This window comes from Hypanus sabinus, chromosome 20, assembly GCF_030144855.1.
Source record: "Hypanus sabinus isolate sHypSab1 chromosome 20, sHypSab1.hap1, whole genome shotgun sequence".
In the NCBI taxonomy this organism is placed as follows: domain Eukaryota; kingdom Metazoa; phylum Chordata; class Chondrichthyes; order Myliobatiformes; family Dasyatidae; genus Hypanus; species Hypanus sabinus.
The window spans coordinates 60,965,240-61,253,597 of record NC_082725.1 but is presented as its reverse complement, the minus strand read 5'-3'; the positions used below and the strand labels follow the sequence as shown (position 1 = coordinate 61,253,597).

The window sequence follows — 288,358 nt, the reverse complement described above, 5'->3', positions numbered from 1 at the left end:
GTGGTCAGTATGGACATGGTGTGTAGTTGGGTAGAGTGGTCAGTGTGGACATGATGTATAGTTAGGTACAGTGGTCAGTATGGACATGGTGTATAGTTGGGTAGAGTGGTCAGTGTGGACATGATGTATAGTTAGGTACAGTGGTCAGTATGGACATGGTGTATAGTTAGGTACAGTGGTCAGTATGGACATGGTGTATGATTTGGTACAGTCGTCAATATGGACATGGTGTATAGTTAGGTACAGTGGTCAGTATGGACATGGTGTATAGTTAGGTACAGTGGTCAGTATGGACATGGTGTATAGTTAGGTACAGTGGTCAGTGTGGACCTGGTGTATAGTTAGGTACAGTGGTCAGTATGGACATGGTGTATAGTTAGGTACAGTGGTCAGTGTGGACCTGGTGTATGATTAGGTACAGTCATCAGTATGGACCTGGTGTATAGTTAGGTACAGTGGTCAGTATGGACATGGTGTATAGTTAGGTACAGTGGTCAATATGGACATGGTGTATAGTTAGGTACAGTGGTCAGTATGGACATGGTGTATGATTAGGTACAGTCATCAGTATGGACCTGGTGTATAGTTAGGTACAGTGGTCAGTATGGACATGGTGTATGATTAGGTACAGTCATCAGTATGGACCTGGTGTATAGTTAGGTACAGTGGTCAGTATGGACATGGTGTATAGTTAGGTACAGTGGTCAGTGTGGACCTGGTGTATAGTTAGGTACAGTGGTCAGTGTGGACATGGTGTTTAGTTAGATACAGTGGTCAGTATGGACATGATGTATAGTTAGGTACAGTGGTCAGTGTGGACCTGGTGTATAGTTAGGTACAGTGGTCAGTATGGACATGGTGTATAGTTAGGTACAGTGGTCAGTGTGGACCTGGTGTATAGTTAGGTACAGTGGTCAGTATGGACATGGTGTATAGTTAGGTACAGTGGTCAGTGTGGACCTGGTGTATAGTTAGGTACAGTGGTCAGTATGGACATGGTGTATAGTTAGGTACAGTGGTCAGTGTGGACCTGGTGTATGATTAGGTACAGTCATCAGTATGGACCTGGTGTATAGTTAGGTACAGTCGTCAGTGTGGACATGGTGTTTAGTTAGGTACAGTGGTCAGTGTGGACATGATGTATAGTTAAGTAGAGTGGTCAGGATTGCATGTGATATATAGTTAAAGGTTTTAAAGGTTTCAAAGATACATTTAATGTCAGAGAAAAGTATACAATGTATATAATGTGCATCCTGAAATTCTTTTTCTTTGCAATCATCTACAAAAACAGAGTAGTGCCTGAAAGAATGAACAACAGTTAAATGTTAGAACCCCAAATTCCCCCTCACTCCCCTCCCTCATGCGCATAAACGACAACAGGTAACAATTCCCCTTTATCCCCATGGCAAAAAAAAGCATTGGCACCCACCACTGAGCACTCAAACACATGTAAAGCAACAGCAAAGACACAGACTTGCAGTTTCCCCAAAGACTCTGCAATCACCTGGTATTCAACATCCCACAGGCACTCTCTCTCCCTAATAAGGGAGAAAGAGGTGTCCTCATTTTCACAGTGAGCGGGGAGACATAACATATAACTTGATGGTCTACGATGTTAAAAGTCCATTACGTTGCTTTTTTCGAGCTCTGTGCCCAACTATCTGGGCACACAGCTGTAGACAATCCAACTCCCCTGATTGCACATGGATCTGTCTCCTCCTGTAACAACAACCTTCGAACCACCCATCTCCAGAGCCCTGAGACCTAAGCCAATTTCTGAGGCCGAGCCCTTGGCATGCCGAACAATGGCCAGTTATGAAACCCCGAGAGTGGGTCCCATTCTCACAAAGAACCGTGGTCAGCGTGTAACTCCAGGTCAGGGTCTTCAAAAGAACCCTGAAATGGTAAAATAAAGATAGTAGAGATAGAAATAGAGCTGTTTCTAAAGATGCAATGAAAGGAGAAGTTGTGTAGTGCCATCATCACTCCGCTCAACCTCCCTGTACACAGTTAGGTACAGTGGTCAATATGGATGTGGTGTATACAATGGCATGCAAAAGTTTGAGCACGCCTCGTCAAAAATTTCTGTTACTGTGAATAGCTAAGCGAGTAAAAGATGACCTGATTTCCAAAAGGCATGAAGTTAAAGATGACACAATTCTTTAATATTTTAAGCAAGATTATTTTTTATTTCCATCTTATATGGTGTCAAAATAACAAAAAAGGAAAAGGGCCCGAAGGAAACATTTGGGCACCCTGCATGGTCAGTACTTAGTCAACAGCCCCTTTAGCAAGTATCACAGCTTGTAAACACTTTTTGTAGCCAGCTAAGAGTCTTTCATTTCTTGTTTGAGGGATTTTTGCCCATTCTTCCTTGCAAAAGGCTTCTAGTTCTGTGAGATTCTTGGTCCGTCTTGCATGCACTGCTCTTTTGAGGTCTATCCACAGATTTTCGATGATGTTTAGGTCGGGGACTATGAAGACCATGTCAAAACATCCAGCTTGCGCCTCTTGAGGTAGTCCATTGTGGATTTTGAGATGTGTTTAGAATCATTATCCTGTTGTAGAAGTCATCCTCTTTTCATCTTCACTTTTTTTACAGATGGTGTGATGTTTGCTTCCAGAATTTTCTAGTAGTTAATTGAATTCATTTTTCCCTCTACCGGTGAAATGTCCCCCGTGCCACTGGCTGCAACACAAGCCTAAAGCATGATTGATCCGCCCCTGTGCTTAACAGTTGGAGAGGTGTTCTTTTCATGAAATTCTGCACCCTTTTCTCTCCAAACATACCTTTGCCCATTACAGCCAAAAAGTTCTATTTTAACCCCATCATCCACAGGACTTGTTTCCAAAATGCATCAGGCTTGTTTAGATGTTCCTTTGCAAACTTCTGACGCTGAATTTTGTGGTGAGGACGCAGGAAAGGTTTTCTTCTGATGACTCTTCCATGAAGGTCATATTTGTGCAGGAGTTGCTGCACAGTAAAACAGTGCACCACCACTCCAGAGTCTGCTAAATCTTCCTGAAGGTCTTTTGTAATCAAACAGAGGTTTTGATTTGCCTTTCTACCAATCCTACGAGCAGTTCTCTTGGAAAGTTTTCCTGGTCTTCCAGACCTCAACTTGACCTCCACCGTTCCTGTTAACTGCCATTTCTTAATTACATTATGATCTGAGGAAACAGCTACCTGAAAACTATCTTATTATAGCCTTCTTCTACTTTGTGGACATCATTTATGTTAATTTTCACAGTGCTAGGCAGCTGTTTAGAGGAGCCCATGGCTGCGGATTGTTGGGACAAGGTTTGAGGAGTCAGGGTATTTATAAAGCTTTGAAATATGCATCACGTGGCCTTTCCTAATGATGACTGTGAACAAGCCATAGCCTGAACAAGCTAATTAAGGTCTAAGACCTTGGTAAAAGTTATCTGAGAGCTCAAATCTCTTGGGGGGTGTCCAAATTTTTGCATGGTTCTTCTTTCCACTCTAAAATAGTACAAAAAAATTAATACATTATTCTTGCTTAAAATGTTGAAAAGAATGTTTCATCTTTAACTTTATGACTTTTGGAGATCAGTTCATCTGCTACTCACTTAACTATTCACAGCAACAGAAATTTTGACCAGGGTTTCAGCATAGCTTCAGCATAGCTATGGAAAGGGATAATATCAGATGAAATGGTAAAGTGCTTAACTGGGGAAGGGCAAACTTTGAAGGGATGAGGCAGGAACTAGTGAGAGAAAATTGGAAACAGATGTTCAAAGGGGAAAGCACAGAAGTAATGTGAGAGAAGTTTAGGGACCAATTGAGCTGGATTTGGGATAGGTTTGTCCCATTGAGGCAAGGAAAAAATGGTAGGAAAAGGGAACCATGGCTGACGAAACACGTGAGGCAACTCGTCAAAAGGAAAAAGGAAGCATATGTTAGATATAAGTAGGAGGAGGAGTTTATGAGAAATATAGGGTAGCCAGGAAGTAACTTGATGCACCATCAATAACTCTTGGAGACGTGAGGCGAGATAATAGACAACAGACAATAGGTGCAGAAGTAGACCATTCGGCCCTTCAAGCCTGCACTGCCATTCTGAGATCATGGCTGATCAATTCCTATCAGTACCCGGTTCCTGCCTTGTCCCCATATCCCTTGATTCCCCTATCCATAAGATACCTATCTAGCTCCTTCTTGAAAGCATCCAGAGAATTGGCCTCCACTACCTTCCGAGGCAGTGCATTCCAGACCCCCACAACTCTCTGGGAGAAGAAGTTTTTCCTTAACTCTGTCCTAAATGACCAACCCTTTATTCTCAAACCATGCCCTCTGGTACTGGATTCTCCCAGCATCTGGAACATATTTCCTGCCTCTATCTTGTCCAATCCCTTAATAATCTTATATGTTTCAATCAGATCCCTTCTCAATCTCCTTAATTCCAGCGTGTACGAGCCCAGTCTCTCTAACCTCTCTGCGTAAGACAGTCCAGACATCCCAGGAATTAACCTCGTGAATCTACGCTGCACTTCCTCTACAGCCAGGATGTCCTTCCTTAATTCTGGAGACCAAAACTGTATACAGTACTCCAGGTGTGGTCTCACCAGGGCTCTGTACAAATGCAAGAGGATTTCCTTGCTCTTGTACTTAATTCCCATTGTAATAAAGGCCAACATTCCATTAGCCTTCTTCACTGCCTGCTGCACTTGCTCATTCACCTTCAGTGACTGATGAACAAGGACTCCTAGATCTCTTTGTATTTCTCCCTTACTAAACTCTACACCGTTCAGATAATAATCTGCCTTCCTGTTCTTACTCCCAAAGTGGATAACCTCATACTTATTCACATTAAACGTCATCTGCCAAGTATCTGCCCACTCACCCAGCCTATCCAAGTCACCCTGAATTCTCCTAACATCCTCATCACATGTCACACTGCCACCCAGTTAGTATCATCAGCAAATTTGCTGATGTTATTTTCTATGCCTTCATCCAAATCGTTAACGTAAATGGTAAACAGCCTTCATCCAAATCGTTAACGTAAATGGTAAACATAGGCTTTTCTTTATATATAGGCTTTTATTGGCTGGAAGAAAGAACAAGCAGCAATTGACCACCAAACTACATCCTGGAGACTGAGGCCAGGGCTCAGGCTCCAATCACCTTTATACCGGGGTCAGTGGGAGGAGCCACAGGAGCACTGGGTGGGAGGGGGGGGGCGTGTCCAGATAGGTATATGTAGTTCACCACAGAGCTAAAGAAAGGACTTAGGAGAGCTCGAAGGGGGCATGACAAGGCCCTGGCCTGTAGATTAAGGAGAACCCCAAGGTGTTCTATGAGTATGTGTAGAACAGGAGGATGATGAGAACGAAGGTGGGACCACTAAAGGATAAAGAAGACAACATGTGCCCAGAGGCGGAGGAGGTTGAGGAGGTCCTACATGAATACTTTTCTTCAGTATTCACAAGTGAAAAGGATCTTGATCAGGATGAGGTCGAAGTAGAGTGGGCCTGTGTGCTGGACAATGTGGAGATTTGGGAAGAAGAAGTGCTGGATCTTCTAAAAAACATTAAGATTGATAAATCCCCAGGGCCGGATATGATACACCCTAGGTTGTTGTGGAAATTGAAAGAATAGATCCCTGGAGCATTAGCTATGATCTTTGAATCCTCTTTGGCTGCAGGGGGTGCCGGAGGACTGGAGAATGGCAAATGTAGTTCCCTTGTTTAAAAAAGGTAATAGGGAGAAACCCGGGAACTATAGACCATTGAGTCTTCCGTCAGTGGTATGCAAACTACTGGAAAGGATTCTTAAGGATATGATCTATGAGCATTTGGAGAAGTACCGTCTACTCATGGATCGTCAACATGGCTTTGTGAAGGGAAGATTGTGCCTCACGAGCCTGATTGAGTTTTTTGAAGAGGTAACAAAAGAAATTGATAAGGGTAGGCCAGTGGATGTAGTCTACATGGACTTTAGCAAAGCATTTGACAAGGTCCCTCATGAGAGACTCATCCGGAAAGTCATAAGTGGACCTTGGCTGTTTGGATAAAATATTGGCTTAAAGGAAGAAAGCAGAGGGTTGTTGTGAAAGGAAAGTATTCTGCCTGGAGGTCGGTGACTAGTGGAGTGCCTCAGGGATCTGTTCTGGGACCCCTGCTATTTGTGATTTTTATAAATGACCTGGATGTAGAGGCGGAAGGATGGGTGAGTAAGTTTTCAGATGACACAAAGATCGGAAAATGGAGCTATAGGTGGTCAAAGGTTACTAGAGAATATAGACAGGCTGCAGAGTTGGGCAGAAAAATGGCAGATGGAGTTCAATCTGGACAAGTGTGAGGTGATGCATTTTGGAAGGACAAACCAGAAGACTGAGTACAGGATTAATGGTCAGTTACTTAAGAGTGTGGATGAACAAAGGGACCTTGGGGTTCAACATAAACATAAACAATAAACTTAAACATAATATTTAAGTTTTCAAGAATAGTTGCTTCCCCTTAAACATCAGGCTCTTGAGCAAAGAGGATAACTACACTTACTTACCCATCCATTGAGATGTCCCCACATCCAATGGCCTCACTTTAAGTACCCTTTTCCTTGTAATCTCATGTTCTCATTATTTATTGTTATTTATTTATATTTGCATTTGGACAGTCTTCTGCACTCTGATTGATCTTTCATTGATCCTGTTATAGTTACTATTGTATAGATTCATTGAGTATGACCATAAGAAAATTAATCTCAGTGTTGTAGATGGTGACAGATCTGCACTTTGATAATAAATTTACTTTGAACCTTGAATTGCAGAGCAGTGTGAACACCAGCAAAAATCTATGGCTCCACTCAGTTTTGTTGTGGGCCAACCTCAGAATGTTTAGAAATGCCTCTTTTGATTAACTTTTTGATTGCAAAATACTACAAATAACATCAGAACATGTTGATGAAGGCAACAACTGTGGAGGATGAAATATCAACCTAAAGTATTAACCCTGCTTATTGTTTCACATTTGCATATGATCTGCTAAGTATGTAAAGGATTTTCTGTTTTTTGTTTGTATTTCCACTGCAGTTTTTTTTCCATTTTTAGAAGTAAAGATTGATGTAGGCATTAAAAAGATGTGTTAAATCTAGAGTTTATACGATTCTTGTTGAGACCCTTCATCAGAACTGTTCCAAATCCTTTCCCAGACCATTCATCAAGATTCAGCCCAAAACATTGATTGCTGCCTTGCCTGCTGAGTTCTTCTGGGGGGGGGGGGGGGAGGGGTGTGTGTGTGTGTTTGTGTGTGTGGCCTTGATTTCTAGCATTTGCAGATTTTCTCTTGCTTTTATGCTTCTGGCCACTTTCAGTGAGCTCTTCCCGATTCTGACCTGTTTGTTTTATCAGTTACTCACATTTCTTTGGAACATCTACCTTTTTCACATTGTCTTTCTTACCTTGTTGAAGATTTACTGTTGTATATATTTGTCTCCACTATCTTACTGCCCACTATTTCTTTTTAAAAAATGTCATTAAAAGGCTTGTAATATAATTCCAAAAATGTTTATGGCTCACTCCTTTGAAGTTGAAACTTTTCTTTTGATTTTGCATAAACATTGTTGACTTTACTCATGATGAACCCTCATGTGGTATAGCTTCAGTAATCCAAACTTCACATTCTGTTTTAATCTTATTTTGTTTGCTTAAAACTTATCTTGTCTCTATCAGTGTATTTATTGGTAATCAGAGAGAAGAAAGAAGGAATGAGGTATGAAACTTAATACCAACCTGTAGAGGTTCATTGGCAAGACCCGTTTTGATTTTTCCCTGCAGAGGTGGTACTTTTGTACCTTGTTGCACTGGGTGTCAGAAGGTAACATAGGGGTATTGTTCTTTCTTTCCCTCTTCTAACACCTGGATGACCCCAAAATGTAGAACAGAGGATGAACTTTGGTAATTTTTATTCCTTAATTGTGTATAAAGCTGCGTTACATTATACTTGGACTGTTGACACCAAGAATTATCCTTATCCTTAATGCTTATCTCAATACATCAGGAGTTTTAAATTAGATGAATTATTTGCCTTAAATGTAATTTTTAATGATTTATCTATGTTGAGATATGTTTGAAATCCAACAATAAATGACAGTTTTAATCATGTCTACTGTGGCAATAAACAGATTTATTTTAGTAGAAACAGTAGATACTTTAATTTTATTTTCCTTCAGTAAACATAAAATTAAATGTTAAATTGTCTTAAGTGGAGCATCATCATCTGCCACATGCTGTTATTTTGTTTCTGTTACCTCAGTGCCTCATTCCTGGATAAGAGCTGAAGACAATTCTCCAGTTTTTTTGCTCCAGTGTTTTTTTCCATAGTTTCATTACCCAACAATGTCATTGATGTGGTGTCATTTGGGAACTGGAATGTTCCCTTTATGTTTCTGCTAACATCTTAAGTAGGTGAAGCCATTTCAGAGGAGAGGCAAAAGTACTGATATTGATATCAGGACAGCAAAAAGCCCAGGAGTAGGTAATCTCCACTGGATATGGGGCACAAAAGCATTTAATATGTAACAACAGAAAAAAAACAACAACACGCACATGATCCTGGAGGAATTCCACAGTTCAAAAAGACCAGTTGAGACATCAGGTCCATACTAGCTCCTGGGATGGGTGGGGGGAAGTCCTGATTAATCCCATTCCCTAAAGATGATCTGTCTATCTGTTTCCCTTGGTGGGGCAATCTAAGACCAGAGGGCACAGCCTCAGATTAGAGGGGCAGCCGTTTAGAATGGAGATGAGGAGAAATTCTTTAGCCAGAGAATGGTGAATCTGTGGAGTTCTTTGTCACAGGTGGCTGTGGAGGCCAAGTCATTGGGAGTATATTTATGATGGGGGTTGATAGAGTCTTGATTTGCACAACATTGTGGGCTGAAGGGCCTGTAATGACTGTTGATTTCTATGTTCTCTGTTCTATTACTTTCAGGGAGGTATGGATTTTTTACCACTCTATCTACTTGCATTTGCACTAACACTTGACAACTGAGATCTATGTACTTGACCTCTTTCTATATTGCCAATCCATACCTCAGGAACCAGTCAGATGACAAACAAGAGAAGATCTGCAAATGCTGGAAATGCAAGCAATGCACACAAAATGCTGCAGGAACTCAGCAGGCCAGGCAGCATCTGTGGAAAAAAGTACAGTTGACGCTTTGGGCCGAAACCTTTCGGCAGGATCAGTCAGATGATATACTATTGCATTCTGTCTGTGAAGAGAAGCAAAGGTGTGGATTACATGAGAGAAGTGAAGACTTTGTCAAAGTTATTTACCTGCATTATTTTGCTCTCAAGGCTGTAACACCCAGCAGAAATGTTGCAAGTGATCTCCAGTTTCCAACCAAGCAGCTAACAGCCTGGGTAGAATAAAGCCAGCAAGATATTGACTGGTGGTGTCACCTTCAGTGCTGAACCTGCTTGCTGGGAGTATACAGGGTTGGCTCACTTACAGTATATTAGAATAAAGCACCACCGTAAACACCAGAACCCACTGTGTTCTCTGAAAGAAACACGTTTAAGGCTACCCATTATCATCATGTCTGATGTAACAAGTTCCTTGCCATAGATTCCTCTGTTCAATGGATATCATTGCAGAATCTGAGGAGACATATCCAGTCAGCCTGTGACTATCACTATCTAGACTTACTTCTGAGTATAAGTGTCAAAAGAGAGCAAAATGGGATATATCTTAATGACTGCTTTTTAAATAATTATTTATTGATTTAGGAAAACATTCATAAAGTGCAAAAAAACCCAAAAAATCCTTGAACTGAGCGTAGAATAAAAATGTTCAGTAAAAGGCCCCACTATTTCTATCTACTTTCTTAAACAGTGGGGTGACATTTGGGGTGACTTCCAGTCTGGAAGAACCATTTTAGAATCCATCTGATTTTGAAATTTAGTAACCCGAGATTCACCCAAAACTCTGAGATGTAAGTCTGGTCTTTGAAATTTATCTCCTTTCAATCCCAGCAATTCAATATTTTTGCTAATATTCATTTCCTTATTTCTTGTACTTTTGGGGGGATTTTTTTATGTCTGCAATGAAGCTTGACACAGAGTATTTGTTTAATTTCTCTGTCAATTCTCATTCCCCATTATAAATCCTCCCTCTTCCATCAGGTAGAAAGTACAAAACCTGAAAGCATGTACCACCAGCTTCTACCCTGTTGTTATAAGACTAGCAAATGGTTCCCTAATAACCATCTTGACCTCACAATTTACCTAGTTCTTCACAATCTATCTCATTATGATATCACACTATGTTATTTACCTGCACTGCGCTTGCTCCGTAGCTGTTACACTTCATTTACACTTGATTTACCTTAGAACACAGAACATAAAACAGAACAGTACAAAGCAGAAACAGGCCCTTTGGCCTATAATGTGTGCAGAACCAATTAAATTTTTATTCAAATTAATCTCATCAATGTCTATATACTTCCATTTTCCCCATATTCATATGCTTATCCAAACATCTCTTAAAAGTCCCTAACTTATTTGTCTCTACCACCAGGCAATGCATTCCAGGAACCCATCATTTTCTGTGTAAAAAATCTTGCCTCTCACATTTCTTTGAATTGCTCCCTCTCACCTTAAATGCATACCCTCTGGTGTTAGATATTTCAATGCTTGGAGAAAGATACTGTCTGTCTAGTCTATCTATACCTCTCAAAATCTTATCAGATCTCCCTTCAGCCTTGGTCTCTCCAGGGAAAACAACCCAAATTTGTCTAACTCCTTGTTTTAGCACATGCCCTCTGATCCAGGCAACATTCTGGTAAACCTCTTCTACACCCTTTCCAAAGCTTCCCTTAATGGGGTAACCAGAACTAGATGCAATATTCCAGAAGTGGCCTAGCTAGTTTTATAAAGCTGCAACAAACTTATTGACTTTTGAACTCAATGCCTCAACGAATAAAGGCAAGCCTGCTATATCTCTTCTTAACCATCTTATCAATTTGTGTAGCCACTTACAGGGAGCTATGAATTTGGACCCCAAGATCCCTCTACTTATTAACACTTTTAAAGGTCTACCCTTTATAAAGGGTCTCCTTACATTGATCTACCAAGGTGCTACATTTCACACTTGGCTGGGTTAAACTCCATCTACCATTTCTCTGCCCATATTTGCAATTGATCTATATCCTGCTGTATTCTTTGCCAGTCTTCTACACTATCCACAACACCACCAATCTTTGTATCATCTATAAACTTATAAATCCACCATCTACATTTTCATCCAGGTCACTTATATATATCACAAACTTTGTTCTACTTCCTTGCACTGTGCAATGCTTTCATCAGTGTGAACTGTATACAAGACTGACTTTTCATTGGATCTCAGTACATATAGCAATAATAAACCAATTCCAATTCCAATGACCTCTTTAGCCTCTTTCCTTTCTACATACAAATTGAAACTCGCAACTAGTGTTTATGTTTCACTTTAATTTACTTTCATTATATACCTTCTTTCTTTGGAGATCAAAATCGCAGTGATTCTCAATCCCCTCAGTCCAAATGTCTACAGCACACTTTGCCATTTCCCTCAATTACAGATGCTATTGCAGAGATCTGAGGTTAATTCTGGCGTCATAGAAACATAGAAAACCTACAGCACAATACAGGCCCTTCAGCCCACAAAGCTGTGCCGAACATGTCCTTACCTTAGAAATTACCTCGGGTTACCCATAGCCCTCTATTTTTATGAGCTCCATGTACCTGTCCAGGAGTCCCTTAAAAGACCCTGTTGTATCTGCCTCCATCACCATCGCCGGCAGCCTATTCCATGCACTCACCACTTTCTGTATAAAAAACTTATCCCTGACATCTCCTCTGTACCTACTTCCAAGCACCTTAAAACTGTGCCCTCTCAGGATAGTCATTTCAGCCCTGGGAAAAGGCCTCTGCCTATAACACAATCAAACCCTCTCATCATCTTATACACCTCTATCAGAGGTAATCTGTAAGGAGTTTCTGTACATCCTCCCCATAGAATGTGTGGGTTTTACCTGGGTACTCAGGTTTCCTCCCACAGTCCAAAGATGTACCAGGTAGGTTAAATGGTCATTTAAATTGTCTTGTGAGTAAGTTAGGGTTACATCGGAATTGTCAGAGGTATCTGATTCACAAAATAAATCAATCAATAAATAAAGAAATAAAATTTGCTCTCCAATATTGTGTCAACATTGAAGACGTAATCTTCACAGAGAAATTATTTCACACAATCTGTTTTCACCATGGAACCAATGGTTGCTTGGATAAGTATTCAGGAAGAAAAATCTTTGTTTTCCTGTTTAATGGAACAATTGATGTATCAGCAATAAAATTCCACTCTGCTGCAAACAATCAGGTCTGATCAGTATATAGCTTCATATTTTCCTCATCGTGCCATCATATTTCACCAATGCCCTCTTAATCCAGTTGCCTTTGACCACCTGCAGGTAGGGGGTCTCCCAGAGGAATGACACTGTATAATGTTTTATCTCACTATGTGACCTTCCTCATAATTCTCTGTCCCTGCAGCAGCTATTGAATTTAAGAGCTGGACAAGGAAGGGATAAAAATTGCAAGATGGTAATTAATCTTACATGGTGTTCATACACATTCTCATTGCCAGAATAACTCAACAGTAATGGCAGGAGTTGGAATATTTGATAACTGTTGTGAAATGTTCACACTCCTGTTGCAGTGAAGCTCTCATTTTTAAAGGTTGAAGAGATTGGCCTTATTTGTCACATGTATTTTGAAAAATTGAAAGATATGGTGAAATGCATTATTTGCCTTAAAAACTAAAACAACCTGAAGATGCTGAGAGCAAACCACAAGTGTTACCATGCTTCCAGTGCCAACATAACCTGTCCGTATCTCACTAACCCTAACCCTTGGAATGTGGGAGAAAACTGGAACACTTGGTGGAAACCAATGCAATCATGGGGAGAACATACAAACTCTTTACAGACAGGGATGGGAACTGAACACCAATTCATACTTCATCTAATGATGTTTACTAACATTATTCATACCATATGCTTGAAGTAAACCTTAACTGAAGCTTGGGAGTGAATAATGCTTTCTCCTTAAAAAAAGCATGGTAGCATAGCAGTTAGAACAGCATCTTACAGTGTCTACACTCAACAATTGAACATAGAATATAGAAAATTATAGCACAGGAACAGGCCATTCAGCCCACAATGTTGTGCCGAACTGGCTTTTTAGCTGATTTGGCACAACACTGTGGGCTGAATGGCCTGAACCTGTGCTGTACTCTCTATGTTCTATGTTCAATTGTTGAGTGTAGACACTGTAAGATGCTGTTCTAACCGCTATAAACCAATGCCAGCAGAAGCCACACCAGTGTGACTTACCTCTACAGAATTATTTGAGGCAGGTACTATAACATTTGAATTATGTTTGGACAGGTATGTGGATAGGAAAGATTTAGAGAAATAAGGGTCAAATGTGGGCAAATGCATAGATGAGCATCTTGGAAAGCATGGGGAATTTGGCTGAAGGTCCTTCTTCAATGCTATATTACTCCATGTTCTAATTATGCTACTTATCCTAAAGCAAAATGCATTTTAACTATACCAATATCTTGAGAATCACACATAACACAGCTACAACAAATCATACATTAATAGAAGACCATAACATTTGGTTATGCTGGCTGGTGGTAGATTGGCATCTGCACGGACAGGACTTTGAGGCAAGAGATCCTGGGTTCAAATTCAGCCGGCTCCTTGGATAATTTCCTTCTGTGCTAGGTTGAGCGTTGAGCTAGCAACTCAGCCTCATAAAACAGAAAAACGCTAAATAAATGGCAGGGTTGTCGCCCAATGTGCCATTGTGGCACCGGAGGATACTACAACATTCAGTTGTAAACTTACACACTTGATACTTTATGTATCTTATACGAGTGTTTTGGTGAACTAGAGCAATGTTGCAATGACTCTATGGCTGCAGATGGATCATCCACAGTCTACCTACTAATACCACTTGAAAGAGCAATTCTGGGGTGGCTGGCTGTGGGAACAGGTGGTTGTGCTTCTTGGGGAAATGTGCTGAGAAATAATGTGTGAGCTCAGGAGGGGTATCATCAAAATCCTGAACCTGCACATCAGGGTCTGGGCAAACTCTTTAGCAGTTGCTACCATTGATTCATCCTTCTGACTTGGAGCTGATGCTAGTCATGCTTGTCAGGGGCACCTGATACACAGGACCTACCTCCTGTCATATGCCTCATTAACTATGTCAGACTTCCCCCTGTACCTGACAGCCTCCCTCTCCTCTGCTGTGTGGCTGCTTGAAGAGTGTCTCTTAAGGCATGAAGTACTGTCTGTAGTTTTGTCCTGTCAGGAACGGTGCAGGACCCTTTTTACAATGTCTTTCTGGATATGAATCATCCTCATACAATTTCAAATGACATTTTGACTAACTTAGTTATTCTTGATGGCACAATCATATGACAGTTAATGTTCTGCACGATTCCAACAATCTGGGTTTAATTCTGACTGTGTATAGTTTCTATGTTCTCCCTGTGACTTGACTATTTCTTCCCACATCTCAAAGATGTACTGGTTGATAGATTGGTTGGTTAGTTGGCTGGTTTAAATTGCCTCTAATACAGGTGGGCAGTGGAAGATGTGGTGGGAGGGAGGGGGGAGGGTTGTGGAGTTGAGAGAGAAAAGGTTCCAAGGAATGGAACTGACCCAGTATAGATTTGATGGGCCAAAGGAACTACTTCTCTAACAAAAGAAAATATGGGAATATGATACCAGACCTAATGTTAATGCTAAATGTTTTGATGCATCAATAATCAGAGATCTATTTTCTACATGCTTTAATTGGTATGAAAGAACTTGGGGCATCCCAAAGACTTGAAAGATGTCAATTCTGTCCAAATTCTGACATACAGAATTGAGCGAAAGGTAAAAACTTATGTTTTTCCAATGCTTTACTATCTTAACCCAATTTGCTGTCTGAAGTTCAATATTCCAGTATGATCAGAAAATGAAAGACCTCTCCAACTGGGCTGCTGATACAAATACAGAGTACCATCACTCAGTTTTGGATTATGTTCATCTTTGGGGTGGTGACAGATGAAAAATTGCATTCCATTCCTTGTCACCCCAATGAGCAAAGGGGTCCAACTTTAAAGGCTGAGAACAAATTGGACTCTAGAACATTCCAGGATTCTTGGAAAACACAATGGACTCAGCTCTTTGGCTCCTAACATCCATGCTCTTTTGTGCTACGTCACATTAGAGTTGAAACTGCTGAGTACACTTGATTGGAACAGTTTCCAAAGGATGAGGCAATCAAGAGATATGAGGATATTGGAAGAAAATGGCCCAGAGGGAGATCACACACAATCTTGTAGAACGCCAGAACACACTCATGGAACCTGGTCAAGTTCCAAATTAGTATTTTCTTATTCCTCTGAGTTTCTAAACAAAAACACATGATGCTGTGGCACTTAATGTATCAATTCATACCCAGACCTTCTTGGATTGTACATATTTAACAAATATAATAAGATTATTTAACCATATTTTAGATCAAACATATAACTGTACTTTTAACAATAGTTTCCATAATGATAACAGTGTTGACTATGAAGGATATTGATATGGAAGAGATGAAATAATTATCATCTTTAGCTAGGTAAGCATCAATGGTTTGAATTGCAGTTTTATACTTGAAGTGTCTCTGGTTGGTCAAGAACTGAAGGAATCGTTTCAAGATTTCGGAATGGTTCAGTTCAATAAGTTCCATTCAAGTTTGGTCCTTGCTTTTCTAGGCTTTTCTGGGGTTTATTTTTAAAGGTTTCAGGTTAAATTGTAATTTAATTACAGATCAATTCATCAGGTTTTCATTGAAGCATTTCAAAGATAATGTATAGTACATTTTAGTTAACAACAGGGCTAAAATCGTAATTCTCAATACAAAAGGCTTAAAGGTCAAGTTTAATGTCAGAGAAATGCACACAATATACATCCTGAAATGTTTTTTCTTCGCAAAATAGCTTTCTATTTAGATCTCTTGCAATGGATTGAAATATTATTTTTTTATGTATCAATCCAAAGGGTAGTTTCTGTATAAATGATGAGGACCACAATCAGAGACCATAACAACAATTATATTCAACTCAATGCAAACATTTGATTATGTTTAGTATTCTCCAGTCTCATATCTGAAGGAATGAACTAATCGATCAGGGTAGGAATTTGTGGGACAACTTCCATATCTGTAGTTTTCCAGCCCTTCAGACCGGTCTGTTTTAGACGTTCCTTCCTGTTGATAGACTAGGGATGACTTGATCACACCATTGTCCTCTTGGAATTTTGTCTCAGGATATATGGAAGGAGGCATGATTTCTGCCAAATGGTTGCAGTTTGGAAGATTTTTAGCATCACAGATGTTATCACCAAACTTGCTCATAGGTTTGTAAGTTTGATAGGAGACCTTGGTAGTTGTGGTTATGATAGTTTGTAAAGCTGGAGGAGTAGATCCAGAACCAGCTAATCTGCAAGGGTATTCCCCATTGTAATAATGACTGGAATTGGGTGTGATGTGTCCACAGTCGTTCCCATATCCTTTCAATATTTGCTTCCATCCATGATGTTTATTTGGCACATCTAAGTTCCGATCATGAACATTCAAAGAGCCCTGCTGAGATCCATTAAGCTGCATGCACATCTTTCCTGAGTCAACCTCAGGCTGTATATTACCAGTATCTTTGTAAAGAGCTGGATAAGTGCTAGAACCCATGTAACCAGGCACAGCAAAATCATAGCCACATGAACCTCGAGGCATATAGATCCTTGGATTGCAGACCTTCTGAAGTGGTGAAGTCATCTCTCCCATGTTGTTGCTGGGATCATAACTCGACTTGTAAGGCTCTGTATTTTGAAAATGGGAGTAGTGGTGCGTTGGAATGGAAAAGTTTGGTTCTGCTATAATGCCATATCTATCTGGAGCTTCCATGCAAGGCAAGTGGTGGAGGCTGTTGAAGGGGCCACCCCCATCATGGTATCGACCCATCTGGAACAAACCATATACGTGACAAATTAATACTGGGGTAAACAGTACAAAAAATCCCAGCAGGATTGTACACATTTTGGATCTCTTTTGATGTTAAAAGATTAGTGGGAATGTCAACATTTATCAATAATAGTGGTTATCTTTATGCACAAAATGTTCTATAAATAGATCTAACTGTTATAATGTAGAGTGAGTTTTCTCATGTGAGAAGAAAGCTTTATCACTTCAGGTCTCCACATTCCACAGCCAGCCAGTGTTATAGGTATTAGGCAGGAAGAGCACATGAAATCACTCATTTGAATCAAGAAGTAGGATTAACTCTCAGTGAAAATCAAAACATTACACTTGCTGGAATTCTAAAATAAAAACAGAAAATGCTGCAAATCACAGAGCATCTCCTGAAAAGAAAGCTTTAACATTTCTGTTCAAAGTCACCACCTGACCTGCTGCGTGTTTCAATCTTTTCTGTTTTTAGTAATAAGATTAACCCTCTCCTGTTTGATGTACACCAGCTACTGATCTAACTTTGTACTGCTACTAATTATCATTGTTTGTAGCACAGAGACTAGTGTAATCTGCACTGAGGCCAATATGATGAACGTCTAGCACTAGCTAAAGGTAATCCAACCTGTATAAGAACAATATACATCTCTTTCGGTGCACATACGCTATAGCTGAGCAGGTGCAAGAAGGTGTAGCATACAAATTGCTGACCTTAGAAACATTGAAGGGTGGCATCATATGGAAGAGAATGGTCTCCAGAAGTTTTGGACAGAGTACTGGAGGCCTTAGTGTTGGAGGTAGGGAGGAAGAGAAATGTTCAAGGTGTGAAGAGACCTTCAAGATACATGTTCAAAAAGCACAGGGAGCAGATATCTTTGGAAATCAATATTAGCAGTATCCTCCAAGAGAACCACAATCTTGTCATGGTTTGGAGGCTTGCACACCTCAGTGACTTGAGTCAGGCATAATGCTTTGGCTCTTGGTAGGGTCACCCATGCCAAACAGGTCAAAGGTAGAAGCCAGTCTGAGAGTGGTCCACCAGTCCTCCAGGGTTCAGAGTTCAGGTTGGGGCTAACAACCCTCACTGGTAAAACAAAATTGTTACAGAAACAGCAATGAAGAATCTTCCTACATCTGAGCATGATGGTATTCCTAAGTCTTCACCTGGGACTTGCATGACTGACAGTAGTGAAAATTGAGTGAAAACTACTGACATGATGTAGGAAGCCCTGAACATCACCAGAGATGGGAGACCTTTATTGCTGCCCTAAACTCCAGTAGTGTAACTCCAGGTCGGTGTATACCTCGGAGGATTGATTAACATAACGCTGGAAGAAGTTGGAGTGGTCAGCACACAGATTTTTAAAGGCACATTCCAACCCTAATGGATGTGGTAGTGCTTGGCACCACTGGATTGATGACTGCTCAGGCCAATGTATTTAATCTTTGTGCTTGTTAAGTATCTCACCACAGTGGCATTGAATGTAACAGAACTGGCTGCAGGAGCTTTCATTACACTGTGGCAACCTGAAAGTTAGGTGAATATAGGGCCGGGATTCATAAAGAGTGGTGATGTGATGATTGGTTCTGGTTTTGGTGGTTTGAGCTGGTACTAATGTATTGGGCCACTTAATGCAGCATTCCATGTCAGTGGAATTAGTATAAAGGTAGAACGGTTAGAGGCTTGGGGGTAGTTCTTCAAAGACGTACTGACTGGCTGGTCATGAAAGCCACCCACGATCAGGCAGAGTGAGAAACTGAGAGGGGCCTGCACATTCCGAGATAAGTATTTTAATGCTTGCTATTCTGTCCTATTCCATAGGACATAGAAACTTACTGGAAGCTGTGTCCTTTTGCCTTCCCAAGGTGGGCCCAAGACCTTGTTGTAATGTAACATTTGATGTAGTCGACAAGATACAGTAAGATACCTGGGATGGGAATATTTGATTTGATCCTGAGGATTAGGAAAAGAGGGTGGAAAATCACCCTCATCTGTTTGTCCCCTCCCAGCCCTTGAAATCACTACAATCTCAGGTTAATATGTCCACAGAAATGTGGTTTGATCAATCTCACTCTCCAGGGGCCCCTCAGCCTCCAGGCCTCACAGCACTCCGGGACAAACCCACATCCTGGGACAATGTGCCATCCAGTCAGAGGCAGAGTGGTTGTAGAACCTGAAATGGTGGTCACCTTGGTGATGATAAAGGACTACTCCTCCAAGGAATTGGTGGAGCTGGGGGATTGCTACAGAAGTGAAACTGGGGGAATTATTAGTGGCATGGTTGTTAAGTATATAGAATGTAGGGGGAGGTGGAACCAAGGCTGCCCTTATCCCACTGGGAAATGGGTTGTCATCAAACCCTGGGGCAAACAATGCCTTACAAGGGACTGTTGGGGTGCAGAAGTCTTCATGGGAGAGAGTAACGGCCGTGGCAAAGGTTAAACATCCCTCCCTGTTAGACTGGGATTTTAAATCTCGAGAAGAGTGGAACATAGTGGAGGAGGGGACTAAGGCTCTCCATCAGTGGGTCCTGATCACTAGGATTTATGAGAGTGGGGATAAACTGCTGAGCTTCAAGACAGTGGAATAACCTGCCGATGGTCTATCAATCCTGACAGGATGCAAGGGCCTAGCCAGGATGTGTTGTTCTTGTGAATACAATGGCATTCTGGACAATAGGAAATACTGGAAAAGGCCAAAATTGGGAGCAAAGGTTTCCACCTTTAAAGAGGAGACCCAGTATTTTGTGGGGCTACTTGGGTATTGGTGACAACATATTCCCCACCTAACGATGATACTGAATCCAATATATCGGGTGTCTTGGAAAAGACTGCGTTCCAGTGGGTGTTCCCATCGGCAAGCTACCTTTGAGACTGCCTGAGGTTATTGAACAGGCCCTCTCCCTGGCCCTGAGACAACACAGTTTAAGATGGCATTGGTGATGACTTGCTGGCAGCAAACAAAACTACTGCAGATTACCCTATTAATCACTGCAATCAATAGCCTGTAACTTTCCTTTCAGAGTTGATCTTTTGGACAGTCAATGTGGCTTTGTGCAGGGCAAGTTATGTCTTACTAACTTGATTGAGTTTTTTGTGGAGGTGATTGATGAAGGTAGAGCTCTGGGTGTTGTCTACATGACTTTTAGTAAGAGGTTTGACAAGATCCCTCATAGGTGGCCTATCCAGAAGATTAAAATACCTGGAATGCATGATGAATTGACCATTTGAATTCATATAGTGCCTATAAAAAGTATTCATCCACCTTGGAAGTTTTCATGTTTTGTTGTTTTACAACATTGAATCACAGTGGGTTTAATTTGGCTTTTTTGACACTTATCAACTGAAAAAGACTCTTGTGCCAAAGTCAAAACAGATATCTACAACAAATTAATTAGAAATATAAAACACATATTAATGATTGCATAAGTATTCACCACCTTCATATCAGTATTTAGTAAATGCACCTTTGACAACAATCACAGCCTTTAGTCTGTAAGGATAGGTCTCTATCAGCTTTGCATATCTGGACACTGCAAGTTTTCCATATTCTGCTTTACAAAACTGCTCAAGCTCTGTCAGATTGCCCGGGGATCATGAGTGAACAGCCCTTTTCAAGTCCAGCCACAAATTCTCAATTGAACTGAGATCAGGACTCTGATTTGGCCACTCCAGGACATTAACTTTGTTGTTTTTAAGCCATTCCTGTGTAGTTTTGGCTTTATGCTTGTAATCATTGTCTTGATGAAAAACAAATCTTCTCCCAAGTTGCAGTTCTCTTGCAGACTGCATCAGGTTTTCCTCCAAGATTTCCCCATTTTTGCTGCATTCATTTCACAAGCCTTCTAGGGCCAGCTGCTGTGTAACATTCCCAGAGCACGATGCAGCCACCACCATGCTTCATTGTAGGGATAGTGTGTTTTTGATAATGTGTGCTGCTTACACCAAAGATCACATTTACTCTGATGACCAAAAAGCTCAATTTTGATTTCATCAGACTATAGGACCTTCTTTCAGCTGACTTCAGAGTCACCCACATGCCTTCTGGCAAACCCTAGCTGAAATGTCATGGGAGTTTTTTTTCAACAGTGGCTTTCTCTTTACCACGCTCCCATAAAGCTGCGACTGGTGAAGCACCTAGGCAACAGTTGTTGTATGCGCAGTCTCTTCCATCTCAGCTACTGAAGCTTGTAACTCCTCCAGAGTTGTCATAGGGTTTTGAGGATGGCCTGCTCTAGGCAAATTTACAGCTGTGCCATATTCTTTCCATTTCTTGATTATTGACTTCACTGTACTCCAAGGGATATTGAATGATTTGGATATTTTCTTGTATCTATCTCCTGACTTGTGCTTTTCAATAACCTTTTCACAAAGTTGCTTGGAGCATTCTTTTGTCTTCTTGGTGTAGTTTTTGCCAGGATACTGACTCTCCAGCAGTTGGACCTTCCAGATACAGGTGTATTTTCACTACAATCAATTGAAACACCTTGACTGCACACAGGTGATCACCATTTAACTAATTATGTGACTTCTGTACCAGTGATAATTTAGTGTGTCATATTAAAGGGGGTGAATACTTATGCAATCAATTATTTTGAGCTTTATATTTGTAATTAATTTAGATCACTTTACAGAAATCTGTTTTCACTTTGACACAAAGAGTCTTTTTCTGTTGATCACGGTCAAAAAAGCCAAATTAAATCCACCGTGATTCAATGTTGTAAAACAATAAAACATGAAAACTTCCAGGGGGGGGGGGTGAATACTTTTAATAGGCACTGTAATTGGCTTGTCCAAGATAGTGGTTGGTTGAACTTTCTCTGTTTGTGATATTTGTAAATGACCTGGATGAAAAATGTAGAAATGTGGGTCAGTAAGTTTGCAGATAATTCAAAGATTGGTGGCGTTGTGGATAGTGTAGAAATTGGCAAAGGATATAATGGAATATTGATCAGCTGCAGAGGAACCACATTGGAATTTAACTTTTGTCAAAATTACTCTTTGGGAGGTCAAGTGTAAAAAAACAGTACACTGTTAGTGGCAAGATCCTCATTACTGTCAATATGCAGAGGCATCTTTGGGTCCTGTTTCATAGCACCCTGAAAATGCCTACACAGGTTGATAGGATAGAATGAAGGCATATGGTATACTTGCTTTTATTGGTCGAATTCGAGAGTCAGGAAATTGCAGTTTTATAAAGCTCTAGTTAAGCCACACCTGGAGTATTGCATTCAGTTCTGGTTGCCCATTGTAGGAAAGATTTCAAGTCTTTGGAGAGGACACAGAAGTGGTTTACCAGGACACTGCCTGGATTAGAGGACATGTGCTATAACAAAAGGTTGGACAAACTTGGACTGTTTTCTCTAGAGTGGTGGAGACTGAGGGGGAAATGATAAACATTTATAAACTTGTGGGAGGCATAGATAAAGTTCATGGTCCCATTATTTATCTCATGTTGAAATGTCTGATACCAGAGGGCATACATTTAAGGTGAGAGAGTATAAGTTCAATGGAGATGTGGGGGCAAGGTCTTTCTTATACAGAGAGTGGTGTTTGCCCAGAATGCACTGCTAGATGTGAAAGTGGAGGCTGATATGATAGATACATTTAAGAGGTGTAAAAATAGGCACATAAATGTGCAGAAAATTGAAGGATATATATATATATAATGTAGGTGGAATGAATTAGCTTAGTTGTGCATTTGATTATTTAATTGAATTAGTTTAGCACAATATTGTGGGCCTAAGGGTTTGTTCCTGTTTATGTACTGTCCCTGTGCTCTGATAAAATTGCTGCATAGTGAGGTCTACCAGAACATAGAAACCATACAGCACAATACAGGCCCTTTGGCCCACAAAGCTGCACATGTCCTTACTACCTAGACTTACTCATAGCCCTCTATTTTTCTAAGCTCATGCACCTATGTACCAGAAAGATTGCTTTATCTTCTGTATATTTCTATGTTAATGTTGTTCACGGTCAACACTTGTTTTTGTGAAAACTGTTGATATGTACACATTGAATGTTTGATATAAAATAGGGTGAAATAAACCCTCTAGATTTATTAAATATATAGAGTTCAAGAGATAGTTTGGTTTCATTGCCTGAGGAAAAAGAACAACTCGACAGGAGCTTTTCTGCAGGGATTAAGGTCTCACTATTTCCAGTATGGAATTCATAGCTATTGCGATGTGAATCCAGAGTGAAGCCAGAGGGGGAAGATATGAACTCTGATTACTGATGCCCCCAATCTACTCCAGCACGGGTAATAATTAGCACCATTCAGGTCCTGCAGTATGTGCTCTGAAGGGTCATAATCCTACCATTGTGACAATTTTTACAAGGTTCAAAATATCCTGTAGGATCTTACAACTGGCCAGCTGAGCATTTATGACTGGGATTGTTGAGCTAAGAAAGACACACCATAGTCTCTTTCTCTAATGCACACACTAGTCACACTCCCCAGAACCCCACAATCACACTGTTGAAGAGCAATAGATAACTGACAGTGGCCAGAGCTACGACAGAGATGCATTTACTGATCACCTGCAAGTGTAAGGGGGTGGTCAGAGCATGACATTTTTCATACATATTTAAAGTAAATTTGCTGCTTCTTCACTAATTTAAGATTTTTTCAGTTATTATTTATTTACTGATACAAGATAAGGAGCTGTGCAATTGGTTCCTTTTGAAATCAGTTACCCTGCATGCTCATCTTGTGCCTAACAGACCCTTGTCTTTGGCCAGGGTCTGGCCAAAAGGGGTTTAAAGCGTCCCCTTGTTCTGCCAAGGCCCTGCTTCTCCTGGTGGTGGCATCAGGGGCAGTTCACTACCTTCATCTAGTTTGGGGCACAGTGTACAGACAGTGAAGCAGTTACTTTTCAGCTCCAGTGACCCAAGTTCCATACTGACCACTGGTGCTGTCTAAGTGGAGGTTGTGTGTTCTCCCTGTGACTGTGTAAGTTTCCTTCAGGCCCTCTGTTTTCCTCCCTCATCACAAAGATATGACTTGGCTTCTCTAAATAAGACCTAGCATATGTGAGTGGAGGAGGAGTTGATTAGAATATCAGGAGAATTGGTAACGGGAGAATCGGATTGCTCTATGAACTGGATTGGCTGAAATGGTCTCCTGCTATGTTGTAGAAATGAAAGTATGGGAGAATGTTATCTCTCTTTGTCTTGACATCTGTTTATTTACTATTGCAATCTCTGAAAATAACTTGAAACAACAGGTACGTATTATTACCTCTTGCAATTTTTGTATTACAGCTGTTTGGGCAACGGGAATTTTCCCTTACAGAATTCACAAAACATGACTCAAATATCTGAGAAATGGAATAAAAATTCACTCATGCTGAATTTATGCAAATAAAGGTAAACGTATACAGAACACTGAACTAGTTTACCAAAGTTGACAATTTCAGATTGACAGTTCACAGCAGAATCTTATGGGATCTGATTTGGAAACTGACAAAGCAATTTCTTCTATTGATGCGGTACAATGACACTTCATCAAACACAGTGACATCCATTTCTAGCTAATTAAAATACTAACCCCTTTACTTCTGTCTACAATACAGAGAGAATTCCCTTGCCCTTGGACCATACATCAACGGGGAAATTAATATTGAGAGAGAAACCCTGTTGGAATGTATCTCCACTTTTTAATACAGATTTTGCCAGGAGAAAGGGATTTGCTTTAGAGAAAATCATGACATAGATGGTTTTCTAGGAAAGTAATCTTTCTGTACTTTGGGGAAACACTGTGCTTGTGTTTGTGTACCTCATGTCAGATCCTTTTTCATTGGTTATTATGGAGACAGCAAGGAATTGAACCTGCTGCAATTTGCCTATCACCACAATAAATCTACAGTGGGTGCAATCTCACTGGCTTTCTACTCAGCTGCTCTTTATTGATTACAACTCAGTATTCAATACCCTCAGATCTAGACAACAAGCACCAAAACCTGGGCCTCTGTAACTGGCTTCTTGACCTCCTCACTGGGAAACCAGTCTGTCAGATTGGAAGTAACTCTTTAAGAAGGGAGGGAGGCAGAAAAAAGAATATCTTTCCACCCACTGAAGCTAGGCTAACTTCAGTGGTTGGGAAGATGTCAGAGTATATCAAGGATGAGATTTTGGTGTACTTGGAGGCATATGATAAAATAGGCCAAAGTTGGCAAGGTTTTCTAAACGGGAATTTCCCCTGACAAATCTGTCAGGGTATAGAGGTATAGACAAAGGAGAGTCAGTGGATGTTGTTCAATTGGATTTTCTGAAGGTACCAGCAAGGATAGAAGATGGGTTGACTAGCAGGAGGAGGAATAAAGAAGGACTATTCTGGTTTGCTGCCATGGCCCCAGTTGTGTTCCACTGGGGTTGGTGTTCGGACTGCTTCTTTTCACAATATATGTCAATGATTTGGATGAAGGAATTGATGACTTTGTGGCCAGGTTTGCAAACAGTACTAAGGTAGGTGGAGGGGAAAGTAGTGTTGAAGAAACAGGGTGCCTGTAGAAGGACTTCAATAAATTAGGAGAATGGGCTAAGAAGTGGCAATGGAATACAGTATCGGGAGTGTATAGTCATGCACTTTGGCAGAAGGAATAAAGACACGGACCATTTTCTAAATAAGGTGCAAAGGGACCTGTGAATCTTCATGTAAGATGGAATGGTGGAGAAGACTTGATGAGCCAAATGGCCTAATACTGCTCCTGTGTCTTATGCTTTAACATCTCTTCCTCGCTTACAATCACTGGTGCACCTCAAGGATACAAGTCTAGCTCACTGCTCTGCTCGGTACACCCATGTGTACCCATGCTTGTGTGGCTTGTATCTATAAATCTGCAAATGACACAACTACTGGCAGAATTTCAAATGGTGACAGGGAGGCATACAGGGGTGAATTAGATCAGCTTCTTGAGTGGTGTTGCAGTAAGACCAAGGAGATGGTTGTGAACTTCAGGAAGGAAGATGAGGGAACACACACCAGTCCTCATGGAGTGATCAGAAGTACAAAGGGTGAGCAATTTCAAGTTTCTGTGCATCAACATCTGACGATCTGTCCAGGACCCAATAGATCAATGCAGTTACAAAGAAGGCATGACAGCGGCTATATTTCATTAGGAGTTTGAGAAGAATTGGTATGTCACCAAAGACAGTCACAAATCTCTATAGATGGACCGTGAACATTCTAACGAGTCATATCACCATCTGGGAAGGATGAACCAGTGCACAGGATTGGAAAAAGCTACAGAAAGTTGTGAACTCTGCCAGCTCTATCTTGAGCAATGGCTTCCCCTGCATCGAGAACATCTTCAAGAAATGATGCCTCAAAAAGGTGACATTCATCATGAAGAGCTCCTATCATCCAGGACAAATCAGGGAGGAAATACAAGAAGCTGAAGACACACACTCAACATTTCAGGAACTGTTTCTTCCTCACTGCAATCAGATTTCTGAATGGACAATGATTCCATGAGTACTACCTCGGTATTTTTCTGTCTCATTTTGCACTATATATTTAATTTTTATGTATATTTTTAATGTTATTTACAGTTTTTATTAAGTATTCCAATATACAGCTGTCACAAAATAATAAATGTCAGGACATATGCCAGTGATATTAAACCTGATTCTGAAGTGATGAAATTATCCCTGCTGCCATAGGGAGCTGGGGTAACTTAATAACCATTGGCACCACAATTGCAGTTTGCTGTGATGATGGTCTTATCTCCAAAAGATCTCATATTGCTGTACCTGCAAGTTTAACCACAGAAACTACTTTTGTCTAATTTTTGGGCTAGAATTAAGTTTTTTGTTGTAAATGTTTTATAATGGTATTATGCAAGTTAAATTGTGTGCTGTTTTCCCATGTTTCAAAGATCCTTCCTTTTGGATCATTAACCTTCCCAGAGAGGTCGCTGTCAGATGTAAACTATCCTGAGGTTCTGGTCCAGTTCTGAGAGCCATTTGGTAGATTGGGAAGCTTCAGTGTCTGCATGGCACCACTGTCTGTTGCTCTGATGAACAATACTACTGCTACAAAACTTTGATTTCATTTCTTAATGACTTAAAAACTCACAGAAAATCTATTTGGAACAGAGCTTTTAAAACATAATTGAATATCTTTAATCAACCTTATTTATTATTCCCTATTATTTTTTGACAAAACTTGCATTTGAACACTGATTTCTTGAACTTGTGGTAATGCACCCCCAACCTTTACCATTCCCCACTCCCAATTCCTTCTCTTACCTAATCTCCTTACTTGCCTATCACCTCCCTCTGGTGCTCCTCCCCCTTTCATTTCTTCCATGGCTTTCTGTCCTCTCCTATCAGATTCCCCCTTCTCTAGCACTGTATGTCTTTCACCAATCAATATCACGGATCTTTTCTTCACCGCTCCCCACCTCCAAGTTTCTCCTATCATCTTGTGGTTCTTCTTCCCCTCCCCCCACTTCCTTACTCTGACTCATCATTTTTTCCAGTCCTGATGAAGGGTCTCGGCCCTAAATGTCAACTGCACTCTTTTTCATAGATGCTGCCTGGCTTGCTGAGTTCCTCCAGCATTTTGTGTGTGAAAACTTCCATTTGAGTGGGACTAATCCAAAATCTAGCACCCATACTTGCAGTAACTGGATAAAACAGTGCTTAATGTTTGTTTGAATTAAAACTAAAGTATTTATTTGAGTTTAAACTGGATGAAACAAAAGCAATTTCTCACCACAACTAAAATAAAAACCACTTGAAAACCTCTATTGACTGAGTGCCAGATATCACAACTGATTTCAATCTCAAGGCCACACAGAGGTCAAAACCATCAGTTAAAAGAAATCTGGCCAATGTCTACAATTAAAGCTTCAACCCTCATACTTTAGTTCAAATTTTCTTCCACAACCTTAAAGAAAGTCAATTCAGGAAAACTGAATGTCTTTATTCAATTCAAAAACATTGGGTGGTTTGAAATAGGTTTCAAATTGATCTGGCAAGTATTCAGATACACTTTAATATAAACTTGTGTTTAACCATCCTTGATCCTGTGAAACACTTAATGAGCAAAACTTACACATTCACCATCTCTCTCCCCTCTTTATCACCCCTTTACTCATTTTCACCCCATCTGTGCCCCCTCCCTCTCACCTCTCTTTATCTCTATCTCCCCTCTCTTTCTCTATCTCTCCCATCTCTCACCCCCTCTTTCTCTTTCCATCTCTCCATCTCTCTGCCTCTCTCCCCATCTCCCTCTGCTTTCTCCACATCCCTCCCTCCCTTCTTTCTCTCACTCATTTCCATTTCTTTCCCTCCCCATCTCTCTCTTGCCACATCTGTTTTTCCCTATCACTCTTTCTCTTACCTCATCTCTATCTACCCATCTTTCACTGTCCCTTTACCATCTTTCTTCCACCACCCCATTTCTCTGTCACCCCATCTCACTCTGTCACCCATTCTCTCTCTCCTCTTACCACATCTCTCCCCCCTCATCCCATCACTCCCCCCATCATCCCATCACTCCCCCCTCACTCCATCTCTCTCTCCTTCTCTCACCCCAACTCCCTCTCTCCCCCATCTCGTTCTCCTTCTCTCACCTCATTCTCCCTGATGGAATGTTTAAGGGTTTAAAAACCCCCAGGAGTAAATGAGGATATCAGAGAATGACAGAATATCATTTCAGAATGCACGTAGAAGTAGTACCAAATAATATTTGCATGTAATAGTTGATTGGAACTGAAAGGGAACAAGCCTACTGGGGTTGGTCTAAGAATCTCCTTGTAGATCTGTGTTTCCTGTGTGTTACTTTGCATATTCTGCAAGTACTGCATGCTGTAGACTAGGAAACTGCAAGTAAAAACTGAAAGGAAAAGAATTGAAACTGGCAGCTGTATATCTGTAGAATGTCACCAAACATTAAATTTCCCATGCATGGCCGAACACACTCCTTACAGAGGTAATCACTCTGTTTCATCACCTATTGAAAGAGGATGCACCATAGTGGAAAGGTCAAGTATAGGCAAGGGAAAGATGAAATTCTCACTAACCAGTCCTCTGGTGCCCTATGATGCCTCCTATTACAAGCCACCATAAGGAAAATTGCTAGAGAAAGCCTAAAGCTTTTGCATCACATACGGAAACAATGAGTAAGAGTAACTGGTCTCAGTCTGAGAAGGAAGCATTGGCAATCATATTTGAGAACACAAGATACCTCTCATTTCTATCAGACCGAACATTTACATGGGAGATACAAGAGACTACTGATACTGGAATATGGAGCAACACACAAGATACTGGAGTTACTCAGCAGGTCAGGCAGCATCTATGGAGGGAAATGGACAATCAATGTTTCAGGTCAAGACCCTTCATTTGGACTCAGTCTTAACGTTAAACATCAACAGAACATTTACATTGGTCACCAATGACAAGTGCTGTTGGCCACTTTTGCACCTAGGTCCACATTTTCCACAATGGAGGCCTCAAGAATACTGTATTGAATTGTAAATATATATATGATTAACATTCTGGAAATAAAGCATTCAGGTAGAGTGTATCAGTGGATAAATTATGAAGATTTCTTTATGAAGATGCTAATTAAAATAGCCAGCAATGTTGTTTTGTCACATAGATATTAATAATTTGGATGAAAATGCAGGAAGCATGATTAATAAGTTTGTGAATGACACCAAAATTGTGGAGAGTGAACAGTGAAGAAAATAACTAAATTTACAACATGATCTAGATCAAAGGGAAAGTAGGAAGAAAATTGGGTATATTTAAAGCAGAGGTTGACAGGCTCTTAATTAGTAAGGGAGAAGGCAGATGGATGGGGTTGAGAGGGTTAATATATCAGCCATGATGCAATGGCAGATCAAACTTGATGGGCCGAATGATCTGATTCTGCTGTTACACCTTATGGAATAGCAATTGGAATTTAATTCAGAAAATTGCAAAGTGATGCATTTTGGGAAAGTATATTAGGGTACACATAGTAAATAACAGGATCCTAGAGAACACTGTAGAACAGAGGGGCCAAGGACATAGATCTCTCAAAGTGAAGAACCAGTTAGATAGGGCGGTGAAGGAGACATTTATTCCCTTCATTGGGCAGGACATTGAGTATATGGGTTGGGATGTTATTTTACAAATTTATGGGATGTTGGTGAAACTGAACCTGGAATATTGTGTGGTGGTCTGGTACACACACTAATGGAAGGATGTGATTAAAGTACAGAGTGCCAAAAAGATTCACGAAGATGTTGCCAGGACTGCAGAGCTTTATTATAAATACAAACTGGATAGGCTGGGACAGTTTTCCCTGGAGTAACGAAGGCTGAGGGGTGACTTCATTGTCATTTCTAAAATTAAGTGGGGTATAAATAAATATCACAGTCTTTTTCTCAGACTAAGGGGAGCCCAAAATGTGAGGACATAGGTGTAAGGTGAGAAGGCAAAGACCTATAGTGGACCTGAGGGTTCTACAATGTTCTCTAGGATCTTGTTATTTTCCACACAGAGGATGGTGCATGTATGGAATGAGCTGCCAGAGGACGTGGTAGATGACATTTGCAAAGTAATGCAAATGTTGTACAACAACATTTAAACGAAAAACATTTGGAGGAGTGCATGGAAAGGGAGGATTTTGAGGAATATGGCAAATGGGACAAGCTCAGGCTGACACTTAGTTCAGCATGGATGAGTTTTCCAAAGGGCCCCGTTTGCTTGTTGTATAACTCTACAGCTCTAGATTTGGTCTAAGGCTGGGATTTCCAACCCATTTTATGCTTTGGATCCCTACCATTAACCTATTACCATGGACCCCAAATTGGGAACCATCAGTCTTAGGCAACAGAAGATTTTCCTGTGATAGTGAGATTGGATGATGTACTTAATTGATTATATTTTGAGTAGCTGAATTAATGAAGAGAGAAGGTTGGATGGGAGTACTGTCACAGGTGTTTATGAGTTGTCCACAGATCAATGACACATTAAATGGAGCCATAGAGCAATGAATTACAGAACAGAATGACTTCACAGGAGCATTGAATATTAGCATGAGAGCAGGAGGTATAATTTAATCTGTTGGTTCAACATGCAGATATGTTGAACGCAGAGTGATGGAAGATGATAGTAAATTCATCTTCCTGCAATTATTGGCAGGGCCTACAGACCCCTTGGTTAATGGCAGGGCTCCATGGCATAAAAAAAGATTGGGAACCCTTGGAAGAGAGACCTTTGTGGAGTGACCTTTGGACAGTGAAGAAAGTGTTGGCAGCATTACAGATAAACTCATAATCTGGGTGAATCTGGAGATCTATCTGAGAAAGGGAGTTAGGCTTTAGTTCTGTTGCACATCATTGCAATCCAATGGGTAATTAAAGGGATACATATGCTAATATAACTTGGATATCAAGTCTACTGTGGCGCATTTCCTACCTCTGATTCCATGTGCCTCTTCTTATGTGTGTAATGTGGAGAGGTAAGTCTTCTTTTAACAGCACTTCTCCTTGCTTCTGTTTCTGATTTACTCTCTGGTCTTGGATGGTCATGAACTCCTTTGGCCTGTGTATTTAATACATAATGTTTATAAAGTTTTATATTACTAAACTGCAGAATATCTAAGTAAAATCAACATGTTTAAAAAAAATCTGATCATTAGAGACACAAGAGACTGCAGAGACTTGTGGGCACGACTCAGCACATCATAGAAAGCTGCCTCCCCTCCATGGATTCTGTCTATGTTTCTCACTGCCTCTGTAAAGCAACAGCAAAATCAAAGATCCCAACCACCCCACCTCTTTTCTCTCCTGTCTCATCAATCAGAAGATACAAGGACCTGAAAGAACATGTCACCAGGCTCAAGGAAGACAGTTGAATACACTCTTGACCTCACAATCTACCTTGTTATATCCTAGCACCTTATAACTTATCTGGTTATCACCTTGTCTGCCGCACAGTACTTTCTCTGTGACTATGACGCTACATTCTGCACCTTTTATGGTTTTCCCTTTTACTGCTTCAATGCATGATGTGATGAATTCATTTGTATGAATAGCATGCAAAAGGACATTTTTAGACCATAAGACCATAAAAAGCAGAAATAGGCCATTTGGTCTATCGAATCTGCTCTGCCTTTTGATCATGGCTGATTTTTTTTCTCTCTCAAACCCAATCTCCTAACTTTTCCCCCGTATCCTTTGATGACCCTCCTATCAAGAACCTATTAACCTCCACTTTAAATATACCCAATGACTGGCCTCCATAGCTGTCTGTGGCAATGAATTACACAGATTCACTACCCTCTGGCTAAAGAACAACTCTATTCTAAAATGGACACCCTTCTATTCTGAGGTTGTGCTTGCTGGTCTTAAACTCTCCCACGAATGGAAACATCAACTCCATGACAACTCAATCTAGGCATGTCAATATATGGTAGGTTTCAATGGGATTCCCTCAAATTCTTCATTAAATGCTCCTCGTACAGCGCCGATAAAAAGTATTCCTCCCACTGACAGTTTTCTTATTTTATTGTTTTACAATATTGAATCACAGTGGATTAAATTTGATTTTTTGACACTGATCAACAGAAAAATACTCCTTTGTGTCAAAGTGAAAATAGATCTCTACAAAGTGAACTAAGTTAATTACAAATATAAAACAAAAGATAGTTGATTCCATAAGTATTCACCCCCTTTAATATGACACTCCAAACCGCCACTGGCGCAGCCAATTGGTTGGTTAAATGGAGATCACTGTGTGCAGTCACGGTGTTTCCATGGATTATAGTAAAAATACACCTGTATCTGGAAGTTTCAACAGCTGGTAAGTCAGTATTCTGACAAAGACTACAGCATGAAGACAAAAGAACACTCCAAGCAACTCTATGAAAAGGTTATTGAAAAGCACAAGTCAGGAGATGGATACAAGAAAATTTCCAAGTCACTGAATATCCCTGGGAGTACAGTTAAGTCAATCATCAAGAAATGGAAAGAATGTGGCACAGCTGTAAATCTGCCTAGAGCCAGCCTCAAAAACCGAGTGACCATGTACAAAGTGGAGGAGGCCTCCAAGAGACCCATGAATGCTCTGGAGGAGTTACAAGCTTCAGTGGCTGAGATGGGAGAGACTGTTGTCTGGGTTCTTCAGCAGTCACAACTTTATGGGAGAGTGGCAAAAAAAGCCACTGTTAAAAATATCTCACATGAAATCTCAGCTGGAGTTTTCCAGAAGGCAGTGGGAAGCTCTGAAGTCAGCAAGAAGAAGGTTCTATGGTCTGATGAAACCAACATTGAGCTTTTTGGCCATCACTCTAAAGACTATGTTTGGTATAAGCCAAACAAAGCATATAAAAACATACCATCCCTACCGTGAAGCATGGTCGTGGCTACATCATGCTGTGGGGATGCTTCACTGCAGCAGGTCCTGGAAGGCTTGTGAAGGTAGAGGGTAAAATGAATGCAGCAAAATACAGGCAAATCCTGATGCAGTCTGCAAGAGAACTGTGACTTGGGAGATTTGTTTTTCAGCAAGATAATGACTGCAAGTATAAAGCCCAAGCTACATAGGAATATCTTAAGAACAACAAAGTTAATGTCCTGGAGAGGTCAAAACAGAGTCCAGACCTCAATCCAATTGAGAATTTGTGGCTGCATTTGAAAAGGGCTGTTCACTCATGAACCCATGCAATCTGACAGAATTTGAACAGTTCTGTGAAAAGAATGGAGAAATCAGCCATTTCATACCTGGGCTCATTCTTGTAAACCTCCTCTGGAACCTCTCCAATGCCAACACATCTTAGACAAGGTGTCCAAAACTGTTCACTGTTAAAAAGCCTCAGCATTATATCATTGCTTTTATATTCTAGTCCTCTCAAAATGAATGCTTAATATTGCTTTTGACTTCCTTATTACCAACTCAACCTGCAAATTAACCTTGATGGAATCCTGCATGAAGACTCTAAAGTCACTTTGCACCTCCAATTTCTGAATTTGCTCCCCATTTAGAAAATAGTCCACACCTTTATTCCTTCTTCCAAAGTGCAAGACCATACACTTTAGTATGCTGTATTCCATCTGCCACTTACTTGTGCAATCTCCTAATCTGTCCAAGTCTTTCTTCAGATTCCCTGCTTCCTCAACCTATCTTTGAATTATCCACAATGTGGTCACAAAGCCATCACTTCTGTTATCGAACTGATGCTTGGTAAATATGACAATAATAAACCAATTTACCAATTTTTAATGGTGGAATCTGGAGCAAAAGAAAACACTGCTCAAGGAACTCAATGGGTTCAGGTAACATCTGCAGAGGAAAATGGACCATTAATGTCTTGAGCTGAAATGTCGGCTGTCTATTGCCCTCTCCAGTTCCTCCAGCAGGAATGGTCTTTATCATTTTTGATAGTTGAAAGTGATTCCTGTTGAAACTCAGCTGCTCTTGAATCATTTCAGGCTAAACTTCAAGAGGGTCAACTCTAAGGCTTAACAGTGCTGTTGGATGGCAGAATCTTGGGCTCCAAGTCCATAGTTCCCTGAAGGTAGCTGCACAAGTTAAGAGTGGTAATGTGCTTGCCTTTATAAGTTGAAGCTGTAAGTTCAAGACACACAAGCTGCAGCTTTAGAGGCCGCTTGTTAGACTGTATCTGGAATGTTGCATTCAGTTCTGGTTGAATCATTGTAGGAAGGATATAAAAGCTTTGGAGAGGATACAGAAAATATTTGCCAGGATGCTGCCTGTTTTAGAAGACATGCACTATAAGGAGAGGATGAACAAACTGGAGTCATTTTCTCTGGCAGCCGGTATTTTTTTCCCAGGGTTGAAATGTCTAATAGTAAAGGGCATGCACTTAAGGTGAGGGCAGAAAATTCAAAGGAGATGTGTAGGAAAGTTGTTTTTTTTTAAAACACACAGGGAGTAGTGAGCGTCTGGATTGTGCTGCCAGGATGGTGGTAGAGGGAAATATAATTCTGTGCTGTAGGACTCTAATATCCCAGCTTTTCCTTCAAGCATCTGCACATGTCTAAATATTTCTTTGCATTTTGTTTAATGTTTAAAAGACTAATTTGAAATTGCTTGAGTCATTCTCTCAAAGGTATGTTGACAGACCTCATGGTCCTTGATAAGTTTTGTAAGAAAACTGGTCTTAAGGTCAATTCCAATAAATTAGAAGGCAATTCACGTAACGATCCTCTCTCAGGAACATTCTTCTTCCATTCCACTAACTTTTTCAGTCTCACTTCCCCGCTCTATGCAATGTTCATTCTAGGTCTCCACTCAGCCTCACTGTCTCCTGACTCTGCTTCTCTCCTGCCTCAGCCATTGGTCTATCTCTCACTTTCTCAAAGCTCTGTACTCCTAATCTCCATCAGTCCACTCCTCACTCTGTTGTGACATTACTCTCTGATCTAGCCTCACTCCTAGTGGTCAGAATATCACACCCGATTCATTCTCAGTCCCTCTTCCCCAATGCTCTGAATTCTCCAGTCTTTCACTCTGCTCTCCCTCTTATCATTTCCAGGTGACTCCTGTCCTGTATCTTGATGGTCCTCCCAAGTCTTAGCTCCACTTCCTTAAATCTCACTCTGCTCCACTAGCTGTGCCCTCTTGCTTGTTGCTCCATTTCCTGACATGACTGTGATCTATTCTACAGTCTCACCACAGTTTTGATTCTCCCCTTGCACTCAGTTCCACTTTACAGCCAAAGTATTCCCAGTGCTCTGCTCCTTTCTGCTCAGGCTCATCCTTACTTTTTCAGTTCTGCCTGCCTCAGTCAAACTTGTCCTTTTCCACACTTCTGTTCAGACTCCACTGAAGCCTCTCTCAGCTTTCAGGCTGTAGTGTCATCAGTGTCAGACCAGCTCTTTCCGCATGTGCCATTTAGTGTCTCACTCAGCCCCCCAGACACACAGCTTTTGAAATAACCTCCCTTTTATGGTTCTCTTTTCCACTCTCAGCCTTGTTATGTACCCGACCTTGCCTCCACTCCCACTCGCGCTCTCAATCCAATGCTGCCCTCACTCCCACCATCGCTGCCTACTCAACACAGCTGCCAAACATCCACAGATGTTCTGTTGGAAGTATTCCGACTGATTTCCTCATGGCCTGGTACAGTAATGTGAATGTTCAAGAAAGTAAGAAGCTGCAGAGTAGTAGACTCAGTCCAGTACCTCCCTAACATTGGTATACCTGCATGAGGTGCTGCCTGAAGAAGGGAACATCTATCAAAGATCTCCACCATCCAGGCCTTGCCATCTTTTTGCAGCTATTATCGGGCAGGAGATGCAGAAGCCTGAATTCCCAAACCACAAAAGTTCAAGAACAATTTCTTCCCTTCAACTATTTGGTTCTTGAACCTGCACAAACTTTAGCACTACTTTATTGTAGGAGCCATGCATCTGTTCCCTATCTGGATTGTGTTCTGTGTTGCGTGCTTATTATGGCAACTAGTCATATGTGTAGTGGTGGGGGGGGGGGTGGTAAAAGTGAAGGGAATAAGTTACATCTTAATGCTTTGTTCATTGCAGTTTGTAGTAGCTGGTCACTGATCACTCAATAATGCTCAGTTACGCTTCAGTTACACTTGTATACAATCAAGTTTTCTAGCTTCAAGATGATATGTTTGCTAATTGCTAATAAAGGATCAAATGCATATCCTCGACCTTTGGAGCAATCATTACAGAAGTAAGGGTAGATCATGCAACGTATCTTTAGGGTAGCCAACAGCAGCAATTATTTTGGTTTGGTTTGGTTTGGCTGTTACACTCAGTATAGCAACACTCTGACCACTTTGATCACTTTGTTCTAATATCTACTTTGTTTTGTTTTATTCTAATTGTGTTCTTTCTCATAAAATTGTCCATCACATGTTTATTTTTGTTTTTCTTGTGAACGTTGTATATCTGATGCCCATGAGGCTGTCGCAAATAAGTTTTTCATTGCATCGGTGCATACATGTGCTTGTGCAAATGTAAAATAAACTCTTTGACTATGACTCTCTCCTTGACCAATATAATCTCTCTGACCCTCTCACTAGCTCCCTATAATGACTGCACTGTTGGGGGTTGTGGAAGGAAGATCTCTGCTGTATTCCCCACACATGGTAAAATGTTGGATCCCTTCAGCAGCGACAACCTAAAGGTTGTCAGATGTCCAAATCTGGTCAGATTTGGTGCGCTGGACTTCATTTTGGGTACCGATCATGCAGAAGACCAAACTGAGGTCTGATGAGGGATTAAAGAACATTTAATATTCTCTTTTGTCTCCTGAGAAGCCTTACCTGGAAAAATATGGCTTTGGCATCAAGTCTCCAAAAGTTAGTTACTGGATAGCCACTGTGACCTCGACATGGAACCAACTCCAATCCTGAGTTACAGTTCGGACACATTTTCTCTGGAAAGCAAAGCTACATATTAACTTTTGTTGTAACAGAGAAACAGGACACAAAATGTTACAACACCAATGGAATCTGGAAATTATATCTGAGAGATGATCCTTAAAGTTAGTCCTCCAATGGGAGTGTTGCCCATTGCCAGTGTTTAATGTAGGTTTAAACCCTGATAGAGGATCTTCAGCCTGGAACATTAACTTTCTCTTTCCACAGATGCTGCCTGACTTGCTGGGTGTTTCCAGCATCTGCAGTTTTTTTTAACATCTAGCTTCTGACCGAGGGTTTCCACTGAAAGTCAAATTTCCAAAGTGACACCTCCACGATGGGATCAGGAAAAACAAGAAAAACTAAGTGAGGCAACGTACAATCCGCTGGGTAAAGTCAAGCAGCAACTGTAGTGGAAAAGGAATTGTTGATGTTTTGAGTGAAAACCCTTTAAGACCACATTACTTTTGGAGACACAAGAGTTTGTCATCCGGAATGACAAACAGTCTGCTGCTGGTGGAACTCAACAGGTTGAGCTGGATTTGTGAGTGGATTTTGAATGAATGTATCTATCATTCCCTCCCCCTACAGATACTCACACCCCAAAGACATTCTGGTTTGTAGGTTAATTGGCTGCCATAAACTATCTTTAGTGTAGGAGAGCAGAGGTGATAGAGATGTGAGACAGAATAGTTTATACAGAGAAATGGGTGGGGGAATGATTTCCCTGAGAACTAACCTAGACTTGATGGGCTGAATGACATCTTTCTAAGTCTGAAGGAAATGTGAGGAAAGAAAATGAAAGTACTGGATACTGGATTCATTGAGGGGGAGATGAAAATATTTTTTTAAGGAAAGGACATCACGAAACCTGCGGCAATTGAGATGCTGATCGACAATAATTGAATTAAATAGTGGAAGGTTGTTACATTCAAAGAGTAATTTCAAAGTCTGCAAATGACATAACACTGCAATGTGTTTTATGTCAGCAAAACAAAAGCAGACTGCCTAGAGTCAGAGACTCAGACAGCATGGTAACCTTCTACCATCCTGATTAATATATCTCTACAAGCCTTTCCTGCATTAGGTCCATACCTCTCTACACATTTTTAATGCCTGTTTAAACATTGTAATTGCACCTGTCTCTACTACGTTCTCTGGTAGCTCATTCTACGTACCCACCGTTCTCTGGGTTAAAAGGTTTTCCCTCAAGTCCCTTTTAAATCTTTCCCCTCAGGCTTTAAACTTATGTCCTGGAGTTTTAGACTCCTCTACCCTGGGAAAATGATTGTGACCATCCTCCTCATCTTCATGTGGTGGTTCAGTCCGTGGTCCGGTCTGCGGACTCTGGGTTTTCTGGCAGTCCCTTGCTGCGGTTGGACTTAACTAGAAACACCTGAGGCTCATATTGGAACTGGGAATATAAGTGGCCCTGGTATTGAGTGTGGCTGGCTGGCTAACATACTCATAGTACAGGTAGCTGGTGGAAGGCTAGAATGAACTCTTGCCATCCTTGAGGCTGTGTTGGAGAACCATGGCTTCTGGGAGCCTTGCTGGTAGTAGTCAAAGTGGCCATTGTGGTATGGATTCAGCTGTTTCCTGGGCTAGCTGGGTGGCCATCAGCCACCCTGAGCCAGGTAGGGATCTGGTTGCTTCTGTAGCCAGCCAAGGCTGCTGGCTGTAACGGCTACTCGGAGCTACCCCGATGCAGAGGTGTCTGCTGATGGTCTGTTGTTCCTTTGTGTTTGTCTCTTTCTGTCCTTGCCCCTATGGGGTAAGTCTGGCTTTTCTGCTGTTGCCCTGTGCGGGGATCTGTCTTATCTTGTCCTTGCCTCTGTGGGGTAAGTAAGGCTGTTCTGCTGTTGCCCTGTGGGGGGAATTCGTCTTGTCTTGTCTTTGCCTCTGTTGGGTAGGTCAGGCTGTTCTGCTGTTACCTGATGGATGGTTATAGATGAGTCCTGGCTAGTTGGAGGATAAGTCCTGGCTCCATGTTGATGTACAGTTCCTAGTCTGCCCCCTAGCTCCAGCCTCTGAGTTTCCCAAGCTCCAAGCCTGCAGCCTCCGGCCTCGAGACCCCACGTCCCTAGCCAAGCCTCGTCACGTCCTTGCCTGGGTTTGGGGGTCCGAAACAAGACCCAGGTTCAGGGTCCTTGTCCAGTCTTAGGCTCTGAGTCCACCCCAGGCTCCTTGTTCCCAGTCTCTCATCCTGGTCCTGCTTAGACTGCATCCCGTCCTGTCCTTGGGTTCCGTATTGTCCTGTTTCTGGGACTCCAGTGTCTGTGTCCTGCAGTTGGGTCCTGATTCAACACCTGATTTATGACACTTCACCCTTAATGATGTTATACTATAAAATCAGCTTCAGACACTCTGGGGAATAAAATCCCAGCCTATTCAGTATCTCTTTATAAATCAAGTCCTCCAGTCTTGATAACAACATCGTGAATCTTTTCTGCACCTTCTCAACAAAGAAACCCCTTTCTTTGAAAAAAGGAATATAATCACCTGGCTGTACTCTCTCTCCCTGAGGCAGAGACAGAAGACGACAGCACCAGTACTGAGGGTCCAGAAGGTATGGACAAGAGAAGAACAGGAGCATTTACAGGACTGCTTTGAATTGGTGGTCTGGACCGTTTTCAAGGATTCATCTTTGAAACTGGATGAGAATGCTACAGTTATTGTTGACTTCATTAAAACCTGTGTGGATGAGTATGTGCCTACAAAGACTTAATTTATCTTATTTACCCCTGTTGCCACCTTTAGGGATACAGGGTCTTGTACATCAAGACCCCTGTTCTTCGTTACTTATTTGGGCCCTACCTGTGTAGACCTACTGTATCTAATTAGACCTCCCAAAGAGCCTTACTTCACACTTACTAGGATTAAATTCTGTCGGCCAGTACTCTACCCATTTTATCAATTGTGGCAGAGATTGATAGCTTCTTTATTGATACAGGATTAAGAGTTACAGAGAGAAGCCAGGTGAATGGGGTTGAAGGAAAAAACAGTCATGGCTTTATGGTGGAGCAGACTAGATAGGTCAAATAGCCTAATTCTGTTCTTATACCTAATGGTCTTTGTTGCTCTTTTGCATTGATGCAGGGTTACTTCTAGTATGGTTGAGAACAAAAATAGCCACAAAGCATTAAGTCCCTGGCATGTTCTAAGAAGTCAAAGAGCAGAAGATTCAAGATTCTTCCTGAACATGATTGAAAATTGAGTGTAATAAATTCCAATCGAGTGCAACACTGGCTAAAACAAAACAATCTGGTTGTCCATTGAGTATTGTCTAAACCTTTTTTTTTTAACATTTCTAATTGTAAGAATAACACCTGAATAACACCCTTTAAAAGGCAGCAGACCAGGGACTGAAGTCCTGAATTTGCAACCTTCATGCACATCTGTCAATTTCCTTTGTTCTTTATGGTCTATGGTTGACTGTGGAACATACACTACACTTCACAGTTACCAATAGCTGCTCTGGAATGAAAAATTGTTTTGGAAACATTGCCATAGTTTAACACAAAGAGTTTTCCTTAAAATATTCTGTTGATGCTTGTCTGCTAATTTGGGTCCCTGGTGTCCTTACCTATCTCAAGAGTTATGAATGAATTTTCAGTTAAGCCTCTGTCAATATTATGCTATCAACAATGAGGGTGAGAGCTACAAAAAGAGATTTGAAGAGTTGGAGGTATCATTCCATTTGAGTTTATATTTGACAGAGCTTATCAAAATTATAAAGACATAATAGAGGAAGGTGTAGTAGAGTGCAGCAAAATGTTAGCTAGAGAGCAGAACAAAACACATCTTTACCTGGAGGTGAAATAGAACACGGAAAATAGAGCAGACAGTGGCAGGTCTGGTAATTTGCTGACTCATGGGCTCCAATAACACACATTCAAATCTGAATACCTGTGGTGGTTGAATGGGGTTTGCATATTCTCTTGGTGACCACATGGGTTTCTTCCCCATACCAAAGACATGCAGATTGGTAGATTAATTGCCCCCTGTGCAAGCGGATAATTAGGAGGGAGTTAATGAGCACATGAAAGAAAGTAGCTTAAAAGAACTACATAGGGATGGGAGTTGATGAGCTTGTTCTGAGATAGGAAGAATGCTTCCAATGTGATAAAGAAATATGATTTCTTCAGCAGTTGTCAGGATGGAGCATATATATTTGTCTAAATGGGTATAATTACTTTATAAAGGAATAGAAGAGTGCATGGTTCATGTAAAATCCTATTTCTGCGGTACCTTTTTATGCTGCAATCTCATGTTGCTTTTTGATGAGAACTTTCACATAATCAAAATTAATTTGAAAATGGTGGTTTGTACAATAATTCCAATTACTCTTCCAGGAAAGGCAATCAATCTCTACATTTACCACAGGAAAGGATAACAAATCTGATAAAATACTTTTCTAGTAGAATGATGCTTTATCTTATTGTATTAATAACCTTACTTTAGCCTCAGTCAAAGAAGAAAAGGACCAACTCATGCTAGATTTACCTCATGCACAGTTCTTTGCAGCCCTGCTGAATTTCTGTGCCCCATATATCTAACCAAGTTCAAAGCCACATAGCCATGCCATCTTGGGAACCTGAGTGGGTCTTGTGTAGTAACTGGGCAACTGGGTCTCAGGTAAATAGGCCTTAGGTCTGGAGCCCTAGCTGGTTTGAGGCCTCTCTCTCAAATGACTAATGCCAAAAGAAATTACAACTATTTCCAAGTATTCCGGACAACTATCAGATAACAGTTGAAATAGAAATATAATTTAAAAATACATCTACTTAAAAATAATTATTTTGACAATACAACCTCAGCAACCCAGTTCAATCCTGTCATCTGTATTGAGTTTGCACATTCTTTCTGTGACCTTATGTGTTTCTCCAGATGCACTCCTTTACAAAGACATGAGAATTGGTAGGTTAATCAGTTACTATAAATTGTCTCCAGTATGTAGATGGTTTGAAATTCAAAGTTCAAAGTAAGTTTATACCCAAGTACATATATGTCATCATATACAATCCTGAGATTCATTTTCTAGCAGGCATACTCAGTAAATCCAGGAGTCAAACTGAATCAATGAAGTATACCACACCCAACAGGATGGACAAGCAACCAACGAGTGAAAGACATCAAATTGTGCAAAAACAAAAGAAAAAAAATAACAATAATAAATAAATTAGCAATAAATATCAAGAACATGAGATGAAGGGTCCTTGAAAGTGAGTCTATAATTAGTGGGAACAGTTCAGTGATGGGGCAAGTGAAGTTATCCTCTTTAGTTCAATAGCCTGGTGGTTGAAAGGTAATAACCGTTCTTGAACCTGGTAATGTGAGTCCTGAGGCTCCTAAACCTTCTTCCTGATGGCAACAGTAAGAAGACAGCATGACCTGTGTGGTGGGGGTCTCTGATGATGGATGCTGCTTTCCTACGACAGTGCTCCATGTAGTTGTGCTCAATGGTGGGAAGGGCTTTATTTATGATAGACTGGGCTGGATCCACTACTTTCTGTAGGATATTCCATACAAGGGCATTGGTGTCATAGCAGGCTGTGATATAACTAGTCAAGATACTCTCCACTACACATGTACAAGTTTGACAAAGTTTTTGATGATATGCTGAATCTTCACAAACTTTTAAGGAAGTAAAGCCACTGCCATGCTTTCTTCATAATTGCACTTATGTGCTGTGTCCGGGTCAGGTCTTCTGAAATGGTGTGTGATTGGTGGGAGAATTGGGGTTGTGGTAATAAACACTTCAGAAGGAATAGGTTGCAGGGAGGTAAGTGGGGCAATGAGATTGATGGGGTTGCTCGTAGAGCTGGCATGGACTTGATGGGCTGAATGGTCCCTTCTATGTTGTGTAAGAAATGTGGAAGTATAAATAAAGAAATGAAAAGCAGACCACAGTGCTGGCCTCAGCGGGTCAGCTGAATACCCAGTGGGGAACCCTTCACTGGTGGCTCTTTCCAGGGCCCTACCCTACAGTGGGTACGTATTGGCAAAATGCAATTTTAAGTGTTGTGGTGGCCAATAATCCTGTACCATTCTCCATTCTGCCTGCCCTGCTGAGTGTTGCCAGCAATCCCCCACAATGTGTTGTTTTTTTGGATAATTCCTGATAACAATTTATTTTTAACGTGAAGCCAAGGCACATTTGATTGCTATAGAGGCAGCAAATTCTGAAGTAGAAATGTGTCACAATCCCACTCTGACATGTTGGTCTGTGGCCTCAACATCTTTACACTGTGCCCAAAACACGATTAAGGGAGAACACCTACAGTCTGGGTACATTGGAGCTTTCTGAATTCATTACAGAACTCAGGTAACTAGATTACTGTCTGCACCAGTCATCCATCTGTGATACTGGCTCTGCTTGTCTATTTTTCCCTTTATTTTTCCTTTCTCTCTGGAAATAATGACATGCTCACCTTCACCTGCCAGGCATGACCTCCTTCTCTGCATTTCACAATTCCCACATCCTTTGTCCTGTTGAGGACAAAAGTTCCTCCAGTATTTTGTGTGTGTTCCTTTTTGTCTCTCTAACTGCTGGCACGCAGTCATCGACCAGATAACCTTTTTCATAACCTCTCACTGTCACCTTGGTTTTACCCTATCAAATATTTCTCCTCACCCACCCAGCTTCATTTCTCTCCTTCACATGAAGGATCTGTTTCTCTCTCCACAGATGCAGCCTTACTGCGTCAGTGTTTCCAGTATTCTCTCATTTTATATTAATTTCAGAAGTACCGATGTGGAGTGAAAAGAATGCATTTCAAGTTTCATTTTAAGTCCATGGACTTTATTTAAACACTTGCATTTGCAGAAAACGCCTTCATGTCTCCAGCACAAACAAGAAAAAATCTGCAGATGCTGGGAAATCCGAGAAACACACACAACATGCTAGAGGAACTCCCAGGCCGGGTAGGACCTGAAACATCGGCTGGACGTACTCTTTTCCTAGATGCTGCCTGGCCTGTAGAGTTTATCCAGCATTGTTGCTCATGACTCCAGCAACTTCGTTTCAACTGCCTTTTCAGATTTGCTTCCTGCTGTTTTGTTAACAAGTTTAGACCTGCATTAAATTTGAAGAAATGTCAGAATGATTCTGTGAGGAAATGATCCGGCACTAGGATACTTACTCTGCTGCTTCTGGCGAGCCTTGTCGCAAATCGCGGGCCTGAGTTGCAGTTTGCCCCCGCCGGGGAGTGTACAGTTACTGGAGCAAATCACCACTCCCAGGCAAGACTTCTTCAGGATCTGGCAGTTGTGGTTGTTGGTGTTTCTCATCGCCCAGCCACTCAGGTGCCTCTGCGCATTTTTATCGTCGGCCACATAAATATATCTCACGTAACCATCCGTCCATTCCTGAAACGTGTCAAATTGCTTCACATCCTGAAAATTGCACACAAAATCATTGATTCTTGTAAGAAGCAGAACAAACGTTTTTTTATAAACAAACATTTACTGGCGATCTCCAGGTCAAGAACGGATTCTGTTTATGTGGATGGCCATCAACTTTGGCCTTAAATTGGAAAAAATACAAAGATCACTCAACTGTACCTCCGCAATGTTATACTGTCAGAAAGTCATAGAAAAGTACAGCACAAATGGGCCCTTCGGCCATCTAGTCATGCGGCTGCTGCAACGAATAGTATCAAAAGCCTTAACAGGGCTGATAAGAAATAACAATCACTGGAAGTGAAGCCATTGTTAAGAAACGAATATATGTATGAAAATTAGACTTTTAATGCTGGACATTGTTTGTTTGTCACGACTACCCATAATCCTGATGTTACCAACCCGGCGACAGTTTGTAAATGGTCCGGTCTACTCTGATCTCACTAGCCAACAACTTACAAGTTTTGATTGCCAATTATTAATCCGGAGTGTGAATTCACAAATGGAACCGGTTATATAATAACTATGAAAAATAAATAAAGAATTTGGAGAAACAAACCCCTTACTTTTACAGAGTTATTGTCTTGTGTACATCAGTGTTTCCGGTCGAAGATGTCTCTTGTCCAGCATTTTAGTTTTTTTAAAATTTCAGATTACCACATTGCATTAACTTAAAATTTCTTCTGCGCTATTGCCTCATTTCAATGGATGTGCTTTAGGCAAAAACGTTCACAATTTTTTTGCAATTAATTTTAATTACAGAAATTAAGATAATCTGATCCCCATATTACAGCAAATGTTAAACATATGCGAATTTGTGATCACTTTTAGTTACATCATCCAATCTTTTCATAGGAACGAATTTGGCGGATCTGGAGGATACAGTAGGGTATTTTAAGAGACTCCTGGATAGGTGCATGGAGCTTAGAAAAATAGATGGCTATGAGTAACCCTAGGCAATTTCTAAAGTAAGTACATGTTCGGCACAGCGCTGTGGGCCAAAGAGCCTGTATCGTATTGTAGGTTTTCTATATTTCTATTTACGAAGCGTGAAAGCCGAGTATGGGACCTTATACTCCAGAACATGGGGTTAATCGTTCTAACGCCGTTCCTTCGGTCCCTTTGATACCTTACATAGTATATAGTACTTCTAACACAACCCCAGCAGATTTTCAAAAGAGCTCTATTTAAAATCCGACGAATTTGCCAACGGTAAAGGGAAACCTGTGTCATAGTTAAAAACATGGTTGCTCTATCAAGTTTGATATCCGGTGGGTCGGCTCATTATCCGCTTTGCCCCTAAATTTCTCTCATCTCTTAAATAATCAATATATCCCAAAGTTTGGCCTTAGACTTTTAAACTTTTAAAATAACGCGTTAGAATCCCCGCACCGTGCTTTGCCATAAGCAGTGAAGATTTAACGAATTTCAAAAGCCAATTTAGGATCAATTCTCAGTTACAAACTGCCCCAGACTGGGTGTTAATAATTAGCAGTCTGAATTCGTTCCATTTAAGGAAAGGACTTTGCCAGCAGCGATGAGAGTTACCTGAGGCAGTTTGGGATCGTTAATGTCCCAAGCGATTTTCATTCCATTGGAACACACGCAGTCAGCATCTTCGTATTGGTCTCCCGTGGACATAATTTTCTCTCGGCCGGGAGCTCAGCTCAGCTCAAAATCGTCGGTTGGCATCGACCTCATGAGGACTGTATAAAAGGGCGGAAAGACAGAAGGAAGCGAGACGGTTGGTGGTAGACAGCTGACACAATGAATTATAAAGGTAACATCCCAAAGCGCTCAGAAACGGCAAAGGTTTTTGTTGATAAACCTGCGGTGTTGGGATGCCATCGCATCTACTATGTTCTTCCAGCCCCCCCCCCCCCCGCCTTATTTTCTTAGCCACGTGGGTGCACCTTACATCGCCTCTTATCCTCACAGGATTCAGGACTCGTTCTTTCTTTGGCAGTGAGGTGAAAAGCGGAGAAGGGATACCTGCTGTTTATCTCAGCTGAATTGTGCTTGTGACCTGCGAAGGTAGACTGTTACAATCCAAAAGCAGACAAGCAGCTCGCCGAACAGAACCACCTGCCTGCCACTGTGGGAAATACAACCAAACAGCCTCCGAAGACAGGGAACTGTACCCCGCCACAAATTAAGGCTCGAAACCACATCAAAATGCAAGACCGAGTTGGCCCTGTGAACACGTTTGCGGATTTATGTTGTTAATAAGACACAATTACACATTCCTCAAAACCAAAACAAAATGGCAAAAGCAACTTCAAAGATAAATTAATAGGCTAAACTAGACGCGTAATTGGCACGTAATTGGATGGCGCGGGGAGAATTCCTGGCGAATTTTAACCACATGTCCAAGTACTGCGAAACTCTGCTAATGATTGTAAACCTGTTTGTAGTCTGAACTACAGATAAACACAAACAGGAAAGAGAGAGAATTGTTGGTTGTGTTGCAGGTTAACAAACTTTACATTGAGGTCGAAATCGCGCTGTCAATAAACGAAGTCATTTGGTGTTTTACAAACCGTTACCGACAGAATTGGTATTTTAAAATATATTCATTACACAAAAGAGCAACTTGACCGCTGGTCCAAGTGCGGATGGCATTCACCACGCACGTAGTGCTTTGTGAATATAAGGCGTGTTTTGTATTTTCTCATATTTATATAGAAACGTTGTGAAATGCAGCCTCGTTTTCTGTATAGCCCATAAACAGAGCAACAAACAAATCGGTTGTTTTATGTAAACAGTTTAGGAAGAAGTCAAATCTTTTCGTGGAACCTGTTCTGGCAAAGCAGTCTTTTTAGTTGAGTACTCAATTCACTGAAAGCTTTATTGCACGAACTAAACAACGAGATGATTCGAGATAAATAGCTACTGAACATATAGACATGACGGCTATAATTCAACCATAGAGGGAAATGGCGATGGGTAGAACTGGATCCAACCCGGATTGTTTAGGTGGGTGAAGGCTTTGCATGAAATAAATACAGGGAATCGATGGCACCTACACCACCTCACTATCATCCCAACCCACTGCGACCACTCTCCTCCCCAAAATCCTGCTCCTGTATCTACACACACTCTGCCTCACCGAGCAGACCAGGAAAAGACGGGCGTTGCTGTCTTCAGAAATTTTATTTCTTATCTGCCACCGACTTCACTCAGAAATCTGCTCGGCCCTGATGTGATAAACAAATATTCGTTCACGGAATATTTCCTGAGGACTACTCAACAAACACCAATTGCAGATGTTAACGTTCCAACTAAAATTGATACATCACTGATCCTAATGAGAAACCCGTTGTTGGCCTCGAAACCAGTACCAACTCCAGACATAAAGTAACTTTAAATCATTCCAAAAAGTAAACCAACTCCAACCCTAGCATCAAACCAATACCCCAAATTTTGCAAAATCAAAAGTTGCAGAACCATTCATTTGGCTACAGATCCTGCATAATACACAATGGAAGCGAATATTTTAAACCATCCATTTGTTTGCTGACAGTTCAAAAAAAGAAGAATCATCCGAACAACATCAAAGCTCTTAATAAATATTGCCTGCCTGAAATTGAGGAGAGCGCCGGGTTTGCAAAGAACCATGTAACCACATAACCATGTAACAATTACAGCAAGGAAACAGGCCTTCTCTGCCCTTCTAGTCCGTGCCGAACGCTTACTCTCACCTAGTCCCAACGACCTCACTCAGCCCATAACCCTCCATTCCTTTCCTGTCCGTATACCTATCCAATTTTTAAAAATGACAATATCGAACCTGCCTCTACCACTTCTACTGGAAGTTCGTTCCACACACCTACCACTCTGAGTAAAGAAGTTCCCCCTCGTGTTACCCCTAAACTTTTGCCCCCTTAACTCTCAACTCATGTCCTCTTGTTTGAATCTCCCCTACTCTAAATGGAAAAAGCCTATTCACATCAACTCTATCCATCCCCCTCATAATTTTAAATACTTCTATCAAGTCCCCCCTCAACCTTCTACGCTCCAAAGAATAAAGACCTGACTTGTTCAACCTTTCTCTGTAACTTAGGTGCTGAAACCCAGGTGCCATTCTAGTAAATCTCCTCTGTACTCTCTCTATTTTGTTGACATCTTTCCTATAATGTGGTGACCAGAACTGTACACAATACTCCAAATTTGGCCTCACCAATGCCTTGTACAATTTTCATACGTTTTTCACACGAACGTGTGATCTTTATTGATTATCTTCCACGTGACAGTTTGGTACATATTGGCAAAGCAATGGCAAAAAAGGAAGTTGTCTTGAGAGAAATGCTTTCAAGGAAAAGGTCAGTAACGGCCTTTAAGGTAAAATATATTCTCCTTACATCCATGTGGTCAACGAATACAAAAAACTCAAGTTGAGAAGGAATACTGTGATTGGCCCTCATTCCGCTTTGATGATTATTACCCTAAATATTTGATCCTTTATTTGTGTATCTTAATAAGGCTAGGATTTGGGAATTCCATGGCATTATGAAGACACTCAAGTGTCGACTTTAAGTGGGTTAAAGACATATGGGATGTTCAGATGCCGAAAATCTGAATTAAAAACTGAAAATGCTGGGACATTCCGCAGGTCAGACAGCGTCAGTGTGAAGAGACACAATTAATGTTTCAAGTCGAAACCTTCCTCAGCATAAAAGATGTATTTAAGCTTAAAAATTCAATATTAACATCGCACTTTTGTAGTAATATTGGATATATATATATATATACACACACTCACACAAGCACACGCATTAAAAAGGTCATGAAGTTATTAACAAGATTGCAGAAAAAATTGACTTGCTGTCTTTTTATCTTCCAGAAACTATGGCTGGGAAAATGCTCCGGACAAGCACTACAATGGTTAGAGAAAGTGAACGATAATGGTCTAAGTAGAACGAAGTAAAGTAAATTTGTATTTTATTACAATTGTTATATATTAAGAGAGACAATACGTATAATTATTGTGATGTTTCACGGTTTGCCACATTTCTGCCGCACTTTTCCCTGAGAACATCTGTTTCCAATTTAAGCTTCCAATTCCCTGCCTCATAATTCCCCTTATTCCAGTTAAATGCTTTTCTAACTTGACTGTTCCTATCTCTCTCCAATGCTATTGTAAAGGGGATAGAGTTAATGTTTTCAAATTCTTCTATCATCTTCATAGTTACCGAAGCCTCCAAAATTTTGCCATTGACATACCTGGACACTGTGAAGTGTTTGTCAAGTGTAAATGTGTTAACAATTAAAATAGCTTTGTGGCAGATGTAAATTAAGTCTGTGCGATGTAGTTGGAAGCTTATTCTGCTATTTCAAGTAGAACAAAGGCTAAAGTACAAATATTTATTTTTTACTTCTATATAAAATACATTTGGACAACACGATGTTAATTTTAATCTATAGCGCTGCATTTATTTTTTAAAATCATATTGCAAAATTTTTGAATATTTTTCCACTTTCACATAAAGAGAGAAAAAAAGAACAGCAGGTGTAAACCTCTACTTGACATCAATCAAATCTGAAATCTTTAGAATTTACTTCTACGTATTTTTTTTAGCACATGCAGAATCAAAATATCTATCCCAGGTAATTAACACGTTGTTTGTCGTTAAAACTTAACTGCAAGCACAAATGAAATCGAATGCATTTTACATCTTAACCAGTAGTCTGAAATTTAATGCAGGCACAGACTCCTGTTCACAACAAACAAAATGAAGACATGCTGACTTTAATCAACGTATATCATGTTGACTTTTTCCAGAGTCTCTCCATCTAAGATTCCCAAGAGGCAGGCAGTTATAAAGTATCAGACAAAACGAGTAATATTGGAATACTCAGCAGGTTATACTTTCTGTAGGTAGGTAGGCAGGATACTTATATTTAGACACCCAATAGAGACCTAGTCAGCCCTCAGCAGGTTCCCACTCTTTCCCCACATTGTTTTTATTCTACAGCAAACTAACAATTGCACTCTTTTTCTGCGTTACGTGTCTGGGAGACCACGTCTTCAATATCATTCCAAAGTTTCAAAGACCATTATCATCCATCTCTATCACAAGTCTTTTCATGCGCGGCTTAAAGCTAAGAAAACGCCAGCTTTGACGTTTACTTTTCGTAGTTCATGACTAACGTGAAATGTTTGGAGTTTTAAGTACAAATTAGTGGAATAAACGATCAAGACATGCGAGGTAATTAAAGCACAGACGGAATTATCCGATTCCGGAATTATGCCGATTGCACGAATGGAGAGTTTCTGCATGAAAATTATATTTATCTCAGAATATTGTCCAGAAATGAAGAATCTCATATTATAATTTTAAGATTTCCAGGTTAAAAATATATCTTTCCGAATCCTTGCACGGTAGGGAAAAGAGAGAGCTTAAATGTCTTCGAGAAAATTACCTGGGTCTCAGAGCAAGTTAATTTTTTATTGGGGATCTGTTACACTGTCATCTGGGGAAACACAGATAAAAAGTAATGAGACATTCCAGTGGATAGTTTAGTGGCATAAATTCGCTGGGGTATTTGGAGCGTTCTCCGGCTTTTGACTGATGTCATTGGCTCGCCTAAAAGGTGAAACAGAGGCTCAGTTTATAAAACCACCTGGAAAAGGACAGTGGAAGTGACTCAGATAAATTTGTAATGTTGCTGTCTAACCTGCTTAAAAAGTGCCAGACTCTGTGTACAAGACAACCAGAACTCCACGGGAAGAGTTTTAAAATGTTCTAACATTGGAATGGAGCAACAATTAATTAATTGGCAATATCAACTTTTAAGTACAGTATTTACAGATGAAAGGACTTCCTACCAATCCGTCCTGATCGGAAATTTCGCGGTGCGTTCCAACTACCCGGTCTCCGATGTTGCATCTGGTGAAAATGGATCAAACCAGCATTTCAGTGAACGCGCCCGCTCTCCTCACCTCACGCGAACAGCCCCCTAGAAAACAAAAGGGGAGGCGGGCGCGTTCCGGTCGGTCAAACAATTACTTCGTGAAAACCTTTCCATTTCTTACTTTTAACGAGTGACGTCTATCTTGAGAGATTGAGAATTGTTTTTTTTTAAAAAACGATTATACATTTGATAAGTGATTGCCAATTATCTTTCTATAAAGAGCTATTCGATACGCTATTGAAATTCGAACAAATAGGGGTTCATTTTGAATTTCAAATTGAATTTGAAATTTGTCTACTTGTACAACAAAATTACTGCAAACACCCAAATTAACACGCTTAATTACAATTATAGCAAAATTTTGCATCGTAAGCACATTTAATTGTCAACAAACACCTCACTGATTGTAGCAAGTAACTGACGATAATTATCAAGAAACAAAGCACATGCATTATCTTAACATCGTCTGCTCATTTTCAGCTCCCTGGGATTTTTAACTTTAATGAACTGTTCGATTTCATAATGGGTCCATCAAAATGTTCAAGCTCATGTTAGCTGGCAGGTACGGAATGAATCAGTATCATAATCAGAATCAGGTTTAACAACACCGGCGTATGTCGTTTACAAATTTCACCGTATTAATTCTGATTCTGATTCATTTTGACTCTGCCATGCTACCTTATATGAAAAGAAATAATCTTTTTTTTTACAGGCCCTTCGGCCCACAATGTTGTGCTGACCCTCAAACCCTGCCTCACATATAACCCCCCCACCTTAAATTCCTCCATATACTTGTCTAGTAGTCTCTTAAACTTCACTAGAGTATTTGCCTCCACCACAGACTCAGGCAGTGCATTCCACGTACCAGCCCCTCTCTGAGTGAAAAACCTTCCTCTAATATCCCCCTTGAACTTCCCTCCCCTTAACTTAAAGCCATGTCCTCTTGTACTGAGCAGTGGTGCCCTGGGGAAGAGGTGCTGGCTGTCCACTCTGTCTATTCCTCTTACTATCTTGTACACCTCAATCATGTCTCCTCTCATCCTCCTTCTCTCCAAAGAGGAAAGCCCTAGCTCCCTTAATCTCTGATCATAATCCATACTCTCTAAACCAGGCAGCATCCTGGTAAATCTCCTCTGTACCATTTCCAATGCTTCCACTTCCTTCCTATAGTGAGGCAACCAGAACTGGACACAATACTCCAAGTGTGGCCTAACTAGAGTTTTATAGAGCTGCATCATTACATTGCATTTCTTAAACTCTATCCCTTGACTTATGAAAGCTAACACCCCATAAGCTTTCTTAACTACCCTATCTACCTGTGAGGCAACTTTCAGGGATCAGTGGACATGTACCCCCAGATCCCTCTGCTCCTCCACACTACCAAGTATCCTGCCATTTACTTTGTACTCTGCCTTGGAGTTTGTCCTTCCAAAGTGTACCACCTCACACTTCTCTGGGTTGAACTCCATCTGCCACTGCTCAGCCCACTTCTGCATCCTATCAATGTCTCTCTGCAATCTTTGACAATACTCTACACTATCTACAACACCACCAATCTTTGTGTCATCTGCAAACTTGCCAACCCACCCTTCTACCCCCACATCCAGGTTGTTAATAAAAATCACGGAAAGTAGAGGTCCCAGAACAGATCCTTGTGGGACAACACTAGTCACAACCCTCCAATCTGAATGTACTCCCTCCACCACGACCCTCTGCCCTCTGCAGGCAATCCAATTCTGAATCCACCTGGCCAAACTTCCCTGGACCCCAAGCCTTCTGACTTTCTGAATAAGCCTACCATGTGGAACCTTGTCAAAAGCCTTACTAAAATCCATGTAGATCACATCCACTGCACTACCCTCATCTATATGCCTGGTCACCTCCTCAAAAACTCTATCAGGCTTGTTAGGCATGATCTGCCCTTCACAAAGCCATGCTGACTGTCCCTGATCAGACCATGATTCTCTAAATGCCCTTAGATCCTACCTCTAAGAATTTTTTCCAACAGCTTTCCCACCTCAGACATAAGGCTCACTGGTCTGTAATTACCTGGACTATCCCTACTAACTTTTTTGAACAAGGGGAAAACATTCACCTCCCTCCAATCCTCCGGTACCATTCCCGTGGACAATGAGGACATAAAGATCCTAGCCAGAGGCTCAGCAATCTCTTCTCTCGCCTCGTGGAGCAGCCTGGGGAATATTCCATCAGGCCCCGGGGACTTATCTGTCCTAATGTATTTTAACAACTCCAACACCTCCTCTCCCTTAATATCAACATGCTCCAGAACATCAACCTCACTTATATTGTCCTCACTGACATCAACTTCCCTCTCATTGGTGAATACTGAAGAGAAGTATTCATTGAGGACCTCGCTCACTTCCACAGCCTCCAGGCACATCTTCCCACTTTTATCTCTAATCGGTCCGACCTTCACTCCTGTCATCATTTTGTTCTTCACATAATTGAAGAAAGCCTTGGGGTTTTCCTTTACCCTACACGCCAAGGCCTTCTCATGACCCCTTCTTGATCTTCTCAGCCCCTTCTTAAGCTCCTTTCTTGCTACCCTATATTCCTCAATAGACCCATCTGGTCCTTGCTTCCTAAACCTCATGTATACTGCCTTCTTCCACTTGACTAGATTTCCCACTTCACTTGTCACCAATGGTTCCTTCACCCTACCACTCTTTATCCTCCTCACCAGGACAAATTTATCCCTAACATCCTGCAAGATATCCCTAAACATCAACCACATGTTCACAGTACATTTCCCTGCAAAAACATCATCCCAATTCACACCCGCAAGTTCTAGCCTTATAGCCTCATAATTTGCCCTTTCCCAATGAAAAATGTTCCTGTCCTCTCTGATTCTATACTTTTCCATGAAAATGCTAAAGATCAGAGAGCGGTGATCACTGTCCCCTAGATGCTCACCCACTGACAGATCTGTGACCTGACCCGGTTCGTTACCTAATACTAGATCTAGTATGGCATTGCCCCTAGTTGGCCTGTCAATATACTGTGACAGGAATCCATACTGGACACTTAACAAATTCTGCCCCATCTAAACCCTTGGAACTAATCAAATGCCAATCAATATTAGGGAAGTTAAAGTCACCCATGATAACAACCCTGCTATTTATGCACCTTTCCAAAATCTGCCTCCCAAACTGCTCCTCGATATCTCTGCTGCTACCAGGCGGCCTAAAGAATACCCCCAGTAGAGTAACTGCTCCCTTCCTGTTCCTGACTTCCACCCATACTGACTCAGAAGAGGATCCTGCTACATTATCCACCCTTTCTGTAGCTGTAATAGTATCTCTGACCAGTAATGCCACCCCTCCTCCCCTCCCCCCCCCCCCCCATCCCTTTTAAAGCCTGAAATCCAGGAATATTGAGAATCCATTCCTGCCCCGGTGCCAGCCAAGTCTCTGTAATGGCCACTACATCATAATTCCATGTATGTATCCAAGCTCTCAGTTCATCACCTTTGTTCCTGATGCTTCTTGCATTGAAGTACACACACTTTAGCCCTTCTACCTTACTACCTTTACACCCTTTATTCTGCTGCTCTTTCCTCAAAGCCTCTCTATATGTTAGATCTGGCTTTACTCCATGCACTTCTTTCACTGCTCTATCAAGGGGTCCCATCCCCCTTGCAAATTAGTTTAAACCCTCCTGCTAGCAAACCTACCAGCAAGGATATTGCTTCCCCTTGAGTTCGGGTGCAACCCATCTAATCAGTACAGGTCCCACCTTCCCCAGAAGAGGTCCCAATGATCCAAAAATCTAAAACCCTGCCCCCTGCACCAACTCCTCAGCTACACATTCAACTGCCATCTCCTCCAATTCTTACCATCACTATCATGTAGCACTGGCAGCAATCCTGAGAACGCCACCCTTGAGGTGCTGTTCTTCAGCCTCCTGCCTAGTTCCTGAAACTCACACTTCAGGACCTCATCCCCCTTCCTGCCTATGTTGTCGGTCCCAACATGTATCATGATTTCTGGTTGCTTTCCCTCTCGTACCAGGATGTCATGCACCCGGTCAGAGACATCTGGGACCCTGGCACCCGGGAGGCAACAAACCATGCGGGTTTCCTTCTCACGTCCACAAAATCTCCTGTCTGCTCCCCTACCTGAGGACGTGCATGTAAGGTGAAAATGGAAAAGCTAAAGGGAGACATGCAGTCCCAGTTGTTTTCACACTGAAGATAGTGGATACCTGGAGCTGGCTGTCAGGTTTGGTGTAGAAGCAAATACAATAGTGATGTTTAAGGGACTTCTAGATCGACAGATCAATATGCAAGTCATAGCAGGATATGAAACAGATGCCGCAGAATTGATTTACTTTAAAGTGGCAGCATCTTCGGCACGGATATAGTGGGCCAATTCGCCTCTTCCTCTGCCGTTTACTTCTATGTTCTATGCTTATTACAACCAATAAGCAGATGCTGAACTGAATGAAAAAATATATAAAATAAAACCAAAAAGAAGCAAACCATATATAATTTAGATAATTCTTCTTGCTGCACAAATGAATGCTAAATATTTCCTGCATATGAGACTGTTCAGCCCGTTGTAGTCATAGTTGCCAAAACCATCAATTCCTGTCAGTGTCACTCCATAGTCCCTCCTCCTGTTGCTTTGTGGTTTAAAGCTCTTCACAATTTCACTCAGATGCATTTTACAGGTGACAAATTCAGCTTGCTCCACCATTCAGGAAGTGAGCTCCACATCTCTCCCTGTAACACCCATCCAACGCCAATCATCACACACTTTCTCTGCATTAACTCCTCACCATTTAATGATTGTGTTACATTTCTACCCTTTAACCATTGAACACTATGTGGAAGGAAGGAAATCTTCCCTCTTCATCACCTTGATTTTCATAACTTTATCATAGATTAACTCTAACCCAACTCTAACTCTTACATTAGCCTGGACAATCTTTCTCCAGAACTGTCAATATTTTTGAAATTCTCCTCTGTGTCTTCTGCAACCACATACTTCCAGGTGATTAGAATTTAGTTCCACGTAGGTTATGTTATACAAATTAGGGACATGAATAAGCCACTTGACCCCAATGAGTCTGCTCTGCTACTCAATAAGGTCATTCATGATTTGATTGTCCTCTCAACTTTCTCCATTTATCTTATGGCAATCTTTCACTCTTATGTGGCTGCTCGAGTTCAATCGACGAATACCAACCATAGAAGCCTTACTTGCCATAAGTATGTGGCCTCCGTCGGATGTGGTTGACCATGGGTACTGTGCCTCTGGTAGTCACTGGTTGGTCGAGCAATGTCGACTGTGGCTATTGAGGCCAATCCTGGAATGGCAGGCTCTGCCACAGTAGCTGCATGTGAAAGGCATCATGGAATTGTGGTCTGCTGTGTTCTCGGTTTAGCTCTCCGCTCCTCAGACTGACTCAGGATCACTCTTTCGCCTTGCTCTAGGTGTTGCTGAAGAGTGTCTCGTCACTTGTTGCTGTCATCTGCTGCATCCTCCCAGCACTCTGTGTTGATTTTTAAGGCTTTCATTGTCGTGCTTTCTAAAGTCCTTGAAGCGAAGCTGGGGTCTACCAACGTTCCTCTTGCCTGTTGCTAGTTCTCCATAGAGGATGCCCTCTGGCAGTCTACCATCCTTCATACGACGGACGTGGCCCAACCAGCGCAATCTGCGTTGTCTTAAAAGCATGAACATTGTCGGAAGTCCAGCGTGGGAGAAGATCTCAGAGTTTGGGACTAATGCCAAGGATGCGGCGAAGGCTGCGCAGGTGAAAACTACTGTGTTTCCTCTCCTGCTTGGAGTAGATGGTCCATGTCTCGCTACCATACAGGAGGGTGCTGATAACACATGCATTTTACACAGCAGAGTTGGTCTTTGTAGCGAGTTTCGGATTCTCCCAGACCCGCGAGGAAAGTCGATGCTGCTTTGCCGATACACCATAATAATATGACCAATCACAACAAAACAAAACATGCAGCCATCAAAGACTCATACCCGTACTTTCTTTCCTGAGTTCCAATTGACTAGACCTGCCCTAATGTTCATATGCAGTTCTCATTCAATAACTGTAGGATGATGTAGGATAACTTCAAATAGTAGCAGAGAGCATGGCTTCAGTAACTCTGTTTGGCCTTGAGCAATAACAGCCTAGGCCAAATGATAGGTAATAGCAAGAAGATGACAAAGAGACTGCAGTAGGGGCATTAATCCTCTCAACCTGATGGAGCACAGAAGTTCTTGTTTCACTGAGCCACTAACTTGCCACAATCTCATATCCAATATGTCTACGGTCTATAATCAACTGTCCGTTTCCCTCCATAGATGCTGCCTGAACCACAGAGTTCCTTGTGTCTCCATTGAGTAGTAAATGATGGCTCTCCAATGGAAGATGGCACATGGACCTGCTAATGCTACTGCTAGTTTGTCAAGTGTTGAAGTGAAGCCTTGGAAATCTCTTTATCCAATATCACTTTTGTCATTCTTCCTTATTGACCAGAGACTTGGAAATGTGAAGCTGTATTTCTTGACAACCAGCACTTCAGCAGATTGATCAGTGAGATGTGCGAGTACATGATGGTCAGTTTAAAGTGAATAGGTGGAGTAAGCAAATGGACATTCTTTTGCTGAGCACTGAGATTTCCCTGCAAGATGCATGAGCATCTTTGGGATCCAATTAAAACTCATGGGTTGCCATACAAGGTAACTGCTCTTATATAATCAACTGACATATCAAACGTAAACACTCAAAACCAAGGTTTAGTGTGATTTAATCATTATTAGCTCCTGTTAGTTAAACATACTCACAAACCATTAACTTCTAGTAAGTTTACATTTGCTTTACTGCTCCAATTTATCACTTATAGACAATAGACAATAGGTGCAGAAGTAGACCATTTGGCCCTTCAAGCCTGCATGGCCATTCAGAGATCATGGCTGATCATCTACTATCAATACTCAGTTCCTGCCTTGTCCCCATATCCCTTGATTCCTCTATCCATAAGATACCTATCTAGCTCCTTCTTGAAAGCATCCAGAGAACTGACCTCCACTGCCTTCTGAGGCAGTGCATTCCACACCCCCACAACTCTCTGGGAGAAGAAGTTTTTCCTTAACTCTGTCCTAAATGACCTAACCCTTATTCTTAAACCATGCCCTCTGGTACTGGACTCTTCCAGCATCTGGAACATATTTCCTGCCTCTATCTTGTCCAATCCCTTAATAATCTTATATGTTGCAATCAGATCCCCTCTCAATCTCCTTAATTCCAGCGTGTACAAGTCCAGTCTCTCTAACCTCTCTGCGTAAGACAGTCCAGACATCCTAGGAATTAACCTCGTGAATCTACGCTGCACTTCCTCTACAGCCAGGATGTCCTTCCTTAACCCTGGAGACCAAAACTGTACACAATACTCCAGGGTCTCACCAGGGCCCTGTACAAATGCAAAAGGATTTCCTTGCTCTTGTACTCAATTCCCTTTGTAATAAAGGCCACCATTCCATTAGCCTTCTTCACTGCCTGTTGCACTTGCTCATTCACCTTCAGTGACTGATGAACAAGGACTCCTAGATCTCTTTGTATTTCTCCCTTACCTACACCGTTCAGATAATAATCTGCCTTCCTGTTCTTACTCCCAAACTGGATAACCTCACACTTATTCACATTAAACGTCATCTGCCAAGTATCTGCCCACTCACCCAGCCTATCCAAGTCACCCTGAATTCTCCTAACATCCTCATCACATGTCACACTGCCACCCAGCTTAGTATCATCAGCAAATTTGCTGATGTTATTTTCAATGCCTTCATCCAAATTGTTCACGTAAATTGTAAACAGCTGTGGTCCCAATACCGAGCCCTGTGGCACCCCACTAGTCACCACCTGCCATTCTGAGAAACAACCATTCACCGCTACCCTTTGCTTTCTATCTGCCAACCAGTTTTCTATCCATGTCAATATCTTCCCCCCAATGCCATGAGCTCTGATTTTACCCACCAATCTCCTATGTGGGACCTTATCAAATGCCTTCTGAAAATAGAGGTACACTACATCCATTGGATCTCCCTTGTGTAACTTCCTGGTTACATCCTTGAAAAAGTCCAATAGATTAGTCAAGCATGATTTGCCCTTGGTAAATCCATGCTGGCTCGGCCCAATCCTATCACTGCTATCTAGATATGCCACTATTTCATCTTTAATAATGGACTCTAGCATCTTCCCCACTACTGATGTTAGGCTGAGAGGATGATAGTTCTCTGTTTTCTCCCTCCCTCCTTTCTTAAAAAGTGGGATAACATTAGCCATTCTCCAATCCTCAGGAACTGATCCTGAATCTAAGGAACATTGGAAAATGATTACCAATGCATCTGCAATTTCCAGAGCCACCTCCTTTAGTACCCTAGGATGCAGACCATCTGGACCTGGGAATTCGTTAGCCTTCAGTCCCATCAGTCTACTCATCACCGTTTCCTTCCTAATGTCAATCTCTTTCATTTCCTCTGTTACCCTATGTCCTTGGTCCATCCATACATCTGGGAGATTGCTTGTGTCTTCCCTAGTGAAGATAGATCTAAAGTACTTATTAAATTCTTCTGCCATTTCTCTGTTTCCCATAACAATTTCACCCAATTCATTCTTCAAGGGCCCAACATTGTTCTTAACTATCTTCTTTCTCTCCACATACCTAAAAAAGCTTTTACTATCCTCCTTTATATTCCTGGCTAGCTTGCATTTGTACCTCATTTTCTTCTCCCCGTATTGCCTTTTTAGTTAAGTTCTGTTGTTCCTTAAAAATTTCCCAATCGTTTGTCTTCCCACTCACCTTAGCTCTGTCATACTTCTTTTTTTTTAAATGCTATGCAATCTCTGACTTCTTTTGTCAACCACTGTGGCCCCTTTCCCCCCTTTGAATCCTTCCTTCTCTGGGGGATGAATTAATTTTGCACCTTGTGCATTATTCCCAAGAATACCTGCCATTGCTGTTCCACTGTCTTTTCTGCTAGGATATCTGTCCATTTAACTTTGGCCAGCTCCTCCCTCATGGCACCATAGTCTCCTTTGTTCAACTGCAACACTGACACCTCCGATCTGCCCTTATCCTTCTCAAATTGCAGATAAAAACATCATATTATGGTCACTACCTCCTAATGGCTCCTTTACTTCAAGATCGCTTATCAAATCCTGTTCGTTACACAACACTAAATCCAGAATAGCCTTGCCCCTGGTCAGCTCTCGTACAAGCTTTTCCAGGAATGCATCCCGTAGGCACCCTACAAACTCCCTATCCTGAGGTCCAACACCAACCCGATTCTCCCAGTTCACCTGCATGTTGAAATCCCCCATAACTACTGTGACATTACCTTTGCCACATGCCAATGTTAACTCCCTATTCAACTTGCACCCAATATCCATGTTACTGTTTGGTGGCCTGTAGACAACACCCATTTGGGTCTTTTTGCCCTTACTGTTCCTCAGTTCTATCCACACTGACTCTACTTCTCCTGATCCTATGTCCCCCCTTGCAAAGGACTGAATCTCATTCTGCACCAACAGGGACACCCCACCCCCTCTGCCCACATTTCTGTCCCTATGATACTGAAGTATCGTACTAAAGTATACTAAAGTATACTTCTTATACTAAACCCTCTGCAGCTTTTTATTTTCAGCACCTCCATACTAGACGGCAATGCATGCAATTAGACTGCTCTCCACGGACATCTGTAGAAACTTGCTAAAGTCCTTGGTGACATACCAAATTTCCTCAAACTCTGAATGAAATATTGCTGCTGACATGCCTCCTTCATAATTGCATCAGCATGTTGGGATAGATAGATCTATCTAGATAGATCTTCAGAGATGTTGACACCCAGGAACTGAAAGCTGCTTGCCTTTTCCTCTGCTGAACCCTCATTGAGGACCGGTGTGCTTTCTCCCTTCCTGAAGACCACAATCAATTCCTTGGTCTTCTTGATGTTGGATAGCAAGGTTAATGTGACAGCACCACTCAACTAGCTGATCTGTCTCACTCTAGTACTCTTCCTCATCACCATCTGAGATTCTTCCAACAACAGTGCTGTCATTGGCAAAATGTATACATGAAATTTACATTGTGCCTCATCACATGGTCATAAGTGTACAACAGTAAGCTAAGCATGCATCATTGAGGTGTACCTATGCTGATTATTAGTGAGGAGGAGATATTATTTCTGATCCATACCAATTGTGCTCTCCCGAGGAGGAAGACAAGGATCCAGTTGCAAAAGGATATACAGAGGTGCATGTTTTGAAGTTTGTTCATTAATGCTGAGGGGATGATGGTGTTGAATGCCCAATGTAGGTATTGCTGTTGTTCACATGGTCCATGGCAAAGTGGAGAGCCAGTGAGTTTACATTCACTGTAAATGTCTTGTGGCAGTAAGTAAAATGCAGTGGTTCCAGTTCCTTGCTTAGACAGATTAATTATAGCCATGACCAACCTCTTAAAGCACTTTATTATGGTAAATGTGAGTACTACTAGGTGATAGTCATTGAGGCTCACCCTGCGCTTCTAGGGCAGGGGTGTGATTGATGCCCTTCTGATGCAGGTGGGAGCCTCTGACAGTAATAGTGAGAGACTGGAGATGTCCTTAAATACTTTCGCCGGTTGGTTGGTACAGATTTTCAGTGTCCAGCCACGACACTGCAATAGCTCACCCTCTTGAAAGACATTTTGATGTTGGCCTCTGAGACTGAAATCACAAGGTCGTCAGATTTGCACAGCTCTAGTTGTATTCTCTCTTTCAAGGCGTGTATAAAAGACATTCAGCTCATCCAGTAGTGAAACATTACTACCATCTATGGTTTTAGGTTTCCCCTTGTAGGAAGGAATGGCCTAAGAACTCTGCCATAGCTGACATACATCCAATTCTGTCTCTAACTTCATTTGGGATTGCTTTTTTTGCTTTCAAGCCAGCCTTTTGCAGGTAATATCTCGACATTTTGTAGAATTCTGGATCACTGGTCTTTAACACCATGACCCTCAGCTGATAGTGAGTCTCACGGCTCACCCATGGCTTCTGGTTAGGGTATATCAGGTATGTTCTCAAAGGCACACATTTATCCACACAGGTTTCATGAAGCTGTGACATAATCATTCAAATCCAAAAATGAATCCTGGATATGGTTCAGTCCACCAACCACTCCTCCACCTCCTTTGACCATACCTTTACAGTCCTCACCACCAGCACTCTGGTCATCAGTCTTAATACCACCTTCTCAAAACCAGTTAGGATCTACCCTACTTTAGAAACATAGAAACATAGAAAACTTACAGCACAATATAAGCCCTTCAGCCCACAAAGCTGTGCTGAACATGTCCTTACCTTAGAAATTACCTTGGGTTACTCATAGCACTCTGTTTTTCCAAGCTCCGTGTATCTATCCAGGGGTTTCTTAAAAGACCCTATCATTTCCGCCTCCACCACAGCTGCCGGCAGCCCATTCCATGCACTCACCACTCTCTGCGTAAAAAACTTACCCCTGACATCTCCTCTGTACCTACTTCCAAGCACCTTAAAACTATAAGCCTCTGACTATCTACATAATCAGTGCCTCTCATCATCTTGTACACCTCTATCAGGTCACCTCTCATCCTCCGTCACTCCAAGGAGAAAAGGCCGAGTTCACTCAACCTATTCTCATAAGGCATGCTCTGCAATCCAGGTAACTTCCTTGTAAATCTCCTCTGCACCCTTTCTTTGGTTTCCACATCCTTCCTGTAGTGAGGAGACCAGAACTGAGCACAGTACTCCAAGTGGGGGTCTAACCAGGGTCCTATATAGCTGCATCATTACCTCCCAGCTCTTAAACTCAATCCCACGATTGATGAAGTCCAATGCACCGTATGCCTTCTTAACCACAGAGTCAACCTGAGCAGCAGCTTTGGGTGTCCTATGGACTCGGACCCCAAGATCCCTCTGATCCTCCACACTGCCAAGAGTCTTACCATTAATACTATGTTCTGCCATCATATTTGACCTACCAAAATGAACCACCTCACACTTATCTGGGTTAAGCTCCATCTGCCACTTCTGTTTTGCATCCTATCAATGTCCCACTGTAACCTCTGACAGCTCTCCACACTATCCACAACACCCCCAACCTTAGTGTCACCAGCAAATTTACTAACCCATCTCTCCACTTCCTCATCCAGGTCATTTATAAAAATCATGAAGAGTAGCAGTCCCAGAACAGACCTTCATGCAGAATATGACCCGTCTATAACACTCTTTGCCTTCTGTGGGCAAGCCAGTTCAGGATCCACAAAGCAATTTCCCATTTGACCGCATTCCTTCTTACTTTCTCAATAAGCCTTGCATGGGGTACCTTATCAAATGCCTTACTGAAAACCATATACACTACACTTATGGCTCTACCTTCATTGATGTGTTCAGTCACATCCTCAAAAAATTCAATCAGGCTCGTAAGGCATGACCTGCCTTTGACAAAGCCATGCTGACTATTCCTAATCATATTATGCCTCTCCAAATGTTCATAAGTCCTGCCTCTCAGGATCTTCTCCATCAACTTACCAACTGAAGTAAGACTCACTGGTCTATAATTTCCTCGGCTATCTCTACTCCCTTTCTTGAATAATGGATCAACATCCACAACCGTCCAATCCTCTGGAACCTCTCCCGTCCTCAATGACGATGCAAAGATTATCGCCAGAGGCTCAGCAATCTCCTCCCTCACTTCCCACAGTAGCCTGGGGCACATTCTGTCTGGTCCCGGTGATTTACCCAACTTAATGCTTTCCAAAAGCTCCAGCACATCTTCTTCCTTAATATCTACATGCTCGAGGTTTTCAGTCTGCTGTAAGTCATCCTTGCAATCACCAAGATCCTTTTCTGTACTGAATATTGAAGCAAAGTACTCATTAAGTACCTCTGCTATCTCCTTCAGTTCCATATATACTTTTCCACTATCATACTTGATTGGTCCTATTCTAGAACCATAGGACTATAAAACACTACAGCACAGTACAGGACCTTCAGCCCTCTATGTTGTGCTGACCCATATAATCCTTAAAAAAGTACTAATCCCACACTACCCCATAACCCTTTATTTTTCTTTCATCTATGAGCCTGTCCAAGAGGCTCTTAAATACCCCTAATGTTTTAGCCTCCACCACCATCCCTGGCAAGTCATTCCAGACACTCACAACCCTCTGTGTAAAAAACTTAACCCTGATGTCTCCCCTAAACTTCCCTCCCTTAATTTTGTACATATGCCCTCTGGAGTTTGCTATTGGTGCCCTGGGAAACAGGTACTGACTATTCACCCTACCTATGCCTCTCATAATCTTGTATACCTCTATCAAGTCCCCTCTCATTCTTATCCACTCAAAAGAGAAAAGTCCCAGCTCTGCTAATCTTGCTACATATGACTTGTTCTCCAAACCAGGCAACATCCTGGTAAATCTCCTCTGCACCCTCTCCATAACTTCCACATCCTTCCTATAATGAGGTGACCAGAATTGATCACAATTGATCAGAATTGAACACAATAAGATGTAAGATTCCCTCACATCTTATTCTCTTGCTCTTCACATACTGGCCAAATGGCTTGGGGTTTTCCTTAATCCAGTCTGCCAAGGCCTTCTCATGACCCCTTCTGGCTCTCCTAATTTCATTCTTGAGCTCCTTCCTGCTAGCCTTATAATCTTCTAGTTAGTTTTTTGAACCTTCTGTAAGCTTTTCTTTTCTTCTTGACTAGATTTACCACAGCCTTTGTACACCACGGTTCCCGTACCCTACCATCCTTTCCTATCGCTTTGGAACGTACTTATGCAGAATTCCACGCAAATATCCCTTGAACATTTGTGACATTTCTTCTGAATGTTTCCCTGAGAACATGTTTTCAATTTATACAATAGTCATAGTGAATTACAACATTTATCCCTACCATATGCTTTTCTTTTCTTTTTCTTTTTTTTTGTTGCCTCCTTGTTATTTTTTCCCCCCTCATTCTAAATTTCACCTAACGATTGCATCTCATGGGACATTCTGTGAAAAAGGTGATGATGAAAATATTCTTAGAGATGGTATACAGTATATAATTATCTGGATAGACAGGGTCTGATTAGGAACAGTCAACATGGATTTGTGTGTGGAAGGTCACGTTTGACAAATCTTATTGAATTTTTGAAGAGGTTACGAGGAAAGTTGATGAGGGCAAAGCAGTGGATGTTGTCTATAAGGACTTCAGTAAGGCCTTTGACAAGGTTCCACATGGAAGGTTAGTTAGGAAGGTTCAATCATTAGGTATTAATATAGAAGTCGTAAAATGGATTCAACAGTGGCTGGATGGGAGATGCCAGAGAGTAGTGGTGGATAACTGTTTGTCAGGTTGGAGGCCGGTGACTAGTGATGTGCCTCAGGGATCTGTACTGGGTCTAATGTTGTTTGTCAAATACATTAATGATCTGGATGATGGGGTGGTAAATTGGATTAGTAAGTATGCAGATAATACTAAGATAGGTGGCATTGTAGATAATGAAGTAGGTTTTCAAAGCTTGCAGAGAGACTTAGGCCAGTTAGAAGAGTGGGCTGAATGATGGCAGATGGAGTTTAATGCTGATAAGTGTGAGGTGCTACATTTTAATAGGAATAATCCAAATAGGACATACATGGTAAATGGTAGGGCATTGAAGAATGCAGTAGAACAGAGTGATCTCGGAATAATGGTGCATAGTTCCCTGAAGGTGGAATCTCATGTGGATAGGGTGGTGAAGAAAGCTTTTGGTATACTGGCCTTTATAAATCAGAGCATTGTGTACAGGAGTTGGGATGTAAAGTTAAAATTGTACAAGGCATTGGTAAGGCCAAATTTGGAGTATTGTGTACAGTTCTGGTCACCAAATTATAGGAAAGATGTCAACAAAATAGAGAGAGTACAGAGGAGATTTACTAGAATGTTAGCTGGGTTTCAGCACCTAAGTTACAGAGAAATGTTGAACAAGTTAGGTCTTTATTCTTTGGAGAATGGAAGGTTGAGGGGTTGAGGGGAAGGTTGAAGATAGAGGTATTTAAAATTATAAGGGGGATAGATAGAGTTGACTTGATAGGCTTTTTCCATTGAGAGTAGGGAAGATTCAAACAAGAGGACATGAGTTGAGAGTTAGGGGGCAAAAGTTTAAGGGTAACACGAGGGGGAATTTCTTTACTCAGAGAGTGGTAGTTGTGTGGAACAAACTTCCAGCAGAAGTGGTAGAGGCAGGTTCGGTACTGTCATTTAAAGTAAACTTGGTTAGGTATATGGACAGGAAAGGAATGGAGGGTTATGGGCTGCATGCAGGTCGTTGTGACTAGGCGTTCGGCACGGACTAGAAGGGCCGAGATGGCCTGTTTCCATGCTGTAATTGTTGTATTACATTAATATATTATACATTAACGTGTTATACTACTGAATGCACTCAGACATATGAGCATATTTCCCGGCCATCTTCCAAACCAGAGTGTCACGCCGGTGTATATATACAGATGAAGTTTACGCTATGCTGGGCGTGAGGGCTTCTGCATGGTGGTTGACGCAGCTGATTCTTCTTTCTCCTAATCACTGTAATCACGGGCGTTTACATCTGGGGCGGTTTATAGAGTCTGCTTAGTCGGAACGATAGAGAGAGTTAAGTGTTTTGCGGTGAGAGGCTGGGTAAGCGTGGGCAAATATTTAATTTAATCTGCATATGTGTAGTGGTTTAAGCAACACACACAAAATACTGGTGGAACTAGAAGGCTAGGCAGCATCTACGAAAAGAGTACAGTCCTTTGGCAGGACTGGTGAAAACATCTGAGGAGTAGATTTAAAAGGCGGGGGGAATGGAGAATGTGATACTTAGATGTGGAAGGATGAAGAAAAGAGCTGGAAAGTTGACTGGTGAAGGAGACAAAGCAATGGAAGAAAGGAAAGGGTGGAGGAACACCAGAGGGAGGCGATGGGCGGATAAGGAGATGAGGTGAGAGAGAAAATGGGAAATGGTGGGGTGGGAGGCATTACTGGAAGTTTGAGAAATCGATGTTCATATTATCAGGTTGGAGACTACCTCAACGGATTATAAGGTGTTGTTCCTCCGACATAAGTGTGGTCTCATCATGGAGGAGGAGGCCATGGATGGACATATGGAACAGGAAGTGTAATTAAAATGGGTGGCCTCTAGGAGATTCCGCTTTTTTCAGGCGGACGGAGCGCAGGTGTTCGGCGAAGCGGTCTCCCAATCTCCGTTGGGGCTCACTGATATCACGAGGCCACACCAGGACCACCGAACACAGTACATGACAACAGGTGAAGCGTCACCTCATCTGGAAGGACTGTTTAGGACCCTGAATGGTAGGGAGGAGGCGTAAGGACAGGTGTAGCACTTGTTCCGCTTGCAAGGATAAGTGCCAGGAGAGAGATCAGTAGGGAGGGATGAATTGACAAGGGAGTCGCGTTGGGAGCGATTCCCGCTGCAAGCAGAAATTGGGGGCAGGGAGGAGAAAGATGTGCTTGGTGGTGGGATCCCGTTCGGCCCGTAACGTTCTCTGTACTCTTTTCCTAGATGCTGCCTGACCTGCTGAGATCCTCCAGCAATTTGTGTGTGTTGTTCGGATTTCCAGCATCTGTAGATTTTCTCTTGTATGTGTAGCGGTTTGATGATTGCAAGTTTGAGGTCACCAATGTTTGACAAGAGAGTGCTGGTTTTTTATATAATGAAAATGTAATACTCTCCAAGTATAGAGATTTCAGATACTGGAATCTGGAGCAACAGATCTTCTATTGGAAGAACTGGGTTCAGCAAAGGAGGAGGGGGTGTGCTTTGGTGGAGGAGAGAATTTATCGGCAATTTGGGTCGCTTCCTCATTCGCGGCACGACAGGTGGCTCTTCTGCTAGTTTCTTTAACTTTTCGAAAAACTAACATGCTTTAGTTGGAGGAATAAAACGACGCTTTGGTAAAAGTAATTTTGCACTGAAAGGTAATTTGCAAGTTGTTATGCCAAAATGCATTTCTTGTAACTTTTTAAGTGGATCTTACTTTGAATGGAGAGAGTTGGTTTTGTGGGATCCATTTCCCCCCAATAATGTTAATGAAGTTTAAATTCTGTAATGTTACTATTTTCAAAACGCTCGAAACCCCTGTAGCTTTGCATGAATGTTCATATCCCTAATTTAGTACTCCAGTAAAAAGGGTATTTGTAGGAATTGCCATTGGTTGTATCCTTCAAAACTGCAATTGCATTTTCCAGAAGACGCTCTTTTTGGGGTTATTATAAAGAACAAAGAAAAACTGTTTTGCCTGCCATCCGTACTGATAACTCAATCACATTAGTACATTATTTCTCCTTGTACTGCCGCAATACCAATGTGCAGAATAAAACGATACTGTTGCAGAAGCCGATAATACAATGTAAGCTATTATTATACAGATGATCAGAATCGGGTTTTATGTCACTAGCATATGTTGTGAAATTCGTAAAAGCGGCCGCAGTACAATGCAATACATTTCATTTTTCTAAATATAGAAAAAAGTAAAGTATATGTATATTAAATGTTAAATTAGTGCACAAACAGAAATAAAAAGTAGTGAGGTGGTGTTCATGGGTTCAATGTCCATTTAGGAATCTGATGGCAGAAGAGAAGAAGCTTTTGCTGAATCGCTGAGCTTGTGCCTTCGGGCTCCAGTATCTACTTCCTGGCGACAACAATGAGAAGAGGGTTTGTCCGAGGTGATGAGGGTCGTTGATATGGAGGACCTTTCTGAGGCACCGCTCCCTGAAGATGTCTTGGGTATTAGAGGCTAGTACCCATGATGGAGCTGGAGCTACTAATTTTACAACTTTCTGTAACCTCTTTCGTCTTGTACTGTAGCCACCCGCTCCCCCAATACCAGACGGTGATACAGCCTGTCAGAATGCTCTCCACGGTCCGTCTGTAGAAGTTTTCAAGTGTTTTAGCTGACAAACCAAATCTCCTCAAACTCCTAAAGAAATGTAGCCGCAGTGTTGTCTTTATAGCTTCATCAAATCGTTGGGACAAAGTTAGTTCTTCAGATTTTGACACCTATGAATTTGAAATTGCTCGCTCGCTCGCTATCCATCATTGATCCCTCTGAGGATCGGTTCGTATTCCGCCGTCTCACCCTTTCTGAAGTTCACAATCAACTCTTTGGTCTTATTGACTTTGAGTGCAAGGTTGTTGCTGCGACACCATTCAATTAGCTGGTATATCTCGTTCCTGTACTCAGTGTTCCCTCTAATTTGTACTAACTAGGGTGCGCAAAAATCCTGTGCTGTGCATTTTTGTTTGCCTAGTGATAACAGCACCTGCGCATCTTGAATATTGTATGAAAGTATTCATTTTTAACAGCTAGCAAAACGCTATCAATAAGAACGTTGATCTTCTCTGGGTTTGATCGTTTTCGATCTCTCAAAACATACATAGCAGGTCTGTACCAAGTAATGAAGGAATTTCTCACCGGAGCTTTTGCACACCGTCCATGTATGTTTTGCTTGCTAAATGACGATTTTAAAATGTCAAGTTTCCTGATATCTCTCCACTTAACCTCTTGCAATTTCTTCAGCAACTTTTGCGTCGCGACAATACACGCAGGAAACACCAGTTTTTGTATTGTACATATTTCCCGTAGTTGCACGTTCATGAGCTTTTGGTGCAGCACTTCTACTGTTTCATTAAGCCATTCTGCTTTAAACGAACTAGCAGTTCTTTTGCGCTCCATACCCTTTGCTGCTTTGGAATTCGACATAGTGAATCAATAATTTCTTTAATAAAAACAGTATAAATCAGCAAGTTTTTAAAATCTGCAGACAAATCATCGCGAGCTCCACGTTGTCTCCAACTTTCGCATCAGAAAGTAAAAAAATTGCGTATGATCGTGAAATATGCTAAACATGTCGGCGAGGTATAGGGTGACAACATTATATGCGTAGTTTAAATTCCCGTGACCTAGTAACAAAAGATGCGTCCGCGCGTACATCATAGATGGAACTCTGCCTCGTCTCCATCTGAGATTCTACCAACAATGGTTTTATCAGCAAATTTATAGATGACGTTTAAGTTATGCCAAGCCGCATAGTTGTGGGTCAAGAATCTATCTTGTTATACAAGGGATGGTTCAATGGTTTTATGTTAATAGTTGGGGTCTTTGATTATGCTGGCTATTTTAATGAAGCAGTGAGCAGTATAGACGGACTAAGGAGGGGTAGTTGAATTTTGGTGTGTGCTACCTGTTGCTGTACCAGGCCATGATGCATCTGGATGAATGTGTTTTATTTGTGTACTGTGTTGGTGAGCTTAATGGGGTTGTGTTGAATTTCTTGTTTCCTGAGGAAGCAGGGATAGAATGATACTGCTCAGGAACTGGCCCTTTGGCCCACAATGTTGTGCTGAACCAGCTTAAAAAGTAAATCAAACTCTCACAAAAAGTAAATCTTTCCTACTTACATGATGTAATATTACTCCATCATTCTCACACCTGTGCCTATCTAAGCATCTCTTAAAAGCCTCTGCCACCTACCACCATTTGCCCCTACCACCATACCAGGCAACACACTCCAGGTATCCACCATTCTTGGCGTTTTTAAAAAAAAAAAAAAAAAAAAAAAAAATTGTCCCTCACATCCCCTTCAAACCTATTCCATCTCGCCTTCATTGCATGCCCTCTGGTATTAGACATTTCTACCCTGAGAAAATTATATTCCTTGCTGCTTTTACCATGTCTTTCAATCTTAGAAACCTTCACTCAGCCTCTGCTGCTCCAGAGAAAACAACCCGTGTTCTCAGCCTCATTACATCACATGCCCTCTAAACCAGGATGCACCTCCGTAAACCTTTTCAACACCCCCTTCAATGCCTCATATCTTTCCTATAGTGGGCAGACCAGAAAATGTATGCAATACTCCAGATGTAGCCAACCAGAGTTATATAAAGTTGCAGCAAGTCACTTCATTTTTGAACTCAATGCCTCGGCTAATAAAAGCAAGCATTCTTAGCCACCTTATCGACCTGTGTAGCCACTTTTATAGAGCTATGAACATGGACCCCAAGATCCCGCTGCTCAGCAATGCTGTTAAGGACCTCGCCCTTGCATTTAACTACCAAGGTGCAACACCTCACATTTAACTGGGTTAAACTCTAACTACCATTTCTCTACCCATATCTGCAACTTGTCTATATTGTGCTGTATTCTTTGCCAGTCCCCTACACAATCCACAACCCCACCAATCTTGGTATTATCTGCAAACTTACTAACCCACCCATCTACATTTTCATCCATTTTCTTGGCCGTGATGGCTATGCAGTTGTACCAGGACTGGTATTAGTGATGTTCAATATTAGGAACTTGAAGTTCTCAATCCTCTTTACCTCAATTCCATTGAGGTAATTGGAATCCTTCTACCCACATCTCCATTTCTTGATATCAATAACCAACTCTGTGTTTTATTCAATACAAGAATGTTTAATTTTTTACACTTGGAGAAAAGTCGTTGTTATAAAAGCATGTCACTAGAGTCTTTATCTTGTTCCTGTAGTATCGTTCATTGTTATTGGTGATTCCAGTCTTACAGTGGTGTTATGTGTAAATGCATAAATGGTATTACAGTACAGTTGATTGTATAGGGAATACATTTTGCAGTTGGAAATGCAGCTCTTGTGCGACACTGGAGTTGTGGATAATTACAGTGGAGGCGCTGCTGCCTCTGAATATGTCAGCTTGTGTAGGACCATAGACCATTCAGCCTATTGCGTTTGGTCCGCCATTCCATTATGGGTGATTTATTATCTCTCTTGAACCTATTCTCTGACCTTCTCTCTGTAACCTTTGACATCCTTACTAATCAAGAACCTATCAACCTCTACTTTAAATATATCCAATGACTTGACCTCCATAGCTGTCTGAGGTAATGAACTCCACAGATTATCCACTCTGGCTAAAGAAATTCCTCCTCATCTGTGTTCTAAAGAGATATCCCTCTATTCTAAAGCTGTGCCTTCTGGCCTTGGATTAACCCACTACAGGAAATGTCCTCTTTACATCCACTTTAGCTCTGCCTTACAATATTCAATAGATTTCAATGAGATCCCCTCATTCGTCTAACTCTAAGTATAGGCACAGAGCCATCAAAAGATCCTCATTAACTATTTCATTTCTGGAATTATTCTCTTGAACCTCCCCTTGACCCTCTCCAAAGCCAGCACATGGAAAACTGTGTATGGAACTGGAGGAGACAGCAGAGGTACTTAATGAATACTTCGCTTCAGTATTCACTTGGCGATTGTAGGGATGACTTACAGCGGACTGAAAAGCCTGAGCGTGTAGATATTAAGAAAGAGGATGTGCTGGAGCTTTTAGAAAGCATCAAGTTAAATAAGTCACCAGGACTGGACAAGATGCCCCCCCAGGCTACTGTGAGAGGCGAGGGAGGAGATGGCTGAGCCTCTGGCGATGATCTTTGCATCATCAATGGGGACAGGAGAGGTTCCAGAGGATTGGAGGGTTGTGGATGTTCTTCCTTTATTCAAGAACGGGAGTAGAGATAGCCCAGGAAGTTATAGACCAGTAAGTATTACTTCAGTGGTTGGTAAGTTGATGGAGAAGATCCTGAGAGGCAGGATTTATGAACATTTGGATAGGCATTATATGAGTAGGAATAGTCAGCCTGGCTTTGTCAAAGGCAGATCATGCCTTATGATCCAAGGGGACATTGCTTTGTGGATCCAGAACTGGCTTGCCCACAGAAGGCAAAGAGCAGTTGTAGACAGGTCATATTCTGCATGGAGGTCGGTCACCAGTGGAGTGCCTCGGGGATCTGTTCTGGGACCCTTGCTCTTGGTGATTTTTATAAGTGACCTAGATGAAGTAATGGAGGGATGAGTTAGTAAATTTGCTGATGACACAAAGGTTGGCGGTGTGGGTAGTGTGGAGGGCTGTCAGCGGTTACAGCGTGACATTGATAGGATGGAAAACTGGGCTGAGAAGTGACAGATGGAGTTCAACCCAGATAAGTGTGAAGTGGTTCATTTTGGTAGGTCAAATATGATGACAGAATATAATAATATTAAGACTCTTGTCAGTGTGGAGCATCAGAGGGATCTTGGGGTCTGAGTCCATAAGCCACTCAAGGCTGCTGCGCAAGTTGACTCTGGTTAAGAAGGCATACAGTGTATTAGCCTTCATCAATCGTGGATTTGAGTTTAGGAGTCGACAGGTTGTGTTGCAGCTATATAGGACCCTGATCAGACGCCACTTGGAGTTCTGTGCTCAGCTCTGGTCGCCTCACTACAGGAAGGATGTGGAAACCATAGAAAGGGTGCAGAGGAGATTTACAAGGAAGTGGCCTTTATTGGGGAGCATGCCTTGTGAGAATAGGTTGAGTGAATTTGGCCTTTTCTCCTTGGAGTGATGGAAGATGAGAGGTGACCTGATAGAGGTGTATAAGATGATGAGAGGCATTGATCATGTGGAGAGGCTTCTTCCCAGGGCTGAAATGGCTAGCGTGAGAGTGCACAGTTTTGAGGTGCTTAGAAGTAGATACAGAGTAGATGTCAGGGGTAAATATTTTACTCAGAGTGGTGAGTGCATGGAATAGGCTGCTGGCGATGGAAATGGATATGACAGGGTCTTTTAAGAGACTCCTGGACAGGTACATGGAGCTCATAAAAATAGAGGGCTATGGGTAACCCTAGGTAATTTCTCAGGTAAGGACATGTTCAGCACAGCTTTGTGGGCAATAGGCCTGTATTGTGCTGTAGGTTTTCTTTGTTTCTATTTTTTTTAAGTGAAGGACCCAAACCAGCTCTCAATATTCTAAATCCAGCCTGACCAATGACATATAAAGCCTCAACATTACACTCTTGCTTTTATAATTAGTCCTCCTGAAAAGAGTTCTGACATTGCTTTTCACTTCATTACTACAAACTAAACATACAAGTTAATCTTTAGGGAATCATGCCTTTATTCCTATTCTTTGCCTCCTGACAGTCAGCCAATGCTAGTACCTGTCCTGTAATACCATGGGCTCTAATTTTATTTAGTGGACTCGTACAAAAAGGCTTTTTGAGGAGGTGGAGATGGTGCCAGGTAGTATGGAAATCCCCTTTGCATTCCCTGTAATAATCTTTGAAACAGTAATGGCTGTACTTCCAACTATTATAAGTGCCCTTCCAAGAGTTATTAAATTTCCTTCCCCGAGCATCTGCCGTTGTCAGTACTTCAAGTATTTATTTATTTATTTTGGAGGGTGGGGGTGGAAGTGTGTGCAAAAAGAAGAATGTGCGTGTGTAGAATTGGATATCTGGTTCATCTATCACTGATTTAATTGTTTTACTGTATAATGTGTGAATGTAAACTTTTTTTGAAGGAAGAAAAACCATCAAGCAAGTAAAGAAGAGAAATGAAGAAATGCCATTTAAAAAAGAACTTGTGGTATGCTTTCTTTCCACAAATGTTTCATTTTTGCCACCATTATAGACGTTGTACATGTCTAGTCACGTTTACTGTAGCAGGGAGCGTTCCACTTGTTCTAACCTACCACTGCATGAGCCTCCACATCCAACACACCATTCTCCACAACTTCTGCAATCTCCAAAGGGATCCTACCACCAAACACACCTTTACCTCCTCTGACCACCCCCCAGCCCTCCCCCCCCCCCCACAACTCTACAGCTTTTAGCAGGGATCATTCCATGATTCCCTTGCCCATTCACCCCTTGTCCACTAATCTCCTTCCTGGCACATCCCTGCAAGTGGCCAAAGTGCTAAACCTGCCCTCACCTCCATTCAGTGCCCCAAGCAGTCCTTCCAGGTGAGGCAACATTTCAGTTGTAAATCTGTTGGAGTAGTCTGTTGTATCCAGTACTCTTGCATTGGTGAGACTCATCTTAAAATGGGTGACCTCTTTGTCAAGCCCCTCTGCTCCATCTGCCAAAAGTGGAATTTCCTGGTGGCAAATCATTTTAATTCCTTTTCCCATTCCATTTCCCACATGTCAGTCTATGACTGTCTCTTGTATCACGATGTAGCCACTCTGAGTGGAGGAGCAACACTTCATATTCCTCCAACCTGATGGCAAGAACATTGATTTCATTAAAAAAAAAAATCCCTCACCCCTCCCTCTTCTAATTCCCCACTCTGGCCTCTTACTACTTCTCACTTTCCTGTCGCCTCTCACCTGTGCCCCTCCTTCCCTTTCTCCCATGGTCCACTCTCCTCGCCTCTCAGAATTCTTCCTCTCCAGACTTTTACCTTTCCCACTCAGCTTCACCTATCACCTTCTAGCTATCCTCCTTCCCCTCTCCCCAACTTTTTATTCTCACATTTTCCCTTTCCAGTCCTGAAGAAGGGTCTTTGTATTTTTTAATACAATTGAAAAATTTGGCCTTATTGACTGATTTTAATTTTGCAGCCATCCCATACTTGTCAATTAGTAACCTGCTGGTCCTGAAACACACAGTGGTAGGTTTTAATGTATCCATTTTGTAATACAATCTAATCATAACAATCTGTTCTGTCCATAAACCTTCTCCCTTTTGGCCTTTACTAATTAATGCCACAGTGTTTGGTTTCTGTTTCTTTTATTAAAAAAATAGAAGCAACTTTAAAGAAAAACTATCAAACCCATTTTACTCTGGTGTATTTATTTATGCATTGGTTCGCTCAACAGAGAGAACAGTCCCAAGTTCGTATTACTTCTGACATGCCATCCCTAGTCTCTTGTACCACGGCCCCTTCTCTCTTCTCACCTGCCTATCACCTTCCCCTGTCCCCTCCTTCCCTTCCCTTTCTCCTATGGTCCATTCACCTCTCCAATCAGGTTCCTTCCTCTCCAGCCCTTTTCCTTTCCTACACCTGAAGTCACCTATCACCTAGCTATCCTCTTCCCCTTCCCTACAACCCCACTTTTTATTCAGTCCTCTTCCCCCTTCCTTTCTCGTCCTGATGAAGGGTGTCAGCCCAAAATGTTGACTGTCTATTCATCTCCATAGGTGCTGCTGAGTTCCTCCAGCATGTTGTGTGTTGCTTTGGATTTCCAGCATCTGTGGAAGTTTTGATGTTTTACAGTGTCATCTCTTCAATAACTTTGGGGAAGATGATTTAGTAGAGGGTCATGCAGCATGGGGGTAGCTCTTAAACACAACTAATCTATGCTGGCTAAGATTCCCAGTTTAGTCAGGCAGACTTGCCGATGTTTGGCCCATCTTATCTTCCAAAGTGTGCTGGCCTGGATTGGAGCAATATAGTAGCTGAGATCCAACCAATAATTTATAAAACAGTTTAACTGAGAACACTGGTGCAGTGCTTTTGAAAATAGTCTTTCAGTCAAAACCATTCAGATCACCTGGAATTGCAGATTAGAGTAGTTTCAAATATTCATATTGAAAGACAAAGTTTTCTGAATTCCTGGCTACCTTTTTATTTCTTGGACACCATCAACAAGACAGGATTATTTCATTACTATTGATCGTGGCACCAAGCCATTCTTAAATTGTAGTGATTCCTTGTTGCATGATCATGGCTATTGATTTATTGATTAAAGTTAGAGGTCTACAGCAATGAAACAGGTCCTCTGGCTCAATGCTTCCAAGTTGCCTGCAGAGATCAAACCAAAACAGAGACCCTACAGATTTGTTATACTTGCATGATGCACTCTCACTCCTGTAATCATTGCTTCAAAAGTCAAATCCTTTATTTGATTCTTTATTAGTAATTGTACAACCTTGAGGCAATGAAATTTAAGTGTGCCCAAGCTAAGCATGATTGAGTAGTCAGCAAGAGTTACATCTGTCAGTCCCCAGCTACCACCAACAGCATCAATACATGACGTATTCAATTTACATTTACTTCTATTACATTCTCGACCCCCCCCCCCTCATGTGACTAGTTACCGTGATAAATGTGCAATTCAGAATACAATGCAGAACGAAAACAGATGCATGGTTCCTACATCTCCTACCTGAGTAAGTCCCGTTGGGTCTTATGGGTGTGTGGAAGTCAAACTTGTGTGTAGGGATTTGTGACTGTTGGGGCTGAGCTTTGCTAGTGGGGATTTATAGACTCAGAACACTAGCATTGTGATTTTTATATGGATTAAACAGCGTGCTTGACTATTGTTCTGGAATTGTATTGCTTTCTCTGCTGGTCGAATTAAAATCAGTAAGTTTACTGTATTGCAGTTGTGCTCTCTTATTGAGAGCGTCTTCAATAACAATGAATTTCAAGCTTTGCGGGAATTTCTATCAGACCAAAGTGAATATCCACCTCAGCAATGCAACAAGCTGTTCCTCAACAAGCTCAATCAGTTAGCTCACAAGGTATGGCACCTTTCCTGTACTCTTTACAGAAGCCTGTAACCTCATTCTAACGGCTCATTTTGGTCTTGGTGTGATGTTTGTTTTATAGGAAATGGACAAAAATCAGTTCTTGAATGTCTCTCTGCTACTAAAAGTGTTGCAGAAATTTTGCAAGGAGGACTGTGATGGTCTAAATGACTTAATTGAACATGGGCTTGTTAAGAAGATAAGTATACTTAACCAGCTTCCTTTTTAACTTGTCTGGAGTAGGTGGCTTATCTGTTGCTTGTATTTTGTGATGGGGTTAATTGAATGACTGTTGTAATTAATCATGCATACATCTGGAATTGAAAATAATGAGATTTTTTTTTTACTTTCATGGAATGTGAGCATTATTAAATTTGTATTTCATCTCCCCTTTTCCTTGTATTAAGGGAAAGTTCCTTTAGGGTGCATTTAAAGTTAAATCTGGGGTTTGGATCTGAGGACTCATTTTTGGTTTGGAATGCTGTTGTTCACTTCAATTGTTTGCATGATTTGTAATTTTTTTCTTTATCTTGTGCATCGAGTGTTGGTCTTTTTATTTTAATTCTTTTTTTTCTTTAATTGGATTCTTTTGGGTTTCTTACTTTTGTGGCTACCTCTGAGCAAGCAAATCTTAAGGGTGTATAATTTGGACATTCTTTGATAATAAATGAACTTTAATATTGCAATCCATGCTAAGGAGCCTATAAGACTAAACTGGATAAAAGTGTCTTGCAGGTTGTCATATTGAGTCAGCTAATTGGTAATTGATCTTGTCTCAACAGCAGAATGAAACTCTACCTAGAAATTAAATGTTGAATTCATAAAGTAATGTTCCTGCTCTGCTACTTTCACATTCAGGCTGAAATATCTAAGTCAGTAAAGATTGCATTGCTCTTGTCTCTATGTTGCAGAACTCTTTCAGTTCATCTTGAGGATGTGCTTCGCCAGGGTGCCAACTTGGCTGAGCTATTAGGCTGAGTCCCTCAAACTTGTGTGATTGGGTGGATGTTAAGAATCCCAATGCAACATACAGATTATGTGCAGTTGCTGGACAATTGGTCATCCCTTTGCACAAAGCTGGGGCTAGAAATGGCAAGGAATTGTGAGTGCAGGCTAGTCCATCACAAAAATCAGCCTCCTTCCATTGACTCTGTCTTCCTGGTGACTAGGGGAAAGCAGCCAGTGTAATCAAGGGGGGCCCCCTCGCCATGTCATTCTCTTAACATCTTATCAGGCAGAAGTTACAGAAGGTCTGCCGTGTGGGGAATCTCAGCAAGGCAGTTGGACTCAGTGGGCATATCTGTAGGATGAATCTGACAGCCCTACAGACGATTTATGTGTGTGCTTAACTTGAGCAGTTCTGTTTGGAACTGTCATCAATAGCCAGTGTTGCAAAGCGCTCAGGCTGAGATTCGACCTGTGAAATTGAAGACAGCAAATATCATTTAGTGTGTTTTGAACAGAAAAGTAAAACCAAAAGTTCAAAATACATTTATTATCAAAATAGCTTTGAGATTCGTCGACTGACTGGCAACCACAAAACAAAACTGATAGAACACAGTTTTGGGAAAAAAAAGACAATCATATACCCGGTGTGCTGAAAAAGACAAAACATGCAAACAATAAAAGTAAGTAAATAATATCTGAACTGAAATGCATGAAAGTGAGTCCACAGCTGTGAAGCCTATCCAGAAGCCCATTAGTTGCAGGCCACAGCCTTGTTTCAGCATGGATGAGTAAACTCCATGGAGCAATGATCTGAACACTGGCCTGCCCCTCTCCTTTTGTCCCTGACACTAGATTTTTTTCAACCTGGCCTGGCACTTAATTAGGCTAAACCTTCAGTTGCTCCTCGTTCTTGAACCCAAGCTTGCCAGCTCAGGCCTGGGTCCTGCTGCCAGAATTCAGGCCACAATTGACCTTTCCAATCTGGCCCAATGCTTAAATTGGTCAAAGTGTTTCATTCCTGACTCCCAGACCTGGCCCCTGTCACTTCAATATGCTCTTGGCCTGGGCCCTACTACCTTGATTCGGCCTGCACCTGACCTTTCTGATCTGGCCTGGCGCATGAATTGGCCAAACAGTGGGTCATTTTTTTCGGCTCGGGCCCTGTTGCCATGACACTGCCTTGCCTCGGTTCTGCTGTATTGAATCATCTCCAAGTCTGCTCCAACAATGGCTGAACATTGGCCTCATTCTCCACACAGGCCTTGGCCCCACTGCAAGTTACAACATCAGTTGTTATGGGAGTCATTGTGAATGTGCTAAAAATGCACTGGGTAGTTTCTATTGAAGGTTATTTCTAACAACTGCCCCAAATCATTTTTGTAGTAATTTAGGTGAGTAGAGTTATGATCATCTGTTCAAGCAAATGCCATGGAAGGTGGTAGTGAACATTTAAGAACTGTGTAGAGGTGGGTTATGTATGTGCACTAAATTACATTACCTAAACATGGTTCTATAACATCATGGGCAGCACAGACTTGTTGGGCTGGATCAGTGACCATGTGGTATCTTGAAATTTAAAAAAAATCTAATCTAATCCTAATTGATGTTTGGTTTGTCTAAAGGCTTTGGAAGGATGAGAAAGTTATCTTGCACAGAACTTTAAACAGACTTCATAATGTATTGTTTTGTGCATCCGCTCTGAAAAGGTATATCCTCACAGGCAAGGGGCTCAAGATTTGCTCATTAGATCTACAATATTTTAGCCCTTTGGATCATGCAGATTTGAGCTTGGGGAATGAGTCATCTTAAAGAATAAAGTATATGAAATAGTAAATAAGTAGAAACAATTTTCCCAGCAAAATTCAAAGCACGACTCCTTTTAAGCTTCAGTACAGTATTTATGATTAGTCTTTCATGGAAGTGAATTACTTTCTCTTCCCTCTCCCTGACTGCTATTAATTCTCAGAACCTTCATGTTTGTGGAAGCCTACATATATTTTAGATTATTTTTCTCCAGTAGCAGTCTATTCTCTTCAAATGTTTTTTTTTTTTGAATACCAGAAGGCCAGCTACTATTTTCCTCTGCAAATATATTTGACCTCTTCTGTTTCGTGGTAGAGGCAAGAGAACAAGGCATTGCATCCCTTGTCTTTTGAGACATTATTCACAGATACAATTACTAAAACTACTTGATCTCTCAAAATTATTCAACGTTGGATGAATAAATATCTGTGTCTAGTGGTAGTATCTTCAATGTATCTTAATGTAGTTCATAAATAATACCCATTGCCATTGGTTGTGACAGTTCTCCCCTTGTACCTCCTAGACAGATTCTGTATAGGAGAACTTCCCACCTAACAGTTGGATGGTCTTTAGACATTCTTGGGTGAATCATTGGCCCATTTCTTGAATACTGATTTGAGTACTTGCATTACAGTCTCAAATTTCAATGTTCCTGGATGACCAATCAAATTGCTATTTGTTGCAACTCTATTACTAGATCCAGTTGGTCCATAACACGGCAGTGATCTCTAACAGTATATTAAGATACTGTGCCTTGCTAACCAATTGTAGGAAATATAGCATTATTATATAATTGGAAATTACAAATTCTAGTTCCTGAAGTACTGAAGTCTCTTGTATTTTTCTACATGCTCCTATGGTTTGAACGTGCTATGGAGTTTTTGAAAATCACAGAATTGAAATCGAATGAGTCGCTTGTGATTTTGGTTGAAGATATTTTTGACACTATAATAGTAAGTACTTGCATATTACAGACAATTTATACTGTACCTGAAAACCCATACAATTATTTTATCTGTCTCTCTCTTCCCCTCCCCCCACAGGCAATTTGCAAATACAGCAATGAAGGTAGGGTTATTCCTCAGAATAGCGAACTCATTTGTGGATTTTCTTGGTTGTGGTTTGGCAACAGGTTTTTCATAAGCTTTCAAAAGTAGCCATATAGGCTGTTTATAGTGACAGCAGAATAATTTTGCATTTAAAATGGCATTGCTAGTATATACTGATTTATAATTTTGTATTATATCTGCTGAGTATGCCCAAACTGTTTAAAAAATCCTGATCTTGGTAATCTTATCTGAAGATGGCATGCAACCAAGGTACAGTGCAGTTGAAGGCTTGGCTGATGTTTTAGAATCCAACCTTAGGATCAACACCTTGTATTCTGCCTGGGTAGCCTCCAACCTGATGGCATGATCATTGATTTCTCTAATTTCCGTTAATACCTTTCCTCCCCTTCTTACCCCATCCCTTTATTTATTATTTTTTCTGTTTTTTCCCTTTTTTCTCTTTCTGTCCCCCTCACAATCACTCCTTGCCTGCTCTCCATCTTCCTCTGTTGCTACCCTCCCCCTTTCTTTCTCCTAGGCCTCCTGTCCCATGATCCTCCCTGCTTCTTCAGCTCTGTGTCCCTTTTGCCAATTAACTTCCCAGCTCTTAGCTTTATCTCCTCCCTCCCACCCCCACCCCCCGGTCTTCTCCTATCATTTTGGATCTCCCCCTCCCACTTTCAAATCTCTCACTATCTCTTCTTTCAGTTAGTCCTGATGAAGGGTCTCTGCCTGAAACGTTGACTGTACTTCTTCCTATAGATGATGCATGGCCTTCTGCGTTCCACCTGCATTTTGTGTGTTTGAATTTCCAGCATCTGCAGATTTTCTTGTGTTTGCTTTATTGATTGAAGTTGATTTTGGATCTCCTGAGATCTGCAATATGCTATGTAGATTGTATAAATTTATTGGATTGAAGTGAATATAATTTGCCGAGGAGAGTGAAGTTCATGTGTTGTTACTGTGATCTTGCTTCAATTTTTAAAAAAATCTCTAATCTTTGTCTGAGGTAAGCTGTAATATAATGGCTGCAATCTTGAAGAAAAGTTGCCTTTTTTAGGAATTAGGGGCTACTTGTACCCTAAATTTCTCAAGTCTTTCGGTTAAACTGTAAATATTGGTGAAGGTCCAAACTTGAAAAGATGACAAATTGAGACTAAAACCTTGTGGCTGAATCTCAGTTCATCCCTTGGTTTCTGCCAATAAGTTCAGGCTACCAAGTGGGGGTAAGTGCCCATTCCTTTGAGATACTGAAGATAATATGTTCCAGGTCTGCTTTGCTTAATGTTGAGCCTTTAACTTCTAGAAGCACCCTTGTAAGATTTGGGTTAAGAGCAACTTCTTTGTTGCATTTGTAAACAGTGCTGCAATCAAAATGTATTCAGATCTTCTCTGAGCCTCTGAGTGTTTTCTATCTGGAAACAAGAATTAACTTGTAAATCTTACTTGCTTTTGTTTTACTAGGTCGGATAGAACTTGTGGACAGTTTTCTTTTACAAATAGGCAATGGAGTGACTGATTTTCGTCTAAAAATCAGTATCCGTCTGGAGGTAAGAATACCACCTTCTACCAAAGTGTTTTCTATTTAAAAAGTAAAACTGACTATATTTTCTGCTTCTTGTAGGCTATAAGAACCTTCAATTCATTGCTTGATTTAATCTTCAAAAAGGGGAATATAAAATTTTACTCTTCTGAAGAAGTGCAAGATTTAATGTAAGTGTTTTAATAATTATGTACGTATATATCAGTCTGAATGTCAAGGAGTTGAGCTCCATTTTAAGATGGGAGTTTCATTCTGTGTGATGCTGTTGACAATGGCCTGTGTGGGGTTTTTGGTTTCCAGATGGTTGTGGAAAGATTTCAGGGGACTAAGTGAAGACTGGGGAAACTTCTTGGCCTATATTTCCCAAGCAAATGAATAAATAAACTTGTTCAAAGCAACATGCACAAAATGCTGGAGCAACTCAGCAGGCCAGGAAATGAGTCCTGATGAAGTGTCTCAGCATGAAATGTCGACTATTTACTCTTTTCCATAGATGCTGCCCAGCCTGCTGATTTCTTCCAGTATTTTCTATGCATTGCTTTGGATTTCCGGCATCTGCAGATTTTCTTGTATAAGTAATCTTGGTATTGATTTGTAAAGTGTACTGCTGTATTCCTGTTGACTGTGAGTGGCATTTTCCTGCACCTCAAGATAGAACACAGAACAGTACAGGCCTTTCGACCCAGTATGTTGTGCTGACCTAAATAAACTCACTCCATGATCAAACTAAAGCTTCCCTTGTGCCTGGCCCATAACAGTTTATTTTTCTGACATCCATATACCTATATAAGAGTATTTTAAATGTCCCTGTTGAATCAACCTCTACTAGCACCCCTGATAGTGCATTAGAGGCACCCATCACTGAGTATTAATTTTTTTAAAATAAGTACCTCATCTCCTCTAAAACTTACTCCACTCACATTAAATGGATTTCCTTTGTTATTGATCATTGCTGCCCAGGAGAAACAGTGGACAGGCAGCATCTATCTATGTCTTATAATCATACACTTCTTTCAAATAGTCTCTCATCCTCCATGGTTCTGAAGAGAAAAGCCCTAGCTTGCATAGCCTTTCCTTAAAAGGTGTCCTCTATTTCAAGCAGCACCTTAGTAAATTGCCTCTGAACTCCCTCTAAAGTTTTCTCATTCTTCCTGTAATGAGGTGACCAGAACTGAACACAATACTCTGCCTGATCTAACCGGAGTTTTATAGAACTGCAACGTAACTGCTCTTGAACTCAATCCACTGGCCAGCACACCAGTTGCCGCCTTAGCCACTCTGCTTGCACTGCAGCTTTGATCAATCTATGGACTTGGAAACCAAGATCCCTCTGTTCCTCCACAGTGCTAAGGATCTTGCATTGACCTTGTATTCCATCTTTAAATTTGATCTTCCAAGGTATATCACTTTATACGTTTCCAGATCAAACTCCATCTGTCACTACTTTGCCAAAATCTGCACCCTGTTGTAATCTATGATAACCATCTACACTACCCATGATACCTAACTTGTCATCTGGAAACCTATGAACCCACCCCTCCATTTCCTCATCCAAGTCATTTAGAAAAATGACAAGTAGCAAGGCCACCACTAGTCACTGACCTCCAGGCAGAATGTACTCCTTCTACTAAACCACCTCATTCTATGGGCTGGCCAGTTCTAAATCAATACAGCCTAATCAATGTGGATCCCATGCCTCCTAAATTTCTGGACAGGCCTTCCATGCAGGGCCTTGTTAAAAGCTCTACTGAAATCCATCTACACCACATACACCACTCTACCTTTGTCACTGTTTTATCACCACCTCAATTCTCATTTAGGCTCATGAGGCATCAACTGCCCCTCAAAGCCATGTTGACCATCCCTTTTATATAAAACTATGCCCTGCCAAATCCAGTCTCTAAGAATCATCTCCAGTAGATTGCCCACCACTGGCATAAGATACTGGTCTATAATTCTCAGGAATATTTTTATTACTTTAATAATTGAGCAACATTTGCCTTCCTCCAATCCAGTAGCTAGGGAGGGTAAAAGTGTTATTGCCAATGCAACAGCAATTTCTTCCCTTGCATCCCAGAGTAACCTGGAAAATATCTTGTCTGGTCCCAGGTACTTGTCTATCCTAATGCTTTTTCAGAAGCTCCAGCACTGCCTTTTTCTTAACCTCAACAGGGTCCAGTACATTAGCCTGTTCTATCTCGCATTCCTTAAGGTCCCTCTCTAAGATGAACACTGAGACAGTTATTCATTAAGAACCTCCCTTGCCTCCTCTGCCTCCAGGCACCTTGCCCCCACTTTATCCCAGAGGGTCTTGCCTTTTAACGTCCTCTTCCAGCTCTCTTAAGTCCCTCCTTAAGCTCCTTCCTGGCTGCCTTGTAATTCTCAAGAACTTTGCCTGATTTTTTTGCTTCCAAACCCTTAAGTAAGGGAATGAGATAGGTCAGGTGACAGGGATATGTGTTGGGGAGCACTTTGGGTCCAGTGGTCACAATGCCATCAGTTTCAATATAATTATGGAGAAGGATAGGATTGGACCCAAGGTTGAGATTTTTGATTGGAGAAAGGCTAACTTTGAGGAGATGCGAAAAGATTTAGAAGGAGTGGATTGGGACAATTTGTTTTATGGGAAGGATGTAATAGAGAAATGGAGGTCATTTAAAGGTGAAATTTTGAGGGTGCAGAATCTTTATGTTCCTGTTGGGTTGAAAGGAAAGGTTAAAAGTTTGAGAGAGATGGTTTTCAAGGGATATTGGAAACTTGGTTCGGAAAAAGAGAGAGATCTACAATAAATATAGGCAGCATGGAGTAGATGATGTGCTCGAGGAATATAAAGAATGTAAAAAATCTTAAAGAAATTAGAAAAGCTAAAAGAAGATATGAGGTTGCTTTGGCAAGTAAGGTGGAAATAAATCCAAAGGGTTTCTACAGTTATATTAATAGCAAAAGGATAGTGAGGGATAAAACTGGTCCCTTAGAGAATCAGAGTGGACAGCTATGTGTGGAGCCAAAAGAGATGGGGGAGATTTTGAACAATTTCTTTTCTTCGGTATTCACTAAGGAGAAGAATATTGAATTGTGTAAGATAAGGAAAACAAGTAGGAAAGTTATGGAAACTATGATGATTAAAGAAGAGGAAGTACAGGTGCTTTTAAAGAATATAAAAGTGGATGAGTCTCCGGGTCTTGACAGGATATTCCCTAGGACCTTGAGGGAAGTTAGTGTAGAAATAGCAGGGGCTCTGACAGAAATATTTCGGATGTCATTAGAAACGGGGATGGTGCTGGATGAATGGCGTATTGCTGATGTGGTTCCATTGTTTAAAAAGGGTTCTAAGAGTAAACCTAGCAATTATCAGCCTGTAAGCTTGATGTCAGTGTTGGATAAATTAATGGAAAATATTCTTAGATATGGTATATATAATTATCTGAATAGACCGGGCCTGATTAGGAATAGTCAACATGGATTTGTGCATGGAAGGTCATGTTTGACAAATCTTATTGAATTTTTTGAAGAGGTTACGAGGAAAGTTGACGAGGGTAAAGCAGTGAATGTTGTCGATATGGACTTCAGTAAGACTTTTGGCAGGGTTCCACACAGAAGGTTAGTTAGGAAGGTAATCATTAGGTATTAATGTTGAAGTAGTAAAATGGATTCAACAGTGGCTGGATGGGAGATGCCAGAGAGTAATGGTGGATAACTGTTTGTCAGGTTGGAGGCCAGTACCTAGTGGTATGCCTAAGGGATCTGTACTGGGTCCAATGTTGTCTGTCATATACATTAATGATATGTATGATGGGTTGGTAAATTGGATTAGTAAGTATGCAGATGATACTAAGATAGGTGGCGTTGTGGATAATGAAGTAGGTTTTCAAAGCTTGCAGAGAGATTTAGGCCAGTTAGAAGAGTGGGCTGAAAGATGGCAGATGGAATTTAATGCTGATAAGTATGAGGTGATACATTTTGGTAGGACTAATCAAAATAGGACATACATGGTACAATGGTAGGGCATTGAAGAATGCAGTAGAACAGAGTGATCTAGGAATAATAGTGCATAGTTCCCTGAAGATGGAATCTCATGTGGATAGGATGGTGAAGACAACTTTTGGTATGCTGGCCTTTATAAATCCGAGCATTGAGTATAGGAGTTGGGATGTAATGTTAAAATTGTACAAGGCATTGGTGAAGCCAAATTTGGAGTACTGTGTACAGTTCTGGTCACTGGATTATAGGAAAGATGTCAACAAAATAGAGAGTACAGAGGAGATTTACTAGAATGTTACCTGGGTTTCAGCACCTAAGTTACAGAGAAAGGTTGAACAAGTTAGGTCTTTATTCTTTGGAGCATAGAAGGTTGAGGGTGGACTTGATAGAGGTATTTAAAATTATGAGGGGGATAGTTAGAGTTGACGTGGATAGGCTTATTCCATTGAGAGGGGAGATTCAAACAAGAGGACATGAGTGACAGGGGGCAAAAGTTTAGGGTAACACGAGGGGGAAATTTCTTTACTCAGTGGTAGCTGTGTGGAACGCGCTTCCAGTAGAAGTGGTAGAGGCAGGTTTGACATTGTCATTTAAAGTAAATTTGGTTAGTTATATGGACAGGAAAGGAATGGAGGGTTATGGGCTGAGTGCAGGTTGGTGGGACTAGGTGAGAGTAAGCATTTGGCATGGACTAGAAGGGCCGAGATGGCCTGTTTCCGTGCTGTAATTGTTATATGGTTTCCTTCCACCCTTGACTAAAAGTTTCACCTCTTGTCAATTACGGCTCCCTTACCATACCATCCTTCCCCTGCCTCCATGGGACAAACCTGTCCAGAGCCCCATGCTAGTGCTCCCTAAACAATCTCCACATTTCTGCTGTGCATTTCCCTGAAGATGTGTTTCAAATTTATCCTCCCAAACTGTACCCATGATGTCTGCCCTTGTGTATGGTTATGCTAAAGGTAAGGCTGTTGTGTTCATCATATCAGAAATGGTTACCTGTCACCTGACCAGATTAATTACTTGGCATCAGACCTTGTATGGCTTTTCCTACATGTTGCTTTCGACATTGTGGGAGAGTGCAGAGCATGCCAGGAGGCCAGCATATAGTATATCGAACTGAACTTTACCGATAAAACTGCTTATACAGTATGTGGCCTCCTCCCATGTAGGTGTGGCTAACTGAGTGACATATGAATAACACTTAACTCCCACTGCACAGTCAGCCTGACCATGTTACTGTGTCAGGAATCCTTCCTGACACAGCTAACAAATGTTGCCCCCATCTTAACCTTTGCACCTTTTTTATACCATGCATCAATATTATTAAGCAAGGGGCACATGAACCCCTGACCTAGAGGGTATTAAGTTCGTATCATAGTTATGAGTCATCAAGTAGGAGCTTAATACTTGCTCTGAATATCAGAATGATTTGTGACTATTGCATTTGCAGGCTTGATCTGGCAAAAACAATTCTGGAAGTTGGAGGTAAGAACATCAATTTATTAATGCATTTGCTTAAATCTCTGTCTCTCTCTCTGTCTCTCTCTCTGTCTCTCTCTCTGTCTCTCTCTCTGTCTCTCTCTCTGTCTCTCTCTCTGTCTCTCTCTCTGTCTCTCTCTCTGTCTCTCTCTCTGTCTCTCTCTCTGTCTCTCTCTCTGTCTCTCTCTCTGTCTCTCTCTCTGTCTCTCTCTCTGTCTCTCTCTCTGTCTCTCTCTCTGTCTCTCTCTCTGTCTCTCTCTCTGTCTCTCTCTCTGTCTCTCTCTCTGTCTCTCTCTCTGTCTCTCTCTCTGTCTCTCTCTCTGTCTCTCTCTCTGTCTCTCTCTCTGTCTCTCTCTCTGTCTCTCTCTCTGTCTCTCTGTCTCTCTGTCTCTCTGTCTGTCTCTGTCTCTCTGTCTCTCTGTCTCTCTGTCTCTCTGTCTCTCTGTCTCTCTGTCTCTCTGTCTCTCTGTCTCTCTGTCTCTCTGTCTCTCTGTCTCTCTGTCTCTCTGTCTCTCTGTCTCTCTGTCTCTCTGTCTCTCTGTCTCTCTGTCTCTCTGTCTCTCTGTCTCTCTGTCTCTCTGTCTCTCTGTCTCTCTGTCTGTCTCTCTGATCCTTGAAGCATCATCAACTTTGTGCTGCTCTGAAGGTCCTTCTACATGTTCTTCAAATCCCTGGTTCCCCTCTTCAAGTATTTCCATGATGACCTCAGCTTCCTGGTTTTGATATCAAGGAACATCATTTGCATTAACAGCCAACACATCCAAGGATGTTCTAGGGGAATTTTGCAAGGGTTGCTGTACATTCCAATGACAATATTTGCATGTCTACTGTGCACAGCAGAATAACACAGAACATGACAAAATGGAACTCTTCTATCACTACCTATTGTAGACCATCTTCTATTGAACATATTATCCTGGCCTTTGTATTTCCTAATGCCTTCCATTAGAAATTCCAGCATCTTTGGATTCAAATCCCTGCACAAAACACCTCCACTCTATTTCATATGCATGAATAATCTTCCAAGTGCACTTGAGACCCTAATCCAAACCTGTTGACAACTGTAATATATTAGTTATTGATTTCTTGAACTTCTGTTAGTATGCATTCTGCATTCTTGTTTACCTCTCACCTCTTACCTGACCATCAACCCCTACTGACGCTTCTCCCCTTTCTTCTATGGTCTTCTGTCATCTATCAAATTTGCCCTTCTGCCCTTTACCTCTTTCACCAATCAACTTCCCAGCTCTCTACTTCACCTATCACCTGCCACATTGTACTACTTATCCCCACTCCCTCCACCTTATTCTGACTTCTTCCGCTTTCCGTTCCAGTCCTGATGAAGGCTTTCAGCCCTAATTGTTGACTGTATGTTCATTTCCATGGAAGCTGCCTGATCTGCTGAGCTCCTCCAGCAGACTGTGTTATTGTAGATTTCCAGCATTTGCACTACCTCTTGTGTCTTGTCACTGAGTCTGACAAATTTAGAAAGGTTTGTACTACTTGCATTGCTAAGGGTTAACAGTTCTGTCGGTGCACTTTTTTTTTGATGTAAGGTGATCACTGGTTCTATTTTATAAGGCCTTTCAGCTGTTTTGGCATGTTTTGATCAATGCAGCTGAGAGCAGTTTACTTCTAGCTCTTGCTGTTTAGTTCAGTTTACCTGTAATAAAAACAGCAGAATCATAATAATACACACAATGCTGGAGGAGCTCAGCAGGCCAGGCAGCACCTATGGAAAAGAGTGACCAGCTGATATTACAAGCAGAGACCCGTCATCAGAATTGGGGGTGAGAATAGAGATATCAGAGTAAGAGGGTGGGGGTAACAGAGGAAGATGTACAAGGTGGTAGGTGAAACCAGGAGAGGAGTGAAGTAAAGAGCTTGGAAGTTGGTGAAAGAGATAAAGGACTGGAGAAGGGGGAATTTGATCAGATTAAACATGTCTGACAAGTCAGTCCATGGCTGCCTCTACTACTACGTTAAGGCCATGCTCAGGTTGGAGTAGCAACAACATGTATTCCGTCTGGGTAGCCTTCAACCTGATGTCATGATCATTGATTTCTCAAACTTCTGGTAATGCCTCATCCCCCACTTCACCATTCCCCATTTCCATCTCCTCACCTGCCCATCAAATCCCTCTGGTGCTCCTCCGCCTTTTCTTTCTTCCATGCCCTTTCTGTCCTCTCCTATCAGCTGACCCCCTTCTCCAATCCTTTATTTCTTTCACCAATTGACTTCCCAGCTGTTTACTTGACCCCTCCACTCCCTCCCAGTTTCGCCTATCACCCACTACCTGGTACTTCTCTTCACTCTTCTCCTCTCCCCCCCACCCCCCCACTGACCTCATCTCTTTTCTTTCTCCAGTCCTGATGTAGGGTCTTGGCCTGAAACATTGACAGTTTACTCTTCTCCATACTCTTGGCAAATCCAGCCACGAACTGCCCCTCACACAGTGGGGTCTTCCTTTTATACCCTGTTTTTATATAAAAAAAAACTGTCACATGACCTCTACTGGCAGGAAAATGTCACTCCCCCATCACAAGACCATTACCTCAAGTCCAGTATAGCTTCAACCCCAGTCACGTGACAAGGGTATCACTGTCATGTGTCACGAGTACATAACAGTAGCTCTTCTCTTGCCAGTGGAATTATAACTTTTCTAACAGTAGAAGATGTGACCCTTTTCCCCATTAGAAATTTTGCATTAGTGCTGTCAATCTAATTTCCTGATACTTTCCCCCCAAAATATTGTGCCCTCGTTTACTTATTGAGTTACTATTATGGAGGCCACAATTGCGCATTCATCCAGAACTTTTAGGCAGTGCATCCAAATCCTACCTAGTTGTGTTGGGGGTGGGGTGCGCTGGTGGAGAGAGACTTGCTCTAAATCTGTGTTCCTTTGGCCTATTATAATGGAATAGTTTTTCTTCAACCACAACCAAATGGATCATAATTCTGCATGCTTTTATCATGTCTGTTTCAAGCAGAACACTCCTGGTCTGTCTACATGGCTAGAAATCGAGTTCCTTACAAATATTTTAAACCTTTTTTTGGTACTTTTAGGTTAAGGATTAGATGCAGTAGGCTTATCAGTATTTTGTAAAAAAATTTCCAAATCAGCACCTTGCAGTTGATGAAGTCCAGGATTCTAAATGATTCATGAAACACCTTGTCAACATTTTCCTTTTGCTTTACGACTCATGCCCGATAAGTTTGGGTGTCTATTCCCATTTGACCTTTGATCTTTTACTTCAGTATCACTTTGTACATAGAACATGATGCGTATGCTGAACCTGCCAAATTAAATGAAATCTATTCTGCCTGTAGATGACACATCCTTCTATTCCATTTGTCTAATAGCCTCTTAAGCACTACTGTCGTATCTTTGTTCACCTCTGCCTCATTCCAGGTAACTATATTAACTTGCTACACATCTCCTTTAATCTCTTGACCACCTCACCCTTTATGCCTTAAATGCATGGTGTTCCAATATTTGACACCACTACCTTTTTGCCTGGGGTGGAGGGAGGTACTGTCTGGTATTTTACACCTCTTATAATTTTATAAGCTATTGTGTCTGCCCTCAGCCTACACTCCAGAGAAAATGACCCAAGTTTGTCCAGCTTCTTCTTGGTGGCTCATGACCTCTGATCCAGGTGGCATCTGGATAAGCCTCTATTATTCCTATAATGGGACAACCAGAAATACACACAATACTTCAAATATCATTTAATTGAATTTTTTATGTACATAGCTACAACTTCTCTGATTAAACTTAATTTGCATTTTTCTGTCTTTCTCATGCTCTGATGTATTTAGTCTGTACTTGCCATTTTTCAAGTTTTAGTTAATCTAAGCTATGAATGGCCATCACTTTTCTTGGGATGTTCTATCTGTATCTCTGTGACTTGGGAGATAATCTATCGACTGTAGATAAACAAATTTCATTTTTTACTTTTAAAACTAGACTATGAAATTCAAGTAGCCATTTCAGAAGCCCTGTGCCGAATGTCTGATGGGAAGATGAGAGAGACATTTGTTCACAAATGGTTTAGTGAACCGATTGCCAATGCCTTCATGCAAATTAAAGATTTTGAATTTGAGACAGTAAGTGTACCAGCTTAAATGGTCTCGGTGACTAGATAAAAGGTATTGAGAAGTAAATGAAAAAGATATTTCAATGAGTTGATAAGTAAAAATACAATGATTTGAATGTGCTCTTCCTTTGCTGTAAAGTGCCCAAGTGTTAGTAGCCTTTGCGATAATGAAGTTAAATTCTACACATTTGTGCTGCTTGAATTGAGGGTGAATGGGCACAATTAAGGATTGGAAACATTTTGGTTATGAGCAGAAAGCAATGACACAACAGTAACATGGTGATTGTCACCTTGTGGTGGAGAAGCTTTGTCACCTTGTTGTGGTGGAGAAGCTTGTTAGAAATGGAAAGGAGAGAAAAGGAGCGCATTAAACTGTTGGGAGGATGATTGGGGGGGTGGTCTTGTGAAGAGAGAAAGACTTTGTTTGATAGGACAGAACCAGATTGACTTATGGGGACAAACTGTAAATGAGGTTATCTAGTAAAATGAATGGAAGCATTTAGGAAGTATCAACACTGACAAACAATCCCAAACACAAAAAATGTAGAATTTGTGAAATGCAGCTTTTGTGGGTGGAGAAATCCCCCACAATTGGCTTAAGTGTTATCTCGGTGCTGGAGGAAAACCATTGTTTTGCTTTACTGATTATTAGTTGTCCACACTTCTGTTGCTCTGAACTATTGCTAAACTTCTACCTTTGTTTTACTTTGAAGGACTGTAGAAAATTTCTCAATCAATTGAATGCTAGTCTCATTAATAAAACAAGGTAGGATTTTTTATTTTGCACAATTTATTTTATTAAAATCATCTTACCATTGTTAAGCTGAATATAAAATTTAGTTTTGTGGATAGCAGAATTAAACACATGGCTAGCATTGGTTCTGCCAATTGTTTAGGTCTAAAAATTTGTAGCTCATTTGTTGCATATTGAGTTTAGACAATTTTAATGTAAGCACTTGAGACTTTGATACCTGAACAGGTATAACTCAGTTAACTTTTTCACCAACATGTGCTGGCCTACTTCCCAAATTCTCTCCTACAGGATAAGCACCTCATACATGGAACTTGGCATGCTTCCTGCACACGTACACCACCTGCTCCATTTCAAGATGGTTTGTCATAGCCATGAAATTGTATAGCATGAAATGGACCATTTGACCCAACCTTTCCACATCAGCCAGTGGGAACTCTTCTGTATTAATATATCCAGCCTTGGTTTGTAGCCCTTCATAACCAAGTAATTCAAATGCTCATCTAGTCACTTAAAGTTGTCAGTGACTCAGATTTAACAACTGTCTCGGGCAGTGAATTCCAGGTACTTGGCACTCTGCATGAAGAAGGATCTCCCCTCCTATCTCTTTTCTTTCCTTGATTCAGTCCTCTAGTTTTATCCACCTCTGCTATGGGGTAATGTTTCCTCTGGTCAATACCCCTCATTTTGGATTTCCTTTCCCCCTCTTCAACCCTGTAGACTCCTGTGTTCTAGATAAAATGGATCTATTCTGTCTTCACAACTGAAATGCAACATCCTGATGCATTTCCTCTGCACACTTTCCGGTGGTCTCAAATTCTGCTCTCTGCCTACCCTGAGTTTAATTTATTTAGCTGTCTCACATGGATGCACAGTTGATTGTCAAACTTCAAGCTGTTGTTACTTTTCTCTCATTGTACAAATTCCCTTTTGTTTAAAGACCTTTTGGTTGAGCTGTTGTAGCATTGATATCTATGGTATACTTTTGTATTCAAAGACCCACCATTGTGTCCACTTCAGCAGTTCAGGGGAAAGGGCATTGACCTAAAATAACAAGTCTAGTTCTTTCTCTGCAATAGCCTATTGAGTGCTTGTTTTGAATCTGGAAGGTATAGTATGTGTGGTGTTTTCCTTTTTGATCTCTGCTATTTTAAGACTGTCCATGCAAGGTAGTTCCTGCAATTGGGAATGATGGTATGGAAATAGTTCTTCCTGCTCTTTATTGAATGGAAATACTGGGAATGAAACCATCACTGGGACTAATATCATGGGAGCGTTAGATCAAAGTGGTCACACACCAGCCAATAAACTTGATTGTTAATGCAATCATCTAACTAGTTTTTAGTGTTGTGTACTAATACTTCAAGGACCTGAAGTTGACTCTTATCAATGGTTTTGAATGGGCCCTAACTGCAAAAGTAATTCCTATCGACATCCGAAGATCTCTTTAGATGCCTCCTATGTAATTGGGTTCAACTTGAAAAGGAAGGTCTGTTGAGAGTTTTACTTTGTGCATCTTTAGTATTACTGTGGTGGGATGAGGACAAGATGTTTCTCATGCACATGCTTTGTGACTTCAATGTTATGTGCAATTTATAAACTTGTGATGTTTGAAGTGAGTGGCTTAGTTTGTTGAATTGAAATATACTCTATTTAAGGCACTAGTTAAGAATGAACTTGCAGGCTGAAGAAATGTCAACTAAACCAAACTCCATAGAAAACCATTGGCTGATGTGATGTTTGACAAAAGGTGTTACTGTTTTTTTTTCTTGGCAAATGAGTTCAATTAATTGGAGGCATATTTGCATATGATTCCTGAATGAAAAGGAATCCTGAAATCTCTCTGGGAAATTTGTCAGCATGATGTGGTGGAGGGAGTGGTGCTAGAGGAGTTAGGAGGCAAGGTGGATGGATTATATCTGTTTCCTTGAGTGTATTCTTCCTTTTCCTGCACTTTCTGTTTCTAACCCCCCTCTCCCTCCACCACCAACTTGCCCCAAAATATAAATAACATAAATGATGAGGCTGTGTCACTTTGAAGTAATGGATGTTGGTGGGTATTTGATGAGTAAATTGTTAAATCTGACGTGAGAAATGGCAAGATCAGGAAGGGTAATTTTTTAGGTTATGAGTTTACTCATTTTAATCTTGCATTTGGTTTTAGAGTCTACACCTATCCATGTAACTCTGCTTTCCTTGATCTGAATGAGGTAATAATGCTTTATCTTTAAATCTGCTGTAATTAGAATTGAAACCAGACCTAACTATTGGAAAAGCAATTGATGTTGTCTCCGGTATGTATCTATAACTAGTCTTTCAGACCTTGTGAAATTAACTGTTGTGAAATACATTTAGCATTTGGTTTCTGATCTCCTGTAAAACAATTCCATCTTTTTGGACATTCTGGAGGTCTGACCAGATATTCTGCAAAAGTGCAATTCTTGCAGCGTTCAGAGAAATTTGGTCCAGATTGTACTGAAGTTATTCATCCTTGTGAACCCCCTGGTGCAGCCATGTTCAAATGGTGCTACACCAGACCCAGGATCAATTATTTCTTTTTATACATATTCTTCTATCATCAGTGCCTTATTACTGAGCTTGGCCCTATGTTCGACTAAGTTCCAGTCCCCATTTCCACTAACAGTGCTGTAAAGGTCTGATCTCCACTTGAGGCTTGGCCATTGAGGCATCTTCCTTCGATGGTCCCAATGAGGTTTTGGACTGTTGGCCTTGAAGCAACACTATATTGTCTAAACCCAATACCATCCTGCAAATCATGTGAAGATGGTGGTCAGGAACAGTTTGCTAAACCTTTGTGGTGAAGTTTGGGAATGAAATTCTGGGGTTGGTGCAGTGTTGGTCAAAATATTCTGAAGCTGTTGGGAAGGTGGAAGTGCTGAATCTTCAAATGTAAAAATTAGTACTGGGTTAGGACTTCCTGTAAGCTGTGTTATTAAACATGGTATTTCTGGGAGTATGTGACAATGGTGGTTGCTGGGGCATGTTTGATAACTGTGCCTTGCTAGATTCTTATTGGAATGCGAAGGTGAATCACTCTAGGAATTTCCAGAGACAACATGAATCTGCAATCCAAATAGTCTGTTTTCACTTGTGTGATTCTCTAAGAATGGAGACGATCACTGTGATTTGATATACTGGGCTTCTATGATTTGGCTAACCAATTTTAGAATTCTAAATGGCTTTAGATATTTTGGCCCTTCCAGGCTGCTAATACTGAAGTAGATGTTTAATTCCTAGAAACCCTTGTGTTTTAGTCAATTACGTTTTCGTTGGGGGCTACTAAAGCTGCGATAAGTACTCTTGTGATCTGATCAGTGTATTACACAGTTGCAAAATAGAGATGTATCTGACAAGACCTAAGCAGAGTAGATGTGGAAATGAAATTTCCCATGGTGGACAAGTCTAAGACAAGAGGGCACAGCCCCAGGATGGGGGGTGTCCATTTAAAACAGATGCAGAGAAATTTATTTATCAAAAGTCTGGTGAACTTGTGGAATTTGTTACCAGAGGCAGCTGTGGAGGTAAGGTCATTGGGTGAACTAAGGCAGAGCTTGATTGGACATGGCATGAAAGGTTACAGGGCGAAGGCTGGGGAGTGGGGCTGAGGAGGCGGGAGAAAAGGATCAGCTATCATTGTATGGTGGAGCAAACTCTATGGGCCAAGTGGCCTAATTCTGTTCCTATGTTTTATGGTCTTATAGCTGGAATTGCAGTCTTTTAGGAACTCGTAGGGTATGTTTCAGATTATTTCAGTGTGGTGCTGTTGTACAATGGAATTAAATACTGGAAAAAAAATTAAACAAATGCTTTGGTTCTGTATGTGGAACAACTTCCCAGGAATGCTTGGGAGTCAAAACTGTAATGAAAAGGAGAAATTAAAGGAAATTAGTATGTTACAAAAATGTACTGCAGAGGTAAATGGGTCTGAAAGTCAATGAACTTGATGGCTGTACAATCTTCCAGAACTCTGTAGACGATGGAACAGTTCTTCAGTTTGTAAGATTACATTTGTAACCCTGCAGAGGGGTTTATTGCTATATGTAAGAGGGAAAGAGAGTGCTGGAGTCTATTATAGCGAATGTGGTGATGAGACACTTGAATATCTAAGAGATTAGACAGAATCAGCATGCATTTGAGGAAGGCAAATAGTGTTTCTCAAATCTGTTGGGATTCATTGCCATAACTGGAAGAGAACCAGTGGATGTGGTGCATTTTTCTGGAGGCATTTTAAAAAGTCTACAGAATTAAATTATGGTAATGTGTTGAATATTGAAGAGAGAATAGAGTGGGAATAAATGGGTATTTTACAGGGTGGTAGGTTGTGACTAATGGGGTCCAGGGATTCACATTGGGTTTGAACTGCTCCTGATTATATAGCAATGTTTTGGATGAGAGCAGAATGTAATATTTCTAAGTTTACATCCTCCTTACAATCCTATTTTTCTACTGTAACCACAGAAATCAAAATCATTTTGAGGCAAGATGAACGAGAGGAAAAATATATAGCAACTTGCAGAAACATGTATAAATGTAAAGTTCTCTACTTTAGAAAAACAAGACTATTATTTATTGATGATTGTGTTCTCATACATGGGGATTTGAAATATGCTGGTGTAGCAGGCAGTAAAGAAGGCAAATGGTCAGTAGATTTTTCTTGCATTACATACTTGGTATGGAAGCAAAGACATTTTACAATTCTACATTTCCTGGGTGAACTGCACCCAAGTACCGGAAGTCCTGGACGGACTGCACCCTAGTACTGAGTACTACAGCTAAAGAACCATTTTGGTCAGCTTACCTGGGGAAAGAATATTCTTGGAGGGTGTGCATCACCCTTCCAGATCTCCTGAAAAGTACAGAATGCAATTCTTACTAGTGTGGCAAAATGGTAATTTTGTTTTGTACAGGTACTTTGTGACAGTAAGTGCTTATAATTGTTGGGAGATGTGTTAACAAATTGTCAACAAGTGCACCACTTTGACTTTTGATCTTGCAGTTGAAGAAGCCAGCTGATGTTAAACTGCAGAACTTCTGGATTGATTTCAACCTGGGAAGTCGCAGCGTGACATTTTTTATTAAAGATGATGCTCAAAATAGTGAGGTATGAATGTAAACACCCCAATAAAAATATTTTAATGAAGTTTGGTGGGTTGAGGTTGTAACTGTTAGTGCTGCTGCCTACAGAAGCGATCATCTGAGCCAGTGTGGAATATACATGTCCTCTGTAACCTCTGGTTTCTTCCTAGTATCTGACATTCTAAGGCGTGTATAATTGACCACCATAAATTGTTGTTTAGTGTAGATGGGCAGCAAAAAAAGGTGACAATGTTGGGCATGTGTTAGTGTTGCAGGGTCAGGGTGAAGGGTGATGTAGGAGAATGGGATCAATGAGATTACTCTATAGGGAAATCAGCATGAATCCCTTCTGTGTAGGCATTCTATTACATGTGAAAATAGTGTCTTTTGACCAATCTGATTGCAAAATACTGAAATGTGCACATTACATCTGTGTAATAACTAAACTTTGCAATTGATGCCCCCTTTTCACCCAAACCCTCTAACATACTGCTCACAAGCTACTTTTCTCCCACTGATAAATGTTGGGCTGAACTTGAAGTTTGCTTTGACCCTTTTGTGAAAAAACAGCAAATGTACTGTTTACTGATCTGATCTCCTTTATGACATCTTCCCAGAACGCAGTGGACTGTGCCATCCTCACCCTAAGAGGCAGGGAAGTCTTGAAAGGGATAATCATGAAGTTTCATCCATAATTAACCAGATGTTGCTTTTGATATTTGACTTCTGAAGACTTTTGAACTATTTTCAAATGGCTGACAGTTATTCACAAACCTTTAGGTTAAATAATTTAAGGTATTAAAATATATGACTAAAATTTGCAGTGTTAAGATGAAATAATTGAAACTTTTTTATTTTCCACAGTGATCCCATTCAAATGGAACAGGCTGCTGTTGTAGATATGGCCAACACCCATGTACAAACACCATTCTTGACCCCAACTCCACCTTCTCTGCTCTACTTGGGTCATCCTTCACCTTTCCCCCCCCCCCCCCAACCAAAACATATTTCTGCTCCACTTGGGTCCTTCCTGCCCCTTCCCCCACCTTTTCTGTTCCTCTGGTCCCCAATGGTAACTCCAGTGGTGGAAGATTGGGTGCACCCGCCAACTGCAATCTGGTCATAATGTTGTTAGAGAAATTAGGATTTTGTTAATTAGTTCAAGAACAGAATGGATAAATCACATCAGACCATGAATTAATGTGCAATTCTGTGTAAAGCTGAATTAAAATTTTTTTTTCTAGACAGACCTCTGGGAGACAGTAAGCTTATCATATGAAGAAGTCAAAAGTTTTACTGTGGAAGGTAATACAATATTTTAAAGTTTAAAAATGCATGACATATTCTATTAATTGTCTCTATATGTGGGATGTTTTTGATCCACTAATTTGAGGCAAGGATCCAGTGGAATAGTGCGAATGTCTAAAACTTCGGAAGTTCCATGCAGGAAAGTTGTGGAGAAATTTGTGCATTCCAGAAAGGTGGAGGAATTCAGTGGGTTGAACAGCATGTGGGGTGGTGAAGAGGGAATTGTTGAAATTATGGGTTGTGACAGTGCATCAGGACTGGGTCAGGAGGGAAAATGACTAATAGGTGATCAGTGGGTCGATGACATATGACAGGCAGATGGGGCAAGGAATAGAGTTAGAAGGCAGGTGGGTGTTAAGTGGCAACAGATAAGGAAGGGTAAAAGGGGGGAGGGTGGAAGACATTGAAGGTGAAGACAGAAGCTGGATGGTGGAGAAACCTGGACTGTGTGAGTAACGAAGCACTCACACAAGACTGCCACAGAAGTGGAGATTTCAAGGGTGATGCAATTTGTGAGGTTGGTTGAGATTATAGGTGAAGAAAGATTTAAGATCACCCTTGTTAGGTTTAAAGGGCTGTGTCATGGATGCAGCATCAGAAGCCAACCTTGATTCCTAAATCAGGCTATTGTGAATATGTGAACATGACAGCCAGTGTGGACACAAGCTTGCATGGAGAGCAGTAGTGAGATAAATAAGATAACTTGTTTTTGGTTGTTTAGCAATGGTTTCCTCCTATGTGCCAAAGATTTGCTAATGGGGTAGTACTAAAATGCATTATTTTCAAATTTGCAGAAGTTAAGAGTGCTGCAATTCTTATTATAAACTTGAAAAAGACACTGTTGGTTAATAAAAAGGAAGGAAAGAAAGTGAAGATATATTTTGACTCTACATTTGATATCCTAAACACGGCTAAGCTGGTGTATGGCGAAGAAATGATGCTGGTAAGTCTTAAAGTATTTTGCATGTTCCTTGTTAAGCTATTGGTGTGGTGGTGGGAGATATCCGATGTTCACACAGTTGAAGGTCTCCTCCACTTCTGCAGGCACCTGAATTACAGCACTTGGCCTTGCCTTCTGAGGAACCTCAACTGGACACTGCTGCAAAAGAGGTATGGTCAATGTTATTTAAAAAAAAACCAAAATCAAAACCTCTGAGAAGGTGATCAACTGATTTAATGTTGTGATGGAGAGATGAGATTACAAGGGAGGTTTCAGAGGAACGGCAAGATACACAGACCTGTCAAATGTATGTGCCTTTTCAATATTTAGAGATACTGGTTTAAATATTTAGAAACATTTTCATTTTGGAATTGTATGGTACAGGAACAAATAATATAGATCTCCTAGTTTCCCTTTGAGGCATGAAGGGACTCCATATTTAATATTACCCTTGTGTTGATGCTATGTTTTTTTTAACTTTAAAGATGATGATTTCTTATTTGATTGCCAAAATTGTAATATGTTTACCACTTTAAAAAAATATGCTGAGGAGTAACAAGTTATCCTACTCTTATCATACCCTGCCTCTCCAAGTTTTCATTCAATATTTCAGTTCTTTCTCAGTTGTGGGTTTTATCTGATTATACTGACCTTGAACTTTGAACCCATGCCTTGTTCTTGTATTTAAATATGTTTTGTTCCAGGCTTCATCAGTTGACTTCAACTCATCTAAAAATCACCCCTTTCAGGGTTCAATTACCCAGTTGAAGTGTGGACAAATGGGCTTTTTAGCCTAGTGTGTGTATATTGACCATCAAGTAACAGTCTGACCCCCATGTAGTACTTGCTTTGTAGCCTCAATTTTGGTAATTCAGTGCTCATCCAAAAACTACCACGTTGTAAGTATATTCTGCCTGCACACACTTTTGCAATCACCCCCTAACTGATCTATTTATACCTACACTAAAGGGGTTGATATTTATGAAATACTTTTTGACTTTTTGAATTATTTTTCAACTCGTCAAAATAGCTGGGAAATCACAAGAAGCTAAAGAAGCGAAACTGACTAAAGAACCGCTAACTTTGGACGCAATCGGGAAACTTATGGATGAGACCTGAGAGACTGGAGAATAAACTTGCCCCAAAGTTTTCTTTGCTTGATGAAACTTAAAAGACGGTGGACGTAAGTCTTCAATCGCTTGCATCGAATATTCAACAATAAGCAAGAATTTCAGCTCTCGAAGATGCCGCTCGCCAGAGAGATCGTAAAATTGAAACTTTGGAACAAAAGCTGTCTTTGACTTTTCAACTGTTGGAATGTTATAAATTCAAAATCATTGATCTTGAAAATCGATCTCGAAGACAGAACCTGCGGATAATCGAGCTCTCGGAAAATGTTAAAAAGGGTGATCCGGTTGTATTTTTCTCTAAATTCTTAATGGATGTTTTCAGCTCAGATGTTCTGGATACCCCTCCAGTGATTGACTGCACACACAGCATTTCTTGCTTAAAACCAGCTCCAGGTGGAAAAACCATAGCCAGTCATTCTCCGGCTTCACTATGCTCATATTAAAGATCACCTGATTTGAGTTGTGCGACAGAAGGGTATGATCAACTTTCAAGATTTCAAGTTTCGTATTCTGGAAGATTATAGACCTAAAGTTCAGAGGGAAAGAATAGCTTTTAAACCGGTTATGTTGGAATTCTATCAGAAAGGCTACAAAACAAGTACTGTTATTTCCAGCGCAACTGAGAGTCGTTCTTCCCGATGATTCTCGTCGGCTGTTTAAATCTCCAGCTGATGCCCAAAGAGTACTCGAGGAACAGCACCATTCTACCATGAGCTGATTAATGTATTGTATTTTTATTATCCGTTTTTAATGGCTCTTTATTGTTTTGACTTTTTCCCTTTAAGCTAATAATTAGCTTACAGATTCGGACCTTTCATAATTTGAAGATCCTTATAACCATCTAAAATTACAGCATGGAAATAGGTCATCTCGGCCCTTCTAGTCTGTGCCGTCGCTTACTCTCACCTAGTCCCAGTGGCCTGCACTCAGCCCATAACCCTCCATTCCTTTTCTTCCATATACCTATCCAATTTTACTTTAAATGACAATACCGAACCTGCCTCTACCATTTCTACTGGAAGCTCATTCCACACAGCTACCACTCTCTGAGTAAAGAAATTCCTGCTCGTGCTAAACTTAAACTTTTGCCCCTTAACTCTCAAATCATGTCCTCTTGTTTGAATCTCCCCTATTCTCAATGGGAAAAAAACCTATCCGCGTCAACTCGATCTATCCCCCTCATCATTTTAAGTACTTCTATTAAGGCCCCCTCAACTTTCTACGCTCCAAAGAATAAAGACCTAACTTGTTCAGCCTTTCCCTGTAACGTAGGTGCCGAAACCCAGGTAACATTCTGGTAAATCTCCTCTGCTCTCTCTATTTTGTTGACTTCTTTCCTATAATCAGGTGACCAGATCTGTACACAATACTCCAAATTCGGCCTCACCAATGCCTTGTACAATTTTAACATTACATCCCAACTCCTATACTCAATGCTCTGATTTATAAAGGCCAACATACCAAAAGCTTTCCTCACCACCCTATCAACATGAGATTCCACCTTCAGGGAACTATGCACCACTATTCCTAGATCACTCTGTTCTACTGCATTCTTCAATGCCCTACCATTTACTATGCATGTCCTATTTTGATTATTCCTACCAAAATGTAGCACCTCATACTTATCAGCATTAAACTCTATCTGCCATCTTTCAGCCCACTCTTCTAACTGGCTTAAATCTCTCTGCAAGCTTTGAAAACCTACTTCATTATCCACAACACTACCTACTTTAGTATCATCTGCATACTTACTAATCCAATTTACCACCCCATCATCCAGATCATTAATGTATATAACAAACAACATTGGACCTAATACAGATCCCTGAGGCACACCACTAGTCACCGGCCTCCAACCTGACAAAGTTATCCATCACTACCCTCTGGCATCTCCCATCTAGCCACTGTTGAATCCATTTTACTGCTTCAATATTAATACCTAACAATTGAACCTTCCTAACAAACCTTCCATGCGGAACCTTGTCAAAGGCCTTACTGAAGTTCATATAGACAACATCCACTGCTTTGCCCTCATCAACTTTCCTCGTAACCTCTTCAAAAAATTTAATAAGATTTGTCAAATATGACCTTCCATGCCCAAATCCATGCTGAATATTCCTAATCAGACCCTGTCTATCCATATAATATATTCTAGATTTTGGCAGGAATAATCCAAATAGAACATACAGGGTAAATGGTAGGGCATTGAGGAATGCAGTGGAACAGAGAGATCTAGGAATAACAGTGCATAGTTCCCTGAAGGTGGAGTCTCATGTAGATAGGGTGGTGAAGAAGGCTTTTGGAATGCTGGCCTTTATAAATCAAAGCATTGAGTACAGAAGTTGGAATGTAATGTTAAAATTGTACAAGGCATTGATAAGGCCAAATTTAGAATATTGTGTGCAGTTCTGGTCACCAAATTAAAGGAAAGATATCAATAAATTAGAGAGAGTGCAGAGACGATTTACTAGGATGTTACCTGGGTTTCAGCACTTAAGTTACAGAGAAAGGTTGAACAAGTTAGGTCTCTATTCCTTGGAGCATAGAAGGTTGAGGGGGGATTTGATCGAGGTATTTAAAATTTTGAGAGGGATAGATAGAGTTGATGTGAATAGGCTGTTTCCATTGAGAGTAGGGGAGATTCAAACGAGAGGACATGATTTGAGAGTTAGGGGGCAGAAGTTTAAGGGAAACACGAGGGGGTATTTCTTTACTCAGAGTGATAGCTGTGTGGAATGAGCTTCCTGTAGAAGTAGTAGAGGCCAGTTCAGTTGTGTCACTTAAGGTAAAATTGGATAGGTATATGGACAGGAAAGGAGTGGAGGGTTATGGGCTGAGTGCAGGTAGGTGGGACTAGGTGAGATTAAGAGTTCAGCACGGACTAGGAGGGCCGAGATGGCCTGTTTCCGTGCTGTGATTGTTATATGGTTAATACTTTCCATTAATTTACCCACCACTGACATCAAACCGATAGGCCTATAATTGCTAGGTTTACTCTTAGAAACCTTTTTAAACAACGGAACCACATGAGCAATACACCAATCCTCTGGCACCATCCGCGTTTCTAATAACATTTGAAATATTTCTGTCAGAGCCCCTGCTATTTCTACACCAACTTCCCTCAAGGTCCTAGGGAATATCCTGTCAGGACCCAGAAATTTATCCACTTTTATATTCCTTAAAAGTGCCAGTACTTCCTCTTCTTAAATCATCATAGTTTCCATAACTTCCCTACTTGTTTTCCTTACCTTACACAATTCAATATCCTTCTCCTGAGTGAATACCAAAGAGAAGAAATTGTTCAAAATCTCCCCCATCTCTTTTGGCTCCACACATAGCTGTCCACTCTGATTCTCTAAAGGACCAATTTTATTCCTCACCATCCCTTTGCTATTAATATAACTGTAGAAACCCTTCGGATTTATTTTCACCTTACTTGCCAAAACAACCTCGTATCTTCTTTTAGCTTTTGTAATTTCTTTCTTAAGATTCTTTTTACATTCTTTATATTCCTCAAGCACCTCATTTACTCCATGCTGCCTATATTTATTATAGATCTCCCTCTTTTTTTGAACCAAGTTTCCAATATCCCTTGGAAACCATGGTTCTCAATTTTTAACTTTTCCTTTCAACCTAACAGGAACATAAATATTCTGTACCCTCAAAATTTCACCTTTAAATGACCTCTATTTCTCTATTACATCCTTCCCATTAAAAACAAATTGTCCCAATCCACTCCTAAGCCCTTTCGCATCTCCTCAAAGTTGGCCTCTCTCCAATCAAAAATCTCAACTATCCAGTCCTATCCTTCTCCATAATTATATTGAAACTAATGGTATTGTGATCACTGGACCTGAAGTGCTCCCCAACACATACGTCTGTCACCTGACCTATCTCATTCACTAACAGGGGATCCAACACTGCCCCTTCTCTAGTCGGTACCTCTATGTATTGCTGCAAAAAACTATCCTGCACACATTTTACTAACTCCAAACCATCCAGCCCTTTTACAGAATGGGCTTCCCAGTCTATGTGTAGAAAATAAAAATCTCCCTCAATCACAACCCTGTGCTTACTACAAATATCTGCTATCTCCTTACATATTTGCTCCTCCAATTCTTGCTTCTCCATTAGGTGGTCTATAAAACACCCCTGTAAGTGTTACTACACCTTTCCTATTCCTCAATTCCACCCAAATAGTCTCCCTAGATGAGCCCTCTAATCTATCCTGCCAAAGCACAGCTGTAATATTTTCTCAGACAAGCAATGCAACACCTCCTCCTCCTCCTCCTCCTCCTCCTCCTCTTGCCTCTCCGATTCTATCACACCTGAAGCACCGAAATCCACGAATATTTCATTGCCAATGACACCCCTCCTGCAACCATGTTTCACTAATAGCTACAACATCGTATTTCCAGATATCAATCCATGCTCTAAGCTCATCCACCTTTCTTACAATGCTCCTAGCATTAAAATAGATGCATTTAAGAAACTCTCCATCTCTTCCTCTCTGTTTATCTACATTTACAATGCAATCAACTTTGTTATTTTTTTTTTTCCTTCTCCCCTACATCTTTGGTCTGAGTGCTGCCCTTCTCTATCACCTGCCTTTCCTCCCTCACACACTGTCTACTAGCTTTCTCTATTTGTGAGCTAACCACCTCTCCCCTAGTCTCTTCAAATTGATTCCCATCCCCCACAACCATTCTAATTTAAAGTCTCCCCAGCAGCCTTAGCAAATCTCCCTGCCAGGATATTGGTCTCCCTAGGATTCAAATGTAACCCGTCCTTTTTGTACAGGTCACACCTGCCCCAAAAGAGGTCCCAATGATCCAGAAACTTGAATCCCTGACCCTGCTCCAATCCCTCAGCCACGCATTTATCCTCCACCTCTTCCTACTCTCACTGTCACGTAGCACAGGTGGTAATCCTGAGATTACTACCTTTGCGGTCCTCCTTCTCGACTGCCTTCCTAACTCCCTATATTCTCCTTTCAGGACCTCTTCCCTTTTCCTACTTGTGTCATTGGTACTTATATGTACCTCGACCTCTGGCTCATCACCGTCCCACTTCAGGATATCTTGGACGTGATCAGAAACATCCCAGACCCTGGCACCAAGGAGGCAAACTACCATCCGGGTTTCCTGACTGCGTCCACAGAATCACCTATCTGACCCCCTAACTATCGAGTCCCCTATTACTCCTGCCTTCCTCTTCCTTTCCCTACCCTTCTGAGCTACAGGGCTGGACTCTGTGCCAGAGGCACGGCCATTGTTGCCTTCCCCCATGTAGGCTGTCTATCCCCCCCCACCCCCCACCAACAGTACTCAAACAGGATTAAATATCGTCAAATGGTACAGCCACTGGGGTACTCTCTAGTACCTGACTCTTCCCCTTCCCCCTCCTAACCATGACCCACCTTCTGCCTCCCATGACCCCGGTGTGACCACCTGCCTGTAACCCCTCTCTATCAGCTCCTCGCTCTCCCAGACCAGAGGAAGGTCATTGAGCTGCAGCTCCAGTTCCCTAACACTATCACTCAGGAGCTGCTGCTCGGTGCACCTGGCACAGATGTGGGCATCCGGGAGGCTGAGTTTCCAGGACCTCCCACATCTGACACCGAGAACAACAAGTTGCCCTCACACTCATACTTCCCCTTTTCTCAAATAACAGGAACAATTGAAAGCTAAACCTACCTTGCTTCACCCGTTTCTGCCTAAGCCCGTTGAGCCAAAGCCCTTAAGCCCTCACTCTGCTCCTGGCTCACTCCACTGCCCACAAAACAACGCTGCCCACTGTATAAGGCTGTGTCCTTTTCAAATCTTCCCCGCTTCACTGCTGTCTTTTACCTACAGAGCAGTGGGAGAAAATTTTACAGTTAGTTAACTCCTATTTTTGTCAAATATTGCCTAATACAATTCAAGGTTGTACATAGGGCTCGTATGTCCAAGGACAAACTTGCTCGATTTTATTCCCATGTTAATCCAATCTGTGACAGATTTTACTCTGAAGTTGCCTCATTAACTCATATGTTTTGGTCTTGTCCTTGTTTGCAGAATTACTGGAAAGATTTTTTTTGGCATTATTTCAACAGTTTTGAATGTCAAATTGCAACCTCATCCTATCACTGCAATTTTCGGCCTGTTGGATAACAGTCATTTATACCCCTCAGCTTGGCGGTTGATTGCATTTGTGACATTAATGGCTAGAAGATCTATCCTATTGAACTGGAAATAAATTAATCCTCCAACTGCATTTCAGTGGTTTTCCCAAACAATTTCTTTGACTTTAGAAAAAATTAGAAGTGTCACTTTTGACCCCTTGATCAAATTTGAAGAAACCCGGAGACCATTTATCCAAGATTTTCATATGAGTTTAAACTGACCTTTCCCAAACCTTTTTCTCATCTTTAATTATTTGGATAGAGGTGCAGAGTTATTGACACTATTGTGTATATTTGATATGATGCAATAGCCCATGACAGTTAGGTTAGTTTTTTTGTTTTTTGTTTTTCCATTTTTTGCAACCTATTTTGAGTTTGGGAGACTATTAATATGCAAATTATTGTTTGTATTTTTATTCTAGCCTATTAATTATGTACTCAAGCTCTTTGAAATTGATGTCTTATATTTGTTTAAAAATTAATAAAAAGATTAAAGAGTTCATATCTGGAAAGTGCTACTGAAAGAGGGAGAGGAATTGGGTGCAATCACAGTTTAGGAGGCATTTAGACAAACATTGAATTAAGAAGGCATTGAAGGAAATAGCTCTGCATGCAGATAGGATTGGATAGATAGCATTGATGGGCAGAAGGGTCTGTCTGTTCTATACAACTGATTCTGATATCCATCCAGTTTACAGCACTGCATTCTCTCACAATTATGTTTGCTGGAGGCCAGTGGGCATCATTCTGCTCCAGGCAGAAGTTTGAGTTTGCTGGTTTTTGCAGGTCACATAAGATATTGTAGCAGAATTGGACCATTTGGCCCATTGAATCTGCTTCCCCAAACAATCATGGCTGATATTTTTCAGCACTATTCTCACACTTTCTCCCTATGATCCTTGAGGCTATATCAATCTCTGCCTTGAATACACAAAATGACTTTGCCTCCACAGCCCCCTGTAGCAATGAATACCCCAGATTCACCACCCTCTGAAGAAAATCATCCATCTCAGTTTTGAAGTGGTGTCTCTTTATTCTAAGGCCGTGGCTTTGGATTCTAGATTCTCCTGCTAGTAGAAGCATCCTCTCCACATCCACTCTATCCAGGTCTTTCAATATTCATTAGTTCTGCACTTCATTTAGTATAGATGCAGAACTCATGGTTAAGCCTTTTATTCCTGGAATCATTTTTGTAAGACTCTTCTGGATCCTCCTTCCTTGGATGTGGAGTCCAGAGTTGCTCACAATATACCAAATAAGCCAGCACTCTGCCAACTCTGTACTGTGGAATGAATGAATACGTAGCTATCCCGTCAAGAACAAAGGAGCCGTTGTCAGTCCCTCCACAACAATATTGTAGGCCCACCTACAATATGTAGTGTAGCAAATTACCAAGGTGCAGCTCCAAAAGCCCTGCTGAGGAAACTTTAGTCAATTGCAACAGAGCAGCCACTGTGCACTGGTGAGGAGGATTGAATGTTTATAATGGTGGAGGGGTGGTAGTCAAGCAAGCTGCTTTGTCATTGATCAAGAAGAGCTTCACAAGTGGTGAAGTTGTACAAGTATTCCATCTCATTCCTGTATAATTTGGAAAGCATTTGTCACAGCAGATCCAATTTTGTGTTCTTACAACTGTTTAGAGTGGAAAATTTTATAGTTAGGTTCAGCTTTGTGGATGTTGAGACTGGTATGTAAAGGCCATTCCTGACATCCACTGAATGTGAGGGTTATCAGTGATGAAATTAGCTTTGCTGTGTATGTGGTGAAGCTCTTCACCCTCTGTGGTATTTTAGATACCAATCTCCCTCAAGGAATGTGCCAATGAATGGGTTTCATACCATGGTACATTACAAATAATCTGTACCCACAGAAATTCCTGTCAATATTTAAAGGTACATTACTTAATACTACAAGATTTTTGATTTTCATTGTAGTAATTCTATAACATTTTGCTTTGATTTAAAATTGCTTTGTTTAAATAGATGAATCATGGTGAAAATTCAACTGCCAGTGAAGGAGAGCTTGACAGAAAGATTAGCCAGAAGCAACATGAAGAACAGGGATACCACAGTGATGCAGAGAGAGAGCACAAGTCATTAAAGGTGAGTTTTTGCTGAGTTTTGGGCAGTTTGTTTTCAGCCAGGCTTTTCTAAGTGTTCATGTTTCATTGGACATAGAATTAAATTGACCCTCACTGCATCTCATTCTCTTGTGGATAATATTTTGGGCATAATGAGTTGACCCCTGATTTATAAGGATATTGACAGGCCATGTGAATTGATGATAGAATATAATGTGTAGGGAAAATGAAGTCACCAACTCAATTATTTTTGTTTGAAATGGTCAGTGATTTGAAAACATTCAGGTGGACCTGGATATTGCTGAATAAGATCCATTAATGTAGGGCAGTGCACCTTTGTTACAAAGTCCATCTAGCACAAGACAGACCTAGAACAAGAGGTTGTAGAGCAGGGGTTCCCAATTTTTTTTATGCCATTGACCAATACAATTAAGCAAGGGGCCCTTGGACCCTAGGTTGTAACGCCTGTTGTAGTGGGTTGTTGACTCAACTGGTTCTATCACAGCACAACCCTTCCTGTTGTCAAGGTCATCTTCGAAAAGTGTGACTGAAGAAGGCAGCATCCATCATTAAGGACCTTCATCATTCAGACATGCCGTCTTCTCGTTGTGGAGGAGGTACAGGAGCTTGAAATCCCACACTCAACATTTTAGGAATACCCTTAATCATTGGGTTTCTGAATGACCCATTAACTCTAACATAGTAATTTTTGTCTTACACTGTACAGCTGATAGATGACAAATTTCATAATGTATCAGTGAATCTGAATTTAATTTTGCAGCACAGGAACAGGCCCTTTGTGTCAAATACGATGCCAAGTTAAACTAAATCTCTTCCGTCTGCACATGATCTATACCCTTCCATTCTCTGCCCATTTATGTGTCTATCTTAAACATCACTAGGCACATCTATCTCAAGCAGCCTGTTCTAGGCACCATTTTTTTAATAGTGCTTGCCCCAGACATCTCTTTGAAACTTCCCCCCCCCCCCTTACATTGAATATATTATTGGATCTGTTTAATTTCTGATCCTTGAGTCAGGAATGATGAGCAGTTTTAATTCTAATGAAGCAAACTAAACAAAGAGATGCAAAATGATGCTAAGAGGTAAATGAATGGCAAAGAATGCAAAGACAAAAAATAAAGATGGCGCCTCTGGAAAAATCCATCAAGGTTTATCATTGATAAGGAAAATTCCTTTGAAATAAACTACTTAATAGGCTACATAATTAAAATAATTGCATCATGTGGGTACTTAGCCAATGGAAAATGAGAAACATGATAAGCTGTTAATTTAACTGCCTGTAGATGGGGATGAACCACTGCACACTTTCCAACAGAATGTCCTCAAGCATTTCACATTGCTACCCTAAGCAACAAGACTGTCTACTCTATGCCGTCTGCTATTCCTCCACCCATATCTGTAACTGATGTATATTCTGCTATGTCCTTTCATGACAAGCTTCTGTTTCTACTGATTTTAGATATTAAGATATTTAGTTTTTTTTAGATATTAAATGAACCAGTGTATAGGGTTAGTGTAGGAGAGTAATTTGAGGTGAAAGATCAACTGTGACCTATGTGAATGATGTCAATGCTTTGACTGTTTTTTTTTTAAGTTCTTTAATAACGAACTATTCCTAGAAGTCCATTTTCACTTGGGAGACTTTACAGATTTTCCTTTAGTTGTGTGTTGTACATTACAAATCTACTTCTGATCTTCAGTGACAAGTATTCTAACAACTTATTTCTGCCAAATATTTTAATAGGCTATCACTCCCCTCATGGAAACAGAACCAGATTTGAAGCAAAATTCCATGGTGGAGGACACCGGTTAGTATTCTTCAGCTTGTATTTTGTACCCCTTTTGCAAAAGACTTTTTTTTTAAACATATGTTCCCCTTTATCAGTAGAGATGGAGACTTCAGATATACAACATAACTTGACTGCCCAACCTGAAAGAACAAAAAGTAACCTCCTGTAAGTATCTAACATCTGTGCTGTTGTTTTCTACAGGGCTGGGCATAGTACAGCAATCTAAGATCAGCCCTTGTTTGTCAGTGATCTCACGTCAGTCAGCTGAGAAACACGTGGTATCTAATGGTGAAGATAGCAGACCAGACTTTTTTTATATATAAAAGTGATGCCTAGGGAAATGTATACTCCCTGAGTTTTTTTTTCAGTTTCTTGTGCATAAACAAAATAAGCCTCTTTTTGCAGTTTTGATTCAAGTAGGTCATGCCCATTTCTGAGTTAGATTTCTACTTGTACGTTAGGTTTTGAAATGTGTGCATTGTAATTTGAGTTACAGCTTGCATGGTCTGCAACTTGCAAAGAGGAGCAGCACATGTCCAATAACATATCAAAAGGTGCCAACATCTGGGCGAGTAAGAAAGCTCTTGCACATTTTCTGTAATTAATTAGACTGAAGGATTGTGTTTAACTGTACAAAGATTGAAAAGGAAATGTGTTGGTGGTTCAATGCCAAAGTTGGATCATAAGGAAGAAGAGAATGGAACACAAAAGAGGAGTACAGAAATGTGAGTGGCTTTTGAAGTAGTCAACACTTGAATGGGAAAGTCTTGCTGTTTTTGTACTGGTTAGACAACTGGCCTTCATGTGTGGCTTAGCTACTAAGCCCAGCGGAACAGTTTCTACTGACCAGAGAAGGGGCAAAGGCAGGTTACTGGTGCCTTAAAGCCAGTTGCTTCAAGCAGATGGGACTCATCAGCCGAGGTTGGCAGCTCATCCAAGAGAAAGAACACTGCGATATCAAACCTCCGCTACCTGGTGGCTATGCCCTCTCATGGAGAAGGTTTTATGAGTAAATCCCGAGATATTCGGAGCTGGAGTCCCTAAGGTTTAATACTGACTGGCAACTGCTGCAACATTGCTGGTGCCAAACTGTATTGGTCTCTGCTGTTCCTTTAATTTCATCAGATGCATGGAGAGGGGGAGATTGTTACGTGGGCAAAAGCCTGCTCTCCATATTATACTGCCCCAGCTTGCATATCTAGACAGTTAGGATGCAATATCGATGGACAACTCTGACCAATGGAGGTTTCGGCAGCAGGACAACTGATCAGTGTGAATACTGAGTGGAGTAGTAAGAACACTACTACTACTGAATTCTACTAGTTCTTTGAGCTTTGCTATTCCAGGACTAGGGTTACGATGCCCTCCACTTGCAGAGAAGCGTGCTGTGGGTGGACATGAGGGAAATGATAGTTGGAAGGGTATGTTCCAGGGAGAACAGTCCATCTGTCTGCTGGGAAGGAAGAGCTAGATGTTTTTGGAAGCATGTTACATGCAGCTGACAGATTGAATAGGGGACTAAAATGGTTAGAAAGAAGGGAAAGCACTATTGCAATTCTGAGAGGTGCAAGAAATGGAACTGAGAGTTGGAGGTCCAGTCAGCTGTGATGGAGGAGAATCTCTGGGTGAGGGTAATGGAAGAACTTCAACAGTGCAAATACGGAAAGTGATTTTATTGGAATCTGGGAGAATGGAAAAGGGTCCATTCCAAAGCAGATTATGAGGTGCTGTGTGGATTGAAGTGGAGCATGGATTTGGGTATTCATCAACTTTAGTATATTCAATGAAATGCAGAAAAGCGTTGAGATGTGTGGAGGTGGAAAGATGAGGGAAGGGTGAGAATTAGAAGTGAAATTTAATATTTTACTGCCCTTGGGGCAAATAAGCCCTCCTATCTACACTGAATGGCTGACCACATTTTGATTCTGTGCATCCCCTCCCCCCCTCGCCTCCCAGTTCTTGACAGCACAGGGAGAAATATTGACTCTGCATCCACCCTGCTAAGACCCTAAAAAAGTTTTATCTTCCTTACCCCTAATTTTTCTAATGTAGTAAAAAAATCTTATTCTCCCTTCATATATCAATGCCACCATCCCAGCTATTGATCCAGTGAGGCTTTTGCTGCAGTTGAATCCCTTCATTGGGGAGAGAGGCCTGACCTGTACTCAACATCAACACTCACCCAGAAGCCTAGATAACTGTACAAAAATATCTCTTTGCATTACTCAATTCCTTTGCAATAAAAGCTAGTGCTCTTGCTTTCTGCCCTGTGTTGCATTTAGAGATTTTCATTTGGGAATAACCAGCTCTTTCTATACACCAGCAGATTTCAATCTGCCTTTCTAATTCTCAACGGTTTGCTGTTGTAGTCTGTCTATGAGGTCCTTGCCTGTTCGCTTAGCTGGTGCATCTTTCTTGCAGTCCATGCTGCCACCTGATTTTTCATCATCAGAAATTCTTCTCCGTCATGCTTTATAAATGCTTCATTAAAGTTCATCTTTCTTGACCTGATCTACTCTGTATAAATTGAGACCAATTTGGCCCAAGGTCCTCCTGTAAAGTCTTGAATCACTTCAGTACATTAAAGATGCAATAAATGAATGCAGTTTGTTTTTATAAGGGATAACGCCAATGCCCTTGAAGAGAATATGGCCCAGTCCATCGTGGGTAAGGCCCTTCCCACCATTGAGCATGGGTGCTGCTTTCCTGCAACAATCATCAAGGACCACCACCATCCAGCAGGCCATGCTCTTTTTTCACTGTTGCCATCAGGAAGAGGGTATAAGATTCTCAGGACCCACACCAACGGATTCAGGAACAATTGCCCTATTCTAATGCCCTCCCCTTGGACAACATTGGTGGCGTGGAGAGGGGAGACTGCAGCTTGGGCAACTGCCGGTCTTCCATTTATATATTTTTTAAAAAATCCTTGCCCAAGCTTGCGCCCTGGAAACTTTCCAAGGTGCAAATCCATGATCTATTGAGACTAACAGAGGCCTACATTACATACATTACCCTATAGTCATCAGGCCCTTGAACCAGAGGGGATAACTTCACTCACTCCATCGTTAAATTGTTCCCACAATCTTTAGACTCCCTTTCAAGGACTCATCTCATGTTCTCTATTTATTGTTCATTTATTATTCCTTTTTTTTCTATATTTGCAGTTTGTTGTCTTTCTATGTTTGCAGTTGGTTGATTTTTGTCTTGTCTGCAGACTTTCATTTATTCTATTGTTTCTTGTATTTACTATGAATGCCTGCAAGAAATGTATCTCCAGGTTGTATATGGTGACATGTATGTACTTTGATAGTAAATTTACTTTGAACAGTTGGGTGAAAATGCACTGAAATCAAATCATCATCTTTTTTGTTTCCTACAAGGGAAAGTGTATTTGCTTTTGAAACCTCTGATTCTGCAGAGAAATTACAGGTGAGCAAACAAATTGATGTGGTGGTTAGTTTATTTTGCCTTTGTGTCTCCTGGTTGCTTGATATTTTCATCTTGTATGATTGACAAATAAAAATAAAACATTGGAAACACTCAGCAGATCAGGCAGCATCTTTGGGGCAGAGAAATGGTTCATGTTTCAGGTCAAAGACTCTTTGTCGGAACTGAGAAAAGCCAATTCAGAATCAGGTTTAATATCACCGGCATATGTCTTGAAACCTGTTGCTTTGCAGCAGCAGTACAATGCATACATGATAACCTGAATTAAAGTAAGTATGGTCAATTTTAATTAAATATTTAAGTTAAATATGTAGTGCAAAAAGCTAGTGAGGTAGTGTTCATGGGTTCGTGTCCAGTCAGAAATTGGATGGAAGAGGGCAAGAGGCTGTTCTTGAATCATTGAGTGTGCACCTTCGGGCTCGTACCTCCTCCCTGGTGTTAGCAATGAGAAGAGGGCATGTCCTCAGTAATGGGGTCCTAAATGATGGAAACCACCTTTTTGAGTCATCACTCCTTGATGTTCTGGAATCTATGGAAACGAGTGCCCATGATAGAGCTGACTATATTTAAGGCTCTCTGCAACTTATTTTGATCCTATGCAATAGCCCCATTTCTCCACAACCCCCCCCCCCCAAATATCAGGCCAGTTGGAATGCTTCTGCAATACATCTGTAGAAATTTGCACTGTCTTTGGTGATTATAGCAAATCTCCTCAAACTCCTAATGAAATGTTGCTGCTGTTGTGCCATCGATATGTTGAGCTCAGGATAGATCCTCTGAGATGTTGATATCCAGGAACTTGAAATTGCTCTCTCTCTCCACCATTGATCCCTCCTGAGGACTGGTTTGTGTTCCCCTGTTCTACCCTTCCTGAAGTCCACAATCAGTTTTTTGTCTTACTGATGTTCAGTGCAAGATTGTTGCTGTGACACCACTCAACGAGCTGACATATCTCGCTCCTGTAGCCCTCTCATCTCCATCTGAAATTCTGCCAATAATAGTTGTGTCATCAGAAAATTTGCTGATGGCATTAGAACTGTGCCTAGCCACACATTCATGGATGTAGAGAGGAGAGTGTGGGCTAAGCACACATCCTCGGTGCACCAGAGAGGTAGAGATGTTATTTCTGATCTGCACAGATTGTGGTCTTCTGGCGAGAATGTCAAGATCCACTTGCAGAGAAAGGTACAGAAGAGGCCCAGGTTCTGCAGCTTTTAGATCAGAACTATAGGAATGATTGTGACACAATATTGGTCACAAACATTGTGACACAAATATTAGTATTGTTCAGATGATCCAAGGTAGTGTGAAGAGCCATCTGCTGTAGACTTGAGGTAGCGATAGGCAAATTGCAGTGGGTTCAGATTTTGGATGAGACAGGAGTTGATTCAACCAACCTCTCAAAGCACTTCATCTCTGTAGATGTGAGTGCTACTGGATGGTAGTCATTAAATCAGCTCTTGGGCACTGGTATGATTGTCGCCCTTTGAAGCAGGTGGAAAATTCTGACTGTAGCAATGAGAGATTGCAAATGTCTTTGAACACACCTGCCTGTTGTTGGAGCAGGTTTTTGGAGCCCTATCAGATACTCCATTAAGACCTGTTCCCTTGCAAGTGTTCACTCCCTTGAAAGTCCTTCTGACATTGGCCTCTGAGACAGGGATCACAGGGTTATCAGGTGCTGCAGGGATCCTCGTACTCTCCCTTACAAAGTGAGCACAAAAGGCAGTGAGTTCATCAAGGAGTGGAGCATCACTGCCATGCACGGTAAGTTTTGCTGTGTAAGGAGTAATTGCCTGCAGACCCTGTGAGAGCTAATGTATATCTGATTCCACCTCCAACCTCAACTGGAATTGTTCTTTTGCTATTGAGATAACCTTCCATCTGACGTACCCGTCATCTTGTATTATCCTGGGTGGCCAGACTTGAATGCCACAGATCTAGCCCTCGGCAAGCTATGAATCTCCTGGTTCATCCATGGCTTTTGATTCAGGTATGTACAGTATGTTCTTGTTGGTACACAATCATCAGGTTTTAATGAAGTTGGTGACAACTGTGGTGCACTCATTTGGACTCAAAAATGAATCCTTTAACACAGTCCAGTCCACTGACTCAAAGCAGTCTTGTAAGTGCTCCTGTGCCTCCTTGGCCATACTACTTTGGTCCTCACTACTAGTGCTGTGGTATTCAGTATTTCCAAATGCAGGAGTAGAAGCACAGCCCAATGATCAGACTTTCTGCAAAGGGGATTAGAGGGGACAGAAACACAGAAAACCTACAGCACAATACAGGCCCTTTGGCCCACAAAGTTCTGCTGAACATGTCCCATGAGGTGGCGCGGCATGGTAGCAGCGGCCTTTCAGACCTGGTGTTACTTTAATTTAATTTTCTAATTTAATTTTGAGACAATTTTTGATTAGGGCAATGGATAACAGAGTGACTACCATCGCCAGATACTGCTACAATTGAGATTGCCCATAAACAAACCTTCATGAATATCTGGTTAAATTACGTGACCTTGGCTTGCTTAGGGGATTGGGCCTACAGTTCCCAGAGTCACCTGATGCTGGTGGCCGGAGGTGGGGATGTCGTAAGTGATGTGTGAGGAAGCAGAAGTGAGGCAAGCGGGCAGGGGTCTGTGCCAGGCCAAAAGCAAAGCCTAGCCAGCTGGCTCTCCCGTCCATTCTGCTCTCCAATGTCTGCTCCCTGCACAATAAATTGGACTACATCCAACTCCAACAAAATACTGGGCGGGAGTACGGAGTCTGCTGTGTGTATGTTTTTACTGAGACGTGGCTCACTGATGGAATTTCGGACACCACCGTTCAGCTGGACGGGCTCACCTTGTTCCAAGCAGACGGGGATGCAGCTCTTTCTGGTAAGACCTGTGGTGGTGGTTTGTGTGTTTATATTGACACAGAATGGTGCAAGAACTCTGCTGCTTTCCAGATATTGCTCATCACTAGTGGTGTTTGTGACTGTTAGATGCAGATCATTTTATTTGCCATGGGAATTCACCACTGTCCTCCTAATCAGTGTCTACATTCCCCCCAGTGCTAATGCTAAGGAGGCACTCTGTGAAATTTTTCGGGGCTATTAGCAAACTGCAGAACGCACACACTGATGGGCGCTGGTGATTTTAACCACGCAAACCTTAAGTCAGTGCTCCCCAAATTCCATCAGTATGCAGACTTTGCAACGAGGGGGGAGAACGTGATGGACCCGGTTTACACAAACATCCCCGACGCGTACCCAGCAGAGCCTCACCCCCACCTCGGATACTCAGACCACATCTCTTTTCTTTCTTTTTCAATCTTTTTATTATTGTTATTAATATCAACAAAATACAATTGATACATAGATAATGGGATTACAAACATACACATTTCAACTGCACATGAAAGAATACATAAGCAATGATTACAGTATAAATGAGTATTCCCAAATCATGAACGATACAATATATAAATAAACAAGGCAAACCTAGGTATATCATAATAAGTAATAAAAAAAAACAGAAAAAAGAAGGAAAAAGAATGCAAAAAAACTAATCTAATAGCTATTAAGGAGGGAAAAAGGAAAAAAGAAAAACTGAAAAGAGGGAAAAAAAGGATGTTTATAATGTCTCACAAAAATACAGAATCATCAGTGTCGTCAACTCCGATCCTCTCAACATATATAAAATCAAAACTGGAAAATCAAATAGGCTTGGAACAGGGTCATATTACATCATATGGAGACCATTTATTCAATATTTTCATATCTTTTCAAATTTAATAGAAGTATCAAATACACCACTTCTAATTTTTTCTAAATTTAAACATAACATAGTTTGAGAAAACCAATGAAATGCAGTAGGAGGATTAATTTCCTTCCAGTTCAACAAAATAGATCTTCTAGCCATTAGTGTAAGAAACACAATCATTCGACAGGCGGAAGATGATAAATGAAGTGAGTCCAAAAATTGCGGTAATAGGATGGGGTTGTAAATCAATGTTCAATACCACAGAAATAATATCAAAAATATCTTTCCAATATTTTTTTAAAAGCAGACATGACCAAAACATATGCGTTAAAGATGCTATTTCAGATTGACATCTATCACAAATAGGATTTATATAGGAATAAAAATGAGCCAATTTACCCTTGAACATATGGGCCCTATGTATGACCTTAAACTGTATTAATGAATGTTTATAGATGATGTATTAACTAGCGGGTAATTGAAGAATTCTATCCCAATTCCCAATAGGAATAATAAGGTTAAGCTCTTTCCCAATCATTTTTTGCCTTATAAAGGGGCTCTGAATGTATCTTCATAATTATATTATAAAATTTTGATATAAGCCCTTTTTGAAAGGGGTTTAATTCAAACAAACTCTCCAAAATACCTGAAGACACAAAATTTGGAAAAGTAGGAAGTACAGTATTTAAAAAATTCCTAATCTGTAAGTATCTAAAAAAATGAAGTCTAGGCAAATTATATTTGTTAGATAATTGCTCAAAAGACATAAAACAATTATCCAAAAATAAATCAGAAAATCGTAGTAATCCCTTAGTCTTCCAAGTCGAATAAGCTTGGTCTATAATTGAAGGGTGGAAAAAACAATTGGATACAATAGGAATATTTAAAACAAACTGAGTCAACCCAAAAAATTTCCGAAATTGAAACCATATACGTAAAGTATGTTTAACTATCGGGTTGTCAATTCATTTTGGCAATTTAGAAAGAGCAAAAGGGAGAGAAATCCCCAAAATAGAACCGAGTGCAAAACCTGGTACTGATTTAATTTCCAGGCTCACCCAATGATCCATCCCAATCTTTCAACCAACGTATCAAATATCTAATATTAACTGCCCAATAGTAAAATCTAAAATTAGGCAATGCTAGTCCACCTTCCTTCCTTTGCCTTCTGTAAGTATATTTTACCTAACCTGGGATTTTTATTCTGCCATATGAGGAAATTTTTGAATCAACATTAGTTAAAAAAAAAAGATTTCAGAATAAAAATTGGTACCGCTTGAAAAATATATAAAAGCTTAGGTAGGATTAATGCTATCAAGATGGTTATTTTACCTATCAGAGATAAAGATAATGGTGACCACTTAGTAAACAAGCATTTAATCTGATCAATTAAGGGTACAAAATTAACCTTAAATAAGTCTTTATGGTTTTTTGTAATTTTAATCCCTAAGTAAATAAAAGTCATTAACTAATTTAAAAGGTAAGTTTCCATAGATTGGGACCTGTCTATTTAAAGGAAACAATTCACTCTTATTAAGATTTAATTTATACCCAGAAAAGTCACTAAATTGAGCCAACAATGATAAAACTACAGGAATAGATTTCTCAGGATTAGAAATAAATAATAATAAATTATCTGCATACAAAGATAACTTATGAATATCTGTTCCACGATTAATACCAAGAATATCCTGTGATTCTCTGATAGCAATTGCCAAGGGTTCTAAAGCAATATTAAATAATAGTGGGCTAAGAGGACAGCCATGTCTAGTGCTCCGAAATAAACGAAAAAAGGGAGATCTTTGATTATTAGTAAACACCGAGGCTACTGGAGTATGATAAATCAGTTTAATCCAGGAAATAAATGTCAGACTAAAATTAAACTTCTCCAACACATTAGATAAGTATGGCCATTCAACTCTGTCAAATGCTTTCTCTGCATCTAATGAAATAACACATTCTGAAATATTATGTGAAGGAGTATACACAATATTCAATAACCTAACATTAAAAAAGAATAACAATTTTTAATAAAACCGGTTTGATCTTCTGAAATAATTTGGGGTAATACCTTCTCCAATCTGGATGCAAGTAACTTGGAAAAAATCTTGGAATCTACATTCAATAAGGATATTGGTCTATAGGATGCACAATCAGTAGGGTCTTTATCTTTCTTCAATATTAAAGAAATGGAAGCTCTATAAAAATGTGGCATATTGCCCTATCTAACTGCTTCTTCAATAACCAAGGAGAGAGAGTAGCAGAAAAACATTTTTAAAAATTCTGCTATATACCCATCCAGACCAGGTGCTTTCCTTGAGTTCATGGAAGAAATAACTCCTTTGATTTCTACATCAGTTATAGGAGTTTCCAATAATGAAAGATCATCTGGTGATAATTTTGGGTAATTCAATTTCCCAAGAAAATCACACATGGTACCACAATCCTGAGGAAATTCAGAATGATACAGGGAAGTATAAAAATCTTGAAATGATTTATTTATCTCATGGTTAACTGTCAAATCCCCATTTTGCTGACGGATCTTAGTAATTTGACGTTTAACCAAAGCATTCTTCAATTGACTAGCTAGCAGTTTACCCGATTTATCACTATGTATATAAAAATCAGATCTGGACTTCATCAGTTGATTTTCAATCGAAGATGTAAGTAATAAACTATATTCTGTTTGAAGTTCAACCCTTTGCTTGTAAAGCTCCTTACTAGGAGTAACTAAATATTTCTTGTCAATCTCTTTGTTTTTATCAACCAATAAAAGAGCTTCCTCCTTTATGTGTTTTCTCAGACCAATAGAGTATGAGATAATCTGTCCACGTATATATGCTTTAAAAGTGTCCCAAAGTGTTCCGTAAGAAATATCTTCCGTGGAGTTGGTTGAAAAGAAGTCGTCGATCTGTTCATTCATAAATTTAATAAAGTCCGGATCTTGCAATAAGGTAGAGCCAAATCGCCATTGTCTAGCATTAGGAACTGTATCCATAAATTTAATAGAAAGTTTTAATGGAGCATGGTCAGAAATAGCTATACTATCATAATCACAACCATTTACCAAAGGAATCAAACAAGAGTCAATAAAAAAAATAATCAATTCTCGAATAAGAATGATAAACATGTGAGAAAAAAGAAAACTCCTTGTCCTTAGGATGCCGAAATCTCCAAATATCAAAAACTCCATTATCAGTCATGAAAGAGTTGATACAAGTGGCCGACTTATTGGGTAAAGTCTGAGTAGATCTAGATTTGTCCATCAAAGGATTTAAACAACAATTAAGATCACCACCCATTATCAACTTGTATTCATTTAGATTAGGTAAAGAAGTAAATAAGGACTTAAAAATCAGGACAATCCACATTTGGAGCATAAACATTAACCATAGCAACCTTTTTATTACAAAGTAAGCCCGTAATTAACAGAAATCTACCATTCGGATCCGAAAAGATATCATGTTGGACAAATGCAATAGAGGAGTCAATAAAAATTGAAACTCCCTTTACTTTGGCATTCGAATTCAAATGGTACTGTTGACCCTGCCAAAACCTAAAAAAGCGATAATTATCCTCCTTCCTCACATGATATGAGCATTAAGTCTTTGAAATACTTTGAAAATCTTCTTTCGTTTAATCGGATGGTTTAAACCATTAGTATTCCAAGACACAGAATTAATGGTCTGAGCCATATTTCTAAAATCAACCCTTTGGTATAAAAAGGGTTATAAACTCATGCACCTGGAAGAGGAACAAAAATAAAGAGTGGACCCTTAAGTGATGACATCATAGACATATTTGTAGTTCAAAAACAGCCCAAATGAAAAAACTAAAACCAACTGGAAAAGGAAATATAGAGTTAGAAAAAAGACCACCCCCCACCCCCTCAAGAGAGAGAAAAAAAACCAACAGCCAAAAACAGGCTGGGAAAAGGAAAACATGAAACTAATTCTACCCCCATATCAGCAGAAGACCACTCCGTATATAAAGGATATACAAAATAAAATCCACCCAAACTTTAAAAATTATGATCACTATACTGAAAAACAAACCTTAATATACTTGGTTGTAAAAAAAACCGAAAAGAATATAATCACTAAGAACTTATAAATCAGTTTATAACCCAAACAAACCAAAAAATATTTAGACTGTGATAAGCGATGCATTGTAGGAAGAAGATGAGAGAAAAAAAATAACGCCATCTTAAAAAAACAACCAAAAATATTTTTCCAAAAAACCACCATCTTAGTAAAAAAAAATTCACCTTCGAAGGGTTAAAAATACACCTTCGAAGGAACAAAAATAATAGTCATCAATATAGTATAATGGTTAAAGTGTGTAAAACAAACTGTTTAATATGACGAAAGAACACTTTAACTTGAATATAAAGTGTAGAGTAAACCTACACCAATAGCCAGAAACAAAATCTGGTTTGAGGAATCAAAAACCATCTTACACGATCAAAAACCCTCATTTGTTAGGAATGAGATTCCGTAACAGTAGGGAAGTTCTCATTTAGAAAACTTCTCGCTTCAGATGTAGAAAGGAAAACCCGCATGGAGCATATGGCGGCGAGATTCTGAGCTTCGCAGGGTATAAGAGCGCAGGTTTTAGATTTTTCTCATAACATTCGGACATCAGAGGTTTAAAAAGAAGCCTTGCCTTCATTACTTCTGGACTAAAATCTACTAAGCGGAAATTGTGATCCTGAAATCTACACAAACGCGCACTTTTACAGTGAAATTTGACACCAAACATGTCGCTTGTTTTCGGTAGATGTGTCCTGTGCATGCACAGGAGGAGGAGATTCGCCGAAATCTCCCATTCGTTGTGGATAGAAATTTTCAAAAACGCTTAGTGTGGATGCCTATCATTTTTACACAGAACTGGCGTTTTCAAAATTATCCAGTCTAGTGTGGATGTAGCCTGTCTATAATCTTCACTTTTAATCACTACTGCTATTTTGTGTTCCTTGCAAGCGTGTTAATTGTTTTCTTTTATAATTGATATGTGCTGCGAAAAGTAAGATGTAGCACTAAGCCCATAGAAACCCTTTGCAAACAGCCCTTTACAATTACTATAGTACTCCGACAATTACCCCCTTATACCAATTGTTTTTGATTAAACCTACCAATGAACCTCAGTGTGCAATGTGAGATCTTATCCAGGCTTATCTGTTGCAATGTAGGCCTCCTAGAGAAATTTTTAAAATTATGATGGACAGGGAGCCGGTGTAGTAAGCATGGGGCTGACGTATGAGTAGGGTGGTGCAAGGTGGGATGTGGGCAGCAAAGTTTTAGTGAAAGTTCGTGTGTAGAAAGTGGAATGCTGGCTGGAAAGGTATTAGAATTGGAGCAACAAAAATCCATATGCTATAAGACATTGAACTGTCTCACGCTGGAGATATGCAGAGTCCTGGTTATGACATTAGGTGGAATGTGACACCCTCCTTCCAGCTTCTGTTTCCAGGTTAGGGGTTGTAATTGTTGGAACATCTTCCTCAAGTTGTGAACATGTGACTTGTTCAGTTGGAGAGGCCTTGTACAAGTTTTTTTTTCTTTTTGGAAGACTAGCAGGGTGGATTTTTCAGCTGCTGCAGGCATGTCAGATTTTCAGTTTGCTGCTTACTGAAGGCCCATAGGGATGAAATCATTGCTGTAACCTGCGGGGATGGACCCAGATTGAAGTTTGTGTATTCATTTTTGCCTGTGCTGGCTTCTGACCTTTCAACCTTTAGGTGGCTAATGTTTCAACTTGTCTAGTACAGGAAGCTAACTGAGGAGATGACCAAGATGTTAGAAAAGGTGGTGGGGTGATACTGGCTGCAGTTAATGGCATAAATGGACTCTAGAACTGGGTTTTGCCATAGGCAGCCTCTGGGGTAGGAATCATCTAGATACCAAAGTGCATCAGGGATGAAGGAACCCGGCTGCCTTGGGCAATTGGATATTTGAAAATAGGAACCTGTGTCCAGTATTGTTAACTTATTGATGGGGAAACTTCTGTGAACGTAGAGTGTTTAAAGCTATGTGAGTTTGCATTTCATGTGGTAATAAGTTGTGCTAAATAGGGTCAATCTGTGAACTCAAAACTAGGTGTCAATGAATTTCTGTGGGCTATCAGCAGCAGCAGAAATGTATTAAGCTGCAATCGGTGATCATGGGCCCAGAATATCCCTTGCTTCACCATTGGTATTGACCTAGGGAACTGACCCTGACAGCATAAAACACTTTTAATGAAAGGTTAGGCCTTTAATGCAGCTGTGATTCTCTCTTCACAGATGCTTCCTGACAGCCTGAGTGTTTCCAGCAACTGTATTAACTTTGGGTAATCATTTTGATATTTTGGATGCAACATTCTGTGTTTTATCTGATGGAACTGTAGATCACTGAAAGAAAGAGGAAGATCCTATGGAAAAGAAACTCTCAAACTGGGGAAAAGAAAAATGTGTAAGTCATTTGGTGTTCCTTAGTGCTGTTTGAGAAGTTCTATTATGAGTGTAGAGGGAAAACAAAATAACTGGTAAAAATGTTTACTTAATTGAATGTGACAAAAGCAAAGGAGTATTTGTATATTATCTGCAACTCCAGATATTACAGTCGGCCCTCCTTATCCGCAGATTCTGTATGCGCGGATTCAACCAACTGCGAATCGGAAAAACCCAGAAGTTCTCTCTCTCCAGCACTTGTTGCTTGAGCATGTACAGACTATTTTTTTCTTGTCATTATTCCCTAAACAATACAACTATTTACATAGCATTTACATTGTATTAGGTATTATAAGTAATCTAGAAATGACTTAAAAGTACAGGCAGTCCCTGGGTTATGAATGAGTTCCACTCCTGAGTCCGTCTTTAAATCGGATTTGAAGTTGGAACAGGTACATCCAATATTATTTAGCATCAGTTAGTCAAATGTTTTTCTTAGTTATATAGTACATATTTTACATTTCTATGCATATAAAACACTTAAGAGATGTATTTCAATAATTTAACCACTGCGTTGCTTAGTAATAATTGTAGCTTTCATCGGGGCAGGGCCTTTCACATGCTCCATTAAAATTGTTCCGATCATTGACTGACTGTAGCCTAATACTTTTCCAATGACCGATGACATTTCACCTCTTTCCAATCGCTTTATTACTTCCACAATCGCGATCGTGATTATTTTTGTGAACAGAATCACAGTGGATTCAGAGCTGCACTGCCAGGTCCTAATGTCCACCGCAAAGAGCCATGTTAAGTAAAGTCCGGGGTCCCGCTGGGTCCTAAAGACCACCACACCGATGTATGTTAAATAAGGGACTTGAGCATCTGCGAATTTTAGTATCCGCGGGGGGGTCCTAGAACCAATCCCCCGCGAATAAGGAGTGCCGACTGTATTAGGTGTAAGGTATCTAGGTTTGAAAGGTGCTAAGTATATGCAAGTCTTTTACAGTCTAATGCAGGAAAATTAGCAGAAACTTTGATTTGCATGTGCCGTCAGTATAAACTACATAAAAGAAAATGGATTTGGATGAAATCTGTACTTAGACAAGAAGAAAAACTGGAGAATTTCCAATGTCTTCTGTTTACTTTTCATCTACTATTGACCATTTTGTCTTGAGCAATTACTGAATCCTTGACTACTAAATCTATTCTCTTCCCCGCAGTACTTAGAGACGGTTAATATTTCTGAATTGTATCAAAATATGATTTAAGTCCAATAAAAATAATGCTGGCAGAACTCACCAGGCCAGACAGCATCTATGGGAGGAGGTAGTGATAACGTTTTGGGCTGAAACCCTTCATCAGGATTTAAGTCCAGTTGTTTTCACAGCAAAGTGAGGCAGTTTATTGGTGTCTAGGTTGCTGTTGTCACTTCTCCTTTAAACCTGTGTTAGGACTTTGCTGATTAGACCATGTTTGGTTTCATTCATAGTTCCACTGCTGATAGAGTGACTGGATCATAATATCTAACTTCCCTTTCCTCCAGGTGATTAACCCATGTAGGGCAGCTTAGTGATGCAGCAGTTAGCTGTGTTTTCTCAGAGTTTTAGTGATCAGGTTTCCATTCTGACCTTCAATGTTGCCTTTGTAGAGTTTGAACATTCTCCAAATGCAAGGAACCAAGAAGTTGGCTCCGTAGAACCCCCACTGATAATGGCCTTCCAATAGCAAAGCCATAATCCCTTCATGTCACAAAGCCAATTATTGGATCCACATTCTCACTGTTTTCTAGGTATTCCAATTTCCTCTCATCATCCAAACTTCCAAAGCAAATGTCCCCAGCCTCAGCAACATCTAGCTTTCCATTCCATACAGTCAACTCTTGAATCTCATCTGCACCTTTGTTGTTGTCTGACATAGAGCTGTAGATTGTTCTCAAATGGTGATCTGTTGAGTTTTGTATGCAGTTCTAATATAATCTATCCCCCCAGCTCTTGTATTCTGTGCCCTGACAAAAGGAATGCTTTATATTTTATAACCACCTGAGCTGTTAATTTTCAAGGATCATTGGACATGCATTTGAAGGTCCCCTTTTCACTACAGCATTCAGTACCTTCCATTTATTGAATCTTCTCTGATTTGTTGTACCTTCAGGTACAATACATAACAAAAGGAGTTAAGTATAGGAGCAAAGAGGTCCTTCTGCAGTTGTACAGGGCCCTGGTGAGACCACACCTGGAGTACTGTGTTCAGTTTTGGTCTCCAAATTTGAGGAAGGACATTCTTACTGTTGAGGGAGTGCAGCGTAGGTTCACGAGGTTAATTCCTGGGATGGCGGGACTGTCATATCTTGAAAGATTGGAGCTACTGGGCTTGTATACACTGGAATTTAGAAGGATGAGAGGGGATCTGATTGAAACATATAAGATTATTAAGGGATAGACATGCTAGAGGCAGGAACCATTCTCCCAATGTTGGGGGAGTCCAGATCCAGAGGCCACAGTTTAAGAATAAGGGGTAGGCCATTTAGAATGGAGTTGAGGAAAAACTTTTTCACCCAGAGAGCTGTGGATCTGTGGAATGTTCTGTCTCAGAAGGCAGTGGAGGCCAATTCTCTGGATGCTTTCAAAAAAAAAGAGTTAGATAGAGCTCTTAAAGATAGTGGAGTCGAGGGATATGGAGAGAAGGCAGGAACAGGGTACTGATTGTGGATGATCAGCCATGATCACATTGAAGGGCAGTGCTGGCTCAAAGGGCCAAATGGCCTACTCCTGCATCTATTGTCTAATACTTCCCATTTTTCTGGATTAAATTCCATTTGCCATTGTTCAGATCATCAATATCCTGACAATTTAAAAACTTTTCTCCTGTCAACAATATGACCATTTTCCCTATATTATTTACCGGCCTCTTGATAATTATTCATTAAATTTACTCCCATTTGTCAATGTATCCCATAAAACACGCGTGGCCAAGTACTAAGCATGTGAAACCTCCCAGATAACAGTCTTCCATTGCAAAGGCTTTTCTTTTTCATGTCACTAAGGCAATTTTGGATTGACTTCAATATTAATCCTACTTTCATTTATTAGTTTCACTAGAATCTTTAAGGTAACATCAAAATTCAAATTCATTATTGGAGTACATATATGTCACCACATACAACCCTGAGATTCTATCTGTTTTCTGTGGGCACACTTAGCAAATCTATAGAATAATAACTGTAAACAGGATTAATGAACAACAAACTGTGCAAATGTAAATAAATAATGAGCATGAAATATCAAAATAAGAGTCCTTAAAGTGAGACCATTAGTGTGGGAACACTAGAAATAGAATCTGTATAGTTATCCCCTTTTGTTCAAGAGCCTGCTGGCTGAGGGGTAGTAACTGTTCATGAATCTGGTGGTGTGAGTCTTCATGTGCTTGTACCTTCTGCCTGATGGCAGTAGCAAGAAAAGAGCACGGCCTGGGTGGGGAAGATTGTCGATGGATGCTGACTTTATATGGAAACTTTTCATGTAGATGTGCTCAATGGTTGGGATGGTTTTACCTGTGATGTGGGCCGAATCCATTATCTTTTGTAGGATTTTTCGCTCAAAGGCATTGGTGTTCCCAAACCACATCAGGGTCTATGTTCACCTTTTCAAATTCTTCCAAGTGCACTAAGTTACATTTGAGAACTATTGGTTAATTGTCAAATGATATTTGTGTTATCCTGTCTTTCTGCATCCTGGAAATGAGGCCCACCTCTGAGGTCCCTAAGCAAAAGAGAATGATGGGGACTTCTAATCATTTTAAGTTTTGATATTTTGAAGAATCTCTGAAAAGACTTGAAAAAAATCCATCTACTGGTGTTTCCCTAAACTCTGTAATATTTTCATCTACTTTTCAGAAAAACTGCAGCAAGTAAGGGAAGGAGCAGAAGCAAGAAAGTAATGGTATGATGTAATTTGTACTGAGTTTGTGATGTTGAAATTATTGGTTTTTATTGTCAAATGTACCAATATAGAGTAAATTCTGTCCAGTAAATGTTGTCCAGTCAGTTTATACCATGCCTAAGTACGTTAGGTGTTTAATAAAGGCTTCTTAGCAAATGCTCTCCATTACAGGCCAATTGAATAGAGGAGCAGGGAGACCATATGAAGTATGAATCACTGATTAACATAGCTATCAAGCATATAACCAGATTACAGGGAGCATGTGATATCAAGGAAAATAGAATGCTGAAAATAGTGTAGCAGTAACAGATAAGTGCAGTTTGTTAACCTACTGTTGTAGACAACTGTGGCTTATTGTATCATGGTCTTCCCAAAAGTTGAAATCATCTTTCCTATGCAGTTTGCAGATGTGATGTATTGCATAGCTATTTCATGAATGCAGAGGCAGTAAATCTGTACATTTAATTTTTTTAGAAAATGACAAAGGGTTAAATGCTAACTGTTGAATCTTATTGAAAATTTTACGAAAAGTTTTGTAGAGTTCCACATTTGCTTATTGAAATTGTCTAATTTGATATTTTCTTCAACTGAAAGACATGCAGAGGCAGGAATGGAACATGGGAGAATTTTAGTCCATAAAATGATGGGAATAGAGGCATATTTGGATGAAGTTTGAGCTACTATTTACACTATTTTGTTAAACTAATGCATGTTTACCTCTGTGCTTTGGTCATCAGTTTGTAACAAGTTGGTGTTTGTAGTCAGATTCTGAGTTTAAGATTTGTCTATTGACTATGATAGTATGATGTTGTGGATATAATATGAAACCTTTTTTTTTTACTGGTTGTCTCTAGAGATGCAGCTCATTAGCCCCTCACTAACGGCCACCAGACTCCGCTGTGAGAAAACCACCATTCTCACCAAACCAATGAGGTTGGGATGTTTTGCCCATCCAAGCTCTGATTTGTGTGAATGCTGTGTAATTTCTTGCTCCCATGCAATTCCTCGTCGGCAAGAAATAACAGACTGTACACTGCATACAATTATTAAGGAAGTGTATTTAAGAATGTTAACGTAACCAAACAGTTCTTAAGGAAAAGGGGGGGAACAAAAGGACCCATCATAATTACAGTCAAATGTGCACATAAGTTGGAGCTCATCTTGAAGTTGTCTTTAACTCGCATGCTGGACTCTTGGTCTGCATGAAAGCACACCACCTTCTGAATGTTGCTCGAAATCTATCTCAAACAAATGGGCTTTCCCACGGAAGAATTGGTCCTTCCTCCCTAAAACCATTCATCTGAATAAATCTCCATGTGCATCAGGGACCACATCCTCAGCCATCTTTTCTCCTATTCTCTCTCAGCTCCCACCAAAAAGACCTCGACCCACTCAGGTAACGTCTGTTGCAAAAATCTCTTTGCCCAGAATTCTCTAGAACCTGCTCTAATTCCACCATATTGATTGGCTGGCACCACATTCCTAAGTTGAACAACAGAGCCCCTTATCTTAGCTCAAACTTAAACAGGCTGAAAACAGAACAGACTGCTCTTGTGGAACTGCTGAAATGAAATGCCTGCAGCGTAGCAGTGACAATCTTAACCAGGGTGTAGCAAGTGGATACAGCATACATCCCATTTTATTTGGGAACTCAAGGCCGCAGTGTGTAGGAAGTTTTGCCAGTTACTCGATAAGACCATATGTGTAGAATTCTGCCATTTGGCAAAATTTGCTCCATTGAGTCTGCTTGGCCATTCCATCATGACTGATTTGCTTTCCCTCCCAACCTCAGCCTTTCCCTGTTACCTTTGACACCCTTACTAATCAACCTCCATAGCTACCTGTGGTGATGAATTACACAGATTCATTACCCTCTGGCTAATGAAATTCCTGACTTGAGCTCTGGAGCTTAAGAAATAATTGATGTGACTTTTGGGAAAATGGAATGTTACCTTGAGTGTGTGTGGTCAGGAGCTTGGGGAATAACTGCCAGGGAAGGAAGATTCAGTTAATATGGGTATCTCCCAATCCAGTGGTACTTGATAATTGGTCCTAGTGTGAATGCCAGAGGTCTTGAGTAATGATCCAAAGACAAGTTCAAGTCCTGTTCATATTAATGAAAAATTTCAAAGTACATTTTCTTCTTACTGACAGCCACAAAACAAAGAAATCCAATAGAACTCATTAAAAAGACTGTCAAACACCCAATGTGCAGGGGAAAAAAGCCATACAAACAATAAAAGTAAGCAAATAACAAAGAACTGAAATTCATGAAAGTGAGTCCACAGCCATGAAGACAGTCACAGCTGATTGAGGAACCTGTTAACTGCAGGCCTCAGCCTCAGTTCAGTGCAGAGATGAGTAAACCTCGAGCATTGAACTGAACTGTCCCTCTCCTCTGGCACCAACACCAAAATTTTCAATCTGGACCAGTGTTTAAATAGGCCAAACAGCGGGTCATTCCTTAGTCTGGGACCCAGGCCCTACCACATCAATATGCCTTTAGGTCTGAGCCCCGCCGCCTCGATTTGGCCCATAACCAACCTTTTCAATCTGGCCTGACATGTAAATTGGTCAAATGTAGGCTTGTTCCTTGTTAGTGAGGCTGGGGCCCGCTGCCTTGGATATGTCTCACCTCAGATCTGCCATCTCCAATTGGCTCCAAGCACACTCCAGCAATAGCCAAACATTTACTTGTTCCCTGTTGTTAAGTCTGGGTTCTGCTGCTTTGATTCAACCAAAACGCACTATGCTGCAACCGTTCTATACCTTTGGGACTTCAGTTCACAATGCAAAAATGCTAGGTTGTATAAGCAGTTCAAAAGTTGAGCTCCGAAAGGGAAGTTACAGGCTACTGATTGCAGTGAACATTTCGTAGAACAAGTGTGATAAAGTAATCAGTAGTTTTGCTTGCTGTCAGTAAGTCATTACTGTGTTCTGTTGGTGCCATCTTAAACTGGAAGAACATTTAATTTAAATTGAATAAGTAAATAAAACCTAATGCCTTGTATCTTGCAAAACAAAATCAATAAATCAGTTTTTCTAATAGCCTAAAGAAATGAAAGTCTACCTCAGGCCCAAAGTAATGTGCTAACATACAACTGCACTCAACTAAACAAAAATTGATCTAGCAATGTGTTGTTCCACCAAACTGATAGTGCATGGCATGGTGAAAATGAAGCTAAAGGGACCATGACATTGAATTAATTCAGACCAAGCCACACCCAATTTCTCCTCTGATAAGAAACTACATCTGACCTGTGTGGCTGGTCCATCTGAGTTTGTCAATCATGACAGCCTGAAATTGAAGATGATTGCATTGGAGTTGGTAATATCTTTGAATGTCAAAGTTAGGTGATTAGACTATCATTGGAGATCCAATTTCTGGCATTGGAGTAGAATCTAAGAGTGAATTGCCACTTCCCACCCCAATCTTGCCTTGTCCTTGTTACATTCAGGTATGGACTGCTTCATCTTTTGAGGAGTTGAACATTATGCAAGCATCTGTTATGACCTACTGATGAAAAGAAGGTTGTAGCTGTAAGTGGTTATGGTCTTGAGGAACCCTTACAGTGCTTTACTGGGCCTGGAATGATAAACCTTCAACCTGCACAACAATTTTTTGTGCAAGGTATTATTCCACTAGAATGTTTATTTTCCCCTTGAAACCTATTGATTTTAGTTTACTAAAGTGCCTTGATAGAAAGGGAAGTCGCTGACTCTAGCATTCAACTCTTTTGATCAAGTTGGGACCAAGGCTGTGAATCTGGATCAGAGTGAAACCCAAAATGGATATCAGTGGGTGGGTTTATGGGTAAGTGTTGTATAAGGCCATTGTCAAGGACAGCTTCTATCATGTTGATGCTATTGTGCCATAATTTTGGACAGGATTTGTACTTTTCTGAATAGGATCAACCCAAGTAAACTCCCACATAGTCTGTTTGAATTGATGCATGTATTGGAACTATACTGCAATAACTCAGTTTATTCTGGAGTGCATGTTTTCAGTACAAGAACTTGGATGTTTCTTGATCCCATAACCTTTGCTTTATCAAGAGGTCTCAGTTTTTAATATCACAAGGGATGATTTGAATTGAATTTGTGATGGTGAGGATTTTGATGGTGGAAATGGGATGAAGGAGACAGTGGAGGGTATCTATTTGGCACTACTGACTATTTGTAAATACTTCACCCTCATATTACTATATGCTGTTCTTATCATCTTTGAGGGTATGGATATTCTTGGAGCTTCCTCCAATTATCTATTGAAGAATAGTTTCTATTTCTATCTATTCTTGATTTTAAATTCCTCCATTATATCTCCTTTCAACTTTCTGCATGCAAAAGGTTCTTCTTGAATAATCTGGTGAAACTGAAATCCCTGAACCCTATAATTACACCAATAACCACTTTTCAATATTTAGAAGCCCTGTACTTTCAGAAGTGTAGCAACTACATCACATGCTCCAGTTTTGCATTGATATACCAGAAGGGGTTTTGATCTAATACAGGGCTTCCCAACTTTATTTTTATCCCATAAAATCTTACCAGTAACCAAGGTGTCCATGAATCCCAGGCTGGGAACCCCTGATCTAATAGTTTGTACTTAGACTAGAAATATTCCAGGTTATTTAAATTTGTCATTTCTGCAGCAGGATATGAATTTGAGTTGTTTGTCCATGCCTCTTTCAAGAGTCCAATAATTTACCTACCATGTTAATAATCTGAGCAGCTCTTGGCCCTCTTTAATTATGTGCCATGGTGTTTTCTACAGATTGGATAAGATATCTGGTTACAGATAAATAATTATAACAATGTCCCATTGAGGGTCACTGAACTCATGCTGGAGCATTTTGAGGCGTATTCCTAATTAACTATCAGTCTTGTAACATTAGCTCAGAAAAAGTGATCAGAAGAAGATTTTCACGGAAGATTCGTGTAGTGAAGGCTCTGAGCACAGTTGGCTGTCAATGCCCCAAAAGAAAGATTTCCCTCGTATTGCAGACTACAGCAAACAGAAGAAAAGGAAGTCATCTGTCCTAAGAGGTTTGTCTGATTATTAGCTAACCTTTTGTGCACTTTGGTACATCCTTGTTTGCAAAGCTGATGCTTTGTTTTTCTTTCTGTCCACAAGTTTTACCACTGTTTCTTGAATCTAGTGAAGGCAAGGAGCAGAAAGAAAGAGAGGTATGGAAACAATTGCCTTATTTTTTAATTGGTACTTTTCCTGAAAGAAATTGAAGGGTTTCCTTACCCTGGTCCTCCAATTGCCATCAAAGTATTGATAGAGCAGTTGACTTATTATACAGAGATAACATCTGGAGGATGGCATTTGCTTTGATTCAATGTCACTGATTTCTTTCATGCGTGAGTACTCCTAGTTTGTTCAGGAGTTAGTAGTATTTACAGAAGTAGCATCATCTAGGATAGTGGTCACCAACCTTTTTAAGCCCAAGATCCCCTACCTCGGCCTTAGTGAAAGGCAAGATCGACCTACTAAAACGTTTAAAATAAAAACAGCTCAGATTGTACTTCCAACATCAGGCCCTTTATTTGGGCTAATTGTATTTTAATTACATAAAAAGCTTTTATCGAACTTTCAAATTAATCCAAACAAGAAAACACTAATTAGCATATCGAACAGTCCATAGTGGCATCAAGCTCATCCAATAACGCCTTGAATAAGCGGTGTTGAAGCGCTTTTGCTCAAATCAAATTTATCAGTTTGACCACCAGTTACATGAGAAAAGTCCACGACCTTCCCAGCCAAGGCCTCCTGATGAATCACACAGTGATAATCCAGGAAGTCGGGAAAATCAGGGTCATTACGGCACAGTGCTATAAAACCAATGCGCACACGTGCGTTGCTGGGGCCCCATCAGTAGTAATTGCCACCAGTTTCTGAATGGGGATGTCATTTTCACGGACTTTTTTTTAAACTTCATTGTAAATATCCTCTCCTCTTGTTCTCTCCTTTAAGTGCAAAAGAGTGAGGAAGTCCTCTTTTGTTGTAAAATCCTGGGAAGCCATTCTGACAAATACAACAAGCTGAGCTGTTTGCATTACATCCAGGGATTCATCAAACTGCCGTGAACAATATTCAGAGTGACAAGTCCTTTAACACTGTCGATCCACATCCTCTGAGCAGCATGTTTGCTTCAACCCCGATTTCAGCTCCTCAACTTTCCTGGTATTGGTAAACTTACTGAGACACTAGTATATGTTTCAGGGGTATGCAAGCTAATTACATGACTGTTTTTGTTTCCCATTTCTTGTACTTTTGGGGAATGTTGGAATTTAAAGGGGGAGAAGTGTTATAATGTGAGTATTATAAAGATAAGTTAATACCAATTAGGATCATGGTAATATAGCAATACTCCCGCTACAGAAAGCTGTTTGGAAAGAGAGATTGTTTCCAGGATTGCGGGGTTTTCCTTCCATCTTTTCTGTCCAGTGCACATCAGTGAAAACCTCTGTATGCGAATATCATTCTACCATACGAGATAAAGTTGTTCCTTTTGGGCATGAAGTTGTCGAGTGGTCCTTTTTCAAAGTAGAAGTTACTACATATTTGCATCAAAAGATTTATCAGGCATAATGTATTTGTGTATTTTTCATTTTTTTCTGGGATCTACTGGGAACGTCTCAAAGATCGACTGGTTGGTGACCACTAAGCTAGGATCATAGCATTGTGTAGGATTTGCTGTGTAAGTTGGTTAAACCAGTTCATTATAATCACATGTACTGAGGTAAAGTGAAAAATTATTTTACATGCCATCTGTACAGATTTAATCACATCTGTGCATTGAGGTAGCAATAACCTTAGATAAAGCAGAACAAGTGTTTAAAATGAATGAAGTTCCCATGTGAGATGAAGGTGGAACTAATTGGCTGAAGTTTTAAATGACTATTTTGTGTTGGGCTTCATGGTGGAGGGCATGTCTAACATGCTAAATGGGGAAGTTATACTGGACAACAAAGATTTTGCTTCCTGTATACTTTCAGGTATATCTTAATAATTTTGAGCTGCTGATCATGAAACTAACCATGAAATTTCCCTGACATACATTTTGTTTAATATCACCTATATTTGTTATTTTAATTCATAATTCAAGTCAGAATAACTGATGCTAAGATTCAGGAAGACATTGATTTATTGGTCCCCAAATCAAGCAGGTCATCAATGATGAGCAATTCAAATAAATTCTAGTGGGACTAGAGAAAATTGCATGGAAGGTATTCAGGGGTGTTGTTGAAAATGCTCTTGGCAACTTCACAGCACGAAACTACATGCAGTGTAGTGGTTGACAACATGGTCAAACATATAAAACCATGGAGTGCAACATGTCACTAAAGGTTCATCTTCTGCATTCTGCTTTAGCCTACTTCTATGCAAATCTGGCACTGTCAATGGCCAGCACAGTGAAAGGTTTCACCAGGACATTGCAATCATGGAGAAATGGTGTCAGGGCAACTGGAATCCATCAGTGCTGGCTGATTATTGTTGGAATGTGAAGCCTCAGACATTGACTACAAATGAAAATCATCAAAAAAAATGATCTTACTTGAACTATTGCAAAGCAGCAGCACAGTTATGGATTAAATTAAATGGATTAAATTTGATAAAAGTTCATTTTTTTGTTTCCCCAAATTCCTCATCATCAAAAAAAATGATCTTACTTGAACTATTGCAAAGCAGCAGCACAGTTATGGATTAAATTAAATGGATTAAATTTGATAAAAGTTCATTTTTTTGTTTCCCCAAATTCCTATCTGATACAGTAGGTTGAACTATAGAGGATGGGGAGAAGGTGGGACATACCCTGGTACTCATGGTCCAGATCCCCAGCTATGGGTAAATAGCCCCACTACCTTGTGGGCAGCCTCAGGAGAGACAAAGGCTATAGGAGTAAACCCGGGAAGCAAATCTGGAGTGGATCCCCTAAGGGGGCTGGACATCATTGAACATCTTTCCGGTAGCTCCTGCAGCCAAGCTATTTGCCTAACGTATTGCTTCATATGCTTTACTTTGGCTAAGAGAGGGATCTTGATCATCTCAGGATCTCCGTACTTTCTGCCCAGGCTTATGAAGATGATCAGCACCCATTGTCCTTCGAGACAGATGGATGACCACCACCACCACCACAAGTAGGCTGAAATTATATTTGTGTTCAGCTTCAAATGGTCTATCATAAACAAAAAAAATTGAGGAAGCAACACTTGAGGGGAAAAAAAACTTGTCTAGTTTTGTGCAATGGGAGTTGAGGAGTTTGATACTATCACTAAAGAGGTAGCTCTGAGCTAATTATTGGGCCTAAAGTTAGACAGGTCCCCTGGTCCTGATTAATGCATCCCAGGCTACTGAATAGAATGGCAGAAGTTAGAGAACCAATGTTTGTGATAACTCACCAAAATTCTTTGGATTTTGGGCAGGTCCTGGTGGATTGGAAGGCAGTGAATGTCATGCCATTGTATAAAAAAGGATTAAAGGCAGGTAACTAGTGGTCATCCATTTTAGTGGTTGTAGTCAGGAAAATGCTTGAAGATATCATTAAGAAGAAATGGCAAGATATCTGGATAGAAATGGTTTTATTAGACAAACACTGCATGGATTCAGGAAGGGCAGCACCTGTTTGATAAACTTATTGGAGTTATTTGAGAGGGGTGACCAGCACAGTGGATAGTGGGAAATGGGTAAATGTTGTATGCCTCGGTTTCTAGAAGGCATTGGATAAGATGTCAAACAAAAATCTCTCCATGAGATAACGGTGCATGGAATTGGGAGTAATCTATTGGCATGGATGGAGTATTGGTTAACCATTAAAAGGCGGAGAGTTGGAATAAATGGGTGTTCTGTGGTTGGCAGTCAGTGATGAGAAGAGTTTCACGGGGTCAGTGCTGACAAAGATGGCTTAAGTGAATAGGCAAGGATCTGGCAGATGGAGTAAATGTGAAGTCATCCTCTTAGGAAGGAAAAAAATAGATCTGCTTGTATCTTAATGGTGAAAAAATGTAGCATGCTGCTGTGCAGAGGGTCTTGGGAGTGCTTGTGCATGAATCACAAAAGGTTGATGTGCAGGTACAACAGGCCATCAAGAAGGCAAATGGAATGCTGGTCTTCATTGTTAGAGGGATAGAATTTGAAATGGGGAGGTTACAGGGTACATGACTGCACCTGAAATACTGTGTGCCGTTCAGTTCTCCATATTTGAGGAAATATCTACTGGCTTTGGAGGCAACATAGAGGAGGTTCATCAGATTGATCCTGCAGCTGAGGGGGTTAGCTTATGAGAATAGATTGAATCTTCTGGGATTATACTTGTTGAAATTCAGAATGAGAGGGGATCTTGTGGAAACAGATTTTTTCTTGTATGTCAGACAGACAGCTATTGGGGATGTAAATTTAGGACTGAAAAGATGAGGAAGTTGATAAAATGTACTCTGATAATTTACATTGAATTGCTTTTTCCAGAGTAGTCTGTCTGTGGAATCCCTCTGCCAGGGGTAGCTGTAGAAGCTACCCCATCAGATCTATTTAAGACAGATAGATTTTTGCATAGTAGGGGAATTGAGGATTAAGGGGGAAAAGGCAGGTGGGTAGACCTGAATCTAGGGTCAGATCAGTCGTGATCTTATTGGATGATGGAGCGGGCCAGATGGCCTACTACTGCCCCTATTTCTTGTTCTTATGAATGCAGAATAAAGTATTGAAGTTATGGAAAAAGCACAACGCAGGTAGACAATAAGGTCCAAGTCCAAGATAAGGTAGATTGGAGATCAAGAGAGCACCTTGTACCATGGAATAATTCAATAGTCACATGACAGCAGGATAGAGACTGTTTTGAGCCTGGTGATATGTGCTGATGGGCTTTTGTATCTTTGGCCTGATGGGACGGGGAAGAAGAGAGCGTATGTGGTGGGTTGGGTATGTCAGTCCCTCAGTAAAGCAGTGAACAAGTGTAGGAAGAGTCCATGGAGAGGAGGCTAATTTCTGTAATGTTTCTGCAGTTTCTTGTGGCCTTGGCAGAGAGCTGCCATCCTGATGGGATGCTCTCTATAGTGCATCTTACAAGAGCTGGTGAGTATTAAAGGGGACGTGCAAATTTCTTTCACTTCCTGAGCATATCGAGTGGCAAGGAGAGTACCATCTGCCTTGCATCCAGTTGCCACTACAAGGTTCCAAAATCAAGGCTGATCTCAGTGGCTTGGATTCAATACGTCTGTTTATAAACAGGAAAAAAAAAATTAAAAAAAAAAAATGAAATGCTGCTACATGTTTCTATCAAAACAAAGAGCAAGGAAATCACTCTGTTGTCAAGCCTTTGGTATCTTCCTTCATGCAATAAGGGACGTTAACACACAAATAACCTCATTTGTCTGAGTGAAAACTCTGTTGAAAAGAAGACAGAGCTAACAGTCCAACTCCTTGCTATCCACTCTAATTTTGATTTGGTGTTAGTGTTTTATTCCAGGCAGTAACCTCCTACAGATGAGTCTTGATATCTAGTGATGACAGATACGAGGCTTTTTATCCTGGCACATTTTCAAACACACTTCCTGAAGAAGGGTCTCTGCCTGAAACTTTGATTTACTATTTTCCATAGATGCTGCCTGGCCTGCTGAGTTCCTCTAGCATTTTGTATGTGTTGCTATGGATTTGCAGCATCTGCAGATTGTCTCATTTTTGTGGAGCCCTTCCAAATTACTGTCCATCTCATCCTGCACTGGAAATATTGCTGTTTCTTCATCTGTTGGAAAGATTGTTCTGGATCAACAATAGGATTCGATATTGCATCTTGGGTGTTAATAGGTGTGCAGTAAACACTGTTATATACATACACACATATACATACACTAGATTGAGTAATTTAATGATATATCTAATATGTACCTAATGTACATATTAGGTACATTGTTACTCAGTTTGGCTATTTGTAATAAAGAAATTTAAGTTGCTTAACTTTCTGTTTTTGGTTTGGCTAAAGGTAACTCTGAGTAAGGAGTTCCAAATACCTTCAGAAGAAGATAATATTCCTCTGAGTGAGCAAGCCACTTCAGAATTTACTGATTTTCAAGCATCAGATACTTCAAAAGTGAAGAAGATCAAAAGTAAGATCTTTCAGGGTTTGCATTTGTTCTTCTTTTGAAGGCCCAGCTCAATAACTCACTGTTAATGCAATAGAGGTAATATGTAAAGTTTGTATATATGGTTCTGCATTGAGAATAACTGTAATGGGTTATATTGTATCCTAAAGTACTTGGATAAATACTGCATAGTTGAGGATGGGAGACTTGTGGTACTGAGGTGAAGACAGACCTGTAATTCATGGATTTTTGTTTTTAAGTATAGAACTGAGGGTCCAATATTTGATGTTGAGGTACAGGGTTGGGGGGTGGGGGGAGGAAGTGATTGGCTGAAAAATAATGTTGCTGATGTTGAGTATTTATTTTCTTCAGCTCCTGAGTTCTCATCTGGGATAAGCCTGGACCTATTGACTCCACCTGTCTCTCACCAGGTAGGAATCTGTATTTGGCCATTCTCCAAACTTTGATTCACTTTATTGGATTCCTCAGGAATCTTGGTATTTTGTGTTGTTACTTAGTCTAGTCAATGCAACTAACTTGGTAGCGGCATGCTTGTCATGGAATTATCAACCGAGCATTTGCTGACTTTATTGATTGCAAGTACTTGCTTTAGGTCGCATCTGGCATTTCCAGTGGCAGATAATTTCCCTCCACACCGCTCTGACATGTTGGGAAATCATATACTCAGCAGGTTATAGCGGTGGTTTGTCTTTGCCTTCTGCCGGTTGAGTTTAAAGAGATCACCAGCTCTTGCAATGGATGACCAGGATGTTTAACTGCCTTGTCATGCTCTTAGTGCTCCACCAACGCTGCTGGCCTGCCTGCCTGTCTTGACTGTTGGACCATTAATCAGTGTCCTCCACTCCATCTGACAGGGCCAGACTTCACACACTGGGATAGGCAAATCCTTTACCTCACTGAGGGTCGAAGACCCGTCGGCTACCTTCACCTGGTTTGGCCCGTCTGCTGAGACGGTTTACCAGGGTGTGACCGCTGCGTGTGTTACAGCTACTTGGAGCCACAGGTGAGAGCTGAGCGCCAGGTGGGGACACCCTCCCTAGACAACCCATACACCCTGATTGCTAGGACAGCTTACTTTAATAACCTTGGCTTAAGAAAGAGGAAAAGAGGTAGACAGTGTTGGACGTGGAACACCTTTGATATTTCATGTCCAGTTCAAGGTGCTCCACTGGTATTTTGGCATTATAATAGAATGTTTTACATATGCCAAGCTGTCGCAAATAACCAGATGATTAGGAGTGGCTAATCTTTAAAGTTGAATGAGATTCTCTTGTTGATCAGCCTACAGAGCATCACTTGTAGTGATCCCAAAAGATCAGAGGAGCAGACATTATTTACCACTCACTTGTAGGATGGCATTTCCAGAGTGGTGCAGTCAGTGTCTCCTTGTGTACAATGGTTTGAGTATGCTGCTAAGAGAATCTTGCCTGATACTGCAATGTGTACAAACACTTTCCCTCATACTTGCTGAGAGTTTAATGTCAGGCTTTCATTAGTTCTCTGACTTCTTGATGGTGTACCCTGACAAGTGTTGTCTTCATACCAAGGACAGTGACTCTTCCAGCAGCACTTTCAGCCAAAGTCAGATTAACGCTCCCATTGAACCCAGGGCTGATGAGTCCTGGTGGGATCCAAGTTTGCTCAGTGAGTAATTGCTGGTAAATGTCACAAATAAGGCAAAGTCTGCAGATGCTGGCAACGCACACAAAATGCTGGAGAGGCTCAGCAGGACAGGCAGCATCTATGGAGAAGAGTACAGTTGAGGTCACCAGAAGACGCTCATGGAGTGAACACTGTTTTAGATTTGCTCCATAACCTTTACTTTTTTAACCCTTATTTAACTTATTTTTACCTACACCAGAAGATTCTTGCTACTTTTTTGGACTTTAAGAGTCTATTGTGAATTTTGAAGAAATGAATACTGAAATGGCTTTAAAATCTAAAGGGCGAGACCCTGGGAAAGATTCTAACGGCAATGGAGAGAAAAAAAGACCGATCCTAAGCGTACTGAATTGACTTGTGATACATTATTGGAGCTCTTGAGTGAAAAATTTGAAGAACAATGACAAACTTTCAAAGAAGATTTAAAGGCTTTCCATGATTCTCTGGATAAGATTGATCAAGAAGTTGAACAGCGTCAAACTCTAATCGCAACTCTGCAAGAGGATGCTTGGAAGTGAGACTTGAAAATCGAGAAACTGGAGCAGAAATTATCTTCGGCAATTAAACAGTTGAAAATACTTAAAGCCAAGAGTTTCGATTTTGAAAATCGGTCTAGAAGACAGAACTTGAGCATACTTGGTCTCCCGGAAGGTATCCAACAACCGGATCTCTTGAAGTATTTCACTCAACTTTTAAAGGATGCGTTCCCTTCCGTATTCCCAGAGTCCTCCATTACTTGATTGTACATACAGAATTCATACAGAATTATGCCCCGATCACCAAGTTCTTCATCTAAACCACCTGTTGTAATTGTTCGATTTAATTAGGTGCATGTTAAAGAGCACCTTATTCGGGCGTTTAGGGATGGTTAAATTGAGACAATTCCAATTTTGGCTTGTGGAGGATTTCAGCCCAGAAGTGACGAAGGTGCAGCTCGCTTTTAAACCTTTGATGTCTGAATGTTATGAGAAAAACCTAAAATCAGCGCTTTTATACCCTGCGAAACTTAGAATCTTGCCTTCGAATGCACCACGGCATGTTTTTCTCTCTATATCTGATGCTTGAAGCTTTCTGGATGAGAATTATCCTACTGCTTCGGATTCTTGTCTCTAATAAATGTATGGTTTTGATTGTTACAAGATAATTTTTGTTTTGTTTCTGGTTATTGGTGTAGGTTTATTTTACATTTAATATTCCAGTTAAAGTTTTTCTTTATCGACGTACTAATCTTTTTAATTTACTTTAACCATTGTAATTTATTTTTCATCATTATTATTAATCCTTGGAAGGTGAATTTTTTTTAACGTTTTAATATATATCTTTTTCATTTTTTGGGTAACTAAGATGGCGGTTTCTTTTCTAAAATATTTCTTGCTTTTTTAAAAAAAAATCCTCTTTTTTTGTCGTCTTCTTCCTAAAATGCCTTTCTTATCACATCTTAACTTTTATTTGTTCCGGTTTTAACCTGATTTATAAGTTACTAGTATTCATATTTTTTTTGTTTTTTTTTAACTTGCAATTATATTAAGAAGTCTGTTTTAGTATAGTGTTAACTACTTTTTAGGATTTTGGGTGGATTTTTTTTTCTCCTTTATATATCTGGAATCGCCTTCTGGAGACATGGGGGTAGATTTAGTCTCTTTTTTCCTGGCCTCCTTTAGGCTCAGGAGGGTCTCTTTTTCATGGGTGGTGGGTGGGAGGTTCCTTTCTAATTCCATTGCTCTTTTTATTTTTCTAGTTTTTTTCATTTGGGCTGATTTCAAACTACTAAAATGCCTGTCGTGTCGTCATTTCTGGGTCCTCCCCTTATTTTTGTTCCTCTTCCGGGTGCATGAGGTGAAATCTTTGGTTAACTTTGGTTAACTCTTTATATACCAAAAGGTTGATTTTAGAAATATGGCTCAGACCATTAAATTTGTCTCTTGGAATACTAATTGCTTAAACCATCCAATTAAACGGAAGAAGATTTTTAAAGTATTCCAAAGACGGAATGCTCATATTATTTTTCTACAAGAAACTCATGTGAGGAAAGAGGACAATCTACATTTTTTAAGGTTTTGGAGGGGTCAAATTCGAATGCCAAAGTAAAAGGAGTTTCAATTTTTATTGACTCCTCTATTACATTTGTTCAACACAATATTATTTCGAATCCGAGTGGTAGATTTTTGTTAATTACTGGGTTACTTTTTAATAAGAAGGTTGCTATGGTTAATGTTTATGCTCCAAATGTGGATTATCCTGATTTCTTTAAGTCTTTATTTACTTCTCTACCTAATCTAAATGAATATATGTTAATAATGGGTGGTGACTTCAACTGCTGTTTAAATCCTTTGCTGGATAGATCTATATCCATTCAGACTTTACCAAATAAGTTGGCCACTTACATCAATTCTTCTTTGAATGATAATGGAATTTTTGATATTTGGAGATTTCTGTATCCTAAGGACAAAGTTTTCATTTTTCTCACATTTATCATTCTTACTCGATAATTGACTATTTTTTCATTGACTCACGTTTTATTCCATCTGTAACTGGTTGTAATTATGACATTATAGCCATCTCTGATCATGCTCCAATGAACTTTCTATTAAATTAATGGACACAGCTTCTAGTACTAAGCAATGGCGATTTGATTCTACCTTACTGCAAGATCCGGATTTCATTAAACTTATGAAGGAACAGATTGATTTCTTTTCAACTAATTCCACAGATGAAATTTCCTGCGGAATACTTTGGGACACTTTTAAAGCATATATACGTGGACAGATTATCTCCTATTCTGTTGGTTTGAGAAAACGTATTAAGAAGGAAACTCTTTTATTGGTTGATAAGATTAAAGAAATTGACAAGAAATATTCAATTGCTCCTAGTAAGGAGCTTTACAAACAAAGGGTTGAGCTTCAAATGGAATACAGTTTATTACTTACATCTTCAATTGAAAATCAATTAATGAAAACCAGAACTGATTTTTACATACATAGTGATAAATTGGGTAAACTGTTAGCTAACCAATTGAAAAATGCTTCGGTTAAACGTAAAATTATTAAGATTCGTCAACAGAATGGTGAACTGACAGTTAACCATGATGAGATAAACAAATCTTTTCAAGATTTTTATACCTCCCTGTATCATTCTGAATTTCCTCATGATCATAATACCATGCATGATTTTCTTGGGAAATTGAATTTTCCAAAATTATCATCAGAAGAACTTTTAATATTAGAAACTCCTATTACAGATGCAGAAATTAAAGGTGTTGTTTCCTCTATGAATTCCGGGAAAGCACCAGGTCTAGATGGGTATACAGTGGGATTTTTAAAGTGTTTTTCCTCTACTCTTCCTCCTTGGTTATGCAAGATTTTTGAAGAAGCAGTTAGACTAGGTAAATTGCCACAATCTTTTTATAGAGCTTCCATTTCTTTAATTTTGAAAAAAGATAAAGACCCTACTGACTGTGCATCCTATAGACCAATATCCTAATCAAAGTAGATTCCAAGATCTTTTCCAAGTTATTGGCGACCGGGCTGGAGAAGGTATTAACTCAAATTATCTCGGAGGAACAAACTGGTTTTATTAAAAATCGCTTTTCTTTTTTCAATATTAGGAGATATTGAATATTGTTTATACTCCTTCACATAGCACCTCAGAATGTGTCATTTCATTAGATGCGGAGAAAGCATTTGATAGAGTTAAATGGCCATATTTATTTACTGTGCTTGAGAAGTTTAATTTTAGTCCGACATTTATATTCTGGATTAAATTGATATATCATACTCCAGTAGCCTCGGTTTTTACTACAATCAAAGATTTCCCTTTTTTTGTTTATTTCGGGGTACCAGGCAAGGCTGTCCTCTTAGTCCATTATTATTTGATATTGCTTTAGAACCTTTGGCAATTGCTATTAGCGAATCACCTAACATTTTTGGCATTACTCACGGGATGGATATACGTAAGTTATCATTATACGCAGATGACTTGTTATTATATATTTCTGATCCTGAGAAATCTATTCCTGCAGCTGTATCATTGTTGGCTCAGTTTAGTAATTTTTCTGGGTATAAATTGAATCTTAATAAGAGTGAATTGTTCCCCTTAAATAGACAGGTTCCAATTTATGGAAATTTACCTTTTAAATTAGTTAATGACTTTTTTATATACGGGGATTAAAATTACAAAAAATCATAAGGAGTTATTCAAGGTTAATTTTTTACCCTTAATTGATCAGATTAAATGTTTGTTTACTAAATGGTCACCATTGTCTTTATCTCTGATAGGTCAGATTAATGCTATTAAGATGATTATTTTACACAAGTTCTTGTATATATTTCAAGTGGTACCAATTTTTATTCTGAAATCCTTTTTTGACAAAGTTGATACAAAAATTTCCTCATATGGCAGAACATAAATCCTAGATTAGGTAAAAAATATTTAGAGAAGGCAAGGAAGGAAGGTGGATTGGCATTCCCTAATTTTAGATTTTATTATTGGGCAATTAATATTCGATATTTGAAATGTTGGTTAAAGGATTGGGATTTATCTCCTAGCCCTCATTGGGTAAATCTGGAAACTAAATCTGTACAAGGATTTTCATTGGGTTCTATTTTAGGGACTTCTCTTCCCTTTGCTCTTTCTAAATTGCATAAACGAATTGACAATCTGATAGTCAAACACACTTTACGTATATGGTTTCAATTTCGGAAATTTTTTGGGTTGTATCAATTTGTTTTAGCAATTCCTATTGAATCCAATTTCTTTTTTCATCCCTCTATTATGGACCAAGCTTATTCAGCTTGGAAGACTAAAGGAGTACTATGATTTTCTGATTTATTTTTGGATAATTGTTTTGTCTTTTGAACAATTATCTAATAAATATAATTTGCCCAGATCTTATTTTTTTAAGATATTTACAGGTTAGGAATTTCTTAAACACTGGACTTCCTACCTTTTCAAATCTTGATTCTTCGGGTAATTTGGAGAAATTGTTAGAACTAAATCCTTTTCAGAAAGGTGTAATATCAAATGTTTACAATATAATTATGAAAATATTTTCAGAGGCCTTTTATAAGATTAAAAATGATTGGGAAAGAGAACTTAACTTTACTATCCCTATTGAGAATTGGGATAAAATTCTTCAATTAGTTAATTTTCCTCTATATGTGCTAAACGTTCATTGATACAGTTTAAAGTTGTGCACAGGGCTCATATGTCCAAGGATAAATTGGCTTGTTTTTATTCCCATATAAATCCTATATGTGACAGATGTCATTCTGAGATAGCTTTAACTCGTATATTTTGGTCATGTACACTTTTGAAAAAATATTGGAAAGACATTTTTGATATTATTTCCACAGTATTGAACATTGATTTGCAACCTCATCCTATTATTGCAATCTTTGGTTTACCAATGATGGAGTCAATCCATTTATCATTTTCTGCTTGTCGGATGATTGCATTTCTTACATTAATGGCTAGAGGATCTATTCTTTTGAATTGGAAAGAAATTAATCCCCCTACCGTATTTCATTGGTTTTCTTTAACTATGTTATGTCTAAATTTGGAGAAAATTAGAAGTGTCATATATGACCCTTCTATTAAATTTGAAAAGATTTGGAGGCCATTTATTCAATATTTTCACATGATGTAATTTTTAAAAAAATATTTATTAAATTTTATAAATTACAAAGAATAAATGTAATAGTAAAATAGTAAGAAAGATAATATTAACCCTCCCCCCTTAACCCTTATCTAAAGAAAGAAGAGAAAGATTGCCTGGATATCGGAGGATCCCCACATGCTCCATGGAGTTCAAAATAATTTTGATATTTATTTTTTACTTTCCCCAATTACTATAATTTTATCTTCAAAGGACCTATGTATTTAATCCTATCTTTTGTAACCCAATCTCTCTTTAATTTCTTATGTTCTGTTTCTGTTAAATGTGTTTCTTGTTTAAAAAAAGAGCTATATCTCCTTTCATTTTCTTAATATATGTTAAAGCTCTTTTTCTTTTCACAGGTCCATTAATTCCATTAACATTAAAACTTAAAAAATTAAGTAAATTAATCATTCATAGTACCTTGGGAATTCTTTAAAATTCCCCATGTTACTATGAGTCTCTGTCCAATCATCCAGGCAAAAGAGAAGAAAAATAGAAAAAAGATAACTAATATATAAGAGAAAAAAAACAAAACACCCCCCTACTAATGCTGCAAATAAAAAGAACACAACATTACCCCCTCCCCCCCATTTTATGGGTCATGGCAATCACCATGATTGTACATGTGAAACTCGCAGCTATCGATCAGGAGCATCAGGAGCTCCCCCAGCTCCCCCGCAAAAAAAAAGAAAAATATATCAATAAAGAAAAGAAAAAAAAATTAATGTCTCTACTCTCAATTAATACTCCTTGACCGTTTTTTTTTCTTCTTATAAATGTCCATCAGGTCCAACCTTATTTCAGTCTTCATCATTAGTCCATTTCATTTCTATAATTCTTTAGTCCTCTTCATGGGCATCAGGTAATTCTTGTACAAATTCCTCCGCTTTCCGGTAGTCAACGAAGAATTTTCTTCCTCCATTATCCAGGAAAATTATCAATTTTGCTGGATAGCTCAATAAAAATTTATAGCCCTTTTCCCATAAAGATTTTTTCACTGGATTAAATTCCTTCCGCCTCTTCAACAGATCGTAGTTTGTCTGGATAAAAAAAAAACTCTTTTCCCTTCTACTATCAATGGCCCATTTCTCTTTTTAGCACCTTGAGTAGCTGCCTTCAAGATCATTTCTTTATCTTGATACCTTAAACATTTTATCAAAATTGATCTCGGATTTTGATCTTGTTGAGGTTGTGGTCTTAAAGCTCTGTGTGCTCTTTCAATTTCAATTACTTGACTTCCTTCTTTCATTTCCAAAATTTCCGGAATCCATTTTTGAAAGAATTTTTTTGGATTTTCTCCCTCTGTACCTTCCATAAGACCAACAATTTTAATATTATTTCGTCTTCTAGAGTTCTCAAGCGCATCCATTTTTTTCCATCATCTGTTTTCTTTCTGCTTTCCAGGCAAGCTTATCATATTCTATCTTTTCTATTCTTTCCGTGTTTTCTTCAATTTTTACTTCCATCTCTTTAACTTTATTATCCATCTTCTTTTGTTCTTCCACCACATTGTCAAGTGTATTCTGTATGCTGCTTATATCTGTTCTTATAGCTTTAAATTCATTCGCCATATCTGTTATTATAACTTTTAATTCCTTGATTTTATATATATCAGGATATCTTTTATGTCTCCTTTAATCTCTTCCTTTTCTTTTTCTTCTGGATTTCCCAAAGAGTCTGTTTCAACCTCCGACTCACTTTCAATTTCACTTCCAACCGTAGTTAAAGCTTGTATTTTTGTTAACACCTGTTCATGCATACTTTCGCGCATGCATTGTTCTTGCCGTTTCTTCTTAGAGACCGCCGACATTGCTGCAACTTCTTTTCCCGCAACATCAGAAGTGCCATGCACTTCGTCGGGAGAAGATCCAACTTGAGTCCAAGACTTCGCCAAGACGGTTACGCCTTTTTCCCCGCCGATTTGCGCAGTCTTCGAAGTAGTAGCTTTCTTCTGTTTCAGTTTAGGAGCCATATCAAAAGATAATCCTGAGTTGCTTATAAGTAGTTTCTAATAGATATTTGTTAACTCTTCTTTATTTAAACCTTATTTCATTACTTTTTGCGAGGGAGCTGGAATCCCAATGTCTCGACCCTACGTCATCACGTGACGTCCCCCACATGATGTAATTTGACCCTATTCCAATCCTATTTGTTTTTCCGGTTTTGATTTTTTATATATATTAGGATTGGAGTTGGGGACACTGATGATTTTGTAATTTTTTTATAGATACTATAAACAGCCCATTTTTTTCCTTTTCTTTCTTTAATAGTTGGTGGTTAGTTTAGTTTTTCTTAGGGTATTAATATTTTTTTTTCTTGTTCTCTTTTCTGTTTTTTTTTCCCCCAACATGATTCACCTAGTTTTTTTTTTGTTTCGTTTATGACATTTGTATCATTCATGATTTGGAAAGACTTAACTATATTGTACTTATTGCTTGTGTATCCTTTTATGTTCATTTTAATTTTGTAAGTTTGTAATCCCATTATCTATGTACTAATCTGATCATGGTGATATTAATAAAAAGATTGAAAAAGGGTACAGGCGACATTTTGGGCTGAGACCTTTCAGCAAGACTGAGTGAAATCAGCAAGCCAGTCCTGCTGAAGGGTCTCAGCCCAAAATGTCGACTGTACTCTTCTCCATAAATGCTGCCTGGCTTGTTGAGATCTTCCAGCATTTTTTGTGTGTTACTGGCTAATGTGTCACTTTGGTACAGTTGACAGCTGAAAATACAAGTTTGCAAAGGTCTGCTATTTTAATTAAGGTACTAAGTCTATGAAAATTAGAATATTTTTCATCAACATTTTATAAAGTGATTACTAAATGCTGGTTTTGTCCAGTTTTCTTTAAACTGAAAGATGAGAGACAGATTATCGTCAGGTCTCAGTTTACTTTGGGAGTTATCTTGGAACACTTGGAATATAAGCCATAGGCTAAATGGCCTCATTCTGCTACTATCGGGTCTGCTCTGTCATTTGGTACACAACCCTGAAGGGCACCTGTAGTGAGTGGCAGAGGTGAGGGAACCCACTCTTAGCACCTGCAGGTGATCTGACAGGAAGTCTAGGATCCAGTTACACAAGGTAGGGTAAAGGCCAAGGTCTCTGAGCTTTTTGTTGAGCCTGGAAGGAATTATGGTGTTGAAAGCTGAACTGTAGTCCAATCACAGCATTTCTCACATGACAGCATTTCCCAAAACTATTCCATCTGCCACATTTTTGCCCATTCTTTCAAGTTGTCAAAGTCCTGCTGCAATCGCATTACTTCCTTAGCACTACCTATCCCTCCACCTATCTTCGTATCATGTAACCATATGACAATTACAGCATGGAAACAGGCCATCTTGGCCCTTCTAGTCTGCCAAACGCTTACTCCCACCTAGTCCCGCTGACCTGAACTCAGTCCATAACCCTCCATTCCTTTCCTGTTCATATACCTATCCAATTTTAATTTAAATGACAATATAGAACCTGCCTCTACCACTTCTACAGGAAGCTCATTCCACACAGCTACCACTCTGAGTAAAGAAATTCCCCCTTGTGTTTCCCCTAAACTCTCAACTCGTGTCCTCTTGTTTGAATCTCCCCTACTCTCAATGGAAAAAAGCCTATCCATGTCAACTCTATCTATCCCCCTCATCATTTTAAATATCTCTATCAAGTTCCTCCTCAACCTTCTATGCTCCAAAGAATAAAGACTTGTTCAACCTTTCTCTGTAGCTTAGGTGCTGAAACCCAGGTTACATTCTAGTAAATCTCCTCTGTACTCTCTCTATTTTGTTGATATCCTTCCTATAATTCGGTGACCAGAACTGTACACAATACTCCAAATTTGGCCTTACCAATGCCTTGTACAATTTTAACATTACATCCCAACTCCTATACTCAATGCTCTGATTTATAAAGGCCAGCGTACCAAAAGCTTTCTTCACCACCCTATCCACATGAGATTCCACCTTCAGGGAACTATGCACCACTATTCCTAGATCACTCTGTTCTACTGCATTCTTCAATGCCCTACCATTTACCATGTATGTCCTATTTTGATTAGTCCTACCAAAATGTAGCACCTCACACTTATCAGCATTAAACTCCATCTGCCATCGTTCAGCCCACTCTTCTAACTGGCCTAAATCTCTCTGCAAACTTTGAAAACCTACTTCATTATCCACAACGCCACCTGTCTTAGTGTCATTTGCATACTTATCCAATTTACCACCCCACCATCCAGATTATTAATGTATATGACAAACAACATTGGACCCAATACGGATCCCTGAAGCACATCACTAGTCACCAGCCTCCAACCTGACAAAACAGTTATCCACCACTACTCTCTGGCATCTCCCATCTGCAAACTTGGCCACAAAGCCATCAATTGCATTATCTAAATCACTGACAAACAATGTGAAAAGCAGCGGTCCCAATACTGACCCTTGAGGAACACCACTAGACACTGGAACAGCCAACCGAAGAAAATGCCCCTTTTATTCCCTTTTGCTGCCTCCTGCCTATCAGCTCTATCCATGCAAGTATCTTTCCTGTAACACCATAGGATATGAAGCTAATAAATATTAATATATTAACTCTACAACTGAAGTAGACCACCACAATGTTTCATTTTGTATTGGTTCTTGAAGGACTTGTCTGATGAATTGGAAGCTGTCTTAAATTGAGGTTTTTAGTAATCCATATCTCAATTTTTACTATACCCCAATAAAAGCTCCATAAATCTGGTGATTCTAGTCTGAATAACCTAGTTTAGTTTATCTTTCTAATTTGAAGCTCAAAAATGTGTGCTATAGAAAAATAGACTGTAGTATGTGTATCTCCCTAACTGGTAATGTGACTGAGGTCACCCATGAAACATTATAATTCTTAGCAATTTGCATAAGATGTATCTAACCATTTGAATAGTAAGTTGGTTAAAGTATTATCAAGCTGTGTGTGCTCAGTGGTTGCATCTTACTGCCTTTTGCTATTTGTCATCAATTAGAAAATGATGTCACCCGTGATTAAGATCCCTCGTGGGACATCTGCAAAAGGACAGATTCCAGCAAATGAAGAAACAAAAGGTATTTGCTCCAAAGGTTAAGATTCAGAGGGGCTAAAATGATTAGCTTAATTTTTTTTCAATACAACTCCAGCAGTTAGTTGGAGGGTTATAAACAAATTTCTACCCAAGGTTTACATGCTGAGATTAAGGCTTCAAGTGTATATACTGGAGCTGCCTGTCTACACAGTGTGGGTGTGATGCACTCAAATGATACCACGTGTTCCTGGGAACATTGGATGAACTGCAGGAGCCTGAAGACCCAGACCTAATGATTCAGAAATGCTTCTTCCCTTCTTCCATCAGATTTCTGCAAGGTTCATAAACACTACCTCGTTATTCCTTTGTTGTACTTTATTTTCGTATCCAGAAAGTTAAACTTTCAGATACTTTTAAAGAAAAGTTTTCATGGTTACTTTCCACAAAGCCAATATCCCAGCAGACTATTTTCTGGATCACTGATGGGCAAATTCACAACAGAAGATCAGCATCTGTAAACACAAGAGATTCTGTAGATGCTGGAAATAAAGAGCAATGCCGTATGCTGGCGGAATACAGCTGGTCAGGCAGTACCTATGGAGGTAAGTAAACAGTTGGCATTTCAGGCTAAGACCTTTCAGGACTGGAAAGGAAGGGAGATGAAACAAAAATAAGATGGGGGAGGAGGACAAGATAGAAGACAGGTGAAGTTGGGAGATGATCAGTAGAAAGGCAAATAGCTGGAGAAGGAATCGGATAGAAGAAGAAAATGGATCATGGGAGAAGGAGAAGGAGAAGGTGATATGCAAGTGAGAAGTAGTAGTAAGAGGCCAGAGTTGAGAATGAAAAATTGGAAAGGGGGAGAAAATTTCCCAAAGTTGGAGAAACTCGTGTTCATGCCGTCAGGTTGGAGGCTACCTAGATGGAGTGAAGCTTAGGTTGGAGGAGCAAAGCGTGGTCTCATCATGGCAGAAGAGGAAGCCATGGACCAAAGCATCAAAATGGGAATTGGTATAGGATTTGAAATGCTTGGTCACTGGGTAATTTCACTTCTACTGGATGGAGGTACTTGAGAAAGTGGTTTCCCAATCTATGGCAGGTCTCTTCAATGTAGAAGAGACTGCATATGATGAGGACTATTAGGAGGACTATTTTGGGCCCTGAATGAACTAGAGGAGGTGAATGGGCTAGTGTTGTGTTTCTGCCACTATTAGAGTTGAGTGCCAGGATGGATGAATAGACAAGTAAATCACTGAGGGAGTAAATCCTGCAGAAGGTGGAGAGTGGGGGTTCAGGTTTTGCGGTAGGTTCCCATTGAAGTTGGTGAAAGTTGTAGAGAATGATGTATTGGACATCAAGGCTCATGGGGTGGTATATTAAAACAATGGAAACTCTATCTCTGTTAAGGCAATGGGAAGATGGGATAAGCACATTTAACTGGAATATAAAGGAGATGTAGGTGAGGGCAGCATCAATGGTGAAGGAAGGAAACCCTGTTCTTTTGAAATAGGAGGTGCAGAGTTCTTGTGAAGGTGTAGAAGCTCTGAACTAAACACAGAGTTAAACTGTAGTCAATGAAGGCAAGGATCGCAGTAAGATTAACCGTTTACTGTTCACTCTTCCACATTAACATATGGTGAAACCTGTTGATAAAACAATACAAAATATATACAGTATTTGTTTCCTTCTTGGCGTCACATTTACATCATAAATACTTGTAAAAGTAAAACTACAACAAACTATATTACATTAGTCTCATTAAAGTACAACATAGTCAGAACCTACCTATGCCATCAACAACTTTAAATACACTTCAACACAAACTATCCAGCAATGCTTTCAATAGCACAAGAAAATAAACTTTATCAACCATCATTACTTTTAACAGAATCAGTGTTAACATTTTTTACTTTAACATATCGATTGTCTTATGAACTTGCAGAGTTGCTTCTATGATGTTTCTTAGTGCATCGAATAAAACTTTTCTCGCGCTGATCCTGCACGCACAAGCCCCCGCCTTCCCATTTCTCCAAACCGGTATTTTCCCACAAGACGCGGAAAACTGGGTGTGATGTCATCGCATGCTGCGATACATTACAAACAATGAATTTACTTCCAACAACTGCAACGTAGCTATCAACCTTAACTTTAACTAGAAAATAATTACAAACAAATTACTAAAGCGAAAATGTAATAAAGCTAAATAAATGCCTTGAGGGCAACAGAGGGCATCTGTCCTAGAAAAGAAAGTCTCATCTTGGGAAAACAGAGATGAAGGAACTGAGAAAAGGGAATAGCACTTTTTTAATAGCATAGGTATAGGTAGGATAGCCATAGGAATTGGTAGGTTTATGAAAGATGTCGGTAGACAGATTGTCTCCAGTGATGGAGGTGGATCAAAAAAAGGAGAGAGGAGTCAGAAATAAACTAAGTGAATTCAAGGGCAGGGTGGAGGTTGGAGACAAATTTGATGAAATTGACAAATTCAGCATGGGTGCTGAGTTCCATCTCATGGAGGAGAGTGGTGGAGGAGAGAAACTAATTGGGAAGCAGAGATTTTAAGGCCTCCTTGTTGGGGGGATACAGTATATTGGATCTAGACATCCATAGTGAAAATTAGGTGATCATGGCCAGGGAACAAGAAGCTGAGGAAGTAGAGAACATGTGAAGCCTCACATGATGGTGGGAAGGGACAGAACCATCATTTATAATCTCATTTTATTATCATGTACATCATTCACTAGTATTCAGCTCCAGATTGCTGCCTCCTGATGTTGGACATGAATTGTATGTAAGCTTAAGCTCATGATGAGAACATTTGAAGTTCTGTGCTTATTCCATTTTGATTTTTACAGGTGATGTGGGGCAGCAGTCTGCAAATTCTCCCTTCACTGAGTACTACAATGATTCTATCAATATGGATGAAGGTAAACTCCATCTCCACATTATAAATGAGTCTGTTTACCTTAGTTGAGAAATGCCAAAAAAACTGTTTCATCTTAGCAATCTGGTTCTGTAAGAATGCCAAGATTCATGAGTCCTTTAACCTTGAGCAGAATAGAGTTCCTCAAAAAAAAAAGGAGCAAGTGATCTTTTGGAGCACATAAATGCAGCAATTTTATTGAATTAACCCATGTAAATGATTTTTAAATATCTATTGCAAAATGGATATTGAGTCATAATTTTGTTTTCAACTACTGAGCCCCTTTCTACTTGATTTGAGAAGAGCTGAATCTGAGAGTTGAACTCAAAGTGAGGGCCTTGAGCAGTTTTCTTTGTTGACTAGAGCTAGACGAAATGGAACAGAATGCTGAGAGATCTAAAGAGATGGAAGATGGAAGTCTGCATGATGGAAACCTCAGTGCTACACTACATGGATTCACTGAAAGAATGAAGCAGGAATTGACGGTAAAGTTGCTTAATTGACAAGGATATGAAAATTTTAAGGACCACATTTATTTATCACATTTAGTGACATTAATTTATTAGTGACCAAAACATGCAAGATCTGTGCAGTCAGATCTGAAGGTGGCTTGGTAAAACATGGAAACAGGTCAACAGCTCACTGATGTAAACCGTTCATTTACACCAATCCTACATTTGCTAGTTCTGTTTAATCAAACTTCACTGCGCTGTACCTGTCCTCTAGTTCTCTGCTTCAAAAGGATGCTACATGATTACATGCTAATTAAATCTAAAATTATCATTGTTTCTGTGAGACTTCCTGCTGCCTCACCCCTTTTCCAGAATTCCTTATGATGTGCAAATGTAGCAATTTGGTTATATCTCACTTGAAGGTGTGAGCTGAGCTACTGCCATATCTGGCAAACTGCAGATGGGTGCATGATGTTACTCTAGATGTGGATTAGTCCTGATTTGTGCATCACATTACCTCCAATTGTGTAGAGCCTTTAACACAGTAACATCTCCCCAGAAACTTCACAATAGTGATCTATCAAACATTATGTAAAACCAAGGTATAGACATTCCTTATGAATTCTTGCTGTAACACCAGACTCTATTTTCCTTTAATAAAACTGCACCAATCTCCAAAATAATAATTTAATCTGAAAAAGAATGCACCATACTGAAATGCCCATAATATTTACTACCCACCTTTTTCCATTTACAAAGAACTTCAGAATATTTTCCAGGGATATTTTCCTGTTCTTGCAAATCAAGGAATAATGAATGGTACACAATGAACTGTTAAGTAAAATGCCTAAAAGGAATAGGCTCCAGACATTGTCCAGACATTCAGAAATAGTGGAGCAATTAGGAAGTCACAGTGGTGAGGGGTAGGCTCATGCAATGGGAAAGACAGTGAAGGTAGGAGCACTGTAGTGGAGGGTTAGTGTGGGTAGCAATGGAGAAAAGTGGCAAGTTAATTTGGAGACCTTGGAATAGTAAAGCCCAAGTATATGGGTTTTGGCAGCTCCAGGTGTGAGATGAGCTGGAAGCAGGTGATAGTTAAGAGATGAAATGGATGGTCTTATTAATGCAGATGAAATGAGGTTGAAATAAAGGCTGCTTCAGACCGGCCAAATATAAGAATGTACTAAGTTTGTAGATGAAAGCCAAAGGTAATGCCCTTATGATTCTCAGTGTTTAGATGGGGAAATGTTTGCTCTTGTGGTCCTGGAGGTGGACTGGGTAACAAGTCAACGGTGGTGGTGTTGCTGTGATATCTGAGTAATGAACATGTGCAACTTGATATTGCAGAGGGATGGTGTGTAGCTGAGAAGATCATGGATAGAGTGATTCCAGCAAGGGTCACACTGATCTAACACGGCATGAGGATGAAAGGTTATATATGTCTCTCTGTACTGCTATTATTGCCAGTGTAGGAGCCAGCTAGGCACATAGAAGAACACAAAATAGGAGCAGGAAGAGTTTCTGCCATTCAATATGAGCGCGGCCGATCTAAGCTTTCTTCTACTCCTGGAATCCACAAGTCCTGAAGCATCCTTGGTGGTTCCAGAATCTGACAGACTGTGGCCTGTGATGTGATTTTAAAGAAGAACTGGAATTGATGTTTTGTGTACTCATTCTCTCTCACTGGTTGTGAAAGGCACTCTATAAATGTGTAACATTAAGGATTAGGCATGGCACTGATGGACCAAGAGGCCTCCCCTACTGTATTAGACTAAATAATTAGCTTGTAAGGGATTGGTGATAAATGTCAAGAATTTCTCCATTTTAGGTTTGGTGATGACCTTGTATCCTCTAAGTGATACTGTGATTTCATTAATGAAATGTTCTGATTAGTTTTGTTACAGGAACATGGAGCAATACACCAGGCAGTCCCGGCAATCTACTGAAAAGTTTGCTATGCTGATGAGACAAATACACACCTATAGGTCTGGACCGCTTTGTACAAGACTGTTAATGGTCATTTGTAGCACCTTTCTGTACATGAATTTTTCCAAAATTGTTATTGGATTGTTACTGTTTAATTTGGAATGTATTCTTGGTAATCTTTGTCAGTTTGCTGGAAACTTGTCCATTATTTTTGCCTTGTCAACTAATTTCATAATAGGGCATCTACTTTTGGCACAAGAGGCCCATTGTGTCTATACTTACAGAACCTCCTCCCACCTTCTCACTCTGGGACTGGAGTCTGCCTCCCAGTCTACTCATTCTCTTCCACCCTTGATGTTTCACTTTCATTAGAGGTAAATGCTACTTCTTTGCTTTGACAGCAATGGAAATGGAGACATTCAACAATTTGGGACCAAAGGCATGAGCAATCTTGAACTAATTGGATGTTGGAATCAAACCCCCACCATTGCTTGTGCTTCAGTGTTCTCTACACCAGTGTTGTGTGGTACCAATCAGATTATTTTGACTAGTGCAGCAAAAGTAGTAACATACAGTAGTTTTAGAACTTTAATTTTCAAGCAGGATAATTTTTCATGTGTATTTTGCTGTGTATAACATAACTTTTTTCCTGAAAGGTTACAGAAATTGAGCATGTATAAATCAATTATTGACAACGATCTGAAGGACCTTGAGGAAGATGTGCAAACTCTGAAAAACTTGGAAGAAAATTTTGTATGTGAGCATTTTGTTTTTAATGACCCATTTGCAATTTCTCTCCTTCTATCATTTAAATGTCCTTTTTCTCCCCCTGTCCAAAACTAGAACCATTGGAAGCAGCAGTCTATGATGTTATCACAGTTTTATGAGAAGTGGCAGCAAAGGTAAAGTTAAGAGTGTTTGTGATTTTCTTTTTTGTCCCCATTTTTCTCTCTGCACATAACCATGTTCTTAATTTACCTAGAGAGATTCAAAGTTATACACCGCAAGAACAAGCCTTTGGCTGAATGTGTCCATTCTGAATGTGTTCAAGCTAGTCCTGTTTGGTGCATATGTCTCATATCAGAGGTTCCCAACCTTTTTTATGCCATGTAACTTTACCATTAATAGAGGGGATCATGAACCCCAAGTTGGGAACTCCTGCTCTAAATCTTTTCTATCAATGTACCTGCACAAATGTCTTTTAAACATTGTAATTGTCTCGCCTCTACATCTTCCTTTCCCTCTCTATGCATATGCGTATACATATACAACCATCTGTGTGGAAAAATTTTTTCTCTTGGATCCCTTTTAAATCTTTCACCTCTCACCTGGGATAAAGACTGACTCCACATTATCTGTTCTAGTGATTTTGCAATCCTCTAAAAGGTCATTCAGATTTTCACTCCTCAATAACTTGCACTGCATTCCTGGTAACATCCTTAAGTTTTAAGTGATTTGTAAAAAGAAACCTAGAGGGGAATTACTGAGTTTGAAGAAGTTCCCCAAAGATGAGTGAAAGAAATGGTGGATGTATGACCACCTGAAGTCTAGAGAGGTTGAAGATGGTGTGAGCAAATCCATTGGATTTGAATAAAGGATAGGAATTTAGATTTTAGAATGAGGTGCAGAGCTAGTGCAGAGATTAAGTTGTCAGAATGTTCTCCCAGGGTTCTGTGCTAACAATCAATACAACAGAATTTAAATCTCACTGTGGAATCTGAGGAAGGGAAGACTGAATAGAGGCGACCACAAATAAACTACCGGATTATTGTAAATCTTCATCAGATTTACTGACATCCTTGAAAGAGTCATAGAATCATACAGTGGAGACAGGCCTTTTGGCCCATCTTGTCCATTCTGATTAACTTGTTCAGCGAGCTAGTCTCATCTGCCTGTATTGGTCCCTTAGCCCTTTAAATTTCACCCATCCATCTACATAAGTAGATGTTACTGATGTGCCTGCCTCAGCCTGGCAGCTCAGTACAACTATGCACCACCTTTGTGTGGGAAAAAATCTGCCTGATGTTCCTTTTAAATTTCTTGCCTCTGATCTGACACTTTTAACCTCTTGTTTTAAACACTCCATACCTGAGGGAGAAAATATTGTTTTCACTATGTCTGTGCCTCTCAATATCTTGCATGCCACTATCAATTCACCCCCTCTCCTATGTTTGGAATTAAAGTCTTAGTCTACACGGCCACTCATTGTAACTCAGGCTTCCAGGTCCAGGGAACATCCCTGTAGTAAATGCAGTTCTCATTCAGTCCAGCAAAGTCCACTTAAGTGAGAAACTTAAAAAGCCATTTAGAGTTGGGCAGTAAATGGTAACCTTGCCATTTTTTGGAAAAATATTAAATGAATAATTGAAGGAGTTGTGCAAAATAGGTGATTTTTCCATCAAATATCTATTGGAGGAAGATGGCAGGTTGAGTAGCATCTTTCTGAGGGGGAAGGGATTGTTAATGTTTTTGGTTGAAACCTTGCATCAGGTTTGAGTGGGGAAAGGAGATAAATGAGTACAAAGAGAAGGAAATGGGTGAGATGGGTTACTGGAGCTGATTGGTGGACCACTGAGGAGTGAACGGTGACGTGCAGAGTGAGCTGGAGGGGAGGGTTAGAGTTGGCAGTTGGGTGATGAGGGAAATGGAGTTGAAGGAAGGATAAAGGTGGAGACAGCTGCTGGAGGGAGATGAGGTGGAACACAAAGGGCCATCTGTGCTGGAATCTAAGTAAGGAAGATTATGGGAGCCTTTGGGAGGGTATGGCAAATGGAACTAGAACCAAAGGGGTGGAGGCCATGGTAAGTTATATGTGTAAGAGAGGTTGCAGTACAAAGATAAATAATTCAGTGATGGGGAAAGGAGGAGGATGGAAAGGAATGAGGGGGCTGAAGAAAGGGGCAATTGTGGTAAACTATTTATACCTGTCTGGACCACGCCCCACTGCTGACTGCTCCTGTGGCTCCTCCCACAGACCCCGGTATAAAGGCGATTGGAGGCACTGCTCCTCCCTCAGTCTCCAAGATGTCATGGTCCCTTTTGCTGCTAATAAAAGCCTATTGTTCACCTCCCATCTCCGAGAGTTATTGATGGTGCATCAGCAATACTCTGCAGGGGAAGATTGCCCAAGACTGGATAACTGTTAATGACAGTTGATGGCATCTTCATGAACTCCCACAGTCCCCAATGACACTGATTTCAGATTCTGAGACCATATGAGAGCATCCTTTGGGAGGGTGAAACCAGAGTATTTAACTCAGAAGGGTTACCTGACTGAGTAATGAAGACCTGTACTAATCAACTGACTGGAGTGCTCATTGAGATTAACCTCTCATTTTGGAAGTCTGGGGCACCCACCTTAAAGCAAGCTTCAATTATACCAGTGCTTAAGAACTTGGTAGCCTACCTGTAGCACTATCTCCCTGTAGAATCCACTGTGATGAAGTGCTTTGAGAGGTTGGTAATGAAGCATCAGCTCTTGCCTGAGAAGTAACTTGGATCCACTCCAATTTACTTAACATCACAACAGGTCTACAGCACATGACTTTTCATTGGCTCTTCACTCAACTCTGGAGCATCTGAACAGTGAAGACACATACATCAGGATGCTCTTTATTGACTACAGCTCAGCATTCAGTATTATCATCCCCTGAAACTAATTAATAAGCTTTAAGACCTAGACCTCAATGCCCTTTTGCAACTGAATCTTCTATTTTCTTATCAACAAAGGTGCACCGCAATGCTGTCTGCTAAGCCCCCTGTCTACTCTACACTTGGGACTGTGAGGCTAAGCATAACTCTAATGCTGTATTTTCAGTTTGCTGATGACACCACTGTCATTGGCCGAGTCAAAGGTAGTGACAAATCAGCATGTAGGATGGAGTTCGAAAATCTGGCTGAGTGATGCCACACTAATAATCTCACTCAATGTCAGCAAGACAAAAGAGCTGATTGACTTTCAGGAGGAGGAAATTGGAGGTCCTTGAGCCAGTCCTCATCAGGGGATCAGTGGTGGAGATGGTCAGCAACTTTAAATTCCTCGGTGTAATGATTTCTGAGAATCTGTCCTGGAAACAGCATGTAAATACCATAACAAAGAAAGCACAGCAATGCCAATGCTTAAGTTTGCCAAGATTTAGTGTGTTATTTAAAACTTTGGCAAATTTCTGTAGATATATGTTAGTGAGTAGATTGACTGATTGGTGTTTCCATACCAGGTCATAAGACAATGTCCTTGGTTGGGAAAAAAAGCAGACAAAAAGTAGTGAATAAGAGGTTCAGGACCACATCAACAGGCTGAGAAACAGTTATTAAATCTGTGCATATTTGTGTGTGTTTCTAAATAAATAAGTAAATCATAGTCTCACACGGCAGAAAAACTGCCCTTCAGCCCACCCAATACATGCCAGCCATGCTAATTCCATTGGCCAGCATTGGGTCAATGTCCCTCTTTTCTTAACCAAGTACTAAATTACACTTGTATCTATCTCTATCAATGTGTGTGTCAAGGAATTTGACCTTCAGATCTCCTTTTAAGTTTCCCTTCTCTCATAAACTGGTGCTCACATACCCTGGTGAAAAGACTATGTCCCTCATTTTCAATAAAAATTGAGGTTAGAGGATTGAAAAATCTAAAATAGGCCCCTCATTATTTTATAAGTTTCATTTAGGTTTTTGATATTTTGGTCCTGTATCTTTTCAGTGTCTTTGGCATCTGCAGAAAGCTTCTCAATAGTCTATATTTCAGTCTGAATTGAGAAAACCTGGGCTATATTTGACCAATTTCTAAATTCCTTTTGAGAATTATTGCCCTGTTTGTGGGGGAGGGGTTGGAAATGAAAGATTGGATGAAGCAGTGTGTGTTCTTTACCTGGTGAAATGTCTCGCCCAACATTGATCTGTATGCAGTGTACCTTGGGCGTGAATCCCTATGAATTAAATGGGATTTCTTCAATTTTCAGTGAAGAAATTGACAGAAAGATTGATTTATATCTAGATTGTAAATAATATGTAAGAATGCTGGCTTTAGAACCTTAAGAAATTAAAAAAAAAACAACAAAATTACAGCAGAATGTCATTCCTTTTGCCCAGGTAGTTGGGATTTGCAATCACTCTTCACCTGAGTGTGCCAGTGGGGGGGGGGGGGGGGGGAGAGGGGGTGTGGATGATTACAGGTCCTTGTGTTGAGCTTCCCTTGGTCAATTCTCCTTGTCTTTTGTAAATGTTAAGTTGCAGTACTTGTTTCCACTTTTGTTTTATTTCATTGACAGAATGAATATGTTGATCTCATCTCAGAAGATAAACCAGGACTATCCAAATGAATGTGACTTGCCATGAGGAATGTGTAATGAAACCCATTTGGCTGTAGTTAAAAATCCATGGCCTGGGACTTTAATAGAATTAGCATTTTTGCCACTTGTATTTCTCCTGTATAATTTTTGAGTTCGTATGGTTCAAAGTGAAGGTATTAAATGTCAATATTGAGCTTTCATTTGTTTAACTGAGGTGAAATTTAATCTATTCCTCCTGTTCCAAAATGAGTGATTTGTTGGTTACCGTGTTTAATAAAATTTCCACTTGCTCTGTGGGGAGAAAGTGTTTTGTAAAGTTTAGAGGAATGAGGGGCAGTATTATTAAAATCAGTTGCAAGGGGATTGCCTCCCTGACCAAGGGCTCTGGAACCAGGAGGCACAAGTTGGTATAAAGGAAGATGGCTTTTGCACTGAAATTTCATATTGATGATGCTGAACTTGGAATTTTCTGTCCAGGTGAGCTGGAGAGGCTCATGCTGCAAATTAGTTAAAATAGCGCTCCACAGATTTCTGGATGTTAAGGAGATTGAGGGAATTCAGAGAAGGGGATAGAAATATTTTACAATCTAGTAAAACATCCTGGCTGATCTTCTAACTTTGGTGCAAGCTTTCTATTTTCCCAGTGTCCTTGTAGAACGTTGTTCTAAGATAGATCTTTCATCTTTATCTCAGGAGACAGCTTATCTACTAATGTCTATTATAAACCCACAGACTCTCACAGCTACCTGGACTACACCTCTTCCCCTCTATAACTTGTAAAAATGCCCCTTCTCTCAATTCCATCACCTCTGCCACAACTGCTCTCAGGATGAGGCTTTTCATTTAGAACATGGGAGATATCCTCCTTCAAAGTAAAGGGCTCCCTTCCTCCATCATCAATGTAGCCCTCGACTGCATCTCTTCCATTTCACGCATGTCTGCTCTCACCCCATCCTCCCACCACCCTACTAGTGTTAGGGTTTCTTTTGTCCTCACCTACCACCCCACCAGCCTCCCTGTCCAGCACAATTCTCTGGAAATGATGCCATCTCCAATGGGATCCCACCCCCAAGCACATTCTTACCACCAACACCCCCCCCCCCACCAAACTTGCTGCTTTCCACAGGGATCACTCCCTCGTGATTCCCTTATCCATTCATCCCTCCCCACTGATCTCACTCCTGCCACTTAACCTTGCAAGTGTAACAAGTGCTACACCTGCCCCTACACCTCCTCCCTCACTACCATTCAGAGCCCTAAACAGTCCTTCTAGGTGAGGTGCCAGTTAACCAGTGAGTCTGTCTGGGTCATATACTGTGTCCATATATGGCCTTCTGTATATCGGTGAGATCCAATGTAAATTGGGAGACAGCTTCACCAAGCACCAATGCTCCAACTGCCAGAAGAAGTGGGATCTCCAATTTAATTCCATTTCCCATTCTGATATGTCTATCTATGGCCTCCTTTACTGCCATGATGTGGCCACACTCAGGCTGGAGGAGCAACATGTTCTCCATAATCTGTCTGGGTAGCATCCAACCTGATGGCATGAACATCAATTTCTTGAACTTCTGGTAATGCCCATCCCCTATTCCCTCTCACCTGATCTCCTCACCTCCCTTTGGTTCTCCTCCCCTCTTCTTTCTTCCATGACATTCTGTCCGCTCCTGTTGGATTAATCCCTTCTCCAGCCCTGTATATTTTTCAACAACCAACTTCCCAGCTGTTTACTTCAACCCACCTCCCAGTTTCACCTATTTCTCCTCCGACACCCCCCATCCTTTAACTCTACTCATCTTTTTTTTTCTCTCCAGTCCTGATGAAGGGTTTTTGTCTGAAATGTCAACTGAACTCTCTTCCACAGATGCTGCTTGGCCTGCTGAGTTAACTCCAGCATTTTGTGCATGGTGCTTGGATTTCCAGAATCTGCAGTTTTTCTCTTGCTTATAAAATAGTTGGGAGCCATGTGGCTTAGAGATTAGACATTTGCAGTGCAGAAATATGCCCTCATCAGCCCATTTAATCAGTGAAAATTTATTGCCTCTTTTTACATTAATCCTACATTAGTGAGAATTAAAAAAAAAAGATTAACTTCCCCCTGATTCTACCATTCACCTACACCCTGCAGTGGCTGATTAGCTCCTGTCTTTGGGATGTGGGAGGAAACCAGAGCACCTGGAGGAAACCTCCACAGTCACAGGGAGAGTGTGCAAACTCCACACAGTCAGCAGCTGAGGTCAGGATTGAAACTGGGTGTTTAGTGCTCCAAGGTAGCAGCTATACTTGTACCACCCAAACCTCTGAAGTCAGTTCAGATATCTGCGCGCATGTCCACGTCCACAGTGGGTTGCCCAGGGTGGGCTACTAATGGAGGTGGGGGGGTGTGCTCTAGGACTTGAATGTGATGCTCTCGCAACTTGAATGTGAAGCACTGGCACTGGAATCCCCATGCCCCATATTGGCAGATACCAGGTTCAGTCACAGACCTCCTGTTCTGTATCCGTCATGAGAAAATCAGCGGATGTTGGAAATCCAAAGCCACTCACACACTCACTCTGCAGGTCAGGCAGCAACTATGTAAATGAAAGGTAATTTACCATTTGTGCATTTATTTTGCCAGTTTCTTCATTTCAGCTTGTGAAATGATGCATTTGTGTTCATTGATCCACACCTCTCCCTGACCCATCTGGAATTTTTAGAATAGTGCTGTTGGTGCCTAAATTGCTTGTACAATGGTGAACAAATGAGAGGACCCTGCACTCCAGTCTTGGCAAACCTGCTTCTCCTCTATCCTGCACTCTGTGGTCTATCCATTGCTAAATTGGGTTAATGTATGTTTAATATAATCATTGGTAGTGAGGCAATGACTCTTTGGTCATTTGGTTTGGTGTTGGGTTTCCCTTGTTAAACATGTAGTATTCAAAGTACATTCACTGTATTCAACCCTGAGATTCATTTATTGTGGGCATTTTCAGTAAATTCAAGAATTATGATAGAATCAGTGAAAGACCGCACCCAGGGCAGACAAGCAGCCGATGTGCAAACGACAACAAACTTTGCACAAACTTTTCCATCGTTTTATAAGGGTAATAGGAGAGGTAGACCACAATATGAAAATTTACCTCCCTGATGCTGCACACTACATGCTCCTGCTTTGCAGCAACCACCTCTGCTTAATATGGTTACATACCCAGAGATCTGATGGGAGCATTGAGGTAAAGTCTGACACCAAATGACTAGTTAGGACTTGAGCCAAAATCTGTTCAAAATGGTTTGTTACATGTGCAAACTTTGGTAGAATTCATCCTTTACATGTTATGGAGAAGTTAGAGGGCGAGTTCTGGAAATAAAGGTACTAATTTGGGTAGAATGAGACTAGGATTAATTGAGTTCCATGAGTAGTAGGAACTCTGAGATAGTAAGATGTGACGGATTTGTTGGGCTAATTCATTAATTATTTTGAGAAATAGTTAACATTTTGTCTGGGAACCTTCTCGGTGTGTTTCTCTATTTGTGGACCAGTTGAGTTGAAGATTTTCCCTTGTGCTTTATCATTATTTCACATCGACAGCAGCTATAGTTTTGGTTTTAAACATTATTTCAAATTTGATGGTCACTAGTTTATTGTCCTCAGAAGTGAAAGGTGAACAAAACTACATAAATCAGTGCATAGGCAACAAGACTGTTGATCTGTTGCTTAGTTTATGAATGTTTTGATAGAAGCTATAAACAGATTACCAATCTCTTCACTAACCTTTGCATCAATTACTTTAAATTCCTACCTCCTTGAAGGGAAATAGCATCTTCCTACTTGTTTTGCAACAAGCTCTGGATATTTACCTTTCTACCCTCTGCAAATTTTGATATTGTGCCTAGATCATTGGGATGAATTATGAATAGTGATCCTTCTGTACTTGAGTAGTCCCTCAGGATCAATGGTGGCTGGATTTTCTTCTAGTTTTGAAGCCCCGAGGTGGGAATGTAGACTCTGCACCAGTGGGGTGGGAAGCAGTGGTAGGTCACTCAGTAGTTTGTAAAATGGTGAATTTCTGCTACAAGTGTAAGGTTATTGTGTCATTCCAATACATGAATCTCACTCAATGTACATCATGACCCCTTTCCAGTTGGCTTCTGTTCCCTTGTACTTTAAACAGGCTGTCTCTTGCTCAATGCAATGATGTCAACACCAAAGGCTTTGAGTTCCAGAGCTATGACATCAAAGTAGCATTCAGCTCTTCAGTGTTGGGATTGTCCAAGAAGAACCTTGCATACAAGACTCCAAGTTTGGACAGCAGAATTAGTTCCCTTTAACATGGTAGGTGTTTTACATAAGCTCCTACCTGGGCTTCAGGGCAAGATACTAATCTAGTGGCATAGGAGATCAAGACTTGTTTAAACTTGGGACACATTCGTTAGATTATGTTTTGAATAAAAGGAAATAGTTTTGATCTTAAATTTCCTTTGAGTTCAAGTATGAATTTTAATAGAATTTGTTAAACATTTTGCTCTTCCGCCATTTCTATAACTGCAATGTGGCCAAATATTTTGGGCTGCTTCTGCTGTTCAGAGTCAAGATTTAAGAATCCACTTCAAAGTTTCCAGATTGGCCTTCTGTGACTGTAAATTCTGTTTCTCTTTGGACATCCAATTGTCCAGCTGAGTTGGCATAATTTTGTAATAGTGGAAAAAAAGGCATCCCTGTATTCAGTAGATGGTTAAGCCTGGGTGCCACAGTAGTGTGGGAGTTAGCTCAGGGCGTTTCAGAGTTTGGAGTTCAAATCTGGCATCATTCTGTAAGGAGTCTTGATACGTTCTCTCTGTGGAATGTGTGGGTTTTCCCCATCTGCTCTGGTTTCCTCCCATAATTACGAAGACTGACTGGCTAGGTTAATTGGTCATTGTAAATGATCCTGTGATTAGGTTAGGGTTAATCTGGGTTTTGCAGGTTGCTGGGGCAGTTTGGCTCAAAGGACCCACTTAGATTATAATTCCTGATATGAGCATGAAAACCTATAACCAATTTCAGCAGTCATTCCCTGATTCTTGACTGCTTGAGGCGATGCTGACTTCTGCTAGACTGTAATGTTGTTAACTAGTGCTTTCATGGATAAGTCACACCAAACATCTCCCCATGTTCTGGACTGCCACAAGGGAGTGCTGCAGAATCTGATCTCTCGCACGGACTGAGCAGTTACCAGATTGACTGATGATGAATAAAACACTACGTTATGCTTAAATTGCAGTTCAGAGATAGTCAAGTTGGTCTTTATTACCTCCAGCTATAAATGTGTTGTAATAGATTTGTTGCAAGATGTACTGCCTTAATATTCAGTTTTCCAATCTGTTCCCCACACATTACCATCAGAGTGAAGTTGTCTTTAACTCTTATCCGTATAATTAGTGATGTTGAGTTTTTATTAAACATTTTAAAATGATTATACAAACAGCTAATTCAAAGAGTAAAAAGTTTACATTTGCAAAAATTCTGCATTCAAAGATTTTAAACATCAAGTAGAAAAGTCAATCTAAAGATGGAAAAAACAACTTTAGATAAAAAAAAATTCAGAAATTTGAGTTGTAATTAAGTTATGTTTCGGTTCTAGATACATAGTAAGGTAGTTCTACAAACTTCCTGTAAAATTGGCTGCATTTACTGAAAACTGGGGAAGCGACTAATTAGATCGTTTTAATTTTAAATGTTTAAGAGTGAAGCAAATTCTTTTAAGACTGAGGTAGGATCTGGAATGTAATTATTTAAATTTGAATGTTATGCATTGTGTATAATGAGAAAACCTTTAATCAAACCATAATAGTTTCACTTGCATTTTTAGCTCTAGTCTACAGCAGTGAGACAAATACAACTTGGTAGCAGTACTTTGCTCTTGTACTAATATTAATCCTCCTTCATGGATATGCTGCCATTGGTCTTTACGTGGCCACTGTAGAGCCCATTGTTTAACTCTCCCAGAACAGGGGTGATCTTTCCATTGCATTGTGTTTTGCTGTATGCCTGTGGACAAAATGGGAAGGAATGAGCGTTACTAAATTAGTCACGGTTACTGACTTTGTGTGTAGTAATAATAATGCAATAACCAAATATTTTAGCTGCCAAGCAATTTCAAAACATCTTAATGGTGACATCTGTTCATTGAAGATGGTTGAGAGCTTCTGGTTGTAAGGTGTAAATATCACCGATCATTAAGCCTGGTCCAGCCACAAAAAGCCCACTACTTCCTCAGAAGACTAAGGATATTTGACAAGTCACTGATGATCTTCAAGTTTTATAGATGACCAAGAGGTTGGTAAACATTCTGGTGCAAGATGGCAATAAATTGAAGTTATGAACGCAGCCTGGTTCTATGCACAAATTAGCTTCCCCTTATTGAGGAGTGCTTGATGGTTCTATGCCTGCATCCTTATTGCCTGGGTGTAGAAGAATGTGGGATGGGTGGGGAGAGAAATCTCACTGAAACTTATTAAATATTGAAAGGCAGAGTGGAATTGGAGAGGATGTTTCCAGTGGTGGCAGTGTCCAGGATCACAGGCTCAGCCTCAGAATAGAAGGATGTTCCTTTTAGAACAGATGAGGAGGAAATTCTTTAGTCAGAGGATCATGAATCAATTTGTTGCCACAATTGGCTGTGGAGGCCAAGTTATTGGGTACATTTAAAGTGGAGGTTGATTGTTTCTTGATTAGTAAGGATGGTAATAGTTACAAAGGGAAGGCAGGAGAATGGGGTTGAGAAGAAAAATCAATTATCCACGATCAAATGACAGAGGAAACTTGACCAAATAGTCTAATTCTGCGTGTATGTGTTATGAACTCTTGACTCTTCCTGCTGCCTTGGGAAAGTGGTTGACATAGTCATGGACTTCTCCAACCCTAGTCATTCTTGATTTTTCACTCTCCTACTGGCAGAACATACAAATGTTTGAACATGTACCACCAGATAAAAGGACAGCTATCTTGCCACTATCAGGCCTCTCATACACTAAGGAGTTTTTAGCACTTTGACACATGCATACACTAGCAATATGTTGTAAGTTTGGGAGTGTCAGGGGGCAGAAGTGAATGCAGTTGCAATTACTAGGAAGAAAATTTTTTTCCCCAAACACAGTAAAAGAGATGCAAGAGTAGGCATTGGTCTATTAGAAAATGATGCTGGAGAGGTAGTAATGGCGGACGAATACAAGTATTTTGCATCAGTCTTCAGTGGAAGGCACTAGCAATAGCCATAACTTAAGAGTGTTGGGTGCAGAAGCGTGTGCAGTTGCTACTACTTGGAAGAAGGTACTTGGAAACTGAAAGGTCTGAAGGTGGATAAGTCACCTGGACTAGGTGGACTACACCCCAGGGTGCTGAAAGAGTTCATGGAGGCATTAGTAATGACCTTTCAAGAATCGATTGATTCTGGAATGGTTCCGGAAGACTGAGAAATTGCAAATATCATTCCACTCTTCAAGAAGGAAGGGAGGCAAAAGAAAGGAAGTTAGAGGCTAGTTAGTCTTCTCAGTGGTTGGGGAAAATGTTGGAGTCTATTTTTAAGGATATGGTTTCAGGGTACCTGGAGGTGCATGATAAAATGGGCCAAAGTAAGTGTGATTTCTTTAAGGAAAAACCTTGCCTGATAAATCTGATAGAACTCTCTGAAGAAATAACAAGCAAGATAGACAAAGGAGAATCAGTGAACGTTGTGTACTTAGATTTTCAGAAGGCCTTTGACAAGGTGCCACAATGAGGCTGTTTACCAAGTTAAGAGCCCATGGTATTACAGGAAAGATAACAGTATGGATGGGTAGAGCATGCCTGACTGGCAGGAGGCAAAAAGTGTCAATCAAAGGGAGTCTTTTCTGATTGGCTGCTGGTGACTACTGGTGTTCTGTAGCGATTGGTGTTGGGACCACTTTTTAAATTGTATGTCAGTGATTTGGATGACTGACTTGATGGCTTTGTGGCTAAGTCAGTGGACAATATGAAGATGGGTGCAGGGGCAAGAAGTGTTGCAGAAGCAGGGAGGCTGTAAGAGTACTTGGACAATATGGGAGAAAAGGCAAAGAAGTAGCAGGTGGAATACAATGTCGGGAAATGCATGAGCATGCACTTTGGTAGAAGGAATAAAAGCATTTTATTTTTTAAACGGGGAGAAATTTTAAAAATCAGAGGTGCAAAGGGACATGGGAGACCTCGTGCAGGATTCCCTAAAGGTTAATTTGCAGGTTGAGTTGGTGGTGAGGAAGGCAAATGCAATGTTTGCATTCATTTCAAGAAGACTAGAATATAAAAGCAAGAATGTGATGCTGAGGCTTTATAAGACACTGGTGAGGCCTCACTTGGGAGTATTGTGAGCAATTCAGGGCCCCTTGTTTAAGAAGGGATGAGCTGACATTGGAGAGGGTCTAGAGGAGGATCACAAGAATGATTCCAGGAGTGAAAGGGTTATTGGATGAGGAGTGTTTGATGGCTCTTGGCCTATACTCTGTACTCACTGGAATCTAGAAGAAAGTGGGTGGGTGGGGAGTGGAGAATCTCATTGAAACCTATTGAATGTTGAAAGGCCTAGATAGAGTGGATGTGGAGATGATGTTTCCTATGGTGGGGGGGGGGGGTCTAGAACCAGAGGGCACATTCTCAGAATAGAGGAACATTCATTTAGAACAGCGGAGGAATTTCTTTAGCCAGAGGATGGTGAACATGTGGGATTTGTTGCCACAGGGGCTGTGGAAGCTAGGTAATTGAGTGTATTTAAGGTAGAGGTTGAAAGTTTCTTGATTAGTCAATGAGTGAAAGGCTATTGGGTTGAGGGAAATGGATCAACCATTATGAAATGGTGGAGCAGATTTAATGGGCTGAATGGCCTAATTCTGTTCCTTTGTCTTGCGGTCATATGGTCTTATAAATCAAAGTATTGACTGCAGGAGTTGGAGTGTTATGTTTTAAGTTGTATAAGATGTTGGTAAGGCCAAATTTGGGACATTGTGTGCAGTTCTGGTCACCTATCTACAGGAAAGATTTCAGTAAGATTGGGAAGAGTACAGAGAAAACTTAAAAGGATATTGCTGAGATTTGAGGACCTGGGTTATAGAGAAATGTTGAATAGTTTAGGACTTACTTCTACACTCGAGGGAATAATGGCAGAAGATCTGATAGGTATACAAAATTATAGATATTGTAGATGAGACAAATGCTTTGGGCTTTTCCACTGAGACTGGATGAGACTAGAACTGGAGATAAAATATTTAAAGGGAATCTGAGGGGGAGCTTCTTCACTCAGAGGGTGTTGACAGTGTGGAATGAATTGCTAGTGGAGTGGTAGATTTGAGTTTGATTTCAACATTGAAGTGAACTTTGGATAAGTACATGGATGGGAGGAAATGGAGGGTTATGGTCCAAGTGTGGGTTGATGAGATTAGACTGAAAATTAGTTCAGCACAAAATGGGTGAGCTAAAGAGCTCTATGAACGTGTCTATGGCTGAGCAACAGATTGTTAATCATTTTACAGACATGTTCCATGATATACAGTATGCTTATCTGACCTACCAACTATACAGTTTCTCAGAATTGCAGTGGTTTTTATTGGTGCTGTCTGATGGAGTAACTGGACAGGATGATGGGGGCACAGTGTGAGGTGAGGGAAGGGAAGGGAGAGGGAGATGGCACTCTGACAGACGAAGCTTGGTTTGATTTCCTACCTATTGTGTGGCCACTGGCTCACTGTGCAGGACTACTGGGGACGATGTTGGTTCTTGACAGGCAGAAGAATACAGTCTGGGACTGGTTCCCATTCCTTGCCCGGGAACTGACTTGATTAAATGTCGTCCTGTTCACCCCAGAGCACTTGAGGATTGGATTGGGTGAAAGGAATGAATGTGGCAGCAAGGAACTGAAGGGAAGCTAAATCTACATATCCCACCCAAAATGCAACACGTTCTAAGTGTTCAATGTTAGTAGAGATTGTAACCTACCTCATTGAGTGTCAAAGTGGTTGGGTGAAAAATTAGATATATGAACCAATTTGGGAAGGGAGGAATGCAGAGATTTGGGATGGTAGTTTAGAACAGTGTTACAAAGATAGCAAATCTACAGAGAACTTGAGAATTTTAAATTGTATTGTTACTGGCTCAAGGCAAGACTGTTTCAATTGTACTATTAAAAGTAGTTTTTTAAACCAATGTGAGTGTTCTAAACAGTATTTTCTTATCACTTCAGCAAAACAAAAGTGAAAATACAGAAATGTAATAAATTGTATTTAGCTTTCCATGGGCTACAAGAACTTTCACAAGGATGTGATTAACATTTCCTCTTACCTTCCTGTAAAAATTTATGAACAGGATGACCAACGTAGCCATATAAGAAGACTGGAACAATAAACAGCCAAGGGGGAATCCACAAGGCTTTATCACTGCACTCATTGTGTGGATAATTGTGAGCACAAACTGTACCTGGGGAGCCAAATGTCAAAATGTATTTTTGCCAGCTCTTTATCAATACATATTAAGTTCATACAATTCACTCGCGCAAGAATTCAAGTTTACAATGTCCACAGATAGGTGCTTCTGATAACACAAAGTATAATTAGTTTATTTATAAGATAAGGTTTAGTAAATTTATTCAGTTCAGACTTGGCCCAGAAGTCATTGTGCAAAAAGTCTGGTTGGCAAATATTTTAATGCTGATTCCCATTCCTGTATCTCATGTTGGTCTATGGCCCCCTCTTGTGCCAAGATAAGGCAACCCTCAGGGTGCAGCACCACCTTATATTCTGTTTGAGTAACCTCCAATCAGATGGCACAGATATAGATTTCTCCAACTAACAGTTTAAAAAAAAGTTATTTCCCTCCTCTTTCCCCCCCCCCCTCACTCTGGCCTCTTAGCTCCTCTTACCTGCCTATCACCTCCCCCTAGATCCACTCCTACCTCCCTTTATCCTATGGTTCACTCCCTTCTATCAAATTCCTTCCACTCCAATCTTTATCTTTGCTACCCACCTTCTAGCTATCCTCCTTTCCCTACCCTGACCTTTTTATTCTAGCATCTTCTCCCTTCCTTTCCAGTCCCGAAGAAGAGTCTTGGCTCAAAAAGTTGACTGTTCATTCACTTCCATCAATGCTGCCTGACCTGGTTTCCTCCACATTTTGTGTTCGTTGCATTGGCTTTCCAGCATCTGTAGACTTCATCTTTCATATTGTGCAAGATCTGTTTCATTTATTGAATTTACAGCTTTCCCTAGTGTGCTTTATGTATGAAAGTAAATTTTTCATGAGAAAAACCTGCATTTACATTACCTAGAAGTCAATTGGTTTTATCTCTCAAGAGCTTTCATACAATGTCTTAAGCATTAGAACAGGCAAATAAAGGACTGGATCGTGAGATAAAAGTAGTAGGTGCTGAATCCTTCACACTTACTGCAGTGAGACTGGCTATTTTCCCACCTTGCCACCATATTCTTCAATTCTCCCATGTTCCAAAAATCTACTAATTTCATCCATCTGTGCCTACCTAGAGAAGAGCATTTCAAAGATGCACAACCTGCTAGGTAAAGAAATTTCATCTGACCTCTGTAATAAAGGCCCGATCATATGTACCCAAGTCAAGCCTTCCTGTTGGGTTAGGCACCCAGTCCAGTGATAAAACATAAACACGTTCAACTGTGAGGACAGTTGCAATGTATTCATCTTTTTTTTTACTTGTGATGACTAACATTACAGCAGGAACACGTGCATTTGAGTGGGGTCACCAACTTTGTAGGAACAGGTAAGTGCAAAACTGACTTAATGTTCTGAATTGATTTACAACAAGTATGAAGAACTTTTATTTTTATTAACAAATCTATTAAACAGTTTTCAAATTACTAAATATCAAAGATTTTAAAAATTGTTTCAAAGGCATTGAGCTCGGCAAGCTGTCACAGTATCTGCCACTTCAGGGTCAATTGCTTCTTGAGGTCTGCTCTTAAGTATTCTGAGGTCAGGAAAAGAGAGTACTGTAGGAATAGCAAGCCCAATCAAGTACATTTCAGCTGAATTCACTTCTGCCTGACACTCTTGAACATCTGGCACACTGTGTCCTTCACAATGAAGACTGATGCAAAATATTTATTCAATTTATCTGCCATTTCCTTGTTCCCATTACTACCTCACCAGTGTTATTTTCCAGCTGTCTAATATCTACTCTTGCTTCTCTTTTACTCTTTATATCTGATCTTAAAAAAATCTTGTGGTCCTTTTTTATATAATTTGCCAGCTTTTCTATTTCATCTTTTCTTTCCTTATCACTTCTTAGTTGCCTTCTGTTGATTTTTGAAAGCTTCCCACACCTCTAGTTTCCCACTAACTTTTTCTATATGATATGCCTTCTCTGTTGCTTTTATACTCTTTGACTTCCCTTGTCAGCCATCCTCCCTTTAGAATACTACTTCATCTTCAGGATGTATTTTCCTTCACCTTCCAAATTGCTCCCAGAAACTCCAGCCATTTTTGTTCTGCTGTCCTCCCTGCTGGTGTATCCTTCCAATCAACTTTGGCTAGCTCGTCTCTCATGTCTCTTTGTTGTTCCCTTTATTCCACTGTAATATTGGTGCATTTGATTTTAGTTCCTTCCCCTCAAACTGCAGGGTGAATTCTATAATATTATGATCATTGTCTACTAAGGGTTCCTTCAACTTAAGGTCCTTAATCAAATCTAGTTTATTACACAACCCCCAATCTAGAATTGTTTTCCCCGGTGAGCTCAACCACAAGCTGCTCTAAAAAGCCATACTGTAGGTATTAAAAAATAAATTTCCTCTTTTGTGATCCAGTACCAACCTGAGTTTTTTTTTCCCCTAGCCAGTGCACCTGCATATTGAAATCCCTATGGTTATTGCAACATAGCCCTTTTTACCTCTTCTTGTAATTTGTACCCCATATATAGTGGCTACTTGTTAGTCCTGTATATAACTTCCATCAGGGTCTTGCATCTTCTTTACTCTCCACAAGGAATCTCTATCTTTTGATCCTATGTCACCTCTTTCCAAGGATTTGATTTCAATTTTTTTAAAACATTCAGAGTCACTCCACCCTCTCTGGATACCTGCCTGCTCTTTTGAAACAATGGGTATACTTGGATGTTAAGCCCCTAACTATGATCTTCCCTCAGCCACGACTCTGATGCCCACAATGTTGTACCTGCCAATCTCTGACTGTGCTGGATGATCATTACCTTATTCCGTTACTACTTGCATTTAAATATCACACCTTCAGTCCTGCATTTATCACCCTTTCAATCTTGCCCCCATTTTGTTTATTCTGTAGACTTCCATAACTTTCCTTCCCCTTCACTTTATCCTCATTTTTCCAAATGGTTTAACCCATCCCACTGACTGCAATTCTCTCATCTGCTTATCCTTCCTCACACTCCCCCTACACCTTGAATCTACTTTTGTATATCCATTCTCTGCCCTATCGCATCGGTCCCATTCCCCTGCCAAATTAAACCCTCATCAAAAGCTCTCGCAAGCTTGTCCACAAGGATATTGGTGCCCTTGCATTTAGGTGGAACCTGTCCTTTTTGTATTGGAGCCTTATGGCTAGTGGTGTGCTGCAAAGATCACTGCTAGGTCCATTGTTGCCCGTCATCTACATCAACAATCCTGATGACAATGTCCACACGCACACCACCCTCTGAGTGTTCCCCCTCATGTTCTGTTTAGCAGTTCACCTTTCACCCTTACCTTATGACCTCTAGTTCTAGTCTCACCCAACCTCAGGGAACGTGCAAGCAGGCTTTTCACACTATCTCTACGCCTCATTTTTGTATACATCTTTCAAATCTCCCTTCATTCTCCTACATGCTGGGGAATAATGTCCTAACCTATTCAACCTTTCCTTATACTTCAGGTCTTCAAGTACTGGCAACATTTTTGTAAATTTTCTCTACACTCTTTCAATCTTATTAATATCTTTCCTGAAGGTAGGTGACCAGAACTGTACCCAGTACTCCAAATTAGGCCTCACCAATGTCTTATTTAACTTCAACATAACACTCCAACTCCTGAACTCTATACTTTGATTTATGAAGGCCAATATACTAAAAGCTTTCTTTATGACCCTGTCTGCTTTTAATGAACTAAGAATGTGTATTCCCAGATCCCTTTTCCACTGCACTCCTCAGAGTGCCCCACCACTCATCATGCGAGTCCTACTTGCTTTGTCCTCAAAGTTAATACCTTGCACTTGTCTGTATTAAATTCCATCTGTCATTTTTTTAGCCCATTTTTCTAGCTGGTCCAGATTCTACTGCAAGTTTTGACAGTCTTTCTTGCTGTCTAATACACCTCCAATCTTGGTGTCATCCAAAAAGTTGCAAATCCAGATCATTTAATATGGATGATGAACAACGGACCCAGCACTGATTCCTGTGGCACAACATTTGTCAAAGGCCTCTGGTCAGAAATGCAAGCATCTACAATCATTCTCTGACTTCTCACAACCAATTTCTGGGGAGAAGGCAGGAGGTTGGGATTGAGAGGGATAAGCCATGATGAACTGGCAGAGTGTACTCAATGGGCTAAACTGCTCAATTCTGCTCCTATATCTTTTGATCTTCTGTGAAGCCAATGTCTAATCTAATTTACTACCTCATCCTGAATGCTAAGCAACTTTAGGTGGGACCTTGTCAAAAGCCTTGTAGACATCATCCACTGCCTTCATCAACTCTCCTGGGAGCCTCCTTGGAAAAACCCCATGTAAGATTGGTTATTCATGACCTACCACACACAAAACCATGTTGACTATCCCTAATCAGTCCCTAGGTATCTATCTAAATACTTGTATATCTGATCTCTTACAATAGTTTCCAGTAACCTGCCCATGAGTGATGTCAGGCTTACCGGCCTATAATTCGCTAGCTTGTTTTCACAGCCTTTCTTCAACAGAAAATATTATCTATCCTTCAATCTTCTGGCACCTCAACCTTCACTAAAGATGTTTTAAATATCTCTGCTCAGCCCCTACAGTTTCTGCACTAGCCTCCCACAGGTCTGAGGGAATATCTGTGGATTTATCCACTCTAATTTGCCTCAAGAGAGCCTCCATTGTAATCTGTATAGGGTCCTCACTGCTGCTTTGCCTCACTTTGATAGTCTCTGTCCATTTCCTGATGTGGAGAAGGTTGAGTACTTCATGTTCCTAGATGTCACACTGACAGCATGGCCAGGAAGCCACACCAACACTTCTACTACATCTGAAAACATAAGAAATTTGTGTCCCTGATGACCCTCACCAATTTTTACAGATGCACCACAGAAAGCATTCAATCCAGATACATCAGAGCTTCATATATCAACTGCTGTGCTCAAGACTGCAAAAGAAATTTGCAGGGATTTGTGAATACAGCACTATCTGTCACATAAACTAACCTCCTCTCCATTGACTCTGTACTTTGTGCTGCCTTGGGAAACAGCCAACACAATCAAAGACCCCCCACTACCCAGTTCATTCTTTCTTCACCCCTCTCACATCAGATATCAGATAAAAGATGAGAGTTTAAGAGAATGGCTTAAGGAAAGCTTCTATCCCACTGCTGACAGAAATTTGAATGGACCTCTCAACCTGCCTTGCACTGCATTCTCTATTACTATAGATTCAAGATCGTTTAATGTCATTTCCAGTACACAAGTGTAGAGAACAAAATAACTGTTACTCCAGACCTGATGCAGCACAAAAAAAATCTCAAAATAAAGAACACAATAAATACACAAGCTAGCCTGTACACATTGATTGTATGTCTATAAAGTGACATTAGGCACAGGAGTGTCTGTATACAAGTTGATGATAAAGTAGTGGTGGAGTGCTGGGTTAGTGGGTGGAGACATTCATCAGCCTTACTGCTTGGGGAAAGTAACTGTTTTTGAGTCCGGTGCTCTTGGGGCATGATGCTAATTCTGCTGCAATAGATAAAATGCTGGAAGAACTTTACGGGTCAGGCAGCATCTGTGGAGAGAAATTGACAGTTGATGATTTTGTTCATGCAGGACTAGAAACAAAGGGAGTTTGCCAATATGAAAGATCTAATTGAACTTAATTATAGAAGGAAAAGGAGCTTATGCCTACTCAAACAAAGGTAGATCTTTCAGCGGGGCTATGACTGAATACCATGTATCAGCAGGAAGGATGTGGGTTTCCCTTGGTACTGGAGGGATAGAGGTGTGGATATTCCTGGTGGTGGAAAGAGAGGCTGTAAGTTGTTGTGTTGTTTCTTGGAGCAATCCAATATCTAGGCCTTAATCTTTTCAGTAATATACACTATGGCCCTTAATTAGGTATACCCAGACTCCATTTTGCAGCAAATGCAGTGAGACGAGTTTTTACTGCGGCTCCATTTTTTTATATCTTACATTCCACTGATTGATTGGTTTTAAGTTTGAAGATTCATTATTTCTGTTGAAAGATTTATGACTTAACCACGATGGCAGGAAGTCGATCTGGTATTGAATTGAGAAGCGGCAAGACTTTTCCCGAAACTGAACAAACAGAACAAGTAAAGAAGTCGGAGGAACTTGTTACTTCAGCAGTAATATTCTCTTCAATACAAGATATGAAATTTGAATTTGGTTCACTTAATACTAAGATTGATAAACTGACGGATGCTAATGGGAAGCTTGAAAAATCCATCTTTACTGTTCAAGAATCTCTGAAGAATTTGGACTTTCAATTTCAGACGTTCAAACAGACTACCCATCGAATATAGAGGGAACAGGAACTATTCAGAACAAGAATTGGAGGTGTCATTTATGAAAGTTAATGATGTTACCTTGGAATTATCAATAACGAAGAAAAAAATGATTGATTTAGACAGCAGAGTGTGCCGGAGGAATTTCCTTTTATTGGGTTTGCCTGAAAATACTGAAACTGGTGACCTGTAAAAGTTCTTCTCTGATATGCTGTATTCACTTCTTAGTGAGATCCTTGAAGTGAACCCTGTGCTCAACACAGCGCACAGAATTCCGAGATCCTGGCGTTCATTGGAACTTTGTCCAAGACCACTCATACTTTGCTTCCATTATTCTACAACCAAAGAAGCCATACTCCGAGAGGCTAGAAAAAGAAGGAAACTAATATACAATTCAACTGAAATTCGTATACTGGAAGATTTTCCTCCTGAGATTTTTGCCGAAAGAAGGAAATATCGGGAAGTCATGATTCAATTGTATAAAATAAATTGCCGTCCGTCACTTTGCTACCCCGCTCGTCTAATAATTTTTTCCTCATGATTCTCAGACACAGAGGATTCTTTCTCCAAATGAGTGGTGGGAATTTATTAAAAATTTTAAAGTTATGCCGATTGTAACCTGAACAGGTAATTTTGAGCTGGGAGATGTTTATAGATACTTTGAGGAAAGTCTATTCTATGCTTTATGGATGTTCGTACAGGACTTGGTTGACTTAATCCTTTTCTTTATTAATAATTGGTATATATGCATAGTTGCTTTGAAGAAAACCTGTATTACATTTTATGGATGTCCACACAGGACCTGATCTGATTTAATTTTTTTTCCTCTCTTTCTCGCTTGTTTTAACATTAATATAGCTCTTGGTTTGTTTTTTATTTTTATATATATATTCACTTTTTTGTATAACTTGTAAGTTCTCTTTATTAAAAAAAAACTTTAGTTGTAATATATTATTTGCTTGGATATATTCTTTTCTGAATATATGATTCATACACTAGATGAATTTAAGATGGCCGTCACTAGTTACATTTTAATTATTGTTAGACATAACATTACAGTATTTGAAATGTTTTCATCTCTTGTGTTTGGAATCGGTGAGGTAAACATACTTTGTTAATATAGCTGCAAAATGGAGGATGGGGTTAAGGGTTATTAGGTTTAGCTTGTGGCCTGCCTGTTGGGTCGCTATTATTCCGGCTTTGGGGGGTGGGGCTATTAGATAAATTTTTTTCTCAATTGGGCAATTCTAAGAGGTTACATTTTCTATCAATCATGACGTCACTTCCAGTCAAGTCTGTGTTTTTTTTCCTTCTAGATCTAGTGTGCGCTTGCGCAATAGCTTTCTTTATAAAACTTTGAATTAAATTCTAAATATGGATACTAATAAAATCAATATTACTACTTGGAATTTGAATGGCATGCATCATCCTATTAAGCATAATAAGATTTTTAAGAAATTAAAAACATTTCATGCGGATATCATTTTTGCGCAAGGGACTCGTGTACGGAGACAGGATGAAGATAGCTTTCATAAATTTTGGAAGGGACCTTTATCATTCCTTATCAACAAATAAAGTTAGAGGGGTATCTATTTTTGTTAATTCTAAAATCCCTTTTGTACACTTTAATACTGTAACTGATTTGATTGGAAGATATTTAATTGTCACTGGTTTATTATGCAGTCAAAAGGTAGCTCTGGTGTGTGTTTACGCATCTAATTCAGACAGTGCTGAATTTTTTAAGAAGCTTTTTCTAAGCTACCAAATCTAAATGAATATAAATTGATCTAGGGTGGTGACTTTAACTGTTGCCTTAATCTGGCGATTGACAGGTCATCAACCAATCCGTTGCTTCCTAATAAAGCGGCGACCTGTATTAACTCTTTAAAATATGGCCTGGTCGATATCTGGAGATATAAACACCCTAATGACAAAGATTTTTCTTTTTTCACACACGTTCATCATAAATATTCAAGAATTGATTATTTTTTTTCTAGATACAGGGTTGTTATACTCTGTTGACGAGTGTGAGAATGATATCATTGTGCTGTCAGATAATGCACCTGTGAAATTAACCCTGAAGCTCTCTGATAATTTTCTGAAATTAATTAAACTTTACAACTCCTCCCTTGAAGTGTCAGACACCCTGAGCCAATAGGCCGGTCCTGGACTTATTTCCACTTGGAATAATTTACTTACTATTTAATTATTTATGGTTTTTTTAATATTGCTATATTTCTACACTATGCTTGGTTGGTGCGACTATAATGAAACCCAATTTCCCTCGGGATCAATAAAGTATGTCTGTCTGAAAATGTCACAGTGGAGATTGAATCCTGTATTGTTACAGGATCCAGCTTTTGTTAGTTTTATCAAGGAGCAAATTTCTATATTTGTTGAACTTAATACAACTGAAGGTATGTCAAATTTGGTTATAGGGGATACGATGAAATCCTTTATCAAGGGAGAAATAATTTCATATTCAGCAGGTTTAAGGAGGAAACCCAGAGTGGAACTTTTAGTAATTACTAATAAAGCAGAGAGATAGATAAAGCGTACTCAGTAAGACCTAGTGGAGACCTATATAACGAAAGGGTTGAACTCCAAACACAATATGACTTGCTTTTGACCTTCCCCATTGAGCAGCAAATTTTAAAAACTAAATGTCAATTTTATATACATGGGGACATATCAGATAAACTGTTGGCTGGTCAGCTAAAGGCAAATATGGTCAGAAGACAGATTTTGAAAATACGTAGATCAGATAGAACTGAAACATTAGACCTCATGAAATTAATAAGGTATTTATGGATTTTTATTCTAATCTTAATAAATCTGAATTCCCTGATACTATTATAAATAGATTTTTGCAGAAATTAAATATACCTAAAATTTCCACTCAAGATATTAATGTACTAGATGCACCTATTAAACAAGAGGAAATAGCCAAGGCTATATCCTCTATGCAATTAGGGAAAGCACCGGGACCAGATGGATATACAGTGGAATTTTATAAGACCTTTAATGAAATGCTTACATCACATCTTTGTCAGACCTTCACTGATTCTGTATCTTATGGGAATCTTCCAAAAACTTTTTATGAGGCATCAATTTCATTGATTCCTAAAAAAAAGGACGATTTATCTGAATGTGCCTCTTATAGACCAATTTCCCTATTGAATTTGGATTTTAAAATTCTCTCTAAAATTTTAGCTAATAAACGAGATTTTTTGACAACTTATCTCAAATGATCAAACTGGATTTATTAAAAATAGGTATTGACATTTTAATATTTGAAGTTTGTTTAATATTATTTATTCTCCCTCAGTCAAATAATCTGAATGTGTTGTTTCTCTTGATGCAGAGGAAGCCTTTGACAGGGTGGAATGGCCTTATTTGTTTCAGGTTTTGGAGAGCTTTAACTTTGGTTCAGGATTTATTTCCTGGATCAAACTGATTTATCAAGCCCTGATAGCAGCGGTTATAACTAACAACCAAAAATTTCCTTAGATTATATTGAGGAACTTGTCAGGGTTGCCCTCTTAGCCCTTTATTATTTAATTTGGTTTTAGAACCACTTGCTATTGCTCTTAGGGATTCTAACTCTGTTCAGGGTATTAAGAGAAGGGATAAATTACATAAGGTTTCGTTATACACAGATGATTAATTAGTTTATATTTCAGACCTTGGGAAATCTATTCCCTCTATGCTACCCATATTTGCTGAATTCAGTATTTTCTTTGGATATAAAATAAATTTACATAAAAGTAAATTACGTACTATTAATAATTATTCTGATTATTATGATCAAATACCTTTTAATATTGCTAAAAATTACTTTACCTATCTTGGTATTAAAATTACTAAAAATTTTAATAGAACATAGAATAGTACAGCATGTTACAGGCCCTTTGGCCCACAATGTTGTGCTGACTCTCAAACCCTGCCTTCCATATAACCCCCCACATTAAATTCCCCCATGTACCTGTCAAAGATTTATATAAGTATAATTTTCTTCCTCTAATTGAATATACTAAACAAATGCTTTCTAAATGGTTGCCTATGATGATGTCGTTAATTGGTCAAATATATGCTGTAAAAATGGTAATTTTACTGAAATTTCTATATACGTTTCAAGCTGTTCCATCCTTGGTCCCGAAAACATTCTTTGATAGAATAGATTCTATGATCCTGTCATATATCTGGAATAATAAGAGTTCTAGATTGAGTAAACCATTATTGCAAAAATCAAAAAAAAGATGGAGGATTGGCATTACCAAACTTCAGATTTTACTATTGGGCAGTTAATATTCGTTATATTACTTTTTGGATTTGCGGTATAGATGATCAAGATTGTCCTTCATGGTTGGACCCATTGTTAGACATACATTAAAAATTTGGTTTCAGCTTTGCAGACTTTTTGATTTAAATAACTTTGTTCTCTCTAGTAATATCCATTTTAACTATTTTTTTACCATTAATTCTGGATAAGGCCTTTTTAATAGGGAAAACTACGGGAATAAAAACATTTAGATTTTATTTTAGAGAATTGTTTAATGCCTTTTTCACAGCCAGTGGATAAATATATCTAATGCGCAATTTTTTAGATATTTACAAGTTAGGAGTTTTCTACGAGATTTATTACCGAATTACCCATTTGTTCATTTACCAAATATGATAGATGTTATTCTTCAGCTTAAACCATCTCAAAAAGGATTGATAGCCATTATATATTTATAAACGGCTTATGAATTTACGAATGATGTCTAATAATAAGGTTAAACGTGCTTGGAAACTGGAACTTCAGGAGTCACTTTCAGATGATCAATGGAATAAAATTTATAATTGAGTTAACAATTCATCTATCTGCCCCCATAACTCCTTGATTCAGTTCAAGGTAATGCACAGGGCACATATGTCAAAAGATAAACTAGCGCACATTTTTTCTAATATAAATGCTGAAGTGGCTACCTTAACTCATATGTTTTGGTCCTGTATAAAGTTAAATAATTTTTGGAGAGATGTTTTTAGAACGTTATCTTAAAGTCATGGGCTTGGACCTACAACCTAATTCACTTACGGCAATTTTTGGGATCACTCCGAAGGAAGCAGGAAATGTTTCCGCTTCTGCTCAACGCATTATAGCTTTTTCAACTTTATTGGCTAGGAGAGCTATTTTGTTGTATTGGAAAGATCCTAATCTACCTGCTGTTTTTTTGTTTTTGCTCTCCTCCATTATGTCGTGTTTAAGCTTGGAGAAAATTAGAAGTCGGACGTTTGAGACATCTTTTGAATTTGAGCAAACCTGGCGACCTTTCACTCAATATTTTCATATGATTTAAATTTTCTTTACTTTTTTCCACTTTTTTAGGTAATCTTTTTTTCTTCTGCTCTGTGATGTTTCAGATCTGACCGGAAGCATTTTTACCCTTTAAAAAAAATTTCTTCTTAATAATAGAAATAATAGAATAATAATATTATATTATAATAATAGAAAGTATTTTTTGAATTGTTAAGAGTTGTGGTTCCTTTTATATATTAGCTCAATATTATACCATATGTTTTTGACACTGTACTTTTTTGTACTTTTATTGGAATATGTATTTGATATAACTTCTCCTCTGATTTGTATTTGTCTTTATATTTTTTAATCAATAAAAAAGATTTAAAATGGAATGAAAATGAATGAAGGTATAGCGACTTGTTAATGCAAAAATCTAATCAGCCAATCTTGTGGCAGCAACTATATGTATAAAAGTATACATACATAGTCAAAAAGTTCAACTGTTGTTCAGAGCAAATGTCAGAACTGGGAATAAAAGAGATCCAAGTGTTTTTGACCATGGAATGATTATTGGTGACAGACGGAGTGGTTTGAGTTTCTCAGAAACTGCTGATCTTCTGGGATTTTCATGCACAACAGTCTTCAGTATTTACACAGAAAAGTGTGAAAGATAACTAAAAAAAAATCCAGTGAGCTGCAGATCTGTGGGTGAAAATGCCCTCTTAATAAGAGAGGTCAGAGGAGAATGGCCAGACTGGTTTAAGCAGACATGAAGGTGACAGTAACTCAAATAACCACACATTACAACAGTGGTGTGCAGAAGAGTATTCTGAATGCATAACAGGTCAAACCTTGAATTGGATGCACTTCAGCAGTAGACCACAGGTCAGTGGCAACACTAGGTACAGGGAGTACCTAATGAAGTTGCCATGAAAATGTATTTCTCTTGTCCCTGGAGGAGGATTTAACCAGTCAGTTGATTATACATCACTACCTTGAGAGGATGTGAGGGAAGATTACTGCAGGACAGCTGTTTATGGGAGGGAGACAGCCCCTGTTGTGGAAAGGTTTGAAGGTTTCCCTTCATTGAGACAGTGAACATTAGCTGTTGGAGGCCTCTGCACTCTATTGGTGCATGAGAGTCTGTTGGCTCTGAGTAGAGGGAACTTGAATAAGCAACACTGCAGACCAACATCGAAAGAGTGAGCTGTTGGGTTCCCCCACTCGCTGTTACAGGAGCAATATCTCTCTCTGCCTAATACTGAGAGAAGGGGCCTGTTCAAATGGTGAAGTGTTGGGATGGGCAGTGGTTTTTGATGGACTCTATATCATGGTCTCAGGGAGCTGCTATTGCTTGCATGGTGGGTGTGGGGAGGGGGGTAGTTGATGCTTTTGCTGCTGCTTGTGCATGGGAGGGGTAAAGGGTTCTAACATTCATTCATTCTTTGGGGTTTGTGAATGCATGGGAGGGGTAAAGGGTTCTAACATTCATTCATTCTTTGGGGTTTGTGAATGCATGGGAGGGGTGAAGGGTTCTAATGTTCTGTCATTCGTTCTTTGGGATTTGTGAATGTCTGCAAAGAGTAAGGATTTCAGCTTGTATACTGTATGCATTCTTTAATGTTAACTTGAGCATTTGATAAAATTATATAAATAACGGCTGCTCCCAATTTCAGCTTTATACTATATATTGGCTCAGCGGGAACTGTCTTACTGAGTGAGTGGTGTGGGATTTAAGTAGGATCAGACATGTATTTGTGATATTAACTCGAACTCCACCCTGTCCTGCCTTATGGGTGTGATGTTGCCCGCTAATTAGGATCTCATAATCTGTCTCAATCACCTTTCAAAGAGCAGGAACTTTTCCCCAACAATTAGCTTAATGTGAGGTAGCCAAACTACTATGTTAAAATTACTTGAGTTCATTTCTCTGTGTCAACTATAAAACCTTATTCTGCAGAGACTGTCTATATTGCAAAAATGACATTTCAAGTAATTAACTGGTCACTTTGGAATGTATACAGATTGTGAAAGGTGCTATGCAAATACAAGTATCAGTAATGGAGTCAAAGGACTGTTGTGAAAGCCCATCTGGTTCCTTAAGGAATGAAAGCTGCCACCATATCTATTCTGGACAGTGCACATTTTCTACTCGCTGGCTACAGTGTTTGGCTCTTAACTACCTCTGAAATGATTTTGTAAGATGTTTAGTTCACTGTTTAGGAGACTGAAGGCACACACTCAACAATTCAGGAACAGCTTCTTCCCCTCTGCCATTGATTTCTGAATGGACATTGAACACTACCTCACTACTTATTTTAACTTAACCTATTTAATGGATGTATATATACTTACTGTAATTCAGTTTTATTCTATCATTATGTATTGCATCATACCGCTACCACAAAAGACAACACATTTCACGACATTTGCAGGTATAATTATACCTGATTCTGATTCTGATTTAGCAAGTGAACTGAAGCAGTTGAAGGTGGTGATTTCCATTTCAAAGGCAACTTAGGGAATGGCTGTGACTCTTTAGTGAACATAAATGTCATTTATTGGGAACTTACTGAGCCTGTCGCTTCAATATATTCCATGGTGAGTGACTGATCTGATTTCCACAATCCTCAAGGAAAAAATGAAGAGTATGACAATACTCTTCACTTACCTTGATGAGGGTAATTCCAACAAAACTCAAGATCAACATCAAAAACATGAGCAGTCTGCAGATGCTGGAAACTTAAAGCAACACACACAAAATATTGGAGGAACTCAGCAGGTCAAGCAGCATCTATGGAAATGAATAAACAGTTAATGTTTCAGGCCAAGACCCTCCTTCAGTTCTTAAAAGGAAGGGTGAAGATACCATCATGTTAGGCAAAACAACCTGCTTGATAGACACCCCATCCAGTACTGCAACTTTAATTTTCTACAAAGCATCAGGTTAGCAGTTAGGGTACTGGCAAATTCATCCTGCAAGATGTAGAGAGAAAGGAGACTCCCAGTGTCTCTGAGGACTACATCTGGAAGAAGTATGTCCAGCTGCAACTCCCTGCTGACTGCTTTAAGGAGCCAGAGCTGGATGCACTTCAGATCGTCCAGGATGTTGACAGTCAGAGATACATGCAATGATTGCAGACTGCAGGTAATTGAATAAACCACAAGAAAAAGTTCAAGGGGCCAAAGTCAAGGATGTCTCTGAGCAGCTGCAGAATATTCTCAGGGTGAACAGCCAGAAATCATTATGCACATTGGCTCAAATGACAGAGACAGAAAAAGAGAAGGTCCAGTAGGGATCCAAATCAGAAAATGGGAGGCTGCAAGATGTGACAAGAGTTCAATGCCAGTGGGGACAGCAGACAAAACACTCAGCAGCATGGCAGAGAGAAGAGAAAGACTACATAATAAAATTGTATTCATTTCAATGCAAGAGGCTTCATAGGGGGATGAACTCAGGTCATGAATAAATATATTGGACTGGGATATTATCATAGAAAACCTACAGCACAATACAGGCCCTTCATGCTGAACATGTCCTTATCATAGAAATTACCTAGGGTTACCCATAGCCCTCTATTTTTCTAAGCTCCATGTACTTATCCAAGAGTCTCTTAAAAGACCCTATAATATCCACCTCCATCACCGTTGCCAACAGCCCATTCCATGCACTCACCACTCTCTGTGTGGAAAAAAAACTTACCCCTAACATCTCCTCTGTGCTTTTGTGCAAGCCATTTCAACCCTGGGAAAAAGCCTCTGACTATCCACATTATTAATGCCTCTCATCAACTTATACACCTCTATCACGTCACCTCTCATCTTCCATCGCTCTAAGGAAAAAAGGCTAAGTTCACTCAAACTATTCTCATAAGACATGCTCCCCAATCCAGGCAACATCCTTGTAAATCTCCTCAGCATCCTTTCTTTGTTTTACACATCCTTTCTGTAGTGAGGTGACCAGAACTGAGCACACTACTCCAAGTGGGGTCTGACCAGGGTCCTCTATAGCAGCAACATTACCTCTCAGCTCTTAAACTCAATCCCACGATTGATGAAGGCCAATGCACCATATATCTTCTTAACCTCAGCAGTTTTGAGTGTCCTATGGACTTGGACCCGAAGATCCCTCTGATCCTCCACACTGTCAAGAGTCTTGCCATTAATACTATATTCTGTCATCATATTTGACCTACCAAAATGAACCACCTCATACTTAATCTGAGTTGAACTCCATCTGCCACCTCTCAGCCCAGTTTTGCATCCCATCAATGTCCCGCTGTATCCTCTGACAGCCCTCCATACTATCCACAACACCTCCAACCTTTGTGCCATCAGCAAATTTATTAACCATCCCTCCACTTCCTCCTCCAGGTCATTATAAAAATCACGAAGAGTAGGGATCCCAGAACAGATCCCTGAGGCACTCCACTGGTCACTGACCCCCATGCAGAATATGACCCATCTACAACCATTCTTTAGTAAACACAAAGTACACTGCAGATGCTGTGGTCAAATCAAGATGTACAAACAAGCTGGATGAACTCAGCAGGTTGGGCATCTGTTGAAATGAGCAGTCAATGTTTTGGGCTGAGACCCTTCATCAGGACTGAAGGAGGAGTGGGGAGGGTAGAAGGTGCCAGGTGAAAACCCAATCAGAAGAAAGATCAAGGGGTAGGGGAGGGGAAGGCAGAATCATGAGAGAGGTGATAGGCAGCTAGAAGAGGAGGCAGAGTGAAAGTGGAAGGGAGGGAATTACCGGTATATGAGGTGTTGTCATACCAAGGGGCTGAAGGCTACCCAAATACCGTCTGGGTAGCCTCCAGCCCCTTAGTATGAACATCGAATTCTCCAACTTCCAGTAATTCCCTCCCTCTCCCTTCCATCATTCCACTTTCACTCTGCCTCCTCTTCTAAAAAAAACATAGAAAATAGGTACAGGAGTAGGCAATTCGGCCCTTCGAGCCTGCACTGCCATTCAGTATGATCATGGTTGATCATCCAACTCAGAACCCTGTACCTGCTTTCTCTCCATATCCCCTGATCCCTTTGCCTATCACCTCTCTCATGATTCTACCTTCTTCTACTACCCAGAGTGCTTTCCCCTTTCATTCCTCCTTCACCTCTCCTGCCTATCCCCTCCCTGCTTCCCCTCCCCCACTCCTTGATCTTTCCTCTGATTGGTTTTTCATCTGGCACCTTCCACCCTCCCCCCACCTTCTTTATAGGGCCCTGCCCCCGCCTTCTTCAGTCCTGACAAAGGGTCTCAGCCCGAAACATTGACTGCTCATTTCAACGGATGCTGCCCGACCTGCTGAGTTCATTCAGCTTGTTTGTACATCTTGATACAACCACTCTTTGCCTTCTGTGGGCAAGCCTGTTCTGGATCCACAAAGTAATGTCCTCTTGGATTCCATGCCTCCTTACTTTCCCAATAAGCTTTGCATGGGGTACCCTATCAAATGCCTTGCTGAAATCCAAATACACTACATCTACTGCTTTAACTTCATCAATGTGTTGCATCACGTCCTCAAAAAATTCAATCAGGCTCATAAGGCACGACCTGTCTTTGACAAAGCCATGCTGACTATTCCTAATCATATTATGCCTCTCCAAATGTTCATAAACCCTGGATCTCAGGATCTTTCCCATCAACTTACAAACCACTGAAGTAAGACTCACTGGTCTACTCAGATACCTATCAATCTCTGCCTTAAATACAGCAAATGACTTGGCCTCCATCGCCCGTGGCAACAAATTCCATAGATTCACCACCCTTTGGCTAAAATTTTTTTTTCGCATCTCTGTTCTGAATGGGCACCCTGCAATCCTCAAGTCATGTCCTCTCGTACTAGACTCCCCACCAAGGGAAACAACTTTGCCAAATCCACTCTGTCCATGTCTTTCAACATTCGAAATGTTTCTATGAGGTCCCCCCTCATTCTTCTAAACTCCAAGGAGTACAGACCAAGAACGGTCAAATGTTCCTCATATATTAACCCTCTCATTCCTGGAATCATTCTGGTGAATCTTCTCTGAACCCTCTCCAAAGTCAACACACCCTTTCTTAAATAAGGAGCCCAAAACTGCACACAGTATTCCAAATGAGGTCTTACCAGTGCCTGATAGAGCCTCAACAACACATCCCTGCTCCTATACTCTATTCCTCTAGAAATAAATGCCAACATTGCATTCGTCTTCTTCACCACCGACTCAACCTGGAGAGTAACCTTAAGGGTATCCTGCATGAGGACTCCCAAGTCCCGTTGCATCTCAGAACTTTCAATTCTTTCCCCATTTAAATAATAGTCTGCCTGTTTATTTCTTCTACCAAATTGCATGACTGTACACTTTCCAACATTGTAATTCTTTTGCCACTTCTTTGCCCATTCCCCCAATCTATCCAAGTCTCTCTGCAGACTCTCTGTTTCCTCAGCACTACCGGCCCCTCCACCTATCTTTGTATCATCAGCAAACTTAGCCACAAAGCCATCTATTCCATAATCCAAATCATTGATATACAATGTAAAAAGAAGCAGCCTCAACATGGACCCCTGTGGAACACCATTGGTAACTGGCAGCCAACCACTTTATTCCCACTCTGTTTCCTGCCAATCAACCAGCGCTCTATTCACGTACGTAATTTCCCCGTAATTCCATGGGCGCTTATCTTGTTTATCAGCCTCATGTGCAGCACCTTGTCAAAGGCCTTCTGAAAATCCAAATACACAACATCCACTACATCTCCCTTGTCTAGCCTACTTGTAATTTCCTCAAAAAATTGCACCAGGTTTGTCATGTAGGATTTTCCTTTAAGGAAACCATGCTGAGTTCTGACTATCTTGTCATATGCCTCCAGGTACTCTGTAACCTCATCCTTGACAATCGACTCCAACAACTTCCCAACCACCGATGTCAAACTAACAGGGCTATAATTTCCTTTTTGCTTCCTTAAATAGTGGAGTGACATTTGCAATCTTCCAGTCCTGTGGAACCAGGCCAGAATCTATCGACTTTTGAAAGGTCATTGCTAAATGCCTCCGCAATCTCCACTGCTACTTTCTTCAGAACACGAGGGTGCATTCCATCTGGTCCAGGAGATTTATCTACTCTTAGACTATTCAGCTTCCTGAGTACTTTCTCTGTCGTAATTTTGACTACGCAGATTTCTCTTCCCTGACACCCTTGAATGTCTGGTATATTGCTGATGTCTTCCTCAGTGAAGACTGATGCAAAATACTCATTCAGTTCCTCTGCCATCTCCTTATCTCGCATTACAATTTCTCCAGCATCATTTTCTATCGGTCCTATATCTACTCTCACCTGTCTTTTACTCTTCATATACTTGAAAAAGCGTTTAGTATCGTCTTTGATATTATTTGCTAGCTTCTTTTCATAGTTTATCTTTTCCCTCTTAATGACCTTCTTAGTTTCCTTTTGTAAGCTTTTAAAAACTTCCCAATCCTCTATCCACTAATTTTTGCTTCCTTGTATGCCCTCTGCTTTGCTTTTATTTTGGCTTTGACTTATCTTGTCAGCCACGGTTGCATCCTTTTTCCATTTGAAAATTTCTCCTTTGGAATATATCAGTCTTATACCTTCTTCACTTCTCGCATAAACTCCAGCCACCACTGCTTTGCCCGCTAGTGTCCCTTTCCAGTCAACCTTGGCCAGTTCCTCACTGTAACTTCCTTTACTCCACTGAAACACCAACACATTGCACTTCGGCTTCTCTTTCTCAAATTTCACAGTGAACTCAATCATATTATGATCACTGCCTCCTAAGGGTCCTTCAGTTTCATCTCTCTAATCACCTCTGCTTCGTTACACAACACCCAATCCAGTACAGCCGATCCCCTAGTAGGCTCAACAACAAGCAGTTTTGAAAAGCTATCTCTCATAGACATTCTACAATTCCCTCTCGAGATCCAGTGCCGACCTGATTTTCCCAATCCACTCACATATTAAAATCCCCTACAATTATCATAACACTGCCCTTCTAGCAAGCCTTTTCTATTTCCTGTTGTAATTTGTAGTCCACATCACTGCAGCTGTTTGGAGGCCTGTAGATAACTGCCATCAGGGTCCTTTTACCCCTGCGATTTCTTAGCTCAACCCATAATGATTCTGTACCTTCCGATCCTATGTCAACTCTTTCTAATGACTTAATATCATTTCTTACCATTAAAGCCATGCCACCCCCTCTACCTACCTGCCTATCCTTCCAATACACCGTGTATCCTTAGACATTCAGCTCCCAGAGACATGCATCCTTCAGCCACATCTCAGTGATGGCCACAATATCATACCTGCCAATCTGTAACTGTACAACAAGATCATCCACTTTATTCCTTATGCTGCATGCACTTAAGTATAACACATTTAAGTATTTGGTACATTTTGCATTAAATGCATTGCCACTTTATTACACTGCAACTCATCCCAATGGCTGCAAATTTGCTCCATCACCTGCCTGTCCTTCCTGATATCCTTACTGCTCACTACCTTAGATCTATTTCTGTTTTCCCTCTCCTCCGCTCCATCATTCCGGTTCCTATTCCCCTGCCAAATTAGTTTAAACCCTCCCTAACAGCTCTATTAAACCTTCCCGCCAGGATATTGGTCCCCCTAGGATTCAAGTGTAACCCGTCCTTTTTGTACAGGTCACACCTGCCCCAAAAGAGGTCCCAATGATCCAGAAACCCTGCCCCCTGCTTCAATCCCTCAGCCACACGTTTATCCTCCACCTCATTCCATTCCTACTCTCACTGTCGCATGGCACAGGCAGTAATCCCTAGATTACTACCTTTGCGGTCCTTCTTCTCAACTGCCTTCCTAACTCCCTATATTCTCCTTTCAGGACCTCTTCCCTTTTCCTACCTATGTCACTGGTACCTATATGTACCACGACCTCTGGCTCATCACCCTCCCAATTCAGGATATCTTGAATGCGATCAAAAACATCCCAGACCCTGGCACCAGGGAGGCAAACTACCATCTGGGGCTCCTGATTGCATCCACTGAATCGCCTATCTGACCCCCTAACTATCGGCTCCCCTATTACTACTGCCTTCCTCTTCCTTTCCGTAACCTTCTGAGCTATAGGGCCAGACTCCATGCTGGAGGCACGGCCACTGTTGCTTCCCCCAGGTAGGCTGTTCCCCCCCCCCCAACAGTACTCAAACAAGAGTACTCAAACAGCAGAACTGCACGCAAATATCCCCTGAACATTTGCCACATTTCTTCTGTATGTTTCCTGAGAATATCTGTTTCCAATTTATGCTTCCAAGTTCCTGCCTGATAGCCTCATATTTCCCCTTACTCCAATTACACGCTTTCCCTAACTTGTTTGTTCCTATCCCTCTCCAATGCTATGGGAAAGGAGATAGAATTGTGATCACTTTCTCCAAAATGCTGTCCCACTGAGAGATCTGACACCTGACCAGGTTCATTTCCCAATACCAGATCAGGTACAGTCTCTCCTCTTGTAGGCTTATCTATATACTGTGTCAAGAAACCTTCTTGAACACACCTAACAAACTCCACCCCATCTAAACCCCTTGCTCTAGGGAGATGCCAATCGATATTTAGGAAATTAAAATCTCCCACCACAATAACCCTATTATTATTAACAGCTTTCCAGAATCTGTCTCCCTATCTGCTCCTCGATGTCCCTGTTACTATTGGGTGGTTTGCAGAAAAACACCCAGTAGAGTTATTGACCCCTTCCAGTTCCTACCTTCTACCCAGACAGATTCCTCCTTGGCTTCCTCCTTTTTCTCCTCATCATTGTTAAGTTAGTTTTAAATTTCTTATGGAATGGTCAACACATAAAATCAAATTTTGATGGTATTGGGAACATAACAGTTAATTGGAGTAAGTTGTTTGCAAGAAAAGGGACATCTGAACACTTGGAAGGCTTGTAAAAGAGGTTAAGATCTGCATGTTCCTTTTAGACTGAAAGACAAGGCTGAATGATAAGAGATTTAGATGGTCTGTCAGAAAAAAAGGAGGGGCACAGGTCAGGTACTGGGTATGGAATGAAATGAATTCCTGAAGTATAGAGGATGCAGGAATATACACGAAGGAAATTAGAGCAGCACAAATGGGTAAGTGATAGTTTTGGCAGTGAAGACCAAGGGAAATCTAAAAAGATTTTATGTATACTAAGGGGAAAAGAGTAATCAGAGAGAGAGAGAAAATAGAGCTCCTCAAAGCCACAAAAATTGCATGAGGTCTTCAAAGACTATTTCTTCTCTCTTTTTAACCATGGAGAAAGAGAAGGACTTCAGAACTTGAGATGGTCAGTGGGTTGTCTTGGGGATAGTCTGCATTATATCACAAGAGGTACAGATGTCTTAAAGTATTTGAGGGTAGATAAATCTCCAGGGCTAGATGAGGTAAGTACATACAAATTGGAAGCTAGAGAATAAATTGTGGGAGCACTGGGTAAGATATACTGTATGGATTATTGTTAGTGTGACTGAAGTGCTGGAAGATTAGAGGGTGGCTAATGTTGTGCCTTTATTTAAGAAGAAAAACTTGGGAACTATAGACCTGTATCTTAACATCTGTGGTAGGTAAGCTACCAGAGGGGGTTCTGAGGGGTAAGATCTACAAACATTTGGAAAGGAAGGGATTGATTAGGGATTGTTACCACAGCTTTGTGCATGGGAGATTATGTCTCATGAATTTGATTGCTTTTTGAACTAACCAGAGGTTAATGAGGGCAGGGTGTTAGGTATAGTTAATATGGATTTCAGCCTTTGATAAGGTTCCACGTGATAAGCTTGTAAGAAAAGCTGGATCGCATGACATCCAGGGAGAGTTAGCTAAGTGGATACAGAATTGGCTTGACGGTAGGGAGCATAGGAAACAGTAAAAATTTGTTTTGCCAGACTGGAGGCCAATGACTAATGCTATTCCCCACAGGACAATGATAGACCCATTGCTATATATCATCTAATTCAGTGATTTGGATGGGAATGTAATAGGCATGGTTAGTAAGTTTACAGATGACACAACAATAGGTGGTGTTGCAGACAGTGAAGATGGTTATCAGGATTTATAGTGGGGTACTGATCAGGTGGGCCAGTGGCTGAGCAATGACAAATTAAATTTAATTTGGGTAAGTGTGAGGTGTTCCATTGTGGGAAGACAACTTAGGGTACGATATTCAGAGTTAACAGTAAAGACCCAGAGGATGTTATAGAACAGAGGGACCTAGGTTCTCTAAAAGTGGCATTGTTGGTAGCCATAGTCATGAAGAACCTCATCCAGTCAGGGCACTGAATATAGAAGTTGGGATGTTATGTTGCAATTGTACAAGATACTTGTGAAACTGCATTTGGAATATATTGTTCAGTCACTTTTTTATAGCAAAGATACCAGAAAGCTTCTAAGAAACTCTCTTAGGAAGATAGCAGAGGAGATTTATGATGATGTTGCCAGGACTGAAGAGGCTGAGTTATGGAAAGTTTCAACAAGTTGACACATTTTTCATTACAGTGTAGGAGAATGGTGGAGGGGAGTGAAATCTGATAGAGGTGCATAAAAAACATGAGAAGCATAGAGAGAGTCAATGCAGACTTTTTCCCAGGATTCGAGAACCAGGAACTAGAGGGAAAAGGATAAAGGTGAAAGGGGAGACATTTATTAAGAACAGCAGTGGCAACTTCTTCAGCCAGAGGCTAGTTAGTATATGGAATGAATGTACAGAGGAAGTGGTTAAAAGATACTTGGGAAGGTACATCAATAGGAAAGATTCAGAGGAATATGAGCCAAATGTACCGTAGGAAAGAAGAAATATTAGGGAGCATGGACCAGCTGGAATAAAGGGCCTGATTCTGCACTATGTTACTCTACACAGCTGATGTACTGTGCTGCAATGCGGACTATCTATACGATAAAGCACCAGCATATGCCGTGAAATGGGTTGTTTTTGTGGCAGCAGTACAATGTAGAGAAAATAAAAGTATAGTTACAGTGTATGATATATGTATATATGTGTGGGTGTATAGATAATTAGTATATATGAAAAATAGTGAGGTAGTATTTGTGGGTTCAATGTCCATTCAGAAATTGGATGACAAAGGGGAAGAAGCTGTAACTGCATCACTGAGTGTGTGCCTTCGGCCTCCTGCACCTCCCTCCTGAAGGTAGCAATGGAAACAAGGCATGTCCTGGCTGATGGGGGTGCTTAGTGATGGGCTTCAGTGATATGCAAACATTAATTAATTCCCTCTCCCATAAACTCCACCACTTGGAAGGATAAGGGCAGTAAACAAATACTTCCACTACCATCCAGACTCCAACAAAATCCATTCTGAGTTTGAAATATGTCAGATTCCTTCATCAACATTGAGTCAAATGCCTGAAATCTCTTCTCTCTCATTGGAATTGAAATAGTAACTCACTGCTGTGGTGGGTCATTGCCATTTCATAAGGGCGATGAGAATGACAATTCCTACCACACATGTATAAGACATTCACACTTACCAGCTGTGCCTGAGTAAGGTACTTCTTCCACCAAAGATATGGTTGCATGGATGGAATAGTGGACAGGCCATAGTAGGAATACATTAGAACATGGATAAAACTGTTCAATGTAGGACCAAAGAAACCTGCACAGAAATAAGTCAGAGGTATAATACTTTTCCTAGGAATTAATTAAAGAGAACATTAAGAATGAACGAGCCAAGGCACTTGACATTAGCAAGTCAAGAAGTAAACCAAATTCAAATGAGCATGGCTGAGCTACTTCAGACATCTCTGTAAAGCTGAGGGGCCAGGTGCGATAGTGATGCTGGCCCTCTAGGCTCAGATTGTGCACTTACTGCTTCTGGACTAAGTCTAGTAGCAGTGGTTGGAGGGTCAGGAGTGCTGGTATCCGACCTCTATTTCCTCCTTGGTATCTAAAATAGAGGCATGGAAGTTGATAGTGAACCAACAACCTACTTGACCTGCTCAATGGTAGTTCTCTATGGAAGAGCAATGTAGTCCAGACCAGTAGCTCAAGTGTAATGTTGATTTTAATATAAAGAAAGCTTTGCAATGCCTTTATCATAGTAATATCCAAAGGATATTCCATGGAAAAATTGACCAATGTACTGTAAACATCCAAAAGTATCAGGAGGCAGTTCAAATGTAGGGTCTTGGAATTAGAAATGACATATGCCAATGGTGAGATAGAATTAAATGTATAGTCCACTCCAGCAGTCCCTTGTATTTCTATACCTGTCACTTAGGCAAGTTTGTGGACACAGCTCACTGCATCATGGAAACATGCATCCCCACTTTGGGCTCGGTAAAGCTGCAAACATAATCAAAGAACCACCACCCTGACATTCACTCTTCTTCTCCCTCCCATCAGGTACATGAAATAAAAACTTGGAAAACACACAGTACCAGGCTGCTTAGATCCTGCTGTAATAAACCTTTTCTCAAGATGGACTCCTAACCTCACAGTGCACTTTGTCATGGCCAGACATGGTTGTCTGCCTGTTCTATACTTACTCAAACTGTAACACTTCATTCTGTTATTGCTTTTCCCTTGTACTACCTTATGGTAGTGATGTGATGAAATGAGCTGCATGGATGGTTTACAAAGTAAAGCTTTTCAATGCACGTGAGAAAATAAACCAATTTATTGTGAATATGCTTCAACCATCATTTCATAGTTAAATTCTATCAAAAAAATCTCTCCATCTGTATGCTTCACTAATCTCTATCTCCTAATTAGCAAACTGTTATTAAGTCACCCTTCAATTAATTGTTCCGCTAAAGTCAAGGTTATTGAAGTTAGTCCAGATAGTCAGTATCTCTGATCTCTGGCATCATACTGATAAACTTCCTCCATCTGCTTGCCAAGGTTCCTTTCCTAAGAAACGTAAATGATACTAGTGTCTCATTCTTTTAAAGAACAACTTGCTCTATTTATAAAATCAAGGGTTACATATTAATTTCTTCATTTGACATTTCAAACTTGCCGTACCATATTAAACAATATTATTTTACAAGAACAGGTTCTTTGATCCACCAAGATGACAATGACCCATCAAACATTCTTCAGACCAATCCCATTTTATCTTCCATGCATTCCCTGTCTAATTAACCTACCAAGCCCCACAGCTTTGGAAGGAAACCAGGACATCCAGTAGAAATCTATGATATCACAAGGAGAACATGCAAACTCTTCAAAGACACCACCCACGGTCAGGATTGAACCCAAGTTAATACACCTGTGAGGCAGTGACTCCAGTAGCTCATTGAGGAGTCAAAAAAAGTATCAACCTGAGAAATCCTCTTAAAACCTTCAAACAATCTAATCCAAGCCAACATCCTCGACTGATCTTGATTTACATCACTTAGTGTTCAATATGAATATCATGCAGTGAGTCAGCATGAATCTGATAGATGTATATAAAATTATGAGAGGGAAAGATAGAGTAGATAGTCATTCTCTTTTCTACAGTGTAAATGTTAAATAATAAGTTTCCGGTGAGAGGAGAAAGTTTGAAGGAGATTTACAAGTTTATTTTCCTGGATTGTGATGTCAGGGAGATGGTGAAAGCAGATATAATATTTAAGAGGCACAACATAGAACATAGAATAGCACAGCACAGTACAGGCCTTTCGGCCCACTAAGTTGTGCTGACCCTTAAACCCTGCCTTCCATATAACCTCCCCACCTTAAATTCCTCCATTTACCGGCCTAGTAGTCTCTTAAATTTCACTAGTATGTCTGCCTCCACCACAGAGACAGGCAGTGCATTCCACACACCAACCACTCTCTTGAATAAATATCCTTCCTCTAATATCCCCCTTGAACTTCCCACCCCTTACCTTAAAGACATGTCCTCTTGTATTGAGCAGTGGTAACCTGAGAAAGAGGCGCTGGCTGTCCACTCTGTCTATTCCTCTTAATATCTTGTATACATCTATCATGTCTCCTCTCATCCTCCTTCTCTCCAAAGAGTAGAGCCCCAGCTCCCTTAATCTCTGATCATAATGCATACTCTCTAAACCAGGCTGCAGCCTGGTAAATCTCCTCTGTACCCTTTCCAATGCTTCCACATCCTTCCGATAGTGAGGCGATCAGAACTGGACACAATACTCCAAGTGTGGCCTAACCTGAGTTTTACAGAGCTGCATCATTACCTCGCGACTCTTAAACTCTATCCCTCGACTTATGAAAGCTAACACTCCATAAGCTTTCTTAACTATCCTATCTACCTGTGAGGCAACTTTCAGGGATCTGTGGACATGTACCCCCAGATCCCTCTGCTCCTCCACACTACCAAGTATCCTGCCATTTACTTTGTACTCTGTCTTGGAGTTTGTCCTTCCAAAGTGTACCACCTCACACTTCTATGGGTTGAACTCCATCTGCCACTTCTCAGCCCACTTCTGCATCCTATCAATGTCCCTCTGCAGTCTTCAACAATCCTCAACACTATCCACAACACCACCAACCTTTGTGTTGTCTGCAAACTTGCCAACCCACCCTTCTACCTCCACATCCAGGTCATTAATAAAAATCACGAAAAGTAGAGGTCCCAGAACCGATCCTTGTGGGACACCACTAGTCACAACCCTCCAATCTGAATGTACTCCCTCCACCAAGACCCTCTGCTTTCTTCATGCAAGCCAATTCTGAATCCACCTGGCCAAACTTCCCCGGATCCCATGCCTTCTGACTTTCTGAATAAGCCTACCATGTGGTACCTTGTCAAATGCCTTACTGAAATCCATGTAGATCACATCCACTGCACTACTTTCATCTATATGCCTGGTCACCTCCTCAAATAACTCTATCAGGCTTGTTAGGCATGATCTGCTCCTCACAAAGCCATGCTCACTGTCCCTGATCAGACCATGATTCTCTAACTGCCCATAGATTCTATCTCTGAGAATCCTTTCTAACAGCTTTCCCACCATGGACAAAAGGCTCCCTGGTTTATAATTACCCAGACTATTCCTACTACCTTTTTTGAACAAGGGGACAACATTCGCCTCCCTCCAATCCTCCGGTACCATTCCTGTGGACAACAAGGACATAAAGATCCTAGCCAAAGACTCAGCAATCTCTTCCCTCGCCTCGTGGAGTAGCCTGGGGAATATTCCATCAGGCCCCGGGGACTTATCTGTCCTAATGTAATTTAACAACTCCAACACCTCCTCTCGCTTAATATCAACATGCTCCAGAATATCAACCTCACTCATATTGTCCTCACCATCATCAAGTTCCCTCTCATTGGTGAATACTGAAGAGAAGTATTCATTGAGGACCTCGCTCACTTCCACAGCCTCCAGGCACATCTTCCCACCTTTATCTCTAATCTGTCCGACCTTCACTCCTGTCATCCTTTTGTTCTTCACATAATTGAAGAATGCCTTGGGGTTTTCCTTTACCCTAGTGGCAATGCCTTCTCATGACCCCTTCTTGCTCTCCTCAGCTCCTTCTTGAGCTCCTTTCTTGATACCCTATATTCAATAGGCCCTTGCTTCCTAAACCTCATATATGCTGCCTTCTGCTACCTGACTAGATTTTCCACCTCACTTGTCACCCATGGTTCCTTCACCCTACCATTCTTTATCTTCCTCACCTGGCCAAATTTATCCCTAACATCCTGCAAGAGATCCCTAAACATTGACCACATGTCCATAGTATGTTTCCCTTCAAAAACATCATCCCAATTCACACCCACATATTCTAGCCTTATAGCCTCATAATTTGCCCTTTCCCAATTAAAAATTTCCCTCTCCTCTCTGATTCTATCATTTTCCATGAGAATGCTAAAGGGCAGGGAGCAGTGATCACTGTCCCCCAGATGCTCACCCACTGAGAGATCTGTGACCTGACCCAAACAAGACAGGCAGAGAATCAAGGGATATAGACAATGTGCAGTTTGTTAGTGTCACGGTCAGCAATGGTGGGCCAAATGAGCCTGCTCCTGTTCCACGTTCAGTCAGCTTTTCTTTGGTAGTGCAGTGGCTGATCATTAAGTGAATAAGGCAACAATTTTTCTTCACACACCCATGAATTTCTGGGGAAAATACCAACTCTGCAGGCTTGCGATTTAGGACCATGACTTAGGAGCAGAATATGGCCATTCAGCCCATCAAATCTTCTTTGACATTCCATCATGGCTGATTTATTATCCTTTTCAACCATAATCTCCTGCCTTTTCCCTGTAACCTTTGACGCCCTGACCAATCAAAAATGTATCAACCTTCATTTTAAATATATCGAATGATTTCAACTCCATAGCTGTCTGTGGCATCGAATTCCACAGATTCAGTACCCTCTGGCTAAAGGAATTCCTCTTCATCTCTGTTTAAATGGATGTCTCTCTATTCTGAGGCTGCGCCTTCTGATCCTAGACTCCCCCAATTAGGAAACATTCTCTCCATACCCCAGGCTACTGTGGGAGGCAAGGGAGGAGATTGTTGAGCCTTGGGTGATGATCTTTGCATCATCAATGGGGATGGGAGAGGTTCCGTAAGATTGGAGGGTTGCAGATGTTGTTCCTTTATTCAAGAAAGGGAGTAGAGATAGCCCAGGAAATTATAGACAAATGAGTCTTACTTCAGTGATTGGTAAGTTGATGGAGAAGATCCTGACAGGCAGGATTTATGAGCATTTGGAGTGTATAAGATGATGGGAGGCATTAATCGTGTGGATAGTCAGAGACTTTTTCCTAGGGCTGAAATGGTTGTCACAAGGGGCACAGGCTTAAGGTGTTGGGGAGTAGGTACAGATGTCAGGGGTAAGTTTTTTACTCAGAGAGTGGCGAGTGCATGGAATGGGCTGCTGGCAACGGTGGTGGAGGTGGATACGATAGGATCTTTTAAGAGGCTTTTAGATAGGTACAGGATGCTTAGTAAAATAGACAACTATAGGTAAGTCTGGTAATTTCTAAGGTAGGGACATGTTTGTCAGAACTTTGTGGGCCGAAGGGCCTGTATCGTGTTGTAGGTTTTCTATGTTTCTATGTTTTATCCGTTCTATCTAGGCCTTTCAATATTCAATAGGTTTCAATGAGATACTCCTCATTCTTCTAAACTCCAATGAGAATAGGCCGAAAGCCATCAAACACTCCACATACGTTAACCCAGCATCATTCTCATGAACTCCCTCTGGACCTTCTCCAATGATAGCACAACTTCTCTTAGTTAAAGGGTCCATAACAGCTCACAATACTCCAATTATGGTTGGACCCATGCCTTAGAAAGCCTCAGCATTACATCCTTGCTTTTATATTCTAGTCCTTTTGAAATACATGCTAAAATTGTATTTCCCTTCCTTAACACCATCTCAACCTGCAAGTTAACCTTTAGGGAATCCAGCATGATGGCTTCAAAGACCCTCTGCACTTCTGATTTTTGAATTTTCTCCTGATTTTGAAAATAGTCTATGCCTTTAATCCTTCTACCAAAGTGCATGACCATATACTTCCTGACACTGTATTCCATCTGCAACTTCTTTGCTCATTCTCCCAAACTAAGTCATTCTGCAGATTCCCTGCTTCATCGCTTCCCCCCACCCCCCAACCTATCTTCGCATTGTCTGCAAATTGAGCCTCAAAGCCATCAATTCCATCACCTAAATTATTGGCATATAATGTGAAAAGAAGCTGTCCCAACACGAACCTCTGTGGAACACAACTAGTCATCAGCAGCCAAATCGAAAAGGCTTCCTTTGTTCCCACTCTTGGTGTCCTGCCAATCAGCTGCTCTTTTATTTATGCCAGTATCTTACCTGTAATACCTCGGGCTCTTATCTTGTTAAGCAGCCTCATGTGTGGCACCTTATCAGAGGCCTGCAGAAAATCTAAGTATACAACATCCACTGACTCGCCTTTCTCTATCCTGCTTATTATTTCCTCAAAGCATTCCAATATAGGCAAAATTTTCCCTTAAGGAAACCTAACTGACTTTGGCCTATTTCATCAAGTGCTGCCAAGTACCCCAAAGCCTTTTCCTTAATAACGTACTCCAACACCTTCCCAACCACTGAGTTTAGGCAAACTCGCCTATAATTTCTTCAACCTTTCTGCCTCCTTAAAAAGTGCAGTGACATTTGCAATTTTCTGGTCTTCCAGAATCATTCCAGAATTTAGAGCTTCTTGAAAGATCATTACTAATGCCTCCACAATCTTTTCAACTAGCCTCTTTCACCTGGGGTGTAGTCCATCTGATCCAAGTGACTTATCTACCTTCAGGCCTCTCAGCTTCCCAAGCACCTTCTCCTCAGTAACAGCAATTGCACTCACTTCTGCTCAACACCATTGAATTTCTGGTATACTGCTAGTGTTATCCACAGTGAAGACTGACCCAAAATATTTAATAAATTTATCTGCCATTCCTTTGTCCTCCATTATTACCTCTCCTGCATTAGTTTTTAGTGGTCTGACATCAGTACTCTCACCTCCTACATATCTAAAAAATCTTTTGGTATCCTCTTTCATATGATTGGCCAGCCAACTGTCATATTTCATTTTTGGTTTGGTTAGGTTCTTGCTTTGCATGATATTTAGTTGTTTTCTTGCTTTGCATGTACATAGCAATGTGCAACTGCTCTTCCCCCAGTTGAAATAGTCAATGAGATTCTATTATTTGAAAGCCCTCTACTACCTCCAAGTGGAATCGACATAGCGTACTTATGATGTAATTAGAACATTTTTTCATTTATTGCCAAACAAGCTTTTCACTTCAATTTCCCCACTTCTTAATTCCTTAGATTCTCAGCATTATAGAGCACGTAACCAGACCTTCTAAACTAACTCATCTATTCTTATCTAACGTAATATCAATTGCTTGCATTTGGACCATTTCCTGCTAAATGTTTCCCATCCATGTGGCTGTTGAGATGCAGCACCATAGCTTAATCTCTCACATTGCCAAATATTTCTCTTTTTTTGCAATATCTAATTGAGATGCCACTTTGAGTAACAAATTAATCAGCTAGCACATTTAGGAATGAAGAAATAATAAAAAGTATCTACGGAAATTAACATTCCCACAGAAAACGGTACACAGACTGTAAGCACAAGATTGAACCTAGAGCTGTGAAGCAGCATTGCAAACTGTTGCATCACCCTCAATAGGTCTTAGTAACTAATGTGGGTTAAAATGGCTGGAATTGAAGCCCTCTTATGAATCTCTTGCACAGTCCCTCTATGTCAGCCAAAATGGAAAACACCAGATCCAAGCACAAGACAAGAATTTCATGAAAAAATATCCCTTTTTTATTCATGGGATGAATATCATTGCAAAACAGACTATTTATTGTCCATTCTGAATTGGATTTTAACTGATTATCTTGTAAAACCATTTCCCAAGGGTCAATTACGTATATTGTAATATAGTGGTCACCAACCAGTTGATCGCGATCTTTGAGAAGTTCCCAGTAGATCCCGAAAAAAAAGAAAAATAAATACACAAATACATTATGCCTGATAAACCTTTTGATGCAAATATGTAGTAACTTCTACTTTGAAAAAGGACCACTCGACAACTTCATGCCCAAAAGGAACAACTTTATCTAGGACAATATTAACGATATTCGCATACAGAGGTTTTCACTGATGCGCACCGGGCAGAAAAGACCGGAAGGAAAACCCCGCAACCCCGGAAACAATCTCTCTTTACAAACAGCTTTCTGTAGCGGGAGTATTGCTATATTACCATGATCCTAATTGGTATTAACTTATCTTTATAATACTCACATTATAACACTTCTCCCTCTTTAAATTCCAACATTCCCCAAAAGTACAAGAAATGGGAAACAAAAACAGTTGTGTAATTAGCTTGCATACCCCTGAATCTTATAGTAGTGTCTCAGTAAGTTTACCAATACCAGGAAAGTTGAGGAGCTGAAATCGGGGTTGAACACCAAGCAAACATGCTGCTCAGAGGACGTGGATCGACAGTGTTAAAGGACTTGTCACTCTGTGAATATTGTTCACAGCAGTTTGGTGAATCCCTGGATGTAATGCAAACAGCTCAGCTTGTTGTATTTGTCAGAATGGCTTTCCAGGATCTTACAACAAAGGAGGACTTCCTCACTCTTTTGCACTTAAAGGAGAGAACAAGAGGTGAGGATATTTACAATGAGTTAAAAAAATTTCCGTGAAAATGACATCCACATTCATAAACTGGTGGCAATTACTACTGATGAGGCCCCAGCAATGCATGGTGTGCACGTTGGTTTTATAGCACTGTGCCGTAATGACCCAATTTTCCCTGGATTGACTCGATTTTCCCTGAGTGGCCCAGTTGGTGAGGAATGAGATTCAGTCCTTTGCAAGGGGGGACATAGGGTCAGGAGAAGTAGAGTCTGTGTGGATAGAACTGAGGAACAGTAAGGGCAAAAGGACCCAAATGGGTGTTGTCTACAGGCCACCAAACAGTAGCATGGATTGGGTGCAAGTTGAATAAGGAGTTAACATTGGCATGTGGCAAAGGTAATGTCGCAGTAGTTATGGGGGATTTCAACATGCAGGTGAACTGGGAGAATCAGGTTGGTGCTGGACCACAGGATAGGGAGTTTGTAGAGTGCCTACGGGATGCATTCTTGGAACAGCTTGTACGAGAGCCGACCAGGGACAAGACTATTCTGGATGTAGTGTTATGTAATGAACAGGATTTGATAAACGATCTTGCAGTAAAGGAGCCATTAGGAGGTAGTGATCATAATATGGTAAGTTTTTATCTGCAATTTAAGAAGGATAAAGGCAGCTTGGAGGTGTCAGTGTTGCAGTTGAACAGGGAAAACTATGGAGCAATGAGGGAGGAGCTGGCCAAAGTTGACTGGATGGATAGCCTAGCAGAAAAGACAGTGGAACAGCAATGGCAGGTATTCTTCAGAATAATGCACAAGGTGCAAAATCAGTTCATCCCCCAGAGAAGGAAGGATTCAAAGGAGGGAAAGGGGCCACAGTGGTTGACAAAGGAAGTCAGAGAATGCATAGCATTTAAAAAAAGGAAGTATGACAGAGCTAAGGTGAATGGGAGGACAGATGATAGGGAAGTTTTTAAGGAACAACGGAACTTAACTAAAAAGGCAATACGGGGAGAAAAAATGAGGTACGAACGCAAGCTAGCCAGGAATATAAAGGAAGATAGCAAAAACTTTTTTAGGTATGTGAAGAGAAAGAAGATAGTTAAGAACAATGTTGGGCCCTTGAAGAATGAATTGGGTGAAATTGTTATGGGAAACAGAGAAATGGCAGAAGAATTTAATGAGTACTTTAGATCTGTTTTCACTAAGGAAGACAAAGGCAATCTCCCAGATGTATGGATGGGCCAAGGACATAGGGTAACAGAGGAAATGAAACAGATTGAGATTAGGAAGGAAACGGTAATGAGTAGACTGATGGGACTGAAGGCTGACAAATCCCCAGGTCCAGATGGTCTGCATCCTAGGGTACTAAAGGAGGTGGCCCTGAAAATTGCGGATGCATTGGTAATCATTTTCCTATGTTCCTTAGATTCAGGATCAGTTCCTGAGGATTGGAGAATGGCTAATGTTATCCCACTTTTTAAGAAAGGAGGGAGGGAGAAAACAGAGAACTATCGACCTGTCAGCCTGACATCGGTAGTGGGGAAGATGCTAGAGTCCATTATTAAGGATGAAATAGTGGCATATCTAGATAGCAGTGATAGGATTGGGCCGAGTCAGCATGGATTTACCAAGGGCAAATCATGCTTGACTAATCTATTGGAGTTTTTCGAGGATGTAACCAGGAAGTTAGACGGGCGAGATCCAGTGGATGTAGTGTACCTCGATTTTCAGAAGGCATTTGATAAGGTCCCACATAGGAGATTGGTGGGTAAAATCAAAGCTCAGGGCATTGGGGGGAAGACATTGGCATGGATAGAAAACTGGTTGGCAGATAGAAAGCAAAGGGTAGCGGTGAATGGTTGTTTCTCAGAATGGCAGGTGGTGACTAGTGGGGTGCCACAGGGCTCGGTATTGGGACCACAGATGTTTACAATTTACGTCAACAATTTGGATGAAGGCATTGAAAATAACATCAGCAAATTTGTGTGGCTGTGTGACATGTGATGAGGATGTTAGGAGAATTCAGGGTGACTTGGATAGGCTGGGTGAGTGGGCAGATACTTGGCAGATGACGTTTAATGTGAATAAGTGTGAGGTTATCCACTTTGGGAGTAAGAACAGGAAGGCAGATTATTATCTGAACGGTGTAGGTAAGGGAGAAATACAAAGAGATCTAGGAGTCCTTGTTCATCAGTCACTGAAGGTGAATGAGCAAGTGCAGCAGGCAGTGAAGAAAGCTAATGGAATGTTGGCCTTTATTACAAAGGGAATTGAGTACAAGAGCAAGGAAATCCTCTTGCATTTGTATAGAGCCCTGGTGAGACCACACCTGGAGTATCGTGTACAGTTTTGGTCTCCAGGGTTAAGGAAGAACATCCTGGCTGTAGAGGAAGTGCAGCGTATATTCACGAGGTTAATTCCTAGGATGTCTGGACTGTCTTACGCAGAGAGGTTAGAGAGACTGGGCTTGTACACGCTGGAATTAAGGAGATTGAGAGGGGATCTGATTGAAACATATAAGATTATTAAGGGATTGGACAAGATAGAGGCAGGAAATATGTTCCAGATGCTGGGAGAGTCCAGTACCAGAGGGCATGGTTTGAGAATAAGGGGTAGGTCATTTAGGACAGAGTTAAGGAAAAACTTCTTCTCCCAGTGAGTTGTGGGGGTCTGGAATGCACTGCCTTGGAAGGTAGTGGAGGCCAATTCTCTGGATGCTTTCAAGAAGGAGCTAAATAGGTATCTTATGGATAGGGGAATCAAGGGATCTGGGGACAAGGCAGGAACCGAGTATTGATAGCAGATGATCAGCTATGATCTCAAAATGGCGGTGCAGGCTCGAAGGGCCGAATGGTCTACTTCTGCACTTATTATCTATTGTTTATTGTCTATTATCACTGTGTGATTCATCATGGGGCCTTGGCTGGGAAGGTCTTGGACTTTTCTCATGTAATGAGAAAAGTGGTCAAACTGATAAACTCGATTTAAGCAAAAGCGCTTCAGCAGCGCTTTTTCAAGGGTTATTGGATGAGCTCAATGTTGCTGTGGCCTGTTCGATATGCTAGTTACAGTATTTTCTTGGTTAAATTAATTTGAAAATTTGACAAAAGCAGTTATGTCATTAAAATACAATTAGCTCAAATAAAGGGCCTCATGTTGGAAGTACAATCTGAGCTGTTTTTTTCCTAAACGTTTTAGTAGGTCGATCTTGCCTTTCACTACGGCGGATGTAGGGGATCTTGGGCTTAAAAAGGTTGGTGACCACTATTGTAATAGGTATGGGAATGAATTATAGGACAGACTAGATAAAGGTGAACATCAGATGGGTTTATAAAACAATATGGTAGTTTGCTGGTCAATGATACTGTTAATTTTCACTCCTCAGCTGCCTCGGTGAGATTTGAATTTATACTGCTGGAGACAAATCATTAACTCCTGTTTTCTTCTCTTCACTGATGCTGTCTGACCTGCTGAGCATTTATATTTTCGATTCAGGATTTTATTTCTGCAATATTTTGCTTTGGGAGTGCTGGATCAATTAACCCACCTACTATAGATAATTCTTGTACAAGTGTTTTATCCAAAATACCACTACAGGCAAATTAGCATCAGACCCAAGTTAGTTTGCCAACACTCACTTACTTTGACCACAAGGTATCCAGTTAAGAACACACCACCAGATGTTGAACATTGTTGCGTGGTGGTACACATGAAGAAAGGTAATTTGACTGTTCTTCTTCCGCAAGATAAAAAATATTGTGTCCATAAATTCAATAGCTTTCGAAAAGTAGTACCACCAAAGCACCTTGGCCACCTGCAAGGTAAAGGTGAAAACATTTAGGATCCCCTGTGCTGAGATGCATACAACCTAACTTCCTTTATTTCCTTTATTTTTGTTCTCTTTAATGATTATTATTGTCAGATCTTCTGTCTACTGTGGTACTTTGTTACTCACTGCAATAATGAATTGTCTACTGAACGAAACAATGACAGGACGGCTAAAGACTATAGAATCTTACCGCTCATCTTTGAAAGACATCTAATGGACATTCTTTCCACATAACAGCGATCTTTCCAATAATGCATCTTTGAAAAACCCCTAGCATTTCTGCCAAATTTACAGATTGTGCATTCTTGATCACTACAGTAGGAAATATACTCTTGTTCTTTTACCAAGCCTCTTAAATTAATGGATTATATTACCAATCTGGCTATTGACAGAAAGTTTCTCCTTTAAAATTATAAATGTTTTTGATAGAATTATTAAGTATCAGCTAGGCGCCAACTTCAGCTTCTCTATTATATAGCTATTCTCTATTATTCTCTATTCTCTATTATATAGTCTGACCTTGGTCAGACCCCACTTCCTGCACCTCATTACAGGAAGAATGAGGATACTATTGAGAGAGTGCAGAGGAGAGTTACAAGAGGAACTTGGAGGCATAAATTGGGAACAGATATTCTCAGTGAACTGCACGGCAGAAATATGGCAAATGTTCAGGGGATATTTACGTGGCATTCTGCATAGGTATGTTCAAATGCGCAGGGAAAGGATGGTAGGGTACTTGAACTGTGCTGCACAAAGGCTGTTGAAAATTTAGACAAGAAGAAAACAAAAGCTTACAAAAGGTTCAAAAAGCTAGGTAATGATAGAGATTTCAAAGATTATAAAGCCAGCAGGAAGGATTTTAAGGATGAAATTAGGAGAGACAAAGGGAGCCATGAGAAGGCCTTGGCAAGCAGGATTAAGGAAAACCCCAGGGCATTCTACAAGTATGTGAAGAGCAAGAGGATAAGAAATAAGAGAATAGGACCAATCAACTGTGACAATGGAAAAGTGTGTATGGAACTAGAGGGGGTAGCAGAGGTACTTACTGAACACTTTGCTGCAGTATTCACTATAGAAGAGGATCTTGGAGATTGTAGGGATGACTTACAGCAGATTGAAAAGCTTGAGCAAATAGACATTAAGAAAGATGTGTTGGAGCTTTTGGAAAGCATCAAGTTGGATAAGCCTCTGTGACTGGAAGAGATGTACCCAAGGATACTGTAGGAGGCGAGGGAGGAGATTGCTGAGCCTCTGGCAATGATCTTTGCATCATCAATGGGGATGGGAGAGTCTCTGGAGGATTGGAGGGTTGCAGATGCTGTTCCCTTATTCAAGAAAGGGAGTAGAGGTAGCCAAGGAAATTATAGACCAGTGAGTCTTACCTCAGTGTTTGGTAAGTTAATGGAGAAGATCCTGAGAGGCAGGATTTATGAACATTTAGGAATAGCAAGCGTGATTTTGTCAAAGACAGGTCATGCCTAACGAGCCTGATTGAATTTTTTGAGGATGTGATTAAACATATTGATTAAACATAGAGCAGTAGGTGTAGTGTATATGGATTTCAGCAAGGCATTTGATAAGGTATCCCATACAAGGCTTATTGAGAAAATAAGGAGGCATGGGATCCAAAGGGACCTTGCTTTGTGGATCCAGAATTGGCTTGCCCACTGAAGGTACACAGTGGTTATAGACGGGTCAAATTCTGCATGGAGGTCGGTGACCTATGATGTGCCTCAGGGATCTGTTCTGAGACCCTTACTCTTTGTGATTTTTATAAATAACCTGGATGGGTTGGAGGGATGGGTTAGTAAATTTGCTGATGATACAAAGATTGGGGTTGTTGTGGACAGTGTGGAGAGCTGTCAGAGGTTACAGCGGGACATTGTTAGGATGCAAAACTGGGCTGAGAAGTGGCAGATGGAGTTCAACTCAGATAAGTGTGAATTGGTTCATTTTGGTAGGTCAAATATGATTGCAGAATATAGTATTAATGGTAAGACTCTTGGCAGTGTGGAGGATCAGAGGGATCTTGGGGTCTGAGTCCATAGGGCACTCAAAACTGTTGCACAGGTTGACTCTGTGGTTAAGAAGGCATATGGTGCATTGGCCTTCATCAATTGTGGGATTGAGCTTAAGAGCCAAGAGGTAATGTTACAGCTATATAGGATCCTGGTCAGACACCACTTGGAGTACTGTGCTCAGTTCTGGTTGCCTCCTTACAGGAAGGATGTGGAAGCAATAGAAAAGGTGTAGAGGAGATTTACAAGGATGTTGCTGGATTGGGGAGCATGCCTTATGAGAATAGGTTGAGTGAACTCGGCTTTTTCACCTTGGAGCAATTGAGGATGAGTGGTGACCTGATAGAGGTGTATAAGAGAGTCATTGATCGTGTGGATAGTCAGAGGCTTTTTCCCAGGGCTGAAATGGCTAGCACAAGAGTTTTAAGGTGCATGGAAGTAGGTACAGAGGAGATGTCAGGGGTAAGTTTTAAAAAAAAACGCAGAGAGTGGTCAATGCGTGGAATGGGTTGCTGGCGACGGTGGTGGAGACAGATACGATAGGGTCTTTTAAGAAACCCCTGGATAGGCACATGGTGTTAGATAAATAGAGGACTATGTGTAACCCTAGGTAATTTCCAAAGTACTGTTTGAAACAGCTTTGTGGGCTGAAGGGCCTGTATTGTGCTGTAGGTTTTCTACATTTCTACGTAACCTGTGTATCACGGTCTGTATCAATTACTAATTCAGACTGTTCAAACAAGGAACTCTGGAAAGGAAAAAGGTTTAAATACTGTGATCACATTTTACATTTTAAAGTTACCTATATTTGAATTGAAAGAGATGTTTCTGATTAACTCATTTTGCTAATTGTTCAAATAGAGGTTGCTGTGCAGAAGTTCAGTCGTCTATATGACAACTGAAGACTGACTGAAATAAAACAAGTGATGATCAAGGGACTTTTGCAGCAAGATAAGCTGTGCTGCTGGACTAGTAATGGAGAAATCAAAGCCAGTGATTCAATAGGACAAACAAGTTTAAATCTCACTACAGTATCTGAGAATCTAAATTATATTAATAAGTCATGCATTAAAAATTAGTAATTGCTGTGGAGGCTGTCAAACTATCTGATTTTTTTTTCTTTTTTTACAGTATTTGGACCTCAATAGCCAATCCAGCACCTATTGCTCCTCTCCATCTTCCCTTGGAAAGGTAGCGAAAAGCCACTTTTGAACCACTGCCATCCTTCCACTGAAGATGCTTCTGTTGGATAGGGAGATTCAGTCAGCAATACAATTTCCCTTCAGGATATTGTGTGATTTGGAGAGGGACCTGTAGGTTAATGTTCCCCTGTGCTACTACACTTGTCCTCCAATGTCGCCTCATCCAAATTACAACCACACCAAGATATCCCAACTTCTATCCTCAATACCTGACTGAGGAAGGTCAGTGTGTCAAAAACCTTCTTCAGTACCATCTACTTGTGACTCAACTTGCAGGGAATTATCTTTCTAAACTCTGGGTCATCTGTTCTACAACACTCCCCAGAGCCCTATCATGCAAGAAAACTTTAGAAGGCCAAATCAGGGTAAGACTTGCACTTCATACTTATCTGAGTTAAACTCCATTTGTCTTTTCTAAGCCCACTTGTCCAGCTGATCAAGATCCCCCTGCAATTTTTGATAACCTTCTTTACAGTCTACTTACTACCTATTTTAATGTATAGCAACACACAGAAAATGCTGGAGGATCTCAGCAGGTCAGGTTGCATCTACAGAAATGAATAAGCAGTTGATCAGGAAGAAGGGTCTCAGCCCGAAACATCAACTGTTCATTCATTTCTATAGATACTGCCTAAGCTGCTGCGTTTCTGTAACATTTTCTGTGAGTTGCTCTGGATTTCTAACATCTGCAGAATCTCTTGTGTTTATATTTTAATGTATGTCATCTTTCAAGAAGAATTGAGTGGAGAGGTGACCCTTTTAGATATTTTTGAGTTATCTTATCAGGAGTAGCCTTCAACAGTGGACTGCCTGGGGAAACCTCTTTTTCTCTGCATAGTTGCATCCATCTGTGTGGCTGAGCATTGTCTGCCTCCTTTGAAACAGCTGCCCTTGGCCAGGAGAATTCTGGTACATTGAAGCAATGCAAAAAGCCATCTAAATTAAGGGCATCAAGACGGTCAATTAATCTGGCTTTTTTTAAATTAGTTTTTTCATACATTTTCTACATAACTATAGATAAAATAACCCCAGATCAAAATGAAGAACATTGATACAGTGCAAAAATAAACATACAATAATAATATGATACAAAGAAAGATCATTGAGAAAGCACCCAAATTGAAGACAAGTAAAATTAGTATCCTCCCCAAGCCCCGCAACACAAAAAAAAACTCCAGACCAACCACAACACAATATAGAGAATATAAATCAGGACAATCAAACCCCCAAAGCTGTAAATACACTTAGCAACAGAAGATATTAATGCCTACTACCAAAAGAAAAAGGAGCTGAAAGCAAGGGACCGAAAAAAAATCTTGGTTAAGAGGAAGGTTATGAAAGTACTCAATAAAAGGTCCCCAGACCTTATGGAACTTTAAATCTGAATTAAAAACTGAATAATGAATTTTTTTTCAGGTCTAAGCAGGCCATAATATCGTTAAGCCATTGACCATGCGTGGGCGGGGCAACATCTCTCCATCTAAGGAGGATGAAACGTCTAGCCAGGAGAGAGGCAAAAGATAATATTCAACACTTAGTTGAACTCAGGCGTAAATCTGTCTCACCCCAGAAACCGAACAAAGCAATTAAAGGGTTTGGTTCTAGGTGGTGATTCAGAATATACGATAATGTTATGAAGACATCTTTCCAAAATTTCTCCAAGCTAGGACAAAACCAGTACATATGAATGAGAGAGGCCGCACCCCTTTTGCATTTATCACAAAGCGGACTAATGTTAGGGTAAAATTGAGATAATTTAGATTTAGACATAAGGGCTCTATGAACAATCTTAAACCGTAAAAGGCAATGGCGAGCACAAAGAGAGGTTGAATTAACCGATTTGAGAATTGAGTCCCAAGTCTCATCAGATAAGGAGGTACTTAAATCCTGCTCCCATGCCATTTTAATTTTATCCACAGGGGCACGTTGTAAGGCTGCTAATTTATCTCGAATAAATGATATTAAACTTTTACCTAGTGGATTAATGGAAAGAAATAAGTCCATAACATTTTACTCAGGCATTTCAGGGAAGTTAGGAATTAAAGGAACAATAAAGTGTCTAATTTGGAGATATCTAAAAAAATGAGCATTGGGCAGATTGAACTTAGCAGAGAGCTGTTGAAAAGAAGCGAAGCGATTATCAATAAAAAGATCTTCAAAATGTCTAATGCTCTTCCTATACCAATCATGGAATGCTGAGTCATACGTAGTAGGTAAAAAAAGGTGATTATGTAAGATAGGGCTAGAAACGGAAAAACCATGGAAACCATAAAATTTCCTAAACTGAGCCCATATATGCAAAGTGTGTCTAACAAGAGGATTAACTATTAATCTGGACAAACTACTAGGGAGTACAGAGCCAAGAAATGCAGAGATAGATAATTCTTCAGTGGAGCTCAACTCCATTGCCACCCAATTAGGGCACTCGGGTTGGCCATGGAAAAAAGACCAAAAGGTAGCACAACATATATTGGCTGCCCAATAATATAAACGAAGGTTAGGTAAAGCCATGCCACCCTCTTTTTTAGATTTTTGGAGATAGACTTTATTAATTCTAGAGCGCTTATTCTTCCACAGATACGACAAAATAATAGAGTCTAAGGAATCAAAAAAAGATTTAGGAATAAAAATTGGGATTGATTGAAATAAATATAAAAGTTTAGGGAGAACATACATTTTAACAACATTAATATGACCTACCAAAGACATAGATAGAAGTGACCATTGTAACAGGCTCTGTTTTATAGTATATGAAAGATTGGCAAAATTTTCACAAAAGAGATCTTTAAACTTCCTTGTGACTGTAATCCCAAGATAAGTAAATTGATTATGAACTACCTTAAAAGGGAGATCACGAAATGTTAATTCTTGTGCTTCTTTATTCATTGGGAAAAGTTCGCTCTTATGTAAATTAAGTTTATAGCCAGAGAACTGGCTAAACTGGTCAAGAAGTGAAAACATTGGAGGTAAGGATGTAGACGGATTTGAAAGAAAAAGTAATAAGTCAGCAGCATAAAGAGAAACTTTATGCTCAACACCCCCTCTCCAAATCCCGGTCAATTCAGGACAATTTCGAAATGCTATCGCCAAAGATTCTACAGCCAAATCAAAGAGAAAGGGACTTAAAGGGCATCCCTGATGGGTGCCACATTTGATGTTAAATAACTGGGATTTCTGAAAATTAGTCAAAACAGAGGCAGTAGGACACAAATACAGCAATTTGATCCAAGAGATAAAACTTTGACCAAAGTCAAATTTTTCGAAAACTGCAAAAAGGTAGTTCCACTCTATATGATCAAATGCTTTCTCCACATCGAGGGAAATAACACATTCAGGAATCCCAGTTGGAGGTGAATATAAAATGTTAAATAAACACCGAATGTTAAAAAAAGGAAGACGGTTTTTAATAAAACCAGTTTGGTCATCAGAAATAATAGAGGGAATAACGGTTTCTAATCTATAAGCCAAAACTTTAGCCAAGATCTTAACATCAACATTAAGCAAAGAAATCGGCCTATACGAGGAACACTCTGTTGGGTCTTTACCCTTTTTTAATAAAAGAATAATAGACGCCTCATTAAAAGAGGGTGGCAATTTGCCGTAATTAAACGAGTCAGATAATACTGAGAATAATTGAAGAGAAACAAGTGAAGAGAATGATTTATAAAATTCTACGGGAACCCATCAGGTCCAGGAGATTTCCCTGAGGACAATGCAGAAATTGCAAAAGATATTTCTTCTGATGATATAGGCATATTAAGTTTGGCTTTAAAATCAGATGAAAGCGAAGGAATATTCAGATTATTTAAAAAATGATCAACAGAGATATTGTCATTCAAAGATTCAGAGGAATAAAGTCGATAATAGAAATTTTTAAATGCGTCATTAATTTCTAAGTGATCCAATGCAAAGTCTCCGTTCTCCTTCCGGATCTTTGTAATATGTTGTTTGGCTTTGGAACGCCTCAGCTGATTGGCTAGAAATTTACCAGATTTGTCACCATGAATGTAAAATCGACTCTTACTTTCCAGAAGTTGGCGTTCGACAGGTTGAGTAGACAGAAGATTAAATTTAGTTTGAAGTTCTACACGCTTCTTGTATAGTTCAGGATTCTTAGTTTGAGCATACAGTTGATCCAATTCTTTAATATGATTAATGAAGTCTAATCGATCTGCACAGGACTTTCTATTATGATTTGCTGTATAGGAGATTATTTGACCTCTCAAATATGCTTTCATGGCATTCCAGACAATCTGGGATGACACTTCAGGTGATGTATTGGAGTTAAAATAAAAGGTTATCTGATCCTTAATAAATTTTAGAAAATCATCATCTGATAATAAAGTCGAATCAAACCGCCAGTGTTTATTCCTCTGAGGGAGACCAGGTAAGTTTAAAGACAGAGTAATTGGAGCATGGTCAGAAATCGGTATACTCTGATAATCACAAGAATAGACAAATGGAATGTGTTGGTTATCGAGTAAGAAGTAGTCAATTCTAGTAAAGGTATGGTGAACACGTGAAAAAAAAAGAATAATCTCTCTCAGCAGGATGAAGGAAATGCCATATATCAGATATACAATAATTAGAAAGAAACAATTGGATAGCTAAGGCAGATTTAGTAGGTGGTCTAGTAACAGAGGATGATCGATCCAAATTAGGATCTAACCAACAATTGAAGTCATCACCCAGTATAAGAGAGTATGAGTTTAAGTCTGGTAGTGAGGAAAAAAAAGTTCAAAAAAATTATCATCAAAATTGGGAGCATACAGGTTTGCTAGTACAACTTTAGTATTATGTAGTTTACCAGAAACAATAATAAAACGGCCATTTGTATCAGATATCTTCTTATGGAGTTTAAACGGAATATTTGAGTTAATAAGGATGGAGACCCCCCCCTAGCTTTGGCGGCAGAGGATGAATGAAAATGCTGACCCGCCCACTTTGACAAAAGCCAGGAGTTATCAAAACAACGAATATGAGTTTCTTGAAGGAAAGCAATGTCAGCTTTGAGTTGTTTAATATGAGAGAAGACCTTCCTTCTTTTAACAGGATAATTCAATCCCTTTACATTCCAGCTCACAAATTTAAGTGTACTAGCCATTATGCATAGAAGGCAGCAGGCATATAAAAAGTCAAGCAGTACGATAACAGTCTGGGAGCAAAAATGTAAACATAGATTCGTAGAATCAAAACATAAACATGTCCGGAGTAACAAAGGAAAGCAAAAGAAACAGTGAGTGGTGTTAGAACTGGAGAATCCACCCCACCCTCACAACCCAAAATTAGACTGCTACCAAAAAAAGCAGCTAGCTCTACCAAAAAATTAACCCAAATATGACTTCCAGTTCTGTGTCATTAACAACAGTTCTGTATAAATACTATAGCAAATGGTAACTAGTTTATGCACTAGAAAACATAATTACAAATAGGAACAACTTCAACATAAGTATAAAACTTAGTACAAAGAAAATCAGAAGAAAACCAAAACTAACCTACCCGCGAAAAATTATAGAAGATTAAAAGAAGAAAAAAAAGATAGGAGAAAAGGGGGAAATTATAGATTCGAGGAGAGTACTTATCAACCATTTACAGAAAAAAAAGCAAAACTTAAACTGTGAATCAATCAATAAAAACTCTAAACCTCCAAAACAAGTTAGAGTCAATTGTAGAACTCTATAGATAAAGTTATACAAGAATAAAATAGATTACACAAGTACAATCTAAACATCCACAGGGAAACATTAAACTCAGATTATCTATTTAGAAAAAATGCACCAAGTCCAGGGAGAGATTGTCTACAGCCCTTAGAGTTTCAATAGATAATGTCTGAGTTATTCAAGTAAAGTCTGAGTCCGGAAGAAATAGTTTTACTACGAGAGGTACTTATCCACCATTTTAGAAGGTCCAACAGGGTTCTGAAGAAGACTGGATGGCCGGAAAACTTCCAACAAATGCCTCAGCCTCCTTCACTGATTTAAACCACTTATATTCTCCAGTAGTAAGCGTAATTCGGAGATCGGCTGGATTTCGAAGGGAGGTTCTAAGTCCATGATCAAAAAGCACTTTCATTACACCTTTAAACTCAGCACACATCTTCAGAACCTGAGGGGCAAAATCCTCCACAAGACGAATGACTGAATTTTTAAAAGCAGAAGTACCTCTGCGGCATGCCTCCATAATCGAACGGTTTTTCACCTGGTATTGATGAAAACACAAAATTACCGGTCGTGGGCGGGAACCCAGAATTGCGCGGGGAACGTAGATCCTGTGTGCCCTTTCAAGCTCAGGTGGATTGGGAAGAAATTCTTTCCCAAAAATCTCACAGAGAAAATCGGAAAAAAATGTCACGCGAGAACCCTGTTCGGTGGCCTCTGGCAAACCAAGAATTTGTAGATTGCAACGTCTGCTCCAGTTTTCAAGATCCACCATTTTGGAAAAAAGTTTACAATTCTTTTCCTCTAGACTGGAGCAGAAAGTTTCAAGGTATTGAATGCGGCATTTTAAATCTTCAGAAGTCGAGTCGATGCGAGATAAATGTTCAGCATGTTCGTCCACTCTTGTGTTGATCCGATCCAATTTGACATCCAGCTGGTTGAAAGAAGTTCTAAATTCCTTTAAAATATCTTCTTGATGCTGTTCCAAAGCAGCGAGAATGTCAGTCGACAAAGCCGTAGTTTCCTTTTTCCCGGTTTTAGTACTTTTGGTAGACATTATAAGATAGATGTGTTCGCAGGCAAGTAAAAGAGACCTAATAAAATACCTAACTAAGGTTTAAGAATGGAGACATATAGTGCAAAGATAGGGAGAATGACAGAGCAAAAGTTCGGAGCAACTAAACAATCGCTATCTTACCGGAAGTCCAATCTGGCTTTTTAATTAAAACTCACCTCCTACTTGGAAGCAAGACATATCAACATCAGGGACCTGTCTGAAACCTCATAATAAAGCAGTTCAAAAAGCAGAAAGTAACTGGATCAGAACATGGAGGCCTCAATCAATTCTCCTTGGAAGATGTGCATTCTGACTTTATGAATTCTTATACTACACTCCCAACCACATATGTATTGTGAACCAAACCTACCACCTTCACAATCAGAGTGAGGCTAAACTATTAAGCACTTGATCAAAAATATCACTGTAAACTAGAACTGCATTTTTCCCACCACTTCCAAATAATTAACTGATGCTTGGAGAGGGCCGCTTTTAGAATATATGATGGGTCTGTTCCAGTTCAATGACTTGGATCACTGGAGGGCAGGACCACAGCAAGGATATAAAACGTGACAAGAATATGCATAGCCTGACCTGCTGGGCACTTCTTCCCGCTTTGCTTTTCATTACTCCTACATTCTTTTGCCCATATTCTCACTCACTATTCACTCATTGGCCAGTTGTCTATCCCCATTATCACTCTGGTTTTATAGTGACATCTTCTTCACCTATGCTTTCTTCAGCTTAACGGGCATATTTTGTCTTCTTCCCAATCCTGACAAAGGTTCGCTGACTCTGTTCCTCTAACCACAGGTGCAGCCTGACCTGCCAAGTATTTCCTGCTTTCACCTATTTTATTTCAGATTTCCAGCAAATGCAGTGCTTTTGATTTTCAAGGATAATGGCTTCAGTGCTCCATTAAAGGATTCAATTTCTTGCATTGAGGTGACTACAGGTGGAAAGAGAGGACTACCTCAAGTGATTATTTTTTTAAAAAATACAGTGGAATTCATTTAATTGGGCAATCAGTTAATCAGGGCAGCCACTTATTTGGGCCAACACTTAAAGAACAAAAACTAATCAAGAAAATAGTCGGGATTCCCTTTGTTTATTTAGGGCACTATGCCACTTACCTGGGACAGGAGATTGTTGCTGAATAGTTTCCAACTAGCATCAGTCATGTGAACATGTGTTGCTTTTGGACACTTACAACATACTTAGAGCAAACAGTTGTTTTTAAAATAGTGCCAATTGTGTGTGTTTGTGTTCAAAAAGCAGTGATTTTTATCACTGATAATTGGCACAAAATAAGCAGTAAGACGATTTAGAATTGTTTTGCTCACTGTGGTTTTAAGCATTCAAGGCTCGGAGATGCCAGAAACAGGAGTGAAGATAAAACTATTTCACTACTTCAAGTTAGAAACTACATAATTTGAAGGTATCAACAATAATCTTGAAAGCATTGTTTGAGGCAGTGTATTAGTTAGAACTTCACTGTCATTACTGAGGACAATGAGATTACAATGCTGCTCCATTCAGTGCAAAACATCATGCAGGCAATTCAATTACTAAAAAGACAATGACTAAATTTAAAATAACATCCAAGTTATTTAAAGTGACAGCTAAGTTATAATTTAATTAAAAACAAACAACTCTAAAATGTTCAGTTTCATGACAGCCTTGGAGAAAAAGCTGTTTTTTACAGTCTGGATGTCCATGCAGAAATGTTTCTGTACCTCCAGCCAACTGGTAGGAGATTGAACAGTAGCTACAAGGATGGGAAAAGTCCATCACAATTTTGCAAGCCAGCCACAGACATCATGAGTTGTAGATGGTTTCCATATCTGATAGTTGTGTCCCAATAATGTTCTCTACAGTTCTGATCACTTGATGAAGTGCTTCTTGGTCAATCTTGTTGAAGCTAGAGGACCATACTGTCATACAGTAGGTCAGTATGCTCTCAATTATACAATAATAAAGGTTTACCAGCAGCTTTTGGGGCTAATTTGCTCTATAAATTCCTATCAAGGAAGTGCTGGTTATCCAAGAGAGTTCCTCTGTGATGTTCTCTCTCAAGAATTTAAAGCTGGAGATGCCTTCCATTGTTTCACTGTTTGCGAGTAGTGGAGCTTGTTCATATCTTCTTGATTTCCTGAAATGGAGTTGGTGGCATCAGCAGGGGCACAGTCACGGATGAAAAGAGTGTAAAGGAGTGGGCTCAATACACATTCTTGCGGTGAACCATTTTTCGGGGTTAGGAAGGTTGATGTGTACTTGCCTATTCAAATGGTCTGGGAGTGATTGATAAGGTAAAGAATCCAGTTACAGATTAATGTATTGAGTCTCAAAATGTGTTGTGTCATGGTCACCTTGTTGGTGGGTATGCTGTTGAAGGCAGAAATGTAGTCAATAAAAAGCATTTTGCTGTAGCAAGTGGTAGTAAATCAAGGCAACTGGACTCGTTGTGTTGTCTAGATGTTTCACCACTCATCCAAGAGACTTCTGATCCATGGTGGGTAGTTTTTGTTTTAATTCTAGCAATCACATGAGGGTCGTTAAGAGTAGTAGAGGTAATGAGAGGGTCATTAGTCTTATCTTTGCATGAATCAAGGTGTGAACTGTTGTGGAGATGGCAGAGTAAAGATGTTAGTAAGTTAGGAGCTGATAGATGGTGTTGTACCCCACCCATCAGGAATGAGTTTTTCAGGCTACATCCATACTACACCGGATAAATCCAAAACAGACACTAAAACAGCGTTTTCGTCCCGAAACTGGAGCTTTTCAGAAACGCTTTCCAGGGTGTGTACTTTTGAAAACACCGCCTGGGCAGATCAGTGTGGACAGGGTAACTGGAGAAATCTAAAAACGCTGTCAGACGGCAGCGTGCTATTTCATTGTTTTCTTGAACGCAACCTAACAATTTCAGAACAGACGGCAACAAGACTGAAGCCAGAAGAGTTAGAAATGCACTTGCCAAATACTTTGACCCATGACTTACTGAATAAATAAGTATACTTACTTTGCCCTGTTTCCTGTCCTTGCTTGTATGAGGTGGTTTACCTATTTATACAAGTACTTCTCTGACAATGGATGTGTAACATACAATGTAACATTGTATGGAAATGCAAGATAATACTGATGCAGACATGATTTACACATTTAACAAAGTGCTTTATTAATGCAATAGAGTTAGTCAGTTTTTCAATGATCATCGTCAGCCAGGTCATACAGTCTGTGAACTCCCCGTCGGTTGCCTCCATACGCTTCAGTATTTGTTTTTTTTTATTTAAGTCCTTCTGCGTGAGAGCCAACAGTTGCCCGTTGTTTAAGTTTTTCTAGTCTGTAACTGAGCACTCAGCAAATGACCTGGATGATTGAGAACATTCATAGATACATTCTGGTGTAGGTGTCCTTATGCTTCAGGTGTTCCAGAATGATGTGGATAGCTCTGGAGGTGGCTGATCTGTTTGCCTTATAGGCAAACTGGTCAGCTGCAGAATAGTAGTAATGGTATTCTTAATGTGGGGCATAATCTGTTTTCTCCAGGCACTTGGCAGCTATGGATCAGTGCAATCAGTCTATAGTCATTGAAGCATGTTACCACTGGTTGCTTTGGGACAAATGGTTGATGTTTTGTGGAATGTATGGGACAGAGAGAGGTTATAGATTTCAGTAAAATCCTCTGCCAGCTGGTCAGAGCAACCCTTCAGTTCCTCCCTGGGTATGCCATCTGGTCCAGCTGCTCTGTGTGTGTTGATACTTTGGAGAGTATGTTTCACCTTGTGTGCTCAGTGTCAATGCTATATGCACTAATTTTGTTTATATATTGTCAATCAAAAAAATACAGCCATGTACACTGGATGAATTCCTCCATTAATAACTATTCAGAAGCAATACAGAGTTTTATAGTACTGTAGTAGATTGGTAGTATTCTTATTTACTCTGTATTATACCCAATTTGTTATTCAGTTAAATAGTAGTTTGTCTTTTTTTTAAATACCTTTATAACTTTTTCTATGAAACTTTGGCTAATTGGGGAAACCACTTAATTGGGCCAAAATTATCCCAATTATCCACTGTAATTTGCCTAATGTCTAACATTACCTCCCTGTCAGAATTTAATTTGGTCTCACCCGAATGTCAGCTTGCCCAGCACTGTGAAGATTCTGACACTGCAGGTTGTATCCACCTTCCCAGCTCGCCAAGATCAACTGTAAGGAACAGAAATCTGTCACTTTTACAATTAAAATTTACAATTTTACAAATGCACACCCAGTAATTACTACAGCCTATCTAATAGACTCTTCAAAGGTGAATGATATCTAGGGACAGATAGAAAAACAAGTAATCCCTTTAAAGTGAGAATTAGGGTGGTACAAGACTGGAAGATTTTATTTATTTTGATATTATCAATCTCCGAACATTAGAGAAAGAATAATGGCCTTTAATAAAGACCATTTGATCCATAGAAATAATTTTAGTTAAAATATTTTCTAAGCGATTAGCCATCATTTTAGAGAGAACTTTTGCATCCACATTTAATAGCAAAATAGGTCTATATGATTAACATTCAACAGGATCTCTATCTTTTTTAAGAATCAAGGAAATAGATGCTTCATAAAAAGAAGGTAAATTACCCTTCTCAAAGGATTCATGAAATATTTCCAAAAGATATGGAGAAAGTAATCTTTCAAATTTTTTGTAAAATCCCACTGAATAACCATCAAGTCCAGGAGCTTTACCTGATTGCATTGATAAAATAGCTTTCTGAATTTCATGTTCAGTAATTTCCTGTATTATTAAAGAGAGAAAAATCTTTTATCTGAGCTTCAATAAACTCAACAAATTCTGAGCTTTGTAACAAATGTTCTGGAAAACACCAAGGTGGTCTTGTAGAAGCAACATCTTTCAGTTCAAATATTAGGTTTAAGGGAGCATGATCAGAGATAACAATTGCATCATATTCACATTTCTGAACATTAATTAGAAGTTGAGGGTCGACTATAAAATAGTTGATTCTCGAATATTTATTATGAACATGTGAGTAAAAGGAATATTCTCTATCACTGGGATGCATATGTCTCCAATTACGCCATAATCAATTAAAAAGGAATTAATAAGTGATGCAGAACTAATTAGGGAGTTGATGTTTGGATGATAGCTTATCTATTAAAGGATTTAAACAAGTATTAAACTCACCACCCATTAATAACATATATTCATTTAGATCAGGTAATAGAGCAAAATCAGCTTTAAAGAATGAGGGACCATCAACATTTGGTCCATATATATTAACCAATACCATTTTCCTGTTGTAAATTATTCCTTTAACAATCAAAACTCTGCCATTAATATCAGCTATAATATCCTCATGGTTAAAAGGAATATTAGAATCAATAAAAATGGAAACACCTCTAATTTTACTTTGAGAATTTGCAAGAAACTGAGAAACCTTCCAAAATTTAAAAAATCAATTTTTATCACATAACCTGATATGCGTCTCTTGTGCAAAGATTATATCAGGTTGAAATCAGTTAATAGTTTTAAATGTTTTCTTATGCTTAATAGGATGATTCCAACCATGGACATTCCAACTTAGAACATTTAACTGTTTGAATATCATCATGAGACTTTGTATCCAAAAAAAAAGTAGTTAGACGCATGTCAGGATAAGTTAGTTGAGAATGGCGGAGATAAACAACAATAATAATAATTTGCAAATGCTCTGGAATTCCATAATAGGGATAAAAAATAAGAAAAGAAAAAAGAAAAAAAACCCACCCTACCTACAAAGCCCAGAAATAAGTCTATATCAGTTGATGCAAGCCCCGAAGAATGCATGAAAAGCATTCACCTGCCTGAATAGAAGGTAAAAATGAAAAGAGTAATCTCTGTCTCCCTCTTCCAGATATAGATCTCATTACAGTCAACATACAGCTCATTACAATTGAGTTGAAAAGAAGAGTTATTAGAGACAACCTTCAGTTTTGAAAATAATCTTCATAATATTAGATAAGGAAAAAAAGCACATCCAAAAAAATTCTTGAAATTTTTTTTCACAGAAGAAAAACAATTGCCATCTTTAAATGATCAAATCTATCTTTAAAACGTAAAAAATCCCAGATAATTATTTAAAGTTTTCAAAATATACCTATCTTTTTAACTAAATGTTCTGATCAAATTGACTCTATTATTTCATCCTTTATTTGGAACAATAAAAGACCAAGAATTAATAAGTATCATTTACAAATGTAAAAAAGATGGTGGACTTGCACTTCCTAATTTAAGTTTGTATTACTGGGCTGTTAATATTTGACAATTCTGTTTTCGGCTAAATTGGCTCGATAAGAGCCAAAAGCCAGCTTGGATTGATTTGGAATTAAAAGCTATCAGACAATTTCATTTAACCTCATTATTAGGAGCTCCATTACCTTTACAACTCTCTAAAATTCCAAATTTAAATCTTTACCCTGTTATTAAATAGTCCTTACGAATTTGGTTTCAGTTTTGCAATTTTATTAATTTTAAACAATTAAAATTGTCTAGTTCCTTATATAGAAATTTTTTTATTTAAACCTTCAATAACTGATCCCATTTTTCTCTTATGGAGAAATAAGGGGATCTGTTTTTTTGCAGATTTATTTTGTGATGGTCGATTGATGACTTTTGAAGAGTTATTTAGGAAATAATCTCTCTCATACACACTTTCTGCAATATTTTCAGGTTAGACATCTTTTACAAAAATACTTATCTAAGTTTCCATATATGCAAGAATCTGATTTGTTGGATACTGTTTTGAATATGAATCCTTTAGTAAGAGGTTCCATTGGTAGAATTTATAATTTATTTTTACTATTGTTATGAACCCCGTAACTGGGTCACTTACCAGCAAAGATAGAGAGGTCCGTTTAAGTCTGATGGTACCATTTTTAACAGTATTTATTAGTAAAAATACACAAAAATAATATCAATGCAAACATACAGATAATATACGTCATCAATACTAAATCTAAAAGTGTGGGTGTAATAATAATCAATAAGAAATAAGCTCTATCGTTGTCTAGGGGATAATGTATTGTCCGATGGAAATATAAAAGTCACTCAGTTCATTCAGGCTGCAGCCTTTGGTTGGAGTCAAGGGAGAGATTTTTAGAAACTTGCCAATTCCTTTTATGATTCAGATCCTTCGAGAGTTCCGTTGGTGTGGCCGGTCACTTATGGCCTCTCCTTTAGCTAAAGCCGTTCTTCCGTGGTAAAGCCCCAATCCCAGGCAAAGGGAAAGGACGCATGCGAGCCCCCCACCAGCTGTTGCTATTAAACGCTGTCACGGGATTTCTAGCGTCTCTCCTAGTTTGTCTGAAGGGGTTGTTCCCCAGACCCTCCTTTATCCTTACTCATGGGGTCTCAGATGTCAATCAGGTTAGGATGATGCAATCCCTCAACCAGCCAACTCTGGTCGTCCCCTGAGGGCTTCAATGAATAGTACAGTACTCAATACACAATTCTGTCTCCAAGAGACAATGGCCATTATCCGTGGCTTTGTCTTGCTGAGGCCAGGACACATTCCAAAACCTTGAGGATTCTCTCTCATTTCCTGGGTCCCAGACCTGAATTAATAGCGATCTTGCGATTCTCAAAAAGGAGGGGGCTACTTTTGCACGTTCGTAACACTACAAAAAGATAACCTCTCACTAAAGATTAAACAAGATTGGGACAGAGAACTTAATATGACCTTTGTTAATGAAGATTGGTCGCAATTTCTGAAAATGGTCAATTCTTCTTTGATATGTGCTGTTTGATTCAATTTAAAATTGTTCACAATTATTACTTAACAAAGGAGAGACTATCCAAAATATTTCCTAACATAGACAATTATTATGATAGGTGTAAAACTGAAGTAGCCACTTTGTCACATATGTTCTGGTCATGTTCTTCATTAAAACCTTTTTGGAAATCTTTATTTTCTACAATTTCTAAAGCTCTAAAAATTAATTTACAACGTAATACATTGACTGTTCTATTTGGAATAGTTCTGCATCATATTCAGGGTATTTCATCTTCAGACCAACATGTAATTGCATTTGTTACATTGTTGGCAAGAAGGGCTATTTTATTGAAATGGAAAGATACCTCTGTCCTACATTAATTCAATGGTTTTCTCAAGTAATGTTATGTCTTAGTTTAGAAAAAATTAGAAGTAGAATTTTTGATCCTCAATTTGATTTTTAGATTTTGAGAGAAGATGGGGTTCTTTTGTCAAATATTATCATTTAATTTGAATTAATTTATATGGTTTCCTTCCAATTTTATTTTATATAAATATGAATTGGTGGTCAATGATCCTTCTTCTTTATATATATAGATGATGGTAAGAGGTATTGCTCCAGGAGTTGATTCCTAATGGGACTTTTTTTCTTCTTTTCTCTCTTTTTTCTTTTTCCTTCTCTAGTAGTTTGAGGAGTTTTTTTAGTTAGTTGCTGTTTTTTCCTTCTTTTCTTTTAAAAAAAACTTCATATTCTTTTTTGATGTTTTTTTCAGCTTTATTAATTGTATATATATCAACTTGTTGAAGTTTTGTATCATTTTACAGCTGTAGAAGATTATGTATCAATAAAAAGATTTTTAAAATGAAATAATAATAACAGGGTTGTTGTGGTGGGAGATTTTAATTTCTTAAATATTGATTTGCATGTCCCTAGAGTGAAGAGCTTAGATAGGGTGGAGTTTGCTAGGTGTGTTCAATAAGATTTCTTGACATAATATGTATATAACCCTACAAGAGGAGAGGCTGTACTTGATTTGGTATTGGGAAATTAACCTGGTCAGGTGTCAGATCTCTCAGTGGGAGAGCATTCTGAAGATAGTGATCACAACTCTATCTCCTTTACTATAGCATTGGAGAGGGATAGGAACAGACAAGTTGGGAAAGCGTTTAAATGGAGTAAGGGGAAATGTGAGGCTATCAGGCAGTAACTTGGAAGCATAAATTGGAAACACATGTTCTCAGGGAAATGTACAGAGAAGTGTGCTAAATGTTCAGGGGATGTTTGTGTGGAGTTGTGCATAGGTACATTCCAATGAGACAGGGAAAAGATGGTAGGGTACAGGAACCATGGTGTACAAAGGCTGTTGTAAATATAGTCAAGCAGAAAAGATGATGAAAGGTTCAAAAAACTAGCTAATGATAGAGAGCTAGAAGATTAGAAGGCTAACAGGAAGGAGCTCAAGAAAGAAATTAGGAGAGCTCGAAGGGGCCATGAGAAAGCCTTGGCGAACAGGATTAAGGAAAACCCCAAGGCAAATGCAAACTCTGCCTACCTAAGTAAAAAGAAAAAAAAATCTGTCTCCCTCCACTGAACATAAAACTCATTACAGTCGACATATATCTTAATATAATTAACTTGGAAGGAAAGTGTTTTTCTTGTAGAACAAAACGACCTTCAATTGAAAGTAACCTTCATAACATTAGATAAGGGAAGAAAAATACATCCAAAACAATTCTTGAAATACTTGCACATAAGAAAAACAATCATCATCTTTAAATTTCTGGTCTATCTTTAAAACATAAAGAAATCCAAATAATTACCTTAAAAAATTTTTACAAAAGCATACGAAATAAAAAAAAACAATTAATTCATTTAAATGCTGCAGAAAAAAAATTCTAAATGGTTCAAACTTATTAGTCTATCAACAGTTCTCCCTCTATGTCTTCTGAAAGTGAAGCCATCCAAACCAGTCTTTTTCAAAGATAAAAATGTATTTTAAGGTAAAGGCTTCTGTAACTATCAGATCTTACAATCTCATCATTCTTTACACTGCGAGACAATCAAGCCATTCAAGCTTCAGGCTTCAGACTCATCATCGGATGCGTCGGATAAAGAATTAATAAAACTCAATGCTTCGACTGCATCATCAAAAACATGAAAGCCAGACTTTTTGACAAAAAGCCTTAATTTCGCTGGATACTTAAGCAGTGGGAAGAGCTTTTTTCATATGCTGATTTCATAACCGATGCAAATCCAGCACGCTTCTTAACAATTTCACGTGGAAAATCTTCAAAAAAGCAAACGTCTGAATTCTGATACTGAAAAAATCTTTTTTTCTTGCAAGCTTAATAATAGTCTTTGTCTCTGAAGCAGAGAAAACGCACAACAATATGTCCGTTTTTATCTTGATCCAAAAATTTTAACATGCCAATCCTGTGAGCCATTTCGAAATCTGAATGCTGTAAACAAACCTCTGGAAATAAAGATTGAAACATTTTTGCAAAGTAATCCAGTGTGTCGGCCAATTCTGATTTCTCTTTTAATCCAACAATTCGAATATTCTTCCAATGTGATCGAGCTTTGAGATCAACGATCCGTTGTTGGGCTTTTTCCAAACGAGAAGAAAGGTCAGCAGCATTTCGACTAACTTTTTTAAGATCAAGGCAGAAAGAGTCAACTTATCTTTCAAATTTCTCTTTTAGTTGAGTTATCTCAATGCTGATATTGCTGGTTTGAGAATCTAGTCTTTTTACTCGGGTGGGGGGGGGGGTTCCTCCGAGAATTCATCAGCTTTTTTAGGCTTTCCATTGCCTGGGTCTGGATTTCTTTTGGCGCTTCTGAGAGTAGCCATAATTATAACTGTTATTCTACAGATCCGAGTACTTGAAGTTGAAATTCCAAAGTTTAAGTTGGAAAAGGGAGAGATTAAAGGCTGACAAGAAGCAGCTGTGTCTTATACGTCTGTAACCAGGAGGCGGAGTCTCACTATTCAGTAGGATTTTACAAAAAAATTGAAAAATTACTTTCTCCATATCTTTTGGAAATAATTCATAAATCATTTGAGAAGGGTATTTTACTTTCTTCTTTTTATGAAGCTTCTGTTTCCTTAATCCTTAAGAAAGATAAAGATCCTACTGAATGTTCATCATATAGACATATTTTGTTATTGAATGTGGATGAAAAAATTCTTTCTAAGATAATGGCTAATCGTTTGGAAAAATTTTTAACTAAAATTATCTCTATGGATTAAACAGGCTTTATAAAAGGCTGTTGCTCTTTTTCCAATGTTTGGAGATTGATGAACATTATATATTCATCACTATCTAAGGTACCCCAATGCGTTATTTCTTGACGCAGAAAAAGCATTTGATATGAATGGACATATCTGTTTAAGGTATTAGAAAAATTTGGCTTTGGTAATAATTTTAATAGGTGGATTCAAATGATCTATAAGAATCCTACTGCTACTGTTATTACTAATAATCTCAGGTCCTCTTTTTTTCACTTACACGAGGTACTTGACAGGGATGTCCATTAAGCCCTTTATTATTTAATCTTGTACTGGAGCCTTTGGCCATAATACTCCGTGAAGCTAAAGATATTCATGGTATCTCTATAAATGGGACCATACATAAGATTTCTCTTTACGCAGATGATCCTTTGGTTTATATTTTGAACCCTGAAGAATCTATTCCTAATCTTTTGGAAATACTAAATGATTTTGGAAAATTTTCAGGATATAAACTTAACTTAAAGAAAAGTGAATTGTTTCCATTAAATGCTCCTGTTTTTATATATAATGATATTCCACTTAGAATTGTTAATTCTTTTAAATATTTAGGTATTATAATTACTAAAAAATATAAAGATCTTTATAGAGGTAATGTAGTTCCTTTAATGGACGATGAAACAATTATTTTCCAGATGGAACCCACTTACACTTTCTTTAATAGGTCATATCCATGCTGTGAAAATTATGATTTTACCTAGGTTATTATTACACAATTCCATAATCTGTCTCCCTATCTGCTCCTCAATGGCCCTGTTACTATTGGGAAGTCTATAAAAAACACCCAGTAGAATTATTGACCCCTTCCTGTTCTCTACTCTTTCCACAGTTTCTGCATAACCTGTCGCATTGCCTTTACTTTTAGGTTTCCTTTGACTGTGATGATTTTCATCTCAACTTTCCATCGTTTTTTTCTGTTGTCAGTTATCTCTATTTTATGCAACGTTGCCTAAAGCTATTGTAGTGATTGTGGTTTTCGGCTTGTAAGCATCTGACCCTTAGTGATACACTGCAGTTCTTCTTGTTCATTCTAGGATGTCAGCTTCACAGTCTGAACCAGCATTTAACTGCCATCCTTTATTGTTCCCGAGAAGGTGAAGGTGGGTTGCCTTCTTGAACCACTGCAGTCCTTCAGTTATGTATATAGCCTCAATGCTGATATGGATAGTGTTCCTGGATTTTAGCCCACCAATGTTGAAGGAATGGTGATCTGTTTCCAGGTCAGGATAATGTGGCTTGGAGAACAATTTCCAGGCAACGATGCTCACATACCTCTGCTGCCCTTGTCCTTTTAACTTTGGAAGATGCTGTTTAATGAGTTTTGATGAGTTCCTGTAGCGCATCATGTAGCTGGTACAAACTGCAACTACAGTGCATTGTGATGGTGTGAATGAATGGTTGTGTGTGCTCTAAGGTTCATGCAATGAACTGTGCCAAAGTGGTGTATACATGCTATGCATCCCTCTATCACATCTGTAGTAAAGGATCCAATCAACCAATCACACTGAAGCCTAGACTCTCTCCAATATACCAGGGAATGGAATGTTTAGGAATGAAACATTGATGCCTTATTGATATATTGTAAATATTGCAAGCCAGTCTCTTGATACACTTTGTGCAGAAAATACTGACAGGTGATTGTTCAATTACAAATGTTATGAACAAAGTTTTAACATGGTGTACCTTGAGGATAAATAAACTCTTTTCAAATGAAAAAAAAATCTTTTTTTTTCAGTCCCAAGCAGAGCACCTTCTATTTCAGCTCAACAAACTGAAAAATTCTAACAGTGTAGACTGTGATCATAATTACTCTTCATGCAAATGCCTTGGTCACATATAAACTGTAAACAAGCTTGATTATGAGAGAACATGTTGATTCCTCATTAACCAAGTGGTGCCTTTGTCAACACAAACCAGTTTCATCAAAAACTAATGAGACCAAAACAATAAATTCTGAAAAACAGTTATTGCAAATTAATCTTTGATATTTTACCATGTAAATAACTAAAAACTGGATTGGACCAAGTTCTGAATCCATGCTATTTTCCTACACTCATCTCTAAGCAAAATAACTCTGTAGACCAATGTACTATTAAAGATAAATTGTTTTTTTTTTGTGAAATTTATGCCAAGACACACTCTGTAGTAATTCTAAAGTAACAATAACAAAATTCTTGCAGTTAGTTAAATTTATAATACTTGATAATATGTAAAAGCTTACCTCAATAAACATATATAGAGACAGAAGCATCACTCCAAGGTTGTACAAGATTAAGTGACCCCTGAGGGAGAAGGCAGGCTTTTCCCTCATATACTTTGTGCCTAGCCAGATAGTGGATAGATACAATAGCGTAAGGAAGAGTGTGGGTAAATAGGAATCCAGGAAAGCCCAGCCTCTAACCCTGGGATCTGAAAATGAAAAAGAAAAGTAATCATCATGTCTTGCAACTACTGTTAAGTTCATAGAATCGTATAGCAAGGACACAGGATCTTGGGCCTAACTTGTTTATGTTCAAAGTTCAAAGTATGTATACATTATACAATGTTGAGATTCATCTCCACAAAACAAGAAACCCAAAAGAACCCATAAAAGAAAACCGACAAACACCCAATGTGTAGGGAGAAAGAGAAAAAAAAAACAAACTGTGCAAACAACAAAAATAGTCAAATAGCATTTAGTATGAAAGTGAGTCCTCAGACACGAAGTCTGGAGCAGCTGGAGAAGGCCCATAGCCTCAGTCTTGATTCAGCACATAGCAGAGTAACTGTCGCAGATCCCGCAGACACAAAGCCCAGAGCAGCCAGAGCAAGCTCCCAGCCTCAGTTCAGCACATAGCAGAGTGACCAAGATGCCCATCCAAACTGGTCTCATTTGCCAGCATTTGGCCCATAACCTTCTAAACCTTTCCTATCCAACAGAGTTTTTAATGTTGTTACTGTGGCTGACTTATCCACTTTCTCTGAAAGCTCAATCTGCTTATGTACCACATTCTAAGTAAAATGTTGCTCCTCTCGTTCCTATGAAATGTTTTCCCTCTCATCTTATAGCTGTACCCTCTAGTTCTTGATTCCCCAACTCTCGGAAAAAAATTGGGTGCATTTATCTTTCAATTTAATAATTATTTAATAATTTAATTTGATTTAATTTAATTAATTAAATTTAATAATTTAATAATTCAATTTTCAAGTCAATACAATTTAACCATCTTTCCTATTGCAAGATGGCAAAAACTAAACACAATATGCCAAGTATAGCCTCACCAGAATCATGTACAACTTCACCATGATCTCCCAACTTCTATATTTGATGTTGCCCTGGCTGATGAAGGCCAGTGTGCTAAAAGCTTTCTTTAACACTGTGTATATCTGTGACTCCACTTTCTGGGAACCATGTACCTGAATGGCATGATCTCTCTGATCTACAACACACCCCACGGCATTACCATTATGGACCATATTAGAATAAAAATATAACTTTATCACCCCACTGACATAGCTGGACATTCTTTGCTTTATCTGATTGAATCTTCACTTTCTGGCACCAAGCTAATAGAATTTTTGTGAATATTTCAAAATCACAGCATTAATACCAACTGCTGAATTAGCAGATTTCCAAATGCAATAAAATCAAAGGCAGAAACATTATCTGAGGCTCAGCCTTATTTTCTGAAGTGCAATAGTTGAAGGAAATGATTGGCCTACAGGGAGAAAACTGCTTCTGCTTTGTCACTCCAATGTCTGGCCAGAAATAAGGATGTTCACTGGAAATTACATAATGCTTATAATAGCATTTGCAGTTCCTCAGGCAAGAGTCAAGAGTCAGGCTAAATAATTAATTGTGGACTTCAGAAAGGGTAAGACAAGGGAACACACACCAGTCCTCATAGAGGGAGCAGAAGTGGAAAGGAGACTCCATTTTGCAGTAAATGAAGTGAGATGTGTTTCTATCATGGCTCCATTTTTTTAATATTTTACATTCTAGTGATAGATTTGTTTTAAGTTTGAAGATTCATTATTTTTGTTGAAGGATTTATGACTTAACTACGATGGCAGGAAGTTGATCTGGTATTGAATTGAGGAGTGGCAAGACTTTTCCCGAAACGAAACAAACGGAACAAATAAAGAAGTCAGAGGAACCTGTTACTTTAACAGTAATATTCTCTTCAATGCAAGATATGAAATCTGAATTTGGTTCGCTTAACACTAAAATTGATAAACTGACGGATGCTAACAGGAAGCTTGAAAAATCCATCTTTACTGTTCAAGAATCTCTGACGAATTTGGACTTTCAATTTCAGATGCTCAAACAGACTACCCATCGAATCGAGAGGGAACAGGAATGATTTGGGCAAACTATCAACGAACAAGAATTGAAGATGTCATCTGTGGAAAAGAAAATGAATGAAGTTACTTTGGAATTATCAAAAACAAGGGAAAAATGATTTAGGCAGCAGAGTGCGGCGGAGGAATTTACATATATTAGGTTTGCCTGAAAATACTGGAACTGGTGACCTGTAAAAGTTCTTCTCTGATATACTGTATTCACTTTTTAGTGAGATCCTTGAAGTGAATCCTGTCCTCGACACAGCACACAGAATTCCGAGATCTCGGCGTTCATCGGAACTGCGTTCACAACCACTCATACTTTGCTTCCATTATTATACAACCAAAGAAGCCATACTCCGAGAGGCTAGAAAAAGAAGGAAACTGATCTACAATTCAACTGAAATTCGTATACTGGAAGATTTTCCTCCTGAGAATTTTGCTGAAAGAAGGAAATACCGGGAAGTCATGACTGAATTGTATAAAATAAACTGCCATCTTTCGCTCCGCTACCCCGCCCACTTGATAATTTTTCCTCCCGATCCTTAGCCACAGAGGATTCTTTCTCCAAGTGAAGGGTGGGAGTTTATTAAAAATTTTAAAACTATTCCGATTGTAACTTGAACAGGTAATTTTGAGCTGGGAGATGTTCATAGATACTTTGAGGAAAGTCTGTTCTATGCTTTATGGATGTTCGTACAGGACTTGGTTGATTTAATCCTTTAAAAAAAATTATTTGTTAATAATATGCGTAGTTGCTTTGAAGAAAACCTATTTTCCATTTTATGGATGTTCACACACGACTTAGTCTAATTTAATCTTTTTTCCTCTCTCTTTTGTTTGTTTTAATATTAATATAGCTCAGGATTTGGTATATATATATATTCACTTTTTTTGTACGTTGTAAGTTCTCTTAAAAAACTTTAGTTGTAATATATTATTTGTTGGATTTATTCTTTTCTGAATATATGATTCATACACTTTAGATGAATTTAAGATTGCCATCACTAGTCACGTTTTAATTATTGTTAGACATAATATTACAGTATTTGAAATTTTTTCAACTCTTTTATTACGTCTGGAATTGGTGGGGTAAACATACTTTGTGAATAGAGCTGCAAAATGGGGGATGGGATTAAGGGTTTAGCTTGTGGCTCGCCAACTGGGTCACTACTATTCAGTGGGTGGGGCTATCAGATTAGTTTTTTTTTCTCGATTGGGCAATCTTGAGAGGTAATATTTTCTATCAAACGACGTCACTTCCTGTCAAGTCTGTGCAGTTTTTTTCTGGATCTAGGGTGCACTTGCGCAATAGCTTTCTTTTTAAAACTTTAACTTAGATTCTGAATATGGATGCTAATAAAATTAATATAATTTCTTGGAATTTCAATTGCACGAATCATCCTATTAAGCATAAAAAGATTTTTAAGAAATTAAAAGTACTTCAGGTGGATATTATTTTTGCGCAAGGGACTCATGTACGGAGACAGGATAAAGATCGCTTTCATAAATTTTGGAAGGGACCTTTATATCATTCCCTATCAACAAATACAGTTAGAGGGGTATCTATTTTTGTTAATTTTAAAATACCTTTTGTACACTTTAATACTGTAACTGATTCGATCGGAAGGTAATTAATTGTCACTGGTTTATTATGCGGTCAAAAGGTAGCTCTGGTGTGTGTTCATGCACCTAATTCAGACAGTGCTGAATTTTTTAAGAAGCTTTTTTCTGAGCTACCAAATCTAAATGAATATAAGTTGATTATCGGCGGTGACTTTAACTGTTGCCTTAATACTTCGATTGACAGGTCATCAACCAATTCGTTGCTTCCTAATAAAGCAGCAGCCTGTATTAATTCTTTTCTTTTAGAATATGGCCTGGTCGATATCTGGAGATGTAACCACCCTAATGACAAAGATTTTTCTTTTTTCTCACATATTCATCATAAATATTCAAGAATTGATTACTTTTTCTAGATAGACAGTTGTTATGTTCTGTTGACGAGTGTGTGTATGATGTTATTGCGCTGTTGGACCATGCACCTGTGAAATTAACCCTGAAGCTCTCCGATAATTTTTATTGATATTTTTATTGATAATTTTTATTGATAATTGATAATGTCACAGTGGAGATTGAATACATATTGTTACAGGATCCAGCTTTTGTTAATTTTATCAAGGAGCAAATTTCTATATTTTTTGAACTTAATACAACTGAAGATATGTCAAATTTGGTTATATAGGATACAATAAAATCCTTTATTAGGAGACAAATAATTTCATATTCTGCAGGTTTAAGAAGGAAAACCAAAACAGAACTTTTAGTGATTACTAATAAAGCAGAGAGATAGATAAAGCGTACTCAGTAAGACCTAGTGGACCTATATAAGGAAAGGGTTGAACTCCAAACACAATATGACTTGTTTTTGACCTTCCCCATTGAGCTGCAAATTTTAAAAACTAAAAGTCAATTTTATATATATGGGGATAAATCAGGTAAACTGTTGGCTGGTCAGTTAAAAGCAAATATGGTCAGAAGACAGATTTTGCAAATGCGCAGATCAGATAGAACTGAAACATTAGATCCTTCTGAAATTAATAAGATATTTATGGATTTCTATTCTAATCTTTATAAATCTGAATTCCCTGATAATACTATTATTATGAATAGATTTTTGCAAAAATTAAATATACCTAAAATTTCTACTCAAGATATTAATGTACTAGATGCACCTATTAAACAAGAGGAAATAGCCAAGGCTATATTCTCTATGCAATTATGGAAAGCACTGGGACCAGATGGTTATACAGTGGAATTTTATAAGACCTTTAATGAACTTATAAGACCTTTAATGCTCATTTACCAAATATGATAGATGTTATTTTTCAGCTTGAACCATCTCAAAAAGGATTGATAGCCATTATATATAAATGGCTTATGAATTTACAAATGATGTCTAATGATAAGGTTAAACGTGGAATAAAATGTATTACTTAGTCAACAGGTCATCCATTTGCACCCATCTCTCCTTGATTCAGTTCATGGCAATGCACAGGGCACATATGTCAAAAGATAAACTAGTGCACATTTTTTCTAATATAAATCCCACCTGTGATAGACGTAATGCTGAGGTGGCTACCTTAACTCATGTGTTTTGGATAATTTTTGGAGAGTTGTTTCTAGAACGTTATCCAAAGTCATAGGTTTGGACCTACAACCTAATTCACTTACGGCAATTTTTGGGATCATTTCTGAAGGAAGCAGGAAATGTTTCTGCTTCTGCTCAATGTATTATAGCTTTTTCATCTTTATTGGCTAGGAGAACTATTTTGTTGTATTGGAAAGATCCCCTTTTTTAAAATTATATCCTCAAGTGGAATGCCCAATTTTCTTTTTTTTTTGTTTTAGGTTAGTTTAGTGTTTTTTTTTCTTTTTCTTAATAATGGAAATTTTTGATTTTTTTTTGAATTGTTAATAGGAACTGTGGATATTGAGGAGCTCAATATTATACTATATATGATTTTGGCAGTGTACACTCCTTTACTCCTTTTTGTTGTTTGTACTTCCATTGGAATATGTATTCAATATAACTTCTCCTCTGATTTGTATTTGTCATTATTTATTTTTAAATAAATAAAAAAAGATTAAAAATGAAAATGAAATGAGAAGTGGAAAAAGTGAGCAATTTCAAGTTGCTGGGTGTCATTATTTCTGAAGATCTATCCAGCACCCAACATGTCGATGCAACTACAACAATGGCACAACAGTGGCTATATTTTATCATGAGTTTGAGGAGATTTGGTATGTCACCAAAGACATAGACAGATTTTTGCGGATGTACTGTGGAAAGCATTCTAACTAACTGCATCACTGACTGTGGTATGGGAGTGGGGGGAGAGGCTACTACACAGGATCGAAATAAGCTGCAGAGAGTTGGAAACTTAGCTGGCTTCATTATGGGCACTAGCCTCCATGTATCCACAACATCTTCAATGATTGATGCCTCAAAAAGATGACAGCCAGCATTAAGGACACCCCCATCACCAAGGTCCTGCCTTATTCTCATTAATACCATCAGGAAAGAGGTACAGAAGCCTGAAGGCACACACAATAATTTAGGAACAGCTTCTGAATGGACACTGAAACTATGAACACTACCTCACTATTTAATAAATTTCTATGTTTGTACTAATTACTTAATTTCACACACACACACACACACAGTAATTCACAGTTTTCCACTATTAAAATGTATTGTATTGTACTGCTACCACAAAGACAACACATTTCACAACATATATATGCCGCTGATATTAAACTTGGTTCTGAGTTAGTGTCTGAGTGCAACAAACTCATTTGGACTGATCACGACAGACAATCAGCATCACTACAAAATTCAACCAAATAACTTTGACATTCAATGGCATTAACATCATTGAAAACTCCACCACCAATATCCAAAGGGCAGCCTTTTTGAGAAGGTAACTAGACCAGGCACGAAGGGTCACGCCCCGAAATGTTGACTGTACTTCTTCCTATAGATGCTGCCTGGCCTGCTACGTTCCACCAGCATTTTGTGTGTGTTGACACTCCAGTAATACTGTATCATGGATAATGAGCCCAAATTCAGCATCTCCCTACCATTAGTTCTGACAAAGGATCACAGACTGAAAATGATGACAGCTTCTTCTTGCCTGACCAGCTGAATGTTACCAGCATTCTGTTTTTATTTCAGACTTCTAGTATCTGCAGTTTTTAAATTTTATTTTCCTACCTAACATCACTATGGATATACCAATCAATGGTTCTAGACAACAGTTCTTCAAATCCTTCTCAATGACATGTAGGAGTGGCTAACTGATGCCCACCTTGTATGAATTAATTAAAAAACAAACTACCAAAGCACTTTGAGGTTTACGGATCTTTCAAACTATGCACATTGGGGCAACACATGTTGAAGTATGAATGCAGTGACAAAGACATTCTTGTGGGACAACAAGGAACTTAAAAATATAATTATTTTAAACTTTACAGCATTTCTTCAGCTATATCATCAGTAAAATCAGCTTAAGTATGAATGGTACACACTTCATCTAAATAATATTAGCAACCACAATCATTTTATACTACTGGACATCCAGTTATCTAGCAAACTGGGCCTAGTACTTAAAACAGACAAATGCTTCAGCCACCCAAAAGTAACAAGAAATAGTGCATAAATATTTTGAGCTTTATTTTACTACAGTTTATTACCTTTCTCTAAAGAATATATTTTTTATATTTTTATGGAGAAGGATAGGACTGGACCTAGGGTAGAGATTTTTGATTGGAGAAAGGCTAACTTTGAGGAGATGTGAAAGGATTTAGAAGGAGTGGATTTGGACAATTTGTTTTATAGGAAGGTTGCAATAGAGAAATGGAGGTCATTTAAAGGTGAAACTTTGAAGGTCTGGAATCTTTTTGTTCCTGTTAGGTTGAAAGAAAAGGTTAAAAGTTTGAGAGAGCCATGGTTTTCGAGGGATGTTGGAAACTTGGTTTGGAAAGAGAGGGAGATCTACAATAAATATAGGCATCATGGAGTAAGTGAGGTGCTCGAGGAATATAAAGAATGTAAAAAAGAATCTTAAGAAAGAAATTAGGAAAGCTAAAAGAAGATATGAGGTTGCTTTGGAAAGTAAGATGAAAATAAATCCAAAGGGTTTCTACAGCTATATTAATAGCACAAGGACAGTGAGTGATAAAACTGGTCCCTTAGAGAATCAGAGTGGACAGCTATGTGCGGAGCCAAAAGAGATGGGGGAGATTTTGAACAATTTCTTTTCTTCGGTATTCACTAAGGAGAAGGATATTGAATTGTAAAGTAAGGGAAACAAGTAGGGTAGTTATGGAAACTATGACGATTAAAGAAGAGGAAGTACTGGCGCTTTTAAAGAATATAAAAGTGGATAAATCTCTAGATCCTGACAGGATATTCCCTAGGTTAGTGTAGAAATAGCAGGGGCTCTGACAGAAATATTTCAAATGGGGATAGTGCCGGAGGATTGCTGTATCGCTCATGTGTTTCCATTGTTTGAAAAGGGTTCTAAGAGTAAACCTAGCAATTACAAGTCTGTCAGTTTGACATCAATGGTGGGTAAATTAATGGAAAGTATTCTTAGAGATGGTATATATAATTATCTGGATAAACATGGTCTGATTAGGAACAGTCAACATGGATCTGTGCGTGGAAGGTCATATTTGACAAATCTTATTGAACTTTTTGAAGAGGTTACGAGGAAAGTTGATGAGGGTAAAGAAGTGGATGTTGTTTATATGGACTTCAGTAAGGCCTTTGACAAGGTTCCACACGGAAGGTTCAATTGTTAGGTATTAATACTGAAGTAGTAAAATGGATTCAACAGTGGCTGGATGGGAGATGCCAGAGAGTAGTGACTAGTGGTGTGCCTCAGGGATCTGTACTGGGTCCAATGTTGTTTGTCATATACATTAATGATCTGGATGATGGGGTGGTAAATTGGATTAGTAAGTATGCAGATGATACTAAGGTAGGCAGCGTTGTGGATAATGATGTAGGTTTTCAAAGCTTGCAGAGAGATTTAGGCCAGTTAGAAGGGTGGGCTGAAATATGGCAGATGAAGTTTAATGCTGATAAGTGTGAGGTGCTACATTTTGGTAGGAATAATCCAAATAGGACATGCATGGTAAATGGTAGGGCATTGAAGAATGCAGTAGAACAGAGTGATCTAGGAATAATGGTGCATAGTTCCCTGAAGGTGGAGTCTCATGTAGATAGGGTGAAGAAGGCTTTTGGAATGCTGGCCTTTATAAATCAGAGCATTGAGTACAGAAGTTGGGATGTAATGTTAAAATTGTACAAGGCATTGGTAAGGCCGAATTTGGAGTATTGTGTACAGTTCTGGTCACCCAATTATAGGAAAGATGTCAACAAAATAGAGAGAGTACAGAGAAGATTTACTATAATGTTACCTGAGTTTCAGCACCTATGTTACAGGGAAAGATTGAACAAGTTTGGTCTTTATTCTTTGGGGCATAGAAGGTTGAGGGGGGTCTTGATAGAGTTATTTAAAATTATGAGGGGGATAGATAGAGTTGATGTGGATAGGCTTTTTCCATTGAGAGTAGGGGAGATTCAAACAAGAGGACATGAGTTGAGACTTAGGGGGCAAAATTTTAAGCGTAATATGAGGGGGAATTTCTTTACTCAAGAGAGTGGTAGCTGTGTGGAATAAGCTTCCAGCAGAAGTGGTAGAGGCAGGTTCGGTATTGTCATTTAAAGCAAAATTAGATAGGTATATGGACAGGAAAGAAATGGAGTGTTATGGACTGAGTGCGGGTCAGCGGGATTAGGTGAGAGTAAGCATTCGGCATGGACTAGAAGGGCCGAGATGGCCTGTTTCTGTGCTGTAATTGTTATATGGTTATATGGTCTTCAACTTTTTGAGGCTTGTACTAATTGCTCTGATTCAGGCAAGTGGAGAGAATTCCATCACACTCCTGACTTATGCTTTATAGATGAAGAAACATTAACTCTATTTCTTTCTCCACAGATGCAGCCTGATTTGCTGAATATTTCCAACACTTTCTATTTTTATTTCAGTGGTGGAGGTAGATCACAGGCATTTAAACGGCTCTTAGGTAGGCACATGATTATGTACAAAAAATGGGGAAGGCGTGGAGAGATATGATCAATGTGCAGAAAGTATTAGTTTAATTAGGCATCATTAGCTTAATTAGTTCAGCATAATATCACATGGTGAAGTCCATAAGACCATAAGACATAGGAGCAGAATTAGGACATCTGGCCCATTGAGTCATTCAATCATGGTTGATCCTTTTTTTTCTACCTCCTCTTCAACCCCAGTTCCTGGTCTTCTCCCCATAACCTTTGATGCCTTGTGCAATCAAGAACCTATCAATCTCTGCCTTTAATACTCCCAATAACCATGCCTCCTTGCATGTGGCAACAAATTGCTCAAATTCACCACCCTTTGGCTAACGAAATTACTCCACATCTCTGTTTTGAAAGGGCGCCCCTTTATCTTGAGGCTGTGCCCTCTTGTCCTAGACTCTCCCTCCTTTCTACATCTACTCTGCCTAGGCCTTTCGACATTCGAAAGGTTGCAATGAGATCCCCCTCATCCTTCTGAATTTCAGCGGGTACAGACCCACAGCCATCAAACGTTCCTTGGATCCTTTCATTCCTGGAATCATCCTTGTGAACCTCCTCTGGCCCATCTCCAATGCCAGCATAACTTTTCAAAGATGAGGGGCCCAAAACTGTTCACAATACTCAAGTACCCAATAAAGCCTCAGCATCACATCCTTGCTCTTATATTCTAGACCTCTTAAAATGAACACTAACATGGCATTTGCCTTCCTCACCACTGACTCAACCTGCAAGTTAACTTTCAGGGTGTTTTGCACAAGTCCCTCTGCTTCTGAGATTCTTGGACTTTCTCCTCATTTAGAAAATAGTCCGCACATTTATTTCTACTACCAAAGTGCATGACCATGCATTTTCCCAGCTGAAGGGCCTGTTCCTATGCTGTATGGTTATATATTCTATGATAAAGAGCCTGTCATTTAAAACACAGAGAGTAGTCTCTACCCCAGACAGCTATAAAGACTAGATCTGCAATCTGGTCATCTCTGAGGCTGAGGTACGCAGATGTTTCAAACGACTGGATAGTTGCAAGGCTGTGAGACTGGACAGCATCCCAGGATGAGTACTCAGGATGTGCACAGCACAACTGGCAGGTGTGTTTACTGACATTTTTAATCTCTCCCTCTCCCAGTGTAGAGTGCCCTTCTGCTTCAAATGATCCATCATTGCCCCTGTACTAAAAAAGACCAAGGTAACATGCCTGTACGACTGGCATCCTGTCACACTCACCTCAATAATAAGCAAATGCTTTGAGAGGCAGTTCAAGGATTACATCTGCATCTTGCTACCACCCCTACTGGATCCCCTACAATTCGCTTACCAACACAACTGACTGACAGATGATGCAATAGCCACTGCTCTACATACCGTCCTTACACATCTAGAGAAGAAGGATGCTTATGTGCGAATGCTGTTCTTGGACTACAGTTCAGCATTCAAAACCATAATTCCATCCAGGCTCAACAAGAAGCTCAGAGACCTCGGCCTTGACCTCGCCTTGTGCAGTTGGATCCTGGACTTCCTGTCAGATCACCTGCAGGTGGTAAGAGTGGGCTCCCTTACCTCCACCCCTCTGGATCTTAATACAAGAGCCCTTCCTTTACTCTCTGCATACCCATGACTGTGTCGTCATCCACAGCTCTAATCTACTAAATTAAATTTGCCAATGACACTACATTGCTTGGCCTTATCTCAAGCAATAACAAGGTGGCCTACTGGGAAGAAATCATTTCTCTGACACAGTGGTGTCAAGAAAACAACCTCTGCCTCAATGCCGCAACAACAAAGGAGCTGGTTATGGATTACAGGAAGAAATGGAGATGGGCTAACCCTTATTGATATCAATGGTTCTGGGGTTGAGAGGGTGAACAGCCTCAAGTTCCTCAGCATCCACATCACCGAGGACCTCACGTGGTCTGTACACATCAGCTGTGTGGTAAAAAGGCCCAACAGCAGCTCTTTCACCTCAGACAGTTGAGAAAGTTTGGCATGGGCCCCCAAATCTTGAGGACTTTCTACAGGGGCACAGTTGAGAGCATTCTGACTGGTTGCATCACTGCCTGGTATGGGAACTGTACTTCCCTTAATTGCAGAACTCTGCAGAGAGTGATTCAGCACATTTACAAAGACAGGTGTGTAAAAAGGGCCCATAGGATCATTGGAGACCCAATTCACCCCAACCAATATCTATTCCAGCTGCTACCATCCGGAAAACGGTACCGCAGCATAAAAGCCAGGACCAACAGACTCCAGGACAGCTTCTTCCACCAGGCCATCAGACTGATTAACTCACGCTGATCTGAGTGTATTCTATGTTACATTCACTGTTCTACTTATTATAAATTACTATGATTGCACAATGAGACAGAGACATAATGTAAAGATCTTTACTCCTCATGTATGTGAAGGATGTAAGAAATAAAGACAATTCGATTCAATCAAAGCATTTAAGATAATTTTTTTGAATAATCAGGGAAATTGAGGGCTATAGAGAATTATCTCAGAAGAGGAACTGAGAGCAGTTTCATTCAGCCATTATTTTATTGAATGGTGCAGCATGCTGAGAACTCTGTGTTCTATTTAGCAGTGTTTTCTCTATGAATGCACTCTGTCCTAGTATTCAAAAACAGGTCTTGTGTATTAGGAATCTCAGCATTGACATTAGACCAGAATGTCAACTGTATGACAAGTGTTCCCTAAACAGGGATAAATATTTCCAGCACTATATTAGGAATATACCAAAACTTGCAGTGATAGATGGGAGGTTATTTCCACATCCTATGTGCAACAAGCTCTAAAATAAATACTTTGAACTTTGAAAAACATGGTGCGGACAGTTCAGTTATTGTTTTCTGCTGCTGAATCACGGAAACATAAAAACATTCGAAATAGAACCAAGAGGTTATGATTCTTTATGTCTGCAGCATCATTCAATGCCAATCTTTTACCTCAGCACTATTTTCCTGCACTGAGTCCATTTTGCTTGATTCCATCAATGTATCTCTATTTTGCATATACTCAGCAACTGGATGGAGAATTCCAGATTCATAGAAAACATAGAAAAACATAAAAAAAAACCTACAGCACAATACAGGACCTTTGGCCCACAAAGTTGTGCCAAACACGTCCCTACCTTAGAAATTACTAGGCTTACCCATAGCCCTCTATTTTTCTAAGCTCCATGTACCTATCCAAAAGTCACTTAAAAGACCCTATTGCATCTGCATCCACCACCGTTACCGGCAGCCCATTCCATGCACTCACCACTCTCTGAGTAAAAAGCTTACCCCTGACATCAGCTCTGTACCTACTCCCCAGCACCTTAAACCTGAATCCTCTTGTGGCAACCATTTCAGACCTGGGAAAATGCCTCTGACTATCTGACTATCTCTGACTGGAGGAAGTGACAGTGGCCGGGCCTCCGGCACAGAGGACGGCCCTGTAGCTCAGAAGGGTAGGGGTAGAAGAAAGGGGACCATAGTAATAGGGGATTCGATAGTCAGGGGTTCAGACAGGCAGTTCTGTGGAGGTGATCGGGAGTCCCGGATGGTAGTTTGCCTCCCTAGAGCCAGGGTTTGGGACGTTTCTGATCGCGGTCAAGATATCCTGAAGTGGGAGGGTGAGGAGCCAGAGGTCGTGGTACATGTAGATACCAATGACATAGGTAGGAAAGGGGAAGAGGTCCTGAAACAAGAGTACAGGGAGTTAGGAAGGCAGTTAAGAAGAAGGACCGCAAAGGTAGTAATCTCGGGATTACTGCCTGTGCCACGCGACAGAGAGAGTAGGAATATAATTAGGTGGAGGATGAATGCGTGGCTGAGGGATTGGAGCAGGGGGCAGGGATTCAAGTTTCTGGATCATTGGGACCTCTTCTGGGGCAGGCGTGACCTGATCAAGAAGGACAGGTTACACTTGAATCCTGGGGGGACCAAAATCCTAGCGGGGACGTTTGCTAGGGCTACAGGGCAGACGTTAAACTGGTAAGATGGGGGGACAGGAATCAATTTGAGGAAACTATGGGAGAGAAGGTTAATTCACCAGTAGAGCAAGTAAGTAGACTGTGTGTGAGGGAGGAAAGGCAGGTGATGGAGAAGGGATGCGCTCAGCCCGAAGATGTAGGAGAGAAGAAAGAAAAGGATAATAAATTTGAATGCATTGTTAGGGATGAAAAGAGAGGAGGAGGTGGAGAGTATCTTAAATGTATCTATTTTAATGCTAGGAGCATTGTAAGAAAGGTGGATGAGCTTAAAGCGTGGATTGCTACCTGGAATTATGATGTTGTAGCTATTAGTGAAACATGGTTGCAGGAAGGGTGTGATTGGCAACTAAATATTCCTGGATTTAGTTGCTTCAGGTGTGATAGTGTAGGAGGGGCCAGAGGAGGAGGTGTTGCATTGCTTGTCCGAGAAAATCTTATGGCGGTGCTTTGGAAGGATAGATTAGAGAGCTCCTCTAGGGAGGCTATTTGGGTGGAATTGAGGAATGGAAAAGGTGTAGTAACACTGATAGGAGTGTTTTATAGGCCACCTAATGGGGAGCATGAGTTGGAAGAGCAAATGTGTAAGGAGATAGCAGATATTTGTAATAAACACAAGGTGGTGATTGTGGGAGATTTTAATTTTCCACACGTAGATTGGGAAGCTCATTCTGTAAAAGGGCTGGATGGTTTAGAGTTTGTGAAATGTGTGCAGGATAGTTTTTTGCAACAATACATCGAAGTATCGACTAGAGATGGGGCAGTGTTGTTGGGGAGCACTTCGGGTCCAGTGATCACAACAGCATTAGCTTCAATATAATTATGGAGAAGGACAGGACTGGACCTAGAGTTGAGATTTTTGATTGGAGAAAGGCTAACTTTGAGGAGGTGTGAAGGGATTTAGAGAGAGTGGATTGGGTCAAGTTGTTTTATGGGAAGGATGTAATAGAGAAATGGAGGTCATTTAAGGGTGAAATTATGAGGGTACAGAATCTTTATGTTCCTGTTAGGTTGAAAGGAAAGGTTAAAGGTTTGAAAGCACCATGGTTTTCAAGGGATATTAGAAACTTGGTTCGGAAAAAGAGGGATGTCTACAATAGATATAGGCAGCATGGAGTAAAGGAATTGCTCGAGGAGTATAAAGAATGTAAAAGGAATCTTAAGAGATTAGAAAAGCTAAAATATACGAGGTTGGTTTGGCAAATAAGGTGAAAGTAAATCCGAAAGGTTTCTACAGTTATATTAAAAGCAAGAGGATAGTGAGGGATAAAATTGGTCCCTTAGAGAATCAGGGTGGTCAGCTATGTGTGGAGCCGAGGGAGATGGGAGAGATTTTGAACGATTTCTTCTCCTCGGAATCCACTAAGGAGAAGGATATTGAATTGTGTAAGGTGTGGGAAACAAGTAAGGAAGTTATGGAACCTATGACAATTAAAGAGGTGGAAGTACTGGCACTTTTAAGAAATTTAAAAGTGGATAAATCTCAGATCCTGACAGGATATTCCCCAGGACCTTGAGGGAAGTTTGTGTAGAGATAGCAGGAGCTCTGACGGAGATCTTTCAAATGTCATTAGAAACGGGGATTGTGCCGGAGGATTGGCATATTGCTCATGTGGTTCCATTGTTTTAAAAGGGTTCTAGAAGTAAGCCTAGCAATTATAGACCTGTCAGTTTGACATCAGTGGTGGGTAAATTAATGGAAAGTATTCTTAGAGATAGTATTTATAATTATCTGGATAGACAGGATCTGATTAGAAGTAGCCAGCATGGAATTGTGCGTGGAAGGTCATGTTTGACAAACCTTATTGAATTTTTTGAAGAAGTTACGAGGTATGTTGACGAGGGTAAGGCAGTGGATGTAGTCTATATGGACCTCAGCAAGGCCTTTGACAAAGTTCCACATGGAAGGTTAGTTAAGAAGGTTCAGTCGTTAGGTATTAATGCTGGAGTAATAAAATGGATTCAACAGTGGCTAGATGGGAGATGCCAGAGAGTAGTGGTGGATAATTGTTTATCGGGATGGAGGTCGGTGACTAGCGGGGTGCCTCAGGGATCTGTTTTGGGCCCAATGTTGTTTGTAATATACATAAATGATCTGGATGATGGGGTGGTAAATTGGATTAGTAAGTATGCCGATGATACTAAGGTAGGAGGTGTTGTGGATAATGAGGAGGGTTTTCAAAGCTTGCAGGGAGATTTATACCGGTTAGAAGAATGGGCTGAAAGTTGGCAGATGGAGTTTAATGCTGAGAAGTGTGAGGTTCTACATTTTGGCATACAGGGTAAATGGTAGGGCATTGAGGAATGCAGTGGAACAGAGAGATCTAGGAATAACAGTGCATAGTTCCCTGAAGGTGGAGTCTCATGTAGATAGGGTGAAGAAGGCTTTTGGAATGCTGGCCTTTATAAATCAGAGCATTGAGTACAGAAGTTGGGATGTAATGTTAAAATTGTACAAGGCATTGGTAAGGCCAAATTTGGAATATTGTGTACAGTTCTGGTCACCGAATTATAGGAAAGATATCAATAAATTAGAGAGAGTGCAGAGACGATTTACTAGGATGTTACCTGGGTTTCAGCACTTAAGTTACAGAGAAAGATTGAACAAGTTAGGTCTCTATTCATTGGAGCGTAGAAGGTTGAGGGGGGATTTGATCGAGGTATTTAAAATTTTGAAAGGGATAGATAGAGTTGACATGAATAGGCTGAGAGTAGGGGAGATTCAAACAAGAGGACATGAGTTAGGGGGCAGAAGTTTAAGGGAAACACGAGGGGGTATTTCTTTACTCAGAGAGTGATAGCTGTGTGGAATGAGCTTCCTGTAGAAGTAGTGGAGGCCAGTTCAGTTGTGTCATTTAAGGTAAAATTGGACAGGAAAGGAGTGGAGGGTTATGGGCTGAGTGCGGGTAGGTGGGACTAGGTGAGATTAAGAGTTCGGTACGGACTAGGAGGGCCGAGATGGCCTGTTTCCATGCTGTGATTGTTATATGGTTATATCCACAAGATCAATGTTTCACATCATCTTATACATTTCTACCAGGTTACCTCTCATCCTCCGTCACTCCAAGGAGAAAAGGCTGAGTTCACTCAACCTGTTTTCATAAAGCAGGCTCCCCAATCCAGGGTGAAGAAATATCTTTTTAAGCTATTCTCAATTATTGTTATTGTTGAATCGATGCTGCTTAGTCCTAGACAGGGGAAATATCAACTCCTCCATGACCCTATCAAATTGCTTAAGTGGTTTGTACATTTCAGTGAATTTATCTCTTCTGCTAACTTCAAGAGAGCATGGACCCCACCTTCTGAAAGTCTCCTCATACTGTAGTGGTACTTGTGTTATTGCTTTTGGAGTGAAGGATGTAACCTTTATTCAGTTTTAGAACAGCTTAGTTTCCACTCCAGCCTTTTTTGTTTCTACAGATGGAATTCATCTGGATGCACTAATACCCCAGAAACTTTAGTCCAGCCATATAGGTACTCCATGGTTAACCTGGACATGCCAGATGGAAGGGGCTGTTTCAATTCTGTATGATTCTGTGTCATCATGATCCGAGTTATTCTTGTGATAGAATTATCAGCCAATATCATCTAAACCAACAGTTTTCAGTATATGAATGCAAATTGGGAATTAGAGGTCAAACAGCTCTTATCTTGCTATGTATTTAGATCATACACCTCCACAACATCCAGACTACTTTGCTGTGAACCACTTAATACCCTCAGGTAAAAACAATTAATGGAACTCTGACTTAAACATTTGAATTGACTCAGCATTTACAGGCGTTTGTGCTCAATAATTTGGCATGCACTTGGATTTAGGCAGGAATGACATACTCATTCTGCGACAGATCAACTTCATGCCTCTGGTTCATAACAGAAATGGTGACCAAACTACGTTACCTACAGATTAAATTGTTCCACACTATGCAGGCCATGTGATTGAAATATTTAAATATCTACTCTTACTACTCTCCTCCAGGCAATATGCTCTGACCCCAGGGTTATCTGCAATAATTCAGCAAGACTCCTTCCTTAGCACCTCTTGACCCATAAACTCCATTAGCTAAATAAACAAGAGCAAAAAATGCACTGGCACTGTACTGCATGATTCCCCATATCAGCACTGGATTAAAAAAATACATTTTTTAATGATTGTGTTCTTTCTTGCAAAAATTGCATAATATTTTTTCTTGTGAATACAGCATATACTGTTTGCTATGTGCTGATGCTGTATTAATTACATTTTTGTTGCTACTCTACATACATATGATGTACGGGCAGTCTCTGGGTTACGTACGAGTTCAGTTCCCAAGTCTACCTTTAAGTCGGATTTGTACGTAAGCCGGAACAAGTGCATCCGGTATTATTTAGCATCAGTTAGTCAAACGTTTGTCTTAGCATATAGTATATATTTTACCTTTCTATGCATATAAAACACTTAAGAAACGTATGTGTTCCATTAATTAAACCACTGTGTTGCTTAGTAATAATTGTAGCTTTCATCGGGGCAGAGCCTTTCACATGCTCCATTATTCTCACTTTATCCTTTAAAATTGTTCTGATTGTTGACCGACTGTAACCTAACGCTTTTCCAATGACTGATGGCGTTTCAACTGTTTCCAAACACTTTATTATTTCCACTTTACTTTCAATCACGATCACTTCCCATCAATGTAACAGAAACACTGCGGGCGGCGGGTCCCGAGCTCTAAGGACCACTGCACTGAATTCTCCGGGTCCTAAACTCCACCGCACTGAGCCAGGTTAAATGGGACAAGTGGGGGCTGTGCTGGGTTTGGATATTTGATCCTCCACAATATTCCGCATGGGAATTTAAACTGGAGGTGGCTGTGTTTTTTTTACAAGATCGAGTTGCGCACTTGACATCAACCTGGCATGGATGGTATGGGAGTCACTGGATTGGCATCAACCCAGCACGGGAGCGGTCTGTCATTGGATTGAACTTGTTCTCGAGCCTAGCGCTGAACTCACTACGCCATCGGCTGACCGGAACGGTGGGGGGGGGGGTGGTGTGGGGTCAGGGTGAATCTTGCTAAGAAAAATTTAAGCCAAATTCAAAGTTACACACTCAACACAGTGCCAATGGCAACGACTTAAAATGGCGGACAGTGTCGCGATCTGACTTAAAATGGCGGATGGCATTCTCCTTCCTCGGTTCGTAAGTACAAGTTGCCGTAAGTCGGACGTTCATAACTTGGGGACTAACTGTACATATGACAATAAATTCTGACTGTGAAAATCTTGGAAAAATCATCTATGGGTCAAAATCTTGGAACTTCCCACATGTCAGCATTATGTAAGTACCTTTACCACCGGTTCAAGAGAGCCTAACAAAAGGGCCCTTTTAAGAGACACTTAGGAACCTTGCCATGAATGACCTGACAACGACACTGACAGAATCAGAATCAGGTTTAATACCACCGACGTATGTTGTGATTGAATAATAATTCACGATATATGAACAAGACATCCATGAATGAATACAAAATACATTCCCGTCCATTGTTCTGAAGCTCTAGAGATTTATATTTTTACTACTGTTGATATTCACTAGATTAATTCTACATGGTCTGTCTATACACCATGGGAATGTGCTTGATAAATGCATAAGATTACCATGCATTGAGCACCTGGCAAGCGACCCTAAGAGCAAAACATCATAATGATACAAATATATTTAAAAACCTCTCCACTACACCAAAACAGTGGTAACCACAGTGTTTTTATCCACCGGCAGCGCCATTCTGTGGAGCTGACAACTTGCAGGGCTGCGACCTGCTGCTCCAGATGGCATATTTACAAAGCCTCCTGCTGTCAAGAGAAGATGAGCAGAGTTACCCTTTAATTGTCTTGCAGATGTAATGAAAAAAAAAACAACTTTAATTTATATCTTATATTTCCAAAGTTGGAAAAGAAGAATCCTTTCAAATGAGGAGTAATACAGCTCCTGTACAAAAGGATTGAACGACAAGACTGCTTTGACCCAGAGAAAACAATCATTATTTGGGAATATTTTGACTAATTATTTGTGCATCACATACCAATCTGATGGTTACCTAAAATACCAGACCCTTGGCTGCTCTGGTGTATGAACAATGCCAACTCTAATATCCCTCACTCCTTACAGCTGCCTGCAACATTCATATATACTATATATACATTGAACTTCCAAGAAAGTTCAAGAAACTTTCTGCTTTTTTATTGCTATACTGTTTTAACGTTCCCCAATCTTTTCCCTCAGCTGTGTTTAGGTCACTCAGAAGCTGATCTTGTCTTCCTGCAGGTTGTGGAATTTCAGAATACATTTCTCCAGTTTAAAATTTTGTGGGCAACATTTAATGTGACTGAGCTGATGAGGGCTCCAAACCCTTACATACCAACCACCGGACCTGCCCTAGGAAATACAACCACTTCTACAGCACCTTCTCCCCCACATCTGATGCTCAATATAGCCTTCATCTCTAGACTATTAAATGCAATGTTTTAATGTTCATGGTGTGGAACTGGTTCAGCTGTTCAGTGATCAGGTAAGGCACTGTCTGTAAACCTCTGCCAAAACTAGAAACTTACCTCTTCTTTCCTACAGAAACTTTCTTCTCCCAGTATTTGAGATGTGTGACACAGAGATGCATGTTATTGTCCTGACGTGCTGACATCTTAGAGTTATTTAGAAAGATGCTTTACTGAATTACTGGACTGAGGTTTACACTTCAGATGTATGGAGAAGGCAAGTATTCCAGTCAGTGAGCAGAGGAGAAAGTAAACAGATTGCTTTGCCCCAGATAACTGAACTTTGCAGGTATTATGCAGGTTGTAGCCATCCATAACAATCCCACCCTGTGTTTTTAGAAACAAAAGAAGAGCTGTGTGGAGTCAAAAGTTCAGCCACTGCCATTGAGTGCTCAGCCTTTGACTTACTTGGTTGTCTACCATATTGGGCTGAAGGTTCGGTTTCCACGTTGCAAGACAAAGGATATAAAGGCACCAGAAGTGTCAAATCATTTGGTTTCCTGAATTCCAGATGTGAGGAGAGACAGTCTTTTGACCAAATCTAGCACAACTGGAGCCTAATGAAACTGAAATTGACAAGCAGCAAGAAGAAAGCTCTCCATTATTTGGTATCTTGCCCTGCACGAAAGAAGGATAATTGTGCTTGTTGGAGGTTAACTATCTCAGATCCAGGGCAGTACTATGGAAAACAAAAATCAAAAAACAGGAAATACTGAATATGTTCAGCAGGTCTTGGGACATATGTATATTATGAGAAAGAGTTAAGTGGACAAATCCTCAGGGCCTGACCAAGGGCACACCTGAACTTTATGGGAAGCTAGGGATGTTGTCTATATGAACCTTAGTAAAGTCTTTGACAAGGTCCCACAAGACAGGCATGAAAATTAGGTTTCCAGGGGAACTAGTGATGGTGGATTCAGGATCTACTCGATGATAAGAAGCAGAGGGTGATTGTTTAATTTGATTCTCTGACTGTAGGCCTGTGACTAGTGGGGTACCACAGGGGCTCTGATAGGTGTTATGGAACAGAGGGACCTGAGCGTACAATTGCACAGTTCACTAAAGACAGTCATTCAAGGAGACAGGGTGGTGAAGAAGGTGCTTACCATATTGACCCTCATCAGTCATGGCACCATTTAGGAATAGGGACATTATGTGCCATTACACAGGTTGTTTGCAGTATCACACATGGAGCACTGTGTATCAGTTTTGGTCACCCTATTATAGGAAAGACATTGTCAAGCTGGAGAGGGTGCAGAGGAGATTTAAAAGGATGCTGCCTGGACTAGTGGGCTTGAGATACAGAGAGAGGTTGGCCATGCTGGATCTTTATTCCTTTGCACATAGATGACCTCATAGAATACTAGATGATCATGAGAGATATAGATAAACTGGACAGACATGGTCTTTTCTCCAGGGTGGAGTCTGAAACTAGAGGGCGCAGATACAAGTTAAGAGTAGGGACATTTAAAAGGGACCTGAGAATTAATTTCTTTACATAGAGGGTGAGTACACTTCCAGAGGAAGTGGTTACAATTGCAACATTTAAGACACATTTGGATATGTACATGGAAAGTAATGGGCTGAATGTGTGCAACTTGGGACTAGCAAGGAAGATGCTTGGTCAGCATGTACCAATTAGACCAAAGGGCCTGTTTCCATGATCTATGACAGTATAATATGCCTCAGGGATCTGTACGGGGTCCAATATTGTTTGTCATGTACATTAATGAGCTGGATGATGAGGTGGTAAATTGGATTAGTAAGTATGCAGACTATACTAAGGTAGGTGGCATTGTGGATAATGAAGTAGGTTTGCAAAGCTTGCAGAGAGATTTAGGCCAGTTAGAAGAGTGGGCTGAAGGATGGCAGATGGAGTTTAATGCTGATAAGTGTGAGGTGCTACATTTTGGTAGGAATAATCAAAATAGGACATACATGGTATGGAAGAATGGCAGGGCATTAAAGAATGCAGTAGAACAGAGTGATCTAGGAATAATGGTGCATAGTTCTCTGAAGGTGGAATCTCATGTGGATAGGGTGGTGAAGAAAGCTTTTGGTATGTTGGCCTTTGTAAATTGGAGTATTGAGTATAAGAGTTGGGATGTAATGTTAAAATTGTACAAGACATTCATAAGGCTGAATTTGGAGTATTGTGTACAGTTCTGGTCACCGAATTATAGGAAAGATGTCAACAAAATAGAGAGAGTATGGAGAAGATTTACTAGAATGTTACCTGGGTTTCAGCACCTAAATTACAGGGAAAGGTTGAACAAGTCAGGTCTTTATTCTTTGGAGCGTAGAAGGTTAAGGGGGGACTTGATAGTGGTATTTAAAGTTATGAGGGGGATGGATAGAGTTGACGTGGATAAGCGTTTTTCCATTGAGAGCAGGGGAGATTCAAACAAAAGGACATGAGTTGAGAGTTAGGTTTTTAAGGGTAACATGAGGGGGAATTTCTTTACTCAAGAGAGTGGTAGCTGTGGTGGAATGAGCTTCCAGTAGAAATGATAGAGGCGGGTTCGGTATTGTCATTTAAAGTAAAATTGGATAGGTATATGGACAGGAAAGGAATGGAGGGTTATGGGCTGAGTGCAGTGGGACTAGGTGAGAGTAAGCGTTCGGCACGGACTAGAAGGGCCGAGATGGCCTGTTTCCATGCTGTAATTGTTATATGGTTATATAATGTCTGTGGAGACAGAAACAAAGTTAACTTCTCATGTTTGAAATCTTTTATCAGAACTGGGAAAAGTAAGACCCCAAGTAGATTGAAAGTTGCAGAGAAGGGGAGGGGTGGAGAAAATGGAGGGGTTGTCTGTGATAGAGTGGAGTCCAAGAGAGACAGAATGATTCAATTGGTGGTGCTGGTGTTGACAAAAAAGTGGAGAAGCACTGCATAGGTTCTTTGTCCCAATCATCTTCAGCTTTCTTTCCATAACTAGGTCAGAAGTGGCCCAAATCCAAATCAACTCATAAATCATGGCATGAACACAGGTGCAGCTAAATGACATACAGATGAAGGCTAAAAAGTAACTCCTCTGCCATAGAAGATTATTCTTAACAAGTGAGATTCTAACTACCTATCTGTGAGATCTAACCACCATCACTGAGTATTCCATTGTCAAATGAAGATAAGGTGGAATTTCTTTAGCTAGAGTGGTAAATCTGTGGAATTCATTGGTACATGTGGCTGTGGAGGCCAAGTCATTGGGTATTTTTAAGGCTGAGGTTGATAGATACTTGATTAGTCAGGGCATGAAGGAATACGGGGAGAAGGCAGGAGATTAGGGCTCAGAGGGAAAATGGAACTGCCCTGGTGAATTGCTGGAGCAGACTTGATGGGCCAAATGGTCTAATTCTGCTCCAATATTTTATGGTCTAAATCAAGTTTATTGTCAAGTACATAGCACAGTGAAGTACAAGTACAGTGAAAAACTTGCTTGCTGATGCATCACAGGTAAGTAGTTTGTTTGTGTTTGTAATCTGTAGTTTGTAAAGTAGTTTGTAAGTTGTGTTCAAACAACACAAAGAACATAAGTTATACATATTATATTAGACAATGAAAGTCAAAAAATATTGTGCAAAACATTAGAGCAAATCAAAAACACAATCAAAGACAAGTCCATAGTAACACAAGAGGCAAAGCCTGATAGTTGTAGAATGTAGCTGTACTTGCATTTGGTGATGTGGGACTTCCCATCATCAACACCCTGATCGAATTGAGGTTGAACTGGACCAAACACACAAATACTGCAGTCATTACCGTGGGTCAGGGGCTGGGTATCCTGACCCAGCTCTTGCCTCCCTGAAGTCTTTCCAGCATTTACAATAACTTAAGCACCTTTGTTCCACAGAAGTCTAAGTCAGTTAAATACAAAACAAAATCCTGCATCTTAGTCAATGTAGAGATCCACTTCAGTATATATAATTCATACACACAAATCCTACTTGCATCTCTGAAAATCCTCATTCAGATTTCATACCAAGCCTCCTACACACTACCAGAATTCATTCCGATAATACTGACTTACCTCTAATTCCAAACAAGTAGTCCACAAAGGAATTCACATGTTTGTCTAAGGTTTTGATATGGTTCTGGAAGAAATAATTAAACAACACCTTATAAATGAGATTTCAAGTCTAAATTTAAAACTTAGACAAAATGAAGCCGCAATATTCAATATTTTAACATTAACAGTAAAATTACTTTTCAGTGCAACTCTAATCCATGGCCCGATTAACCAACTAGCTCGGTGGACCCTAAATGTTAGAATTATATTTAATCATAATGACATTAGCAATTATGTGCAACTTATGAAGAGTTGTTTAGTATTCTGTGAATGGGAATCCCAGCAGAAATAAATATTCAGCTATGGCCAATCTAAGACATAAGAACACAGTTAATTGCAAGTGAGAGAAAGCCAACCTGTTAGTTAGGACACTGAAAAAGTCTTTCTTGTAAATCCATAATCTACCTTACTTGGTTTTGACAATCTCAAACTGTGAACAACAATTGGTGTCATGGTTCAGTGTCCCAAGGTCCAAGAATTCATAGTCAGCAGTGAACTGGGCAGTGATCTCCAAAGAAATGTCATGCTAAACATCTATTTTTCTCCCATTCTGAACTTGTCACCCGAAATCACTTATGGTGGGTCCTGTCCAGTGCCTTGGCCTTCTGTAATCTCTGGGAGTGAATGGGGAGGCCAGTCAGAGTTAACCCTATGCACAAGTGCTGAGTATAAAGGTGGAAAGTAGAGCCGGGAGGTGGCGGGGGGGGGGGGGGGGGGGGGGTCATCCAGAACTCAAAAAAATTTCAAAATGTCAGAAATATTTTGAAGTTATAAACACCATTCAAACAGTTAACATTTTTAAAAGCATATATTTTATTTAACATAATAAAACCTAGAATGGTTAAAATATTAAAAATACGTGGATAATTACATTCAAAGATTTTAAGTCAATCATTACCATAGTCCCGCATTGTCATTCCTCTCCTATGGAGAGTTTTTCATTGAATCCTATAGAAATCACATTTATCATAAAAACAAAACATTTTTATCTTGAGAAGAAAGATAAAAATTAAACATTATAATCAAAATGGTAAGAGACTTCAGAGCTTTTGATACAGAGGAATGTGTGTGTCTTGAGTAGATTATTTTCAAGTAGTATGTGTAGCGAGTAAATTCAGACAGCTTACAGATGCTATTATTTATTGGCAGGACAATTGAAATAGTAAAGTACAGAGATAATTGTTCAAATATATAGGTCATAGATATAGGACATCTGGAATATGTATTGGCCTCCTTGTTTAAGGAAGGTTAATCCACTGGAAGCAATTCAGAGAAAGTTTCCCGGACAAATATGTGAAATTTGTGGGTTGTCTTATGCAGAAAGGTTGGACTTCCTCTGCTGGAATTTGTAAGAGTGAGAGTGAATTAGCATGGGGATGCTGGGGTCTTGACAGGCTGGATGTGGAGAAACTGCTTCTTCTTGTGACAGTATCTGCAACTAGGCCTCATTGTTTAAAAATAAGAGACTGTCCATCTAAGACAGAGATTAAGTGAAATCTTTTCTGACATTACTCTTTGGAAATCTCTTCTTCAAAGTGCATGGGAAACAATATTTTTAAGGGAAAGAAATATAGTCTTTTTTGTGTAATAGAAAAAAGTAGAGTTGTGTATAGAAAAAAAAATAGAGGGCTACGGGTAACCCTAGGTAATTTCTAAAGTATGTACATATTCGTCACAGCATTGTGGGCCAAAGGGCAAGTATATATGCCACGACCTTATTAAATGACAGAATATATTCGAGGGGCTTAGTAGCCTGCACCTGCTTCTAATCATCAGTTTGTGTCTCTCAAGATGTTTTTTCACATCACAGCATGCATATCAGACTCTCCAAAGGCTGAAGGAATAAAGAGGGAAAATTAGGTGAACCACTTCTGGTACCACTGTAAGATGGTGAAACATGCACTCTTTTAACTCTTTTAAGATTTATGGAAGTGCCTTAGGCAACCTTTATGAATAAACCACTTGACATGATTCTTCACGGTTATATCTTGAATTTTGTATCCAGTTCAAAGATGCATACCAGAGTTGATAGAGTTTTCAAACAAATTGCCTCTGTCAGTTGTCCAAGCAATATCAATGATGTTACTGGACAGCCTAAAGGCTGGGACAGCCTTAAAAAAAGAGAGCCTCAAATAACTTGCTAGATAATGCTGAAGGAACTTTTGTATACCTTTTCCATGAAACATGCTTTGTGTCTCACCGTAAAATGTGTCGCAATATACCATTTATCTGTTTTAGTTTGAAAACAATACTAATAATGGTTTTCCTGAAGGGGTATGATATCCTCAATATAGGAATTGATTGGTTACATCTCAGTGCACAGAGCTCTATTGAAAGCTTTCTAAATTTTCCTGTACAAAAACAGGCATTCCTTAAGCCTCTGCCCCCAACAGAAATGTTTTTAATCAGGCAAAGTGACTCAAAGCACAAAAATCATATACTTCAGATTTTGCAAACCTGAAACAAAAACAGCATGTTATCCAATATCTGTAGAGAATGAAACAAAGTTATGGTTTCAACAGTATTTCCCTCCACAGATGCAGTGTGACTTGCTGGGTATTATCAGCATTTGTTGCTTTTTTATTGTGATTCACAATCTTCCAACATTCAATGATTAGGTTTATGACAATAAATTCCTAAACTTCAAACTATTGTCCTCATTTGAATATGTCACTAGACCAAACAATTTGCCTGTTTCTGTTGCATCCAACCAATTTTCTTACTGAAAATTTCAGCTAGATCACTCCATATAAAGGGGAGAAATGCTATCTTTTTGGCAAAAGGGGCCTGCTATATGTGTTTGACTTTTTTGGATAGTAATTTTACTATCCAATTTTACTGTAGTAAATAGTAATTAGTAATTTACTATAGTAATTTTACTTTAGGAAATAATACATTAACATGCATGTTAAGTTTATGCTAATTAGGAAAAGTAAGATTGTAACAGATTGTAACAACAGTTCAAACTCTTGGAATTCTATCATTTAATGACACAAATACAATCACAATTCACAGCAAAAATAAAGACAATTTTACTATGTCTCAATGCCTTCCTCTATAAATGGACCCTGGACTTCTTAACAGTAAGGCCACAGTCAGTCTCTAATCCCATTACGCTGAGCATGGGTGTTCTCCAGGGCTGTGTTCAGCCCGCTGCTGTTCACACTGCTGACACATGACTTTTTCAGGATTCAGATCAAGTTTGTAGACGACAACAGTGGTTGGCCTCATCAACAACAACGATGAGTTGGAGTATAGAGAGGAGGTGGAGTGGCTGATGGACTGGTGTGAGAAAGGTTGAAACATTATGTTATTCATCTGGAAGTTTTTTTCAATATTAGAAACATTGTCAAAAAGAAAATTCTCCTTCTGTTGGAATTGGGCCCATAGGGTACTTCTCAACTTCATATACAAGCTTAGAGAGGCAAGTTCTCAGAAGGCTTTCTGTCTTCATAGGGCCTCAGTGCTGAGCTCAATGTTGTTCTCACTAATAACCACACACAAAACTATTTGTGGTAACTTGGATAGTTTTCAGCATCTGGTGCTTTGGGTTACCTTCTGGCTTTTCAACCTTCATGGGATTAAGTCTGATTCCACCAGTTAACTATTGACCCAGAGTTATTTCCAAATTATTATGGAATTAGTTCATAAATGTCCAAAGGCCTTATTGTAATAGACAACAAGGATATACTCCTTCAAAACAACTACAAAACACAAAATGTCATTGAGTCTCTCTGTTTGACTGGAGTATAAAAACCACTTCCATATCTTGTAACTTTTAAAGTGCAACTTCTAATGGCTACTTGACAGTCTGTTGTTACAGAATGTCCTCTTTATTACCAGTCAGAATTGGTGGTAAATAACAAACACAAAAAAAGACCGCAGATGCTGTAAGTCCAAAGCAACACACACAAGATGCTAGAGGAACTCAGGAGTCCAGGCAGCATCTATGGAAATGAATGAATATCTGATGTTTTGGGCCAAGACCCTTCATTTATAAACCTTTAAACAGCTGTCATAAGATTGTTAATTGTAAACATTCAATTTAAAAATAACAGCTGACAAATGAGACTGAATTTGACCAATCACAAATAATACCTCTAGCAGGCTCATAATCTGGTTTACTATAACCTTCCGCTTTTATACTACCTCAGAGGGCCACTAGCTACTCTACAAACAAGTGAACAACAGGTTTTTAATAAATTTTACAGAAAGCTCTCTGGCACTTTGGAATGCTGCTACGATATAATGAAGACTTTGTGTTGGTTGTCAAAGATTCTGCTGGGCAATTCTCCAACTTGTAGGCAAGTCCAAGTCTGGGATTAATTTGCACAAGGCAGTCCTTTCTGTCACAGATCATGTGGATCACAAAGGATTTCCCACCATGGGTCCCAGCATTGCTACTTAGAACTATACAAATGGCATGGCATTGGGAATTGCATTAAATTTGCTGCTATGAAACTGTTTGTTCAACAATATGCAAATACAGCCTTGAATAAATCCATCTTTAATATGATTTTGATCTGCAGAATGCAGTTTTCAAAGATGTTGTCTCACACTGAGCAAATTTTTAAAGCTATCATGCTAAGGGAGAAGAAAATGTAGTAACTAATTTGTCCACTTGCCTCTTGATTTTCTATTTAAAAATCTAACTTAAGTGGTTGCTTACAATGTACCTCATACCTTCAGCTCCAAGTGCAGCTTCAGAAGAGGCACAGAATACTTGTAATGTCAGGTTAAATAAACAGAATTGCAAGAAAATTAGTGCAATCAACCTGAAAGTAGACATTGCCTTTGATTGCTGAGATATTCAACACTGATGTATGGTGCACTCGAAAGTGCAGTGATTGCAGGAGGTAATGAAAAGATTATGGAAGGGTGAATACTTCAGTATGATGCAGTAAAAAAGTGCCAGACCAGAACAAGAATTTCATGTCAAGAATTTGTAGTTGATGGTTTGTTAGATTTCTATGTCATTTTTAAAGTGTGCTATCAAATCAGGCTTAGTGTTATAATGACAAAATGTATGGTGCTGCATTGATATAAGCAGCTCATAGTTCCAGAGACCCAGATTCAATCATGACCTCTGGTACTGTTTATGTGAAGATTGGACCCTCTCTCCTGTGACCACCTGGGCCACCCCTGGGTGTTCCTGTTTCCTCCCACATGAGGGCTGGCAGATTAACTGGCTGTAATAAATTGCCACTAGTATGCCAGTGAATGGTAGAATTTGAAGGGAATTGATGGGAATATGAAGAGAATAAATTGGGATCAGTGTCAATGGATACTTGATGGTTGGCATGGAATTAGTGGGCTAAATGCTCCTTCCTGAGCCAAACGAATTCATGCTACATTACTTGGCCACTTAAAATTACCCTTAGTGTAGTTAGATGGCAGAGTTAAGGTTATTGATAGAGGGATACTATTATTTTTGTAACTCTAAAATAAAACTAATTGAAAGCAAAAACATGGAGTCAGGAACGTGTGTCCTAGTTTTGTTTTTACTTTAGTGATACATATCATATTAGTGGCATAATGACATATAACATTAACATTCTTTTACATGTAATCCATAATTATGTAAACAAAGCATGCTTTAACATTATATTTACAATATTATTCATTCAAATATTACTTCAATATTAAATACACAACACTCCTCCATGCATAGTAAATTTCAAATTGTCCCATTCAGGCCAAAAGATTTAATCGCTGTGGATGATTTCTTACTCTTGTGGAATAACATCTTTCCTGACAAGGGGAATCACTCTGCTTAATAGGTGAGACTTGGGGTTGTGAAACAATCTCAGGCTCTGGAAGCTTCCTCTGTGGTGGTTGTAGGAGTTGATTCTGGGATTGCAGGAAGTGGTTCTGACAGTTCTGGGCACCTTTCTTCTCTTATTCTCAACTTTGCTCTCAACTGATCAACTTGTCATCTCCAGATGTTATCAGACACAATCTCTACTCTGTAGGAGTGTCTTCCAGTTCTATCCTTAGTCTTTCCAAGTACCCACTTTTGATCACCTCTGTAGTCACTCACTAGGACTGCTTGTCCAGGAGTGAAACATCAAACTTCCTTGTTTGAGGAGCCTTCAAGTTGTCTCAACTTTTTGTTCTGCACACTCCTTCTGAGATTGGGTTTGAGGAAACCCAAGAAGCGCAAGGGACAACACTAGAACAGCATAGCTGCTGAGTTATAGATGTGGAGTGTGCTGAATTGTGACAGGCAAGAAGGAAGTTGGCGAGCTTTTGATTCAGTGTTAATACAGTGTGTTCTGCTGACATTGCTTGCATTGCTTTCTTTAGACTCCGAACGAACCTTTCCACCAAACCATCTGTAGCTGGGTGGTATGTTGCAGATGCAATATGTCTTATTCAATTCAGTTTCAAGCATGACTGAAACTGTTCCACAACAAATATTGTCATTGTCTAAGTGTTCTGGAACATTAGTCCTTGAGAAGAGGCTTCTCAACACATCAACAGTGTGTGAGGCTGTAGTGGAGGCTATTAGGAACACTTCTGTCTATTTTGTATCTACATCCACTACTACCAAGAAATCTCTGCCCATGAATAATCCAGCAAAATCCACATGAATCCTTTGCTAGGGCAATGCAGGACATTCCCAGGGATGGAAAGGCACAGCTCTTGGCATCTTCCCAATGTGTTGGCATCCCAAACAATGCATGCTGAGCGGCTTGATCTGCTGATGTATCCCAGGCCACCAGACAAAGCTTTGTATGTACATAGCTTGTACATAGCTTCTCCAACAATTTAGTTCTCAAATTGGAAAGAACAACAACATTCGATCCTCACCTAAGACAACCCTTGTCAAGGGCAAGTTCATCCCAGTGCTAATAAAAATGGGGGAACTGGAGTTCCATATTTCAATCCAAATATTTTGAGTGCCCATGTAGACCTGGGACAGTGTGGGGTGTTTTCCAGTTTCACTTTGGATCATCTCTGCCCTAATAGGGAGACTTTCCATTTGTGTTAAGAGAGAATGCATCAAGACGAGTGGCCTATTTTGTAAATTTTTCAGGTATTCTATTTTCCAAGGATAAACGGGAAAATCCATCAGTATTTCCATGATTACTTGTCCTCTTTAATATGACCGTGTAATTCTGTTTACCAAGAAATAGAGCATATCTCTGCATTTGCACTGCTATGTTAGTGGAACACCCTTCTATGGATTGAAAATAGACACTAGGCATTGATGATGATTAATGAGGATAAACTCTCTTCCACAGAAATACTGGTTAAAATCTTTCACACCCCAAACCAGACTCAAAGCCTCTGTCAATTGCGTGTAACTTTCTCTGAGGTGGCAAAAGAACATGATGCAAAGGCTATGGAGCATTCACTTCCATCACTCATAATCTGTGACATGACCCCCCACGGACACCATAAGGCAAGGTGTCACAGGCAAGCTTCACTGGATGATGTGGATCACAATGTGTGAGTATAAGTGTGAGTGTAGTAACACTTATAGGGGTGTATTTTAGACCACTTAATGGGGAGTGAGAATTAGAGGAGCAAATTTGTAAGGAGATAGCAGATATTTGTAGTAAGCAGAGGGTTGTGATTGTGGGAGATTTCAATTTTCCACACATAGACTAGGAAGCCCATTCTGTAAAAGGGCAGGATGATTTGGAGTTTGTAAAATGTGTGCAGGATAGTTTTTTGCAGCAATACCTAGAGGTACCAACTAGAGAAGGGGCAGTGTTGGACAACACAAAGTACACTGCAGATGCTGTGGTCAAATCAACATGTACAAACAAGCTGGATGAACTCAGCAGGCTGGACATTGACTGCTCATTTCAATGGATGCTGCCCGACCTGCTGAGATCATCCAGCTGGTTTGTATGGGCTGTGTTGGATCTTCTGTTAGGGAATGAGATAGGTCAGGTGACGGAGGTATGTGTTGGGGAGTACTTCGATTCCAGTGATCACAATGCCATTAGTTTTAATATAATTATGGAGAAGGATAGCACCTGACCCAGGCTTGAAATTTTTGATTGGAGAAAGGCTAACTTTGAGGAGACATGAAAAGATTTAGAAGGAGTGGATTGGGACAATTTGTTTTATGGGAAGGATGTAATAGAGAAATAGAGGTCATTTAAAGGTGAAATTTTGAGGGTATAAAATCTTTATGTTCCTGTTAGGTTGAAAGGAAAGGCTAAAAGTTTGAGAGAGCCATGGTTTTCAAGGGATATTTGAAACTTGGTTCGGAAAAAGAGAGATATCTACAATAAATGTAGGCAGCATGGAGTAAATGAGGTGCTCGAGGAATATGAAGAATGCAAAAAGAATCTGAAGAAAGAAATTAGAAAAGATAAAAGAAGATATGAGGTTGCTTTGGCAAGTAAGGTGAAAATAAATCCAAGGGGTTTCTACAGTTATATTAATAGCAAAAGGATAGTGAGGGATAAAATTGGTCCCTTAGAGAATCAGAGTGGACAGCTATGTGTGGAGCCAAAAGAGATGGGGGAGATTTTGAACAATTTCTCTTCTTCGGTACTCAATAAGGAGAAAGATTTTGAATTGTGTAAGGTAAGGGAAACAAGTAGGGAAGTTATGGAAACTATGATGATTAAAGAGGAGGAAGTACTGGTGCTTTTAAGGAATATAAAAGTGGATAGATCTCCGGGTCCTGACAGGATATTCCCTAGGACCTTGAGGGAAGTTAGTGTAGAAATAGCAGGGGCTCTGACGGAAATATTTCAAATGTCATTAGAAAGGGGATGGTGCCGGAGGATTGGTGTATTGTTCATGTGATTCCATTGTTTAAAAAGGGTTCTAAGAGTAAACCTAGCAATTATAGCCCTGTCAGTTTGACGTCAGTGGTGGGTAAATTAATGTAAAGTATTCTTTCCATTGTATATATAATGGTATATGTTATATATAGATGGTATATATAATTATCTGGATAGACAGGGTCTGATTAGGAACAGTCAACATAAGATTTGTGCGTAAGTATGCAGATGATACTAAGATAGGTGGCATTGTGGATAATGAAGTAGGTTTTTAAAGCTTGTACAGAGATTTAGGCCAGTTAGAAGAGTGGGCTGAACGATGGCAAATGGAGTTTAATGCTGATAAGTGTGAGGTGCTACATTTTGGTAGGAATAATCAAAATAGGACATACATGGTATGGAAGAATGATAGGGTATTGAAGAATGCAGTAGAACAGAGTGATCTAGGAATAATGGTGCATAGTTCCCTGAAGGTGGAATCTCATGTGGATAGGGTTGTGAAGAAAGCTTTTGGTATGTTGGCCTTTGTAAATCAGAGCATTGAGTATAGGAGTTGGGATGTAATGTTAAAATTGTACAAGGCATTGGTAAGGCCAAATTTAGAGTATTGTGTACAGTTCTGGTCACCAAATTATAGGAAAGATGTCAACAAAATAGAGAGAGTACAGAGAAGATTTACTAGAATGTTACCTGGGTTTCAGCACCTAAGTTACAGAGAAAGGTCTTTATTCTTTGGCGCGTAGAAGGTTGAGGGGGCACTTGATAGAGGTACTTAAAATTATGAGCGGGATAGATAGAGTTGACGAGTATAGGCTTTTTCCATTGAGAGTAGGAGAGATTCAAATAAGAGGACCTGAGTTGAGAGTTAAGGGGCAAAAGTTTAGGGGTAACACAAGGGGGAACTTCTGTACTCAGAGAGTGGTAGCTGTGTGGAACGAGCTTCCAGTAGAAATGGTAGAGGCAGGTTCGGTATTGTCATTTATAGTAAAATTGGACAGGTATATGGACAGGAAAGGGACGGAGGGTTATGGGCTGAGTGCAGGTCGGTGGGACTAGGTGAGAGCAAGCGTTTGGCACAGACTAGAAGGGTCAAGATGGCCTGTTACAGTGCTGTAATTGTTATATGGTTATAATGTCACCATTTCCTTTACCTTTTTGAAAGCCAGATCACACTCTTTTGTCCATTGCCATTTCTTCCTGATCTGCAGTACTGACTTCAAGGGGTAGAGCAGAGTAGCCAGGTTTGACAGAAACCTATTATAATAATTAACAAATCCTGTAAAGGACAACAGATATGACATGCACTTTGGCCTTGGGGTATCCACAACTGATTGAATTTTTCTCAGCGCACTTGTATAAATCTTGTGTGTCAATGATGTGACCAAAGTAAGAGATACTTGGTTTAAAGAATTTACACCTGTTGCCGTGTGCCCATAACCTTTGCATCCTTTTTAATACTGTCTTGAGATTTTGGAGATGTTCCTTGTCATCCTCCCTTGTAACAATAATGTCATCCAAGTAACAATGAGTAACCTGGGCAAGCTTGCAGAGCTTTCTGCCAGAGTGCAAGTGCAGGTGTTACTCTAAAAATAAGACTATGACAGCGATAAAGTTATTTGTGAGAGTTCACTTTCATGGTGAGCAACACTCTTGGACTATTCTTTCATCTCTATCTGTAGATAGGCCTCTGAAGTGTTTTCCCTCAGAAAGGTTTGCAAAGGTATCCTCTATTCTGGGCAGAGAGTATTGATCTATTTTCAATACTAGACTGATGGTGACCTTAAAATCACCAGAGATCCCAACAGATCGATTCATCTTGGGTACTGGGACCACTGGTGTTGTCCATGGGCTCCATTCAACTTTGGAAAGAAGTCCTTCAGCCTCCATGCAATCTAGCTCACCGCCTATTTTAACAAGGATGGTATAAGGAACTGAATGGCCTTTGAAAAACTTGGGTGTGGGATTTCCAATTAACACTATTTTCCCTTGATATGTTTGAATTTTCCAATGCCATCCTGAACACTCCTGTGGCATCATCCAGTACTTAGTTAATTTGCTTTCAGTTGACTTTATTACAGGGGCCGTTGCATGCAAATGGTGGATGGATGGATCTCCAATCAAATTGAAGTTGTCTCAGCCAATCAAAGCCTTCTGTTTTTACCACATAGAAGCTCAATGTGCTCAACGTGTCTTGTTGGTTGTTGTATTTTCCTGTTACGAATGTTATTCCCACAGGAGTTATCTTTCCTCCAGTATAAATTGGATATCTGCTGGCTTAATTTCAGTGTCTTTGAAATACTTTTGAATTTTGTGGAATGACTGGAACAGTGAACCCAGTGTCTTTTCCATTTTTATTAATTTGCTGTTCGCTTCTGGGGCAAGCGATATTACTTGTCTCCTGTTAGTTCTTATATTGTAAATATTAAGGCTACCCAGTCCTGTGTCACTCTCATTATTATCAGATTTTTCATCAACAGCATGCAGATCAGTGTTTGTTTTTGAAACTGCAACTTGACTTTTTGTCTTTTTCTCTTCCCTGTGCAGTCCATTATTTTTGTCTGCCTGACAAGCTCTTTGTATATGTCCTATTTTGACGCATTTTGTGCAAGGTTCACCTTTAAACCTGCATTGGTCTGGTATATGTGAGCAATAGTAACACAATTTGTTTGCCCAGGCAGGTTTCTGTTTGGACATTGCTTGGAAGCACATCGTGGACACCATGCCCATGTTAAGGCCACAGAATCATTTTCTGTGTTGTATAACTCCACAGCTGTTACTAATCAGAAAGAAGGGTGGAGGTCCAAGCTGAACTTTATAATCCTTTTACCTGTGTAGATATCACAGTTCAGGAGAGATGGGCATGCTGCTGGCATTTGGTGCTCTAACTACGAGGATGGTCAGTACTACTATGCAGAAAGCAGCAGATGCAAAAATCTGCACAAATAATCAGTGCTCACAAGTACCCTGCAGTCTGAGGATGAACATCCTGTGCAGTCCATTAGCTGAGCATGATCACCCAGTGTTGGGCCAAAAGTGCAATCTGGGCAGAGCTGACTGTTATGGAATATTTCAGTTATGAAGAAAGACTGGATAAGTTGGGTTTGTTTTAACTGGAACAGGGGAGGCTAAGGGTTGCTCATAGATGGATACAAAATAATACAGGACATAAATAAGATGGATAGTGGGAGATACATTTCCCTCATAATGGAAATGCCTAAGATCAAAGGGCAAAGGGGAAGAGGGCTGGAGGTTATCTGAGATTTTTTTTCTCACCCAAAAGGTGGCTGTAATGTGAAACATTCTGGATACAGGAAGATACTCTCACATTCATCTTAGTATTGGGATGAGCTCTTGAATTGCCAAGTGCTGGTAACTGAGATTTGTACGGATGGGCATTTGATGGACGCACAGTTGGTCAAAGGGCCTGGTTCTGTGCTATATGACTCTACACAAGGTGCCTGCTTAAACTACATTAGGTTAGACCTAAAATCATTTCAGTGAATCCATTTATTTCAGTGGAGAGAAAAACCTGTGAGGGAATGTCAAACAATTTCTTTGATTTATGTGTTTTAATATCAGTACATCATTTCAAAGTGTTTTCCAGTATGTTAGATTTATATTTCCAATTATTTAAAATATTATGTTAAGTCTGTTTCTATCCTTAAAATGTCAGATAAATCCAAAAACATTCTCTTCAACAGACAAATTGGCCAGGAGGTTAGGCAGAGGTGGTGGTTTCACCGACTCGGTCTTTCTGTAAGACTTGCCTCTGAGAGGCCTTACACTTCACAAGGCCATGATCAGGTGGAAATTAGTTGTTTTGAGGAGGTTCTCATTGGGGGATACTAAGTAGTTTTCCAATGAGGTGCCCAAGTTGAAGCATAGACCACAGGTAATAAGGGAGTATGGAGGCTGGTTAAGTGGAGGTTAACGCATAAGGGTAAGGAAGCCAATATAGGTATAGATAGGTCAGGCTGGTTTATAAGTAAAGAGATTTTATGGCTAATTTGAATCCATTCCAATTACTCTTCATAGAAACAAAGCAACACAGGTCCTTCAGCCCAAGTGCACACTGACCATCACATACCCATTCATAAATCCTACTCAGCCCACATTACCATCAAAACCTCCCAGATTCTACTACTTCCCTATAAAATAGAAGCAATTTAAAAACCAGCATTCCTTTGGATTTGGGAGGGTACAGGAACAGGTACAAGGTACCAAGAGGCAGGAAAAAACCTATATAGTACATGGAGAATGTGCAAACTCCACACAGAGAATATCTGAATATAAAAGAATATAAAACACACTTCACCTGGGCTGTGGAGCAGTAGCTTGTTCTGCATGTAGATGCTTGCTGTGGAGTACATTAGAGATGAGGGACCATACAGCAGTAGTCTGGTGCATTATATATTTCTCTGACATTGACATGCAAGCTGGAATAGAAACATTGGACCAAGCAGTAATTGGTAGCTTTGAATTGCTTGGTGAATGATAACCATGAGGAAGCAATTAAGCAAACTTGTAAATGCAACCTGTTCACAGCTGAGAGACATCAGTAGAAAGTAAGGCTTTCTATTTTAAGAGTTCTATTTTGCCTTTTTTTCTATAAGGTTGAACTTAAGATTCTCCAACTGTCCCTTATAGTTGACCCCTTTTTACATTTTGCGCCCTTGTCTGCACTCTAGCAAATATACTTTTGTCCTTCTGAAGTGTAGTTACAACATATTCTGCTCTCAAGTAAGGTTATTGCACTTCGACTCTGAAGATGATATTTGTTTCAAGCTGATGAAGGGTCTTAGCCTGAAACGTCTACTGTGTATTCTTTTTCACAGATGCTACCTGGGCTGCTCCACCTCCAGCAATTTGTGTGTACTATTTTGATTTCCAGAATCTCAGACTTTCTCTTGTTAGTGGATTATGGTTAATTGGCCATAGTTGTCCCAAATAAACTATTTAGCAGCCGTTTATTTGTGACAACTATTAAAGAACATGAACTAAATTGAGAAAATAGCAAGGATTTCCTTTGTTTAATCGGGACAATATACCGCTTAAATGGGGCAGGAGGTTGTTGCCGAACATACATCAACTAACTAACGTCCAGCATCAGTTGCATGCACTTGTGTGACACTACACTGTGCTTAAAGTGATCCATTTTTAAATAGCATCAGTTATGTTTGTGTTCAAAATCAGTGAGGCAGGAAGATCATTCAGAACTGTTTTAGTCACTGCCATTTCAAGCATTCAGGCTTGGAGATGCCAGAAATGGCTGGGAGTGAAAATGAAACAATTTCACTACTTCAAGAAATTAAGAATTATGAAGGTGTCAACAATCATCTTGAATGTTACAAAGAAAAGGAAGATTTGGAGGATGCACTAATCGAAAGCATTGTATGATGGCAGTCCATTATCTGCACTAGGGACCTGTGTTGATTTTGTTCGTTTACAGTCATTTAGTTGCACTCTTTTTTTAAGCAGACCATAAGATGCAGGAGCAGAAGTAGGCAATTTGGCCCATCGAATCTGCTCCCCATTCAATCATGGGCTGATTCAATTCTTCCAGTCATCCCCACTCCTCTACTTTCTCCCCATACCCTTTGATGCCCCAGCTTATCAAGAACCTATCCACCTCTGCCTTAAATGCACCCAATGACTTGGCCTCCACAGCTGCTCGTGGCAACAAATCCAACAGGTTTACCACCTCTGACTGAAGTAATTTCTCTGCATCTCTGTTCTAAATAGACGTTCTTCAATTCTGAAGTCGTGCCCTCTTGTCCTAGACTCCCCTACCATGGGAAATAACTTTGTCATATCTAATCTATTCAGGCCTCTTAACATTTGAAATGTTTCAATGAGATCCCCCCTCATTTTCCTGAATTCCAGGGAATACAGCCCAAGTGCTGCCAGACATTCCTCATATGGTAATCCTTTCACTCCTAACATCTCAAGTCCTTCACAGAATTTAGAGATGTAATGACCAATTAATCTACCTGGTATGTATTTGGACAGTGGGAGTAAATCAGTACACCCTCAGAAAACTCATGCATTCCACGGGGAAGAACATACAAACTCCTTCCGGAGGACATTGGGATTGAACTCTGAACTCCAATGGCCTGAGTGGTAATAGCATCGCGCTAATCACTACCATCAATTATCAGACTTAAAATGATTCCAGAGCCCAATATGAAAGATTTAGACTGGTTTTCAAAAGTTTGGTTCATGGGAGGACTTCAGGGGAAATGATGTGAGAATGGGAACAGAAGTAATCTGGGTCACTGGTCATATCTGGAAGAAAACAGATAAGTGTTGTCCTAATAGGTATTTAGAAATGTTTACAGAGAAAAATCCATGGGTTAAAGTGGGCTGTCCTCAGCTCATTTCTGACTATGTTGGTTGTTGCAGTGGGTGAAGCATTTCACTGTATGTTTTGGTGTGCATGTGACAAATAAAGCCAGGCTTTAGTATTTTAAATTGGCAGGATAACCAATGAGAAGACATAAAAATAGACTTACTAAAGCATACTTCCTCATAGAAACATTATCTACTGACTAACAAACTGCTTTGAAATAGCGGTAAACCTAAAAGATTCATAGAGAGTAGCAGTGAAAAAGTCAATAAGGGATAGCGTAACATAATTAAAATATCTTTGTAAACTGTTCATCCTAATGTAAAATGCACTCAATGGCTACTTTATTTGGCACAGGAGGTAAGTGGCCACTGAGTGTATGTTTGTGGTCTTCTGCTACTGTAGTCCACCTACTTCAAGGTTCAACATATTGTGCATTCACAGTCGCTCCTTTGCATAACATGTGGTTATCTGAGTTACTGTCACCTTCCAATGTTTAGGCATTGCTTGCTAGTTTCCAGCAGTTTGGAACCTTCGTATCACATTATGACCTGGGTTTTGAGGCCAGCAATGAATCGTTGAGTGTGTACAATTGGCCTGAAGGAAAGCTTTCTCAAATGCTGAGTAGCAAATCACAATGACAATCAACAAAGCATTAAGCAAAGAGCCCAAACTTTGGTCAAAGTTCCAGGCATTTTACAGAGTTTAAAAGAAAAACTGGATCATGAAATAACAAAGAAACCTTTCAAGAAGTGCTTTCATTATAATATTCATTTGGCTATAAATGGGATCAATTCCAGTTGACAGCTGATCCCATGCTGTGAATTTAATCCATCCTATTGCAGAATTGAAGTTAGATCAATTGCAATCCTAGTGCAAATCGATAGGTATGCTTAGAGTATCAGATTCTGCCTAGGAGAGCTATAAATGGAAATTTCGATAATTACTGCCACCACTTCTGTGCTGAACTATATCAGGGCTCTAACCTGTTATTTTACTGGGCACAGCACTGCAGCAAATGTACAGTTGTGATTGTATGGATGACTGAGAGAGTGAGGCATTTTAAGGGAAGGAACATCTACCAGTCTGAACGCCTCTCCCACGACCTTTCTCAGATTTCGATTTCACTGTCCTTATAAATGAGGTAGAGAGCAAGGGGGCTGTATTCCAGTGTTGAGGCACACAGAGCAAAGGAAGTGCAAAAAACCGAGGTGACCTCCAGGAATAAATCCCCGCAGCTGGATGCATTGACAAACAAAAGAAATCCTTGACCTTATATTTCTAACACTTTGAACTACAATGAAATGGCACCATTAAAGTGTTACTGTTTGCATGAAGCTACGAAGGAAATCATGAAATATTCCCATTAAGGTCTACCACAGGTGAAATCCACAATTATAACCATGTGTACTTCAACAAGCAACAGGCATGAAACCAGCACCCTGATGCCTTCCCTATCATTGTGTGAGGCATACAGGAGTGAGATAGATCAGCTGGTTGAGTGGTGCCACAGCAATAATCTTGCACTTATCGTCAATAAAACCAAGGAATTGATTGTGGACTTCAGGAAAGGGAAGTCGAGAGAGACACACACCAGTCTTCATCAAGGGATCAGAAGTGGAAAGGCTGAGCATTTCAAGTTCATGGGAGTGCTCTACTTATTTAATTTAAAACAACACACACAAAATGCTGGAGGAACTCAGCAGCAATAACAGAAATCGATAAAGAGTTGATGTTTTGGGCTAGACCTATCTTCAGGACATTTAATTTAATCTTCTTTTTGTATCTATTTCTTATTGCAATACGTAATAATAAAAACTGCAAATTACAATGTACTACTGCTGCATAACAACAAATTTCATGACATGCCAGTGATGTTCAATCTGATTCTGATAAGACATCCCTATGCTGTCCACAAACAAAACACATCCACTACAAGTCAACTAGAAAAGTTCTTCCTTGTAATACTTTGGTTAAAAAAAAACTTTTTCATATCCTTTGACTAAAGTTCATATGATTGTAACAACTTGGAGGGACCCCTCCACTCACAGGCAGGAGAAATGGGTCCTCCTCTTGACAGTGCAATTGAAACTGAAGGCCCTGTTAAATTCAAAGTCAAGTTTGTTGTCATAGACTCAAGTACATGTATTTCTAGGTGCAATGAAAAACTTACATTAGCAACAAAAGTACATAGCACTAGACAGACATTCACAAGAAAAACACAAACATAAATTATACAAAATTATCCACAAAAGTACACAATTGGAACAAAAATAACAATGTACAATGCATTGTCTTAGTATTGTTCTACTGAGGAAGTGATTACAGTTGCGCAAATTGTTTCAAGGAAAGTGACCTGGTAGTGTGGGAGTTCAGGGTTCTGTACCTCCTGCCTGATGGAAGTTGCAGGATGATGGCATGGTCTGGATGGTGAGGATCTTTGCTGGCAGATGTTGCCTTCTTGAGGCAGTGCATATGTAGATACATTTGAGGAGGGAAAGCTGAGGATAAGATAGATGTTAAATACCTACTGTACTTCCATTGGTGTCACAGTGGCATAGGTGGAAGAGCACCTGCCTCAGTGTCAGAGACCTGGGTTCAATCTTGACCTCTGTGCTGTCTGTGTGGAGTTTGCATGTTCTCCACATGTTCTTGGTGCTCCAGCTGGCACCCAAATGCCAAAGACCTGTGGGATGGTAGTCAGTCACTGTAAATTGACCTACCACTGTAGGTTAGTGCTGGAATATGAGGGAAGGGGGGTTTCTGGGAAGCTGATGGGGAATTAGAGAGAATAGAATAAAGTACAATTATTGTAATTATTGAAGGTCAGCACTAAGTCAGTGGGTTGAAGGGCTCGTATCCATGCTGTGCATCTTAATGGTTCACTATGACCCCAGGAAGCAGAGAATTTTTTTCTGAGTTTAGAACATTTTCATTAAATCACCTTTGTTTTGTGTATAGCTCACAGGTAAACAAGGAATGTACTATAACTACAAGATATTTTGCAGATGTTGAAAATCTTGAGCAACAGACTCAGAGTGCTGGAGGAACACAGCAAGTCAAGTAGCAGCTATGGAGGGGAATAAACAGTCAGCATTTTGGGCTCAGTCCTGATGAAGGGTTTCAGCCCAAAACGTTGACTGTTTATTTCCTTCCATTGTTGTTGCCTGACTTGCTGAGTTTCTCCAGCATTTTCAGACAGACATACTTTATTGATCCCGAGGGAAATTGGATTTTGTTACAGTCGCACCAACCAAGAATAGTGTAGAAATATAGCAATATAAAAACCATAAATAATTAAATAATAGGTGAATTATGCCGTGGAAATAAGTCCAGGACCAGCCTATTGGCTCAGAGTGTCTGATACTCCGAGGGAGGAGTTGTAAAGTTTGTTGGCCAGAGGCAGGAATGACTTCCTATGATGCTCAGTGTTATATCTCCGTGGAATGAGTCTCTGGCTGAATGTACTCCTGTGCCTAACCAGTACATTATGGAGTACATTAGTACATTAGGGAGACATTGTTCAAGATGGCATGCAATTTGGACAGCATCCTCTTTTCAGACACCACCGTCAGAGAGTCCAGTTCCACCCCCACAACATCACTGGCCTTACGAATGAGTTGCTCAAGAAATGCACGCAGCTCAGTGCAAGTTATCGGCCATGATTAGCCTTATGGAAGCTTACTGCAGATTTCATTGTGGACAAGGGTTAAAGCTTTCAGGAGCAACTGAAATGAAGTCTCCTGCATTTAATGAGTTATACGTTCCTGTATATCTCTCACCATAGGACTTTGGTAAAGGATGCTATCTCTCTTATCAGATTCCTTCTTCTTTAGCCCTTTACCTTTACCACCCACTTGGCTTCACCTTCTAGCTATCCTCTTCCCCCTCCCATCACTTTCTTTATTCTGGCATATTCCCCCTTCCAGTCTTGTTTATTCAGTTCAATAAATGCTGCCTGATCTGTTGAGCTTCTCCAACTTTTTGTTTGTGTTGCAATGAATGCTAAAGGCAGGTTTAGTGAGGATGAAGAGCTACTTTTACCTTTAAAATCTCCCTGCATGGGTTATCGAGCTTGTGAGCATAGTGCTCAGTACAATCTCCAAGCATCAAGACTGGTCCAAACTGTGCACAACATGGAACAACTCATAGCATGCAAGGCAAATGAGCAGCTAATTGGCCAAAACATCGGAAGAAATCCTTGCTACTTTACCAATAATAGCATGGAATCCTTCTATATCTACCTGAATGGGCTTACAATCTTTCTGATGCAGTAGTAAGAATTCCAAAGGAAAATAAAATATAACTAACATGATAATAAACAAAAAACTCCACATAGAGCAAGGAGAGTAATGTTATTTTTTAGGTTAGACATCCTCAATGGCAGAATTCACTATCCACCATGGATAGATGACCTGTTGCTATCATATCACGAGATATTCATGTCTTATTAATCAGGATTAGTAGCAAAGCTCTGCAAGATGATATTGCAAATATTAATGTGCTTGGTCCTATACGATACCTCTCAATGTGAATTCACAGATTGAGGAACAAATGTGAAAGACAATTTTTATTAAGGTTATTAAACACTCGATTCAATTTTGTGAAGATTACATTATTGCCTGTGCACAGTCTCTGCTGCATGAAATTTCATAGAACATAGATTCATTTTGTAAAGCCTCATTTGAAGGTAGAATACAGGGTTAATGGTAGGATTCCTGACAGTGTGGAGGAACAGAAGGATCTTGTGGTCCACATCCATTGATTCCTCAAAGTTGCCATGCAATTTGATAGGGTTGTTAAGAAAAATGGGGTGTGTTGGCCTTCTGGAGTAGGGAGATTAACTTAAAAAACATAGAAAATTAAAGCACAGTACAGGCCCTTTGACCCATGATGTTATGTTGTCTTTTTAATCAATCGAACTCTTCCCTTATACTTAAAACTCCATTTTTCTATTATCAATGTGTTTATCTAAGAGTTTCTTAAAAGTCCCTTCCACCAACCCTGGCAGGGTGTTCCACACATTCTCCACTCTCTGTGAAAAAATGCTTACTTCTAACATCTCCCCTATACTTCCCGACAATCACCTTAAAATAGTGCCCCCTTGTATTAGCCATTTCCACGCATGGAAAAAGTCTCTGGCTGTCCACTAGATCTATGGCTCTCATCATCTCTTCACCTCCTTTGCTCAAAAGAGAAAAGCTCTACATAGCTCAACCTATTTTCATAAAACCTGCTCTCCGAAACAGGCAGCTTCCTGGTAAACCTCCTCTGCACCTGCTCTAAAGCTTCCACATCCTTTCCATAATGAGGTATGCAAAACTGGGCACCACATTTCAAATAATGTCTAACAATCGAAGTTCATCCAGCTAGAATATCTTCCAAAGATGCTGCTTAATCTGCCAAGTATTTTCAGCATTTACTCCCAGTTCCTATAGTACTTGCATTAATATTTTTAAGAATGCTTTTATCATTTTATCACTTGATAAAATGATACCTCTGTCCAATGCAACAACAACAGATAGTCATCTAACGATGTGGAAATTGACCAGGTACATCCCATCAATAAAGAAAGGAAAAAATAATCTGACAAGTTTCAGTCTCAGCAAGCTTCTTTCAAACATGAAAGTGACAGAAGGTGTTGTCAGTTTTAAGAGGCATATAATTCACCAATATTTGGTTGCTCCTGTCAATTTGGGTGCTGCCAGGAACAGCTGGTTTCATCACTAATTACAGCCAAAAAAGTCACATGCCAGTACTAAATTGAGTATAATTGCCATTGCTGTCAATTAAATTTAATAAGAATCAGGGAAATCTCTCTGATGGCTGAAGTTATCCCCAACACAATGTGCTATTGTTGGGTGAGGTCAATCACCTGAACTTCATGGCATCGCTACAGGAGATCATTAGAGCAAAGTCACAGTTCCAAATATCAACAGCTGCTCCACCAACAATTTTTTCTCCAGCATATGGTCCGAAACAAGGACCATCATTCAAGGATTGTACATGTTCAGTCCCATTTGTCAAGTGGTCAGATACTGAAGAATCCCATGTTTTCACTCACAAAAGTTAGCAACACTCAGGCTTTGGCTAAAAAGTGGAAAGAAATGTCTTTGTCAAGCAGGTGTCAGGCACTGTCCATCTCTAATCATGCCCCTTGACATTTAACAGCACTGCCACCGCTGAATCCTGTTCTACCAACATCCTAGAACCAGAAATTTAGTTAGTCAAGCCATGATATGCTGACATCCAAAATCTTTCCACTATTGAGATGAGATTTACTTCACTTGTATGGATAAGAACAGAGCTCGAGATTCAGGAAACATAAGCTTTCAGTAGACAAAAATCAGATATCTTGCTCCCATCTTTGACACTCAAGTGGGTGGGTGGGATTTCAAGTGTTGGTGAGTGAGGGGGGAGTGGGATTTGATGGGTTAGATTAAAATAAAGAAGCTTCAAGGAAGGAATGAGGAAGCACCATATGGCAGCCTTCAGAAGATGCTCTCATTATTTGTACACTGCTCAAAATTCATAGTAAATTTTATTATCAAATTACATATATGTCACTATGTACAACCCTGAGATTTACTTTCTTGTGGGCATAATCTGCAAATTTATAGAATAGTAATCAGAACATTTTCATTGAAATATCAACCAGCGTGCAGAAGACAATGAACTGTAAGTATAAATAAATAGCAATACAGTAATATGAAATAATGAGATTAAGAGTCCTTAAACTAAGATCATTGATTGTGGGAACATCTCAATGGAAGGCCATTTGTTCAAGAGCTTGATGTTTGTGGGGTAGAAACTGTTCTTGAACATGTTGGTGCCAGTCCTGAGGCTCTTGTACCTCCTACCTGATAGCACCGGCAATAAAAGAGCATGGCATGGGTGGAAGGGATCTCTGATGTTAAATGCTGCTTTCTTACAACAGTGTTTCAGCTAAATGTGCTCATTGGTTGTGAGAGCTTTACCCGCGATGAATTGGGCTGAATCCATTTATGTCGGGTAGCACCGAGTTATTTCCCAGCAACCGTGTGTTCCATAGTGCGGATGCATGAAAGTGAAAGAGACTGCAGAAACTAGAACCTCGACAGTGCTGTTAGAACCAGAGTCGAGCAAAATCTGTGGATGTAAAATATATGTAAACATTTATGACAATCGTCCTCGAATTGATAGGGATGGTCCCAATTTACAAACGGTCATCAGGCATATGATACTGCTCGGCCCCCGAGCTCTTTCAGAGTTCTGATTTTTGAACTGCGCTGCCTGCTACCACTATCCATTTCTGCTCTGAAGATGGCACGAAAGTCATTTCGTATTTATCAATCAAATGGGCGAATACCATGTTACGCTATTTGCAATGCATGGCTGCTCTCAATGCTGTAACTAGAATCCCGATTAGGTACAGGGTTACAAAACAAAAAAAAACAATAGTGAGAGAGACGCCAGCCAGCTGGACGCTCAAATGTCTCCGGTCCTCCTTTAGAAATGTGGGTCAGTTACTGCATTGATTATGACGAAATACTTCTATTCATTTGGGCAAAGCGCTGACACTAAAACTTGCCCGGCTTTGCATTCTGAGATTTCATTTGGCTTTTCCTTCTTAAAATTTATTCAGAGGTAACTGAAAAATCAATGGGCGTAGATGTTTAACTCACAATGAATAGGACTAAGACACGGGGGTGGGGTGGGCGGTATCAAGTTAATACGTCAAACACAATTGTATTTATTTTTCACTGATGGATTTCCCCCCGTTATGAATTGTATCACTGCGAAAGAAACATCAATTAAACACCTACCGTTTGCCTGTCAGCAAACATGATATAAAATTTGTTAAATTTTATAATCAGTGATCAGTAAACCTCCGAATCTAAGCTTCTTTACGGTGTCGATTCCTTTGTGTATTTCACCCACCCAAGCTCAGTTCACTTCCAGTGCGCCGATAGAGGCAAAATCGCGCATAAAAGGTCACATCTTGAAAATTCCAGCATGGCTTTACTTGGGGAAGCTGAGGAAACTACCAACATTCAGACAAAAGCTGTCACCAAATAATAAGTTATTTGAACAGTAGAGACATGCAACAGCAACTCGTTATGAACGAACCTGATCCAAAATGAGTGCATTGGTAAAGATGCACCCATATAAGTCTTACCGGGATTCTTTGGAACATTTTGCTACCTTGCATGCACGCCGGACAGCTCACCGGTTCTCCGTCTGACCACCAAGCCGACAAGGTGATTGACAGCATTCCGGGCGGCCAATTCCTTATTGGTCAAGACATCCTTTCTCTCCATGGCAACGAGTGGCGTCCGCTACACATGCGCGCGCACACTGCCAAGGGCTCGCAAAGGAGCGGGGAGGCTGCAAGGCGCTGATTCCGGGCTTTGCTTGTAATGGGTGCTGAGTATGCATTCAGTGTATCATGTGTAGGAAAGCAAAGAATCAGAGATAAGTAATGTGTTTGGTGATTTGTCAGCCCAGCTGCAGTCATTTCTGAAAAACTGCAAACACCCAGCAAGTCAGGCAGCGTCAATGGAGAGAGTATGGAGAGTCTAAGATCCTTCTCTAAAGAAGTTTAAACATTTTCTGTTTTAATTTCAGATGAAGTTGAAGAAACAGGTACAATTATTTGTATTTATTTATTTTTTACATCCAAAAGAGTACAATTCTTTATGTTGCATCTTTGTCACAATGTACAAGCAATAAAGATGGGAAATGTGGGAGGATATTGCTCAAACACTAAAATCGTATATTTAATTGTTTTGTATACATGTATGTACAGTCAGATACACAGTTAAACTGCTTAAAAGACATTTGGACAGGTTTAGCATAGGAAAGGTTTAGAGGGATAACAGAATCAAGTTCATTATCACTGTCTTGTATGATATGAAGTTTGTTGTTTTGGGCAACTATGTTGCAAAGATATAAGACAAAAAACCAACAAGGCAGTGTTCCTGGACCGTTCAGAAATCTGATGATGGAGGGGGAAGAAACTGTCCACAATATGTTGAGTGTGGGTCTTTGTTTCACTGTACCTCCTCCCTGGTGGTAATAAACCGAGGGCACGTCTCCTACGGTGAGGGTCTTTAATGATGGATGTCACCTTCTTTAGGCACCACTTCTTGAAGGTGTCCTCAATGGTGAGGAAGGTTGTGCCTATGATGGAGCTGCCTTAGGTCTATAAACTTTTTTTGGATAGACTTCTTAGCATGAACCAGATGGATGGAAGGGCCTGTTTCAATTCTGTACAAGTCAACATTGTACCATTTCTTGGAATGCCCACACAGAATGGACGAGTAGAGGTAGATACAGCAATGTACGGCTAAACTATTCAGTCATAAATTGGCAGCATTGTCAGCTAGTAGGAAACATTCCTGGAGGTTTGATTTATATACAACTAGTGGAGCCACTGCCTCAGAACTCAGGAGATCCTAGTTCAATTCTGACCTTTGGTGCTGTCTGTGTGGAGGTTGCACATTCTCCCCCTAACCATACAGACGTCTTCCCACATCCCAAAGGTAATGGGCCGTTGCAAATTGCCTGTGGTGTGTTGATGAGGGAGAAATACATGGAAATGTGTGAAGAATAAAATAGGTCAGGCTATGATAAGTATCAAAGTAAGTTCCTCATTGTTAAAATGGAAAATGGTGCACCAATCTCTATGACTATACTGTTCATTAATATCTTAGGGTCCAGATGGGTGGTGCAGCTAGCTCCTGGCATTTGGGTTCAGTCCCAATCTTGGGTGCTGTATACTCCATCCCTACTCAACAAATGTGTTCCATTTGTCTATAAATGGGAAAACACACAAAAACCACCCAATCCGAGTGATTATACCATAAGAACCAGGAATAGGGATGACTTGTAGCTTATTTGTGGGTAATGAACAGATTCCATTTTTACTAATGTCCATAAGACAAATTTGTCCGTAGTTCAGAAAATACACAAAATCACTCAATATGGTAATCACACCTCCATTGTATTGTCATGAAGGTATCAAAACACATAATAATAATAATAATAATAATAATAATAAGCAATTTCTGAAAGTGAAGAGAGAAGAAAAATTAGTTCTGCTGTTCATAGGAATGATCATTGGCTTTTTGAATGTAATAACATAATGGGAGCTCGTTCATGTGTAGAGGTATTCGTAATTTGGGTGCTCGTAACAAGGGAAAGCTTGTACACATGAAATCTCCATGATAGTCCTGTGACTGCATGAATTCCTCCATTGTGCTTAAAACAATTTGGTTAACTAATTACCTACAGTAAGTTCACCCCGGTGCAGGCAATTGGCAAAAGAAAAACAGTCAAACAGGAATTGGTAGGCAAGTGAGAGAAGATAATTGTACAGAAATAGAAGGGGAGGAAAGGGATTGATTTGCACATTTTGTTGGGATTTGGCATTCACTTGATGGGCTGAATCGACTCCACTGGCTTTGAATATATATCGTTTGTGAAGTTTTCATGCCAGATATTGTATAGGATGTGACCCAAGAGAAGGGAGGAGGGTAATCTGAAGGCAAAGATGGTACATGTGGACAGAAAAGGAACATTAATTCCAATGGTAAAGTCAAAGGTGAGTTTGTCATATACACAAGTCCAATGAAAAAAAAACTTACTTGCAGCAGCATAGAAACATAGAAAACCTACAGCACAATACAGGTCCTTCAGCCCACAAAGTGGTGCTGAACATGACCCTAACTTAGTAATTACTAGGCTTACCTATAGCCTTCTATTCTACTAAGCTCAATGTACCTACCTAAAGCGTTCTTAAAAGACCCTATCATATCCGCCTTCGCTACCGTTGCTGGCAGCCCATTCCACACACTTACCACTCTCTGAGTAAAAAACTTATTCCTGACATCTCCTTTGTACCTACTCCCCAGCATCTTAAACCTGTGTCCTCTTCTGGCAAACATTTTAACCCTGGGAAAAAGTCTCTGACTATCCACATGATCAATGCCTCTCATCATCTTATACACCTCTATCAGGTCACCTCTCATCCTCCATCACTCCAGGGAGAAAAGGCAGAGTTCACTCAACCTATTCTCATAAGGCATGCTCCCCAATCCAGGCAACATTCTTGTAAATTTCCTCTGCATCCTTTCTATGACTTCCACATCCTTTCTCCAGTGAGGCAACCAGAACTGAGCACAGTACTTCAAGTGGGGTCTGACCAAGGTCCTATATGGCAGCAACATTACCTCTCGGCTCCTAAATTCAATTCCATGATTGATGAAGGCCAATACACCATACTCCTTCTTAACCACAGAGTCAACTTGTGCAGCTGCTTTGAGCATCCTATGGACTTGGATGCTAAGATCCCTCTGATCCTCCACACTGCCAAGAGTCTTACTATTAATACTATATTCTGCCATCATATTCGACCTACCAAAATGAACCACTTCACACTTATCTGGGTTGAGCTCCATCTGCCACTTCTCAACCCAGTTGTGTATCCTATCAATGTCCTGCTGTAACCTCTGACAGTGCTCAACACTATCCACAACACCTCCAACCTTTGTGTCATCAGCAAACTTACTAACTCATCCCTCCACTTCCTCATCCAGGTCATTTATAAAAATCACGAAGAGTAAGGGTCCCAGAACAGATCTCTGAGGCACCCCACTGGTGACTGACCTCTATGCAGAATATGACCCGTCTACAACCACTCTTTGACTTCTGTGGGCAAGCCAGTTCTGGGTCCACAAAGCAATGTCCCCTTGGATCCAATACCTCTTTACTTTCTCAATAAGTCCTGCATGGGGTACCTTATCAAATGCCTTGCTGAAATCCATATGCACTACATCTACTGCCCTTCCTTCATCAATGTGTTTAGTCACATCCTCAAAAAATTCAATCAGGCTCATGAGGCTTGACCTGCTCTTGACAAAGCCATGCTGACTACTCCTAATCATATTATACCTCTCCAAATGTACATAAACTCTGCCTCTCAGGATCTTCTCCATCAACTTACCAATCACTGAGGTAAGACTCACAGTTCTATAATTTCCTGGGCTATCTCTACTCCCTTTCTTGAATAAAGGGAATAGAGATAGCCCATTCACAACCCTCCAATCCTCCGGAACCTCTCCTGTCCCCACTGATGATGCAAAGATCATCGCCAGAGTCTCAGCAATCTCTTCCCTCACCTCCCACAGTAGCCTGGGGTACATCTCATCCAGTCCCGGTGACTTATTCAACTTGTTGCTTTCCAAAGTCTCCAGCACATCCTCTTCCTTAATATCTACATGTTCAAGCTTTTCAGTCTGCTGAAAGTCCTCACTGCAATCACCAAGATCCTTTTCCATAGTAAATACTTAAGCAAAGTATACATTAAGTTCCATACACACTCTCCCACTGTCACTCTTGATAGGTCCTATTCTTACATGTCTTATCCTCTTGCTCTTCACATACTTGTAGAATGCCTTGGGGTTTTCCTTAATCCTGCTTGCCAAGGCCTTCTCCTGGCCCCTTCTGGCTCTCCTAACTTCCTTCTTAAGCTCCTTCCTGTTAGCCTTATAATCTTCTAGATCTCTAACATTACCTAGCTTTCTGAACCTGCATCAGAGTATCAGATAAGCAGCATTCATAAGAAAAACAAAGGAACACAATTACAACAAAAATTACATTAATTTATTAGAAATTAATAGCTTTGCATACAAGTTGCAAAAGTAACTGAGCACTAATCCGTTTCTGCCAATAATTAACAAAATTTCACAGGTAGTTTTAAAATATCTGGCATGAATAGGTGAAAAACATCAATGAGCAATCTTTAAATTGCATATACACTCTGAAACTGTATCTAAAAGATTTCTGCAATTTATATAAAGGGATAAGCAATTTAGGTGATGTAGAGATTAGTACTGCCACATAGTTCGAGCTGATCTCCAGGACTGCCTGTGTGGATTTTGCACATTTTCCATGTGACCATGCTTACACCAGCTGCTTCCATTTTCTTCCACATCCCAAATACATGTTGGTTGGTAGTTTATTTGGCTACTGTAAACTGATGGGGGGAGGGGTGTGGGATGACAGGCTTCTGAGCTGTGTGTGTCAGACATGGGTATTAGCAGCACTGGGGCCCCGCAGGGGGCTGTATTGGTTCCCCTCCTGTTTACCCTGTATACCTTGGACTTTAGATACAACACTGAGTCACATCATCTGCAGAAATTCTCTGATGACTCAGCAAGAGTTGGGTGTATTAAGGGAGGATGGGAAGATGAATATCGGGGCCCTGGTGGAGAAATTTGTCAAATGGTGCAAGCTGAATTATCATCAAGACAAATAAGATGGTGATGGACATTAGGAAAACTAAGCCTGCACTGCTCTTTGTTATTATCGATGGTGAGGAAGTGGATGTGCCGAGGTCCGACAGGTACTTTGGGGTGCACCTGGATGACAGACTTGAATGGAGCATTAACACAGAGGATGTGTACAAGAAGGGCCAGAGTCATCTCTACTTCCTGAGAAGATTGAGATCTTTTGGAATATGCAGGCTTCTCCTTCACATGTTCTGCTAGTATGTTGTCGCCAGTACAATTTTCTATGTGGTCGTGTGCTGGTAAATGGCTTCAATACAGGTGATGCCAACAGGCTCAATAAAGGCTGGCTCTGTTATAGGAGTAAAACTGGACACTGGAGGCTGTGATAGAAAATCCTAGCAATTCTGGACAAAGTTTCTCACCCTCTGCTGGCTGAACAGAGAACTTTTAGTAATAGACTAAGACAACTGTGTTGCTCCAAAGAGCACCATACCAGGTCATCCTTACCCTTAGCCATCAGGTTCTATAATGAGTCAACCTACAGTGGGGAAGTGATGACCCCTTCCTGTTAGACTGTTTGATGTAACTTATTTTTTATTCTTTCTTACTTCTCTTCTAATATTTATATATTTGTATATCTGTGCACTTGTAATGCAACTGTGACACTACAATTTCCTTGGGATCAATAAAATATCTATTGATCAGAGGAGAATTGCTGGAGCAGTGGAGGACAACTGGGTGCCACAGTAACTCAGCAGTTGGCATGATGTTATTATGGCCTGAAGTTCTGAGTTTATTTCTGGTGCTGTTCTCTAAGGAGTCTCTGTATGTTATCACCATGGGATGTGTGTGTTTTCCCTGGGTGCTCTGCTTTCCTCCCACAGTCCAAACACATATCACATAGGCTATTTGGTCATTGTAAATTGTCTCATGATTTGGTTAGGGTTAGTCAGGGTTGTGGGGTTGCTGGGACAGCATGAAATGAAGGGCCGGAAGGGCCTATTCAGTGCTGTACTGCTAAATCAATCAAACAAACAAACAAATAAATAAATAAATAGATTAAGAGGAAGTAAATGGGAGAATGGGAATGACAGAATTACTCTGGGAGTCAGGATAGGTTCAGTGAGCAAGGATGTTCGGATTTGTACCTCTGCCATTCCAAACCCATTACTTTTAAGCAGCTTTGAAAATTTATGCTATGGAAATAATTCAGAAGATGTGTTGCTCCGGTAGTTGAAAGTTGGGTTAAGTTGTTCTTCAGTCTTGGCATTTTACTTGCAAATGTTTTGTCACCATAAAAGGAGACATTGCCACTGTTGATCCATGGGCAGAGAACAGGGAGAGTTGATCATGCCACTTAACAGCCAGTTGATGTTCATTGATCCTTGTAGATAGTTTCCTCCCAGTTTGCTGATGTAATATTTACTGCAGCCCCCACATTGGATTTTGTAGACCACATTAGTCTTGTCTTATAGCTTGGGTAGTTCTTTTAGTCTGCAAAGTACTCTCCTCAACATTGCTGTTGGTTTGTGTGTGACTGAAAATCTATGTTCATGGAGCAGTTGAGTTGTCATTTCCAAGATATTTCAAATGCAT

General features: G+C 39.9%; 3 protein-coding genes across 3 annotated transcripts; 1 reads left to right on the top strand and 2 right to left on the bottom strand.

Annotated features, from left to right (window-relative positions):
* Nucleotides 1-16,202: 16,202 nt before the first annotated feature.
* On the bottom strand, nt 16,203-46,485 carry gcm2 (glial cells missing transcription factor 2). Its single transcript, XM_059945803.1, has 5 exons — nt 46,393-46,485; nt 44,586-44,838; nt 37,345-37,457; nt 31,506-31,631; nt 16,203-17,075 (listed from the first exon to the last, which is right to left on the bottom strand). Exons 1-5 carry the CDS (start codon nt 46,483-46,485, stop codon nt 16,203-16,205), a joined length of 1,458 nt encoding a protein of 485 aa, XP_059801786.1.
* A 25,351-nt stretch (nt 46,486-71,836) lies between these two features.
* On the top strand, nt 71,837-156,755 carry sycp2l (synaptonemal complex protein 2-like). Its single transcript, XM_059945752.1, has 20 exons — nt 71,837-71,903; nt 75,163-75,227; nt 77,975-78,112; nt 78,201-78,321; nt 83,383-83,468; nt 83,543-83,631; nt 88,896-88,930; nt 92,895-93,034; nt 98,793-98,897; nt 100,117-100,177; nt 100,975-101,123; nt 101,225-101,290; nt 110,396-110,515; nt 112,262-112,325; nt 112,406-112,472; nt 134,774-134,919; nt 135,008-135,060; nt 140,859-140,982; nt 156,185-156,256; nt 156,616-156,755. Exons 1-20 carry the CDS (start codon nt 71,837-71,839, stop codon nt 156,753-156,755), a joined length of 1,908 nt encoding a protein of 635 aa, XP_059801735.1.
* Nucleotides 156,756-169,175: 12,420 nt separating this feature from the next.
* On the bottom strand, nt 169,176-281,727 carry elovl2 (ELOVL fatty acid elongase 2). The gene is made up of 8 exons (XM_059945598.1): nt 281,647-281,727; nt 258,351-258,414; nt 234,024-234,211; nt 224,881-224,958; nt 210,627-210,798; nt 198,413-198,537; nt 174,228-174,362; nt 169,176-169,931 (listed from the first exon to the last, which is right to left on the bottom strand). The coding sequence occupies exons 1-8, from the start codon at nt 281,677-281,679 to the stop codon at nt 169,815-169,817; spliced, it is 912 nt and encodes a 303-aa protein (XP_059801581.1). The 5' UTR covers nt 281,680-281,727; the 3' UTR covers nt 169,176-169,814.
* Between the last annotated feature and the right edge of the window lie 6,631 nt (nt 281,728-288,358).

Bases quoted from the DNA above. Each gene is read 5' to 3' on its own strand.
- gcm2 (XM_059945803.1), bottom strand. From the start codon at position 46,485: ATGTCCACGGGAGACCAATACGAAGATGCTGACTGCGTGTGTTCCAAT. The intron at 44,839-46,392 runs GTAACTCTCATC...TGCAATTTTCAG, and splicing joins ACGATCCCAAACTGCCTCAG to GATGTGAAGCAATTTGACAC. The intron at 31,632-37,344 runs GTAAGGCTTCTC...TTAAATACACAG, and splicing joins CCAAAGCCATATTTTTCCAG to GCCAAAGGAGTTCATGACCA.
- sycp2l (XM_059945752.1), top strand. From the start codon at position 71,837: ATGGACCCCAAGATCCCGCTGCTCAGCAATGCTGTTAAGGACCTCGCC. The intron at 93,035-98,792 runs GTAAGTGTACCA...TTGATCTTGCAG, and splicing joins AAGATTTTGAATTTGAGACA to TTGAAGAAGCCAGCTGATGT. The intron at 98,898-100,116 runs GTATGAATGTAA...TTTTTTTTCTAG, and splicing joins ATGATGCTCAAAATAGTGAG to ACAGACCTCTGGGAGACAGT.
- elovl2 (XM_059945598.1), bottom strand. From the start codon at position 281,679: ATGCAAGGTAGCAAAATGTTCCAAAGAATCCCG. The intron at 224,959-234,023 runs GTAAGCTTTTAC...TGTTCCTTACAG, and splicing joins CTCTATATATGTTTATTGAG to TTGATCTTGGCGAGCTGGGA. The intron at 169,932-174,227 runs GTAAGAGGAAAT...TTTTGTCCACAG, and splicing joins TCATAAATTTTTACAGGAAG to GCATACAGCAAAACACAATG.